This window comes from Delphinus delphis, chromosome 13 (assembly GCF_949987515.2).
Source record: "Delphinus delphis chromosome 13, mDelDel1.2, whole genome shotgun sequence".
NCBI classification, from domain to species: Eukaryota; Metazoa; Chordata; class Mammalia; order Artiodactyla; family Delphinidae; genus Delphinus; species Delphinus delphis.
This window is the reverse complement of record NC_082695.1, coordinates 26470581-26741678: the sequence shown is the minus strand read 5'-3', so window position 1 is coordinate 26741678 and position 271098 is coordinate 26470581. Positions and strand designations below refer to the sequence as shown.

General features: G+C 50.2%; 7 protein-coding genes, 1 long non-coding RNA gene and 2 other non-coding genes across 18 annotated transcripts; 8 read left to right on the top strand and 2 right to left on the bottom strand.

The window, feature by feature from the left end:
* Positions 1 to 70561: 70561 nt before the first annotated feature.
* Positions 70562 to 72865, top strand: LOC132436561 (uncharacterized). Its single transcript, XR_009521810.1, has 2 exons — positions 70562 to 70713; positions 72478 to 72865. It is a non-coding gene; the product is annotated as an uncharacterized lncRNA (long non-coding RNA).
* CLDN5 (claudin 5) lies at positions 71465 to 72865 on the top strand. The gene has a single exon (XM_060029488.1). The coding sequence runs from the start codon at positions 71595 to 71597 to the stop codon at positions 72249 to 72251; it is 657 nt and encodes a 218-aa protein (XP_059885471.1). The 5' UTR covers positions 71465 to 71594; the 3' UTR covers positions 72252 to 72865.
* Positions 72866 to 75373: 2508 nt separating this feature from the next.
* On the bottom strand, positions 75374 to 99265 carry CDC45 (cell division cycle 45). Of its 3 annotated transcripts, none has more exons than XM_060029484.1 (20): positions 99206 to 99265; positions 99033 to 99092; positions 98286 to 98378; positions 97047 to 97184; positions 96093 to 96239; positions 92627 to 92682; positions 91462 to 91510; positions 90365 to 90426; positions 89463 to 89513; positions 88315 to 88434; positions 86943 to 87074; positions 86675 to 86773; positions 85870 to 86031; positions 80551 to 80689; positions 80393 to 80476; positions 79784 to 79902; positions 78392 to 78468; positions 76800 to 76865; positions 75763 to 75817; positions 75374 to 75486 (listed from the first exon to the last, which is right to left on the bottom strand). In XM_060029484.1, the coding sequence occupies exons 1-18, from the start codon at positions 99254 to 99256 to the stop codon at positions 76801 to 76803; spliced, it is 1704 nt and encodes a 567-aa protein (XP_059885467.1). In that variant the 5' UTR covers positions 99257 to 99265; the 3' UTR covers positions 75374 to 75486; positions 75763 to 75817; position 76800. The 3 variants fall into 3 exon arrangements, with proteins under 3 accessions (XP_059885467.1, XP_059885469.1, XP_059885468.1); XM_060029486.1 differs by having other exon boundaries at positions 80393 to 80447; XM_060029485.1 differs by lacking the exon at positions 75763 to 75817.
* Positions 99266 to 99971: 706 nt separating this feature from the next.
* UFD1 (ubiquitin recognition factor in ER associated degradation 1) lies at positions 99972 to 119646 on the top strand. The gene is made up of 12 exons (XM_060028549.1): positions 99972 to 100125; positions 102630 to 102762; positions 103129 to 103161; positions 105806 to 105927; positions 108270 to 108400; positions 110373 to 110445; positions 113713 to 113781; positions 114513 to 114578; positions 114855 to 114902; positions 115512 to 115600; positions 116323 to 116404; positions 118685 to 119646. The coding sequence occupies exons 1-12, from the start codon at positions 100123 to 100125 to the stop codon at positions 118757 to 118759; spliced, it is 924 nt and encodes a 307-aa protein (XP_059884532.1). The 5' UTR covers positions 99972 to 100122; the 3' UTR covers positions 118760 to 119646.
* Positions 119647 to 121013: 1367 nt separating this feature from the next.
* On the top strand, positions 121014 to 125375 carry C13H22orf39 (chromosome 13 C22orf39 homolog). Of its 2 annotated transcripts, none has more exons than XM_060028550.1 (3): positions 121014 to 121274; positions 121394 to 121711; positions 123323 to 123449. In XM_060028550.1, the coding sequence occupies exons 1-2, from the start codon at positions 121014 to 121016 to the stop codon at positions 121706 to 121708; spliced, it is 576 nt and encodes a 191-aa protein (XP_059884533.1). In that variant the 3' UTR covers positions 121709 to 121711; positions 123323 to 123449. The 2 variants fall into 2 exon arrangements, with proteins under 2 accessions (XP_059884533.1, XP_059884535.1); XM_060028552.1 differs by having other exon boundaries at positions 121096 to 121274; positions 121394 to 121561; positions 123323 to 125375.
* Positions 125376 to 126467: 1092 nt separating this feature from the next.
* On the bottom strand, positions 126468 to 129363 carry MRPL40 (mitochondrial ribosomal protein L40). Of its 2 annotated transcripts, XM_060028547.1 has the most exons (4): positions 129174 to 129361; positions 128942 to 129025; positions 127690 to 127848; positions 126468 to 126880 (listed from the first exon to the last, which is right to left on the bottom strand). In XM_060028547.1, the coding sequence occupies exons 1-4, from the start codon at positions 129215 to 129217 to the stop codon at positions 126556 to 126558; spliced, it is 612 nt and encodes a 203-aa protein (XP_059884530.1). In that variant the 5' UTR covers positions 129218 to 129361; the 3' UTR covers positions 126468 to 126555. The 2 variants fall into 2 exon arrangements, with proteins under 2 accessions (XP_059884530.1, XP_059884531.1); XM_060028548.1 differs by lacking the exon at positions 128942 to 129025 and having other exon boundaries at positions 129174 to 129363.
* Positions 129364 to 130074: 711 nt separating this feature from the next.
* Positions 130075 to 204509, top strand: HIRA (histone cell cycle regulator). 5 transcript variants are annotated; one of them, XM_060028543.1, is made up of 25 exons: positions 130075 to 130207; positions 146452 to 146514; positions 147740 to 147850; positions 149011 to 149101; positions 150315 to 150409; positions 155390 to 155485; positions 156500 to 156660; positions 158349 to 158516; positions 159001 to 159114; positions 160845 to 160915; positions 161481 to 161586; positions 163423 to 163638; positions 164503 to 164588; positions 170837 to 171034; positions 172681 to 172842; positions 184662 to 184866; positions 185214 to 185318; positions 186868 to 187016; positions 188728 to 188889; positions 189013 to 189071; positions 189269 to 189374; positions 190599 to 190721; positions 191082 to 191245; positions 192972 to 193060; positions 203664 to 204509. In XM_060028543.1, the coding sequence occupies exons 1-25, from the start codon at positions 130171 to 130173 to the stop codon at positions 203778 to 203780; spliced, it is 3054 nt and encodes a 1017-aa protein (XP_059884526.1). In that variant the 5' UTR covers positions 130075 to 130170; the 3' UTR covers positions 203781 to 204509. The 5 variants fall into 5 exon arrangements, with proteins under 5 accessions (XP_059884526.1, XP_059884525.1, XP_059884527.1 ...); XM_060028542.1 differs by having other exon boundaries at positions 191079 to 191245; XM_060028544.1 differs by lacking the exon at positions 188728 to 188889 and having other exon boundaries at positions 191079 to 191245.
* Positions 204510 to 215485: 10976 nt separating this feature from the next.
* Positions 215486 to 215649, top strand: LOC132436694 (U1 spliceosomal RNA). The gene has a single exon (XR_009521847.1). It is a non-coding gene; the product is annotated as a U1 spliceosomal RNA (small nuclear RNA).
* Positions 215650 to 229938: 14289 nt separating this feature from the next.
* On the top strand, positions 229939 to 236393 carry LOC132436088 (uncharacterized). The gene is made up of 3 exons (XR_011246698.1): positions 229939 to 230075; positions 235383 to 235564; positions 236159 to 236393. It is a non-coding gene; the product is annotated as an uncharacterized protein (transcript).
* A 24786-nt stretch (positions 236394 to 261179) lies between these two features.
* Positions 261180 to 263758, top strand: SLC25A1 (solute carrier family 25 member 1). The gene is made up of 9 exons (XM_060028540.1): positions 261180 to 261373; positions 261635 to 261742; positions 261811 to 261910; positions 261996 to 262134; positions 262505 to 262589; positions 262733 to 262837; positions 262929 to 263044; positions 263121 to 263194; positions 263410 to 263758. The coding sequence occupies exons 1-9, from the start codon at positions 261289 to 261291 to the stop codon at positions 263522 to 263524; spliced, it is 927 nt and encodes a 308-aa protein (XP_059884523.1). The 5' UTR covers positions 261180 to 261288; the 3' UTR covers positions 263525 to 263758.
* Positions 263759 to 271098: the final 7340 nt, after the last annotated feature.

The following is a 271098-nucleotide window of genomic DNA, read 5'->3' as shown; positions in this document are numbered from 1 at the left end:
TCTGAGGTCTGCCTGTAGCATTCGACCTTTTAGGATTGGTGTTTTTCACTCGGCATAATTTTCTGGCGACTCATCCAGGTGGTTGTGTGTATCAATAACTCATTTCTTGTTTCTTCCATCAGTGTTGTACAGTTTTCTGTGTCCAAATTCTGTATCTGTTTTGTTAGACTTGCAACATTTTGTGAAGAATTTTTAAAAATTTATTTATTTATTTATTTATTTATTTTTGGCTGTGTTGGGTCTTTGCTGCTGCACGCAGGCTTTCTCTGGTTGCGGAGAGCGGGGGCTATTCTTTGTTTTGTGGTGTGCGGGCTTCTCATTGTGGTGGCTTCTCTTGTTGCAGAGCACGGGCTCTAGGTTCGTGGGCTTCAGCAGTTGTGGTGCATGGGCTCAGTAGTTGTGACTCGTGGGCTCTAGAGTGCACGCTCAGTAGTTGTGGCACACAGGCTTAGTTGCTCTACGGTATGTGGGATCTTCCCAGACCAGGGCTCAAACCCGTGTCCCCTGCATTGGCAGGTGGATTCTTAACCACTGCACCACCAGGGAAGTCCCTGTGAAGAACTTCAAATGGTATGTATTTATTGTTAATGTACAGAAATACAATTAACTTTTGGAAAGTTTATATTATGTCCTGTGACCTTGCCAAACTCAAGTATTAGTTTTAGGAGGATTTTTATTTGTTTGTTTGTTTGTTTTTATATTCCTTGGTATTTTCTATCCACAGTCAGGTCATCTGCAAGCAGGAGCAGTTTTATATCTTCCTTTCCTATCTGGATGCCTTTTATTTCCTTTTCTTGCCTCATTGCTCTGGCTGTTACTTCCAGCACTGTGTTGAATGAGTGGTGAGAGCAGACCCCCTTGTCTTATTCTTGACCTTGGAGGAAGAGCACTTAGTCTTTCACCATTAAGCATAATGCTAGCTGTAGGTATTGTGTAGATGCTCCTTATCAAGTTGAGGAGGTTTCTCCTTTATTTCTGTTTTTAGAACTTTTATCATTAATGAGTGTGGTATTTTGCTGAATGCTTTCTCTGCATCAATTGCTATGATCATGTGATTCTTATTCTTTAGCCCATCAATAGGGTGGACTACTGTGATTGCTCAGTAAACACTGAACCAGCCTGGCATCCCAGGAATAAATCAGCCTTGCTTATGGTGTTTATAATTATCTTTATGCATCGATGAATTTTATTTGCTAACATTTTGTTAAGGATTAGTGTGCCTATATTTATGAGGGATAGTGTTCTGTGATTTTATTTTTTTTGTATTGTCTTTTTCTGGTTTTGAGAGCCGAGTAATTCAAACAGTATAAAACAAACTGGGCAGTGTTTCCTTCTCTTCTATTTTCTAAAGAGATTGTATAGAAATGGTGTTAATTCTTCTTTAACAATTTTTTAGAATTCCTCATTGAAACTATATGGGCCTAGAGATTTCTTTTGGGGGAGTTTTTAAATTATGAAATAAATTTCCTTAATAGAGTTATTCAAATGATCTGTTTCATATTGGGCAAGTTGTGGTAGTTTGTGGTTTTTTTTTTTTTTAAGTGATTGGTTCATTTTACCTAAGTAGTCAAATTTATGTGCATACAGTTGTTTGTAATATTCCCTTATTATCCTTCTGATGTCTGCAGCATCCTAGAAATGTCCCGTTTCATTCCTGATATTGGCAATTTGTGTTATCCTTGTCAGTGCTGCTAGAGTTTTGTCAATTTTATTGATCTTTTCAAAGGATCAACTCTTTCTTCATTGATTTTCTCTATTATTTTTGTTTTCAATTTCATTGATTTCAGCTCTTGTTTTTATTAGTTTCATCCTTCTGCTTGTGTTGGGTTTACTTTGTTTTTCTTTTCCTAGCATACTGGGGTTTGAGCTTAGATTATGGATTTAAGACCTTCCCTCTTTTCTAACACATATATTTAGTGCTATAAATTTCTTTCAGCACTGTTTTATCTGTTTACAAGTTTTGACCTGCGGTATTTTATTTTGACTCAGTTCAATGTACTTTTTAAAATTTCCCTTGAGATTCTTTTTTTTTCCCCCATAGATTATGTATAAGTGTGTTACTTGGTTTCCAAGTGTTTGGAGGTTTTCCTATTCTCTCTCTTATTGATATCTAGTTTGTATCCACTGTGGTTGGAGAATCTACTCTGCATGACTTCAAACTTTAGGAAATTGTTGAGGTTTGTCTTATGTCCCAGGATGTGGTCTATCTTGGTGTATGTTCCAAGGGCACTTGGAAAGAACGTGTATTCTGCTATTGTTGGGATAAAATGTTCACTAAATGTCAGTCAGCTCCTGTTGGTTGATGGTGTTGCTGTTTCTTTTATTTCCTTGCTGATTTTTGGTCTAGTTCTTCTATCAATTGTTGACAGAAGAGTGTTGAAGTCTCTAATTGCAATTGTAGATTTGTCTATTTTTCCTTTTAGTTGTATCAGTTTTTCTTTTACATATTTGTAGCTTTGTTGTTTGATGCATACACATTTAGGATTGCTATGTATTCTTGGTGGATTGACCCTTTATTATTACATATTGTTAGTCTCTTTTCCTGGTAATTGTCTCTGCCTTGAAGTCTACTTCACCTGATGTAGCCCCGTATGCTTTCCTTTGATTAATATTTGTATAAAATAGATTGACATGAATTTCTTGTAGATAGCATAGAGTTGAGGCATGTTTTTAAATCCATCTGCCAATCTCTGTCTTTTCATTCAGTTTCATTCAACAGTCTCGTTGTACCAAGAACTAACTTTGTGGTTCTTAGTATGATGAATGATATTCTATTGAAGCCTGGGAATTATCATGCTATGAGACTCTGGATCTTAAAAATTTTCTGCTTTAGTTGTTTTATTTTAAAACAGCTTTCCTGAGGTATAACTGATATACAAGAAACTGCACACATTTAAAGTGTACAGTTTGATGAACAATCAAGGTAATAAACATATCCATCCCCTCCAAAAGTGTCCTGCTCTTTGTCCAGTTTTGTCTTCTGACACTGCTCTGGAACCTTGTGATGTCCAGGTTCCTCACTCAGGCTCCACCGACACCCACAGCGGATCCTTTCCTCTACTCTGGGCAGGGCCCTGACTCCCCATGGGGGTGGCCCCTGATTGCTGGGTGGAACAAGTCCTGGCTCCCACCTGGCCTCCTCTGACGCCTCTCCCCACAGGGAGGGGCTGGGTGCCTGTTACAGCTTCTTGGTGGGCTTGGGGGTTGTGCTGTGGCCTGTGCCATTGGCACATGCCTGAGAGGCCTCGGTGTGTTAGACACTGGACAATAGAAAACTACTTCTAGATCTGAGCTGAGTGTCCGCCAGGCCTGGGGCATGGTCCACCCAAGGGGCTCAGACCTGGGCTGGAACCAGAGGTTCCTTCTGGCTGCACTGCCCCCTGCCCTACACCCCCAGGGCCTAAGGGCCGAGTGACCTCTAGAGCAGTTCCTGGGGGTGGAGGTATGTACTTCCCAGAAACCCTCCTCCAGGCTTCATTGACTCACAGGGGACTCCAGCCTGTCTTAGACACAAGCTGTCCAGTTGGCAGGACTCCAGATCACCCAGAACTCTCTCAGAACACCTGAGAGGGAGTTACACCTGAGAGGGTCTTGCTGGACATTCAGTCCAGTTGGGGCCCAGGGAGGGGCCGTCCGACCCTCAGAGGCTGGCTGGGCTCAGGACTCCGACTGGCGCCAGACACCTGGGTGTCCTGTGACACCTTCTGGAGTCGAAGAAGGGCCCCCCTCAGCACCCTGCCTCCAGCCCACGGAGTGTGATGCAGGCTGAGGAAGCCCACCTCCTCCGGGGACTCCTCCCCTTCACCCCCAGCAGCCTCTGGGATGGTGCCGTAGCCAGAAGGCAGCGGGTCCAAGCATGGCCCAAGGTGGCTCAGATGACCGCCCCCCCGCCCCGCTGGTCCAGGTAAGTGCGCCTTTCAGGTTAAGAAAATACTCACATTCCTGTCCAAAGACAGACATAACTATCTACAAAACTATTGTGTCTGGGTTTAAATATGCTGCCAATCGCTGATATTTATAACTCAGTTAAAGGGATAAATCAAAGACCTAGAGATTTTCTTGTTCCCCAAAGAGAGCCTAAGTGAGTAACTAGTTGTGTGATGCTTCAACTGGGTTCTCTGTTCTGATAAAGTGCGTTATTACAATAAACGAATCTGGGCCAGTTGGTCTCGTCGACAGGGCTTCTGCTTGTGACCTACGTTCACCTCAGGGCTCCTGCTCCTCGTGAAGGTCAGGAATTGGACCTTGTGGAAGAGGTGTCAGAAGGACGTTTCTGGGAACCGTGACGGCCGTTCCAGGCGGGGCCGATGGCACCATGACCACGTGTGGGTCCCAGGAGCGGGTGGGCCAGAGCAGGGCACGCGTGAGCCTGCTCCTGCCCACTGCTGTGGGCTCCACCCGTGACTGCTTTTATCTCCTTGGGGGTCCCACAACGGCCCAGGTCCTGCACAGCCAGTGGACACCTGCTGTTTAGCCCAAGACCCTGACCAACAGTCACCAGGTGTAGAGCAAATTCTTCAAAATCCAGCAAAGCTGAGCCAACTGTGTCTGGGTCAAAGGAAAGGAGGCCTGGCCACCTGAGAAAGAGCCACATCAAACGGTCATGATGGTCGTTCATTGTGACGTGCTCCACGTGTGAAGCAATCCCTGGTCTCAGGGTTTACTGTGGAGCCGTCGCTGGGAATGTGAGCTTGGGTTCTAGAAGGAGGTGACACAGCCGCTGTCCCAGCAAATGGCCCAACGTCACAGGCGTCACAATCGTTTTGGAGCCATTTTGACTTGACACATGCATGACCAGTGGTGCAGGTCTGGATAAGCTGTGGTCCCAGAATAGAATGTCCTCCTTCCAGAGGTGACCGGGAGAACGGCCGGGAGAGGAACTGCTGAGGCCCTGCTGCCTACAGGCTGTGGGGAACTGAGAATCGAAACAGAAACATAAGGTCCCCGACTAGCAAACACGAACCTGCCCGACCAAGCACAGTGGGCGCCCTGTGTAACGCCAGATGCTCTAAAATAAGCTGTTGCGATGGTCTCAACGTCCGAGTCCCCCAGATTCATGGGTGGAAATCCTACCCCCAAGGTGATGGTGTTGAGGGGTCTTTGAGGTGACCGGATCATCAGGGTGGGGCCCGCATGCCGGATTAGTGCTCTCATAAAGGGGACCCAAGAGCTCCCTCATCCTGTGTGAGGACACAGCAAGGAGGCACCAGCCATGGACCAGAAGGCGGTCCCCACCAGACACAAATTTCTGTCTGCTGTAGTCTGGGTGGCCTGTGGTATTCCGTTACGGCAGCTGGAATGGACAGATGGCCCTGGACAGACTGCCCGACGGTGGCACCACATGAGCTGTGTGTTCTAGAGATGGTCACTCACTCTTCCAGCAAGCTCTGTACCCCCCGCCACCAAGACGTCCCATAACTAACTCTAGCCCCAAACCCTGGAAGTCCCTCCCCCACCCCCAGAGACGCCCTTCAGACCCCGAGGTGTGCAGGCTCCTCCTGCCTTGCTGACCAGAGATGGCCCCTGGTGATCTCTGTCTGAGGGACATTGACGCTGGTGAGAGGCAGAAGAAAAAACTGAGGAAACAGAGGAAACGTGGAGCAGCATACACAAAATGCAGCTCTGAGGAGCCATAACGAAAATACCAAACAGTTTGACTTCATAAGTACTTAGACTTCTCTAAGACAAAAGACACCAAAATGAAAGTTACGAGAGAACTGGCAGGCCGGGAGAAAATGTTTGGAACACACATAACAGGCGAAGCGTTGGGAGCAGAGTCCATACAGAATCTTTCCTTTTCAGTGCGGCCTTCTGATGAGACCACAGCCCCGACTGACACCTTGATGGCAGCTTTGTGAGAGACGCTGAGCAGAGGCCCCAGTGAAGCTGCACCCAACCTGACCCGCAGACACTGTGCTGTTTAAGCCACTGAGTTTGTAGCACGTTGTTACACAGCAGTAAATAACTAATACAACTTCCTTAGTGGGATCTCAGTTCCCCAACCAGGGGTTGAACCTGGGGCATGGCAGTGAAAGCCCAGAATCCTAACCACTAGGCCACCAGGGAATTCCCCCACCTTCCTAACTTGATGACTCCTGACGTACCTCACTTTTGTTTTGCTTGTTCCCAACTAGAACCTGCAGTTAACTCACAAGGCGCCAGGAGGCCTCTACCTGCCCGCCTGGAACATGCCAGACGGCCTGGCCCCTTCTACTGTCCACTTTACTTTCACAGGTCAGGAGCAGGAGAAAGAAGTGACTATAGGGGGGCCAGTCTCTGTGGTTCTGTCCACGCCTCAGTTTGAAACCTAAACAAACAAGAACAGACATCCACTGAGCGACTTGGAGCTGCAGGGAAGGAGGCAGGGGGCAGGACGGGGCTGACTGTAGACTCCAGACACGCCAGCAACTTCAGGATGTTCCCACGATACTGGCTGCATTTGTTAAAAATACCTTCAATTCCAAAAATTACAAAGAGTGCAACCAATCCTGTTCATTCAAGCCAAGAAAAACACACCGAGTCAAACACACTGCGTGCCTGAGGGGGGTCTACCAAGGGGAGGAGCCTGCAGGTGCCCTGCAGGCCACGCGCCGCCCCTGCACCCACACAGCGAGCCCGGCTCCCCACAACTTGGCTGCCTCCAGGGGCTTCTGGGAGGCCCCACGCCCTCTGCCCCCTCAACTCCAGTCCAAACAGGCTCTTTTATGCCGGCAGAGTCCTCACGGGGCACCAGGAACACCCTGGGCAGGGCCGGGTCCCTTGACCCCATACCCAGGGAAGAAAGCAAATCGCTGGTCTCCCTTGGTGCTCCCCTGGGGTAGGGGGCCCGCTGGCTGCAGAATCCCGGGCAAAGGAAAGGGAGTGTCCCAGGTGAGAAGGACACGGTGGACTGAGTGTGACTGCCACCTACAGCCTCTGGCCTGACCCTACAGACAGGAGATCCCGAGGCTGTCCAGGTGGCTGTGAGGCCCCAGGTGGTGCCTGGACCTGAATCAGGCCGCCATCCTCCGAGCGCCCGTGGTGCCCTCCCTCCACTGCCCACGGCCTCTGCTCCCGACCCGGCCGGTCTGTGTGCTCGGAGCTCCTCATCTCCTGCTCCCCCGCAGCAAGCCCGGGGACAACAGCTCGAAGGAACACGTCCTGCAGGAAAGGGGCAGGGTCTCTGGAAGGAGAAACTTCCTCCTGGGCTGTCCTCGTGCCAGCCCACCCCCACCTTCAGGTCGGATCTCCTGATGGTTTGCAGTGAAGGATGCGCCTGCCAGTGACCGGAGGTGACTGTGCCCGAGAGCCTGGGTGAGGCTGCAGGGCTGCCGGCTGAGCAGGGTCAAGGAGCAGCCTGCCCGCCCGCGCCTGCTCTGTGCCTGGAACCACGGCAGCCAAGCCTGCGCTGTGACCCAGCCTCTCTGGGCTCACATTTATTTTTTAAAATGTTTTAATAGACTTTATTTTTAGAGCAGTTGAGGGTCACAGCACAATGGAGCAGGAAGCACAGAGATTTCCCACGTCCCCGACCCCTCAACACACAGTTTCCCCCACTAGTGACATTTATTGTAGAGCAGGACATTGAGACAATTGACGCACCTACGCTGACATGCCTTCATCACCCAAAGTCCATGTCTGCATCAGGGGTCATGCTAGTACATGCTACAGGTTTGAACAAATGTTTGATGATGTGTATCCACCATCATAGTGTCATACAGAGTAGTTTCCCTGCCCTAAAACCTTCCTGTGCTCTGCTTGTTCATCCCTCCCTCCCCCAGCCCCTGGCAACCACTGATCTTTTTACTGTCTCCATAGTTTTGCCTCTTCCAGAATGTCGTGCACTTGGAATCATACAGTCTGCAGCCTCTTCAGGTTGGCTCCTTTCACTTGGCAATTTGCATTTAAGGTTCTGCTATGTCTCTTTATGGTTTGATAGCTCATTTCTTTTTAGTGCTGAATAATATTCCATTGTCTGAATGTACATGGTTTATTTATCCATTCACCTCCTGAAGGATGTCTTGGGTGCTTCCAAGTTTTGGCAATTATGTATAAAGCTGCTGTACACACCCCTGTGCAGGTGTTTGTGTGGACATAGTTTTCAATTCCTTTGAGTAAATAAATACCAAGAAGCAGGACTGTGGATCGTAGGGTAAGAGTGTGTCCAGTTGTGTCAGGCCCTGCCAGACTGTCCTCCTATGTGGCTGGGATATTGTCCATTCCCACCAGCCACGAATGAGAGTTCCTGTTGCTCCACACACATTTGCTTTTTAAAGCAACACTTATTATTTAAAAAAATATTTTTTAAATTTTATATTGAAGTATAGTTGATTCACAATGTTGTGTTAGTTTCTTCTTAAAAATTTAAAATTTTATATTGGTGTGTAGTTGATTCACAATGTTGTGTTAGTTTCATCACTTATTATTTTTTTAGTATAAAATGTCTTTGTAGAAAATTTGAAAACCTAAAGGAAAACATAAAGAATAAAATGAAAATCCCTAGTGATTCCCTGACCCTTCACCTGTTCATCAGATAAACGAGCATCTCCCTGGAGGGGTGTGTTCCAGGGCCACCCAGCAACCTGCCCGACCTGTCCTCACGTGCGGGAGGCTGCTGACTGACCAAACACCAAGCAGGTCCTCCCTACAAGCCGCTCTGCACGTTTAGGCAATAGGCCGTCCCACTCCTGGCTGGTGCTAACAGATCCCAGCCCCATAGTCACACGCATCCTGCCAACCTGACTATAAATGCTGGCACAGCAATCTCCAGGATTCCGCCAGTCCCCTTCTGAGAGCAGTCTGGTGTTCCCAAGATGTGACCCCGTAGATGATCCAACAGTGAAACCCCGCTTCACAACTGGTCACCAGCTCAGGCTGTCACTCCCGGCCACTGGACGAACAGCTGGGGCATTTGGGGTATGATTTTATGTTTGTATTCATCTTGATAATCTAAAGGGTTTCTAAATCTTATTATTCTATTTCATTTCTAGAAGGACAAGATTGTAATATCTAGCATTTTTGTTCAAAGAGAACAAAATAATTTAGAAGTAAGTGAGTTAAGTGGGAAAACACCTTCGAATGTGCACTTCCACTCAGCCACTTTTTTAATGGAAAGTCTTCATATAAATAGAGATATTTATCTATATGTGAGAAAATATTATCTGCAGATATATGTATCTAACATCATCTATTTATCTATATCTATGAATGAGATAATATTAAATGGAACCCCATATACTCATCAGCTAATTGTTAAATTATTAACATTTTGTCATATCTGCTTCATCTCTTTTTTTCCCTTTGCTAAAGTATTTTCCAGCATGGCCCAGACATATTTTACCCTTAAATATTCTGGGACACATTAAAAGGTGAAAATTTTAAAATATGATCACAATACCCTCCTCATATCTGACAATGTAAAAAACAGTGAAACACAATTCCTTTCAATCTTCCAACATCAGCTCACAGCGGCTTCTCCCCAAGGGTTCCCAGGACGCCCCTCTGCCTTGAGGTGTAAGTATTTTGAAATCTGGACTCCATCTCGCTCTGAGACCAGGCCCCATCTCCTAACCCCTGAGCAGAGTGAGGGCCACAGAGTCAGACACCACCCCCGTGTGGCTCCTTCTGTCCCGGGAGAAGGGAAGGTGTGGGGAGAACTTTGCCCCACCAGGCACAAATACACTCCAGCAAACCTACCCATAACCGAAAAGACATTTATTTTACTTTGGAAGAGGAGTTTAAAAAGAAACACAAATTATTTCAACCAAAGTGGTTTTTTTTTTTTTTTTTTTGCGGTACGTGGGCCTCTCACCGTTGTGGTCTCTCCCATTGCGGAGCACAGGCTCCGGACGTGCAGGCCCAGCGGCCATGGCTCACGGGCCCAGCCCCTCTGCGGCATGTGGGATCCTCCCAGACCGGGGCACGAACCCGTGTCCCCTGCATCGGCAGGCGGACTCTCAACCACTGTGCCACCAGGGAAGCCCCCAAAGTGATTTTTATTTTACCAATATCTTATCTATAAGGAAAATGGTCCATATCTACTCCTTAGAACCCTCACGCTCTGCAAGACACATTTCAAATGGGGCTCCCTGTAGAACAGGGTTCCCTCACGATTCCTCCAGTCAGCCAGATCTCTCTCTCTTTGGTTTGGATTTTCATTTTTTTTAAATGGCATGTAATTCATACATCATAAGATTCAAACATAAGATTCCTAAGTGTACAATTTTTGGTTGTTAGCATATTTTAAAAGTTGTGCCAACACCATGGGACTTCCCTGGTGGCACAGTGGATAAGAATCCGCCTGCCAATGCAGGGGACATGGGTTCGATCCCTGGTCCGGGAAGATCCCACATGCCGTGGAGCAACTAAGCCCATGCGCCACAACTACTGAGCCCGCGCCCTAGAGCCCGTGAGCCACAACTACTGAAGCCTGCGTGTCTAGAGCCCATGCTCCGCAACAAGAGAAGCCACCGCAATAAGAAGCCCGCACACCACAAGGAAAAGTAGCCCCTGCTCGCCGCAACTAGAGAAAGCCCTCATGCAGCAACGAAGACCCAATGCAGCCAAAAGTAAAAAAAAAAAAATAAAGTTATGCAACACCATAAACTATCTAATTCCAGAATTTTTTCATCACCTCTCAAAAAGCTCTGTAACCAGCTGTCACTCCCCATTCTCTCCTCCCCCAGCCCCTGGCAACTGCTAATCCACTTCCTGTCTCTGTAGCTTTGCCTACTCTGGACTTTTTGATGTAAACGGAAACACAATGTGTGGCCTTTTGTGTCTGGCTTCTTCCAGTTCAGCATCATGTTCTCAAGCTTTATCCATGTTGCCACATGAATCAGGACTTCGTTCCTTTTTATGACTGAATAATATTTCATTGTGTGCCTATACAACACTTTGTTTATCCATATTTCTGTTGATGGACGTTTAGGTGGTTTCCATGTTTTTGGCTTTTGGGAATAGTGTTATGAACATTTGCGTACAAGTGTTTGTGTGGACACATGTTTTCAGTTCTCTTGGGTGTATGCCTAAGAGTGGAATGCTGGGTTTTAAGGTAACTCTGCATTTAACTTTTTGAGTAACTGTCAGATTGTTTTCCAGAGCAGCGGTGCTGCTTTACATTCTCACTAGCAATGTGTGAGGGTTCCAATTTCTCAACATTCTTGCCAATTATTGTGTATCTTTTTGATTAAAACCATCCTAGTGGGTGTGAAATATCTCATGGTGGCTTTGATTTGCATTTTCCTGACAGCTAATGACGTTGAGCATCTTTTCATGTGTTTATTGACCATTTTTATATCTTCTTTGGAGAAATGTCTATTCAAGTCCTTTGCCTGTGTTTGAAATGGGTTATTTGTCTTCTTATTGCGGAGCTGTAGAAGTTCTTTATATATCATGAACACAAATCCCTCAGGCCTGCACGATGAGATTTGGTTTCACCCTCTGAGCTGATGATCAGCTTTGCTTGTGGGCCTGTGGGCTCCCCGGCCGCACTCCAGCCTGAGAGCTACACGGGTGGGGAGCGGGCCCTCAGCAGCTGGGGTCTGGCTCCCGGCCGGCCCGGCTGGCAGGGTTGGGCGAGCCTCAGGTGTGTTTGGGGAGGTGGGCCAGGGAATGGGGGAAGGCCCTTCTGAGGTGCCCCCAACCAGCACCCAGAGCGGGGGTGGGGCGGTGTCCTCGGACACACTCAGGGGCACAGAGCAGCACCTGACCTGAGAGGGTCTGACGATCTGCTGCTCCAAAGGCCCAGTGCCAAGTGGGACGTGGAGCAGCCCAGCCCCCCCGAGGACACGGGTCTGAGGTGAGGCACGCTGAAGATCCCAGACCCCTTGTGAGAAGGCGCCTACGCCTTCTCACTGAGCCCTCACGTGGTCGTCCCTGTGTGTGTCTGGGCCCTAATCTCCGCGTCTTATAAAGAACCTGCCATATCGGAACAGGGCCCACCCTGAGGACCTCATTCAACTCCAGTGCAGTCACATGCTGAGGTCCTGGGAGTCAGGACAGATGAATTTTCGGAGGACACAACACAGCCCATAACAACGTGACCTTCATCTCGTCCGCCCACAGCACCCGACACACAACACGCACAAACTCACGCGTGTAACAGAAACGGTGTGCGGTAACGATCACGCTGTGACCCCAGGAATCACCAACTTCCAAGGAGAAACTCCGCGCATCCCGCGCGCATATCACCACTAGAGGGCGGTGTGCGCTCGTGAACGGAGGCCAGGACCCTCCGCGCTCAGTGAAGGGCCCAGGCCACCTTCATTTTTTTTTTTTTTTTTCAATTGAAGTATAGTTGATTTACAATGTGGTGTCAATCTCTGATGTACAGCAAAGTGACTCAGTTATACACATATATACATTATTTTTTTAAAATATTCTTTTCCATTATGCTTTATCACAGGATATTGAACACAGTTCCCTGGGCTATACAGTAGGACCTTGTTGTTTATCCATCCTATATACAGTAGTTTGCATCTGCTAATCCCAAACTCCCAATCCTTCTCTCCCCGCCCCTTGGCAACCACAAGCCTGTTCTCTATGTCTGTGAGTCTGTTTCTGTTCCATAGATAAGTTCATTTGTGTCGTATTTCAGATTCCACATATAGGTGATACCATATGGTATTTGTCTTTTTCTGACTTACTTCACTTAGTATGATCATCTCTAGTTGCATCCATGTTGCTGTGAATGGCATTATTTCATTTTTTTTTTTTTTGCCGTACGCGGGCCTCTCACTGTTGTGGTCCCTCCCGTTGCGGAGCACAGGCTCCGGACGCGCAGGCCCAGCGGCCATGGCCCACGGGCCCAGCCGCTCCGCGGCATGTGGGATCCTCCCGGACCGGGGCACGAACCCATGTCCCCTGCATCGGCAGGCGGACTCTCAACCACTGCGCCACCAGGGAAGCCCTATTTCATTATTTTTTTATGGCTAGCATTCCATTTTATATATGTACCACATCTTTATCCATTCATCTGTCGATGGACATTTAGGTTGTTTCCATGTCCTGGCTATTGTTAATAGTGCCACTATGAACATTGGGGTGCATGTATTTTTTTCAATTCAGAGGCGACCTTCTGAGTGTCCCTGTCCCTCTCCCTCTCCATGCCCTGTGACCTCACTGAAGGCACCTGCTGACCCAGCATCTCTGGAGCGGACCCGGGCACCTCCTGTCCTCAGCAAGGGGAGAGGCTCCTGCCATGCACATGCCCTGTGGGATGGTCCCCCTGTCCTGGAGGTGGATCACAGGTACTGACACAGCACAGATTCCAGAAAGACTCAGGGAAGAGTGATTCCAAGCAGTGGTGTCATCACTAGTAGCCCCGGCAGTCAGTCAGGAAGGGACCTCTGCCCCTTCTCTTGACCCTCCTGCCCCAGCCTGCAGCCACGCCTCCCCCTGACCCAGGACTCCCAGTGCCGCCTCTCGTTCAGTGACCCTTAACTTCGTGCTGTGCAGTGCAATCAAGGTGGCCACTGCGGGTGGTGACCTGGGGGTCTGGGGAAGCTGTATGTAAGCCCAGTTTTCTCCAAGAGGCCGCTGTCTACCTGTGCTCTCAGGGGAGCAGGCTCCCATCACAGCATCTGGCTGGTTTCACAAACTGTTGCAAAGTCTGGGATTCAGGGCCCCCACGCACCCCCATCAGATTGGCCTCCGCCTCGAGAACTGGTGGGTCCACTGGCTGCAGGCGGGGTGCCAGTCCCCGTGAGCACACGGGGCCACCACACGTGCCGGGAGCCTGAGGGAAACTAAAGGGAAACTCTTGGCTATAATGACTCCGGATTTCAGCCAAGCCTACTCCAAGGGTAAAAACATAAATAAATAAAATGCTAACTTTCACAAAGGCAAGAGGCTTTCAGATTTCTAAAACACCCCTCTTTGCACCCATGCTCACGGCAGCATCATTCACACCAGCCAAAATGTGGAGGCAACCCGGGTGTCCACAGACAGAGGAACAGAGAAACACAGTGGGATCCACACAAAGGACTATTATCCAGCCTTGGAAAGGAAGGACATCCTGACACATGCCACTTGGATTGACCCTGAGGACAGTGCGCTAAGTGCCATGAGCACACCACAAGAGGAGGAGCCCTGCGTGATTCCACGTGTGTGAGAGGTCCCTGGAGGAGTCAGGTTCCCAGAGACACAAGTGGGACAGTGGGGGCCGGCGCTGGGGAGGGAGACAGGGAGTCAGTGTTCAATGGGGACAGAGTGTCAGTTCGGGAGAATGAGAAAGTTCTGGAGGTGGATGGTGGGGATGGTCGCACAACGATGTGAATGTACTTAATGCCGCTGAACCGTGCACTTTAAAATGGCTAAAACACTTAATTTTATGTTATGTATATTCTACCATAATAAAAAATGACAATGTCAAAAAGTCCCCCTCTTCAGGAGGTGCTCCATCAGAAAGGACCCTGAGGCCCTCGGCATGCCCCCCACCTGGTCCAGCTCTTCGCCCCTTTTCCTTCCCACCATCTGAACAGCACCCCACCTGCGAGGTGCCCACACGTTTCAGCTCCAAGTGCGATGCTCTTGGACCCTCACCCTGGCTTAGCCTTCAAGGGCAGTGCCCCACCTGCTGTACGGTCATCAGGACCTCGGGCCGCAGGTCCATATGGTAAACGCTGCCCTGTGATCAGACCTGGCACAGCCTGCGCGCCGCAGGCCAGGCCCTCCCAAACCCTCCACCAACCCCACCACTGGCACCGGCACTGGCACCGAGTGCGCGGAGGGGCTTTCACTCGAGGTGGATGCCGGCCTGGCCACTAGGCTGGGGGATGCCTAGGGATCAGTATAGCTGAGCGTCCTGCCGACGCCCCGGGCGGGTTTCGCGGCTTCTCACACGAGAGGGTGGTAACAGGGCTGCACACTGTCACCCACAGAGCCCGGGGAACCGCAGGCAGGCAGCCCAGCACTGGGAACAAGCACAGGAGAGGAGAACAGCATTTAACTTGACAGAGATCTCGGTGATAAAAAGGCAAGTGGAACAATGAGGGGAAAGCCAGGACCAGGGGCGCAAGAATAATCCAACAGGGCTCTCAACCCAGCGCTTTCCTGAAGGGAAAAGAAACGCTAGGAAAACAAACTCTATTTCGTGGCGGCAACAATGAAACAATCTCGATTCTCCTGGGCTCCGTATTATTGGCCTCCAGAGGCTCTGTGTTTCTCAAGATTAGCCTTCCCTTGAGAAATGAGAAGAAAAGAAGAAACAGCAAATATTAGTTCCCCTCTCATGAGGTCACTCCTTGGAGCCGTCTTCTCTGGGGCCAGCTCTGCACAGTCCAGCGTGTGATCCTGGAGGCCAGACCCTCTCAAGTCAAGTGGGGGAAAGGCTGACAAAATACTCTTGAATTCCAGTGAAGCAAAACAGGAACGGTCCCCAGCCGTGCTTCCTCCCCAGCATCATTGCAGGAGCTCCTTGGGCTCAAAGAACGGAACCTGGGCACCCGCCCCCCACGTCGTGGGGCAGCAGGTGGGCCAGCAGGGCCAGCACTGATTTTCAGTCCTGATTAGTCATTGTGTGTGAGAGAGATATTTTCAGCTGAAATAATAGACAAGAGTTTCCCTAGAGAAAATATACACGCTCATTTTTTGGAACCACTTAACACAACCCTGTACCAAGTAAAGGTACATTTGGAACAACATGACACATTTCTCTACTTGGAAGAACGGCTGGTACAAATTGATGTCATCACAATGAAGATGAATGTGCCTGTTTTATGAGGCTCCCAGGCCACAGGTGAACGGCGAGCCATTGTTATCCAACTGGTTAATATTATTTTTACATAAATCAAGGTAACGCCTAACGACTGCCGAGCCTCTAAATCAACCCGCCTTTTCCTATTTGGAACATAAAGTTGGGCTGCAGCCAAGGGCTTCGGGAAACAGAGGGCTGCGAGCGGCATCTCAATGAGGATCATACTGTTCATGGCCGGATGTGGGCTCTCGGCTCTCAGCCACTTGCCCAAGTTACTAGCCAGCCTGGGAGAGCTTCGCGTGGACACTGCCAGTGATGCAGTGCTGCTGGGGTTAATGCCTACTTGGGCAGCGACGCTAGGAGAAAGGGGGTGGGAGGGGGCGGCCGTGTCAAAGTGCCGCAGCCTTGGGCTGAAACAACAGTCATGTCTGAGATCAAGGTGTTGGGGGGAATAGTTCCTCCTGAGGCCTCTCTCCTGGGTGTGTAGATGCTGTCTTCTCGCTGTGTCCTCACGTGGTTGTCCCTCTGTGTGTCTGCGTCCATCATATAAGAACACCAGTCATATTGGATTAGGACCCACCCCAGTGGCCTCGTTTTAACTTTAAAGGCCCATCTCCAAATACAGTCCCATTCTGAGACACTGGCGGTTAGGACTTCAACACATGAATTTGGCAGCAGGGGGTGGGGTAACACAATTCAGCCCATAACCAGGGGGCACAGGAAAACGCTGGCATCTTTTTGCTGTTGTAAAGGAAGATGGAAAGGAATGGACAGTTCCCGACTCCCTGCTGTTCTTTCCACTCTGGCTCAGAAACAGCAGCAGAGCAGGGAAGAGAAAGGAGGGCGACAGCAACAAGAAATTGAGTGAATTTTTTTTTAATTTTTTGCTACTCTATATTATTTTCCCTTATAAAAGAGGAATAGAATAAAATAGATAACTAATAAAGACGTACTGTATAGCACAGGGAACTCTACTCAATACTCTGTAATGACCTATATGGGAAAAGAATCTAAAAAGGAGTGGATAAAAATAAATAAATAAATAAAAAGGAGTGGATATATGTATAACTGATTCACTTTGCTGTACAGCTGAAACTAACACAACATTGTAAATCAACTATACCCCAATAAAAATTAAAAAGGGGGGGAATAGATATGATGAAAATAATTGTAAAAGATACAGAAAAGCAGCAATAACAATTATCCTTATTTCTTTTAGATCGAGGGCTTTTTTGAGGTACAATTGACACACAACATTATATTAGTTTCAGGGGTGCAACATAATGATTGGATGGTTGTAAGTATTGTGGAATGATCACAGCAAGTCTAGTTAACATCTGTCATCATATGCACTTATGGAATTTTTTTCCTTGTAAGGAGACCTTTTTTTTTTTTTTTTTTTTGCGGTACGTGGGCCTCTCACTGTTGTGGCCTCTCCCGTTGCGGAGCACAGGCTCCGGACGCGCAGGCTCAGCGGCCATGGCTCACAGGCCCAGCCGCTCCACGGCATGTGGGATCCTCCCAGACCGGGGCACGAACCCGTGTCCCCTGCATCGGCAGGCGGACTCTCAACCACTGCGCCACCAGGGAAGCCCCAAGGAGACCTTTTAAGATCTACTCTCTTAGCAACTTTCAAATATGCAGCACGGTGTTATTAACTATAGCTGCCATGCAGTACACTCCATCCCCAGGACTTATTTATTTTATAACTAGCAGTTCGTACCTTTTCTCCCTCACCTGTTTCATACACCCGTGAGCAACCACCAATCTGTTCTCTGTACCTATGAGCTTGTTTTGTTTTTTTAGATTCCACGTATAAGTGGAATCATACAGCATTTGTCTTTCTATGTCTGACTTATTTCGCTTTAAATAATGCCATTAAGATCCATCCATATTGTCACAAGCGGCAAGATTTCACTTTTTCTTATGGCTGAATAATATTCATGTATATATATGAATATCATATGTGGGGCTTCCCTGGTGGCGCAGTGGTTAAGAATCTGCCTGCCAATGTAGGGGACATGGGTTTGATCCCTGGTCTGAGAAGATACCACGTGCTGCGGAGCAGCTAAGCCAGTGTGCCACAACTACTGAGCCTGCGCGCTACAGCCCGCTCATCACAACTACTGAAGCCTGCGCACCTACAGCCTGTGCTCCACAACAAGAGAAGCCACTGCAACAAGAAGAGTAGCCCCCGCTCGCCACAACTAGAGGAAGCCTGCGCACAGCAACAAAGACCCAATGCAGCCAAAAATAAAAAACAAACAAATAAATAAATAATATATATATCATATGTATACTTCATCTTCTTTACCCATTTATCCACTGATGGACACTTACATTGTTTTTACACTTTGGCCATTGTAAATAATGCTGCAACGAACATGCGGGTGCATGTATATTTTTGAATTAGTGTTTTTGTTTTCTTTGGATAAATGTCCAGAAGTGGACTTGCTGGACCATATGGTAGTTCTATTTTTAGATTTTTGAGCAACCTCCATACTGTTCTCCATAGTGGCTGCAGCAGTTTACATTCCACCAACAGTGCACAGAGATTCCCTTTTCTCCACATCCTCACCAACACTTGTTATATGTGTTCTTTATAAGGACAGCCATTCTGACAGGTGTGAGGTGATATCTCATTGTGGTTTTGATTTGCATTTCCCTGATGATTAGTGATGTTGAGCAACTTTTCATGGGCATGTTGGCCACCTGTATGTCTTAGAACGAGGTTATGAACATTAATTTTCCTGGGAAATTATCCATTTTAATGAGATGTTCAAATGTATTAGCATATAGTCATGGGTCGCGGGTTTCCCTGGTGATGCAGTGGTTGAGAGTCCGCCTGCCGATGCAGGGGACACGGGTTCGTGCCCCGGTCTGGGAGGATCCCACATGCCGTGGAGCGGCTGGGCCTGTGAGCCATGGCCGCTGAGCCTGCGCGTCCGGAGCCTGTGCTCCGCAACGGGAGAGGCCACAACAGTGAGAGGCCTGCGTACCGCAAAAAAAAAAAAGAAAACTCATGGGTCGCACTCTCTTATTCTTTAAAAATGTCTGCTGTATCACACCTGCCATCACCCCCTACTTTTCAACCTGGCAGTGATGATCCTAGGCCATGTCAAAGGTCCGCTACAGGGTGTGAGATTTAGAAAGGGACAGATAGGGGTAGACTCGTGTGGCAGGTGATGGCTGGTTGATTGTCAAAGGGAGTGAAAAATTTCCCAAGATCAATGTTCAAAATTCAATTGCATTCATACTGACCAGCACAAATTATTAGAAAATGTAGTTTTATAGAATCACAGACATAGAGAACAGACTGAAGGTTGCCAAGGGGGAGGGAGCTGGGGGAGGATGGAGTGGGAGGTTGGGGTTAGCAGATGTGAGCTTTTATAGAGAGAATGGATAAAGAACAAGGTCCTACTGTACAGCACAGGGAACTATATGCAGTATCCTGTGACAAACCATACAGGAAAATAATATTTTAAAAAAGAATGCACATATATATATATATGTATAACAGAATCACTTTGCTGTATAGCAGTAATTAACACAACACTGTAAATCAACTATTCTGCAATTAATTAATTAATTTAAAAAGTAAAACTAACTTGAAAAAAAGAAAATGTAGTTTAAAAAAAAAATCCTTTACCATAGCAACCCATTTTAAAGGTACTTAAGGATAAATCTTAAAAACACTACATAAGGCCTTTACAAATAAAATAATAAAATTTTACTGAAAACATAAACAGCCTAATAACATTAAAAAATAGCAAGGCTCAATATTACAATCATGTTTGTTCTGCACAAATTTCTCTCTAAGTTCAAAACAACTGCCATCAAAACCTCGATAGGATTTTCCGTGGGACTTCATAGGCTGATCCCAAAATGTGCAGTGAGAGAGCAGACTGCCAAGAAGCGCCCAGCCTGTTCTAAAGAGCAAGGTGGGAGGTCCCCACCGGACGTAACGATGGACCCAGAAGCTGAAATCACTGGGAGCCACCCCAGCACAGGATGGACAAGTGGTCCAATGGTGAATGGAGTCTAGGGCCAGTGCCGAGGACGCCTAGAACGTGGCGGAGGGCCACCGGGCACTGCCGTCCGCAGGGGAAGAAGGGACTTTGGTTGACGTCCTGAGACAGTGGGCTACCCACGTGGGGAAAAATAGAACTGAATCTCCACCTCACAACTTACCCCAAAACACCTAATGCAAAACCTGACCCCCTGCAGAAGAAAACCCGGACGGCTATCTTTATAACTTTGGGCAGAAAAAAAATACTTAACTAAAACACTGAAAGCGCAAAGCAAGTTGATAAAGAAGTCTACACTCAACTTTAAAAGGTCTATATATTAAAAGACACTAAAAAGTAGTGAAGAGATGCGCCACAGCCTGAGAAAATATCTGCAGGGGACAGAGCCAGCAAAGCACAGGACCCAGGCCAGCCAAAGAACCCTTGCAGACGAATAAGAAAAAGACCACAATCCAACAGAAAAAAGGGGAAATGTGAACTGGCAATTCACAGGCTGGAAACGGAATGGCCAATAAATACAGGAAAAGGCAGCTCTCACGCCTCCTGGTGGGAGGCGACCTGGAGCAGCCCTGGCTGGGCTGGGCAAGTCGTGTTTTAATGCAGACGTACCCTGTACCCTCGGGAACCTGTTGCCTGCCCCAGAGGACTGAGTTGCTTCCCTAGACAGGCAGACAACTGGAATCTTCTGTCGGCCCGTCCGTAGGGAAAAGAGTGAACAGACGTGGCACCCCAGCCCAGGGCTGGCATTCCTGTTGTCAACAGACAAAATTCAAATGAGTACAATTTAAAGATCTAATTGGTTTTATTCAATGATTCATGAATCATGCAGCATCCCACCTAGCAGACAGGAGCTCTGAGGGGCTGCACACAAGGCAAGACTTTTATAGGCAGAAGGCAGCAAGACAAGGAAGTTATACTCGGTCAGGAGCAGGTTGGCTGTTTCCGGGTCACTTTGCTTTAGGGGAGGGCGGGGGTCTCTCAGCCAGATGACCTCACCAGTGCTCATCAGGGGATCCCTGAGTGGCTGGCTTAAGATCCCATTTCTGGGAAAGCCAAGGGTGTGATGAAGTCAGATCTCAGTCTGGTGGTGTGGGCTGTGTTGTCTTGTTTTCAACCCTGTTGTGCTCTGAGAGGACCAGGCCCCCAGCACGTGCCCCAGGAGCTGAGTGTCCAGCGGCCCCACCCTGAACACGAGGGGCTAACTCACTGTGGGGAAGGGGGTGCTGCAGAGGGAGAAGCAGGTGCAGACGTAGGTGCAGGCGCGGGTAGAGACAGACACATGGTCTACACCCAGGGGTACGTACCACGGAGGGGTGTGAGCCCAGGAACCAGCAGCACAAACACACACAGGACAGTGACACCAAATTCAGGTCACACCTGATCACTCTGGGGGGGCTCTGGGATGCTGCCTATGTTTGTAGTATTTTACTTCTTAAGCTGGATGGGGGACACACTATGTTTCTGAGATAAGCTTTTTGTCTTCTGTTTTTCTTCTTTTTGCTCTGATCTACTTCATATAAATAATGATTAGAAAACCACAGTATGAGTGTGGGTCCCTGGAGACCCAGGCTGACACGCAGCCCCGGGCGGGGCCTGTGAGGGGCAGGAGGTGGCCGGGGAGGGGCAATGGTGGGAGCTCATTTTTGAAGAGAGCATTGCTCTGTTGATTTTATCTTTTAAAAGCTGCCCAAGTTCATGCAGGATGAAGCAGGCTCCGAAGGCTGGCTACACAACCTGCACTCCTGAGCTGGACACTTAGACATGGTTCAGATGACACACTCGCACCATGTACATTTCCCACAATTAAAAGAAAAGAAAAGAGGGGCTTCCCTGGTGGCGCAGTGGTTGAGAGTCCGCCTGCTGATGCAGGGGACACGGGTTCGTGCCCTGGTCCGGGAAGATCCCACGTGCCACGGAGCGCCTGGGCCTGTGAGCCAAGGCCGCTGAGCCTGCGCGTCCGGAGCCTGTTCTCCGCAACGGGAGAGGCCACAACAGTGAGAGGCCCGCGTACCACAAAAAAAAAAAAGAGAAGAAAAAAAGGCAGAGACCCCGAGTTTACAGCCCAGCTGGTTTGTCCTCTGCCTCCTGCCCTGTTTTCGTGTCTTCCCCGAATGTCAATTCACTGACCCGCCGCACACTGAGGTCTCCGAGGAGGTAGCATGGCAGCCAGCCACCACGTGGAGACACGGGGACATGAGACATGGATGCTGTGAGTGCCAGGTGACAGGGGCAGCAGATGGCCAGCGAGAGGGACCTACCACTCAGGACCTGGCACCACACAGACCGTAACCCTGGCCCTCCTGGGGGCTAGACCTGACCCTGACCCAACATCTTCCGAGAAAAGGAGCCAAAACACCAGCAAAATCATCAAAGCCAGTGTTAGAAAAGCTAATTTTAGGGAAGAGAACTGAAGTGGAAACTTTGGTCTCTTCCCGCCCCAGCCACTGAAGGCCCTAGAAGCAGCTGAGTCTTAGAAGGACAGTTCTGGCCCCCAGGAGCTCCCCCTGCACCCTGACCCTGGGAGCAGCCAGCACAGGGCTGACGCACTACCCCATGCTGTCTCCGTGCTGTCCCATGGTGCAGAGTGGCCACCTACCCAGCCCTTGCACACGCATCGCCTTGGATGTGGTGCATCCTGAGCCCCTGAGACTCAGCTGCCATCGGCGTGTGTCACAGATAAATCCTGCCCATCCTTTAGGTGTGACTTCCTCAGAGGGGCCCTCTCCCATCTGGATGTGCCCCCCGCCTTCCGTCAATATTGACATGATGTGTCATCCCCCACCCAACGCGCTCTCGCCACCTGGCCCATTGGGTTCTGTCTCCCAAGTGCCTGGCAGAAATAATTACAGATAAATGAAAAAGCGAGGCTCTGAAAGAGAGACTCGTGCACTGTCGCTCAGTAAATCCTTGGAGAAGGTGAGGAGACCCAGCCACCCGGGCACCGGGCTGGACACAGCTTTTCAGGAACCTACTGCCCATTAAGCCGACTGCACTGTTTTCCATGTTGAGCACATTCAGGGAAAGTGTTTTTGGCTCAAGGCTGCGGCCCTCACTTCGGGAACCTTCCCCCACCCTGCCCCGGAAGCACCTGGGCTGACATCACTCCCCTGTCATCCAGCAAGGACGGGGCATCCTGTACCTTGTCCTCCAAAAGCAAACAGAGAAACTCTGCTGCAAACAGCATCTCTCCACACTCCTGATGACACCTCGTTCCAGGTGGGGAGAGGGCCTGGCCCCGTCGGGCACAAGGAGGCCGACTCGGTCCTGCCAAGTGGGACCAGCCACTTGGAGATCAAGGAGGGGCCTCCTCTCCCCTAGTGACGCCGAAGTGTGGCCGGTGGGAGGGACTGACGGAAAAGGTCACTTTCCGGAAAGCGGAACTTTCCGGAGCTGGAAATGTTCTCTCTGGACAGTGGTTACCTGTCAGAACTCCTCTAGTGATTTCACTGGATGCAAATGATGCCTTATTTAAAAACAAAACTAAAACCACCACAAGCCTATTAAGATGGCTACTATTAAAAAAAACAACAGAAAATAACAAGTGCTGGCTGGGATGTGGAGAAATTGGAACCCTGTGCGCTGCTGGTGGGAATGAAAAATGGTGCAGCTGCTATGGAAAACAGTATGGCAGTTCCTCAAAAATTAAAAATAGAATTATCATATGAGCCAACAGTTCCACTTCTGAGTATAACCCCAAATAACTGAAAGCAGGGTCCTATGAACCCATGTTCATAGCAGCATTATTCACAATAGCTAAGAGGTGGAAGCAACCCAAGGGTCCATCTATGGATGAATAATGAAGCAAAATGTACCAACATAACAAGCAAAATAAACACACAGTGGAATATTACTCAGCCTGAAAGAGGAAGGAGATCCTGGCACCGGCTACAACACAGATGATCCTTGAGGACACAACGCTCAGTGAAATAAACCAGACCCAAAAGACAAATATTGTGTGATTCCACTTATATGAGGTCCCTGGAGTCATCCTATTCATAGAGACAGAAAGTAGATGGTGGGGGCCAGGGGCTGGGGGAGGGGGAGGGGGAGTCAGTGTTTGACGGGGACAGAGTGTCAGTTTGGGAAAATGAAAAAGTTCTGGAGATGATGGTGGTGATGGCCGCACAACAATGTGAATGTACTTGATGCCACTGAGCTGTGCACTTAAAAATAGCTAAAACAGCAACTTTAACGTTATGTGTATTTTACCACAATAAAAAAATTGAAACAAACACATGAACAAAAGCCGAAAACTAAATAACGAAAAGCAGAGTGATGGCAAACAGATGTCTCTGAGCAGTACAGCCAGCTCTGCTGCCAGCAGCGGCCCCTGGGAACCGTGGTGCTCAAATGTGTGGAACATTTTTGAAGAAAGGATATTTTAATGGACTAGTGTCCAGGCAGAGGGCCAGAGGAGCTGCGGCTTTGAATTTCTGGCTGGATCCTGTACAGTTTTGATGCATTAAGCAACCATTGCAACTTCTGATAATAATCTGACTTTCTTGTCTACTGAGGAGATAATTCTACAACTGACCTGGGCTCCCTGTAAATTAATAAATTTGCATCATGATGTTTTATTACATGTAAAATTTCAGACATTCTGAGCTTGAAAAAAATGAGTTTCCCGGTTTTCAAAGTTGTAGACTAGCAGACCCCAGACTTTACCCCTGACTTTAAGAGTAAACATTTAATAATTATTTTATGGTTGACTGTGAAATCTCTATGTCACATGAAAGGCACTCAGTAAACATCTGTCAGAGGGAAAAAACGATTAAGGCGATAAATTTTATGTTGAGTAATGTACCACAATTTTTTAAAGACATACAGTGAGGGGGCAGAGGGTCTGTGCAAACCCACCCCATCCTCATCCTCACTTTTCACCCAAAGGCTGAGGGGGGCAGAAGTCCCCTCTGCTCCGGCCCCTCCCTATGAGTCCACTTTCTGAGGAAGTGTCCTCCATGGCCCAGAGAGCTGACCATGTGAGACGCTACCACTGGCCCGAATCTCTGTCACCGCGGGCAGGAGGCCTCTCTGCCTGGATTGGGAAGGGCCAGACAGGAAGCGTTTCCAGCTCTGCAGACCACAGGTGTGGCGAGAGGACAGCCGTGTGTGACTGTGTCCCAGCATGGCTTTGTTACAGACCCTGATGTCGGAGTTTCATGTAATTTGCAGGGGTCATGAAATCTCCTTTCAGTTTTTTCATGTAATGATGCAGCAGCCACTCTGAGCTCCGGAGCTGGGGGTCAGGTGGTTGGTGTCCGGACTGCGGTGTCCCTCCCCACCCCTCCCCAGGGACCGGCCTGGGCAAAGTATGAAGCCACAGTGACATCAGCTGCAGAGGAAGCAGTGTGGACAAACGAGAGGCTGCAGGGCCAAGGGTCAGCGGCCATGCACGTGCAGCCTGGCCCCGCGCCCAGGCCTGGCGTTGTCACTCGGAGAGCAGCTGCCCCCAAATACACGAGAACTGGTTCATGTCCGTGTAGACCCGCAGTGGACCCTTGCCCTAGAAAATTAACCCAGAAATGGCACAAGCCAGCCGCTGTCCCCAGGAAGGAAAGCCACGCTCGGCACACATGCTGGGCCTCTCGCACGTGCGCACACAGACGCCCCCCCCACCCCCGTCCCGTAATGATGCCGGGTGACAAAGGCTCGGACACTCGGGTACCATCCCAGGCACGGGGCAGCCAGCCCTCCGCCCCTCCTGCCTCTTCCGAGCACACCTGCCGCAGGGACTCTGAACCCCAGACCACACCCATCGCCAAATGCAGCAGCATCTCCACTCCATCTCCTTCTGGTCGGGATTCAGAAACACACCCTTGATTTAGCTTCTCTGTGCCTGTTTTCTCACCTGCCAAATGGGAATGAAATATCTACGCCCCTCATGGGTCCTCATGGGGACTGGGACAAAGCCTGGGAGAGCACCCCCCACCCCTGCCCCAGTCAAGGGTGCAGGTTAATCGGTTCTCCCTGCCTCTCCTGTGAGACAAAGGCCCCGAAGGATGAGAGCTGCGTGCAGCCAGCAGGCTTTAGGCCAGTGCCTGGCACCCAGGCGCTTCACCCATGCCACCCATGACTACTACAAAGAAGACTGGCGTCCGACAGACACCCCTCCTTGGAAGGGGGACAGCTGTCCTTAGAGCTTCACCCAGGGCTGCCCAAGCCTCCTGGTCCTCCCGCAGCAGGAGGAATTCAGCCGGGCCACCAGGGACCCACCCTGCATCTGAACATGTTGCCTGAGATGGCACCTGGGAGGCAGGGCCCCGCTGGAGCCCACTTCCTAGGTAACGGGAGGGAGCATGGGGGCGGGGGTTGGTGGGTAGGGGGCAGCGTTGCTGGGGGGGAAGATGGAAAAGTGTGGGAGATGCAGCTGCACAATGTGTGAATGTGCTCAGTGCTGCTGCGCTGTACGCTTAGAAGTGGTGGGAATTGTCAATTTTATGTTATATAAATTTTACCACAATAAAAAAAAAACAAGAAGAAAAAGCCAACGTGGGGAAAAATATTACAAAAAGAGTGTCCAGGAGCACTTCCAAGGTCATACTTAGATTTTTGCTTCCTCAGCCAGGAAACATGTAACTTTGCATTTGATTTATTCTGTTCCTTTCTTATCAGCAGTTCCCAAGAAGTGAAAACAGGCAACTGGAGCTCTCATAGCCACAGGGAAAGATGTGTAGCTGACTGGAATGCCCAGCACCAGCCGCTCCCTGTAGGCCTGTCCACCACATGACAAGGGCACGGGAGCTGCAGCCTTTGCTCTGGGGCCTCTTGGCCTCTCCCCAGCTCAATCCCGAGTGGCGGGTGCCATGCGCGCCTGCTGATTCTGCACACCGGGGACTGGTGGCGGGAGACCCCCCCAGACCAGGATGCGGGGCTCCTCCCCGTGCCACATCCTGCACCCCAGGCCCTGACTGGCGTCTGGCCTCCTCAAGTGGCCCCCAAGGCTCTCACACGTGCTCTTCCCACGTGTCCAGCAGGAGAGAGGGCTTCTCCCACGGGTCCCACAGGCAGCGCGGTGGTTGTGCGGGTACAAACCTCCCTCTGTCCCTGGCACATCCTACCAACCAGCAGCAGAAAGCACGGATGCTGTCATGGCTAGCGGGGGGTGGGGTGGGGGCACAGGGCAGCAGAGGCTGGACTGGAGGCTGAGCGGCCCCAGCAGAGCCTCAGGGAACTGTTTTTAAAAAAGTGAACTTGCTTCGGGAATCTAGGTGCCATAACATCTTTGTTGTAACAACCTGCGTGCCGGCATCTGCCCTGTGTGGCCCTGGGAACTCTGGATTCTGAAGCCCCCATGCCCGTCGCCCCAGGAACGCAGCTCTGGGGAGAGGCCTGTCCGAAACAAACAGTTAATCTAGGTGGAGTTTCCTAAACCCCATGAACCTGCAAGAAAACCAAGTGATGAATAAGTGTTTACTTTTCTTTCCACTGCCCTTTGCAACAACCTGCCGTTTGCGATAAAGGTCTCAGAGAACGTTGAGCAGTGCTAGAGAAAACAGGAAAAACAAACTCCGAGTCTTTACATAAATATATATTCTAGCAAAATCTAAATTTAATCTATTAAGTAGCACAGGGCCAATCAAAAGATCACGCAGAGCTCTCCGACCCCACTCACCCAGAAAACGGTATCTCGAAGCTGCGGCCCTTGATCCTGTACAATGCAGAGCTTTGAACTGTTTATGATATAACACAACAGACACACAATCACTCAAGAACAGTTATTCTGCCCTTTGAAGCCGCCTGCAGCTCAAGTACTACACAGGCAGGAAGCAGAAATCGGTGCTTTGATTTGTTTAAAATAAATTAAACACAACTGGCAACCATATTTCCTCTTATTCAGAGGAAGTTACAAAAGGTACAGAAGACCAAAAATACCAGGTTGACTTTGAAATGGGGAGCCAGTCTCTTTGTCAGCAAAAAACCCCCAGTGCTGGCCCTTAGCACACATTTGAAGGCCCTGCATGAACAGATTTTAAAGAGGTTACCGCTGTTCAAAATAACTTGGAAATAACTCTGAGTTTCTTTCGGGTCACAGAGTAAGTCATTCAAATAAATATGGCTCAACGTTTTAGAATCAAGCCTTTCTTCCTTTCAAATTCAAACCTAGGCTTTGTCTTGTTCCTCAGTTACCCCGTCAGTGAAATGGGGACCACAGACCCTACTTGAGAGAGTGTGAGGGGAAGAGATGCAACACTTAGGAAGCGTTCAGGGTAGCGCTGGGCACGTAGGAATCACTCCAAACATGGGGTTTTTCAAAAAAGCCACTAGAGGGAAACATCCTGGCTGCTGACGTGATGAAGTCCCTTCCGTGTGGAGAGGAAGGTGACGGCGTTGTCTCCATGGTTTGGCCTGTGCTCCCCTCCCTCCACCTTTTCCCTCTCAGTCACCAGGACCCAAATGGGCTCCGGGGACCCCTTTCCAACCTGGCCCCACTTGAGCGTTTGGGAGGCTACTCCCCATCGAGTAAACATCTGTGTCTGCCTCCGATCCCTCTCAAGACCCAGAACGCCACCCTGGCCTCCTCCACCTGCCCCCCACCCCAGCAGATCACAGCCCCCCATGCCTCCGCTTCCACCTGGAACTCAGTAACGCCAAAAACTGTGTCTTGGGTGCCCAAGCACCCTCCGGAGTTTCCTACCCTCTATCCTCTGACCGGCCCTTAGATATCCTACAAGGGCTTCCAACCCCAAACAATCCCCTAAAGCAGCTTCACAGGGTCACAGTCGATGGCGCACACCGTGTGGGGCTGTTTCTGGCTCTGCTCTGTCCCATCGGGCCACGCGTTCATCCTCCTCCAACACCAGCCTGTCTTGGTGGCTGCAACTTTGCAGTCAGTCTTGGAACTCTGCGGATGGTGTGTGTCCTTAGGCCACATTCTTCTCTGAAGTCTTGTGGATTCCAGCACCTTTGACTTTCTGTGGGAACTTTATTTTATTTTATTTATTTTATTATACAGAAGGTTCTTATTAGTTATCCATTTTATATGTATTAGTGTATATATGTCCATCCCAATCACCCAATTCATCACACACACACCCCACACCCACCGCCGCTTTCCCCCCTTGGTGTCCATACGTTTGTTCTCTACATCTGTGTCTATTTCTGCCCTGCAAACTGGTTCATCTGTACCATTTTTCTAGGTTCCACATATATGCATCAGTATACGATATTTGTTTTTCTCTTTCTGACTTACTCCACTCTGTATGACAGTCTCTAGATCCATCCACATCTCTACAAATGACCCAATTTTGTTCCTTTTTATGGCTGAGTAATATTCCACCATGGGAACTTTAGAATCGGCTTGTTAATTTCTACAAAAAGGCTTGCTGGGATTTTGATTGGGACTGAGTTTAATCTCTACATCAATTTCGGGAGAACTGACATTTCAACAATACAGTAAGTCCCCTACATACGAATGAGTTCTGTTCCGAGAGTGCGTTCGTAAGTTCAAATTGTTCGTAAGTCCCACAGAGTTAGTCTACATACCCCAACTAACACAACTGGCTATATAGTACTGTACTGTAATAGGTTTATAATACTTTTCACACAAATAATACATAAAAACAAACAAAAAATAAATAAAACATTTTTAATCTTATAGTACAGTCCTTTGAAAAGTACAGTAATACAGTACAACAGCTGGTATACAGGGGCTGGCATTGAGTGAACAGGCAAGAAGTGTTACTGATTGGAGGAGGGAGAGGAGGTGGGAGATGGTAGAGCTGCAGGATCCGTCAGCAGGAGACAGAGGGCAAGCCGCAATTTCACTCACGCCTGACGCTGATGGAACGCACGTTTGCGTCTTTGAAAGTTTGCAACTTGAAGGTTCGTATATAGGGGACTTACTGTATTGACTATTTCAATCCACGGACACAATATCTATCTCCGTTTATTTAGGAATACTTTTCTTTCTTTCATTGGTGTTTTGGAGCTTTCAGCAAAAAGTCATTGCATGTATTTTGTAGGAATTATTCCTAGGTATTTCATGGGTTTTTTTGGTTCTATTGTAAATGCAAATGTTTAAAATTTCAATTTCCAACGGTTCTTTGCTAGTATATAGCTCTCTGGATCTATTGAGATGATCATAACATCTCCTTCTTGAGGAAAGCCATTTGATCGACTGTCAGATGTGCAAACACCCTTCTATTCCTGGGATAAACTCTATTGCCCGTGATGTATTATCCTTCTTATCCACGGCTGAATAGACTTGATGCATTTTGTTGAGGATTTTCACATCAGGGCCCACGTGGGATCTTGCTCCATTGTTATCCTTTCCTCTCTTTAGGCAGGCATTTAAGTGACTTGCAGGCTAGCGTGATCCTTTCTACACTTGCTTCTAAGCTTTGCTGGGGGCAGGGGGGTCGAATGTACCCTCACTCTAGTGCTCGTTTTCCCCACTGCGACCTAAGGGGGTCCTTCAGGGGTCTCTCCAGCATGCCTGGGGGTCAGCGAGAGCCACCCACTGCAGCTGAGCTCCTGGGATCTGCCCCCTGGCAGCTCCCTGGCAGCTGTTCTTGGCCCGGCTCTGTGGGGTCTCATACACACACACACACACACACACACACACACACACACCTCAGTAATCCCCAAATGCTCAGGGATCCCTTTTCTCCAGGACCCCAGCTCTGTGCTGCCTGTTGTTCGATGTCTGAAGATAGTTAATTCATATATTTCGTCCAGGTTGCCAGCTGCTTAGGGCGGCAGAGTGCGTGCAACATGGTTACCCCATCCTGCTGCCAATTACTTGACCTTGACACGGTCCATCCCAGGACAGTCCAGCCAAGCACCTACACTCAACCTGCCTCAGGAGGATGCCACCCCAGAGAGCCACGTGTCCAGCCCTGTTCGTGGCCCTCACCTACGGGGCTTGTGGCTCCAAAATGCTGCTGCCAGGGTTCTTGCTGGCAGCCCTCCCCAGAAGCCGGGTATGAGGGACAAAGGAGTGTGGCAACACCTGGTCTAAAACTCTAGGCCTGACCCACCTGGAGAAGCTCAGAGGATAAATTATGAAAGAGGATTTTCGAAAATATTTGCAAATGAAGCAACTGACAAAGGATTAATCTCCAAAATTTATAAGCAGCTCATGCAGCTCAATAACAAAAAAACAAACAACCCAATCCAAAAATGGGCAGAAAACCTAAATAGACATGTCTCCAAAGATATACAGACTGCCAACAAACACATGAAAGAATGCTCAACATCATTAATCATTAGAGAAATACAAATCAAAACTACAATGAGATATCATCTCACACCAGTCAGAATGGCCATCATCAAAATCTAGAAACAATAAATGCTGGAGAGGGTGTGGAGAAAAGGGAACATTCTTGCACTGCTGGTGGGAATGTGAATTGGTACAGCCACTATGGAGAACAGTATGGAGGTTCCTTAAAAAACTACAAATAGAACTACCATATGACCCAGCAATCCCACTACTGGGCATATACCCTGAGAAAACCATAATTCCAAAAGAGTCATGTACCAAAATGTTCATTGCAGCTCTATTTACAATAGCCCAGAGATGGAAACAACCTAAGTGTCCATCATTGGATAAATGGATAAAGAAGAAGTGGCACATATATACAATGGAATATTACTCAGCCATAAAAAGAAACGAAATTGAGCTATTTGTAATGAGGTGGATGGACCTGGAGTCTGTCATACAGAGTGAAGTAAGTCAGAAAGAGAAAGACAAATACCGTATGCTAACACATATATATGGAATTTAAGAAAAAAAGAATGTCATGAAGAACCTAGGGGTAAGACAGGAATAAAGACACAGACCTACTAGAGAATGGACTTGAGGATATGGGGAGGGGGAAGGGTAAGCTGTGACAAAGCGCGAGAGTGGCATGGACATATATACACTACCAAACGTAAAATAGATAGCTAGTAGGAAGCAGCCGCATAGCACAGGGATATCAGCTCGGTGCTGTGTGACCACCTAGAGGGGTGGGATAGGGAGGGTGGGAGGGAGGGAGACGCAAGAGGGAAGAGATATGGGAACATATGTATATGTATAACTGATTCACTTTGTTATAAAGCAGAAACTAACACACCATTGTAAAGCAATTATACTCCAATAAAGATGTTAGAAAAAAGAAAAAAAGAAAGGATTTTCAATATATAAAACAGTAGACTCATTTCAGTGATTTGAATGTGACTGACTTGGGGGTTAATTTTAATTATACATTTAAACCTAAACCTATATTTTTTACAAACTGCACATAACCAAGAATAGCTAAATAAAATAAAATTCACGATGGTGAAAAATTAGGGAAAATTAATTGTTAATTACAGAGGAATGTCTAAATAAATTATATTCACCTAACAGATTATCATATGGCTATTAAAAATAATGTGACATGGAAAAAAATTTATGAGCTGAGCAGAAAGACCCTAAATTGTCCAAATATAATGATTACGACAAGGTAAAATATGCATTAGCATGAGAAAAGACTAGAAGAAAATCTGGGGGAATGAAAGCAACTATTGTGGTAGGCTGGAGGGAATATGAGTGACATGTTCTTCTTCCGTTTTTTTCAAATATTGTTGTAATAAACCTTTAACGATTAAAAAGGAGGTTTTGGAAAAGCTACCTTAATGCCCAGTCATTGGTACCATTCAAACTTAACAAACAATAATAATAGGAAAGAACCAGGAAGTGACCCGCCCGCTCCCACAAGGGCGAGGGCAGAGCCTTTCCTGGCAGACTTCCTGTGTGCCCGGCAGGGTGAAGCCTGCATGGCCCATGGCCTCAGTGGAGCTGGAAAGGACAGCAGACGCATTAGGAATGAAGAGCAGCAAAAGTACGCATCACACCTCCACAACGCAACACACATATTTTCACCTTGTAAATGCCAATTTCGTTTTATGTATATTTCTTCCAGTCTTATTGAGATATAATTGATACACAGCACTATATAAGTTTAAGGTGTACAGCACAGTGATCTGATTTACGTACATCATAAAATGATGACCACAATAGGTTTAGTGAACTGTAAACGTCAATTTATTTTTTAAAAAAATATTTATTCATTTATTTGGCTGTGCCAGGTCTTAGTTGCGGCATGTGGGATCTAGTTTCCTGACCAGGGATTGAACCCGGGCCCCCTGAATTGGGAGCAAGGAGTCTTAGCCACTGGACCACCAGGGAAGTCCCTGTAAGTGTCAGTTTTAAAAAAGCGAAAATCTGTACAGCTATGGACTTGGAAGTATAACATTTGAGGGCTTTCTACATCATAGGAACAGGCCACAAATCTTCACTTTGAACAAGCCTGTAGGGACAGCATTGACGATTGCGCGGTGGCACCTGGCAACGTACAGCATTCACTTTGGGCCAGGCTCTCGCTCAAGGGATCTTTTTTTTTTTAAATTAATTAATTTTTGGCTGCGTTGGGTCTTTTTTGCTGCGCGTGGGCTTTCTCTAGTTGCGGCGAGTGGGGGCTACTCTTCGTTGTGGTGCGCAGGCTTCTCATTGTGGTCGCCTCTCTTATTGTGGAGCACGGGCTCTAGACACACGGGCCTCAGTAGTTGTGGCTCACAGGCTCTAGAGCGCAGGCTCAGTAGTTGTGGAGCACGGGCTCAGCTGCTCCGCGGCATGTGAGATCCTCCTGGACCAGGGCTCGAACCCATGTCCCCTGCATAGGCAGGTGGACTCTTAACCACTGCACCACCAGGGAAGTCTCTCACTCAAGGGATCTTGAGAGAATGTGCACATCCTGTGCCCACGGTCACTGAACTGCTGAAGGCAATCCTGAGGAAATCCAGCTGCGGGACCCCCACGCTCAGGTTGCAGTCAGGGGCCCTGCAGTGTCTTCATGGGCTTGTCTCACCATTAAGGTGACTACAGCAGGCTCTTTGCAAGCACCTGGCACAAAGCCACACACCCCATTGCGCTTCCTAAAGCACGTGTGCCAAGAGAAGGGCGGGAGTGGGGAGACCACTCCCAAGTCCTAGGGGTGCATCACAGGATGTGTGCACTGGAGGCCTCTCCGGCCTCCGTGAGCCTCCCCTTCCTGTTCCATAAGATAAAGCGTTGCTGTGCTGCTCCTCTGTGCTACGTGGCCCCTTCCACGACACCCTCACCTCCCACCTGTGCACTGTGCACATAGGTCCATGCACATCTCAGGGGCCCATCCGACTCTGCGCATGCCTCCAGCCACTGTCCAACTCTGCTGCCCTCCTACTTCAGCCTCTAGGAGCCCACAGAGACCCTGGGGGGAGGGGGTGTACACTGCAAAGTTTATAGATTTTAGACATATTGATCTTCAGTAATGGTGACAATGTAGATACCAAATGGTCCTTATTATTATAACATTCATAGTTGCCAGGCCCTTTCTAAGTCATTTACATATACTTGTTCATTTAAATTACACAACCACCCTAAAAATGATAATACTATCATTACCTACATTTTAGAAATGAGGAAACTGAGGCACAGAGAGCTTAAATTGTCCCAAATTGTTGTCCAATATAGCAGAGGTTTTGGAGGAATCGGAATGCTTGTGCATTGCTGGTCGGAATGTAGGATGGTTCAGCTGCTATGGCAGTTAGGCAGTTCCTCAAAAGGTCAAACTCAAGACTACACATGACCCAGCAATTCTATTCCTAGGTGTATACTCAAAAGAACTGAAAGCAAGAACTCTAATAGATGTTTGTACACTGATGTTCATATCAGTGATATTCACAATAGCCAAAGGGTGGAAACAACCCAAATGCCCTTCAACAGATGAATGGTTAACACAGTGTGGCATGTACATACAATGGAGTATTATTCAGCCATAAAAAGGAATGAAATTCTGACACATGTTATGACATGGATGAACCTTGAAAACATGCTTGAAATATGCCAGACATAATATTGTATGAGTCCACTTATATGAGGTACCTAAAATGGGCAAATTCATAGAGATAGAAAGTAGAACACAGGTTACCAGGGGTTCAGGAGAGGGGGAATGGGGAGTGATTGTTCAAAGGATACGGAGTTTCAGTCTGGGATGATGGAAGAATCCCAGAATGTATGTATCTTCTACTTCAGTTATTCTCCTTTCAGTAAGATCATTGCAGTAAGATCTTTTGAGTAAGATCATTCTGGTTTAAAGATTGGATTGGTGGGGGGAGGGTAGAACTAAAGAAAAATGGGTTTCTGAAGTAATGCAGGTGAGAAATGATAATTTGCTTAAAATGCTGGCTGAAGAGATCTATTCAAGAGATATCAGGGGATTAAAATTGACTGGACTTGGTGGTTATTGGATTTGAAAAAGGTATGGGAAGAGGAACCAAAAGTAATTCCCAGGTCAACCGGGTAGATGACTGTCCTGCTCACTGGTTTTATTACTCAGGAGCTTGGACGCCCTCAGTCATCACTTTTCCAGGAGTTATTAGCAGGTAATGAGGAAACAGGTAATGATTTTAAAATATCACTTGAAGAAAGCTACTCAGTAATCGAATGGCATAACTTTCTGATGATCCAACACCGTGGATAAACCTGCATATTACAGCGCTGAGCAGAAGGTGCCAGACGAGAAATAGTGCACACCGAGCGACTCCACTTATACGAGACTCTAGAAGAGAAATCCGATCCCTAGTGACAGAAACATGGCCAGTGTTTCCTGGATCTGTGAACGAGCAGACTGAGGGAGACGGGGGCACAGGGAGACTTCCCGGATGACGGGAATGTTGTATATGTTGATGGTGGTTACGCTGACCAGTTCACTTAAAAGAAAGTGCATTTTATTGTACGTAAATTGTACTTCAATACATTTTACTTTAAAAATTCATAAAAATCAGACCTTTAGATAAATTCATCCTCTTCCCTTGAAGCAGGGATTATCCTAGAGAAGTTCATGGACTTGAACTAATAACAAATCTTTGCTGTCACATGGATTTCTACTTTATGAACCTATCACTTAAAATGAGTTCAGAATTTTAAAAAAAGGCATGTATGCAGTTCTAAATCGGTGAGCTTTTCCTTACAACCCATTCACTAAAATAAGTACAATTTAATTCTTTGAAGTTATCAGAATTTCATTTCTTGGATAACTGTTATCACACTGGGCGCCAGTATACTAGAATTACTGCATTGCAGCTGACGACGTAAGGGGACAAATGTGACATCTTGCTTTGGAGGCAGGCAGCCTCTGCTTATATGAACATCCTTATGTTTAACCCTCATCTTCAAATGAATGGGACTTCAGCTGTGACTTCAGTGTGTTTAGGAAAGTGGGGGTGGGAGTGATAGAGGCTGGCCAGGGCCGCACAGCCCGTTGGTGGCAGTGCCAGGACAGCCACTGCCCCCAGGGCTGTGCTCGGCGGGTCACCCCAGTGGAGACTCACCATCACTGAGAGCACTGTCTTCAGACTTGACGTCTAGGGCTGCACTACCTGGTGCTTTGGTTTCTGTCCCACTCCGCCCATCTCCCGTCGCCAGGGGTAATTACGGGTCTTTACAGAGATGTTATGTGCATTGAGTGATAGGCATATGTGTAAATAGATCCTTTAAAAATGGTAGCAGCCTGCATGCACCATTCTGCATCTTTAACAGCTCTCCATTCTTTCCACTGATATAAACTGTTATTTTAGAAAATACACAATAAGCACACTGCACATCCATTTTTTACCGCACATAGAGGATTTCTGAAAACCTTTCTATTTAGGTATCAGCTACATACAATAGAATACACTTGTTTGAAGTGAGTTCAATGAGTTTTGACAAATGTGTGTGCCTGTGTAAGTGCCCACTGTCACAATCAAGACAGAACACTCCCATCACAGGAAAAGTTCCCGTGTGATTCCTCCTGGCCAACCCCCTCGCCCCCCACATCAGGCCCCAGTGGACCACTGACCTGTTTTCTGTGACTCTAGATTCGTCCCTTCTAGAGTTTTATAGAAATAAAATCATGCAGTACGTACTCTTTTCCCCCTCGGCCACACGGCATGTGGGATCTTAATTGCCCCACCAGGGATTTAACCCGTGCCCCCTGCAGTGGAAGCATGGAGTCTTAACCACTGGACCACCAGGGAAGTAACAGTGCGTACTTTTTTGATCTGACTTCATTCAGCACAACGTCCGTGAGATCTGTCCATCACCATCAGGGTTTTCCTTTTTATTGCTGATATTGTCCCACTGCATGACTATACCACTTTTGCTTATCACACGTTGATGGACATTTAAGATGCTTTTGGGTTTTGGCTATTATGAAATAAAGCTGTTGTGAACATTGCTACATGAGTCTTAGCACGGATACATGTTTGTTTTTTTTTAACATTTTTTAAAAAAATAATTATTTATTTTTGGCTGCGTTGGGTCTTTGTTGCTGCGCGGGGGCTTTCTCTAGCTGCGGAGAGCAGGGGCAACTCTCTGTTGCGGTGTGCAGGCTTCTCATTGCGGTGGCTTCTCTTGTTGTGGAACACCGGCTCTAGGCACGCGGGCTTCAGTAGTTGTGGCTCGGGGGCTCTACAGCGCAGGCTCGGTAGTTGTGGCGCACGGGCTTAGTTGCTCCGCGGCATGTAGGATCTTCCCAGACCAGGGCTCGAACCCATGTCCCCTGCATTGGCAAGCGGATTCTTAACCACTGTGCCACCAGGGAAGCCCCAGATACACATTTTCTATTGTGTATTATCTAGGAGTGGAATTGCTGTGTTGTAAAATAGTAAATGAATATCTAAGAGTAATAGAAACTGCCCAACTTTTCCAAACTTGTACCATTTTACATCCCCACCAGGAACGTATGAGGGTTCTAGTGCTCCATACCCTTGGCAATACTGGGTATTGTCAGTCTTTTAAATTTTGGTCATTCTGATGGGTGTCCCGTGGTATCTCATTATGACTTGAATTTGCATTACCCTTAAAACTAGAAATAATGAACATCTTTTCATGTACTCATTGGCCCTTTGTATATCTTCTGTGAAATGTCTGTGCAAATCTTTTCCCGGATTCTTTTGTTTTTAAGATTCATTTTTTAATTGAGGTAACATTGTTTTATAACATTATATAAGTTTCATGTATACAACTTTATATTTCTACTTCTGAATATCCTACACTATGCTCATAACCAAAAATTTAGCTTCCATTCATCACCATACAGCTGATCCCCTTTACCCATTTTGCCCGCCCCCTGACCCTACCCCTCTGGTAACCATGACTTTGTTCTTTGGATCTACATGCTTGTTTTTGTTTGGTTTGGTTTGTTCATTTATTTGTTTGTTTTGCTTGTTTTTTATATTCCACATATGAGTGAAGTCATAGGGTATCTGTCTTTCTCCACCTGACTTATTTCACTTAGCATAATACCGTTAATACCAAGATCCATCCATGTTGCTGCAAATGGCAAGATTTCATCTCTTTTAATAGCTGAGTAGTATTTCATTGTGTGTATATATATACATCTTTATCCATTCATCCGTTTATGGGCACTTAGGTTTTTTCCATATTTTTGCTACTGTAAATAATGCCTCTATGAACACAGGGGTGCATATATCTTTTTGAATTAGTGTTTTTGTATTCTTTTTTTGCCCAATTCTTAATGAAGTTCTGTCTTCTGACTTTTATGAGTTCTTTATATATTCTACATAAATGCCCTTTGTCAAATATATAGTTTTTGACTTATACTTTCCTTAAGGATGCTTTTAAAAGAAGTCACATTTTTGAAGTTCAATTAATCAATTCCTTTTCTTTTATGGTTTATGATTTTTTTGTATCCTAAGAAATCTCCCAATGTGGCAAATATTTTCTTCCATGTCTTCTTCAAGTTTTATAGTTTTAGCTTTTATATAGGTTTATGACACACTTTGTTTTCATTTTCAAAATTGTTTTTACTTTTAAGTTATAAATTTCCCTCTAAACACTGCTTTAGCATCATCCCACAAATTTTATTGTTATTTTTTCCATCATCATTCATTCAAATAACTTCTAATTTACTTTGTGACTTCTTTACTTACGGGTTATTTGAAAATGTATAAATTGCCAAATATTTAGGGATTTTTCCAGATGTCTGTTACTGATTTCTAATTTAATTTTTGTTCTGTTCAGAGAATACTCTGTATGTCACTCAAGCTGTTTGATAGCATAGCTCAGGTATTCTGTATCATTAGACTGGTTTTCTACCTCCTGTTCTATCATTTACTGAGAGAGAAATGCTGACGTCTCTAACCACAGTGCGCATTTATCTATTCATTCTTTTAGTTGTTTCAGTTTTTGCTTCATGTATTTTGAAGGTCTATACTAGGTGCATATATATATAGGATAATTATGCCTTTTGATGATTTGACCCCCTTATCAGTAAGAAATATCCCTATCTCCAGTAACAGTCCTTGCTCTGAAATCTACTTTGTCAGATATTGATTTAGCCACTCAAGCATTCTCATAATTCATATTTGCATGGTTTTATTCTATTACTTTACTTTTACCTGTTTTGTTGACTGAGACATGTTTTATTTTGAGCATCAGAAGCTGAAAGAGAAAAATTAATATGTCGTATCCAGAGCCACATTTTGCCATTCAGGACCATAATTTTTAACAAGAACTGACATTCCACTTAAGTTCTTAGATGTAGAGAGATATGAGGTCTACATTTCTCTCCATCACTCATGTAATAATCCACATTTAGTGATGTGGCAGAAAACAACTTGTACATAATGAGCATGTTTCTTCCTATCCCACTAGAATGTTAGCATTTCTCAAGTCACCAATATTCATGACTTTGACTATTACACTTTCTTATAAATATGGGCACCAACTCGGATAGTAAATAAATGGTTATCAGATGGAGGTACCTCTCTTCCTCTCCGTTTCAAAACAGTGACAGGAAATGAAAAAAGGGAAAACACCTCAGAGTTTGCAGGCTACTGACAGTGCTCCTGACCAGCACAGGAAGGAAGTGACAGTGGGGACACCTGTGCAGTTGTTTGGGCCAGGCTCTCCTTCTTCGGATGGCATGCAAATGGCATGCACAGCCACGCGGAGCGGGTGACTGACAGCACGACAGGGATCATTCCGCTCGGGCCAGCAGATCATGGGCTCTAGCTGTTCATCTCTCCCTCCGCCTTTCCTTCTGAAGCCTCATTTTGGATACAAACTAAAATATGTACAGATGGCATGATATGATCTTTGTGGTTTGCTTCTAATTAATCTAGGGGTGGGGGCAAGGTGGGTGGGTGAAACAGGATGGGCGTTAATTGGGACCTGTTGGGGCTGGATCATGGGGGGCGGGTCACCATTCTATTTTTGCATGTATTTGTATTTTTCTATTACAAAGTTTTTTGTTTTTTTTTTAAAGAACCTTCCTCCCTCCATTTTTCTGCCTTGGTATTCTCTAAACAAAAACAAAACAGTGATCATCTCAGCAGAAAGGACTCAACTCTACTCAAGCTGAACTAAGCCAGAAAACGTCTTACAAGTGAACTCTCTATACTAGTTCACTCGATGTGTGTTAATTGGGAAACTACGCTGCACCAAGTCCTCTTCTGTCACCAAGGAGCAGCAGGAGCAGGTATCCTGGGGGGAGGGTTGGGGGCACAGAGTGAGGGTGTGCTGTGGGGTCTGGGGCTCCGTGAGGCCACAGTGTGGCTGGGCTGGGCAACCTGCATCGGGAGACGCGGTCAGCAGCCTTCACACGGGCCTGGCTCACCACCAACCACATCCCAACCACGGTTCACCGTTTCACTGAAGGATGAAGAGGGACCCCACACAATGGGGCCTTGGGGCTCCATCCCAAGGACAGGAATAACCTGGGCCAGGGCCCCTCCACAGCCTGGCAACCGAGAGGTGCCGAGCTACCAGACTGAGGAAGCCAGCTATGCAGGAGGGGGCGGAGGCCAATTCCTGGGGCCCCTCTCCTCCTGAACTCCAGCAGGGTCAGAACTGTCAGCTGCAAAAGGAGCCAGACAGCCCTCTTGGCCACAGGAACCAATGTTCATGCTAGAGGTACTCCCTCCTGATTCTTCCAGCAGGTACTGGGTGCCGCCTCGCCGCCAGGCCCTGAGCTGGGAACCCAGAAAGCAGCATCTGGGCAGACACGGGGGAAGCGGGTGGGGAACAGGGCCCCTTCAGACCACAGGAACAGCCCATGTGAAGGCCTTGGGGCGGGAGCCTGCCTGGTGTGCCGGGCACCAAGGTGGCCAGTGGAACCAGGAGAGCGCAGGTTGCGCGGGGCCACAGCAGGGGTCTGAACAAAGAGCAACATGATCTGCAGACTCATATCTCATCTCAAACACAACGGGAGAGAAAGTCCTCGGATGAAAGACCTGATTTTGCTCGTATTTCCCACAGGCTTCCCTAGCACGGTACCCGATGTGACAACTGCCAGGGAAGCAGGGTTCTCACCACGTTTGGGGGCCAATTACCAAAACTAAGGTGACTGGGGACTTCCAGCTACATTACACAGATTTCTCTGAGGTGTTAGGAAGAAAGTGCCTGAATTAAAATACTGTAATTCACCCTAAGATGTAAATGAATGAAAATGAATGCCAAAGCCCTCCAGAGAAGCCTAAGAAGATGCTTACTCACCAGGCATCTCACTGGTGAAATTTCCGGCAGAATGAATCTCAGGCCATGCTTGGCATCTACGGGGCAGTGTGTCCAGCGTCCAGCACGGACACAGGAAGCAGAGCTCAGGCTCCAGGCCTCTCTAGATCACAGGATCCAGAGGCCCTGAGAAGCTCCCACCCCTGACCTCAGCTGTTCCTGCCCAGGTCCCATCTGACCCAGACCGGAGCTCCTGGGGTAGCTGCGGTCCATCAGGTCTTGTCCCAGATACCCCAGCCCCCCAGGACTCTGCTTACGGGCCCCACCAGGCAGGACAAACTCAGCCGTCACCGAGCTCCCACTTTGGATGTTTAGCAGCCTGGCCTCTGTTCACAACTTTAAAAACATTTAGAAAATTGTTGGATTCCATTGTTATGAAATGTCCAAAAAAGATAAATCAGTAGAGGCAGAAAGTAGACGAGTAGTTCCTGAGGGCTGGGGGAGGGGAGAGAAATGGGAATGACTGCTTAACGGTCCAGGGTTTATTTGGGGGTGATGAACATGTTCTACTTGATCGTGGTGATGGTTGCACAGCTCTGTGAGTATAATAAAAACCTCTGAATTGTAGACTGTAGATGGGAAAAGTGTATGGTATGTGAATTATACCTCAATAGAGCTGCTACCAAACAAAGAAAACAAGAAAGAAGAGATGGGAGAAGCAGACAGCCCCAAGAGCCAGGGCCAGGGAGGTCTGTGAGCCCTGCGAACTAGCTCTGGAGTATGAGGCAGGGGCCAGGGCAGCTGGGCATAGGGCAGGTGGCCTGGACCCCCCCCCGCCCCGGGGACTTCCAGCCTGGACCGTGGGGTGTTGGCAGGATCATGCGGTCAGGAGCCAGCTCTCCAAGATTCCGGTGATGGCCTGGGCCCCAGATCCCCCCCTCCCCTAACAAAACCAGAGAGCAGACACAGTAAGGAAAGTCAGCCCCACTCCTGCTGTGCCACCACCAAGCACAGCACACACACTAAGAACCTTCCAGTAAGGACTCGCACCTTCCTGAAATCAGGTGCCTGCATCTGTCATGAACGAATCACCCAGGGTCCACAGCTCTGAGGACTGGAAGAGCCCACACATTCCCGAAGACTGAGCTCTGCATTTTCCAACTGAACATCTTTGTGGCCTGCTGGCAGCAGCTCTTTCCCCACCGGTCACCTGGGACACTGAACTGACGGTGCAACAGGGGCGAGGGGTCCCGGGATGCTCACTGGGATGGCCAGGGGAAGTGTGACCCAGGCGCGACACCCACCGTGGCATCATCCAAAGCTGCTGCAGAAGCAGAGACCCGGGCTCCATCCTCGGTGTGACCCCCGGGGAAGGTCACCTCACCCTGCAGGAGCACCGCAGGGAATGCTCTGGAGTGTCCCCAATCTGAAGGGGCCAAAAGCAGAGTTGTCAAGAACTTCACAGGAGAATGAGCAGGGCCTGGTGACACCTGACATGGGCACTGGGGTGACACGGACCAAGGGGCATTCTCAGACTGCTGTCTAAAGCTGGGTGCAACCTTGGACTCAAGTGTTAGCAGTTAATATCCACATCATATAAAGAACTGTCACAACTCAAGAAAGAAAAAGGAAAGCAACTCCAAAGAAAAATGGGCAAAAGAGAGTTTTCTGATGAAAACTGACTATAGCTGATAAACATTTAAAAGATGCTTAAATTTCCAAGTAATCAATAGAATCGATAAGACAAGCTTTATTCACCCAACAGATTAAGAAAAAAACTAAGAAAGGTGAAATCTAATGCTGGTGAAAGTGTGTGGGGGAAGCAGGCCCCCCTGGGGCAGCGGGACAGCATGTGTTAAACTCTGCAACATGCATACTCTGACCCATCGATTCCAGCTGGAGGCCTCCAGTCAGCTCCCAAATGCACAGCAATGAACACAGGCACTCAAGGACATTCACTGCAGCAGGAAATCTACGGAAAACCCAAATGTCCTTCAGAAGAGGAACAATTAGATAAATTATTAAGTAAATTAAACAACGCAGCATCCACAGAATGAGATACTACACAGGTAGAAAAGACTAAGTCGAAGGAGTACGTTAACAATGGGCATCCGGAGGATGGGATTTTAGGAGAAGACTTTCAAATAACTTTGTGTTATGTTAAAATACCAAAAAATCAGACAAAAAAAATTCAAAGCAAACAGGTTGCTGAGTTGATGGTATGGACCCTTTTAGGTAAAATATAAAACCACGTCTCTCTGAGACAAACCTTTGTTCCCGCATCAGCCTGTAGCACAGACAGCTGGCCTCAGCTGCAGGTCGACTTCTGCCCCGGCCCCTCCACCCGCCCTCCAAGTGGCAGCCAAAATGGCAGCCTGAGGAGCCCCTCCATCCCAGGACCAAAGGCAATTCCTGAACAAGGCCTGGCAGCACACGCTGGCCTACCTCTCAGGAACCACGCCCCCCCAACCCCCTGGTCTCAGGTCCCTCTCTCCTCCCCCTCCCCACCCCCCAGTGCCCAGTTAACTCCTGGTCACGCATCAGCAATCCATTTGTGAAGCTCTTTCTGGCCCTTCCCTTCCCAGTTTCCATGGCTCAAGGTTTCATAATACCCCGTGCTGTGCTTCAAAGAGCTCCTCTCTGTTTGAAATTCAGTATTTGTGTGACGTTACATTAATGTCTGTCCCCAGTTCTGAGTGCCACGAAAGCACAGAATCGGCGCTGCACCCAAACTCCCCACAGCATCTGCAGCAAAGCTGGGAGCAGTAAGCACTGCGTGGATTAAACACTTAAACACGTGCTTAAATACTATACCAGTTTTTAAACGTTTTTATTTTGGACCTTTCAGATATACACAAAAGCAGAGAGAAGAGTAGACTGTATGCCCACAAAGCGGTCATCCAGCTGCAATAACTCGGCCGCTGACATCTGTCTATCCACCCCCCACACCTTCTTCCTTCTGGTTCTACTCAGGAAAGCTTCAGTACGTGCACGGATGCACTGTCACACACACAAGTGCACGTATAGAGGAGCTCTGTGTAGATACTCAGGGGTCATGGGGTACCCGGAACACACAACGAGCCTTCGTCACAGCCACTGTGAGTGCCACCCAGGCCTGTCTGCTCTGGGTCCTGGAGGCTGAGGCTGGACCCTTGGAAGGGCAGCCCCGCAGCTCAGGTGGTAAAGTTATTTGGCCGCAAGCCGAGTATCTCCGAGCACAGCGCGCTGTCACACCCTTCCCGACCTGAACAAACACAAAGAGACGCACCCCATCGAGTCACCTACTTGGCTGAACTGTGCACCTGGTCACCCTCCGGGAAGCTTCCTTCATGGGTATTTTTCTCCCCTACACAAAGCGCACCCACAGAGTAAACGGAGGCCGACGAAAACAGGAAAGCCCGATCTTGCAGGGACTGAGGAGCCAAGGCCCCCAGAACACAGGGCTCAAACTCGAAACTCAGACCCCAGAGAAGACAAACGAGGCCACAGGCTCCGTGTCCACTTGCAAATTAAGAAATACAGTAGGGAGGGTAAACCACAGCTACCAGTAGGAGCTGCTAGCCCTTACAGGTCATGTAATGAAAAAGGACAAATATGTTTATCCTTAGCAGTCACAAGTCATTTCACAGCTGTGACTTTTGGCAGCCACTGCTGTGGAGGCAGCACGGGCTTATGGAACATCTCCATCACCAACTCAGGCAAAAGTCCCTATTCCCAAGGTGCACTGTCTGAAGGAAAAACAAGTTAAAGTAAAAAGATTTTTTTAATAGTCAATATTTAAAAACACATGAAAGGTGGCTGTTAAAAGCCCAATAATAAATTCAGAGATTTATTTGCGCCAGTGCCTTATCCAGATCACAGGGCTGCTTACACTGGACTCCCTCGGCCAGATACACTGAGCGGGAACGCTGCAGAGAAGCCCAGGTTGACAGGGTCTGTGGCCACACTGAACCAGCTCCCTCCTCCCCCAATTGCCACCAAGCCGCATCTCCACCGCCACCCCCCACCCCTGAGACTGAGAGTGACAGGCACTCGGTACAAGATGGTAATGGGAGGAAGGTGGACCTCAGCCTTCCCGGATTAAGCCAGCATCTGAGAATCTCAGAGGTCTTTGCGTCACTGTGTCTTATATTTCAGGAAAAAAATGAATTTAGAAAAGTCATCTTCTACGCAGATGCCAAATCATTTTCACAAGCGGCGAGTTTTCACTGCAGCACCATCCTCCTGAATCGAGCCACCTTGGGATGCCTCTCAGTTCCCTGGGCGTAGGCACCCCCCAGGCTGCAGAGCCTGCCCTCAACCTCTGGCCAATGCCCATTTCAGTAAACGGAGAAAACCCACCCCTGATTTAGCCTGAACAATAAGGGTAAAAGAAAGCATGCAAAGATGGGGTGTCAATGCTTAAAGATTTTGGCTATTGAGTTACTGCTGTTCCTAGTAAGATCCCAAAGACAAAGCAAATAAGGGACAATGAGGTCAGTGGTCAGGAGTTAAGCTTCTGGGCCCAAGATCTCAAGTCAAAAGCTGGTTCTGTCTCACTGACCAATGACCTTGGAGAGCAGTTACTCCACCTCACTCCAGCCTGTCAGTAAAAATGGTGATGATGATCACACCTAGCTCATGAGGATGTCGTGAAGATTGAGAGAGTACATACGAAGTACTATGCTTGTGAAGCACTTGAGAAATATTAACAACTATTTATATTAGCCTTTGATGATTTTAAATTTGTTTTAAAAATGTGAATGAAAACACCAAGTTTACTTATAAACTAACTTAGGATAATTCATTATTGCTACTTCATTTAAAAAATTAATTTGTTATTTACATTGATCTGACTGGAGCTATGACATCTTTCTGGGACACAGCTCAGATAGTCAATAAAAGAAAAAGTTCCTCAGATAACTGTGCAGCCTCCGGTAAAATACCTACTCTCCTTAATCTTGCCTTAATCTTGTCAACTCTAAAACAGAATTAACAATGAGTCTACTCTGAAGAATGGTGAGGCCTTCCCTGGTAGAGCAGTGGTTAAGAATCCGCCTGCCAATGCAAGGGACACGGGTTCAAGTGTACTGTAGAGCAACTTAGCCCGCAAGCCACAACTACTGAGCCCGCGTGCCATAACTTCTGAAGCCCAAGCACGCAGAGCCCGTGCTCCGCAACAAGAGGAGCCACCGCAATGAGAAGCCCATGCACCGCAACCAAGAGTAGCCCCCGCTCGCCGCAACTAGAGAAAGCCCATGCGCAGCAATGAAGACCCAATGCAGCCCAAAATAAATAAATTAATTTTAATTAAAAAAAAGAATGGTGATGAGAATAAAAGTCCTTTCTCCCTCTCACGCACAGCAAATATATGATTCACTGAAAACATCTGCGGTGTATTGAGAGAAGGCAGGCCCCCTGCAGAGCTCCACAGGCCCAGGACCCTCCCGGGAGACCCCTAGGATCTTGGATCCACACGGCTAAACTCAGAGTCAGCTCCTCCACGCACAGAAATGGAGGCACGCAGGTGATCACCAGGTTATTACACCATGGAAGAGCTTAGTGGCCCAGTCCCAAGCCTGTATTTTAAAGCTGGTCTTGCCAAGGCCATTCAGACACATACCCATGCTCAGTTTCCCTGCCACCAGCACGCTGTCACCAGGCGGCCTCCGTCTTGCCCTGCAACTGGAGAAATCCCACTCCATGCTCATCTGCCTCTTTTCTGGGAGCTTAATGTGGATGACAGCCAAACCTGCACCTCTGCTTGGGTGCTCTATTTTTAGCTTAACCTGTATTTCCTGTGTATTTCACACTGCAGCAGTTCAGCTGGATCCTGAGCATCTAGAACACTGGAAGGTGCTCAGTCTGACATTATAAGGTGGGTACTGCCACACCCATTTGCGTGTGAAGAGGCAAGCTTCCTAAGGTTAAGTGATCTGCCATTCTGCTTGGCTAGTAAACTATTAGGCATTTCCACTGGGATGTCCCCAGGGCCCCATGCACCATTCCCGCCATCCTCCACTTCCCAGCCCACTGCCCCCACGTCAGCTGTTTTCCTGCACTCACCATGCCCACTCTGCTCCCCACCACCACTGCCCAGGTTGTTTCCACTTGTCACCAGCTCTTCCTGCAACAGCCTACAAGCTCCTCTCTTTACAGCTATTCACCAAGATGCACCCAGCACAAGCCGCGCCAAGCCAAATCCAAACAAGCGCTCCTCTGCATAAGGCCCTGCAATGGCTCCCCATCCTCTAGAGACTAAAACTCAAGTTCAACCTCCCATTTCAGACTTCAGCACCTAGTTCTAGTTCATCTAGTTTTACACTCCAGCATCTGCTTCTAGGGCTCTGAGCACATCCCAAATGGCCCGGCCTTCCTGCTGATGTGCCTTCTGTGCCTCAGATACCCACACTGCCTGGGAATTCTGGTTTCCCTGAAGCTCAGGCCTACGTCTTCCAGGAAGCTCTCCTTGCCCCCAGCTCAGGCGCAGGTAGGAACACCTGTAATGCTCCACACTACATGGATAAAGATATAATCATCTCCTCTGTTCAACTACAAACACCTTGGGGGCAGAGAGTAGGTCTTTTCTTATCTTTATTGCTGAGTGCCTGGCACGAGGTCTGCACTCATATACACTCAGATGTCCCAATGACTCAGTCCCCCTGATTTTCCAGACCCAGACGTCATCCTAGGCTCAGCTGTGACGGGGGCCCAGTGAAGCCTGTCTATTATCATCTCCAAAATCTCCCTGAAATTCTGCTTCTATCTGCATCTCCATGGCACTTCCAGGCTCAGGCCTCATCGCTGCCGGGACTATGAGATTGGCTTCCTTCCTCCAACATCCCCTATGTACAATTACACTTCCTATCTGCTTCCTGCCAGAGTTACACTACTGAAACACACATCTGACGTGAGTTCCAGGCCTAAGGACCCTCCGCAGAATTCCCGCCCGAAGGAGCTTTCAAGACCCTGCACATCCTCTCCCCACGTCCCCGTCCAGGCCCAGCTATTGCCTCCCACATGCCCAACGCTGGTCTGGAGGCCACTCCGATGCCCTGATGGGTGCACACCAAGCCCACCCCCAAGGCTCAGTTCGGAGGTCAGCCCCGGGTGAAACCTGCGCTGACACCACCACCTCCTCCACGCAGGACTCACGCCTGCCCCCACCCTGACCTCTACTGCGCCACCAACACCGCTCGCAACACCGCCAGGCCAGGGCCATTCCGGCCCTCGCCAACCCACAGGTGAGCCAGGCTGGGGCCTGGTTCATCGGTTAGACGCTCACTCGCCGACAGTCGGCTGACCTGGCGCTAAGGCCGACGATGGTCAGCCTCAGGATCTCGAGAGCGGCGCTAGCCCCGCGCCGTGCAGGTGTCTCTCCCGCACCAGCCGCCGCAAGACTCACCACAGCCGCCCGCGCCTCTAGCTCCACGGCGCCCCGCGAACATGCGCCGCCCGCTGCCTTGGACGATCCCCACGCACGCCCCACGCACGCCCCACGCACAGGCCGCGCATGTCACGCACGCTGCGCTCATGCGCAGCCCCCTCTCTGGCACATACCCGGGCCCTGCGGCGGTAGCGGCGTCAAGGCCGCTGAGGCGTGTCCCTCAGCCCCGGGCTCGCGGGTCCGGATCTCCTGCACCTCCCCCGCGGAGCGGCGCGGCGCCCCTGGTGGTGTGGACTCGAGCGCACCGTGAATTCTGGCCGCAGCCTCGGCTCCCTGAGGGCCCCGCGCGTGGCCTCCTCTGCGCTGTTTCTCGGCTGAGAAGGGTCTTGGTGGCTCCTCACAGACATGTGGTGAGGTCAGTACGGGGCTGATCAGCTGTGGACGGGCTGGGGTGGGGGAGGGGGCGGCCCTCCGCGAGCATTTTGGTGTCATTATTACTGGTTTTATTACTGTGTGTAGCAGGATGTTCAGTGGGCCTTTTCCTGTTATCCTGCGATTTACGAGCGGGGCACAGAGGCAGCCAGAGGCATTCAGCAGCCCGCCTGGGAAAGGCCCGGAGCCTGTCCCAGGGCTGCCGAGCACACCCTCTCTAAGGGGAGGTGGGAGGTGGGGGATGGCAGGAAGAGTCCATGTCTCACTGTGGTGGTGGAATTCACCAGAGAGGGTGAGTGTTACTTCTGTAAATCATACCTCAGGAAACCTGGAGAAAATTAACTTTGAAAAACCCCATTAAGAAAATGAAGGGGGGGCTTCCCTGGTGGCACAGTGGTTGAGAGTCCGCCTGCCGATGCAGGGGACACGGGTTTGCGCCCCGGTCCGGGAGGATCCCACATGCCGTGGAGCGGCTGGGCCCATGGGCCATGGCCGCTGAGCCTGCGCGTCCAGAGCCTATGCTCCACAACGGGAGAGGCCACAACAGTGAGAGGCTCGCGTACCGCAAAAAAAAAAAAAAAGAAAAGAAAATGAAGCGGGGGCTTCCCTGGTGGCGCAGTGGTTGAGAATCTGCCTTCCAATGCAGAGGACACGGGTTCGAGCTCTGGTCTGGGAAGGTCCCACATGCCGCGGAGCAACTAGGCCCGTGAGCCACACTACTGAGCCTGCGCGGCTGGAGCTTGTGCTCCGCAACAAAAGAGGCCGCGACAGTGAGAGGCCCGCGGACCGCGATGAAGAGTGGCCACCGCTCGCCGCAGCTAGAGAAAGCCCTCGCACAGAAACGAAGACCCAACACAGCCAAAAATAAACAAATTAATAAATAAAATTTTTTTAAAAAATGAAGGGCAGGCCACAGATTGGGAGGAAATCAAAACTCATACCTGATAAAGGTCTTGTATCTAAAATACGTAAAGAACTCCCCCAACCCTGTAATGAATCTACAGAACAGATACTTCACCAGAAAAGGAAGGATGCTCCATCATCATCTGTCATTAGGGAGACACAAAGCCACAGCAAGCCACCACTGGGCCACGCACATCCTCTCATCCTCTCAAATGGCCCAAATTAAGAAGACTGACAACAGTAAGTGTGGACGACGATGCAGAGCAACTGAAATTCTCATGCCTTGCTGGCACTGGACCTCCTCTGGACGTAATGGGTCCGTCCCTTGAGGTGCTTAGCCAATGAACACACCAGGTACTTTCCATTAAAGCAGAAGCATTTCTTACTTGTGATGAGTACCAGACAGGAAGATAGCTCTCCAGGGGAGTTTCAAGCCTGGAGCATGTATATTCAAGAGAGGCTAGGCATGATCATTATAATAAGGCAAAGGTTCCTCTAGGTTGCCAAAAACTGCAAGCAAGTAGGTAGGTGCCTGGTTGGTTGTTCACACTGTGGTATCTTGTTGACTGGAAGGCACTGTAACCTTTTTGGAACATCTGGTGTCTGGAACTTTCTGCAACTTAATCCTTAGTTTTGGCGAAACAAAGCACACTTTGGTTTAACCCCATCCTGTTCCTACAGAGCTATCACTCTGTGCCTGTTCCGTCTGCGTTAATTTTATCACCCACTTTTGCAGTCTTTGGGTTTAATTTCCCAAGGGCCAGCTACGGTAGGCAGAACTTTCATGGTGACCTCCAAAGATTCCTTTCCCCCAGCCATTCAGTCAAATGCTGCTCTTTGCATAGCTGTGAAAGCCTTTGCAGGTGGAATGAGGGTTATAATCATCTGACCGTAAATGAGACAACTCATCATGGATTACCTGGGTCGGCGCAGTAGAATTACATGAGCCCTTAGAAGCACAGCAGAAGTAGCTATCAGAGACCTGGTGGGAGGGACGAGGCAGACAGGGTCAGAGAGCCAAAGTGTGAGAAGTACTTGGCCTGCCATTTCGAGTTTTGAGGGAACAATGAGGCAGGGAATGCAGGCAGCCTCTGGAAACTGAGAATGACCTCTAGTTGACAGCCATCAAGGAAACAGATCCCACTCCTGCACCTATGTTGGGGGAATTCCTTGGCGGTCCGGTCATTAGGACTCCATACTTCCACTGCAGGGGGCATGGGTTCGATCCCTGGTTGGGGAACTAAGATCCTGCAAGCCTCATGGCACGGCCAAAAAAAAACAAAAACAAACTATGTTGGAACTGAATTTTGCCAGCAACTCAAGTGAGTGTGGAAGCTTCCAGAAGAGAATGTTACCCTGCTCACACCTTGACTTTGGCCCTGTGAAACCTGACGTTGAGAACTAGCCACGCCTTTTGAGTGTCCACACTGTTTCCAAATGTCTGATGTCTTCATCTGGACCTCCAATTATTATGATTCGTTTTATTGTGATACTTTTCTATTAATTTCACACATATCCCCTGCAGTTATAATAAGAGTTTATTTTCTATGCTGGAGGTTTGTGCATATTTTCATTCTTTTGTTCAGCAAACATTTATTGGGGTTACCCAGGTGGCTCTTTGCTGGACCCTGATGTTATAAAGGTGAATAGTCATGTTCTTGTGGACTTAAAGGGGGGGCAGAATAGTGTTAAAACAAAAGAAAACATTCAACTGAGTAAATTTTAAAGATCTTATTGGCTTTATTCAATGATTCATGAACTGGGCAGCATCTCATCTAGCAAATAGAAAGGACCTCCAAAGAGCTGTACAAAATGAAAGTTTTATAGACAGAAGGAGGTGGGACAAGGAAGTTACTCTAGCAAAGAGCTGATTGTTTCAGGCAAGGTCACCTTCCTTTAGGGGAGTGTAGGGGCCTGTAGAGTGAATTACTTCACTAGTAATAATCAGTTAATTCCAGATTGATTGGCTTAAGATTCCATTTGTGGGAGAGGTTGACACTGTAATTAAGTTAGTTATTAAGTCTAGGTTTGGTGATGTGGGGCTTAGCACAGGTGACTCCATTTTGGGCCTGTTGTTCATTCTTTCCTTCCTTCCTTCCATCCAATTGGCCAAGGATCCCAACTCAGTCAACCGCCTGGTTAGATCTGACTCTGCTGCTCCATAGCCCTGTGGCATATCACAGTATTCTCTTTTCGTCTGGGTGTGTTTATGGCAAAGCCCAAGGGTTAGAGTCTGTGATATTGTGGTTTATAATAAGCAATAAGTATTTGGTCTTCATCCCTGTTCCTGGCACCTAGCTTCTAAAACCCATGGAATTTCCTAAGTGATGATAGCAGTAAAAAAGTGTCTTTTGTTATGTTAATGAGGTGATTTGGGGGAAGCACACAAGGATGGGGGCTGGTTGCCCGAGAAGCCAACCAGGAGGCTAGAGGGTTGGAACTTTCAGTCCCACCCCCTTGCCTCTAACCTCCGGGGAGGGGAGAGGGGCTGGAGGATGAATGAATCAACCATGGCCAATGACTTAATTCAATCATGCCCCTAATGAAGCTTCCATAAAAATCCCGAAGGACAGGGTTCGGAGAGCTTCCAGGTTGGCGAACACTTGGAGGTTCGGGGAGAGTGGTGTGCCTGGAGAGGACATGCATCCCTTCCCATACCTTGCCCTAACCATCTTTTTTATCTGGCTGTCTCTGATATATATATCCTTTAATAATAAATGGGTAACTAGTAAGTAAAATGTTTCTCTGAGTTCTGTGAGCTGCTCTAGCAAGTTAGTCAAACCCAAAAGGAGAGGTCGTGGGAACCTCTGATTTATAGCCAGTAGGTCAGAGGCACAGGTAACAATCTGGACTTAAAATTGGCATCTGAAGTGGGGACAGTCTTGTGGAATTGAGCCCTCAACCTGTGGAATCTGATGCCATCTCTAGGTAGATAGTGTCAGAATTGAGTTAAATTGTAGGACACCTAGCTGGTGGTGGAGAATCACTTGGTGGTGGGAAAAAACCCACACATCAGAATCGGGAACAAAATTGGAGAGTCATATATGTGTATCACTCTAAACCTCGCCTGGCACGTGGCATTACATCACAGGCTGGTCAATTCAGATGGGTTTTGGCACTGTGCTGATGACACCTGGGACACACCTATCAGCCATTTGACAGGTAAGTAAAGAAGCTGAAGGTGGGAGATACAGACCCACACCTGGCCAAGAACTGTGGTGGAAGAGCCAGAGCTGGTTCTCACCACTCCTGACGCCAGGGGTGAGAGCAGAACTAGTGTTCGCCTTGTGGACTGGGACCTGGTGAGGGCCTCGAGGTGTTGCTGCGGGGTTCCCTGGGCCTCCCAGAGCTCATTTCATGAGGCCGGTAGAGCAAGAGGCAACCTTGGCCTGAGTGGCGATGCCTGTTAGAGGAAAACAGGGGTGCTCCCTGCCTTCCTGCATCCAAAGTTTGCCAGCCACCAGGCCCAGCTCATGTGTGGTTTCTTTTTTTCTTTTTTTTTTTTTTTGCGGTACGCGGGCCTCTCACTGTTGTGGCCTCTCCCGTTGCAGAGCACAGGCTCCGGGCGCGCAGGCTCAGCGGCCATGGCTCATGGGCCCAGCCGCTCCGCGGCATGTGGGATCTTCCCGGACCGGGGCACGAACCCATGTCCCCTGCATCAGCAGGCGGACTCTCAACCACTGTGCCACCAGGGAATCCTGTGTGGTTTCTTTTGAGCAGCCTCTCTGCTGCAGCGGCCCTCCATGATTTCTCACTATATTGTGAGAAACCCTCAAACACTAACTTCCCAGTTGGTCAGCCTGCTCATCAGAGTGCAGTGTCACCCTGGCTGGAGGTGTCAGAGGCTCTGGTCCTAGGCTCCCCCCTACCCCCTACCATTGATCTCTCCCTCCCCACTCCTACTCCACGGAGAGGGGGAGTTATTTTGACTTTTCTGTTTGGAGGCATGTCCCGTGCTGGTATAGGATGTTTGGGGAGGGAGAGACACCTCCCAAACGTCCTTGTGGAAAGGACAGCGAGTCTCTGGCTTTGGACGGGAGGACTTTGGGCTAGATAACCTTCACCTTGAAAACAGCCCTGCAGAGCCAGGGGGACCAGTGAGAGCCACAACCCTCTGCTGTCCAGGGACATGACTATCATCACTCATACCTCTCCCAGAAGCAGCCATCCCCATTTGGCTTCCCAGCACATCCTGTCAGGTGGCCGCCTGCCCAGACCTCTGAAGCAGTTGGCTGGTGAGTCCACAATGTAGGCTGAGCCAACTGCCCACAGCTAGCTTCCAAGCAAAGTTTGTTTTTGATTTTATGCTTATGTTTTTAAGTCCTAAAGACTACTGCTTCTGGGAAGGACTGAGTCACTATGTGACCTTGGGAAGATCCCTTGCAGCCCAGAGTGGCCAGGGCTCTGACTCTAGGTTGCGGTTCCTGACTCCCTCATACTATAGCGTCCTCCTCATCTTGTTGGCACAGGCAACCGGAGAGGTTGCCAGTGCCCACTTCTCTGGAGGGAGGTGGCAAGGGCATGGTCCAAGCTGAAGGAGAGGAGCCCCAGTCTGTAGTGCCCTTCCCAAGGTACCAGGCTGCATGGTGCAGCCACAGCCCTTGGCCAAGGGATGGTAGGCAGGGCTGGGCTGGCCAAGGCCCTGAGGAGACAAGGTGGGGTTGTTGGCCAGTAGCCTCCTCCTACTGACTTCTCTATCGCTTTGCTTTTGTTTGTTTGTTTGTTTTAATATATAAAGATAACATCTGTATTTGAGAAAAGAAAGTTCAAACTGTAAAGAAAAAAGTCAAAGTTGTCGTGTCCCACTCCAGCCCCTCCCTGGAGGTCGCCTCCCTTCACTGTTTGTTTCCAGTTCTTACTCTGGGTACCTCCATAACTCTAAAGCGTGCATCCCATGTCTTTTTTTTTTTTTTTTTGCCACACCTTGTGGCATGCGGGACCTTAGTTCCCTGACCAGGGATCGAGCCCAGGCCCCCTGCAGTGGAAGCGTGGAGTCTTACCCACTGGACCGCCAGGGAAGTCTCTCCCATGTTTTGATTTCTCAACTCTACCTGGTTTCTCTTGGCTCTCTTCTGTGAAAAATGTGAAATGAACACCATCTCTCCTTGCAACCTCCCAACTTGCTTATTACTTTGTTCATTGTTTGAGACTGGTGCTTCCAAAGGGGGGCCTCTAAGCACCTGCCTAAAATGCAGATCCCCAGGCCCCAGACATAAGTGTTGGGATTTGTGGTGGGATCTAGGAATATGCATTTATAATCATCACCTCTAGTTATTTCTTATGCACACTAAAGTTTGAGAATCACCATCCCAAAGCGTACCTTTATAACTAAGTAAATCTCTTGTCAGGATGCTCTTGTCTGCTCTGTCAGAAGCCCAACTAAGGACTGATGTCAGCAAAAATGGAGGAGTAACAGCCATAAAAAGAAACAAAATTGAGTTATTTGTAGTGAGGTGGATGGACCTACAGACTGTCGTACAGAGTTAAGTAAGTCAGACAGAAAGAGAAAAACAGATACCGTATGCTAACACATATATATGGAATCTAAAAAAAAAAAAAACGGTTCTGAAGAACCTAGGGGCAGGACAGGAAGGAATAAAGATGCAGATGTAGAGAATGGACTTGAGGACACTGGGAGGGGGAAGGGTAAGCTGAGACGAAGTGAGAGACTGACATGGACATACATACACTACAAAACATAAAATAGATAGCTAGTGGGAAGCAGCCGCATAGCACAGGGAGATCAGCTTGGTGCTTTGTGACCACCTAGGGTGGGGTAGAGAGGGTGGGAGGGAGACACAAGAGGGAGGAGATATGGGGATATATGTACATATTTGCTGATTCACTTTGTTATACAGCAGAAATTAACACACCATTGTAAAGCAATTATACTCCAATAAAGATGTTAAAAAAAAAAAGTAAGAAAAAAAATGTGGAGTAAGAAACTTCACATTCCACCCTTCATAAAAACAATGAAAACATGGGCAAAAACTGACAGGATCAATGTTTCTGGAACTTTGAAAATTAACCAAAGGCTTGCAGCAACCTGGGGAAAGCTTATTTAGAAAACAAAAACAAAAACGGCTGATTCTCAATAAGAAGTAAAGGCTGAAATTTTCCCAAATTTGATGAATTTTGAGTTAGTAATAAAGAATTCAACAAAGAAAAACCGAGGACCAGATGGTTTCACTGGTGAATTCTATCAAAGATTTAAAGAATAATTAACATCCATCCTTCTCAAGCACTTAAAAAAATAGAAGAGGAGGGAACACTTATTATTTATTTGTTTGTTTGTTTATTTATTTATTGCTGCCCTGGGTCTTTGCTGCTGCACGTGGGCTCTCTCTAGTTGTGGTGAGCAGGGGCTACTCTTTGTTGCAGTGCATGGGCTTTTCATTGCACTGGCTTCTCTTGCTGTGGAGCACGGGCTCTAGGGCGCACGGGCTCAGTAGCTGTGGCTCTCGGGATCTAGAGCGCAGGCTCAGTAGTTGTGGCGTATAGGCTTAGATGCTCCGCAGCATGTGGGATCTTCCCAAACCAGGGCTTGAACCCGTGTCCCCTGCGTTGGCAGGCGGATTCTTAACCACTGCACCCCCGGGGAAGTCGGAGGAGGGAACACTTCTTAACTCATCCTACAAAGCCCGTGTTACCCTGATACCAAAGACAAAGACATCACAAGAAAAATACAGATAAATATCCCTTACGAATGTAGATGCAAAAATCTGCAATGAGATGCTAGTAAACTGAGTCCAGTATGATAAAAAAAATCAACATAATAAGTGTTGGTGAGGATGTGGGGAAATTGAACCCTCATACATTGCTGGTGAGAATATAAAATGATGCAGTTGCTGTGGAAAAGTTTAGCAGTTCCTAAAAAGTTAAACATAGTATTACCATATGACCCAGCAATTCCACATTTAGGTACTCAAGAGAAATGAAACGATATGTCCACACAAAAACTTGTATACAAATGTTCATAGCAGCTTTATTCATAGTAACCAAAAAGTGTAAACAACCCAAATGTTCATCAGGTGATGAATGGATAAACAAAATGTGACCTATCCATACAACAGAATACTATTCAGTCATAAAAAGGAGTGAAGTACTAACAGGCTACAAAATGGATGAACCTAGAAAATGTTATGCAAAGTGGAAGAAGCCAGACGCTAAAGGCCACGTATCGTATGATTCCATTGATGTGAAATGTCCAGAAAGGCACATTCATAGAGACAGAAAATAGGTTTGTTCCCAGGGCTTTGCTATTATTTCACATTGTCAAGGTTTCTAATGCTTGCCTTTGTTCTCTCATTAGCTGGCTTCCATCTGGGGTTTCCTGGCGACTGGCATGCATTTTGGTCTTGGGCACACTGGTCTGCTGCTCCCAGGGGCTTGGCCCTGCGTGGGAGGGTGTGTGGGCAGTGGGGGTCCTGTTGAAGCCAGGCTGTTCTGTAGGATGCACGTGGGAGCTGCTGGCAGATGCTGCACCCACATCATCCAAACCTGAGTACTTTCTTTTAGCCTTTCTTAAAATACACACACGTCTTTTTATTGTGAAAGATATCATTACATACAGCTTCACAAATGATTCTATAGCAAACATTCACATAGTCACCCCTAGATATCGCCTCAGAAGCTCCATATATCCTTTCCACTCACCTCTCTCTAGAGATAAAGGTTATCCTCACTCTCGTGGTAATCATTTCTTTGTTCTTCTTTTTAGTTTTACCACCTGTATATTTACTCCTGAACAATATGGTTTTATTTTGCCTACTTTTAACCATTATAGAAATGAAATCTGGTTTTCTGTCTCTTCATAACAAACACCCCAAACCTCAGTGGGCTGAAACAAGGGCCATTCTATTCTTTCTCAAGTGCTGGGTTGACTGAGCTCAGCAGGGTGGTTCCTGCTCAGGTCCTTGCACGCGGTCATGGGTGCTGGAGTCACATCGGGAGCTCCCTCCCTCCATCTCTGGTAGTTGATGCTGACTATTGGCTGCCACATGTACCCAGTGCATGTGGACACTTTTCCCTCTGGCTCATGGGATGATGCTCATTCAACTTTTTGAGGTAACGGCAAACTATTTCCTGCAGTGGTTGTACCAACGTGTACCCTTGTCAGGTGTGTGAGAGGCCTGTTTCTTTGTCTCTACCCTGACACCCCAGGGGCACCAGGAGGCCTTTAACTGACCCCGCTTGGGTTCTCTCCTGGCAGGACCTGCCTTTCTCCCCCCTCAGCTACTTGGAGGAGGGTTCGTGTTTTCAGAGGTGTCTTGAAGAGAGCTCCTGGGAATGGAACTACCTCCTCATCTACCTCCTCCTGCCCCAGCCCGCCTCAGTGGGCCCTTTGGGGACAAAGTGGCACCCAGGGTGACAGCTGGAGGCTGCAGCCTCCTCCCCCAGCTGAGGCTCCTCGTCTGCACGCAGGGTTGGCTTTTCCCTCAGCCCTGGTTGGTCCCAGTGTCTCACTCTATCTCCTTCTTCTCTTCCACAAACTCCTAAAAGCCTCTCAAAATTCCTGGCCCACTGATGACATTCTTTATTGTTTCTGTATTGCCACGTGTTTATTAGCTCTCAAAGTCTTTACTGGTATGTGCAGTGGGACGCTCTGTAGGGGAGGGCGGGGGGACGGGGATGGGCTCTGTCTGCTCCCTTGAATCCCAACCTCGGCCTAGCATCTCTGACTCAGTTCCACCTTGCAGGCCCTGGCTTGTGGGCCCTCAGAACTCGGCATGTGGCAGGGATGGTCCCTTCCCCTGGGAATAGGAGGCTCTGGGTTCTGCTGAGTCTGTGGCCACCCAGCTGCAGGACCATACTTCACCCATCCTGGCAGCCAGACATGACCATGTGCCTGTTGGAATGGTGGCTTCTCTTACTTCTTAGCTCCATTCCCAGGAGCTCTCTTCAAGACACCAGCCAGCCAGAGCCCAGTTGCATGGGTCCCTCCTTGTCCTACTGTTGTCCTTCCATACCCCATGCCCTGCTGGTGTTTGTTACTGCTCTTGCCCATGGGCGCTTCTTTCCCAGAATGCCTGATCCCACTTTCGCCCTGGTGAACTCCTCTTTCCTCTAGACCTATGTAAGGGGCAGCTCCTCTCCACAGCCTCCAGCCTCCTGGGTAGGTGCTATGTCCCTCTGCTTGGCTCTTCTGCATCCCCATCCCTTGGTCTGTGGGGAATGAGAGCAGGAGGCACTGTCTGAGGCAACATCCTTGTTGTGGACATTTTTTGGGCCACCGTTTGCTGCAGGGAGGCCCAGCTGGGACATTCCCAGCTCATGCGTATTCAGTGAAAGTGTGAAAAGAAGGGGGTGTCTGCAGGGGGCAACCAGGGCAGCTGAGGGGTAAATTCACAGGCTCCAGGCCCTGCCAGCCTCCTGGGAAGGGCTGTGGGCTCTGAGCACCTCCCTGTGTCCTTGGTGCGGTCAGCCTGGGCCTGGATGTTCAGCTCTGACCCACTCCTTGTTTGGACCAGTGCTGGCCTGGATGCCAACTCCTGAGGGCTTGACTAAGCCAGCGTGAGCTTGAGATAGGATCTGAGGACTGGCTCCTGGGAGCAGCAGGGGTGCCGGCCTATGTTCACGGCCGCTTCCTGCCCTTGGCTTTCCACCTAGCAAGCTGGGTGCGGCCACTGCCTGAGGAGGCAAGAGGTGGGGGCATCCTCTGGGGTGGGCCCTGCACACCAGTACTGAGTGTTTGAAATAACCGCAGGGCACCAATAACAATAGCATGGGAGCTGGCAGCAGGTGACAGGTTAAACATTCTAAGGTTTCAGTGTTGTGGGGAGAAGGGCAAAGATATTAACTTTAGAGGTTATTACTTTTAGAAGGTGACTGCCTAAATAGGTCCAGAAGGTATAATTTCTGAAAAGGTAAAAAGGAATTAAGAAAAAGACAAAAGTTAATCCAGGGACTTCCCTGGTGGCACAGTGGTTAAGAATATGCCTGCCAGTGCAGGGAACACGGGTTTGAGCCCTGGTCCAGGAAGATCCCACATACCGCGGAGCAACTAAGCCCATATGCCACAACTACTGAAGCCCGCGCACCTAGAGTCTGTACTCCCGCGACAAGAGAAGCCACCGCAATGAGAAGCCCGCACATTGCAACCAAGAGTAAGTAGCCCTTGCTCGCCGCAACTAGAGAAAGCCCACGCACAGCAGCGAAGACCCAATGCATCCAAAAATAAATAGATAAATAAATTAATTAATTAAAATGTTAATCCAAAAGAAAACGGAAAGGAAGGAGGAGAGTGGGCAGGGGGAGCTGGACATAGGTGTTACAAATAAATACAAGCATACTTGTAATCACAAAAAATGTAAAGGGACCAAACACTCTAGCTAAAAAGATTGTCACATTGTATGAAAAATAACTCACGTTTCTGCAATTACAAGAAACCCTCCTAAAACAAAGAAACACAACATTGAAAGTCAAGGGAGAAAAGACTAACCAAGAGTGAACTTGTGGGTTATGTCAACATCAGGTGCAGTACAGTTTAAGGCAGAAAAGACCAAAGGTGGCTTGTGGGAAATACAAAAACAAAGCCAGGCTCTGGTAATATTCACAAGAAAAAGAGGAGGCACAAACAAAACACTAGGAAGGGAGATCTCACCATAGATGCCCCAGTAAGTGAACAGAAATATAAGAGGCTATTTATCAACCTCATGGCAACAAATTTGAAAACAGATGAAATGAGTCATTTCTTGGGAAAACAGTTTTCCAGAATGGAATCCAAAAGAAATTTTAAAAACCTGGATTGTCTTACAATTAAAGAAATGTAATCAGTGATTAAAAATCTGCCCCTCCCCTCACAAATGTTTTAAAAGCTTTGCAAGCGTTATTTACAGTAGCCAAGACATGGAAGCAGCATAAATGTCAATCAACAGATGAATGGATAAAGAAGATGTGGTACCTAGATACACGATGGAATACTACTCAGCCATAAAAAATAATGAAATAATGGCATTTGCAGAAACATGGATGGATATTATCATACTAAGTGAAGTAAGACAGAGAAAGACAAATACCATATGGTACCACTTATATGTGGTATCTAAAATACGATACAAATGAACTTATTCACAAAACAGAAACAGACTCACAGACATAGAAAACAAATTGATGGTTACCAAAGGGGAAAAGGGGTGGGGGAGGGATAAATTAGGAGTTTGGGATTAGTGGATATAAACTACTATACATAAACTAGATAAACAATGAGGTCCTACTGTATAGCACAGGGAACTATATTGAATATCCTGTAATAAACCATGGTGGAAAAAGAATATGAAAAAGATTATATATGTGTGTGTATCTAAATCACTTTGCTGTACACTAGCATTGTAAATCAACATTGTTAATCAACTATAATTCAATACAACATTGTGAATCAACTATAATTCAATTTTTAAAATGTTTTTAAACATGGAAAAAGAAATAAAAGGCTTTGCAAGCAAATTCTACCTTTCAAGAAACAGATGATTCCAATCTTGTACAAATTATTTTGGAGAATAGAAAAATAGGAAACTCGCACCTCATTTCTACAAGGCTGATATAACCTTGATATGCAAACTGAACAAGAGTAGAACAAGAATAAAATTACCAGTAAATCTCACTCATAAACACTGATGCAAACTGAAGCCAATAATGGATCCAAAAGATAATTTCTCATGGCCAAGTTGGGTTTATCTCAAAAATGCATGATTGGGTTTCCCTGGTGGCGCAGTGGTTAAGAATCCTCCTGCCAATGCAGGGGACATGGGTTCGAGCCCTGGTCCGGGAAGATCCCACATGCCGGGGAGCAGCTAAGCCCGTGCGCCACAACTACTGAGTCTGTGCTCTAGAACCCACGAGCCACAACTACTGAAGCCCGCATGCCTAGAGCCCATGCTCCGCAAAAAGAGAAACCACCGCAATGAGAAGCCTGTGCACCGCAACAAAGAGTAGCTCCTGCTCGCCACAACTAGAGAAAGCCTGCGTGCAGCAAAAAAGACCCAACACAGCCAAAAAAAAAAAGCATGATTGGTGTAACATTATAAAATTACTTGAAGTAAATCACCATATTAACAGATTGAAAGAGAAAAACCACAGAATTATTTCAATAGATGTAGCCAAAAAAAACCTGATGAAATTAAACTTTCGTAATAAAAAACAAAAATAGGAATTGAAGCTAATAAAGTACATCTACTAATATATAGTAGACAACATTAACAATGAAAGCATTCTCTGTGAGATCAGAAACTTTACATGATGCCCATGATGAAGGCTTCTATATGATGTGCTACTGGATATCCTAACCAGTGCAGTGAAATGAGAAAATGAAATAAAAATATGAAGAGTTAGAAAGAAAAACACACACTCATTATTTACACATGATAATGATAATCTCTGTGGAAACCCCAAAGGCATCTACAAATAAACTATTAGAATTAGATAAGGTTGCTGGATTTAAAGCAAAATTCATTTGCATTTCTATACAATAGCAAAAATCAGTTAGAAAATGCAATTTTAAAAAGATTTTAAAATAGCAACAAAAATATAAAGAATCCAGGAATAAATCTAATAAAAGAACTGCAACCTGGTAATATAGTAAAAATAGTATCTGTGGCACTTCTTATGGGCCATTACTACTCTAGGCATTTTAATCCATGAGCAAATATTTTCTCCCAGTGTGTACCTTTTCATCCTTTAAAAAGTGTCTTTTACAAAGCAAAAATTAATTTTGATAAGGTTAAATTGATGATTTTCTCCTTTTATGATCCTGCTTTTGGTGTCATGTCTATGTCCTGAAGACTTTCTTCCAAGTTATCTTCTAAAAGTTCTATAGTTTTACATTTTACATTTAAATCTAGGATTCATTTTGAGATTTTTGTTTAATGATGTGAGGTTTTGGTTGAGGTTGATGTTTTTTTCTATTGATATCTAATTGCTTTAGCGTATTTGTTGAAAAAATTATCTTTCCTCCATTGAGTTGTCTTTTTTGTGGTAAAATGTGCATCCCATAGAATTTAGCATTTCAGCCATTTTTACAATTCGGTGGCATTAAGTGTGTCATATTATTGTGCATCCATCACCACCATCCATCTTCAGAACATTTTCATTATCCCAAACTGAAACTCTGTACCCATTAAACAATAACTCCCCATCCCCTCCTCCTCCAGCCCCCTGGCACCCACTAGTCTACTTTCTGTCTCTATGAATTTGACTACTCTAGGAACTTCATGTTAGTGGAATCATACAGTACTTGTGCTTTTGTGTCTGGCTTATTTCACTTAACATAATGTCTTCAAGGTTGATCCATGTTGTAGCATGTGTTAGAATTTCCTTCCTATTTAAGGCTAATATTCCATTGTATGGATATACAACCTGTTTATCATTCATCCATCAGCGGATATTTGGGTTGTTTCCACCTTTTGGCTGTTGTGAATAATGCTGCTATGAATGTTGGTGTACAAATATCTGTTTCAGTCCCTGCTTTCAATTTTCTTTTGGATCATTGACTTGCTTTTGCATGCTTGTCAAAAATCAGTTGTACTCGTGTGGGGCTGTTTCTGGGTTCTCAGCACCATTGAACAATGTCTCTGTCCCCTGTAAGCAGTATTAATATCTATATAAGTTTTAAAATCAGATAGTGTGATCCTTCCCACTTTATTCTTCTTTTTCAGAATTGTTTTAGCTATTCTAATTCCTTTTCCTCTCCATATACATTTCAGAATAATCTAGTTTATACCTATAAAAAATCTTCCTGGGATTTTGAAGGGAAGTGCATTATTCACTATACATTATTATAATGAATAATGAATAAGTGCATTATTCATTATTCTTTATCACATAACGTCTTCCAATCCATGAATATGGAATGCCTCTCCGTTTATTTAGATGTTTTTTGATTCCTTTCATCAGTGTTTTATAGTTTTCAGCATATAACTCCTGTACATATTTTGTTAGATTTACATCTAAGTATTTTGGTATGCTACTTTGATTGATTTTTGCTTATTAAACTGATTTTGCATTCCTGGAATAAATCCCATTTGGTCATGTATTTTTTATATGTGTTGCTGGATTTGGTTTACTAGTATATTGTTAAGTTTTTTTGCATCTGTATTCACAGGCATTATTGGTTTTAGTTTTCTTGTGAAGTCTTTGTCTGACTTTGGATCAGGGCAGTTCTGGCCTCATAGAGTGAGTTAGGAAGTGTGCCGCCCTCTTCTATTTTTTTGTAAGAGTTTAAGATTGATTGGTATTAGTTTTTCTTTACTTTAAACATTTGGTATAGTTTACCAGTGAGGCCATCTGGTCCTGGACTTTTCTTTGTTGGAAATCTTTAAAATTACTAACTCAATCTCTTTACTTGTTATAGATCTATTCAGATTTATTTCTTCTTAAGTCATGTTTGGTAGTTTTTGTTTGTAGGAATTTGCCCATTTCATCTTGGTTATCTACTTTGTTGGCATACAATTGTTCATTGTATTCCCTTAAAATCACTTTTACTGTTAGTGAGATATTGTTAGCGATACCTCTTCTTTCATTTCTGATTTTAGTAACGTTTTTAAGGTCAGTTTAGGTAAAAGCATGTTAATATTGTTGAGTTTTTAAAGAAGCAACTTTTACTTTCACTGATATTGAGGGTTTTTTGTGGCTCAGGATATGGTCTATCTGGTATAGGTTCTCTGGGCACATGAAAAGAATGTGTATTCTGCTGTTGTTGGGTAGTGTTATATAAATTTTGATTAGATCCTGTTGTTTGATGGTGTTGTTGAGTTATATCTTCTTGGTGATTTTTTGTCTATTTATTCTCTCAGTTGTTGAGAGAAGAGTGTTGAAGCCTCAACTATAATTGTCAATTTGTCTATTTCTGCATTCAATTTTATGAGGTTTTGCTTCCCATATTTTGCAGCTCTGTCCCTTGGTGTGTACACATTTAGGATTGCTATGCCTTCTTGGTGGATTGGCCCTTTTATCATTATGTAGTGTCTCTGTCCCTGGTAATTTTCTTAATGAAGTGTACTTTATCTGATATTAATATAGCCACTGCTCTATTTATTTGATTAGTGTTTGCATAGTATATCTTTTTCTATACTTTTGCTTTCAGCCTACATATGTCATTCAATTTGAACTGAGTTTCTTTTAAATAGCATATATTTGGGTAATTTTTTTGGTGCACTCTACCAACCTTTGTTGTTTAACTGCTGTATTTAGACCACTTACATTTAATGTAATTATTGATATGGTAAGGTTTAAGTCTGCCACTTTGTTTTCTGTGTATTCTCTTTCTCTCTGTTTCTCTGTTTCCCTTTTCCTGCCTTCCTGTGGCTTACTTGAACATCTTTCAGAGTTCTGTTTGAATTATCTATAGTGTTTTTCAGTGTATCTCTTTGTAAAGTTTTTAGTGGTTGCTCTAGGATTACACTTTATACAGATAACTCATCAAAGTCTACTGATGTCAACACTTTACCAGTTGGAATGAAGTATAGAAACCTTACCTCCCTTTATGTCCCATTACCCTTTCCTATTTATAATACAATTATCTTAGATATTTCCTCTACACACCCTGAGAACCACTTTAGGCAGTGTAATCATTTTTGCTCCAACCATCAAACATAAGTTAGAAAACTCAAAAGGAGAAGGAAAGTCTCCTTCTTCTGTATTTACCAACATTTTGCTTGTCATATTCTTTCTTCCTTTTTGATGTCCAAAGATTCCTCCTTTTATCGTTTCCTTTCTGTTTAAATAACATCCTTTAGCCCTTCTTTTAGTGTACATCTGCTGGTGACATTCTCTTAGTTTTCCTTCATCTGAGAATATATTTATTTCCACTTCATCCCTGAAGAATATATTCACTAGATACAGAATTCTGGGTTGACATTTTCTTTTCCTTCTAGTGCTTAAAAAAATGTGCTACGTTCTCTGGTCTCCATGGTTTCTGATGAGAAATTCTGTCATTTGTTTTGTTTTTCCCGTATTGGTGAGATGTCCTTATTTTCTGGCTCCTTTCAGTATTTTTCTTTGTCTTTGGTTTTCAAAAGTTTAATTACAATGTGTCTTGGTGTGGATTTCTTAGGATTTATTCTGTTTGGAGTTCTGGCAACATCTTGAATCTGTATGTTTTTTCTTTTCTTCTTCCTAAACTTAGGAAATTTCCAGTTATTATTTCTTTGGGTACTTTTTTATCCCCAGCCTTTTTCTTCTCTTCTTTTGGTACTCCAATGACATAGATGTCAGACCTTTTGTTATGATCCCACATTTCCTGAAGTTCTGTTCTTTTTTTTTTTTATATCTTGTTCAGATGGAATAATCCTATTGTCCTATCTTTAATTTTTTTTTTTTTTTTTTGCGGTACGCGGGCCTCTCACTGTTGTGGCCTCTCCCATTGCGGAGCACAGGCTCCGGACACGCAGGCTCAGCCGCCATGGCTCACGGGCCCAGCTGCTCCGCGGCATGTGGGATCTTCCCGGACCGGGGCACGAACCCGCGTCCCCTGCATTGGCAGGTGGACTCTCAACCACTGCGCCACCAGGGAAGCCCCCATCTTTAAATTTATTGATTCTTTCCTATGCCCTCCCCCGCTTTTTGCTCTTGAGCAAAACTCTATCTGCAGTTGGTCCTATTCATCTTGGTCAGAATCAGAAACCCTCTTTGACATGAGGAGACAGAGAAGAAAACTATAAGAAATCATAACTTAATTTGTATTTTCTGTATATAGAAAGACTTTTTGATGGCTAAAGATAAAGATTGAAATCTCATAGGGAAAACCTTAATAGATTTGAATACTCAAAAATTCAAACTTCTATAACATTTTGAAAAAAATTGTTAATAGGTTAAGTAGGAAACAGCAAAAAGTATATGCCATATATATGATAGCAAGTAATGTTTCTAACATATAAAGTGAGAAAACACCAAGGCTCTATGTGGATACATAGACAGTTCACCAAAGAGAAAATAAAAATGAGCAGTATTAATTGGAAAAAACTTTAACTTCATTACTTGTGAAGAAATGCCAATTAAAGTAAGGTGCCATCTTCTACCTATCCAATTAGTAAACTTTAAAAACTGTGACTACCTAGAGCTAATGACAGGCAGTGAAAATGCGTACTCAGATAAGGCGTCTAAGGGACACACCCTCTAGGGTGTGAGCCAGAAATGCTACTTTGAGGAGTTTTTCCTGAGGAAATTACCCGAAATACCAAGGCTCATGAATAATGCCATTCATAGCAGCATTATTTATAATAGAAAATTATCACTTATGAAACTATGTCTTGAGGGATGGTTGCATAATTACCAGGATGATCATCCCCGTAAATGTTAATCCAGCATCCACCTTGAGCCAGGAATTGCTGTCCACTAAGCTCCTTGGCAGCCCTTTGATGTTGAGCCCATTACCATCCCCATTTTACGGAACCTTGGAACAGATTGCCTTGGTCACCACCCACTCTCAGGAGTCAGGGAGATAGATGATTCCATCCTGGCTCTCCAGCTCCCAAGGCAGTTAGAAACAATGATAATCATGAGGGTGTTTTTTAACAGAGTAGGGACATGTTTACAATATGATGCTAAATGAAAAAGGAGGATCCAGAATGACTCTACTGATTTTAAGTGGAAGTATAAAATTGTTGCAAAATGCAGCATGCAGAGAAGGACTGAATCTGTGAAGGGACAGGTGGGGGAGAGAAGGTGGACAGAGAGGCCACAGAGGCAGTGCAGATATGAGGGGTGGAGGGTGTGGGGTGAGGGCTGCCTTGGGCTCCTTGGGCCACTATTGCCATTACACAGAGCCTTTGCTGGCCTCCAGGAAATCACACAGAGACCACCATCTGGTGCGATCCATGAGGGCACAGGGGTCTACAAGACCCTGGGTTTCTTGTCAACCAGAGCCCTCTGCCCCCCACACTCCCCTACCACTGGGGAAGGTTAAGCAACAGTGCCCTCCTGTTCTGCCAGCCAGCCAGTGGTGCCCGCTCTGAGGACCAAACTGACATCAGATGAGCTGTGAAGGTCAAGGGAGCCAGGGAGGCTGTCTCAGGAACCTGGAGGGCGCTCAGGAATGGCAGCAGAGGACTCAGGATTGATGACTGCCTCCCCTTCAACCTTGCAGTCTCCACCACGGAGGGCTTTGCATCAATGGTGGGACAAAGGCAAGGAGAGCCCAGTTCCCTCATCTGAACTGTGAACTCACCAGCTCTTTGTCAAAGGGTACTCTGGGCATCGGCACAGGCACCCATGCCCCTCCCACGCAGGGCGCCTTGGGCCCCAGGGCAGGCCTGGCGATGTTGGAGGAGCTGCCTCTGGGGCACCGGTTGCACCAAGAAAGGGCACAGGCAGTGCTCTGTGCTCAGAGGCTCCACAAACAGCTGCTACCCTGAGGAAAACATCCTTAACTATTTCAAAGCCAAAAGACAGAAGGGACATTATTTCTCACTTCCCCCAAAATGAAATCCATTAACTAGGAGCTTCCCAAATCCCAGTCCTCAGAAATCTGGAGCCTAAATTTAGATTGTCCCTGGAAGGTCACCGGATCACCGTGGTGCAGGGTCAGCTGGCAGCTGCTCAAGATAAACTGATTTCTGCCGACTCAGGCCTTTCCCCCACACAATTAATGAGATCCTGCCGCACTTCCCCTGGGAAAGCAGAACAATAGCAGCAGATGAGCAGGTGGCCTTGGCTGGCGTGCTGGCCCAAGAGCCCCTCGCCAGAAATCAGGGATCCACACCCTGCCCAGCCTGGACCCTTGGCCTGCAGGCCTGCGCCCACCACGTCACCCCAGCCCCGCCGGTCTCCTGCCCTTTCCCGCCTCTGGGCTCTTGTGTGGAACTTCTTCCTCGTTTTGGGCTGAACTATCACCGCCTCAGAGAGGCCTTCATCACTTGGTGTCACTCTGCCATCTCTTTCCCTCACAGCCAAGGGCATACCTGAAAGCCCTTCCCAGTCCCTGGTTGAGGGCAGGAGCCCCCTGGGTGTTCTACCCGGACACGATGCTCTGTGTATAGTAGGTGGCCAGGAGATTCTAGAGAGTGGAAGGAAGGGCAGGCAAGTCTTCACGCCCCCGCAGGTCGGGGCTGGGCCTCTCTGTGGCAGCTCTGATTCAACTGCGGCCAGGCCTACAACCAACACAGTGGTGTCGGGGTAGAAATCAGATTGTGAGAGGTGGGGACTGAGGCCCTTCTACCAAGTCCCCAAGATACTGTGAGGCTGTCCCCAAAGAGACATGGACTCACAGGGGCTGCTCCAGGGTGCCAGGCCAGGATGGGCCCAAAGTGGCAGAGAGAGGGAGGCAGGTGGGCAGGCAAATGGGGAGAACCTTGTGCTGGCTGCAGCTCTGAGGTGCTGGAGGAGTGGCAGGTGGCCAGAGGTCAGCATGGGTCACAGGCAGCCCCCTGTCCAGGACAGATGCATGAAGACGGCCACTGTGCTGGGGCTCGTTCCTGGATACTGGTGGGATCAACCAGCGAGCAGACGGGCAGCTCCAGCTTGGGCCTCGAGAGCAAGGCTGAGGGATGGGAGCAGGAAGGCATCCAAGAGGAAGTGACCTTGGTAACACAACCTAGTAGATGCAGGCCCTGCCCAAGGGATACATACTGCAAGCAGAAGAGGCGTGGGTGTAGACAGACCAGTCTGAGGGCCCAGAGGGAGGCAAGTCTGAATGGAACGTGGAGTATGCTGCTGGACTGGCCAGACCCAGTGCAGCTGGCCCATGTCACCTGGGCCGCTCCCAGGAGTCAGTGCTTCGTCCATGGGCAGTGCGGGCCACAGAGGGTTTCAGGCAGAGTGTGACCCAGGAGCAGGGCCTGCTGCGATGCCCAGCTGCCCTGAGGAGAACAGCCCCAGTGGCCAAGGGTGGGGCCTGGACGGCCTGAGGAGGCCACAGCAGTTGACCCGGGAAGACAGCAGCGTGGAGTGTCATGGGGGGACCCTGGGCAAGGTCCTTGGACTTGGGCCACAGGGAAGTGGGATTGAAAGGGTGGGTGGGTGGTAGGGCTGGGCCCCCTGGAGTGGATGGGGGAGGGGACGTCCAGAAAGGTCTGCAACAGGAGGGAAGCAGCGAGTGAGGGGTGTCTGGGAGGAGGCAGTGGTCCTTGGAGCTCCATCTATGCAGGAAGTGAGGGGGCTGGAGTGAAAGAAGGGGTAAAATTGTCCTCCCAATCCCACAGGGCCCAGCAAACTTGCCTTGGGTGCCTCCCGTGCTGGACGACAGGGTATTATCTCAGCCACCTGAGGAGAAGGAACCAGGCCCAGGAAGGACCGATCTGTTGAGGCGCCCAGGCTTTGGCCAGCCTCAAAGGCAGGCCTTCTCTGGGGAGGCCCTGCTAGCAGTCAGGCACCTGGGACCTGAGGAAGGAGTGGGGGTCCTGGTAGCCCCACTCCAGGGCAGAATACAGACTTTGCTTTAGACAGAGGGGCTGACAGGGAGTGGGGAGGGGGCTGCCAGAAAGGGACTAGTGCCCCTACCTGAGCCTCAGGGGGCCCCACTGTCCATCCCAGTGGGCCTTGGAGAAATGGCTGGGCCATTGTGCAGAAGAATGCCCGGAAATCCCTCGCCTCCCGCCTCCAGCGAGGATGGGGGCTCTTCCTCCCAGTCAGGAAACTCCATGTTGGCTTCCGGAGGGTGGCCTGGGGGCTGGGGTGCCAGGGTAGCACTGCAGCTGGTGGGAAGGCAGAGTACAGCCCCTGCGTTTCTCTCTCTGTCTCTTGTCTGAGGCCTGCAGCAGGGAGTAGGTGGCAGAGCCTGGGGCCACGGGCTGCTCCTGGGAGGACTGCCTGTATGCTGGGTCACTGGGGATTTACTGACGCGGTGTCGCCTCAGCTGGGCCTCAAAGGATGGGGGATGGGCAGCATCTCCGGAAGAGGAGCAGTCAGTGCAAAGGTTGGGAAGTATGGGAAGCCCCGGCAGCAGGGGCAGAGTGGGGGTCTCCGGAGGCCACGGGAAGGCCCCGTTCTTTCTGCTTCGTGCTGGAGCCGCAAGCCCCAGGGACGTGGTGGCGCTGGGCAGGGCCTTGGACGAAGCAGGAACCCCGGCCTGACCCGCACAGGCCTTCCTGGCTTCTCGGCCTGTGAGGGAGACAGTGTCAGCACTCGAAGGGCCACAGTGGTCGGGGTGCAGAGAAGGGGGCTGTGTTGGGCTTAGACTCCAGGGAGAGCTTCCTGGAGGAACAGGCCGAGCTGTGTTTGGCTAACCCGGGGGCCCTCGGCGCAGTGGCTCCCGCCGACCGGGGCCAGGGAAGAGTGGAGCTGGCCTGGGAGGTAGGGACCAACTGGCTCGTTCGAGGATGTGTCGGGGAAATCGGTGCAGACCCAGGGTCATGCAACTCCTGAAACGGCGAGGTGGGGGCGCACAGGGAGGTAGTTCGTGGAGCGTGGTCAGCTTGGAACGGGCTCTGCAGCGATTAGGACAACGGCGGATGAGGGTCCGGGGCCGCCACCGGATGCCCCGCGGTTCCCCGCGCCGCCCGCCTCCCGCCGCCCGCCACCCGCTACCCCCACGCGCAGTTGTTTTCCTAACTCCTGCTGCCGGGGGCGCCTGCGATTGGCTGCGGGCGGATGGTCTGGGCGTGGATTGGCTGCTCAGGGTGGGGGGCTGGGCCCGCGGGTCATAGTCCGCCCCCCGAACCTTCAAATGGGAAGCCCCCCTAGAGGCGCCAGCAGACCCGAGGCTGTGCTGTGGTGCCGCTGGGCCCGGGATCGGAGGGAGTAAGCTGTGCGCGCCCGGAGGCCCCGGGCCGTCGGGCGCCCGTCTTGTCTCCAGCCATGGGGTCGGCGGCGCTGGAGATTCTCGGCCTGGTGTTGTGCCTGGTGGGCTGGGTGGGCCTGATCCTGGCGTGCGGGCTGCCCATGTGGCAGGTGACCGCTTTCCTGGACCACAACATCGTGACGGCGCAGACCACCTGGAAGGGGCTGTGGATGTCGTGCGTGGTGCAGAGCACAGGGCACATGCAGTGCAAGGTGTACGACTCGGTGCTGGCGCTGAGCACAGAGGTGCAGGCGGCGCGGGCGCTCACCGTGGGCGCCGTGCTCCTGGCGCTTGTCGCGCTCTTTGTGACCCTGGCGGGCGCGCAGTGCACCACCTGCGTGGCCCCCGGCCCGGGTAAGGCACGCGTGGCCCTCACGGGCGGCGCGCTTTACGCGCTCTGCGGGCTGCTGGCACTCGTGCCGCTCTGCTGGTTCGCCAACATCGTGGTCCGGGAGTTCTACGACCCGACCGTGCCCATGTCGCAGAAGTACGAGCTGGGCGCCGCGCTTTACATCGGCTGGGCCGCCTCGGCGCTGCTCATGTGCGGCGGCGGCCTCGTGTGCTGCGGCGCCTGGGTCTGCGCCGGCCGCCCCGACTTCGGCTTCCCGGTCAAGTACTCGGCGCCGCGGCGGCCTACGGCCAGCGGCGACTACGACAAGAAGAACTATGTTTGAGTGCGCTTGCGCGGCAGGGCCGCGAGCGGGAGGACCGGCCAGGGGAGCCCCGCATGGACGGCGGCCTCCGCGGCGCACAGGCTCTGCGGAACTCTGGGTCCTGCGCACGGACCGGACTCTGTCCGCAGCCCGTCCTCTCCGGCCTCCTAGCCGGCCCCGGGCTGCGCCCTGCCCCGCAAGGCGACGCGCACTTGGGAAGACTCGCTCTGTTTCTTTTTGTGTGCAGTGCTGGCTCCGACGTGGGTAGGGCGCGCGTTCCTTCGGCCGTGTGGGCACTGGACTGGAGATGCCGCTCCCTCTCTGACCGTCAGGGTCTTGGATGCCACCCACTCCCTAGTGGCTCCTGCTGATTCCAGAGGGGCAGACCGAGAGCCCAGGGGCCCCAGCCTCGGCTGCCGGAGGGACGTTTATAACTGGCCTTCACTCCATCAGCAGGCTGGCCTCCGGGTGGGGGCAAGAGACTTAGTCTGGACCTCCCTGTCTCACCCCTGCAGCTCGCCAGGCAAGGCTTACGGGAACCGGATCCTGGGTGTGGGGCTGGGGCCCTGCCCTCCTTCACAGCTTGGGGGGTTGGGGTAAGAGTCCGCTTAGTAAATGGTTTGGATACCCTCCCACCTGTGTCCTGTTCTTTGTCCAGTCACCGCCTGTGCTTTGCAGCCCCCATTCATCCACCTACCCACCAAATTCTCCCCAAAAACCTCCTGGGGGGACCTTCCAGGGCTGGCCTCTGGGATCCCGAAGATCCCATGGCCATTTCTCAGGTCCCTCCTGCCATCTGGTCACCTTCCCGTTGGGTGGGAAACAGCCACAGCTCACTGCAACCCAGGGAGGTGAGATATGTAGTCAGAAGGGCCACTGCTGAGCCATAGAGCCTGGGGGTGGGGGTGGAGAGTAGGGGCTGTGATGCAGACCCCAGCAGAAGATGCAGGTTGACCCTAGCCAGTGTGTGTGGGTCTTGGGATGCAGGTAGGGCTAAGGGTGGGCTGCCAGGCTACTGGCTTTGCCTAGAAGAGGCTGGTCCCCAGGAACCACCGGACGGGCGTTTTCCACCTGCCCTCCCAGGGTTTGGCCATCTCTGGGTCGCCTCACATGGCTAGACATCTATACAACACTGACTCCGTCCTTTCTGCCAATAGTGCAGTGGGAACAGGGGCAAATCCAGGATGTGTGCTGGGCTCCAGCAGAGCTGGCTGCAGGTTGAGAAGTGCGTTGCCATGGGGAGGAGGCACCCGCGGCCGGCTGCCCAGATTCAGCTTCAGCCCCTCCATCCTAGCTCTCTGCACAGGGCCTGTGCCCATCTTGGTGGTCTGGCGGCCAGCCCAGACTTAGGCCAACCATCAGCACCTCTGTGTCAACCCCTGCTGGGAGCACCATGTGACCTTCCTCCTTTGGGTGGGATTCCTGGAGGGCAAAGCAGACTAGAGCTGTCACAGCCACCAAGAACTCATTGCTTCCAGGGCAGAAGAGAACAGTGGACAGGATCAGGGGCTGCTGGGAGGAGTTCCAAGCCCAGCCAGTGCAGAGGGCTTGGCAAATGCCCCCAAACTCCACCCTGAGGGCCATGTCCAGAAATGCCTGGGCCGGGTCCAATGGCAAGGAGTCTCCCAGGCCTGGCCAGGTTCCTCATTGTAGGGAGGGGCAGAACCCAAGGACAGGCTCAGGGCAGCTACTGTGAACATGGCCCTGAATCCCAGAACTTCCAGGGAGGCTGAACTATCTGGGGGCCTTAGCTCCCAACAGTGGGATGACTATAGAGAGATGGGCCCCATGGCACAGAGGTCCTTAGCCTTTATGGCAGCCCTGCCTGAGCCTAACCTAGAACAGCTCCCAAGCGAGCAAGTGTGTGATCATGGAGCCTTGGCTCTTGGTACGGTAGGAACAAGGTCCTTCCACTTCTGCTCTGGCCACAGGGTCCAGGCAGTGTCGGGTACAGGCTGTCTGGCCCAGGTGCAGGCCTAAGGCTGCCTCCTCCACAGCCCAGAGCTCTCTTGACTCCAGGGCCCCAGGCGTCAGCTGGGATTCTGAATGGTAGCTGCCCAGCCCTCAGCTTCTGCAGATGGCCAGGGTGGGCAGCTTGAGGGCCCTGGCGGGGCAGGCTGCTGTCCCCGACCCATGCTGGGAAGGGCAGGGGAAAACTCCACTGCCAGAGGTCAGGTGGGAGGAGCAATGCAGCTCCAGTGCAGCTGACCCCACTGCCCACTACCCCTCCCCAAGGCCCACCCTAAGACCTAGCCCCCCTAACCCGTGTCCTCAGTTCCTGAACACGATTTCTGGGCTTTTCCCACCAACATAAGTGCTGCCCAAACCACTCTGCCACCTCTTGCCCGTGGCCCCAGGTGCCACACCTAGGTGGCCATGGCCCTCCAGCCTGCCTGCTCCCCTGGCACCCGAGCTCTGTGCAGTGGTCACAGATGGCCTCAGCCACTTGCGTGAATGGCTCTCTCCTTGCCAGAGGACAGAAATGGCATCCTCCTTGCCTCCAGATCCCCTCAAGCCTTGCAGGTGTCCTGGGGACAACTGGGAGGGTGGGGCCAGCTGATCCCACGGCTTCCCTGACAGAGAACTCTTGCTGCTCCGAAGACTTTGGAGGTTGCTGAAGCCTGTCCAGCTTGGACCTTCTGCGATAGGACGTGGGCGAAGCTGACCCCAAGGCCCCTCAGCAAGCCCCTCCCTTCCTGAATTGGGGCCCCGCCCTTGCTATCCCTGCCTGACTCGCCTGATGGTGTCTGCCATGTGCCCAGAGGTGGGGGTGCCTGGACAGGCAGGTGCTGGGGGTAAGATGATGGACGTGGAGGGTGGGCCTGGGAGGGGTACATGATCAAGAGGGTGGACTTGAGATGCTGCCAAGGCCAGTGGATAGGAGGAAGTGGTGGGAGGGTGAACCGAGCCAGGTCCTGGCTGGCATCAAAGTGGTCAGTGGAGGTGCTGAGGGGCCTGGCCTCTGCCCACTGCTGTCCAGGGAGCCTGGAAGCTGCCCCCCATGCTGATTTCCTGCTGGGCATCGGGGTGCCCAGGGCACAGGATCAAGGTCCCTGTGGACATACAAGGCTCAGAGAACAACCAAGCCCTGGCCCTGTGACCAGAGCCAAGATTGGGGCACCAAACCTAAAATAATCATTTTATTCCATTAAAAACACTGTCCCTGCATCTAAAACTATGTCCATAACTTACAATCTAAATAAAAGCTAGTTAACATAAATAAGGAGAAGGAGGTCACTTCTGAGGAAATCAAACTCTGGAAAAGAGAAAAGAAAAAATAAATTTCAAACAATTCTGATGGTTCCCCAAGTCAAACAAACTGCCCAGGCCTTCCCACTGCTGTGCTGAGCGGCTGCTTCTGAGCAGCCCCACCACTGACAGGTGGTGGGTAGCACCCGCCGTCCTGTCTGCTTGAGTACCTTAGGCCACACGGCTCCTGGCACCTCCTCCCCTTACAGACCCTGCCTGGCAGATTGTCCAGCCTTGGCACTGCCCCCAGCACGCTGCCCCTCACCCTCCCAGGCTGGCTCACCTGGTGCCGTCTTGGTGGCAGCTCGCACATGGCCCTGGGATCATCACCAAGCAGGCTGCAGGGAGGGGTCTGCCTCAGATGCCAGCCCCACTGCCCGAGACCCCCATTTGTAACCTTTGATTTAACCCCCCCCCCCCCACAAAGGCCCTTGCTGAGGCCCAGCCCTTGAGACTCAAGGGGTGTCAGCCCCAGTTCAGATGAGGACAGGGGGGCAGCCTGGTGAGGCTCCCCACAGACGTCACATAAGACCCAATCTGCCCCCAGAGCCCTGTGCCCCCCGAGAGAGGGGCTGGGGGAGGTCCCTGAGGCTCCTAGGCCATTCTCAGCAGAGCCCACCAGGGCTCTCACACTCCCAGCTCACCAGGGACGGGGGACGGAGGAAGGACCCTGGGCCGGCAGGAGGGACCCCCCACACCAGAGCCTGGACAGGGCCCGTGTGACACAGCCGCGACTCCAGCCGGGGGTCAGGGAGATGCCGGGCAGGGCATCCGCTGTTGGGGGCCTGGGCTGAGAAGGGGTCACTAGACAGAGCAGGTCCCCGGCCCATTTCCCGAGGGCCCTTGAGAAAGAGGTGGTGTGTGAGGCACAGGGGACAGCGCTGGCGGGAGCGTTGCGCTGCACTGTCACAGTGACAGCCGCAGGCGTCCAGGCTCACATAGGGCCCATGGTTTATAATTCCCCACTGAGTGGCTGCTACCAGCTTGGCCTTCTCAGAAGTCCAGCACATGAGAGCCCAGATAGACACCCTGCGGGCTCCAGCCCAGGGCCTGACGCTGGGGCGAGGGCAGCCCCCGTTCCCGGCCACACCTGGCGCCTTGTGATCAGAGGAGGGTAAACGCAGCTCCTTCTGAAGGGATCCCAGGAGCTTAATGAAATTAGATCCCTCAAAGTGGCCCATTGTGGTCCTGCCACCAGCCTGGGGACAGGCGTCCCTGGGAACAGGCGCTGGACCCCATCTCCGGCTTCAAACCCAGGTAGAAGCTGGGCTTTGTGGCAGGGCCATGGGAAGCCACCAGCACCCCTCCCCCATGACTCACCCTAGGACAGGAGGGACACGAGTGCGTCCAGGAACTTGCTGCGGTCCTCGGCTTTCAGCTCAATCACTGAAGTAATGAAAGGAAAACATCACTGGGACGGGAGGAGCAGGGACAGAGCTGGGGGAGGCCACCAAGTACCAAGTTGACTCCCGCTGCCCGGCGCCCCAGTGGCAACAACCCCCTACCACATTCCAAAGGCGCACTTGGCTCCCTGGTGGCCTGGGGTGCTCTGGATCATGAGGCCTATTTAACCGGCCTCCCTGGCTGCCCTGTCGGTGCAGCTGCGACTGTGGTCTGTGGGCAGGACCCTCGGGGCAGCCAGGGGACCAGCGGTGACACTCTGAACACCACAGCCCTGGCAGAGAGGCCTCCCTCCCACCCGAGCGGTCAGGCAGGAGGCGGCCTTCCATCCTGTTCTGGCCAGTCTCTCAGCTTTGGTGTCTCTTCCGTAGAAGGGGACATGGTGCAAATTGACCCATCTCTGGGGGCCATCAGCCTCAGACAAGCACGGGGCCTCATCAGACAGGACAAAACCAGCCAGCCTGGCCCTGCAAGCTGTGGGTACCTCAGGCCTCGACTTCCTCCACACCCCCTGCAAGCCGCCCACCCCTGGGGGAAGCCAGCAGCTCCCGGCCCTCTAGTCTTCCCCATGTGGGAAGCCGGGGCATCCTGCAGGCTGGCCAGCACCGCCTGTCTGCAGTCTCAGGCATGAAACAGGAAGTGGGGGGCTGCTGCTGGAGGGGTCCCCCCACCACGGAGCCACAGCCTGAGTCGGCCCGGCAGGAAGATGCCAGCTCTAGACTCCAGAGGCAATGGGGTGAAGGCGGGTCTTGGCCTCAGAGACTGGTCCTCGTTAAGGCATCAGTGGTGATGTGAGAGGTCCTTTCTGAGAGGTGGGCGCTATGGGCTGAAGGTGCCCACCTTGCTATGGTGACAGCCTAATCCCGGCACCTCAGAACGTGAGTGTACCTGACAGTGGGCTTTTACAGAGGTGATCAGGTCACATGAGGTCACTAGGGTGCGACCTGATTCGGTCTGACTGGTAACCTTATAGGAAGAGATCAGGACACAGACATACAGAAGGACGACCACGTGGAGACACAGGGAGACGACGGCATCTACATGCCTAGGGGAGAGGCCTTGGGAGGAACCAGCCCTGCTGACACTTGACCTTCCAGCCCCCAGAACAGTAAGAAATGCATTTCTGTTATTTCAACCCCCCACTCTGTGGTGCTTTATTACAGCAGCTGGGGCTCACTAACACAGGGGTAAAGTGCCACACATCTGAAGACCAGAAAGTAAATATGGCCAAACATGCCATGTTCCACACTGGCATCCGGTGGCCTACAGGTGTGGCCCCCCCAAAGCCACCATGCAGCAGCGTCAGGGCACAGTGGTGGCCAGACCCCCAAGCTCCTTGGTGAAGTGATCTCAGGGGCTGGATCCTAAGGCCAGAGCCAGGTATGCCTGTCAGGGCCCAGATGGGGTGCAGGGCCTGAGGCCAGAGGACTGCTGGCAGGGCACCCCCGGCACTTCCCTGGTTCCAAGGCCAGCACTGACCTTGAAAGGGCCTCAGTGCAGCGGACTCTTACCTGAGAGATCGAAATGGTTATGCAGTGTCCGGGAGTTGGTGCCCTCCGCCGCCTTCTCAAACGCCCGGCCAAAAAAGCTGGGGACACACAGAGGCACATTGGGGGCTGTGCCTGCAGTGGACCCTCCCCGCCAGGGACACACCAGACTCCTCACTGGCCACAGCCCCGAGGCCTCAGCCCACTCTCTGGAGGGCCACTGCCTCTCACTACTGCTCCCATGTGAGCCCTTCTCAGCCCTCAGGTGGGCGTGTCCCCTGGTGCCCCCCCAGGCACCGTGCTGGCAGCTGGGGCAGGTGAGAGGCAGAGGTTCCGTGGAGCCGTGTGGGGATGGGGTCCTAGACACACACAGCAGGTGGGACCAGGGATGAGGGGCCCACAGGGTGGTGGGGGAACAGGAGCTCCTCGGAGAGCAGCCTGGATGGAGCTGCCTCGAGGGAGGTTTGGTGGGGACAGTGGGAGTGTGGGGAAGGGGCTCCAGTGCCTGTCGTGGAGAGCAGAGGGCAGAAGGCGGGCAGAGGAGGGCAAGTGCTCCCAGCCTCCACGGCCACCCTCACAGGAGACTGTGCGCGGCCACCGAGCTCACCGCCAACTGGCCCAGCCATGCACAGACTGGCAGCCCGAGTGAGGACACAGGCGGCTGCGGTGCTGCCTCGGGAACCCTGGCTGGCTCCCACCCATGTAACTTTGGATCTGAGACCCTCGAGGGAGCTTTGGAAAGCAGCCCGGCAGCAGGGAAGCACTCGTCTCAGAGGCCATTGTCTCCCTACTCACGGCTCAATGGCCTTTGCAGACGCAGAAGGTGGTCAAAGCTCACAGTGGCAGAGCTGGGACCGATCCAGACCCAGGGTAAGACCCAGACCTGATCCAGATTTTCAGTGCAAACTGTTTGCTCCTCAGAGGAGGGTTCAGGCCCAGGGAGGGCTGAGGGTTTTGCCGCGGCCGCAGGGCCACGCACCTCGCCGCCCATCCTGGGTGTGTCTGACCCTGGCCGGCCCTCCTCAGGGAGCTGGATGCCCTTGCCTGGAAGCTGGACGTCCACACCACACCTGCACCCCCCACCCCATGCTGGGGTGGGAGCTCCCAAGAGGCCTCAGGCTACTCACAGGGAGGAACCCAGGTTACCTGGAGCCCAGAGACGTGCCCTCACCGGTGAGCCCTGTGCACTGGTGTCTGTCCTGGGCTTTCAGCATGAGGCCCCAACTGCCCTGCCACCCTCAGGCTTGCCTACCTGCTGCACCTCCCTGCACTCTGACCCTGCTCAGTGCATGCTTGATGCTGTCCCACCCTGCAGCCCACGTGTGTAAGCCCCACCACCCTGCTTCATGGTGGAAAAGGCCATCCCTGGCCTGGCATTGAGGCCGACCCCCCATAGCCCCGGGCCCCAGGACTCACTTCTTTCTGTCGGAGCTGTCGGTCTCTGGGGGGATGCCCACCATGGTTACAGTGCCCTGCTCCGCGCTCAGGGGGGCGGCCATCACCAAGGGCAGTAGCTTGCAGCGCCGGTTCTTCGTCTGCAGAGGGAAGTGCACCTCGGTCACAGTGCCCAGGAGCCCCAGTCCCTCGCTCCCCAAAAGCCTCCAGGGACTCCCTCTTCCCAGAGACACTCAAGTCCCCACGCAGCTTGCCCCCAGCCTCCTGTGCCCCTGGCTGTTCCCTCCCTCACCTCCTTTAGGTCCTAACACAGTTGTCACCCCTCCAGGAGGCCCTCCCCAGCACCCCCCGCCCCGCCCCACCCCGCCTGCACTGAACATGAGCCCCAGCCCTGCGTGCTCTGTGAGGCCCCCCCCCCCCGCCCCGCCACTTGTCCAAGTGACCTGGGTGGTGAGTGATGGCACGAGGGCTGGTGGGAAGTGGAGGGTTCAGGGCTCAGCGGAGGAACACAGCTCAGGAAAAGGGAGGCACCTGCCAGCCCCTGGCAGGTGAGCAGCCCCCGCACCCCAAGGCCAGTGTCTGGCACCAGCCACTGCCCCCCACCCCCGGCTGCCGTGTTCCCACCCTCACCGAGCACACGAAGGACTTCAGCAGGTGCTTGCTGAGCAGGCTCAGGGCAGCTGGCCTGGAGAACAGCATAACGTCTGGCGTGCCCTGCAGGGAGTGGGGGTAGGTGGTCAGGGGGTGGCCAGCAGGCGGGGCTAGGGACGTGTCTGTGGGGAGCTGACCTCCATGAGGGAGCAGTAGAGGAAGGGCCCCTGGGAAATGATGAGGTTGGTGCAGAGGCAGCTGGCGATGGTCTGCTGTGTGGCGCGCAGCTGCTGCTTGGCGAGCTCCAGGCCGCGATACAGCTTGTCCAGGTTCCCCCTGAAACATGGCAGGCGCACGGCTCCATCACTGGCCGCAGACCGGACACCTGGTTTCTGGGTCAGAGGGGCTGTGGAGCCAACAGTTCACTTCCCTCCCTCCCCAGCTCCCTTTCCGGTGAGAGGAAGGAATAAAAAGTGTCTAAGCCCACAGCGATGGACAGGAGAGGTGCGGGGGGGGTGGGTTCCTGCTGGCATCAGAAGACCAGAGACTGGAAGCCAGCAGAGGTGCCTCCTAGAAGGTGCTGCAGGGCTCTGACTGGAGAGGCTTGGGGGGCACTAGGGATCCCGCCACCAGACAGATGGATTTTTACCCTTCCCCCACACAAAGGAGGGTTCCGTTCTGAACACATTAAAATGAGCCCTCTATGGAGAAGTTAGGTCTTCGAGCAAAGCCTCTGCACCCAGGAGGTAAGGGTCCCAAAGTGTCACATGGGCTTCCCACCCACCAAGATGAAGTGATGCCTTCCGGCCAGCAGGCTTGCCAGGCTTCCACAGCCTTCCCCACCCCCCCCAACCCCTTGAATGTGGAGGACCACCAGACATTTGAGAAATGCCTGTGGCCTGAAAAACCAGCCCTAGTGGAAACATAATTTGGAGACCAAAAGAAAGCTTAAAATGAAGTCTAATTAGTATCTTCAGAGAGATTTGGGCAATACATTCGTAAACCAAGAACAGGATGCTATGAAAAATGATCAGAAACCAGGAAGTATTTGTGGAAAGTAAAATGGTTGCAACAAATAAAAAATTCACTCCAAGTCAAGAAAACCTTCCGTACCACAAATAAGACAAACACATGGAAAATATAAGGCAAAAATCAGAAACAGAGAATCATTCCAGGAAGTCTAGAAAGATTAAGAAACAGACATATGTGTGGGGGGAATAGTAAAGGCAGAGTATCAAAGCATTTCCTCAGACTAAAAGGGCTCACCCAAAACCTCAGTCTAATGCATGAAACAAGATCCACCCCACACACAACTAGACATTCTGGAACACTGAGAATCAAAAAAGATTCCGAAAGCTTCTGGTGGGGGTGAGGGTGCATTTACAGAGAAACAAAAACCAAAATGGCTCAGACTTCTCATCAACACCACTGGCTGCTGGGAGACAGGCAACAACCCTGAATTCTGCACGAGCTAAACCAGCAATCAGATGAGGGCAGAAGATACTGTTAGATGTGCAAGAGCTCAGAATGTTTACCTCACATGTGCCCTTTCTTTAAAAGTTGCTTAAGAATTATGTTCTAGCAAAATGGGGGAGTAAAAAAAACAGATGAGGATCCCAAGATGTGCTGGGTCCACCCCAGTGGCACAGTCTGGGCCGCCAGTGGTGGCGGCGGGTGGCAGGACTAGGGAGCTGGAGCTGAGAACAGAGCCCCAGGCTCTCCTGGACAGAAGGGGCTCAGGGAATGAGAGCTGGGAAAACCAGATATGATAAAGGAGGCAATGAAGAGCTCCCAGGAAAACAAAGAGCTGAGCCAGAAAGGAATGGGATCACCGCACATTAGTGACTCTGGAATATTTTATTAGAGCAACCAAGTAACACTATTTATTGATCTTCATCTTTGAGAATCAACCTACAGCCAAAGATCAGATGACTCACATTCTGTCCTCTACCCCACTTTTGTTAACCTTGAACGTGAGAAAGTATTTTCACATCCTGGGAGGTATGGGGGAGGAGAAAACGAAGGATGCCCAAACCCTTTTCTTACCAACTAGGGAGACAAGAGATGCTGGTGAAAGAACAAGACCGAAGTATGTTAAGGTTACAAAGGAGCTAAAAATAGTGGCACAACTGTACCAACAGGAGGGGAAGGCGCACAGAAATGGGATGAATGCTCTTTTGTCACAGCAGGAAGTCAGCAGACAATGGCTAAGACTGGCCCATCAATTCTGAGAGGAGGCGGAAACAGTCGGCAGTATAGTTTTTTGATTTCTCCATATTTCTAGGTAAAAACAGAGCAACTACATTACAAAACCAAAGACCTAGGACCTACATTTACAACACAAAGAATGCGGAACACCACAGACCCCAAACTATAGGCAGGTGGGAAGAGACCCTCAACTGGCCACCAGACGTGTGGGAGGGAGCAGAGAAGCAGAGACCTAAGAAAGGTGAAACTCCAGGCAACTGGGGACAGTGGCCAAAACTTAAGATTTTTGCGCCACGCAAGAGAAGGTGAGTGTGAGGGCCATGGCAAACACCAGGGGGCTGGAGCAGGCTAGCTCCCCGTACCAGCCAGAGCTCCTTTCCACTCTGGGCCCCTTGCTAAGGAGAGATGGCTACAAGTGGAACTGAAACTGGGCAAGAGAAGGACAATTCAGAAAAGGAAGGCAAAGGCACTGATCAAACACACTGGGATTGTCATGGAGGTTCTAGCCAGGCAATTAGTAAGAAAATGAAATAAAAGGCAGTTAGATTGGGAAAGAAGAAGTAAAACCATCTTCATCTGCAGGTGACATGATCCTATATATAGAAAATCCTGAAGAATCCACTAAAAAACTGTCAGAACTAATAAACAAGTTCTGCAAGTTTGCAGGACAAGATCAGTATACAAAAACTGATTGTAGTTCTATGCAGTAGCAATGAGCAAACCAAAAATGAAATTAGCAAGTTGATTTACAATAGCATCAAAAAGAATAAAATATTTAGAAATAAATCTACTAAAAAGTGTACAGTTTATTCTCTGAACTATAAAACACTGTTGAAAGAAATTAAAGAGGATCTAAGTCTATGGAAAAACATTCATGTTCATGGATTAGAAGACTTAATATTGTTAACATGGCAACACTCCCCAAATTGACCTATAGATTCAATGCAATCTGACTTCTTTGCAGATATTAATAAACTAATCCTAAAATCCACGTGAAAATTCAAGGAACACAGCATAGCCGAAACCTGCTACAAAACTACAGTAATCAAAGCAGTGTGGTACTGGCATAAGGTTAGACACATGGATCAGTGGGAGAGAAGTGAGAATCAAGAAATAAATTCCCACATGTATGGTCAACTGATTTTCAACATGGGTGCCAAATTAATTCAATGGTAGAAGAAGTCTTTTCAACAAATGGTGCTAGAACAGTCAGATGCCCATATGCAAAATAATTAAGCTGATCCCTTCCTCACATCAGATACAAAAATTAACCTCAAGTGAATCATACACCTAATATAAAGACTAAAACTATAAAACTCTTACAGAAAACAGAGGTGTAAATCTTTGTGACCTTGGATTAGACAATGGTTTCTTAGCTATGACACCAACAACAAAAGAAACAAAAGAAAAAATAGATAACCCAAACATCATCAAAATTAAAAATGTGCTTCAAAGAACATCAAGAAAGTAAAAAGACAACCCACAGGATGGGAGAAAATACTAGCAAATCATGTATATGTTGAGAGACATATTTAGAATATACAAATCAGTTCCTACAACTCAGTCATTAAAAGACAACCCAATTTGGGCTTCCCAGGTGGCGCAGTGGTTGAGAGTCCGCCTGCTGATGCAGGGGACACGGGTTCATGCCCCGGTCCAGGAAGATCCCGCATGCCGCCGAGCAGCTAGGCCCGTGACCCATGGCCGCTGAGCCTGTGCGTCCAGAGCCTGTGTTCCGCAACGGGAGAGGCCACAACAGTGAGAGGCCTGTGTACCACAAAAAAAAAAAAAAAAAAAGACAACCCAATTTAAAGAGACAAAGGACATACATTTCTCCAAACAGGATATGCAAATGACCAATAAGCACATGAAAAACTGCTCAACATCATTAACCATTAGGGAAATGCAAATCAAGGCCACAGTGAGACCACGTCATACCCCTAGGATGGCTGCGATCAAAAAGTCAGACAGTGACACGTGTTGGTGAGGATATGGAGAAATTCAAAATCTCATACACTGCAGGTGCGGATGTACAATGGTGAAATCACGTTTTGGAAAACAGTCCAGCAGTTATACAAAAGGTGACACACAGAATCACCACATGAGCAGGCAATTCCACTCGCAGGTATATACCAAAGAGAGAGGAAAACATGTCCACACAAAAACTCACACGTGTGTTCACAACATCATTTTTCATCACCGTTAAAAGGTGGAAACTACCCAAATGTCCATCAACTGATGATGGATAAATAAAATGTGGTCTATCCCTATGATAGAATATTATTTGCAATAAAAAGAAAGGAAATTCTGACACATGCTATAACACAGATAAAACTTGAGGACATTATTCTAAGCAGAAGAGGCAAGGCCATAAAGGATCACTTAATGTCTGAGTCCATGGATATGAAATGTCCAGAATAGCAAATCTATGGATACAGAAAGTAGGTTATTGGTTGCCAAGAGCTGGGGGAGATGGGAGATTTAGGAGGCGATGGCTGAGGGGAGCAGGGTTTCTTTTTGGAGCAATAAAAATGTCGTAAAATTAGATAGTGGTGATGTTTGCACAACCTTGTGAATATACTAAAAGCCACTAAATGGTACACTTGCAATGGGTGAGCCACAGAGTATGTGAATAATAGCTTAGCAAATCTGTTTAAAAAAGTGTGCTTGGAAATGGACCAGGAAACCCCAGAAAGCAGGCACCTCCACTTCTAACACTCTGAAGCTGGAAAAGCTGTGTGAACCATACCTCCCCCGAAAAAGTCAGGAAGACTAAACTCACAAAAAAATGAGCAACGATCAAATCCTCTCAGTTATCATCAGGAAAAAGAACAAGGAGGATAGTCTCCCTCTCAACAATGAAGGTTAACTAGAAAGACACGCCCCCAAAAGACCAGCACTGTAATATTCTGTTTCAAAACAAGCTGAAAGACATTAAAAAAAATAGTACATCTCAGGAAGTGAGATAAGAAAAAATTAGAAGTCAAAGAAAAATAATTGAGAAATGAAAACTAAACTAGAAGAAACACAGGAATGAATAAACAATAATGCCTTGAAGGGGTATGGGAGGTGAGAAAGAAGAAAAATTTTTAAATCAAAAAGAAAGAAGAAAAGGATTCCAAAGAACATGACACATACTGAAGACGGGCACGTGTCTCGTGCGCCCCCAGCTCAGGTGGACTGTGATCTGGATTCCTGCAGACACAGTCACCCCCATGCCTGGGGGCCCTGTGACCTGCCTCCCTGGCAGTGTAGGGCTGAGGGCCGAGTGGCCGGTGGGGATGGGGGCCCACGGCCAGGCCCACTACCTGGAGAGACTGTCCAGAGCCTGGATGAAGTTATCCGTCCCAGAGCCGTCTTTCTCGGGGCTCTCCATTAGCGACATGGTGGCAAAGACCACATCACTGGCCAGGAACTTATGCTTGAAGCCAAAATGGATGCTGAAAGTCTGGATGCGCATGTCCTTCATGCTGCAACGGGAGGAAGTGACACGGCTGTCGTTCTGCACGTGGCCGAAGTGTCCTCGAGTTGGGGTGAGCTCTCACACAGGCCAGGCCAGCACTAATGCTCCCTCCCCAGCCCCCATTGATGCTTGCAGCTAGCCATTCCCGTCAGAGAATGGATGGAGTCAGGAGGCCGACACACCAGCCTTCAACCAGGGTGCTGAGCACCCGGTACAAAGCTGTCAGCCCGTCAGGGCAGGGCATGAGCTAGCTGTGTGTGTGTGTGTCAGGGGGTGGGTACGGGGATGTGGGTGTGGTCCTCTCCTGCCTGCGCCCCAGGGCGCCAGGAGCAGCCAGGCCCGTGTCCCTCCAGCAGCGTCAGAAGACCCGGTTGGGCAGAGCTCGCCTGAACCTGGCCCCAGTGGGCCCTTCCAGGGTCCAGTGATGGACAGTCCATGTTGACCTCAAAGGTCTGCACCTCGGCCCCAGGATGTAAGGATTCTACACTTTTCAGGCACCTTAAATCCTAATTTTAACCCAAAGAGAACTAAAAACTTCAGGGAAGGCTAGTCAGGTCACAATCATCTATGCGTTGTTTTCTGCATTATTTTTAGAATGTGATTAAAGCTGAAACCTTGACAAAGCTTAATCCAGAGAAACATGTGTTTACCCAAATTTATTGGCAGACTCTTCAATCATCTCCCGCAAATTCTCCTTCAAGGAGACGTCCATGGACTGAAACTTCTGCTTCACCTGTTTCAGGGGGAGACTGGGAAGGAGGAGCACCAGTCACAGGAGGCGTGATGCCACGGCTGATGTCCCGGCCTGGCCTTCAGACCAGATTCTGGGATCGAGTGAGGAATGTGGGATAGAGCAGGAGTGGGGGCTTTCCCCCAGGGGAGGGGGGCCATGGGGGGCAGGCCTTGGCGCTCACTCACCCCACATCCGCGAGGAACTCCTGCAGCCGCTTCTGCCCGTGAAGAGACCAGAGCTTGAATCTGGCCGCGGTGTAGCACGTGTTACACAGGCTGTCGTGGAGGGACCAGTGCTGATAGAGCGCCAGGCGGAGGCTGGGCCCGCGGTCAAGGAGCTGTGGCTGCATAGTGACCCAGGCCCCCGCCCTGGGACCACCACCTGTATAACCAGTCAGCCCCCCCGGGGACCTGGAGCTCTTCGACCTTAGTTTAACATGACCCAGACAGCTTGGGAGATGTGGACACACAGCCCTATCCGGGGGCCCCTGTGGCCACACAGGACTTGGGAGGCACCACTGGGCGTCGCCAGTTCAGGCTGGCCTCCCACCCGCTCCCCGCGGGCTCCACCTGCCTGGGCCTGTGCTGGGATCCCCTCAACAAAGCCTCATCCTCACTCCACTCCTTGACAGGCTCTTCCTCACTCCTGGGGCCACAAGTGTGGCTAAGAGGATGGTCCTCGCCCACGCCGAGGGTCTCTGGGCACGCGGCGGCCTCTGTCCTCTGTGATGTCCCTCCTGCTGGTTGGGCCCTGGGGCCACTGTCCTCCCTGCCCACACCCCCAGCGCACCCCGGTCCCTGGACGTCACGTGTCAGGACCCAGCTCCTGGTGGTCGCCCCCTCCCGGAGCTTGGCTGCCCCACACCCGGCACCTCTTCCTAGACTTGTCGTGGGCACCCCCACCTGACCCGTCCAAGCCATGTTCACTGGTCCCCAGCTGTTCCAGGGCAGGCACAGGCCGGCCCCACTCCTACCATCGCTCTACCCGCCACCAAAGCAGCGAGACCCCCGTCACAGCTGCCACAGCCTATCCCCCCCATTCGGCAGCCCCGGGACATTCAAGTACCAGGAACCAGCTCCTCCACCTGCACCCGTCCATAGCTCCAACCCCTCCCTGGAGCTCACCTCAGGGCTTTTGCAAGGCCATGGGATTGCCCAGGCAGCCCTCCCTCTCCTGAGGGTAGCTGAGTCTCCCCTCTGACATGGCCTCACCAAGCCTGTCCTGAGCCCTGCAGCCAGCCCGTTGGCCCGGGTCGCCCCCTCGAGGCGCCACATCCTCCTCGTGAAGTGTCACTCTCTAATTGCATCTGCTTGCTGCTTCCCAGCCCGCTCGGCAGGAGTCTGCGAACCCTCTCAACTGCCTGAACCACCGTGGCCCCATGTGCACTTGCCTGTGTTCACCCAGCACCCATGCACCCTGATACACGTGATGCTCCTGAACATGGCAAAGCCATGGACGAGCCAGGCAGGGCCCACGTCCAGGACTCCTGCTGCACCCACTGGGCCCTCTGCCCAGAGCCTCTCGTCCCGGGGATGCAGGGCTGAGCCGTGAGGATACTCGTACTCGAAGGAGATGCGCATGCAGTCGACGGAGAGCGCATGTTCCTCGTCCTCATGCCGGTGGTTGTGCCGGGACACGTGCCGCTGCAGGATGCCCACGTCGGTCACGTACTTCATCCTGGAAGACAGCACGCAGCCTGGGGCCCCCTCCGCCCCTCCTGTCCAGGGCCCAGGACCCCTGCTGCCTCTGCAGGCAATCGAGGGCCAGGCTCTAGCCTCATCTGCCACCCCTGTGCAATCTCTCCTGGGCAGCAGCTGCCCCGCGTCATTTATTTGAGGCCCCCTAGGGTGGGCACAGAGGGTGCCATGGCCCACCTGCCAGCCACGGTCAGTGGACAGACCCCATAGTGACAAGACGCCCAGAACAGGAAGTGTTGGCGAGGAGAGCAGGAGAAGGCAGACCCCGTCCAGGTCCACTTGAGGGGCCACCCAGGCCAGCATGGTGCCCAGCGTTGTGCACCTGACACCATCGGCAACACAGGAGGGGAGCAGGCTAGGCCCAGGCCGTGAGACTCGGGACCCTCCAGTGGGCAGGGTGGGAGGGGCAGCTACCGGGGCACAGGGGCCTCTGCAACCAGTGCAGGCAGGCGGAGGCTGTGCCAGGAGGCAGGCACGGGGCCCTTGGATGGGGTTACAGTTCCCACCAGATGGCACCAGAGCAGCAGGAATGAGAGGGGCACCGGCTCCCCCGCCCCTCCCAGGTGTCTACATCCTGGAGTCAGACAGACAGGAACAGCAAAGCCCACCCACCAAGGGCAAAAAGGGTTCGGGTCCACACCAGCCCTCCTTGCAGGCCTGTCCAGCCTTCCCCCAACCTTTGAGATCACGCCTGCCTGCCCTGGCAGGCCTCGGGGCCCTGGCCCCTCCTCCCAGCCCTGTGTCCACTGGGCACAGGGGTCAACAGACAACATGAGAGCCGGGAGACCGGGCCCCTCCGCTCATCTCAGGCTCCACCTGCTGGGCCCCCGAGGTGGATGAAGCATCCACACAAGGCCACACATGACTGCACTAGAGGTCCAGTCCTGACAAGGACCCAGGCCCAAGGCAGCCCCTCCTCAAAGGGCGCCGCAGGGACGCTGCCCCCAGCCCACCACTGCAAACCCGGCTGCGGTCGACCTCAGACAGCCCGGGGGAGCGCATCCTTACTGGGTGATCTTGTCTTGCACCCACTGGTCTGTTAGTCCAACAATGGCCCACCTGGAAGGAGAGGAATGGAGCCGTGAATGGGTGGGCGGCACTCACAGGCATGTCCTGCCAGCGTGGCCTGACCCAGACACTCCGCTGGACCAGCGGTCCCGCCCTGCGGGTGAAGAGGTTCCAAGGCTCCCATTGCGGTGTCACTGCTGTGGGGCTCTTGGTTCCCAGCAGGGATCCCCTATGACAAGAGCGGCAGGCCCCACATCGCCTGTGTCCCGGCTCGCCTGGCCGCACGCCACCCTTGCCAGCTCAGGGCGACAGGGCACCTCTGGGCCTTGATGTGGCCAGTGCCTGGCCCTGCCCTGGCCGTCCTGAGGCTCTGACTCAGCACAGACCGTCACCTTGCAGAGGAGAAAACCAGGACCTAGAGCAGAATGCTGAGGGTGAAGCAGGCCAGACCCACACACTCCTCGCTAGACTCTGAGCCTTTAGTCCCCAAATCAACCCGCGTTCAGGAGCGCAGTGGGCCATGCACCCCCGCTGGAAGCCCCAGCAGCAGGCTCAGAGGCAGGCCAGCGGCTACTCCTGTCCCAGAACTACCCCCCGCCAGGGTTGCAAAGATGCTTGGCGACAGCAGCCTTGTTCAAACCTCACGCTCAAACTGATTTGGGTAGCAAGGCTGGGCGGGTCAGCTGGGAAGGGTGGAGAGGCCCAGGCCCCTCCCTCAGACCCTCGGCACCCCATGACACTCCCCAGTCCCCCCAGGAGTCTGTGTGCAGCTGGGGGCCCCAGTCAGGAAGACGACCAGGGCCTGCACATGTGCAGAAAGGGGCTGCACCCGGCACTCCCCTGGCAGTGGGGACCCGCCCTGGCTGTGAGGATGCAGCTGCTCATAGGAGGGCCTCACGCACCACAGCATGTCGCTCAGGTCCTTGGACATCATCCACGCCAGGTCAAACATCACCATGGCCGACTGCAAGAGAGACAGGCTTAAGGTCGGGCAGCCATGCTCACGGCAAGGTCAGGATCGTGCTGCCCGGGGCCCTGGGACCATGCGAGCAGGGTCTTTCCCACAGGGCTGTCTGTGGATGAAGTATCCAGCTCCCATGAGCAGACGGGCTGGGTCCTGGCAGGAGATGGGAGGATCAGGGTCTGACCAGAAGACTCTAAATCCCGTTTGCCCTGAGACGTTGGGCTTCCTTCAACAGCGCCAAGGAGACTGGTTTCCGCGGGAATTTCCAGCATCTGAGGAGCCGGGCATCCGTTGCTGCCCACACCACCCACCCCTCCTGCGGCTTAGGATCCTCCACTTGCCAGGGCAGAGAGATGATCCCACAAAGGGCAACGGGGCCTTGACCAGAAAAGGGGCTCTGGAGATCTGTGCTCAGGGTCCAAGGCCCCAGAGCCAAATTCTAATGCTAAACACAGGATGCTTTACTGGAAACTTATTTTCTAGGGGTCCTCAAGGCCCTGAGCTCTGCTCAGTGATGCCAGAGTCGACACACTGGGTTTTCTGTACGAAACTTTTCCTGGAACACATATGCTGGTGGGCCTGTGTAAGTCCAGAGTTCTACCTTCTTGCACAGAGACTAACAGACCTGTTCTGCACTTTTTTTTTTTGGCCACGCAGCATGCAGGATGTTAGTTCAAACCCAGACCCCTGGCAGTAAGAGCGCCAAGTCCTAACCACTGGACCGCCAGGGAACTCCCTTGTTCTGTACTTTTGATCATGAACAGAAATAATAGCTGCTGTTCCTTGAGTACCTCTAGGTAAAAGGAACTGTCCCAACAACTGCCTCTGGAGTGAGGGCTGCTCTCTTCCTTTTACTGAGGAGGAGAGGCTCAGAGAAGCTGCATCCCCTGCCCAAGATCACAAAGAGGAAGCTGTGGGGCTGGAATTCATACCAGGCCTTCGTGGCTCTAAAACCTGTGCTCATTCCTCCTCCTGTTTTAGGACAGTGACCCCTAGAGTCCAAACGTGACCAGGATCCCACCTATCTGTACTTACCGATGTCCCATGATATTCGTACTGCTCGTAGTCAAAGAGTATGTCTCTTCTGTAATGACACAAAACGCGGGTCTTCAACAGGAAGCAGAACAGGAAGACAAATATTGGGAAAAATGCTAAAACTGGACGGTACCCAAGAAACGCAACTGAAATAGTTTGTTTTCACTTATTGACTCTTCAAGGAGTGTAGACGTACAATGGCTGGGAAGGGAGTAAACGGGCTCAAACCTCGTGTGGCTGCAGAATATGTGAAATGGCACAGCCCCAGAATCCCCCCCAAGAAATGATCCCCAGAAGGGAATTCACGGAACAAGCAAGACAAGACGGGCTCTGCGTGCAGCCTATGTGTCACAGGAGGATGCTGGACCCAGCCTCCAGTTCACAAAGAAGGGGAACCGGCCAGTTGAGCACTGGGCAGTTGATAAAGGCTTTTGGAACCATCAGAACTATGATCCTATTAAGAGGAAAAATGCAAAATTAGGTGTGATTATGTAAAATGTGCACAAGTACAGATAACCCAGGAAAATCAACCCAAAGCCAGAATCTCTTCCTATTAGTGAAAGTGGGTTATATTCAGTTTTCTTTCCTTACACTTCCTGAAATGGTTTTACACTGTCCTTCCACGGGGGTTGGCTGGGGGCACAGCAGGACGGGGGCTGGGTACTCAGACCCTGCTAGACCTCCAAGGACTGTGTTTAGCAAGGAATTCCCAGCTCTAGAGCACTGCTCCACGGTTTGCCTCAAGCTAGAATAACCTCTCCAATGTTTTCATTTTAAAGCACTTCTGTTTTTTAATTTGCAACAGGAAGAGAAGGTGTGTGTAACTTAGTTTCCTTTTCATACTTTTTTCCTATGAAAAGTTTTACACAATTGCCATCTCTTGAATTTGTAAATAAAAGTATCTACATTCAGAAAACTATGAAAACAAAGGACCAGGGCCCTCACCCCTAATGGATGGCATGTGCTTGGGAGACCTTCAGGCCAGGCCCGGCCTTCGTGGGACCAGAGGGCGAGACAGAGGGGCCCTGAGCTCCTCCCCAGTGCAGGGCCACCCGCTCAATCCTGCAGACACTGGCGCAGAGGCTCTAAACCGAACATGTGATCCTCAAATAGAAAAGAAAGGGGCATCGCTGACCCGCTATCCCGCTGCTGGACGCAGCCTCACCTCCGAGCCTCCCATTCTCTTCGCTTCCTCCTCTTCAAGGTTTGCTCCGCGATCTCCTGATCCACGACAAAGAGAACAAATGGTTGTGCAAAGGAGCCAGGAACTCACCCCACAGCCAGAGAAGGTTCTGATCTGGCAGAAGGCACAGGGCACGAAGCCTGCTCCTGGGGAGGGAGGCGCTGAGGGGGCAGCTGGGCCCTCTGGCCCATCAGCACTGCGGGTGCGTGGATGTGGTTGGCCGCCGCCCCCCCCCCCCCACCACCACCCTGCCAGAACCTGCTCAGGCCACACCCCGAGTCCTTCATCCCAGCACGGAGCAATCCACCAAGAGCCCGCCACTGCCTCCTGCTGGCTTTCCCACCAGATTAAAAAGAGCTCACACTTCTACATCCAGACCCCACCGTTTCCAGCGACTATTCTGATCTCACAGGCACAACCTCATTCAGTTCCCACAACAAAGGCAAGGGGGTGGGGGGACGGCAGTTTTAAAAACTCGCTTCTGGAAAGATGGTGTACGTGTATTTTTCTCTATACATTCATTAAATATACTTAAAAACACCAACATCACATATTATAAAAAAAAAAAGATTCTGAAAGGTGAAGAGGAAGGCTGACCAGCCAGGGATCCTGGGACCTGAGGGATGTCACAGCATGAGTTCCCTGGATTTTCTTTTTTGTTCATATATCCCAGACTTGGAGCTGAAGAAGCCGGCCACTTGGAAACACCAACAGGTACGAAGAAAAAACTCCCCAACAAAAGCCAAAGAACCATGAAGGAACAGCCTCGGAAGACAGGAAACTTTTAGAGGATAAGTGCTTGACTCCAGGACCACCCCCTCCAGCCCAGCGCAGGCCGCATGGAGCCCAGCCTCCCCCGATGAACACCTCCCATCTGTAACACCTCCTCCTTCTACCTGTGCACTCCCTACACCCTCGCCAGGGTAGAGTCAGAGGCCAGGCAGGGAGCCTGGAGCTTCCTTACCTAGTGGTAACGCGAGAAGCTGGGTCAGTTGTAGATTGTTGGTTGGAATGTAAAATGGTACAGCTGCTCTGGGAAAGGTTGGCAGCTTCTTAAAAAACTGAACACATAACTACCACACAACCCAGCCAATGCACGCTTGGTCATTCATCCCAGGGAAACGAAGACTCGTGTTCATACATACAAATCTGCACACAAATATTTATAGCAGCTCTATTCACAATAGCCAGAAACTGGAGACAGCCCAGATGTCTGTCAGTGAGTAACTGGCTAAACTGAGGCCGGTCCACACCATGGAACATACTCAGTAACTAAAGGGAACCAACCTGATACACCCCAAGGCCTGGCTGAACCTCCAGGGAATTATGCTGAGTGAAAAAGCCAATCCCCAAAGGTTATTTACTATATGATTCCATTTATATAATTCTTGAAAGGACAAAATTATAGAAATGAAGAAGAGTATAGTTGTGGCCAGGAGCTAAGGAGGGGGTGGGGGCAGGAGGGAAGTGGTGTGGCTATAAAAGGGCCACAGGAGGGGTCCTTGTGGTGACGGAAATGTCCTGTGTCTTGACTATTTCAGTGGTTGTGATGTTGTGCCATAGTGTTGCAATATGTCACCACTGGGGGAAACTGGGCAATGTATGTAAGTGATTTCAACTCATTTCTTACATCTGCATGTGAATCTACAATGATCTCAAAGTTCAAAGTTTAATTTAAAAAGGCAAGTCATGGTCCTGATGAGGGAACTTCTGGGGGATGATAGAACTGTTCTCTATTATGATGTGGTGGGGGTCACATGGCTTTATACATTTGTCAAATCTCAGTGAACTGTACACCCGGTGAATTTTATTGAGTAGAAGTTATACCTTAGTAAAGCTGACTAACAAAACCCCCAGGGCCCAAGAATTCTTTGACCCTCCCCACGACGCACAGTGGAGTCCTGTCCCCTCCCCTCGTGGCTGTGGAACTCCAGGGCTGATCAGGAGGGCTCAGACAGCTCAGTATCAAAAAAACCCCAAACAATCCAATCAAAAACTGGGCAGAAGACCTAAATAGACATTTCTCCAAAGAAAACATACAGATGGCCAACAGGCACACGAAAAGATGCTCAACAGCACTAATCATCAGGGAACTGCAATTCAAAACCACAATGATATCACCCCACGGCTGTCAGAATGGTTAGTATCAAAAAGACCACAAATAACACATGTCGTTAGGATGTGGAGAAAAGGTAACCCTCCAACACTGTCGTTGGGAACTAAATTGGTGCAGCCACTATGGAGAACAGTATGGAGGTTCCTCAAAAACTAAAAATAGAGCTACCATATGACCCAGCAACTCCACTCCTGGGCATATATCTGAAAAAAACAAAAACACTAATTCAAAAAGATACATGTACCCCAATGTTCATTGCAGCACTGTTTACAATACCCAAGACATGGAAGCAACTTCAGTGTCTGTCGACAGATGAATGAATAAAGAAGATGTGGTGTGTATATACAATAGAATACCACTCAGCCGTAAAAAAAGAAAAAAAAATGGAATTCTGCCACTGTGACAACATAGATAGACCTTGAAGTATTATGCTAAGTGAACTGAGATGGAGAAAAATAAAAAATAAAATAAAATACCATATTATTTTACTCACACATGGAATCTAACAAAACAAAATAAATGAACAAACAAAAATAAACTCATAGATACAGAGATTTGTTACCAGAGGGGAGGGGGCTTGGTGGGTGGAGGACATGGGTGAAGGGGATCAGGATCCAGCATATGGTGGTAGATGATAACTAGGCTCACGGTGGTGAGCACTTTGCAGTGTACACAGATGTTGGATTATAATGCTGTACACCTGGAACCTATATAATAAAAAGAAAGAGCTCTAAAAAATCAAGGATTAGAAGATAAAGACTAAAAGTTGGCTGGAAAATAGAACAGATAAAGAGCCAGGCAAGAGGAAAGAAATCTCAGAGTGGGTCTGAGAGGTCCCAATCAGACGATCCAAGACTCTAGAAATAGCAGGCAGGTGAGGAAGCAGGACACCCCCCCCAGATGGACAGTGTCCAGAACATCCCAAACATGGCCCTGAAGGGCTCCTCCCAAGGCTCTGGTCAGGCCAAGGATGAAGGGAGGACCCCAAACATTCCAGAGGCAAATCTCAGCCTGCACACCAAGGACCAGGGGCCAGAGGGCATTAGCTTCCTTACAACACCGAGCACTAGAATAATCTCATCCCTTGTGTGGGGGGAGCAGCGCCTCCCACCTGTAATTCCACATCTCGCAGAAGCCACCAGTGCTGGATGCTACAGCTCAGAGAAGTCCAGAAACCTGCCTGAGGCCACACAGCCAGGGGATGGCAGAGCACAGAGTTGGCACCCACACCTGCTGCCTCCCATCTCTGCCTGGGCCCACAGGCTCCGGGCTGACCCCTGACCTCGGGGAGTGGTCATTTCCTCAAGACCGTGTTGAGAGGCCCAAACCCACCTCCTCCACCCGTGCGCGCTTCTCGGAAGGCTCTGACCCCTCGTCACTTTCGTTTCCCGAATGTTCTTTATCCTCCTCTTCATCCCTAAAAATGTCGTCATAGGCGGGAACTTCAAGGTCATCATCTTGTTTAATGAGCAGTTTGATCTAAGATTAAAACAAAGAGCAATCAATCTCCTCTGTCATTCATGGAAAACTATCCATCACGTTTTCTCTCGCAGTCTTATTTCTCGATTGGCCACAGCGAGCCGCTGGAATCTGCATGCTATTCAGTGCACAGAAACTACGGGAATTTGAAAACTACCTACAGTCATTAAGTTTGGAAAAAAACTTCCTCTTAGGCCACATACTCAGCCAACAAAACGAATGCCTTGTACCTCAGCCTTTGACAGAGGACACGGAGATCGGTGACCTTGAAGCGAGCAAAGCTCCTGTCTCTAGAAGAGGCCCTTCACGTGAGAGTTTCAGGGCTGATGCTTTGTTACTGTGGATGCATGCCCACTGCTGACGGGTCAAAGAGCACGTGTGACAGAGCCATGGCAGGCTCACAGCAGCCTCGCACCACTGTCCTGCTGGTCCCCACACCACCCTGGATGGGCAGAGTGCATCCTAGCCCCATTTATAGGGGAGGTACCTCTGAGGTCCCCCAATATTCAATAAGGCTGGGCTGGCCTGAGCTTGGAGTGCAGACTCAGGGCAGGTTCTGGTCCCTACACCTTCCAGGACAAGCGAATTCCATACACACCCTCTGAGCACCTCCAAGGTTAGGTGCCATGTTTCTCATCAAAGATGGACAAGACCAGGTTCTGTCCTCAGGCTGCTCCAGCTCTTATAGGGGAGGTGGACACGGGCCTTGTCAAGAACACCAGGCATCACATTGTCCGCAGCAAAAAAGGGAACAGACAGACGGACAGGAGAACTCAGGGGAGACATGGGCCCCGAAGGCCGGCTTACCTGGGCATCATTGTACACGTTCACGACATTGACTGGCCTGTGAGTGTCACACACGAAAAATACGGTGTCTTCATCGGGTTGAAGGATATCCAACAGGTCCACGTTAGCACCACAGTTTATGAGGATAAAATAGTGGAACTGAGAAAAGGACGGGGACCCTGTGAGTAAGCGCGTGGGGGAGGCCGTTTGTCTTCAGCACTAGGCCCGAGTCCTGCTGAGACACGCAGCCCCTGACGCATGGCGAGGCGCTGACAGTGAGGGGCTCCAAACACGGCCACAGCTGGCCTGTGCAAGTGCTTTAACAACTCCATATACCATTTCATTTCCACCGCGACATTGTGAGGTGGGTTCCATGCCTGTCCTGGCTTCAACGAGGAGCAGGCAGAGGATAAGTGTGCCCGAGTCTCAGGCTTGGGGTCAAGAAGGTGATGTGGATGGACCAAGAGTTCAAATGCATAACCGGGTCTCTTCTGATCTGTCACTCTACTGTGACAAATTGCCTTTCTGTGCTAGTAGCATGGCACAGGATTAAATTTCTATCAAGTCCTAGGTAGGCCACACTTAACAAGCACCTAAATATTAAGTTAACCCTTTAATTACATCCTATCACTATAGAAAACCCTTTCCTTATAAATATTGAACTGGCAGAGGTCCCTCTCATGATGACAGGAGCACCGGGTGAGGACTTATCTCTGCCAGACAGTCCTAGATGTGGCCAGAAACTCTAGGGACCCTCTTCCAGACTCCAGTCTCTCCCTGTGGGGCTGTGGGGTCTCAGATGTCCCATCTCTCATTATAGCTCCATGCAGAGGTGGGAGGAGGCCTGGTCTCTACTGCTTAAATTTCAAAAGGAGACGGTATGTTCCTGAATTTCAAGCTGGAAACCTGGATATGTTTTCTTGGAGAGATAAATATGAAACAGTAGTCTAATCTAAAGTAATTTTTACAAGGCCATATAAAAAACAACCTGCCAAATTCCAAGCACCTTACGATGAAATGTATCTGCAACACAAGTTCAAAGTTAGAGGCTGTCCATATTCACTATCTCTATTTTGTTGTCAATTTTGTCTCCACAATTTGAGGGTAAGTCACCTGGACATATAGCTCACTTTTCTCTTCCGAAGAAAGTCGGTAGTTAGAAATACATGCAAGCTATTGTATACATAGAAAGAATGCTCAGTGTTAAGAAGTTGTAATTGAGTAAAAAAAGCCAAATATTCTCAAATGCATCTCTCATACCTGTTCTTTATGCTCAAGAAATGCAGTTTCAAGTTCTTGCCACCCAGAAACTGGAACCAGCGTATACTGCACGTGGTCACACTGGAACAGGGCCTGGAGAGAGATTTTTTTTCAAAACCTATTGCAGCTAGGATGTCTGCAATCTACCTTGAAATGCACTTAAAAAAAAAAAAAAAAGATGAGAGACAAACAACACGTGATAACCTAAGGTTAGTGAAATATTTATGTCAGCAAGTAGGTGATGGGGACATGAATGTCCACTGAATCATCTGGTCAACTTTGCTGAAAATCACCAAAGGAAAACTGAAAAGCTGATGGTTTTTCTATGTTTTCTGAGAAGTAGTTCCTGACCCAAGGGCCTCTGACCAAAGCTCATGTAAACCTTGCACCATATTCAAAACCGAACCAACGATCTTCCCTAACAGGCTAAAGAATCGAGTATCTCCAGAATCGCTTATGACACCACTGTGCCCTCGGCTGTCAGATTCCTCCGCTTCAAACCCCACACGTGAGAAGCCGCCACAGGTCTACGGATCTCTCGAATGCAACCATTCTGTGTCCAGGTTGCTACAGAGATACTAACTAGTATCCCTGCCTTTTACCTAGTTCCCCTCTAACCTACCCAACGCCGTCCCGCCAGGGAAGCAGCCTTCTGAGTCCCCGCCCCAGGACGAGCTCTCGTCCGGGATGGGGTCCTCGCCCCGCTCCTCCCCCGCGCCCCCCGCCCGCCCAGCCCGCGGGCCTCACCTGAAGGATCTTGCAAGCGCACAGAGCGTCCACGTCCGAGGCCACGAAAAGAAGGACCCTCTGTCGGGGTAGAGAGGGCTGAGCGCGGCGCCCCGAACCCCGGCCTCTCCCTCCCCCACGGCCGCGGGCCCTCGTCCCTTCCCCCAAGCCTCGGGGCCCAAAGAAGGCTTCACCTGGCTCTGGAGCACCTCGTAGAACTCCTTGCGGAAATCTGACACGAACATGGCTACCGCGGCTAGACACCACCCTAGCTCGCGCAGAAACCCCGCGAGCCCGGCGACGGTCAAGACTCCCGCCAAATCAGCGCTCTTCCGATTGGCCCGGGGGCCAACCAACAGGGACTCCGTTCCCAGCCTTTCCTCCTTTCTGATCGGTCCACGCTGGGGGCGGGCACTAGCGCTCCGCCATTTACGGCTGGAATAGTCCAGCCGCCCTCAAAGAAGCGTCATCCACGGGCCGGACGCACTCGCGGTTGCGCAATTCAACTCTGACTCCGTTTACTCAGACAACCTACGCTCGGCGGACATCTTTACTTTGGGAAGAGAAGAATACTCCCCCCAACTGGGACCTGTAGGGAAAAGAAACCTCGCCACAAATTAAATTCATGTATACGTCAGACAAGGGCGTCAGTTTAGGATTTCAATGGGCTCTCGACCTAGTTCGAGAGAGGAAGTGTGGCTTACTTCCGCCCGAGTCCTCGATGGCCGCAGCAGAGGCCGGAAGGTCTGCGTGCCTTCTGGGTAGTGTAGGCAGTAAGGGGAGTGGGCCGCACCAAATTCGTCAGGAGGGGGACACTATCAAACTGTAATTTAAAGTAATCACGTAAGGTGCTCTAGAGTGCACACGTTAGGAAGGGGTATCTGAGCGCTTACTCTCCGGGAATTTTGGACCCTCGCGCCTTTGCCTGGCTTGCTTTCGCAGCGGCCTGCGCTCGCGCTCCTCCCGGAAGTGCAGGACCGGACTTCCGGTGGGCTCCGGGCGTCCGCGCGAGGCGGCGGCGGCGGCGGCGGCGGCTGCTGTGAGGAGGCGGTGGCGGCTCCCACCGTAACGTTCCCTGACGAAGCGCATCTGCGAGGTGGAGGCGTCCACCATGGTGAGCGGCCGGGCGGGCCGGGGCCGGGGTCGGGGCCGGGCAGACGGACGTGGCGGCCGCGGAGGTGCCGAGTCACCGGCCTGAGCCCGCCGCCGCTCGGGACTGAACGCAGTCTTGCTTGTGTAGACCCTAGATGGCTTCCCGCGAACGAGCCCCGGATCGGCTGGGGGGTTGTAGCGGGAAGGGGAGAGCTCATGGGCCAGTCCCGCGAGCTCGGTCCTGCCGGCCTGCGGCCCTGCCCCGCCGCCCTGGGCACCGCGGCCCCGAGACCCCTCATCCTTTGGGCCCCGGCGGCGCCCCCGGAGGGAGGGAGGTGGCCGCCGCGTCGGCGCGAGAACCACGAGGTTTAGGGAGGCGCGTAGTGTAGGCCACGAACGCGGGCAGTGGGGACTTGAAGCCGGGTATGCCTGCAGAGCTGTGTCAGCACCGCGCCGGGCGCTGCCGGTGTCACGGGTTTATCGCATGCGAGTTTATCCTTAGTGTGTCGGTGTCGGGTCCCCTCTCTCTCCTCAGGGTTAGCCACCTAACAGCTGAACACCAGCCGTGTGCCGGGCAGTGTGCTGGCGCCGGGGCTGTAGAGGGAAGTGGGACCGGGGCGGGAGGTTAGGTCCGTGGGTGGATGCGGGGCAGGTTGGCACCCGGTGTTCAGTACTTTGTGTCCATTTCCCTCTTTCGTCTTGCAAAGAGAAGACAGGGCTTAGATGGGGGTGGGGGATGTAGTGAGGAGGCCCCCACTCCTCTCCCTTCTTTTCGTCCAGAACGATGCTTCTGGCCAAGATTTTGTCGAACAGAATTCTGGTTAAAAGGAGAGGCACGGGTGTGAAAACTACTTTGCTGGCGCTCCAGGGAGTGGAGAACCATTGGAGAGTTTAAGCAGGAGCTGCATCTGCATCTGTGGAAGACAGCTGGCTCAGCTTGCTGATTTTGGAATTGCTAGTAAACTGTCTCATCAATACCTGATTTTTCCTCTACTTAGTGTACAGTTAGAATCAAGTCAGGAAATACTCGTCTGTTTAAAAGTTTTTTAGCTTGTAAAAAAACATGTACCATAAATTTACCATTTATAAGTGTACAGTTTAGTGGTGTTAAGTATATTCACGTTGTTGTGTAATGGATGTCCAGAACTTTTTGGTCTTGAAAAACTGAAACTCTCTTCCCATTAAACAATTCCCCCTCCCCCTAGCCCCTGGCAACCACCATACTTTTTGTCTCTGAACTTGACTAGTTACTCTAAGTACCTCATATAAGTGGAATCCTACAGTGTTTGTTCTTCTGTGTCTGTCTTATTTCACTGAGCATTATGTCCTGAGTTATTATTCCACTGAGTTCATCACCATTGTAGCATGTGTTGGAATTTCCTTCCTTTTTAGGGCTGAACAATATTTCATTGTATGGATGGACATTTTCTTTATTCACTCATTTGGTGATGGGCATTTGGGTAGTTTCCAACTCTTGACTATTGTGAAGAGCGCTGCTGTGAACCTGGGTGTACAAATATACCTTCAAGACCCTACTTCCAATTCTTTTGGGTATATATTCTATTGTGCAATTTTATATCCTTTCTTTTTGACACATCACAGTAGTTGCAGTGCTTTGGGAAGACCCTAGATTGTTGGCAGCATGTGTTCTGAGCCTCATCATAACCTACAACGTAAGAGCTGGGATCTTACTTTTGTGATAGCACCATGTCTAGGCTTTACTTATGAAAGGCATGGAGGGAGTGCTGTGGTGTGGCGCCACGTGAGAGCACTTTGGAGGGGTGCTAGCCCTGGCCCTGGGCAGAGCAGGGAAGGTTCCCAGAGCAAGGAAAGGGTGGTCCTGGAAGCCAGGGGGAGGGGGAGGGGTGCAGACCTGTGCACCTGCTCTTATCACTGTTCCCTGTTTTCTGCCTGCTCCCTCTCCTGGCTTCAGGTCTCTGCAGAGAAGTGCTTCCTGACCACCCACTTAAAACAGCGTTCCCAGGAGCTCTCTTGTGCTCAGAATACTGACACACAGATGGTTTTCTGTTCTTGTTTCCCTTGTCTTGAATGTCAGCTCTGCCGGGGGGCAGAGGTTGTAGCTCTTTTGTTGGTGATGTTTACTTGGTGCTTGGAGAACAGAACCTGGCAGATAGTGGCACTCCTAAACGGAGTGAGGAGAGGAAAAGTGGTCCAGGCCAAGGGAGCAGCCCGGCAGGGTCGTGGCCGTCATAGGAGACCTGGGGGACGGGAGACCTGGGGGATGGGGGGCGGGGGGTGAAAGAGGTGAAGGACAGGCTTGCTGGGGGCAGTTTTATACTTTAGTAAGATGCACTGTCTGAATATGGTGGGGAAGAGGTTGCCGGGACAGACTGGACGCGCCAGCTGGCAGAAGCCGCTGTGAGGTGCGTCCTGCTCCCAGGAGGTGCTCACTGGGTGCAGGTTTGTCTTGCTCTTGAGCGTTGACACCCTGACCCACTCTAGCTGTTGACAGAAGAAACGTGCCTTCGTTCTGTGTTAACTGCAGCATCTCTTCCCTCCTTTCAGTTCTCCTTCAACATGTTTGACCACCCGATTCCCCGGGTCTTCCAGAACCGCTTCTCCACGCAGTACCGCTGCTTCTCCGTGTCCATGCTCGCGGGGCCTAATGACAGGTCAGATGTGGAGAAAGGAGGGAAGAGTATGTGCTGTTTTTATTTTGAATCGTAACCTTTCCTGCCCTAGGCCTGCAGTGCTCATAGTCCTTGGCAGCTCTCATTTTGCATGTGTGACGGAGGCTAGTTACCGTCAAGATGTCGTCAAGGTGTCCTGGCTAAGGGGTGCGGGGAGGGGTCCTAATTATGATTAGATTTATGGCTGATAGCCATTTGGTTTCACCAAATAAATTATAGCTAGTAAAACTTGTTGTGAACAATCATGAAATTCCGGCTGCCTCACAGGTATTGTTTAATACTTTCATTAAGCTATAACAGGAAGTGCACTTTGACTTTTGTTCTATTGTTTTAATTTTTCATTTCTTAATATCTCCTAAATGTTCTTTCCACAGTAATTATGCCACCCTCAGCCCTCGACCAACTCAGTAAGTACTTTCTACCTGACTTGAGAACAGAGGTGATGTGAACGTGGGCACTGGGACCAGGCACAGACCCCTCGCCGCCCAGGCAGAGGCATCTTTCGGCGAGGCTGGTTGGGAATTGTCCCTGGAGGGTGCTAGCTGGGCTGGGAGGCCGGGGCCAGTGGGCACTCGGCTCTGGGTCCACTCCTCTGGCACCCCCACCCTACCCCGGGTCCTATTAGGACTAAAGGAAGGTGTGAGCACTGGTGCTCTTCACGCTGATGGGGCAGCCGATGTCCTTGGCTGCACGCACTAAATTTTCCCCTAAAGGATGGTGGCGGCCCCCAAGAGGACGCCGCGTGCAGGTCTTTCATCTCCCCAAGCTTCTTGCCTCAGCTACAGCCGCAGTTCTAACCCCTCTTCCCCAGGAGCTGCTCCCCTTGCCCCGTCCTGCCTCTTACCAGGAGCAAGAAAGGCCCAGGGTTGGGAGATTGGCCATGTTTTTCCCCCTTTCCCCAACTCCCCACTCCCATGGGAGCAGCTCGGAGACCTCACACCCCTGGCCCCACTCCACCCGGACTAGGATGCCCCAACCATGGGCACAGTCATTGCCTTTTGAGACTTGGGGGCCTTTTGGTGTGGGTTCTGAGGCAGGAGATGTGGTGGCTTCTGGGCCGGGAGGGTCCACGCTCTGTGTCGGGTGCACATTGGGCAGCTCGGTAAGGGCCAGATGCCAGCTCTGGTGTGGCTCCAGCTTGGGCTCTGCACCTTGCCCAGCCTGACTCCAGGCTAGTGACTGGGCCTTTCTGGACCTTGGTGTCCTCACCTTTAAATGGGGGCATGACGCCATCTGTGGGGACTGCTCTGCGGCAGGAGTGCCTCCTGGATGGTACCTGTGGTGTGTGTGTAAACAGCCAGGGCCCTGTGGCACCAGGCAGGGGCAGGAGGTGGCCCTTAGCCAGCAGGGCCTAACTGACGGCAGCAGTGGCTGCACCTGCAGAGGGAGGCCTTTAGCTCTGCCAGAGGGTGGGTAGAGCGGGGGGCACAGCCCTCAGGCAGGCCCCTGTCGTCCCCTCTGTCGTCCCAGAGCGGGGAGCAGGGCCCTGAGAGTCTGCCTTATGTGTGGAGCTGACCCAGGACTAAGACCAGGTGTGTTGGCATGTGGGTATGAGAGGAGACTGGGGGATTGGGACAGTGGGGCTTAGTTCAGTGCCGTGCAGACCTCGTAAGTCATGGAAGGAGCTGTCCAGATGAGATCTCACGGGGAGTCCTGGTTTGTAAAAAGGGTCGCTGCTCAGGGCGGAGGAGGTGAGGGTGTGTGGAAGACTCGGACTCCCCAAGGCACTTCTCTAAATCAAAAAAATGCAGTTTGAAAACTACTGGACTGAGGAACATGGGGGTCTCTTCCAATGGCAAGAATCTCGGACCCTTGGTTGGAGCCTGATCAATCCATTCACCCTGACCCACCTCAGTCCACTCCACGGCTCCACAGCCGGGAGGTGCCCTGGTGACGGAGGGCCTGGCGTCCAGGCCCTTGGCCACCACTGCCAGTATTCCAGTCGCCCTTGGTGATGGGGGGACAGCCTCCCACCCAGACTCATTATCCAATTTGCTTCTCCAAATTTTTCGGGAGATCCCAAATGGAGTCTACCGTACCTCCTGCCACTAAGTCAACTTTTGTTGCCACGTTTGCCTAAATCTGCAGGCTAAAGTTGGTCTCAGTGGTCAAGCCCCAGACCTGGGCCAGCGGCCTAGGTTGACCCCCAGCATGGCCATTCCTGGGCTGTGTGACCCTGGGGCACGTTGCCAGACCTGTGTGCCTTAGTCCCCCATAGATAAAGGGGCGAGGACAGTACCCACCTCACTGTCCCGTGAAGGCTGAGCAAGGGCCTGGCACAAGGCAACACGGTCCTGTCGGTCTGTCCCGGACCGCTCCCCCAGGTTACTGACTCTCCTGGGTCCTCCTGCCTTGCAGCGCCAGCCCCTCCTTTCTGCGCCCCCTGCACTCCTGAGTCAGCAGGCCTCCAACCCCACACATGGCCCCCACCTCAGGACCCCTGGTGGGAGGGGACACACTGGGTCCCTGCTGCAAGCCCACACTGCTGACCGGTCCTGCCCTGCCTGCTCCCCCCAGCTGCTCACACACCCGGTCCCTGTGCCCAGTCTCTCCTGGTTGCCAGCAGTTCCTGAACCAGCCTGGCTCCCCTCCCTCTATGCCTTTGCTTGGGCTGCTTTCTCTGCCTGGACTTCCTCCCCTGGAGGACATCCCCCAGCATCTATCCTGGCTGCGCTGCCTCCGGCCCCACCCTTCCCCGGCACGAGCATCTGGGCATGCTCTGGTCTTCTAACTGGAAACCTCTGAAGGAGGGATTTTGCCCAGCACCTGGTTGGCACTTAAACTGTTTGTGAATAAACAAACACGTCACTTTTTAAAAGTGGGATTTCCGACATTCAAAAGTATAAGCTGGTGCTGCGTTCCTGACTCAGCGAACGTTCCTGAGGTCTGGCAGGAGTGCGGGGTCTGCTGGGTGGTTAGACACCCAGGGGCTCAGTACCACGTAGGTCCCAGTGCCTGCTTGGGGAGGGAGGCACTTCCCCGGGGAGGGTCTGGGGACAGGGTTTCTCTCCCTGGAAGAAGCCGAGCCTCATGCCTCGCTCTTCGTTTCAGGCCGACTTAACATCACCTACCCCATGCTGTTCAAACTGACCAACAAGAACTCGGACCGCATGACGCACTGTGGCGTGCTGGAGTTTGTGGCTGACGAGGGCATCTGCTACCTCCCGCACTGGGTGAGTGGCCCCTGGCTGCCACGTGGGGTGGCAGGGACACCCTCCGCCTGTGCACAGTCCTGCCCCCGCAGCAGAGGGACGCGCCTCACCGCAAACATCACATGCGGCTGTGGACACGGTGCGCCCGGAGCTGGGGATGGCTGCTCACCTAGTGGCCTGGAACCCACAGCCGTGCTGTTCTTAACTGCCATTTTCTGTGTCAGGCTTTTTTTAAAACAATGGAGCAGGAGTATTTTTCATGTGGTCTTGAGTACAGAGTTTTAGATTTTTATAAGTTTTCTCATCCCTTTAGTAGTTTGTCTGCCCAGTTCTGTCACTGTGTGTGTGTGTGTATGTGTGTGTGTGCGTGTGTGTGTGTAGACACTTGTCTGTACCTGAGTCTGTCTAAAGCACTCAGCCTCATTGCCATGGGAATGAAGGCTCTCTGCACTTAGGCTGGTCCGATGCCATCCATGTCCAGAGGCAGGCGCACCTGCACTGTAGGGTGGGGCCTGCAGCAGCCGGAAGTCTGCGGGGGCGGGGCTGGGGGGGCCCGGGCCCCACCACCCCCAGTGTGAGGGCCCCACGGCTACCCTGCTCCATCCTGGGCCTGGGCGTGTCCCTTTGACCTTAAGCACTGTCTTCTGTGACAGCTGGCCACAGTCAGTGTTGTAGGTGCTTCGAAGGTGCCTGAGGGCCCTTGTCTTTATAAGGTCTTATGCGGAAACCCAGTGTTCTAGACCGTGTAGGGAGGAGGGTCTCCAGGCAAAGGCTGGCTTGGCTCTTTCCTTCCCTCCCCCCTCAGCCCAGCCCCCACTCTCACAGCTCTGGCACGCTCAGCATTGGGAAACCCACAGAGGGGACTTTGTGTCCTTTTCTTCATACTCATTTATGTCGGGGTGCTCAGAGACCCCTCAGTCTGCGGGCGGAGTTGGGAACGCACCCCAAAGCCTCCCTGCCGCTAGGGAGATGCTCTGAAGAGCATCCCACCTCTCCTGCACAGCCAAGGGTCCCCGCCGCAGCAATGGCTAACCTTCTAAAGGAGTGGCCTTAACTCATATTTTGAGATTATATATGAATAGAAGTTTGAAGGTTCCTCCTCTCCTGCAGTGGTGACCTTGCCCTTGCCCATTTCCCCTGGGCCATTGCCCCTCCTGAGCCTGGGTCCTTCCTGAGTGCTAAGCCCAGCTGATGTCCTGTGCTGCTTCCTTGACCACAGGGGAACTCTTAGTCACTCCTCAAAGCCCAGACCCAACCCGGTTCCCTGCTCACGTGCCCGCACCTCGCGTCACAGGCACCAGGCCTTGTCCCACTATCTGTGGAGCGCTATGGGTGGCTGAAGTGTTGGGCAGTGTAAGCTTCCCCAGGCCCCTCTGTGGCCCGTCCTTAGTGAAAGAGAAGGGGGGACACTGTTCCTGTAAGGCTTTTCCTCCAACCTGCAGATTTGGAGTTTGGCTGGACCCGTGTCCAGGCTCTCAGACCACTTTGGGCCAGAAAGCTAATTGGATCCTTTTGCCTGGAAACATCCCATCCCCGGGGAAGCCTCTGTAGGTAGCATGGAGCTGCCTGCCATCCTCTTCCTGGGCTGGCCTTGCAGCTCTTGCCAGGAGCAGGTGGTGCCTGGGATTTCCCAGCTGCTGCTGCAGAGCCGGCTCGAGGGTCTCCTGACCCCAGTGAGTGTTTGAGCAGGTGCTTTCTTTCTGTCAGCTGAGTGGCAGGCTCCATCCCACCCAGAGCTCCAGGCAGCCCTGGTGGATGGGCAGAGAGCAGAGGGCAGAGCGCTGGTGGACAGACGAGGTCAGCTATGACCTGAAAGCTGTGGAACCTGGGTGGGTGCGTGGAGCTCCCCATGTGGCCCTTGCTAGCTGTGTACGTTTGAAGCTTTTTTTAAGAAGGTTTGAAATAAGAAAAGCAAAAAAACATTCCAGGATGCGCAGGGGTGCTCATTTCTCGGATCCCGAGCTTTAGGTCCTTGCTAGGTCCTGGCTCCCTGTGCCCCAGGACCTTGGGCCCATGTTTGTCTCTCTGTCTCATTTCTCATCTGACCTCTACCTGATAGGGTGGCTCCACAGATGCCCAAGGCCTAGGCTGTGGGCTGTCCCTGGCAAGGCCAGCCTGCCTGGGGCTGTCATCCTCCCGCCTCCAGTGTAGCCCAGCTGGCCCTGGGGCCTTGGGAGTCAGGTGAAGTTGCGGGAGTGGGGGTGGGGGGAGGTGTCCCTGTGGAAATGCTCCAGCCCTGGGAGGCCAAAAGCTGGCGGATGAGCTCGCACCTGGCACCCTTCCAGCGAGTGGTTTCTTCAGGCGTTCCCACTGTGGTGGCCCTGGCCGCACCCCTACTGCCTCCTGTCTTCTTCCCCTTCCAGATGATGCAGAACCTGCTGCTGGAGGAGGGGGGCCTGGTTCAGGTAGAGAGCGTCAACCTGCAGGTAGCCACGTACTCCAAGTTCCAGCCCCAGAGCCCCGACTTCCTGGACATCACCAACCCCAAGGCTGTGTATCCTTCTGAAGTGGAACGTGTTCCTCTGAGCTGGGGAGGGCTGTGCCAGCTGGTGGCGGGCGACAGTGAGCCCTTGGTTGGGTCTGTGCCTGCTTTGGGGACCACACACTTGTCGTGATTGACATTGTGACATGAGAACAATGGCGTGGGGCCAGCCCGTCTGCATGGTTCAGGGGCCTCATGAGCATGCTGAGTGCTCTCTGGACGCTTCCCGGAGGGCAGGTGGAGCCCTTCCTCTGGGTGGCCGATGACGCTGGCAAAAAGCCCAGTGTGTTCTGGTCGGAGGGCAGCTCGTCTGCCTCTCAGCTCCCCTGTGCTCAGGCATGGGGAGCCCTGTCTTAGTACGTTTTCTGTCTGTCAGCAGAGGAAAGCAAAGGCATCAGGTCTTAGTGATTTTTTGTGTGTTCTCTGAACGTAAGCCAGCCGTGTGTGTGGTCACTCCACCTATTTATTGTTAAAAAGGCATGCTTGTAAAAAACTCAGTTGAACAACACAGATTGTTTAAAAAAAAAAAAGCTACTTCCACCCTCCCCACCTGCACCCTGTCCCCAGCCAGAGCCAGGAGCACGCTGCTGCTGCTCGCCATGTCCCAGATGCCACTTGGCTGTGTGGAGGCCTCCGCTGGCCGTGTCTGTGGACGGGCATGTCAAGCCCCCTGTGTTGGGCATACAGGGTACTGGGCGCTCTGCTCACAGCAGGTGTGGACAGTGCCCATGCCCGGGACTGGGGCCTGCCGGCCTCTGCACTGCAGCCCCTTGTATGTTCTCCGGTATGGAGTCCTTTTGCTTGTGCTGGAGCACACACTACCATGTTGCTTTCAGAGACAGTGTCTCTTGGCACAGTTACTCGTGACTGCAGAGAAAGGGTGCCCCTTCCATGGGACGCGGTGTGCCAGGCTCTGCTCAAGGTCTGAGTCCAGGCAGTGCAGAGCTGGCTCCGCCCTCGGGCCCTGGGGGCCACGTCCAGCAGCTCAGCGTCACCAGGAGGAGTCGAGGGAAGGGCACCCCTGCAGCTGGCATTGCACACAGGGGGGCAAAGAGGGCGTGTACCCCAGACTCTTCATGAAGCTGCTAGCAACCAGGGAGGCCGTTTGACAAAGAGAAGTGAACGTAGACACGGGCTCCTCTGCCCTCAGCCTCTCACCCAGGTGTACTGCGTCTCAGTGGCACATCTGGAGCCATGTTTTGTGTTTGACCTTTGTATTTAAAACAATTCTGTAAATTGACGAGGATGACATGATTAAAATATTCCATTTGATTGGGCATTATTCCCTTGCCTGGGCATTTGGGTTACTCAATTTTTAAGAATTTATTATTATTTACTATTATAAAAAGGGCTTACAGGCTACTTTTTCTTTAAAATTTTTATTATTAAATATTTTTATTTGAAACGTATCACTAAATATGGTTATCACCCAAAAGATAGAAACAACAAAAGTGTAAATGAAAACATCTTTGCTTTTGGGGGACTTTTGAGGGGACTTATCTGTTTTTCAATTTTTTTTCCCCCTGTGCTCCCATAGGATTTTTTAAAATCAACTTGTTGAGGTGTAATTTACATGCAGTAAAATGTACACTTGAGCGAGTTTGACAGATGCATCCCCTGTGTATTCAGAGCTTGGCTGTCCTCCCAGAAGGGCCTTTGTGCCCCTTTAGGCCCATCCTCAGCCAACCCTCAGCCCCAACAGCCTCGGCTGCCTCCCACCTCAGAAATCTGCCTTTCTCGGGGTTTGGCGGGGGTCTCACTGCTCTGTGGCTGGTTCTTCCCCAGAGTGAGGTTCACCCCATTACCGTGTGTTAGAGCTGCTTCCTTCTCGTTGCTGAGTAATGGCCACGTGTCTTTGAGCCCCAGCTGGGCACACGTCTGTCCGTTACACAGTGTGACCCAATCCTCTAAATGCCTTGTGGAAACTTGTTTCAGATTTGAGGGCTCCATCTTGCTATGTTGCCTTGACAGTGTGTGTCTGCAGGTTAGAAAACGCATTGAGAAACTTTGCGTGTCTGACCACCGGGGATGTGATTGCCATCAACTACAATGAGAAGGTGAGTGTCTTAGCCTTTCAGATGCCGGGGCCCTCACAGCTGTGAACAGGAGACTATGCGCGCTCTCTCTCACACACAGGATCAGACGCCAGTTACTCCCCGGTGTCATGTAGGGATCCATCGTGTTCTCTGACAGTTTCCTTCTGTTTGAAGCATCCGATACTAAGAATCCTACTGTTCAATTTTGTGGATTTTGAAACACACTTTTATATTTTTTTGTAAACTAATAATCTTGTTCCCTTTACCTTCGTGGGGACGTTTTAGATATTGTCTAACTTAGCTGAATACGTTAAACTTTTCTTTTTTTTTTTTTTTTTTTTTGGCTGCATTGGGTCTTCATTGCTGGGCGCAGGCTTTCTCTAGTTGCGGCGAGCAGGGGCTACTCTTTGTTGCGGTGTGCTTGCTGCTCATTGTGGTGGCTTCTCTTGTTGCAGAGCATGGGCTTAGTTGCTCCGCGGCATGTGGGATCTTCCTGGATCAGGGCTCAAACTCGTATCCCCTGCATTGACAGGCAGATTCTTAACCTCTGTGCCACAGGGAATCCCAAGCTTTCTTGATTAATTACAGGCAGCCTTAATGTCATTGTTCTTAAAATATTAAGGCAGTAAAAAATGCTGAAACAAAAATTGATGATGAAAGATATCGTTGACCTTTTTGCACTGAAAGGGAAGGTGAGTTACTCAGGTATACATAGAATTGAAATGCACGTCTGGGCTTCTGCTTTTGGAAGTACGGAAGACTAGACGCTCTGAAGGGCCCTTCTGAGAAGACTCAGCAGGCGTGTGCAGAGGGCAAATGACCACATCAGTGCATGGTGGAAGGTCTGGATCAAGGCATCCACATGAAACTGGGGCCCTTAAAGGGGCCAAAATAGATGCAGAGGTGGGTGCTGTCCTCATCCCAGGCTTTCTGAAAACAGCACCCCCAGTTTCGTTGAGTCCTCAGGGTTGCTATAGATTGAACCAGCAAACAGGAACTCCTTATAAGACCACCAGACACCCAAAGCAAAGACAGCAAAAGCAGATTTAGGCCTTTAAGAAATCACAATTGGGACCTTCAGGTGCAAAGATAAAATAACTATGTAAAAAATGTTCAAATAAATTTTTTAATGGAATCATAAAATTTAGCAAGCAGCAAAAGTCTATCCAAAATATCAATATCCAAATATCAATTCAAAATATATTATTTCAAATATATTATTTGAAAAGCAGTCAGAGGGTTAAACAACAGCCAACAAAGGATTAGCGAAGGGGAAGTTGAATCTGCAGGAGTGACTTAGGTGTCTGCACAGAGAAGCACGGCAGCAACGTGAGCAGCTGAGGTTTGGGAGATCCTGAGAAAACCAAACGTGACCAGTGAAAACCCCAGTGGGAGAGAACGGAGGGCGGAACTACTGTGAAGAGTTGAGTGGAGTTGTTCCAGAATTGGCCTACAGCTCACGCTTACAGGGAGTTTAGTGTCCACCAGGCCGGGTAGTTACAGGTGCCGAGCACCAGACGTGGAGAGATGAGCAGAGGAGATCCAGCACTTAGAGAAGAACAGCACATGGCAGGCCTGTCAATAGCATACGTTGCCTCCCCACGCGGCAGAGGAGCTCCAGAGGCTGCAAGAAAGTAACTGTCATCAAACCTTCTTTAAAGAATAGGGTAGGGCTTCCCTGGTGGCGCAGTGGTTGAGAGTCCGCCTGCCGATGCAGAGGACGCGGGTTCCTGCCCCGGTCCGGGAAGATCCCACATGCCGCGGAGCGGCTAGGCCCGTGAGCCATAGCCGCTGAGCCTGCGCGTCCGGGGCCTATGCTCCGCAACGGGAGAGGCCACAACAGTGAGAGGCCCGCGTACCGCAAAAAAAAAAAAAAAAAAAAAAAAAAAAAGAATAGGGTAAAATCAAAATGTATTCAGATAAAATCTGAGAGAATTTATTTACCAGTGAAACTTCACAAGCATGTGCTTTAGGAATAAGCATTAGCCTAGAAGGAAAGAGTAAGGTGTGGGAAGAACCAATAAACCAGCAAATGTGAGGTAAATTGTGGTAAACATTGCCATTTAAATCCATAACAGTGTTTAATAAATGCAGTTTAAAAGATGGCACCTGAAACACTGGAAAAGAATAACTCTTGAGGGTTATTTAGAATTCAGGTGTTCTCTACACTTCAATAAAGGTAAATCAGTAAAAATACATGTTGAATGTGTAAAAGTTTAAGATTACTGTTTTAGATACAGAATGACAACACCTAGTATACCATAAATATCACAAAAGTCCTTAGCCTTAACTACGTGCAACATAGCCTAGTATTTCTACTGTACTGTGTTCCAGTATTTTTCTTTACTAGTTCTGGTTGCAGCGTAGTTGGTTTTATGACTCACTAGTTAGCTGCGACCTGCAGTTTGAAAACACGCTGACTGGTAAAGGTGACCACATGCCCAGGAGCCACAGACACGGATGTTCATGCCGCCTTGTCCGTGGCAGCAGAACCACTGGAGGCAGCCTGTGTTGTGTGGAGAGGTGGTGGGGCATCCACACAGCGACAAACATTCATTTCTATTAGTCACTAGTGAGTAAACGTAAAGCCAGACGGGGGACATCAAGCCTTCTCACTGTACTTGGGGGACCATCTCCCTCATATTCAGTTTTTTCAATGGTGGGACTGTCCTGACCATTCATTATAAAAGCAAGACATACTCTAGGTAGAGAGAAAGAACCTAAAACAATGCAGGAAAAAGTCCATTCTGCCACCTTTAGTTCCTATCCTTTTGACTTTGTGTGTGTTTTACATGCATGAGATCATTCTCGACACACAGCAGCATAACTGGTTTTCAGCATCTTTTCCTGAATGCTGGCTGCCTGGGATCCCACGTGAATACACCCCACTCATGTAGCCATTCTAGTGATGGGCGTCTTCGGCCTATGCTGCCATGAGCAGTGCTGGAGCAGGCGTTCTTAGAGCACTTTCTCTTTCAGTATTTAGCTAGTTATTTACTTAGGGTTAATTCTTAGAAGTGAACTTTCCTGGGGTAAACACTGAATCTTTTGCAATTTGCTGCATAACTGCCTTGTCTGATTTGAGTCGCTTATGAGAGGTGGTCAGCTAAGTGACAGGCATCAAGGCAGCCACCCACAGCGGCTTTTCCACAGCAAGAGGTGTGGCTGGGGAGGGTGTCGTGGAGGTGAATGACGTGTGTGTGCAGGAGCTGGGTAGGGGGCTGCAGCGACACATGTGATGGATGGGCCCAGTGCTGCCACAAAACTGACTGATTTCTCTCTCCCCAGATCTATGAGCTGCGGGTGATGGAGACTAAGCCTGACAGGGCTGTGTCCATCATCGAGTGTGACATGAACGTGAGTGGCCGCGGGAGGAAGGGCGGCTGGGGGCCCTGGGCAGGTGTAATGCAACCCCTGGGATTCTTTGGGGGAACGGGGAGGAAGATGGTGCCGGAACATTGTGAGGAGGCCGCTGACCTTGTGATTGGTGTCAGGGTTGCTGCTGGTTCTGAGATGGCTAGATCCATCAGCATCTCAGCCCTGCGAGGGGCTGAGTCTTCTTGGAGGCTGAGGAAGGTTGCTCAGCTCCGAGTAGTGGGCACAACAGCCCAGTGTGCTGGGTCTTCAGGGAAGGATGCCCAGCAGAAGGGTTCCGTTCTGTCTGGGTCTGTTTAGAGGAGTGGTTGCCGGGGTCCAGGGCAGTGAGGTTGCCTGGAGGGAGAGGGTGTGGTTATGAAAGGGCAGCAGGAGGGGTCCCTGTGGTAATTGAAACTGCTCAGGATCTTGACCCGGGGGTTGGGGGGAGGGGTGCACTGACCTGCAGTGATGACAAATTGTGAGAACAAAACACAAACCCGCGTGTGCGTGTAAACTGGGGACGTCTGGACGAGGGCTGGGTTGTCTTTGCCGATGTTCTGCTGTGGTTTTGTAAAACGTGACCATTGGGGAAATGGGCATACTGTACAAGGCCCCTTCTGTATCGGCTCCAACAACTGCACGTGGACCCACAGTTGTCCCAACTTAGAACAGAAAAGCCACGGAGGCTGAGTGTGGCCTTGTCTCATCGTGCTTTCTTCTTGGGGACACAGGTGGACTTCGATGCTCCACTGGGCTACAAGGAGCCGGAGAGACAAGCCCAGCATGAGGAGGCAGCCGTAAGTCGCTCCTCCGCGTCCCTCCCGAGCTCTGCATAGCTCCCCACCGCCGGTATTGGTCTTTGGAGCGCATCCCAGTGTCTTGGCCTCCTGGCGGTGTTTGGCCTCCACTGGTACCGAGGCAGCCACGTTCTGCTTCCCTCCCAGCCCTGCTCCCGGGGCCCAGTGTGTACCAGCTGTGTTGGGGTGCGGGCACAGCAGGAGCAGTGAGGGAGCCCAAGGGAAGAGCTGGGGGCCCCACTGAGAAGCTCATCCCCATTTTTCTGTCCCTTCCAGGAAGGTGAAGCTGACCACAGCAGCTATGCTGGGGAGCTGGGCTTCCGCGTGAGTGCTGCCATGCAACTGTCTGTTCTCCTGCCATGTCTGTGACACCCTGGGAACCTCAGCTGGGAGCAGGCCTGGGGGACCCCGCACGCGTGTACCCGGTGTCTTCTCAGTTTCCAAACCCTTTTCCATCCACTTTCTTCTGGATCCTCCCAACAACTGCCAGGCAGCCCCAACTTCTTTTAAAAATTTATAGCCTACTGGAGAGCTGAACTAGTACAACAGACACGTATACTCTTCACGTAGATTCACCAGATGTGATCACTCTTGTTTTCTCTCTAAGCCGTGTCCTGCACTGTTGGAAAGTCAGTTGCATGTTGACGCTCCGGCACTGCTGTCCTCCCTGGAAATGGAGAGGGGCCGGTGGGCATGGCTCAACCTACTGCCGGGAGGCAGGTCTGCAGAGCTGAGCCGTGGGCCCAGCTGGACCTGTCACCCCTCCTTGGCAGCTGGCGTCTGGGGGTTGAGGCAGGTGGAGGCACCGTCCTTGGGCCAGGAAGCTCCCCTCAGCTCCCAGCAGCCCCCAGAGGGCATGGGTGCTGCAGTCCCGAGGTGGTTCTCTCCTACCCTTGGGGCTTAGCTCATGGCCCCCCCTGCCTGCTTGTCTAGGCCTTCTCCGGCTCCGGGAATAGACTGGATGGGAAGAAGAAGGGTGTAGAGCCCAGCCCCTCCCCAATCAAGCCCGGAGACATCAAGAGGTGGGTCTGCCCTGGCTCTGCTCCACCCGACCCAGGCCCCACAGTGGGGCAGCCTCACTCAGCTCTGTGGGGGTGTGGGTGCCCCGCCGCCCTCCTCGTTGGGCTGGAACACAGCGTGGCAGAAGTGCATCGGTGCCCCCCCGTCATCGCCAGGCTTCTCCCCAAGACCCCCGCAGTCCAGCCCCACCGGCCCCTGATTGGATCTCTCTCCTACTTCTGACCTTTCTGGTTCCGACTTAGTAATATGCCCATTTTCCTCCTTTGTGACTTCAAATAACTGATCCACTTCCCTCAGGAGGCAGGAGCCGCCTCACTTAGTTGTATTTCTATTGTTTGGTCCAGGGACTCTCAGCAGAGTCCCTCCTCTGGTGGCCTGCATGGTTGTGGCAGGGATGAGATCTGTCCCCTGTTGACCATATGAGAGCACACGGAGAATGCCAGAAACGGGTTTGCACGCAGCATCTTAGGGAGTGAAGTGAGTTCAGTGCATGTGTAGCCCTTGCAGGGGGGCATGTGAGGCTGGAGGACACAGATGGTAGACCCTGAGCCTGCAGACCCTGCCCCAGCTGCCTTCCGTTCCCTCCTGGGGGGGTGCTAGGGGGCACCCGTGGGCTGGCCTGAGGCTGGGGGGTGGTGGGTACAGCCACGGACCAGATGGTCACAAATGGATTTTAGTCCCTTCTCCTGACACTAACATTTCTTCTGCTCTGTCTTCTTTATAGAGGAATTCCCAACTATGAATTTAAACTTGGTAAGATCACATTCATCAGAAATTCACGTCCACTGGTCAAAAAGGTTGAAGAGGTGAGTATGTTTCATGGGTCATGACAAGTTTCATTGGCTACTGGTGACTGAGGAGAGTCTTTCCATTCTGAATGAGGGTGTTTCTGTCATATTTTTCTCTGTTCTGGGGCCCCTCCTCTCCCCAGTGGTCCAACTGTCGAGACTGTGAGGGCTCTGATGTCCCCTTGCGGCAGTGACCAGCAAGGTTTCAGCTCCCTGAGCCCTTGCCGGGTGTCAGGCCCCAGGCCACGTGCTCTATACTGAAATATTTAATCCCCAGGACAGTTTCCTGGGACAGCTGCTGTGATTGTTTGCATTTCCCAGGAGTGAGCCTGAGAGTGCATGAAGGTCAGGGGCAGAGCTCCTGACCACTGCACGGCCATCTCAGTGCCTCCGCACTCCAGAAACGGCCTCCTGCGGCCCGGGGGGCAGGGAGGGGAGCTTCCGTCTTGTGGGCACTTCTCCCAGGTGCTGGAAACTTGCTCGAAAGACCCGGCACAGCCTACCATTAGACCGCCCAGTCATGGGAGATCAGAGACACCAGAGGGGCAGAAACCACCAGGGAAATAATTGCTCCAAACGGAGGGGCCCACGCCCCGTTGGCAGGTCAGAAGGGGCCACTGAGCATCCAGCGCAGTGGATGGAAACAACTCCAAATTGGGGCAAAGACGCTAAAGTCTCCAGGAGGTGGAGATTCTACCACGGGTCACGAATGGCACCATCTTAGCCAGACACAAGCCAGGACATAGTGGAGCAGGGTCCTCAGAATTCTTTGCCCAATTATATGAGCTGAATTGTGTCCCCCAAATTCCTGTGTTGAAGCCCTAACCCCAGCACCTCAAAATGTGATTGTATTTGGAGATAAGGCCTTTACAGAAGTGTGTTAAAAGGAGGGCACTAAGATGGGCCACGTTCCCCTCTGAGGAGACGTGGACACAGAGGAAAGGCCTGAGGACACAGCGAGAAGGCAGCCCCTGCAGGCCCCGGAGAGGGGCCTCAGGAGAGACCACACTGCCGGCACCTGGATCTCTGGCTCCGAGCCTCCAGGCTGTGAGGAGGTGAATGTCTCCCCAGGCCCCCAGCTTGTGATTTGTTCTGGTGGTCCCAGCAATCTAACACCAACCACCCTGTCAGTGAGCCGTATTAGAGGAGAGGTAGGTATTCTCAGTCCCTGAAGATCTCTTCATGCACCCTTTCTCAGGAAGCTACTGAAGACATACCCACTGAATTGAAGGAATAAGAAGTAAGAAAATCCAAAAAAAAAAAAAAAAAAAAGTCAGAAAGCCTTAGACCCAGGAAGCAGGGCATCCCCACAGCAATGTGCAGCCCTGGGGCAGCAGCCCATCCAGGTGGGACAGACCGAAGTTCCCAGAAGACGCACCTTCCTCAAGTGGGTGAAGTGTTCACAAGAGAAAAAGCAGGCTCCGGTGTTGACAGCAGGACAGACGGAGGGCCCTGAAGGAAGGGAAGGCTGCCTGGCTCAGCCACAACTCACCTTTGCGTGGTCGCCACCATGTGAACCTTGTATGGGCCCCACTGCAAACACCAGCTGCATTAGGCGGTGGGCCGGGTGTTGGGGGAGGGTGTGCTGGGGAGCTCAGGATCCTCTTCCACAGACAACGCTTCCCCTGACTAGCAGCAAAGCTCGTGGAAAGATGCCTGGTGTTTTCGAGGGTTCAGAAAAAAGAAGCCGTCTTTCTGCTGGTGGGAGGATAGTTTGGTAGAGTGAGAGCTGCTAAGTCACCATTTTAAAAAGCCTCAAAAATAAGAGCAGCCTTCTAACGAGGAGTTCACCCTCTAGGGAAAATCAAAGTTGTGTGTAGAGACATTCAGCTGCCTGCCAGGGCAGCTTGAATACTGCAGACTTGGAAGTAACAGCTGATGGCAGAACTGCCTGTCCACGGAATGGAATTAGAGGGAACGAGAGCAGCGCACTGCCTTGAGATTGGGGAATTAAGTAGGAAAATAGTTTATGTAAGCATATACAGAACAGTGACTGGAAATGTTCTTTGGCGTGGTTTTTCTTTTAGGGGGTGTATTTTTTACATTGAAAATGTAATACCTTTGCAAAAGGGTATATACTCAACCTGAGAAAAAAGGCTATGGTAGACAGAGTTGTGATTCCATGGTTTTGTTTTCAATTCAGTAGATTATAACTTGCATTTCTATTTCAAAGACATTTCTTATTATGAATGTGAGAGTAAGGAAAATGGGCAGATGGTACATCAGTCAACAGAATAAAGCATTTCTTATTAAACTTCCAAGGAGTTTCTGAAAATGGTATTTTCTCTTCACACTCAGGATGATGCTGGAGGCAGATTCGTCGCTTTCTCTGGAGAAGGACAGTCTCTGCGTAAAAAGGGAAGAAAGCCATAGGTTGGGACCATTGGCTGATTGGAAAATAAAATAATTGCAACATGCTGGCTTTTAGTTACTGGCTCTGACAGGGACACTCTGTCACTTTAGGTCTGTTTAGAGTTACCTAAGAATTACCAGGTTTCACCTGCAAGTGGACAGCAGGACAGCAGTTTGTGTGCGTGATTTGGGGAAAGAGGAGGCCGTCTCTGAGATCCCTTACTCACGCTCCTTGCTTTCAGCCCTCGGGGCATGCCCACAGCCTCAGCTGAAGCAGAGTTCCCTGATTCCTGCTAAAAACCAGTGAAGGGATTGAATTGCTCTAAGTTGTGGTGGTCTTTCTCTTTTTTTCATTTATCTTTTCTTTCTCCAGGTCATAGCTTAGCTGTTGCCTTTGACCTGGAAAAAAGTGGTTTAAACAGATAAGTGCTCTATAAATAGTGGTCATCCCATTACTCTGGCTGCAATTTAAGTATTTGAGGAAGGGTGTTTCCATTTTTATTTTACATATTGATTTTTTCCCCCCAAGAAACCATTCCTCAGAAGGAAAACTCGACCTGAAAGCATTTCTAACTTTGATTTCATTTGGAAATAACTGGCTCCTTAATGAATCTGTTCTACTGTAAAACAACTTTGTGGTGAAGCACAAATGTGATTATTAGAATAAATGAAAGCTAAAGATACGTTCTTTCTCCTTTCCTACCCCCCACTCCCAGTTTTAATGTATTAAATTTTCCAAAGTTCTGCTGGCCTGTCTTTATTTTTTTTACTAGTATTAATTTAGTTTCAGGTCTTCAATTTCTATAATATGAGCTCTTTCGACATGTTAATTCAATTATTTTCCTCTCTTTGAAAACAATTCTAAATCAAGAATTTCAAATAAAAACAGGCAGTGACTAAAACCTGAATTGCCTCTAAGTGTTTGATTAGGTTCCAACATGGATTGACAGTTGGGCAGGAGGAAGGCCTGCTGGCAGGGGCCCCTCGTTCCACCCTGCCCTTAGGAAAGCACTCCTCTGGGGGTTTCTGGGGAGCGTAGGGAGAAACGAGGCTCTCTGACCCCTGGGGTGGGGGTGGTCGGGCCCAGCAGGGGCTCCCCTTGTTCCTGTTGTAGGCCAAGGGGTCCATCTCTGGACAGGGCTCCCCTCAACACTCAGGAGATGATCCCCTGCAAGACGCCAGCCCAGGGTTCACCCACATGTCCTCAGAGAATGAGCATCAAAGGTCATCATGATGACCAGGGCTGGGCCCTGTGGCCCAAACCCACACCCATGGCAATGGAAGTGGTTCTGGAAGGCATGGGCACTCTGTAACCTACCTGGCCCTCCACTTCAGGAGTCTTGGTCGCTGACAGAAGTAGAGTAGACACCCTCCTTGGTGGGTGGGCAGCCTTGTTTGCGGATCACATTGGCTACCACATCATTCAATTACATGATGAATGTTATGTAGTGTGCTGGCCCTTGGTTTCTGTCTTCCCTGGGCCACACCCACAGTGTATACAAGGAAAGCACTCCCTGCTTGGGCCAGGGGTGGACCCTGTTGGTGGGTCTTCTGGTGACACGGTAGGGTGCCACTTGTAGGCCTGTACCCTGGCCTGCATCCTTCCTCTCAGGCAGCATTTTCTCCAAGCTTGGTCTGTGACCCAGCGTGGCAGGACTCCTAGTGAAACTGCAGCTGTCTGGCTTGACCCGGACTCACTCCTAGGGGGCCCAGCACCCGCCTTGCAGGGGCCCCAGGGCCAGTGGCTAGGCTGGCGGCAGTTGGAGAACCACTGCAGGGGTGTCGTAGGGCGGTCCTGCGGGCCCACCAGCCTCCTCCCCTTCGCTGTCATTGCCTCGTGCGCATCGCCCCATGGAGAAACGATGTCTCCCTGCCTTAGTACAGCCTCGACCCTAACGCGACCTCCGGACGCCCACCCTTAGGTCCTGCTGTCCCCCGGGCCATACAGCCTCCGCGCCTCTGGCCAGCCTGCGCTGTGCCCGCGCCCGTGGGCCCCCGCTTCCTACCTGGGAGTCACCCCGCCCTCGAGGGGACACAGGCGGGACAAATGCAGCCGTAGGACTGGAGTGGCGACACTGATTCCGGTGCGTGCTGACGAAATGAACCGATCTTTGAGATTATGAAAATAAAGCTGCTGGAACGAACCTGCCCGAGCCGCGTGGTTCCGTCAGAAACGGCCACTGGACGTGAATGTGCAGCCGAGCGACCGCCGGCTCGAGGGGACGCCGAAGTCACCTCCGCCGCGTGGCTAGCCGGGCCTGGTGACCCTGGGGGCATGCCCGGCCCACACCGGCCTCGGCTCCGCCCCAGCCTCCAGGCCCCGCCCACACAGGCCTCCAGGCCCCGCCCTCCCTCGACTGTTATTGGCTGCCAACCCGGACGTCCTGTTCAGTGGCGCGTCTCAAGGAGATGGGCGGAGTTAGTGGTGAGATCTCGGGGCTCATTAGTCCCTCCGCCCATCAGTCACGCGGCGGTCCGCGGGCTCAGGAGGCGGCTTAGGCAGTCCCGGGACATGGCGGAAGGTGGAGGCTGGCAGGTAAGTGCGGTGGGATCAGGGGACCCGCGGGGCCAGGTCGGGAGGACGGAGACCGGGTCCGTCCGTGCGGGACGGGCTGGCGCTCACCGGGTCCCCAGCTCACTCCCCCGTCCCCGCAGCCGCCGCGCCCGTGCGAGGCCTACCGCGCCGAGTGGGAGCTCTGCAGCAGCGCCGGCCACTTCCTCCGCCACTATTACGTCCACGGCGAGCGGCCGGCCTGTGGGCAGTGGCGGCGCGACCTGGACAGCTGCCGCGAGTGGGAGGAGCGCCGCAGCGCCGAGGCCCAGGTGACCCGACCCGGCGTGCCGAGCCCTGGAAGACCAGGAACCAGCCCGGGGGCTCGAGACGCTGGGAGAAGGGGGCGGGCCTTAAAAAAGGGGTTCAGTTCCAGCCTCCACGTGTACTGGGGAGCGTGCTTTGATTTATATCCTTAAAAGGTCAGTCTGGCTGCCACGCTGAGAGAGGATATGGTGGAGGTGCTAGAGACCAGTAAGGAGGGGGTTGTGATCCATACATTCAGCAGACACCACTTGGGACGCTCTTGGGGATCCAGGAGTGATGAGAACACAGCCCCTGTCCTCTCGACTCCTACATCGTAGTCTAGGATACAGCAGTGGCCTGGAGCTGATGGGGGTGTGGGTGTGGGTGGGGGGCATGGAGCGAAGCTGTGAAGGCGCAGTGCTCACGGAGCGTGCGGGGGAGGGAGCCAGCAGGACTGCCAAGTGTAAAAGAAAATGACAAGTCCGAGATCAGTGGAAAACAGGAGAGGTAGTTTGCAGCCTATATGGCAAGAGATTAATAACCTTTGTACATATATATATATATATATCTTTTAAAGATAGCTGTCACATATCTGTAAGAAAAATGGGAATTATTTCAGAGTAGAAAAGTAGGCAAAGGGCACACAGAAGGAAAAGAAAAGAAAACCAAATAGCCTGATATATATTTAAAATGACAGTAACTGGTTACTGCCCAGCGGAATGTCCATAGGGGTTTGGAGAGTCAGGGCACCTGGACAGTGTTTGTGGAACGTCAGGTTTTCTGATTATCTAAATGTCAAATGCATACCTTTTGATCCCACAGTTTTACTCCTGGAAGTTTATCCTAGGGAGGTAATTGGGTAACAACTGAAAATTCAAAATGTCCATTGTGTCACCATTTGTAATAGTGCAAAGACCAAAAGTGACCTAAAGTCCAGTAATAGACATTTGACCAGATAACGTCTTCCCCACCACGGAGAAGTACACAGCCATTAAGAAAAATAGATAGTAACCTATCCCCCTGTGGAAAGGTGCTCGCAGTATGTCACTTAATGAGAAAAGCAGGACGTGCACCAGCAAGGAGAAGATTATTCCTTCTTTAGGGAAATGGGTGATAGCCCTGAAATGCAGGCCTCAGATGGGATTGGGGAAGCTGTGAACTTCACCCTGGGAGGGAGGTCTGCAGGGCTTTCATATTTACTTTGCATTTCTGATCGCTTTTTAACAAGAACAATACATTCCATTTGAGATAATAGAGCTTGAGCGAAAACAGATGGAAGAGGTGAAATTCTAAGTGTAAAGTGGCCAGCATAGCACCTGGCACCCCCTCAGGCCTCGTCATGGTTGTGACCTGCTGCCCTGGGTTTACTGGCTGGGGTGGTGGCACCCACTGTCGTGTGTGTGTGTGTGTGTGTGTGTGTGTGTGTGTCCGTCTGTCCGTGTCTGTCTCTGGCCTCTTCCCTCCTCTGGCCACTCTTACAGGCTCATCTCTCCTCCTGGCTCAGCCCCCAGCCCCTCTTATCTGGTGAATCTGATTAGGTCAACCGAAGGCATCAAGCCCTGGGGCCCAGGAGAATTAAAAATATCCTCAAAATGGTCATCTGCACAGGTTTTTCACAGTAGCTTGGAGAATGATCTAGATGTGTGTGTAGTAACCACCCCCACCCCACCCCACCCTGCACTCACCAGGGCTTGCTGGGCTGCGTTTGTCATGTGTGTGGGTGGGCACCGAGAGGAGGGAGGTACAGGGCACCTGTGAGGCCACAGGTGACCGGGTCTCCTTTGCAGCGGTCCCTACGTGAGAGCGAGCAGGCGAGAGTCCGGGCTGCACGGAAGCACGGCCTGGTGTGGGCCCCCAGGCAGAGCCCCCCTGCAGACTGGCACCTCCCTCTGCCCCAGGACAACGACCGGTGACAGGCCCAAATAGTCCAGAAGGTCCCTGGGAGCTTCCGCCTGGCGTGGGACACAGAGTCCCCATCTCCAGCCTCGCCTGCCCCACCACACTCAGAGCCAGTTCACTCAGCGTGCAGCTCCAGGAAGCCAGGCATCCCTGCGTGTCCCTGTGGGCGGCCAACGGGCAGGCCAAGGGACAGCAGCAAGGAGAGGCCGTCCCAAGGGCTGGGCTCCTCAGCTGAACACTCGAGGGGCAGCCCGGATCCGTGTGGATGCGCAGGTGGCCGTGTATGGCCCTGGTCTGGTGATGGCCACGCAGTACTGGCCGCAGGTGCCCTCCCACCGCGGGCACTTCCTCTGCTCCTCTGTAGGCGCGGGCGGCGTCACCTCCTCGGCCCACGGCTCCAGGACACACAACCTTGTGTAAAGAGGGATCCTAGACTCTTGGCTGAAGACACCCAAGCCCAACACATGGAATTTTGGTCTTCTTCCCTCAGAATTTCCCCTGGTCGTTTTTTGAAAATGTGGAATATATCAAAAGACATTTCACAGGTTTGATTCCAAACAGAAGCTGAAAATTAAATCCACAGTTTAATTTTGAAAGAGTTAGATTTATAACCTGACGTTGTGCTGGCCAGTATTAGAGTTTTGTATGCTTACACTCTTGTAGATGTTTTTAAAATATATGTATTTGAACCAACGGGAACACTAGTTCTTCAGAGGTCTCTTTATTATGGGTGAAACGATTTAGCATCTGTGCTGTGTAACAGGCCCCAGCATGTGGTGCTGAGGGTCAGGCCTGCGGCATCTCAGTGCCTCCCTCACGATCTGGCCAGAGGTGGTGGTTCAACATCATTTTACTTGTTCTTGGGGGCAAAATAATCCATCACTTCAGAAGGGCACACATTAAGAGAGTAAAATCTCCCATCATGTGTGTTTGCTCTTGTGTGCCCCAAGTGTCCTTTGTGACTGTGTACCTGTGAGTTGTGGGGTGCGCACAAAGGACTCCCACAGCAGAGGTGAGTATAAAGAAGACCCAGGGTCCCCCCGTCGCAGCGGGGAGCCCTGGTGTGTCTGAGGCAACCAGCGTCCGTCCACCGTGGCTGCGTTCACGGGCATTTCTGGCCGAGGAGGAGGAGGAGGAGGGAGGCTGCTACAGCTCCACCTGTGTCCTCCTTTCTCTGAAACCTAGGCAGGGAGGCCGTCAGCCACTCCTGGTGGAGCCGCTCTCCTACTGCTGCTGGGTTAGGGCCTTGGGTGCCTGTGGCCAGGTGCTGGCTCCGTCAGGAGTCCCACAACTTCTTGGATGCTGAGCGAGCTCCACCGCAGATGATCGTCACCCTGGAAAATGTTCCTCTGTCCACCCATGTCCACCCCTCATGTCTGCACACCCTGGGACCACAGGCTTGAAACAGACAAGTGGCCTCAGTCCCGTTGAGTTCAGGAGACAGACATGAACATTCAAACATCAGCTGTGAAGAAAATGACAGTGACAAGGCAGAGCATCATCTTTCAAACTTTGGGGATAGAGCCCACAATGATAAGCAGTTTGCATTGTGACCTGGTGCATCCTGTTACATGGTGCGCTGTCACTGAGCTGGGCTTTGCGGAGCAGCACCTGCCCCCACCCTGTGAGATACTGCTGCTGGGCCTGGCTCCATTACATGACGCCGTGAAAGGATGTAATTATAGGGATGCGGACGATTATGGGGCAGCATCCTGTAGTGCAGGACTGCAGGGGTGGCTGTGCTGTGACACGTGGACACACAGATGAGCACAGCCACATCTGGGAGCCTGGACCTACTCTGGCTGCAGTCTATCTCGGTGCTGGCATGACTGGCCCTGTAAGATGTGACACTGAGGGGAGCCGGAGGAACCACACACAGCACCTCCCTGTTGATTTCCAGCCTCTTGTCAATCTATGATTACTTCCAAATAAAAGGTTAAAACAAAACAGCTGCCCATGACCCACTGACTTGATCATACCACCTCGTGGATGAAATCTACAAGTTGGGAGGTGGGGGAGGCCCAGGGTCCGAGGCTAGACCTGGAGGAGGAGGCTGGAGGCTTTAGGCAGAGAAAGGGCAACATGCTGATGAGGTGGGGACGGGGTGTGATTTTCCAGGGTTGGGTAGCCAGGGCCCTCTAGGAAAATGGATAATCTGAATTCTTACTCAGGTGGAGTGTTCCGCTGGTTTGTTTGCACTAAGGTGGTGAAGAACCAAAGCCTTTCTGAGGTGGTGATGCAAGGGGTACCAGTGGACCTCTGCCTACACTGCACCCTGTTAGGCCGCATCATGTACCCCCAGCTCCTCCGGGGAAGGTCTAACCCCCTAGCGCTCTGAGTGAGACTATTTGAAGATGGATCTTTAAAGAGGTGCTTAATGTGAAATGGGGTTGCGTGGGTGGGCCCTAATCCAATGACTAGTGTCCTTATAAGAAATCAGGACACAGACACACAGAGGGATGATCACGTGGGTGCGCGAGATGGCTGTCTACACGCCAAGGAGAGAGGCCTTGGGAGAAACCAGCCCAGCCGACACCTGGATCTTGGACATCCAGCCTCTGGAACTGAGAGAAATAAATGTGAGTCGTTTCAGCTCCTTGGTCTGTGGTGTTTTGTTCTGGTGCCAGAGCTCACTCATATACTCCCTGCTCCAGACTAACAGCAGCCTCTGCCCGGCCAGGCGTCATACCCTCCTGGAGGACACATGGCCTCACGCAGTGGGGTCCCTGCCACTCGACACTCTTCTCAGCCTCCCCCATACCCCCCAGCTTGAAACCCAGAGCCAGCCCTGCCTCTCCTCCAGGTGCAGGCAACACACAGCACAGCTGCATGTCCTTCACCTCCGTTCCTGGGGTCACTTTGTGCCTCTTGCTGGTGGCGTCTGCCCCACACAGTTGGAATCCTCCTTTTCACTGGAGGGCAGTGGTCAATGTTTTGGCCTTCCTCTCCCCAGTACCAGGCCAAGAAGGGCAGCCTCCCCAACCCCCGTGCATGCTCAGGTGAATTAACTGTGACTCTGACCTAAGACAGACACTTGGTTAAATGCATTTATTCACAGCAGGCCTGAGCCTGGGGGTGCAGGCTCCCAACGGCAGCGTCCTGAGGGCAGCTGCCTGCAGCTCTATCTCTTGAACTCCATCTGTGTGTACACCTTGGTGATATCGTGGTACCTGCCTTCCGGGGGTTGGTAGTTGGCGATCGGCGGTGTGTAGTCTGGCCCTTGTCTCTCAAAGGGAAACAGACTGGGGTCCCGCTTGGTGGCCTCGGCATGGAGTTCTGGGGCCGTGAGCTTCAGCTCCTGCAGAGCTTCCCGCTGGGCCTCGAGCAGGGACGCAATGGCGCCCCTCTCCATCTCATGCTCACACTGCTTGTACAGTGCCCATTTCTTCAGAAGCAGGGCTCTCCGCTCGTTCTCTTCAAAGGGGAGTTCCACTGGCGGCCGCTGCCTGGGAACACAGAGCCAAGGGCATGAACCTGGGGGCGCCAACCGACTGCACGGGACCCGAGTGTCCCCACTGCCAGACGCAGATGGAACTTAGGGACAAATTAAGGGACAGAATGTTGGATGTGGCAGCAGCGGCAACTGACACCTGGAACCACTGCCATTTTCTTTATGTGAAGAAAAGAAACAACAGTGCTCTCAGCAGATTGTGGCAGCACGTCCTCTGTGCCAAGCAGAGCCTGCTGGTGGGGAAACGTGGCTTTGGAGAAAAGTCAAATGGTGTTATGAAAACGGACACCAATATCCCAGGGAGTCAAAGCCTGTATCAGCCCTGGAGACCCAAAAAAGCACCTGCCTTGTCCCACTTACATGGTGAGGTACTACTTTATAAATGGTACGCACTTCTGACAAGAAGGCAACAATCCCACCAACCCCACACACGACACATCCCAGCTCTGAGCATTTGCATCCTAGAGCAGGAGGCTAAGGGTTTCCTACCAGCAGGAAGGGGTAAGAGCTGCAGACCCAGGGCCCCAGTTGTCAGTCACAGCTAAACTCCTGCAAGAGCAACACTCCAAACTTGCTCCAGCATCTGCCCTGAGCTTCCTTCCCAGAATCAGCCATTCAGGAGCAGCGCCCAGGAATGCTTTCTCCACCTCCCATGAGACAATCCAGGAGAAGAGGACTCAGAACAGGGCCAAGCCAGCCCAAGCCTATGACCCCTTCCCATTACAGGTGTGAAGTGCAGACAGAACTTCCTGACAGTCACAGAACTCCTTTGCTCTGAAGACCTCAACCCTAGAGGGCCCGTACCTCGCTTTATTCAAGAACTTAACGGGCGTGATAAAATCCTCAATGGGAACGAGCTCCTGGCTCGCCTTTTCCAGTCGTCGGATCCTCTTTTTCAAGCGCTCCTTTGCTGCCTGGTCTTTTTTAGGGTCCACCTTCTTCTTCTTTTGCAGAGGTTCTGCTCTAAAGGATAAAGCAAACACTAAACATTTTCCTCTTTGGCCTCGTGAACGTGTAGAGACATGGCACTAGGGAAAGTGCCTGCAAACTTGTACCGAGCTCTCCCGCAGGAAAGGACTGTGTGGGCCTGGCCTCCCATGCTGAGTGTGGCAGGGAGACGGCCTCCACAGGGGGTCCTTATGAGAACTATGTGGGCACGGTCAACCCAGGAAGGCGTGGAAAACCTCCGTGGGATGTCAGGGTATAAATTAAAGGGAAGTGCTCATCTTTAGTGAGGGGTTTCAGGTGGGCCTTGGGATAGCACTGAAAAGTGAAAATACCAAACTGATGAATTAGAAGCTCGTTACTCACATTATTTATTTATTAATTGAAGTATAGTTGATTTACAATGTGTTAATTTCTGCTGTACAGCATAGTGACTCATTTATACATATATACATTCTTTTTTATATTCTTTTCCATTATGCTTTATCTCAGGATATAGAATATAGTTCCCTGTGCTACACTATAGGACCTTCTTGTTATCCGTTAGAAGCTCGTTACTCACATTTTAAATGGATTTGTGATTTATAAAAATGATTTGACTAAGAGAGTATAATAAAAATAACTGGCAAGTTCCTGTTTATACTTTCTGAGATTTCTTAACAAATTTCCCTATTCTCGAGCACGGACAAAAGTCTGATTTACCCTCAGGAACACATCTCCTATGCTGGTAAGTTACTATTCAGAACAACCGAATCTCGAGCATCAAGACTGAGTTTTATGAGTTAAGTCCCTAGAAAGTATTCAGGGTCCCAGGTGGAAAAAAGAATCCTCTCACCTCCCCCCACCTTTCTGGAGAGTAAGAAACGGAAGAGCTGTCTGTGCTCTTTAAAATTTTACACAAGAATCCCTTGAGAGCTAAATAACTTTTCTTTAAACCACTTTTGCATTTAACTTTTGATCTCTGATTACAGATTTAACAGTATTTCATATGAAAAGACATAAGGGCATCCATCTAAATTTAACTAAGAAACTTCGCAGACTGAACATCGAGCATCCTTGCTCGCTGGGTTCCCGTGCGCGAGCCCCCAGGCCGGGCCCGCGGCCGGGTTACCTCATGGGCACGAGTCCCCAGAACGACAGCAACGAGGCCCGCTGGTGCGCGTCCCTCGTCTGCGTCGGCCGCGCTCCCAGGAGCCTGGAAGAGACCGAGTGTGTATCAACGCCCGCTTCCCCGTTAAGGTCACTCACGAGCCCCGTAACTACGGGGTGAGACCGCCAAGGCCAGCAGGGAAGCTCTCAATCCGCGTCCCCGCGCATCCGCGTCCCGGCCTCTCCGCGCTCACCGGCTCGGCGGGCGCAGAGCCGCCCTCAGCGCCGCGGCCGCCATGCCTCCCGGTCGCCGACGGCCGCTTCCGGGCGCGCGCCCCTAGGCGGTCCGGCCCGCGGTGCACCGCTCTCGGGTCCGACAGCCGCGCAGCCCCGCGCTCCCGCGTTCCGGCCGCCGCTACTAGCCCTGCCTCCAACGTGGCCCCGCCCCGCGCCCGGCGCCTCGCACCTCGCGCCGATCAGGGGCTTCCTTCCCGCGGGCGCCGCTCCCTTGCCTCTCCCTAGCCGCTCGGCCTGCGCCCCGCGAGGGCCGAGACCAGCAGCGGGGCCGAGGGGGCTAAGAGTCCGCGCACGAGAGGCGGCCTGGGCGTCCAGTAAACGCTCCGGCTCGTTCGCCGACGTCGGAGCCGGGCCGCGGTGGCTGCACCGGCGCGGCACGTGGCCTGCGCTCGCGGGCGACAAATGAACACGCGCTGGGGGCGGCGGAAGCCTGTTAATTAGTCGGCTCCGCACCGGCGGGCAGAGCGGCGAGGCCGTCTGCGCCGCCCGGCCCCGCCCGGCCGGGGCGCACCCCAGGTCCCGCTCGCCCGTCCGCGCGCTCCCTGCCGGCCGGCCCCTCGCTCGCGGCCGTGCGGGGAGGACCCGAAGAGGAGCCGCCTTCCCGCCCGGCCGGCTGAGGAGCTGGGCGGCCCGTGAGCGCGGGGAGCGGTTTCCCGCCGGGGCTGTTTGGCAGGTGCGCGCCGTGACTTCCGGCGTTGCCCGGGAGCCGCCGGAGGAGGAGCGGCGCGGGGGATGCGGCTGTGGCGGCGGCGGCGGCGGCCGAGCGCGGGGGTCGGCGGCGGCGGCGGCGGCGGCGGGGGTCGCGGGCCGACGATGGCGCGGCGGCGCTGAGGGCGGGGGGCGGGCGGCGGCTGGAGGGCGGGCGGCGCGGGCGGCGGCGGCTCCATGGCCCGGGCGCGCTGAGGGACGCGGCTCTCGCCTCAGCCCGGCGGCGGCGGCGGCGGCGGCCGAACAATGAAGCTCCTGAAGCCGACCTGGGTCAACCACAATGGTGAGTGCGCGCGGGGGTCGCGGGGGACCGAGCCCGGAGACGGGCCGTGGTGTGGAGCCAGGTGGGAGCCGCGCGCAGGCCTGCCCGCCTCGCTCCGACGCCGAGTGCCCGGTGCCCGCGCCGCGGGGCCGGCGGTCGCGGACTTTGTCCTCGCGCGAGGAGACCGGGAGCCGGGCACGTGCTCGGCCACGTCCGCCCTCGCCCCGGCCCTTGCTCCAAGCCCTCGGCCACCCGCCCGTGGTCCGGGCAGGGTTAGGGGAGCGGCCCTGGGCGCCGGCCGGGATGTGCCAGGACGGTCCAGTGTGTGAAACTGGAGCGGAGTGGCCTTTCAGTAGCGGGGTGTAGACCTGGAATGGGCACGTCTTTCCATGCCAGAGGGGCTGGATCTGGTGACAGTGCTTTAGGTGGGGGACCGTGATTCTGGGCTGAGATCCCCCAGCCCGAGGAATTACGTTCACACTGAGCTGGAGCATGAGGGCGACTCGGATGGGGCCCACGGGGCACAGGTGTGTGCTCGGAGAGGGCCTGCCTTAGCTCTGGGGCAGCGGCCCTAAAGCACACCCAGGGAGCGGACTCATCCAGTCCTCTGGTAGGGAAGAGACTCTGGTACAGAGAAGCGCGGTAACCAGCAGTTTTGCTGTTGTTCTACCTGGCTCGCACACTTGCTGCAGGAGTTGGCCTTCGCCCCCTAGGAAGGTGAGGGGAGCGAGCCCCCATCCCCTGCCGGTAGCAGTGAGCTCAGGGAGCAATACTCCAGCTGAGGGCCCGCAACCTGGATGGCCCGACTGCTGGTAGGCAAAGAGTCATCCTGATTCTGTCTTGTTCCTCATTTCTACTTTGCTGTGCGACTAGAGGGAGCTAGTTTTCTTTTAGAACAAGTTGGGTAGATGCTTTTGCCTTTCTTAAGTGTGTTGCTTTTTAGTTTTGAACTTGATCTCAAGATGCTTGCTTTCTATTGCTGCAGCCTTTCCATTTTCTAGCACGACATCCTTCTCGTTTTTCAGGGCCCAGGTGAGGTCCCCTTTTCCTTTTGTTACCATTCCTCTTGAGTTACTCCACTAGACGCGCTCTGTCCCTGTGGGTGTACATTCCTTGTGCCCCTAGGGTGCAGACTGCCTTGCTCCCCTCTGCATTCCCTGCCACACTCAGCAGTGCCTTTCACATAGAGGGTCTGCGATAAACGTTGGCTGAGCAGGTAAGAGAGCTGAGGTTGCCATAACTTACTAAGACAGCTGGGTTGACAGTATGTGAAAGCAAAAGCAGTGAACTCTGGTTTCATTTCTCCTGTGTTGGTCTCCAAGCGCATTTCCTGACGTGTAGTGTGAGATCTTTTCCTGGAGAACTGGGCAAATGTTCAGTAATTATAAATTATGGTGCTTGTGAATCAGGAAGGGAAAAGTTTTTACGATGAGCTAGTTTGCTGTGCAAGTGAAGTCTGAAGGAATTTTCATTTTGACACTGCCTAGATGAGGTTGTGTGTGTTGTGTACCCTTCTCCAGCCTTCCTTCTACCATGTAATTTATAACTTCGTGATAAGCTCCTTTGTAGAACACAAGTTTTATGTTGTGTAGGCACAAGTAAGTCAGGATGCTTAAGCTATTGTTTAGGCACAAACGAGGGAGAGTCTGCAGCCAGGCCGCAGCCAGTAGTCCCCGCCTGGCAGGGTGGGCTGAGCTGTGGGCCTGGGGCCTCTTGTTGCCGCAGCCTCTCCACTGTCCTCGAGTAGAACCTGATAGTATCTGCCCTGCCTTCTTTGTAGCGTGATTGTGGTATTTGCTTGGGAAGGAAGACAAAGTGCTCCCCGAGATAATAGAAGAAATTGAGACTCTTTTAAACCTGTTCTTTGTCAGGTTTCCTTTCTTTTAAAATCTCCTGGAATCACCCGTCTCATTGAGTGTTCAGGACTGTCGGGTAAATTACTTCTCTCCTGAAGGACATACAGATGGTCTGGATCAGTACTGAGCTGTCCTTTAAAGACTGGTGAATAGGGGGAGCTGCTGGGGGCAAGCGCTGCTTAGCCAGGAGCCCAAGTGGTGGGTGGTGGCCAGTAAAGTCGAACATGCTTTGGATTAAGAGACCCAAAAGACCGTGGTGGTTTGGAGAGAGCATCACTGCACTTTCTGGCTTCCTGACTCTGCATTCAGTCTCCTGACTGATTATGCAGCGCGAACATACTTTTTCTGGGGTCTGAAAGCCTGAAGAAGGAGGGAGCAGAGAGCCCTGCGTTTTCCCTGAGGTGGCAGGATTCATCAAATAGTGTAAGCGGGCAAATTGAAAGCAGAGAGAGAAGTGTTTGTGGGGTGCAGGTGTGTTCTCAGTCTTCGTTTTTCTGGCTGATGATAGTAGTGAGACCTTTCCTCTAAGGGAGGGTTTCTCAGTCTCAGCACTATTGACATTTTGGGCCACATAACTGTTGTGGAGACCAATCTGTGTTGTAGGATGTTAGCAGCATCCCTGGCCTCTGCCCTCCAGATGCCAGTAGCATCTTCACTCTCACACACACACACACACAGAGTTGTGACAACAGAAACTGTCTCCAGACATTGCTAGTGTCCTCTGTTGGCCAGGTCACCCCCAGTTGAGAATCACTGTTCTAAGGTGATGGGTTAAATATTGAAGTCATGTCATGGTAATGAGCTTTGAGCATGGAATCAGACTGGATTCAAGATGTCATCATTTATTAGCTGTAGATTGTTGGGCTTGTGACTCCACTTTCTGGGCCTTGGTAAAGTTGAAGCTATGTGCCAGGCATTGTTCACACACACACATACATACACACACACACACACACACACACACACGTGTTTTACTCTGTGTTCTTGGATATGGCATTCCTTATGTATTTTATTTTAGGCTTGGCCAAAATAAGGTTTATTTCTAAGTTAGGTTATGACCATATATTTGTTAGAAACTGAAAGCAATTGGGTTTTTGGTTGTAGGAAAATGCAGTTTGTATGTTGAGAATCATTGAGATTCATGGTTCTTCCCATCGCAGGGCCTTTGTCCCTGAGAGTTTTTCTGGAATTCTTGTGGTGTTCATGCACAGCTCTTTAGTGAAGCCCATTCTAACCAGAAGGGCCAGGACTGAAAGGACACTCATTCTCCTTTGAGTTCATTCTCCTGGCAGTGTTGTAAAAAGGTGTATGGCAAATTTTCAATAATGGGATAATTTGTCAGTTAACTGCATTGCTTTATGGCATGTGTTTTTTCTCCTGTCCTATAATTGGATTCTTTTCCCTACCTCTTCTCATTCCACAAAGGATTTAAGACATTCTTCTGAGGCATGTCCTGCACCTGAGTGATAATGAATGTCAGTTTGAAGGGGAAACTCGAGGAAGGATGACCCAGTAATGAAGCTGGCCTGGGTGTGGAAAGGCTCTGCACAGCTGCTCTGAGAGCAGGCCAGGAGGGATCCCTGTAGTGACGTTTTGTGACTGCCCTGGTCATTCAGGTAACCTGTGCAGTTGGCCCAGATCAGGGCTTCTCAAACAGGCCAGAGTCTGGAGACATTTTTGGTTTTCGCAGCTGGAGGGGGTGGAGTGTAGGTGGAGGACAGGATGCCGCTGAACTAGAATGCTCTGCAGCCTCATGGATGCTCCTCTGCAACAGTCTCCTGGCCCAACGTCCATAGTGCCGAGGCTGGGAAACTGCTCTAGGTGAGAGTACCTTTGTATCGTTATTTGGCCTTTTCATCCATCCAACTAGATTGTAAGCTTCTTGAGGACAAGGAATTTGCCTATTATTTTGGAGTCAGATAGTCCTGTTCTTGAGTCTCTGTGCTCTGCTGCTCACCAAAGTGTGTTACAGAAGGTTCTTTACGTCTCTTATCCTGGTCTGTTAAGTGAAGCGGGTAACAGCTGCTTTGGCTGCTGCCTGCTCACCTGCGAAGGCTCAGGAAATGCACACTCTCTTCACAGTGTCACACTGACTTAACACCTAAAGACAGTAGAGTGATTTTTAAAAATAACCAGAATATATTTGAAGAGGATTCGGAAGAAAACTGGGTGGGATTTTGCCTTAGATAATACACTTGTAGGATTTACACTGATTTATACACTGAACGTTGAACCCTTCTGGAGAGAAGTTCTGTGGGGATCAGAGGTAAAAAGATGCTCCCTGTGCACGGAAAATTGTGCCAGGTGGGAGAGGGGAACAGACCACATTCTAGAATGCAGGGCAGAGGGTAGCCTGGGGAGGAGGGTGTGGTCTGTGGGTGCCCTTGGGCTGGGTCTGGACCACAGGAGGACTGTGAGGCAGAGGAGGTGCCCCTGCTGTGGGAGCATCAGGAGTGGAGGCCCAGGGAGGGCTGGCGTGTGGAGCATGTTAGCACAGAGACTGCGCGGGTGATGGCAGGTGGGGCTGCAGGGCAGAGCCATGAGCACCTGCCTAGAAGCTTGGACTCCTTCTGGGGGTTGCGATAGGGGAGCATGGGGCGTTTCTGAGGAGGCTGGATGTGGTTGGAAGGCCCCAGAGGAGCTGGTAGACGTTCCCTGGGCCTAGGTGAGAGGCCCTGATGGAGGCAGGGAGGTCAGTGGTAGAGGTGCACACGGGGTAGAGGCAGGTAGCTTTGTAGATTGGAGACGCTCAGAGTTGATTTCTTCAGTATGCTGAGAACAGAGTAGAGTTGAGGGCTAGGAAATGAGGTTTTCTTAAATATTTCTTTTAATTTAAGGAGTGGTTAAAAAGATGTTTTCACCTTATGAGTTGAATTGAAGTTACACAGCTGGGAGGGACCTCTGGGCAGTGCCTGGCCTTGGCCATTGAGGGGACCTGCTGCCTGCCTTGACCCCTCCTTTTCCCCAGAGGTACGAGGCTACCCTGTTCATCCAGGGTGTTTGCCTGTGGACTGCAGAGGTGTCTGGCTCATGAAACATGGGTCTGGAATGAGCCCAGGGGACCATACATTGATGCAAGCACATTTTATCCTGCCGAGACGAGCAGCAACACCTGGAGGCGGGAGCAGGCCATCGGTTCGTCCACGTCATTAAAGAGCAGGGAGGGCATGTCGTGGACACTGGACGCCCACCCACTTCTTCCTTTCCATCAGAACCCCAGGGTTTTCCTCTTGTCTGCCCTCTTCTTCAGGGTCTTGATAGCCCTGAGCTGGAGTGTGGGTGAGTGCCCAGGCCTCGTTGGGGAACAGCCATGTGATGCCATTCTAGGCAGTAGGACCGGGAGGGGATGTCTGCTCGGGGTTTCTGGGGAATAATCAGGTAAGAAGAGATGCTTGAGAGGCCCATCTCTCTTCTCCTGGACTTCACTGCGTCTGTGTGTGGCAGCCAGCCTGTGACCCTGAGGACAGGGCTCGCACCGAGGATGACAGTAGGGGAAGGTGGAAGGAGTGGCTGCTTATGCCGCTATGAATGAACCTTGAAGCCAACCCTTCTCAGGACTTGTCACGTGACTTAGTAGGTTACCCTTGAAATTCTCTCTGACTTGCTGCAGAAAGAAAACATTCCTGACAGTACAGTTGGCAGATGGGAACTGAGACAGTAAGTTTCTGTAAGGAGAAAAGGAGATGCAGGAGGGGAGCTTAGTGAGGTGACAGAGGGCAGGCCTCATAAATGAGAGTGGTAGGTGGGTGAGTGCGGGAGAAAGCCCTGGGGTAGGGGTAGGGTGGGAGGAGTTTAAATAAGGTTCTTTGGGGAAGCCTGAATGAGAAGGTAACATGTGAGCAGAGACCTCGTTGCAGGAGGCAGGCGGTGAGCTGGATGTGTGTGTGCCCAAGACATACCTGGGGTGCTCTTGGACTCCCCACCTGCGGGGCGTGAGGGAAGCAGGGCTGGACAGGTAGGAGCTGGTCAGTAATGCAGGTACCGTAGAAGCTGCAACTGGCCCTGCTGGGGGGCTGGGTGAGCCCTTCAGAGTTGTCCCGAATTGGGATGAGGGGCTCAGGCCTTTATACTCCCACATCCACAGTCATCGGGTGCAGGCTGTCCCTGCCAGGAGACCTGATCTTGGTCAAAGCAATTCTTCCGCTGAGGAGCTGTCACAGGCTGTAAACACTCCCACAGCTGGGGGGGTGGGGGGGCGTGTTTCAGTCCTGGAGGGAGGGCACCTGGACAGGGCATCATGGCAACCTCCTAGGCCTGATGGAGGTGAGGAAGGCGGCCCTCTGTGGGAGGAGCATTTCAGGCAGCGAGAATGGCCAGAGCAAGCTTGCCTGGTGGGTCTGAGGAAGAGCAAGGATGTGGGAGCAACACTGGGAGGCATGAGCAGCAGGAGGTGAGGCCAAGTGAGCAGTGGACTGGCTGGAGGACCCGCACGCACGGGCCCTCCATGCGGCTCGAGTAGAGGAGTCCCACACCTGGCATGCTTTCAGATCTTGCTGGCCACTGCACTGGGACTCGGCTGGGCAGCGGGCATGGGGGCAAGGGCGGGAGCTGGAGGACCTGGGAAGAGGCTGTGGCAGTGATCCAGAGGTGGCCAGGGCAGTGGTGGTGCAGTGAGTGTGTGTGTGGTGGGGGGGTATACATAAACACATACACACATGTTGGTGTTGAAGTGTAATTTACATAGTGAAATGCACAGACATGGTGAGTTTTGACAAACAGGTACACTGTAACCTGTTCCCCACTCAAGATACAGAATGTTTGCACCTCCCCAGAAAATTAGAGTTACAGTAGTGAATGTAGTCATCAGGTCAAATGTGGGGTGTGAGATGGGGGGGAAGGGGAGCCCGTAGGATCAGACTGTGAAGGAGCAGATGGGGAGGAGGAGCCAGGTTCAGTGACGTGGGGTGACCAAGTCCGGCCCCGCAAGAGGCCTTCCCGAAGCGCCTGTATGCTGAGGGACCTCAGCCTCCTCCTCCTGAAGCACCAGGGCTCTGAGCTGGAGCTGCTATTGAGGAACAGGACGGCTGCTTTGTTTTTGGCTGTGTCCATTGCCAATCTGATTGCTCTAGGGTACGTTAATGGTGTGTGAGAATCTGGATAATGGAGCACTTTGTGACTTTATACTTGTAATGTGGAAAATGTAAAGTAATTTTTCTTATAAAAGTAATGCCTGTTCAATTTAGAAAAAGTTAGAAAATACAAAAAGGAGAACACATTGTTAAAACTTTTTAATATGGTCTTTCAGACCATTTGGAAAAAATCACTGGGTAACACATTTTGTTTAGTGTGTATACCACATTATAAAGGTACCTGGGTTGTTCAAGATCTTAGCCAAATGCCCGATATCATAATAAATCCAGTGTTTTTATTGAGTAGCCTCCCTTCAGACAGCTGAAGTGTTACCATGCATTTTCCACTTAAATGATATTGTAGGGTTGTTGTTTTTCTTTTTTCTTTTTTTAATTGACGTACATTAATTAGTTTCAGGTGTACAACATAATGATTCAATATTTGTTCATATTGCAAAATGATCACCGCAATAAGTCAACATCTGTCACCTCACATAAAGAATTATTTTTTCCTGATGAGAACTTTAAAGATTTATTCTCTTAGCAACTTTCAAATATGCAATACAGTATTATTAACTATAGTGTTATTTTCTTAGTTGTGGTTGTTGTTAAACAAACTTTCTCCTCTATGGGAAAGTTCTTTTTTTTTTTTTAATTTATTTTATTTTTGACTGTGTTGGGTCTTCATTGCTGCGCGTGGGCTCTCTCTAGTTGCTGCGAGCAGGGGCTGCTCTTCGTTGTGGTGCGCGAGCTTCTCATTGCGGTGGCTTCTCTTTTTTGCAGAGCACGGGCTCTAGGCGCGCGGGCTTAGTTGCTCCGTGGCATGTGGGATCTTCCTGGACCGGGGCTCGAACCTGTGTCCCCTGCATTGGCAGGCGGATTCTTAACCACTCCACCACCAGGGAAGCCTGGAAAGTTGTTCTTAACTGCTCTTAATTCTCTAGTGGATCTAGATAAGGAGGGATGACTCTATTTATAGAAATTCATCTTGCAGATACCTTTTAAGGAATATCTCTGTTCTGTAAAATTAGAGGAGAAAAGAGTATGAAAAAACACCAAAGCTTTTTTTTTTTTTTTGTGATACGCGGGCCTCTCAGTGTTGTGGCTGCTCCCGTTGCGGAGCACAGGCTCCGGACGTGCAGGCTCAGCGAACGTGGCTCACGGGCCTAGCCGCTCCAGGGCATGTGGGATCTTCCCGGACCGGGGCACGAACCCATGTCCACTGCATCGGCAGGCGGACTCTCAACCACTGCGCCACCAGGGAAGCCCCAAAGCCTTCTTGATTGTGTGTTGGCAAATGCTGCAGGAGATGTGAGGAGGTCTGTAAATGATATACCTGCACTTTCTTCAACTCTAGTTCATGGCCCGCCCTCCCCCCACCCCGCCCCTCGCAAAAAAAAAACCACCCAACCCAACAACGGTTGCTCCAGCTTCCTTCCTGTGCTGTGTTTTGAATGTCTCAGGCACCTGACACCTGAGGTGTCCCTGCAGTGGTGCTGACTTAGGGAGACCAAGAAGTTGTGGTTGAAGTGGTGGAGGTCCCAGCTGCAGACGGCTCTGTGCAGCCAGGGCTCTGCTTCCCCTGCAGGGGTTCGCCAACATGAGTCCTCCCTCAGTCAGGAGGAGCCCACCTTCCCAGGATTGGGATGCTAGTGACATGGAATGTGTGTTAGAACTGGGGGCCTCTGCCCAGCCTTTCACAACATCAAGTGTTTATGGAGTGCCTACTGTGTGTCGCTGCCCTGGGGAGACCCCGTGACTAAGCAGACAAAAGTGACTCAGCTCTCGGGCTTTACATTCCGGTGGGCAGAGTAGACAGACGTGCAATAAAGGAAGCGACACCTACAGTACGTGGGAAAGTAGATCAGTGTTAGGGGGGTTGTTGTGCCAAGCTGGGTGGTCAGGGGAGGCCTCAGTGCAGGGAACGGAGGCAGGAGGGAAAGAGCCAGGGTGGGCGCTGGGTGGGAGTGGAGAGGAAGCGGGCGCTGGACTACCAGTGGGGGCAGGGGCTGGTCTGGAGTTGAGGCCGGAGAAGTCGCGAGTCGTGTGGCTGTTGTGAGGCCTTGACTGAGATGGCAGGTTTGGGCGGGAAGACCAGGAGCTGCTTGTGGCGATGTGAGGGCTAGAGGCCTGGCAGGCGGGCAGCTGGACAGAGGGGTTTCCTGCCCCGCAGAGAGCAGAGAGCTCAGGTGCAGGGTTCCCTCCAGAGAGATTGCTGGTTGTGGGACGTGCGCACTGTCACCGGCACGAGAAAAGCATCTGCTTCATGATGACAGCCACTGGTGTTTTGATGTTTACCTTTATCAGACACAGACATATATACAGTTTTTAGAAAACAGGCTTCATGTGTACATATGCACATTTATTCCTTATTGGGGTGGTTGTAGATTCCCACGCAGCTGAGATCCTCTGTACACTTTGCCCAGTTTCTCCCAGGGGTGACGTTTTGCAAAGCTGCAGTCTGATGTCACAATGATGTTGACAGACCCCACCTGCCTCACTCAGAGCCCACTCTTACTTGTAGCGTTCATCTGTGTGGGGTGGCTGCTGAGTCCCACACAGCTTTGCACCTGTGAGGGTTCATGTATCCACAGCAGTCAAGACCAAATGGTTCGAACACCTTTACAACCATACCCACCTCCCTCCCACGCCCCTCCAGCTTGTATACATATTTATGTGGTTTGCTTTGGTTTTGGTTAGCATTTTTTTAAGTTGTGACAAAGTAAACCATAACATAAAATTTACCATCTTAACCATCTTTTAAGTGTACAATTCAGTAGTGTTCTGTATGTTCACATTGTTGTGCAGCCAATCTCCACACCTGTTCATCATGCAAAACTGAAACTCTGTCCCCATTAAGCAGTAACTCCCCAGTTCCCCCTCCCCCAGCCCCTGGCACCACCATCTACTTCCTGTCTCTATGAATTTGACTCCTCTAGGGACTTCATATAAGTGGAATCATACAGTATTTGTGCTTCTGTGACTGGCTTATGCAAATTAACATAATGTCTTCACGGTTCATCCATGTTGTAGCTTGTGTCAGAATTTTTCCTTTTTATTGCTGAATAATATTCCATTGTGTGGACGTACCACATTTTATTTATCCATCATCCATCGATGGACATGAGGTTACTTCCACCTCTTAGCTGTTGTGAATAAAGCTGCTATGAATGTGGGTGTACAAATATCTCTTCAAGACCCTGCTTTCAATTCCTTTGGGTGTAAACCCAGAAGTGGAATTGCTGGATCACAGGTAATTCTATTTTTAATTTTTTGAGGAACTGCCATACTGGTTTCCACAGCAGCTGCACCATTTTTCATTCCCACCAGCAGAGTACAGAGTTCCAATTTCTCCACATCCCCACCAGCACTTGTTATGTTTACTTTACTTTTCTTTTTTTGTTTTTTTTGTATTGAGTTTTAGGAGTTCTTTATATATTCTGGACAGTAATTCCTTATCTGATATGTAATTTGCCAGTATTTTCTGTGGGTTGCCTTTTTATCCTGTTGATAGTATCCTTTGATGGGCAAAAGTTTTCAAGAAATCCAGTTTGTCTATTTTTTCTCTTAATGCCTGTGCCTTTGCTATCATATCTAAAAAAATCATTGCCAAATCCAATGTTATGAAGCTTTTTCCCTGTTTTGTTCTAAGAATTTTTATAGTGTTAGGTTCAACCTTTGGGTCTTTGATCCATTTTGAGTTAATTTTTGTAGATGGTGTTAGGTAAGGGTCCAGGCTCATTCTTCTGCATGTGGATATTCAGTTTTCCTTGAACCACTTGTTGAAGAGACTGTCCTTTGCTGTATTGAATGGCCTTGGCAGCCTTTTTGAAAATCTGTATTCTATTTCATTGGTCTGTGTGTCTTCATGCCAGTAACACACTCTTTTGATTACTATAACTTCGTAGTAAATTTTTTTTTTTTTTTTTTTTGCGGTACACAGGCCTCTCACTGTTGTGGCCTCTCCCGTTGGCGGAGCACAGGCTCCGGACGCGCAGGCTCAGCGGCCATGGCTCACGGGCCCAGCCGCTCCGCAGCATGTGGGATCTTCCTGGACCTGGGCACGAACCCGTGTCCCCTGCATCGGCAGGCGGACGCTCAACCACTGCACCATCAGGGAAGCCCCGTAGTAAATTTTGAAATCAGCCAAGTGTAAGACCTCCCACTTTGTTCTTTTTCAGAATTTGTTTGGCTATTTGGAGTCCCTTGAGATTCTATATGAATTTTAGGATGGGTTTTTCTGTTTTTGCCCCCCCCCCCAAAAAAAAGTCATTGCAGTTCTGACAGGGATTGCATTAAATCCGTACAGCTTTGGATGTTACTGACATCTTAACAATATTAAGTCTTCGATTCATGAAGATGGGCTGTTTTTCCATTTATTTGTGTTTCTGTTGGTTGTCTCGGCACTGTTTTCTAGTTTTCACGTACAAGTCTTTGACCTTTGTTAAGTTTACTTCTAAGTATTTTTTTCTTTTCGATTCTATTTTAAATAGAATTGTTTTGTTTCTTTTGGATTTTCACTGTTAATGTGTAGAAATGCAGCTGATGTTTGTTGATTTTGTATCCTTCAGCTCTACTAAATTTGTTTATTTTGTGGAATCTTTAGGGTTTTTTACACATAAGATCATGTCTTTTGCACCCACCTTATATTTTAATATTGTTTTGTAACTTCTTTTTCACTTAATAAATGTTTCAAACATTTTCCCATGTTTCACGTCTAATTACAAATTTACCAAAATTTGTTAGAACCAAGTATTATTGGGCCATATGGGCACAGCACACAGTGAATGGAGGCCTCGCCCTCCCCAAACTCCTCGCGAGCACGATGCACTAAGGGACTTCCAGTCGGTTCTGCCCCGTGAGCCGTCAGAGTGTAAAGGCCAGAGGCCCTCTGGCTGCATAGCAGGCAGCTGGCCTGTCTGCCCTCCGTGCTTCCTCCCACTTCTCCCCGCCAGCACTCCGCTCCTCTGGGAAGCTCCCTGAAGCCAGGAAGGAGGATTCTATCTGAGCGCCCTGGCTAAAACCCAGCTTCTGTAACTCACTCTTTTCTGCCCGATGACGAGCATCTGTACTGCAGTCCTCAGATCAGCACACACAGACAGGAGAGTGTGGAAGCGGGGTGCTCTGTGTGCGCTGAGGAGGGGTCCCCAAAGGTGTCAAGGAGGGGCGACCTGGAAGCAGAGCTGAGGAGAATGGGTTGGTGGGTGTCGGGGGAGAGAGTGCTGGGTGCTGACAGCTCTAAGGGTCCAGGGAGTGTGTTAATTTAACTTTTGTCTCTGTCTCTGTACAAAGAGGAGCTGAACACTGGAGGGGGTTGGGAGCTCATCTTTGTCCTTGTGCTGGGCCACATGGAAAGTTCTCGAACTAGTCCAGCCACAGCATCCCTTCCCTCAGCTCCACCGCCAAGAGCCCTTTAGAAAAAGGAGGACATGTGAGCCACTGCTCTCCTTGGGGCTGGAAGGTCCACTGCCTTAGCGGGTGGACAGCCAGCACCATGCCAGTGGCCTCCTCTAGGTCCACTTTTGTGTGTCCCCGGGGCGCATCACTGCAAGAGGAGACAGTTATGCCAGCCACGCCCCTCACTGGGGTGCACCCTGATCTCAGAAACAGACGTGAGACTTAGGCCTCAGAAGCATGTGACTCGGCATCTTAATCCGTCTTGCAAGGTGCTGGTCAGGGTGACTGTGGCCTCCCCATTTTGTAGATTAGGAAACTGCAGAGGAAGATTAAGTAACTTACTCGAGGCTGTGGAGCTGGTGAGCAGCAGGACTGAGGATCCAACCCATGGGCGCTTACTGCCCAAGCCCAGGCCTGTTCCCAACCCCCATTTCTGGCATCCCACTGCCCTCCAGCTTAGCGATTCCCTCTCCGTCTGAACAGCTAATGCCCTTGCCCCAGAGTGGCAGTTGGGAAGGTCTGCACTCCTTGGTGGCACCCTGCCTGTCTGTCTGGCTCCCTCCCCACTCTGCCCATGCTGCACTGCACAGTGGCAGGTCGGACCCATTCTTGATTCCATGCCACATCCCCTCGTCTTGGGGGTCCCCTCACCCATTCTTTCACTGACTTCTCAACCTTGGGGACTTGGGGCAGTTGTGATTTCTGCAGGAAGACCCCAGGATGAGTTAGGTGGCTCCCCACCCGTGCAGACCTCTGTCACTGGACTTAGCTGTGAGGTTCATGTTGTCTACGTTTTGGCGCTCCCTGGGCAGGGCCAGGCTTCTGTATCTTTACTTTCTGTCTGCTTAGCCCAGTGTCAGCTCCTAGGATGGGCTGTGATTGGTACCTGTGCAGTGGAGCCCTTGGGCTCTGTATGTTCTTGGGGGGTCAGGCTGGCCCGTGACTTGTAGGCAAGTGACTTTGATGCGCTCCAGGAGAGAATACAGACTTCAGGAGCTAACCAGCACCCCGGGGGCTGGTAGATGCTCCTCACTGGTGGCCACTTAAGACTGATGCTGGCTGAGCTGGAACTTTCTTGGTTAAGATGATAAATGGTCAGCTTGGGTTGGCTTAAGCAGAACAGTGAATGAACTGGCATCTTGGGTTATCTCGTGTATAACAAACCACCCCCAAACTTGCTGGCTTAAAACAACGGCTTTATTATCGTTTGTGATGCTGCTCTTGGCAGGGCTCGGTGGGGCCAGCTCATCCCAGCTCCTCACGGGCTCTACTGGGGCAGCTTGAGCAGCCCGGGGCTGGAACAGCTCACCAGGGGCCCCGGGGCCTGGCCTTGAGGCCCACTTCTCACTCCGTGTGGCCAGCTGGGGCCTCGTCTCAGCAGGATGGTCTCAACGGAGTTGGACTTCTTACATGGCAGCAGGCTCTCTCCAGAGGGCAGATGTTGAATGAAGCTTCCTTGCAAGCCCGCCACACATTCTGTTAGTTAAAGGCGTCCAGGGCCAGCCCAAATTCAGGGGGCGGGGTGCACACAGGCTCAAAGAGCCGAGGAGTCCAGGGCGATGCTCGGAGCAGCAGGCCCGGTCCTGCACGCTCACGCTTACACTCTCGCCCGCCTTCCCTCTGGCTCACTAGCCCTCATTTCTCCCCTCTGGGCTTTGCGGGGATGGGTGTCCCCCAGGCGGGTAGTTTACTCCTTGGGCTTTGGGGCCAGATACCTGGCCTCTACCAGGCAGCTGTGTGGCCTTGGGCAACTTTCCAGACCTCTCTGCATGCCTCCGTTTCCCCCTTGTGGTGAAATGAGTGAGGGAAGGCCCCGGGCCATGCTGCCTGCTGGTTTGAGAAAAGCCCGGGAGCAGTGGGGGGCCGGGGAGCAGTGGGGCTGGCCCTGGAAAGGCAGCGCCCCTCGGACGGACCCCCGCGTGGCCCTGGCCCTGGAGGAAGGCACGGCCGGGTCGCAGCCCCTGCCCCTGGAGACACCTGCTTTTCTGAGTTTCACGAGGCCTTAGCGGTGTCAGCTGCTCCCTGTCCCCTGGCGTCCAGCAGGGCCCCACCAGGTCTCGGCGCTGGGTGGCTGGGCCCATGGCCCCACTCGTCCTTTCTCTTTCTCACAGCGCAGGTGGCAGGAAACCACCTTCACAACGGCTTCCCTCCAGCCACTCAGCCTGTGGGGAAAGGGTGGCACGTTCCCAGCAGCGCATGTGGGACTCTGGTGTCATTGGTGGCAGCCACTTGGCCTAGGAGGGCGCAGGTGTCCCCGCCTGCCTGAGTGTGCGCCCTTCAGGTCCTCTCCGCCGTGCTCTCTGCACCTGCCTTCCTGGGCCCCCCAGGGGATGGTTTCTGGGCTCTTTTCTTGAAGGTTAAGGGGGAACTGTTAGGGTCTGGCCTGCAGAGGAAGAGCTCTGGCGGGTCGGCTGCTCTGCGCTGGAGAGAGTGCGGCTGTGTCGGGGCTCGTCCCACGTACCCCGGGAACAAGTGCTCACAGTGGCCTGGGACTGAGTTTCCTGTGTGCGGGGGATGGCTTTGAACACACTGCGTGTGCTCAAGACTGGTCGGCAGCTGCTGGGCTGAACTTGACCTGTCACTGTAGAGCTCTGGCTCAGGGACCGGGGCCTGTTGTAGAGGCTTTGCTGTTGAAGTGACTGCCCTGCTACTGGAGACGCAGTAGGGCGTTTGCATTTCGCGCCTCTGCTTGCTGATAGCCCTGCACCGCTGCTTCCCCCAGGACCGCATAATGACCAATAGAGGGAGGAGGCACTTCCCTGGTCTTGTGGAAGCTCACTCTCAGCTTGACAGTGGGGGTGGGCCCTCCAGAAGAAGGTGGGGTGAGCGGGGTGCCGCCTGGGGCCACGCTGGCCTTTTGGTGCCAGCACTTGATCTTCCGTGCTCTCATGGGAGCCCTGGCAGGACTTTCAGCTCTCAAGCAGCCACCGCTGGCCCTGCCCAACCCGCATTTGCTGCCACATGATTCCAGAGCTCGTGACCCTCATGCTAGTGTCCATGCCACCACCTCTTGGGTGACAGAGAAAGCATCCTCAACTAAGAGACCCCTTGGCAACAGCCCTTTGTATCAACGACCACTGATGTCCAGTTCGTTGTCAAGTGTCTCATTTGTCCCTGAGCAAATATTTCTGAGCCACCTTCCCAAGGCCCAGGCCAGAAGCTGAAGGAGGCCAGGGAGCTGGACAAACACCCACTGGGCACAGGCATAGTCTGCTGTGGCGCCTTTGCCAGCCAGGTCTGCCCAGCTGGCTATCCAGCTTCATGGGCCCCTGGTGGGGGACTGGGCCCGTGTTGTACCACAGTCCTTCCCCCGCAGGGACTGACTGTCTGATTGACCACACCATGGGGCCATCCCTGGAGGCTCAGCTGGAGGAGACATTGAGAAGGCGACTCTCCATGGACGTCAATGCAGCAAGAACACACGGGGTGGGGGGGCTTTTGGGAGCAGGGTCACGACAAGGGAGGCGGTGCCTATGCATTGCAGCCACTGGTCCTGCGCAGCTGTCAGATGGCCAGGCAGAAGAGCCAGGCTACCTGTGTCCCAGCTGCAGCCAAGTACAAATCCCTGGGTGGGGAGATGGCTGAGGTGCAGCCCCTGTGACTCAGGGCTCTTGTCCCCAGTAGCTCGTGGTCTTTCCAAACATGCACACCTGGCAGGTGGTGGGCTTTCGTCCGGTGGACCTCAGTGTAAGTGCCGGGGTCTGCGGGCTCAGTCCCGCAGTGACAGGATGCTTTGTCCCACTTTCAGACTTTAAGCTATTCGATGTCCCTTGGAAAGTCTTTTAACTCACAGGTGATTTATTGGTAGCCTGTTTTTTCCCCTAGGAGCAGTGATTAGGGGCGTTACATGAATAACCAATATTTTAAATGTTTGAGCTTGCTGCTATTTTCCAATGAATAAAAGCCAAGAGAGATGTTGTGTGTTTTTTTTCTTTGTTTCCAGGCAAGCCAATTTTTTCAGTTGATATTCACCCTGACGGGACCAAGTTCGCAACTGGAGGACAAGGTATGTTCACAGGTAGTGGAGGGAGCGCTCACAGCCCTGCGCCTCACCCCATGTCTCCTGATGCCCAGGAGCTGGGAGGAGGGAGAGGGCCTGCTGCTCATCAGCATGGATGTGCTAGGTCACATCTAAGCCCTTTGTGGCTCTGGCATACTCTCTGTAACTACTTTGGCAGCAGATTCCTGCTGACTAGGTTCATATTACAATCAGTCTGCATCCCCACCTTACTGAGCATGGGGAGTGGCCGGTGGTCCTGTGGACAAAGCCCCAGCCCCAGAGGCAAGGTCTCTGGTAGCATTTGCTCACCTTGAAAAAGGGAGGAGGTGGCTAAATTATGAAGTTAGTCATGTAGTCATGAAGCTTATTTTTCTGGGCTCAAAAGAATTCAACTGTGTCACTCAGGAGCTCTGGACTTAGCTGGGGGGCCGGAGTTTTGTCCTTGTCCACGAGAGGGGGCGCACCTTCCCGCCCGACTTGGCACAGTGAGGTCTTGGGAGCTGTTGAGGAAATATTTTTACCTACTGGCCAAGAGGCCATTTCAAGTGTGCTTTATGGTAATTCTGACATGTCCATTTCTAGGCACTTACTAGTTTTTGCCTTCTGTAACAGAAAGTTAGTGAGAGGTTGCCCTTTTTTAGTTATCAGTAATGGAAAACATTACTAAAATGCATAGATGTATATTTTTAGCAGAGTACTACTTCTGCTTATGACCACAGGAACCTCAAATGCCCTCTTTTAGTTGACCTCCCATCTGTAGGTGATGGCAAAGGGCAGGTAAGGTGGTAACGATCCTTTCCCTGTGTTGAGGGCACATTTCAGGCTTGGTTCTCAAAAGTGTCCAGTCAGCTGTGGGAACAGCAGTGGACCCCAAGCAGCACCTAGAGGGGAGGGGAGGTTGCGGGGGTGCCTGTGCACAGCTTCTTTGGGTTCCATATGAGGGGTCTGGGTTTTGGGTGGGCATGAGGACCTCCTAGGGGCCCCTGGTTGACCTGTGTTAGAGACCAGGCCAGAGTTCAGTGCAGACCCAGGCTGGCCTCAGCCTCCTACTGAGCCCACTGCCTCCAGTCCCCAGCGGCACTTGTTTTTGTTCACCTTCCCTGTGACACATAATAGTAACTCAGATCCTGCTGATCTATCAGCCCTGACTTCTGACAGCTAGGTGAGGGCGGGTCACAGGCTCCTATTGCCACTCCTGACACATTGAGTTGTTTCTGCTCCTTCGTTCCAGGACAGGATTCTGGGAAGGTTGTAATCTGGAATATGTCTCCAGTCCTCCAGGAGGATGACGAGAAGGATGAAAATGTCCCCAAGATGCTTTGCCAGATGGACAATCACTTAGGTATTACAGGGTGGCCCTTTGCAGGCTTTGCGTGTTGGCACAGTGCCCAAGGTTAGCACGTGTGTTTGTAATTAGAGAGATAAGGCCCGTGCGGCGGTAGCTCCCCTCGGCCTGCTGTCTGAAGGCACAGATGTTGGCTGCACACCTGGGTGAGTTATTCAGCAGAAGACTCGGCCTGCCCACAGAACCATCTTTGGACAGTCTGCAGGTACCTCTGGTGATTTCCTGCTCATGAGTCGTTACTGCCTGATTCCATGGGGCTTTGGGGCCAGCGACCTGGAAGCAGTAGGGTTCCGGGGAAGGGTGCACAAAAGACAGCTCACCAAATGTCTCAGATGGCCGCCGTGTCACTTGGGGCCCTTTGCCAGGCCCTTGTGGCCACTGGACAGTGTTGTAGTTTCCTTTCCTGCTGTAGTGCCTTAGTTTCCTGCCCTTGAGCATCAGGCTCTGGTTTCCAACCTAGCTGCCCACTGAGATGCTCCACTATCAGTTATGCCCCCTCCCTGTGTGCTATGTGTTCCTGCTCTCCCGACACACCCCAGAACACAAGGTGCCCGCAGGCCACGTGTGGACCACATCTTGGATAATGTCCCTTCTGCTGTGGGGCTCCAGAGGCTCTTGACCCATCAGGGCCAACAGGGATTTCTCCTGGCCTTAGTTTATAAGTGCAGGACCAGTCTACCTGCAGTGTTGACAAGTTTGGAAAAAGAGCTGGTAGGTGGCTTGAAGTCAAAGTTTTATGCTCTACCAAGCTGCTCCCCTGAAAGTTCTGGGAAAGGCATCTTGGCCTTTTTAGTACATGCCCTCATTTTGAGAATTATCCCTACTCAGAAATACATCTCATCATTCGACAGCCCTGAGATTTAGTTACTTACCAGTTTTCATGGAAAGAAGCCTTCTCCTATTGACTGTTTGATTAAGCACTAATGCTTCTCAGATGACGTAGCGTTTCCCCTCCAGACTTTGCTCTGGTATTTGTTCTTACAGCACAAGTAGGTTGGTGCGTGAACTGAATTTTTCTTCTGGGGCTCTCACACAGTAGGTACCTTGAGTAGATCAGATAGATTAGATTTTGTAAACCCTCTGCATCTTGCCAAACTGCACAAAGCAAATGAGCGTGGCGACTGGATTTTCATCACCCTATTTTTTTTTCTTCCCAGCATGTGTGAACTGTGTGCGGTGGTCAAACAGTGGGATGTATTTAGCTTCTGGGGGAGATGACAAACTGATTATGGTGTGGAAGCGGGCTACGTAAGCATCATTTTCTTTACTTCACATTTTATTTTTAGAAGCTTCTTTGCTGGTCTTTATCACAGTCACTTTCCCCACCCTGGCCCTGAGGTCTCCAGAGCTCTGACTCGATGAGTACCAGGAAGCACATGTAGGCGGGGGCAGCCGGGGCCTGACCAGGGCGGTGGGTGGCCACCTACCTGCCTGTGGACCTGCTCAGCACTCCTCACAGGGCTGCAGGGTTTCACCTGAAAAAGAAGGGCTCGTCCCTTCGAGGGCTGACATTGATGGCTTCATTTGTTTTGTCCTTCAAGTGAAATTTCCTAACACACAAGGTGCTCTGATGGGATCTGGGGTGGGGGATCTAGAGCGTGCCCTCTTGCCATTCACCTCGTTCTCTGTCAGCTTTACCTGGGGCTCCCAGGAGCCCCACCTTCCCCGAAAGCCCCTGCTCTGCACCCACAATGAACTGACCATCTCCTGGAGTCTCCTAGGGTGGGTCCTGGGCCTTTGGGGCCAGCCAGGCTGGGGACCAGACCCCACCCTCCTGCTCAGCCAGAGTGTCCCCAAGGCTGTGGCTTGGCGAGCAGAGGCGCACTGTCTCCTTCAGCCCAGCCAGCTGCCTCCGCGAGCCCTTCCTGTAGGTTTGAAAGAATTCTACAGGAGCTAAGGGTGTTAACAGAGCCTCTGGGGGTCCGAGGTGTTGGTGCCATGTCTGCAGGGCTCCATGACTGCTCAAGGCCCAGGAGCGAGCACCCCAGTTCCAATGCTTTCCCTGCCCCAGTATTCAGGCAGAGGCGTTCAAGTCCTTACAGGAGGGCTTGAAAAATAGTGTTGCTTCTGCTGCTTTAGCCAACATAAATAACGTATTTAGTATACAGTTTGGAAAATTGAAGAGAAAAAAATCATAATCCCACCATCTAAAGGAAGCCACAGTTAATATTTTTGTATTTTTCACGTGTGTCTTTCTGGTCCATTTTCCAGCATAGGTGATGTATGGTATCGTGTTGTATATGACATTCTGGGACCTGTTGCCTTCACTTAATTCTATCCCATGGACGTTTTCCCAAGATTGGTGTAGGCCGTGTAGCGTTCCATCCAGTGAACAGATCATAATTTGCCCAGTCAGCCCCCATTGTTCACCCGTTTGGCACTCGCCAGCCGCTGTCTGTCTGCTTTGTCTCTGCGTTGCCCGGAAGTCCCCGGGTGCCCTTCTGACTCCTCTCTCACACAGGTACATCGGCCCCAGCACCGTGTTCGGCTCCAGTGGCAAGCTTGCCAACGTGGAGCAGTGGCGATGTGTCTCCATCCTGCGGAGTCACTCAGGCGGTGAGTGGGCTGCCCATGGGGTGGGCGCCCCGGCGGTGGCCGAGAGCAGCAGCGGCACCTCCACGGCCCCTGTGGACTGTGGGTCCTTAGAGCAGCCCTGTGTCTGGGCCACCCCTCCCCTCCCCGCTGCCTGCCTCCAGCTGCGTCAGTGTCCCCACTCCTGCCCTCATGGGCTGTATGTTTATATCTTTAATGTAGAACTCCCCACGTTCCGCTGTTTATCCTGGGAACTGAGTCACTACCTCCATCAGTGGATCGCTAAGTCCGTAAGCGCACTTTCTTTATTCCACAGAAACCCGCACACGGGGGCCCACTGGAAAGCTTTTTACTTGACTTTGAGAGTGTTTGCAAAGTGTTTTAAATAGGCTTGGTATGGAAAGAAACTCATTTTTCAGACTTGGACTGAAGTTGACAGCACTTGGTCAGATGCCAGGGATACCAGAGTCAGTGCAATTCAGTCTTCCTCAGAGAACCTGCGGTCTAGCCGGGAATAGCTGGGAGGGTGTGCCAGGCAGGGGCCAGCAGAAGCCAGAAAGGCTTGGTGCCAGTGGTGAGCTGGCAGCATGTAACCCCGCTGGACGTGTACTGCACGGCAGCAAGCGGCGCGGGGTGGGGCTGGCTAAGTGTGTGAGGGCAGGACATGGAAGGCTTGTGCTCCTGCTAATGAGGGTGCCCTTTGTCGTGGAGGCCTGAGAGGGGGATCATCTGACAGCCCTACGGAAAACAAGGCAGTTTCAGGGGTTCAGATGAAAACTGCAAGGGCCCAAACTAGGCCTATGATCATTGAGAGAGAGGAAGAGATTGACCTGGGGACTTTGAAGGGCTGAGCAAAGGGAGGCATGAGGGAGACCCCTAGCTGGGTGCCTGGGGAGCCAGCGGTATCCTCTGCTGAGACCATACGACCATGGGTTTATGGGGCTGGATGCCAGTTCAGTGCAGGATGTGCTGGGTTTGGGGGGTGTCCCGAGCTGGTTGGAATTGAGCCTGCCACTCGGGGGCTGGGGGGGCGGAGATGGGGCAGGAGAGAATCAGCTATGGTCCAGTCTGTGCTCAACACCCACTCTGCAGATGACACTTTAAAGGTGAACAGACCCACCTCTTAGAGACCACAAATTGAGTCCACATCTTTGAAAGCTGATAGTGTAACATTGTGTTATCTTTGATAACAGTAAAAATTTGTAACTTACCCTAACTTGCTGGCAGGTGCTCACAGTGGAGTCTAGTTGGGCTTCTCTGGAACTTGGACAAGGTATCCATGAGGTTATCCAAGTGGGGTGGGGCCTGAGTGACGACTTTCATGGGGCCCCTAACCTGAGACTTGGACTGAGCCATAACCTCGCCCTCCCTCCTGGCCCACCACCCCAGGGCTCTCCTCGACCAGGCAGGTAGGGATGCCCACCTTCAGTGGGGATACCTGCCACTCCTTTTGCAGTGGTCCTGGTAGCACCATCAGTTGCTAATAAAAATAGTTTTCTTTAATGGCCATAGAAAGCTGTTTCCCTACCATGATAGAGCCCTGTGTCTTTTAAACCATGCGCACATATTATAGTTCACAGTTGAGCCTTGTTCCCATTGATACTGAGAAAAGACAAACATGGGTGCTATCACCGCATTTGTTATTTTGGAATTTCTGCAGTACAGTTAAGCAGAATCTGAAGAAGGTAGACAGGGAATTCCCTGGCGGTCCAGTGGTTAGGACTCGGCACTCTCACTGCCGGGGCCCAGGTTGAATCCCTGGTCAGAGAACAAGGATCCCACAAGCCATGTGGCGCGGGCAAAAAAAGAGAGAAAAGAAAAAAAGTAGGTTGACAAACTGGAAAACAATAGTAAAATGAGATGATATGAGGAATAAAGCTTTTAGGACTTATAAAGCATTGAAAAGCACTTCAGACTAATAAAAATAAGTCATTGAATTGGCTTCATATAAGAAGATGTTTAATTATCTGTCTTTCACTAGTCATAGCCAATTGGAATATCTAATGATAGAAAGAGATAAGTGCAGTTTTACTCAGATTCCCAAGGAGGGTCTTACTGAGAAGGTGGCGTCCAGGGGTTGAGCAGATGGCGATGAGGGGACAACCGTGTGGACCTGCAGAGAGCTATCCAGGTGGAGGGAGCAACTGGGGCAGCAGATGGAGTGTAGACGTGGGCTTGGGACCAGGGCGGGGGGGGAATGCAGAGTGGAGGGGGCCGGGAGGGGCTCTCGTCTGAGTGAGGCAGAGCAGTGTGGAGGCCTGGGCAGCAGTATGGAGCCCATATGGTGGGGGGCCGAGGCCGCACTGGGGAGACCAGTGATGTGATCTAGGTGAGAGCCTGTCGGGGGCCGTGGGTCGTCATGGTGGAAGTCAGGGCAGGTGGTCACACAGACTCCCTAGGGTGGGAAGTGAGGTGAGGCCCCAGAGGAGGTGGGACGGCTTCCCAGACCGTGGCCTGAGCAGCGGGAGGGATGCAGGTTCCTCACTTGAGGTGGGAGGGGGTGTGGGGGTGAGTGGACATTGTTGGGTCCGCAGTGCCTGGCAGCAGGGTGAGTGGACCTGCGGGCTGGCTGTTGGGGGGTGAGCCTGGAGCACAGGGGAGGAGCCTGGGGTGCGGCTGAGCCGGGGAGCCAGTGAAGGTGGTGGAGAGAACGTTTGAAGGAGGCAAGAGCAAGCAGCGTGCCCCACGTTGCCTCACGGTCGAGTGAGCATCGAGGATCGGCCGCTGGACTGGATGGCATGGAAGCCGCCGGTGGCCTTGGCAAGCGTGGTTCCTGTTGGTGAAGCCGGGTAAAGGCCTAATTGGCGGGCGCTCAGGAAAGACCGGGGGAGAGAGCTGGACGGAACCCAGCTGGTCTTGTCAGGCGCCTGCAAAGAAAGACAGCAGAAGAGCTGAGGGGAGGATGGACTCCAGGCCCGCTGAGGAGACGGAAGGGCTATAGCGGCTGGAAGACCCATCGGAGAGTGAGCGGGGGACGTGGCGGCGGGGAGGGGGGCAGTAAGACCAGGGAGGGGTCGCAGTGCTCTGTCAGGGAGGGTCTCTGGGCATGACTGTGGGAACTATGGCTGAGGCCAGAAGCCAAGGTCATTGGAGTAGGTGGAGGACTTTAAGGGTGTTAGAAAAATCATCCTCTTGGAATCACCAAGAATGATGTTGGAGAGATGACGGGAATGACAGTGACCAGAAACTTACATCTTCAAGGACAGGGAGGGTCTCAGGTGTGTGTAGAGCTCTGGCAAGAAGGAAAGGGCGTTGTATGGTCTGAAGACAGAAGCTCCAAAACTGGGGTTTGGGGAGGAAGTCATGTCACATGTGTGGATTTACTGCAGAACTCAGCAGTGACTCCAAAGGGTGTCTGGAAGGATGACTCAGGACGTGGGAGAACTCATTCAAACAAAGTTAACAACGTTGAAGGAGGCTACAGTGCTCCTGACAGCTTGGTGTGTTGTGAAGGCGGCACCTATGACCGATAACAGAAGGCAAGATTCATTCCCCACACATGGCGGGGTAACCAGCCATTCAGCAGTTCGTGGGTGAAAGGAAGGTAATGTAGAGCCTTAGCTAAAGACAGCATGATAAATTCCAGGTATTAAAGAAACGTTCTAAATAAAGCAAGAGAAAACGGAATTGAATATTTATTAGACCTCCAGCAGAGGGAATATTTTTTCAAAGTTACCAAGCAATAAGAGAAATCATTTTTAAAAATACAACAAAGGAGAAAAACTGACTTTACTACATAAACCTTCTACAGCATAGGAAGGTAAACTGATGGAATTTGCAGCTAAGGTCTGTATTGTCCATAGTCCATGGAAATTGCTAAGAAAACCGGTCTCCTTTCTGGAGTCTCAGGTGAGCATGTCTCTGCTCTAGGACTCAGGAAGTACAGGGGGGTCTGTGGTTTGCACGGCTGCCCCCCAATCCCACCCACGCTCTGAGCCCCAGAAGAGGTTCCTGTGCCTCCTTTAGCAGACACTGCATTCTCGTTAGACCCGCCAGCACAAATCACCTCCCAACAGACGGGGTAGGAACAGAGGAGTCCCTGAAGACAGCTTCAGACACACCAATGTGCACAGTCTTCATTTTGCGAATTAAAGTGGAACTTCAAACATAAAAATGTACTCAATAAGTTAGAAGGGAAAAAAATCATAATCCTCAAGCTAAAAAGGGACTTTTGAAAAGGACATTCTGCTAGTAGAAATGTGAAGAATCCAGACTCATGAAAATGCCCAGGTGCTCCGCCCAGGTTCCCACGGTGCGGCATCCATCTCAAACAAACGCCCCGGGGTGTGCAGAATGACGTGGGCACGTGTGCTTATGGGCATGAGGAACTGGAACCTGGTCCAAGTCCACTGCTGAGTTAGGTCTGTTCCGGGTCTCGAGTGCCCTCAGCCACGCAACGCGGAGCAGGACAGCGGGGCCCGGGCTCGTGCTCAGCACTGGCGCACACACGGGAGATCACGGTGCTGCCCGCGTGGGCCGTCTTGTCGAGCTGACTCTGAAGATTTAAATCATCCTGTGAGCAAAGGACTAGATGGCTCCTGACTGGCTGCTCTCTCTGTTTGTTCACCTCACCAGCCATCCCTCCGCACTCCCGGTGCCGCATCAGGCACTGAGGTTGGAGAAACCAGGGAGACCTTGGCTGTCACGCCGCGCTCTGATGAGGCCGGGTTAGGGTTGGAGAAGGTGGCTCAGCCGGCCCAAGGGCTGCAGACCCAGCCATGCAGTGGCACGAGTGCCACACTCTTGGCCAGGCCCTCAGTGCTTTGTCAGAAGGGAGTCGGGTGGGGCCGTTAGATGCTTCAGATCTTAGGACTGATTGCAGAACCTTAGTGGGGAAGTTCTTCAGGTTGGTTTGGAAAAGTCTAGTTATGATGGTCTCAGGTCAAGTCTCCTCAGGTGTGAGAATGCCAGGGGGCTGCTGACTGGCCAGCTGGCAGGGTGGAGCTGCGCCGTGTCCATATCCACCACCAGGAAAGAGACTCACCATTGGCCATTGTCTTCCAGATGTGATGGACGTAGCGTGGTCCCCCCATGACGCCTGGCTGGCCTCGTGCAGTGTGGACAACACCGTGGTCATCTGGAACGCAGTGAAGTTCCCAGGTCCGCACCTGTGCCCGGGCGGCCTTTCCGTGGGGCTGCCCGGCGGTGTCTGGAACGGGTGGGCTGGGTCTCCTCGGCTGGTGGCAGCCAGCCTGTCTTGTCAGTAACTCAGGTCTTCTTTATCAATCACATTTAAGGTTTAAAGAGAAGTTTACATTAAAGAAAAATAATAGTAACCAAGTGCCGGCATGGGTGTCCCTGCTGCAGGCTGTGCGGATGGACCCCTGGCACTGGGAGCCCAGCCAGCTGCCCTTGAGGGTGCGCCCTCCCACTCCGGGCTCTGGCCTCAGCCCAGTAGCCGTCTCCTCTGTGATGCCCTCGAGCATGAGCAGGCTAATAGATCCAGTTTTGCAGATCAGTTTTTCTGTTAACGTGTTTGAAGTCCCTACCGATGGCAGAGCCTGGGATGGCACTGCGGTTTGCAGCCAGTGAGATGCTTCTAGTCCCTGCCTGGTGACAGGAGCATGTTCTTCCCATAGGCTCGGGTCCCGGTCACTTGCTCTCTTCATCAGCTTCCACCGTGTTTGGGGACTCGGCCCAGCCACCGTGGCTGGGGTGTTATTCAGCTTACAGCTCTCTGGGGTCCAAGCTCCCTCCCCTTTGTCCTCAGTGATGACGAGCAGAGGACTCACTCAGCGCAGGCCCGGTCCCCCAGGGAGGGTCACATCGGGAGGGCTCGGATGGGCACGGGCTCCTGTCTGGAAAAGAAATCATGGGCAGGGCTGCGGCTGCCGGCAAGGTGACGCGGCGCCTTTCAGCTCTGGCCCTGGCTGCCTGCCCCTCTGAGGGCATGTGCAGCCTCAACCCATACGTGTCAGCTTGGCTGGAGGGAAATGGGTGGTGCCCACCTCTTGGGTGAGAACAGACTCTTCTGCTTGTGCCCAGGGGTGGGGCTGGCCAGGGCAACTCCTGAAGCCCCTTCTGTTGGCCGGCCGACCCGTGGCCCGTTTCTAGACAGAGTCACTGTTTTCCCCTTGGTAATGCCTTTCCAACCTCACTTATTTGTCCTCACAGAAATCCTAGCTACTCTGAGAGGCCATTCTGGCCTGGTGAAGGGCCTGACTTGGGACCCTGTTGGTAAATACATTGCCTCTCAAGCCGACGACCGCAGCCTGAAGGTGTGGAGGACGCTGGACTGGCAGTTAGAGACCAGCATCACCAAGCCTTTCGATGAGGTAAGAGGCCCGGCAGGTCCCCCACCCCCGCCCCCTGCCTCCCACACGGAGCAGGGGCTGCCTGGGGTCCAGACGTGGTCGGGGAGCCCAGAGTCAGGTGATGAAAATCATTCACTTCTCAGAAGCTATTAAACATCCACCTTTGTAGTGAAAAGGCTTGTAGGTGTTAAAGCTGAAGAGTTTACAGCACACTGCCCCTTGGGGTGTGGGGGACGTAGAGGGTGGAGGAGGCTCTTATGTCTTCCTGAGGGCGCTGGGCCGTGATTGCTGACCTTCGCTCTGCAGGCCAGCCGGCTCCTGTGGAAGGCGTTAACAGTCCAGTTTGCAAAACATCTGGAGCTTGGACTGCACTGGCTTGTGTAGTATTTTACCATCTCTTCCCTCATTTGAGTTCTGATTTCACGTGGGACCAGAGCTCAAGGTCGCCACTATTCAGTGGACATTTCTTGAGTGCCTCCTGTGTGTACGGCTGTCCTGAGTACAGGAAATGAACGTGGATTGAGATGGAGTTATCCAGAGTGGGCAGAAATGGCTGGGGGTAGGTGGTGGTCACGTCAGAGAGGGCTTCTTGGAGGAAGGGACCTGAGTACGAAGTTTTGCAGGAAGAATAGACACCTGCCCACTGGTCAGGGCTGGCTGTGGAGAAAAGTGGGTATCACATGTTCAGCTGTCCCCCAACGCACAGAAGTTCCTGAACTGGATCCATGAGCCTGGTCCTTACCTCACTTAGTTCTGCCCTCCTTGGCAGCCACCTAGTGTGAGAGGACATGGGCTGCAGGCTTTGTGGAGAGCCACTGGGCTCCTGGGGCGGCTGCGGGGCGGGGGGAAGGGCAGGACAGGAATGTTTGGAATCCTGCAGGAGCTGGCAGCACTCTTCAGCCTCTGGGGGGGCTGTCCTGCCTTGGCTTGGACCTGGCTGGCAGTGGAGGCAGGTGTGTCCCCATGCTGCGCTCGGGCCCTGCCCTGTCCTGCCTTCCCCAAGGCCTGCGCAGCCTGGATCTTAACCCCTAAGCCTTTCGGACTGCCCTGGACTGACCTTGACCTTCAGGGGCTGGCTTTTAGCCAATGTCATCTCACTTTGCAGGAGGCATGGTGTGAAGAGGTGCCCTGCCTCTGCCTGGGTCAGGGGAACAGTGCCTTTCTCTTGTGCCATTTATGGTTTCTATGGACTTTACAAACCTCTTCTTCTTGGCTGGTGGCGTCACCAGGCTTTGGGCGAGGAGACAGGATTCAGAGAGCAGGTGGGGCCTGGTGGTCACTGTCTGCAGTGTAGAGAGAGGCTTGTGACCAGGCTTCCGAGGGTCAGCAGTGCTCTTTCTCCGCAGCAACACGTGGTCTGCAAACCTCCTGTGGGGTTCCCCAGTGCTGGGTAGGAAGGAGAAGGGGTCTGTGGTCAGATAGATTTGGCCCAGATAGGGTTGACAGTGGAAAGAGGTGGCCGTCCAGCCATCCCCTCAGCCTGTGCCGCCGTGCAGTGGGGGAGGGTAGAATGGCGCCCCTACCGGTCTCCTGATGGCCCCGCTGTCAGCTCACCCAGAGAGACTGGAGTCTAGCTGGCCCTGTAGCCAGCAGCTTGGGCGTGCTCCACCATCGTGAATTTGTACATCAGAGCTCAGTTTGATTTCTGGGGCCAATTTTGGTCACAGAGTTGGCCTTGGGCTCCTTTCGAGCACAGACGTTTCTTGCAGTGTGGAGGGACGACCCACGTGTTGCGGCTCAGCTGGTCCCCTGACGGGCACTACCTGGTGTCTGCCCATGCCATGAACAATTCCGGCCCCACCGCCCAGATCATCGAACGGGAGGGCTGGAAGACCAACATGGATTTTGTCGGGCACCGGAAAGCTGTGACTGTCGTGGTGAGTCCACTTGGCCTCAGGTTGGCCGGCCATCAGCGCCGCCCTAAGTGGGACCCTCAGAACCTGGGCAGTGCCGTGCTCCCCCGTCCTGGGTCATGTGTTGGACTGAGATGGTGGCCTCTGAGATTCAGCACACGTTGTTAGGTTCTTGTTTCATTTTAAATACTTAATGTTTCAATATTTTAAACTGGTTATACAAAATAGAATACATACCCATGTGCTTTATTGGCAAGTGGACGTGATGAATATGAAGTTAATATTTTATTTAATGTGATGAATGTCACCAGAACCAGACTTTGATTAGGACACGTGTCATCCTCAGCACAAGGCCTGCTGGGTAGCTGTGAAAGCGCAATGACGCGTGCCGGTGCCCGGGGCTGGGGGACACCTGCTAGGCTGGGATCCTGGTATGTCTCATATTTGGCGTAGGGTGCGTGCTTGATGCTTGATTAATTACTAATTAACCCTTGTTACTTGGTTTTAGAAATTCAACCCAAAAATCTTCAAGAAGAAGCAGAAGAACGGGAGCTCTGCGAAGCCCAGTTGCCCGTACTGCTGCTGTGCTGTCGGCAGCAAGGACCGCTCGCTCTCTGTCTGGGTGAGCCCTACTGTGAGCTCGCTGCTCTGCGGGGAGGGGGTGCCTGAAAGAGGAGAGACCCCCCACTTCTGGTGGTGCTCAGTGAGTGTTTCTGCCCTGAACCTGGGCCTGGCCAGGAGAGGCCACCCTGCCACCCAGCCAGAGCAGCTCTTGTGTCCAGACCCAGATCATACCTTCAGTAGTCAGGGCCACGGTTGGCATATTGTGTTGGCTTTCCTTTGAAAGAACTTGGTGTAGATATAGAATCTCCATAGTGGATCTACCTGAAGTACACAGCTCAGTACATCTGTCGTCAGACGTGTTTACTTCCGTGTAACTATTGCCCTGGAACGCTCCCTGCCCCTTCCCTGTCAGGACCCTGCCCCCAGCGCCCCCTCAGCCAGGGCAGCAGCACTAAGGATGTCTGTCACATGGATGAGCTTTGCCTGTTTCTGGACTTTATATGAATGGAGTCGTGCAGTGTTTACTTTTTTGCATCTTGTGTTCTTTTCACTTGGCGTAAAGTGGTTGAGCTTTGTGTGTGTTGCGTTAACAACAGTTTATTCCTTATCATTGATTTCCCCATAAGCAGAGTGGATTTGAAGTTTTAGATTTGGAGGTTATCCTTTGGCTGCATTTAGGACAGTTGCTTCTCACAGAGCAATCCTGTGACCCCATTTCAGACCCTGGACCTCGTGCGTCCTAGGCGGTTCAGGCGCATTCTTCCTGGGCTCCCCTGGGCCTGGGCTCCATCCCTGGTACTTTGACCAAAACATCACTGACGGGTCAGGTGTTGACAGAGGTCCCAGGTTTCTGGGGGGTCTGTAGGCATGTCTGTGGAAGGAAGGCCAGGCTGGTTCTCTTTGGGGAGTGGAACTAGGATGGGGCAAGGTTCTCATGGGTTCCAGGTGCTCAGATTCCAGTCCCATCCTCAGGACTAGGGCTGTCTTAGCGCCTCCTGCCCTCAAGGCGTGTTCCCACCCCAGCCCGCCACCCAGGGGCCCAGGACCAGTGGGCAGGACAGGCAGGGCCTGTGTGTGAGAGCTATGCCTGCTGCTGCTGTGGGAGTGTGGACATGTGCTCGGCCACGTGAGGGGACCAGATGACCCACATGCACGTGGGGAAGGTGGCGGGTACGGTCCCCAGACACAGGTTTTCACAGGATGTTGATGACACACTCATTCTGCATTAAATGAAAAAGCAGGCAACCATGTGCCTTACTTTAAAGAATAAAATATTTGTCCAAGACGGAAGAGAGGAAGAGTGTTAATAGTGGCTACCCTGGGGCCTGGGTCAGGGCAGCATGAACCTGTGTGGTGTGTGGCACTAGTCACATGGAGCCTTGGGTATGTGTATGCACCTGAACGTGAGCCTTGAGAAGGGGTGCTAGGTTCTATCTGAGGCTGTTTTCCTGTCCTGGGACCTGCCTTTGCTGCTGCATTCCCTGCCCAGGCCTTGGCATCGCATCCCTGTTCAGTAGGCCTTCTAGAACCCCCTCCTCCATTGCTGGTCTTGTGTGTATACAGCTGTCTGCCCTGCCAGGCCCGAAGGGGCAGACCCCATGCTGGCACACGTGTCTTTGGCGGGCGTGGGTTCCAGAGTCTCGGTGGTGGCCGTCTGAGTAGAGCTGAAGACACCCTACGTGTCAGCACAGCTCAGACCAAGCCTTCTGGATCTGGTGGCGGCAGCTGAGCAGAGTGGACACAGAGGGCCTCATTCATTCATTAACCTTTGCCGCCCTTTCCTTTCAGCTCACATGTCTAAAACGGCCTTTGGTTGTCATCCATGAGCTGTTTGACAAATCCATCATGGACATTTCCTGGTAAGATGGATTCTCGATTCGAGGCATGGTCTAGGAAAGGAGGAGCCACATGTTGGAGGTCAAGGCCTCCTGGGTGTGATTAGGGTTGGGCAGCCAGGATCCCAGGTGTCGCAGCCAGGACAGACCCCAGGGTGCTGTGCTCCTGGCCCTACTGGAAACCCCTGCTGAGACAGACTGGTGTTCGTCTGGGAAGGAGAGTGCATGATCCTGGTTGCACTTGGCTCTGTCGCTGCGTGAATCAGAGTAGTGTGGCTGTGGAAGCCGCTTGTTTCATGCTTCTCAGCGACCTCATTTAAATGTGCACTCCCTCGCAGTTGTTTTTTAATGCTTTCAAAAATGAGATAAATGAACATGAAACTCTTACAAAGCACAGGGTGAGAGATACTCTGTACATGTGCTGAGAACTAAAGGGCCCAGAGCTCTGTAGAATGGGACTGTCGCCCCAACCTCCGCCTCCCCATGAGCGCGTGGGGGCCTCTCCCCAGACTCTGCCTCCCCTGGGCCACTCCGTGGCGGGCGAGCACCGCAGGGCTTGCGCCTGGCTGCTGATGGCCATCTTTTCCAGGACTCTGAACGGGCTGGGCATCCTGGTGTGCTCCATGGACGGCTCTGTGGCGTTCCTGGATTTCTCCCAGGACGAGCTCGGAGACCCCCTGAGCGAGGAAGAGAAGGTAGGAGCACGGCCACGGTGGCTCTGAGGGACCTCCTCCTGTGACCTACACAGACACATTGTTTCCTGAAGCATTCCTAGTCCTTTGCCTCTTGTATATTATAATCCTTGTCTTCTCTACAAGAGAGATTTAATTTAAAATGAACCTCTATTCATGTCAGAAATCCATTCTATTGGGTTGGCCAAAAAATTCCTTTGGGTTTTTCCGTAACATCTTGCGGAAAATAGAATTGAGTAAACCCGGGCATCTCCTCTTGAGCTGATAGCCACCCTGGGAGGTGTTCACGCTGGGAGAGTGGGAGTGGCTGCCAGGGCTGCTCACGTCCCTTCTCCATTGTCCTTTGCTGACGTACTGGCCTCGGGTCAGCAGTTACAACAATGTTAGCAGTCCTTTCCTAGCACTTACTGTGTGCCAGAACCAGGGCCACGTTTCTTCACTTAAATTACACAAAACCCCTCCAGGCAGGACTGGTCCTGTTTCACTGAGGAGAATAGCATGTGACCCTGAGGTCTGAGAGTGGAAGCATGAGCCCATCCGCAGCTTTGGGGCCAGGCCTCCTCTCTGCCATGCTCTGCCCAGGACAGGGTGGCCAGTGCTCATCCTCGGGGACTTGGTGACAGGCACTACTTTTCCTGCCTCAGACTAGGAGCCTGCCTTCCTGCAAGTGGGCCCACACCAGTATGTGGGGGCAAGAGGCTCCGAGAGCCCAGGGCAGGCGGCAGCTCTCCCCTCAGGGTGCATTGCTGCTGGGAGACCCCTCTTAGGCTTCTGTGGGGACCCCCACTACGATGTTACCCCTTGGGCTTCAGAGTCGGCCTTGCTCACCACAGTGGACTGGCCTGGCACCCACGGTCACTTGTCAGTGGGGGGACAAGTGTGTCCGCAGCCCCAGCTCTTCCCTCCACCGGTCACTGTCGTCAGGTGACCTCCCCTCTCCTTAGAGAGTCGTAACCCATCTTGGATGCAGGCAGGGCCCCTGCATTTGAGGAACAGTAGGGCCGAACTCCGAATCCTGCCTTGAGATTCCAGGGGTGCCGGGGAGGGAGTTTTGGCCACAGGCAGGCACTCCAGGTCCTACGGAGTGGGCCCCAAAGCTGCCCGCCCAGCATCCTTCCTGTGAGGCAGGTGTCCTACTGACCTCTGCTTTGGTCATTAGCACACCATGTGAAAGTCTGCTCCTTGTCACACTGGCCACTCCAGTGTGCTGGGGCCACCGTCCCTGCCCTCACACAGCCTGGCTTGTGGCACAGGGCTGCCGAGACCAGGGAAGGTGGGACTGGCCCTGCTCGGAAGGGTCAGGACGTGTTGGGGGCAATGCGGGCAGAGAAGGGTTCCCCTAGGCCTGCGTGCCAGGCCTTTCCTTGCTCTCAGGGGCTCTGTTAGCGGCCCCCATGGCGACCTCCAGCCACGTGGGGCTGATGGCTGCAGCTGGAGCAGTGAAAGCAGCTCTGGGTTTCAGTGTCTGATTCCCAAGAAGCGTTTGGGGTCCTTGGAGTGATTTAATAGCCTTACATTAGCAATTTGAATGCGTAATTTCAGTTCAGTAAATGTTTGTTGCTGTTTGTTCTGCACCAGACCTGCTGTAGGTGTTTTCCTGAGGGTTACGCATCTACTTTCATCCCTGAAGGCTGTAAACATCAAGGGAGGGTACAAGGGCTCTCCTGAGTCATCTAAACAGGCAAACAGGGTGGGAGGTTTCAAGAGAGCCAGCGTCCAGGGCTCCGGGACCCTGCCCAGGGGTCTCTCGCTCTGAGCCGGGGGCCAGCACGCAGCTTGCCCACTGGTGGGCAGTGTCCTGGCCAGTTTGTTGCACTTCCCTCTCTCTGCCTTCTCTAGAGCCGCATCCATCAGTCCACCTACGGCAAGAGTTTGGCCATCATGACCGAGACCCAGCTCTCCACCGCCGTCATCGAGAACCCCGAGATGCTCAAGTACCAGCGGAGGCAGCAGCAGCAGCAGCTGGACCAGAAGGGCTCTGCGGCCAGAGAGACAGGCTCCGCTACCTCGGTTGCTGGTGTCGTCAATGGGGAGAGTCTGGAGGACATCAGGAAGGTGAGGGCTGGGCCCAGCGACACTGAGGACACAGGCATGTGCCCAGGGGCGGCACAAGGCCAGGAGGGCAAGAGGCCGTCTAGACAGTGCACAGACATGGGCAGGGAGCTGGGAGCCAGCAGGGGGCCACTCGGCCTTATTGCCTTTGTCTGCGTGTGGCAGCAGCGGGGCCCAGGGCACCTTATCAAAGGCCCCGCCCCAAGGAGATCCAGAGGAGAGCATCCTTTGGGGGAACTTCAAACCTCACCCCTAGCCTTTCTAGGAGATTCTAGATACTGAGAACAGTGGGTTTCAGGCTCTGCCCTCAAGAGACGTCTGTTGACTCCCCCTTCTTCCTCTGGAAGCCCATGTTTCCCTGGGGGGTCAGGGTGGAGATGGGAAGGGAACAGGACAGATGTTGGGAGCTAAAACCCTCTCCGGGAGCTTGTGCAGGGTGTCACACTCCCCAGGTGGTTCAGACACAGTGTGTGACAAACCCTGGGTTGTGAGCCTTCATTGAAAGAAAGTTTGAAATTGTGGCATAGAGACAGGGGTCTCATCTGTTAGCTCCCTTGTTTAGCCCCATGGCTGCTGGGTGCGTGTGGCTGGCCGGGCATGTGCTCACGGCTCCGGGAACCTGGCCAGGTGGGAATTGGAGATAGAAAGGAAGATGTTGGAGCTGGTTCACCTGGGAGCGTCTGTCCTTGATGCCTTACTGTCGAGCACACACCCTGATAAAAACGCTTATTCTTTGATGAGTGGCTTAGTTTAGTTGTATCTGAAAGGCCACAGAGGAGTTAGAATACATTTCATTAGGAGTCTTATTTGTTGGTATTTGGAGATTCAGAAATGTTTCCATTCCTTTATGTCTCTCTACTTTGCCAGAATCTTTTAAAGAAACAAGTTGAGACTCGGACGGCAGATGGTCGGAGGAGAATCACGCCTCTCTGCATAGCACAGCTGGACACCGGGTACTCGTTCACTCACCAAGCTTTCTGTGGCCTTCTCTGGGAGGTCTTCCTCTCTCCTTTTGCCAGGTAGCACTATCATAACCAGGACTTCACAGGCTCTTGGGCCAGCCTCACCCACAGAGTCTGGAAGTGAGTTGATTCCAGCTTCCCAGCATCCTCAAAGCCTTGCGCTACTGCAGAGCCCTGTGCACACCTGATGGTGGTGCAGGCAGGTGGGGAGGCTGGCCCTGCTTTGTTGAAGATACCAGGCAGAGAAAAGTCAGACTGATTTTTTTTTTTTCTGTTTCTCTTTCCACTTTTATAGCCTTCTCTTTCTGATTAAGAAAGGAATATGTACACATTGTGGAAAACAGTAAAAGCACAAAGATACGATCACTGTTAACGTTTTGGTGTCCGTATCTCCTGTTTGTTCCTGTATCTTGACCTTGCATCCATTTTAATAACTCCTCTGAAGCATTGGTTTGCTGACGGTCCAGGTGCCCCACCTGTGAACGCACCATGATTTACTTAACCAGCCCCTTAACTGTGGACGTGTAGTTTGTACAGTGTTTTGTGACTGTAAATGAATCTCTGAGCACACCTGTGACTGTTCCCTCAGGACACTTCCCAGAAGTGGACTTGCTGGGTGGGGGGTATATTTCCCTGATGGAACAGAGAGGGCCAGTGGATTCAGCTGGATTTGTCCTTGTCTTGGCATCTGTCATCAGGCTTGCTTTTGTATTGGTCATTCTCTCCAAAGTGAGGTATGTTGATTCAAAGGGTGATAAGGCCCCATGTGAGAGGAATAGGCCAAACATCAAGATGACTCACTCTTTTCAGCCTGTCTACTCAGGGCACCACACACAGTAGTCCTCTGCATTTCCCACTAGTTCCTCCATGAGCTGTTCCAAATCTTCCCTGAAGTCTGCAGAGACCTTCAGTCACGTGATGTGCTGATGGCCTCCTCATGTCAGGTGTGCAAGTGCCGAGGACCTGGAGGGAAGTGACCTGACCAGGTAGAGCCAAAATCAACTTCCAGACTCCTCCCATAGAGTGGTTTTCCCTTGATCAAACCTTTTTCCCATTATGAACCTATGCAGAGAATGCCACCTGCCCACCTTTATCAGGCCCAAGTGAAACCAAGTATGTGACAGTGCTTGAACATTTCAGAGCTTATGAGAATGAGGCTTGTAGAGGTGGTAGAAGTGGTGGTGGCACTTTTGTTCTGTGGATCCTTCCAGGCCTCACCTGGTGAGGAGGCAGAGGTGGTAGATGACTTCCTGCCTGGCCTTGAGCCAGCTTTCTGCCATGGGGCACATATTTCTGGCACTAGAACTTGATTCTTTTTTTCCTCTTGATTCCCATGTCAAAACAAGTAGCAATGGAAGAGGTAATTATTAGCTTATCTAATCAAGAAAGAAAAGAGAAGTTGCACATATTTAAAATAGACATAAATGGGAAATAATCAAAGATGAAGAATAAATCAAAAGGGTGAAAGACATCTTTGCTGAACTCTGCAAATAAATTTGAAAGTAAATTATTTGGGGGAAAAAATAACGAAAATTGAAGAAAATCTGTACAGATGAATTATTATAGAAGAAATAGAGGACACTCTCAAACAGTTAACCTATCAAAGGCCACCAGAGTAAGACGGCTTGACAGGAAAATTCTAACAAACTTAAAGAACAGCTCATTCTAATACTATTGAAAATATTCTAGTGCTTTGAAAAAGAAGGAAAGCTTGCAAAATCTTTTTTTTTAATGAACACAATATTGAAATTTCATAATCAAAATGTGACAAAGATATAGTAAATTTCTGATCAATCTTATATCCAAATGTCAATGCAAAATCCTAAATAAAATCATCACAAACAGAATGTTACAATGTGTTAAAATGCTAATACACTATAAACAAGTAAAATTTATTTCAGGAAAGCGAGATGCTTCAAATGATTTGGGGAAACTTGATTTACTCCTACATGTCAGTAGATCAAAATAAATAAATTATATGATCATCTCTGTAGGTGCTTAAGAGGCATTTTTATTAAACCCAACATCATTGTTATTTAAAACTCAGTTAAATGGGAACAGATAGATGTTTGTTAAACTTGTTAAACTATCTTACTTCAAATTAAATTTAAGAATTGAACACATGTCTACACCTGTGACTGTAATTTAACATTGTTCTAGAGATCCCAGCTCCTATGGTTAGTTAAGAGAAAGAAGAAATTAGAAAGGAGGTGGTAAATGTGTCATTAGTCAAAGATGGTATAATCTGAAAGAGAATCAACTGGAAAAACCACCATAGACAGTAAAAGAAGACAGTGAGATGACTGGGTGCAACATAGCAAGATCAATTAGCACCAATTACCTTTAGAAGATGCAAAGGAAGAAATCACTTTCACAAATGTAGTACCTAGAATGTAACAAGAAATGGAGATCTTTATGAAGAAAAAATTTTAAAGTCTACTGAGATACCTAAAAGAAAATTCACAGAAATGCATACCATTTATTAGATAGGATGTCTCGGTATCATAAAGATGACAAATCTCCCTCAGCCTATAAATGTAACATGAGCCAATACAAATAACCATATGAGTTTTCAGCATCAGACAAACTGATTCTGAAGTTCTGTGAAAAAGTACATAGGAGTAGCTAAAATATTTCTGGAAAAGATTAATCAGGAAAGACTAGCCCCACTAGAAATTAAATCTTACAAGCTATAATAATTAAAATAGTGAGGTACTGACACATGAATAGAACAGTGGAATACAATAGAAAACTCAGAAATAGACTCAAATATTTATGAGAACTTTAAAGGTAATATTTTGCATCTGTGATGAATCATTACCTAATTCAATAAATGAAGTGAGGAAGTGATATTCTCTAGAAACAAAATTGAAGCCCTACAAGTATATGCAATGGAGAAAAGACAGTTTCTTCAGCAAGTGGTGTTGAGAAAGCTACACAGCCGCATGTAAATCAATGAAATTAGAACACTGCCTCACACCATATACAAAAATAACTCAAAATGGCTTAAAGACTTAAATATAAAACATGACACCATAAACTCCTAGAAGAGAACATAGGCAAAAATTCTCTGAGATAAATCGTACCAATGTTTTCTTCAGTCAGTCTCTCAAGGCAATAGAAATAAAAACAAGGGCTTCCCTGGTGGTGCAGTGGTTAAGAATCTGCCTGCCAATGCAAGGGACACGGGTTTGAGCCCTGGCCCGGGAAGATCCCACATGCCGCAGAGCAACTAAACCCATGTGCCACAACTCCTGGGCCTGAGCTCTAGAGCCTGCAAGCGACAACTACTGAGCCCATGTGCCACAACTACTGAAGCCTGCGCACGTAGAACCCGTGCTCCGCAACAAGAGAAGCCCACGCACCACAACGAAGAGCAACCCCCACTCACTGCAACTAGAGAAAGCCCGCACACAGCAACGAAGACCCAACACAGCCAAAAAAAATAATAAATTTATTTTTAAAAAGAAATAAAAACAAAAATAGATAAATGGAACCTAATCAAACTTACAAGCTTTTGTACAGCAAAGGAAATCAGGAACAAAATGAAAAGACAGCCTACAAACTGGGAGAAAATATTTGCAAATGATGCGACCGACAAGGGCTTAATTTCAAAAATACAGAAACAGCTTATGCAACTCAATAATAAAAAAAAAACCCAATCGTGGGCTTCCCTGGTGGCACAGTGGTTGAGAGTCCACCTGCCAGTGCAGGGGACATGGGTTCATACCCCGGTCCGGGCAGATCCCACATGCCGCAGGGCGGCTGGGCCCGTAAGCCATGGCCGCTGAGCCTGTGCGTCCGGAGCCTGTGCTCCGCAACGGGAGAGGCCACAACAACAACAACAACAAAAAAACCCAATCAAAAAATGGGCAGAAGACCTAAACAGACATTTCTCCAAGGAAAACATACAGATGGCCAACAGAGACATGAAAGGATGCTCAACACCAATTATTAGAGAAATGCAAATCAAAACTACAGTGAAGAACCACCTCGCACTGGTCAGGATGGCCATGATTAAAAAGTCTACAAGTAACAAATGCTGGAAAGGGAGAAAAGTGAACCCTCCTACACTGCTAATGGGAATGTAAATTGGTGCAGCCACTATGGAGAATAGTATGGAGGTTCTTCAAAAAACTAAAGTAGAGTTGCCATGTGATCCACCAATCCCACTCCTGGGTATATATTTGGAGAAAGCAATAATTCAAAAAGATATATGCACCCCAATGTTCATAGCACACTATTCACAGTAGCTGAGACATGGAAACAACCTAAATGTCCATCAACAGATGAATGGATAATGAGGATGTGGTTTATATACAATGGAATATTACTCAGCCATAAAAAAGAATGAAATAATGTCATTTGCAGGTACACGGATGAACCTAGCGATGGTCGTACTAAGTAAAGTAAGTCAGAAAGAAAGGCAAATACCATATGATATCACTTATATGTGGAATCTAAAATATGACACAAATGAGCCTATCTACAAAACAGAAATAGATGCACAGAAATAGAGAGCGGACTTGTGGTTGCCAGCGGGTAGGTGGTGGGGGAGGGATGGATTGGGAGTTTGGGATTAGCAGATGCAAACTATTATATATAGGATGGATAAACAACAAGGTCCTACTGTGTAGCACAGGGAACTGTATTCAGAATCCTATGATAAACCGTAATGGAAGAGAATTGTGTGTGTGTGTGTGTGTAACTGAATCACCTTGCTGTACAGCAGAAATTAACACAACATTGTAAATCAACTATACTTCAATAAAATAAATTTAAAAAAACATTTGGAGCCCTATCTCACGCATTAAAATTTTGCACAGCTCAGAAATTTTTCAGAGAACATTCTGAACATCTCAGAGATTTTTTTAATGTTTAACTTTTTTATTATTTAAAATTTTAGAATATTCCATAGAAGAATACTTTCATAATCTCAGAGGTAAAAAAAGTCTTCAAAACACAACATCCTGGGGAAAATATTTCCTGTCCATATAGGAATTTTTGAATATGTAAATAGGTCTTACAATCAATAATAAAGACCAATAACCAAATAGAACCATGGATGACAGATATGAACAAACAGCTCCCAAAAAAGGGAAATCAGATGTTTCTAGATGAAAAAATTTCAACCTTGCATCAAAATAATGGCAAATTAAAATTGTAGTAAGATACTATTTTTCATCTCTCAGATTATCAGGTATCAAGAAGTTGGTAAAGGGCTTCCCTGGTGGCGCAGTGGTTGAGAGTCCTCCTGCTGATGCAGGGGACACAGGTTCGTGCCCCGGTCCGGGAAGATCCCACATGCCACGGAACAGCTAGGCCCGTGAGCCATGGCTGCTGAGCCTGCGCATCTGGAGCCTGTGCTCCGCAACAGGAGAGGCCACAACAGTGAGAGGCCCACGTACCGCAAAAAAAAAAAAAAAAAAAAGTTGATAAAACCGTTGATGAGGGTTTGGGGAAATAGGTACCCATGCACGGCTTGTGAGGTGAACCTCAAAGCAGGGCCCTTGAGAACTATTTATCCAAAATCATCGATGAACATTCCATTTGCTGCTGCAGTTCCTTCTAGGAATTTATCCCACGTAACGTATGAAACAAGTGGGATGACAGTTACAACAGCAGGCGTCTCTGTGTGTGCCCCGTGTCATGCGCTACAGGAAGTACGTTAGTCCAGACAGCGGCCTCGTGGGGAGGGTCCTGTCATCTCTTTTGCAGACATGGTGGCTGAGGTGCCCAAGGCCTCAGAGCCTGTGCATGGCTGAGCCATGATACCCAGGGCCCTCAGCCGGCACACTGCAGTGTTTGTTACAGAAACACCGGGAAACCGTCCAGCTGTTCCTCACGAGAGGCTGGTTGGGTAAACCATGGCACGTCCACGCTGCCCATAATGAAAGGGAGGCCCACTCTGTGCACTGTGTTTCCCCAGCCCCAAGACACATTTGCACATGGTAACACCTCTTGAGATCAGAGTGCATCTTATCAGTGACACCTGACAGTTATAATCAGTCAGTTTTTTTCTTTCTTAGTGGTATATAAAGTACCAGTTCATCTTAGATCTAATTAAATGTCGTGTATGGAGTGATTTTAATTTCCTTTTTACTTTTCTGTAACTTACATAGAAATTCTGCCATGAAAATACATCGCCATTGGACCCAGAAAAAAATTTGCTTAGGATGTGTAAGTACTCAATGTGGTGCTTGACGTCCAAGGCTGACTTTTCTCCTTCTCGACAACAGGGACTTCTCCACGGCCTTCTTCAACAGCATCCCGCTCTCGGGTTCCCTGGCAGGCACCATGCTCACCTCTCACAGCAGCCCGCAGCTGCTGCCGCTGGACTCCAGCACCCCCGTCCCCTTCGGCACCTCGAAGCCTTCCACAGAGCCTGTGGCGGCGACCGGCACCAGGCCTGCGGGTGATTCTGTCAGTAAGGACAGGTGAGTAGGTGCCAAGCTTGGTCCTGTACCTGGGCAAGTGCGGTTTGGACAGTTCCAGGGACACTTCGCGGCCTCTTCAGTAAAGAAAAGAGGCAGGTGCTTGGTTTCAGGTGAGGGCCTGCTCAGAAGGGAGCCTTGATCAGGAGAGTCTGATGATTAGGGCCCTGAGGACTTCATGTCCTGCGGGAAGATGCAGTCCCAGAATGGGAATACTAAGGATGGCAACTGGCCCGTGACACGTCACCTGTCACGGGGCCAGCCCACCTTCGGCCGGCCTGCTCATGTGCCACGGCACAGACTCCCCTTACACTCAGAATACATTTGCTCGGGGAGCCCATTGTCTTCACTGGCCATCACGTGGAAACCAAACTAGAAGTCTGAAAGGACCAGAGGAGCGTGACTAAGAGCCAAGAGCCATTTGCCCAGCGCCTGCTCTGAGTGACAAGCTGTGCCAGGCCCGACGTCTGCAGGGGTTGATTGGTGGGTCCTCGTCTCCGGGGAGGATCTAGGCTGGTAGGGGAAGAGGTAGCCACAGGGGTGCAGGGCTGATCCTCTGAGGGCCTTGGCAGGCAGGTCTCAGGAAGGCTTCTCAATTAGGCTGAGCCAGGGGACGGGGCTGGGGAGTAGGGGCAACAGCGAGAGCAGAGGCCTGGAGCCTGAAGAGTGGTGGGCGACAGGAGGAAGGCTGGCTTCTCCCTGGAGTGGACACACAGGCGCTGGGACTTGCACCTTAGGAAACGACCAGCAGTGGGGCCCAAATTTAGCTGCTGCACTGGCACACAACTGACACTGTCAACGTGACCCTCCATCACCAGGGACAGAGCCGTGCATTATCACAGCTCCTGCCTCTGGTGTCATGGCTGTGGAGGCATGCACCAGGCTTCGAGTATCCCCTCTCCCTTGAGGGAAGAGAAGGATATGGAGCAGCAAGACCAGTCAGGAAGCAGAGCATTGGGAGGAAGGGTGTCTGGGGAAGGACAGAACGCCAGGTTTGCAAAATGTTCAACAGTTGGCCGTGCAGGTCCCAGGAGAGGAGGGGAGGGTCATATAGGTACCTGCGGGCATCTGGCCTGGGGTCCAGCGGCGGGGAGGGCAGTTAGCCCGGATGTGGGCAGAGGAGGCCCCATGGCTTTGACCCAGCGTGTGGGATGTGCTGGGACAACGGAGCTGGCAAGCTCCAGCCTGAGCTCCCTTTCCTCTGTGGAGTCAGAGACACAGGGAGCACTTGGAGGAGAGCATAAAGGGTGTGTGATTGTCCCTGTGAGACCGTGGTCAGAGCTGGTGGTCAGAGCGGTTTGGGTGGAGCTGCTGTATTCAGGTTGTGGAGACAGAGCTCTATGGTGAGGAAAAGGGGGTTGTAGGAACCACTGTTGAGGCCTCGTGCTACCCCCAGAAGCTCTGAGAACACTAAAGTGGTACGGGTGTGAGTGCATTTGCTCACAGTCTTCTCAGAAAGCCAAACTCCCAGAACTTTAATATGTGAAGGTATTAAAGAAAGTTGGCAATAGTCGATTACGTCTTGAAATTATTTATGGAAGTTTGATATTTGTGCCCCATTCACTTGGCTCCAAGCCCCACAAATCCCGGACTCCCGGATCCTCAGTGGGTTGTGCTGATGTGGCCTTCCGTCTCCACCCCACCCCCAGCGTGAATGCGGCCTCTGCTCCTGCTGCACCGTCCCCCTCCATCCTCACAACCCCGTCCAAGATCGAACCTATGAAAGCGTTCGACTCCCGATTCACGGAGCGCTCCAAAGCCACGCCGGGGGCTCCTGCCTTGGCCGGTTTGACCCCGACAGCTATGGAAAGGTAGGTGGTGGCTGTGTGGGGCCCCAGAGATGGGGAGGGTACAGACTTGGGCCAGCCGTGCCATGTCCGCCTTCCTATGAGGGTGCAGACTCCTGTCCCTCTGTATTCAGGAGCCACCACTCTGAGGAGAAAGGTGTGGCTGCCTCACGGAGCCATGGGGTGGGGGTGGGGGACCAAAGGGCAGAGGCACGAGGGCTGGTGGGTGCAGAGGCTGTGCTGAGATGGTCAGAGGGTGGGAGGCTCTGGTCCTGGCCTTCTGCTCAGACACTGACCAGGAGGTCGGGAGCTGAAATTAAAGTGATGGAGGGGAGGCCTCTGTGAGGTCCAACGGGCTTCTGAGCCCCTGCAGCATGTCCTCTGCACCTTCCTGAGTACAGGCAGCAGTCATGGGAGGGGCAGGAGTTCTCCTGAGGAGCCACACTGAGTGTTTCAGCCTCTGCTATTGACACAGAGCTTCTCTGCCTCCTGGGAGGGCCTCCTGCCGAGCCTGCTGTGGCACGGAGCTCACTGCCTGGTCCAGCAAGTCGAAGGCTGGGAGAGTCTGAGGGGGGGCCGGGCCACCTTCCTCCACACGGGCCAGGGCCTTGAGTGCCAACCTGGAGCTGTGACCCACTGCAAGGTGATTGGGCTCAGCGTTACCATTAGCCACATCAGGGACGTGGGCCAGAGCCTCTTGCAGGAACCACATGGCCAGAAGGTGCCCAGTGGAGGGAGCATCTGGGATGAGACCTGTCCTTGCCATGGACGGTGTCTTCGAGCTAAAGCCACACTGTACTGTCCCCGGGGCTTCACCCATGTTCTCGAAACTGCTTGTCTGAGTGGGATTCATCCTTGGAGAATAGGCCCCAGAAGCCAGCATGGGACAGCTGTCCCTTCAGGTCAGCGGTGACTTTGGCGTGGGGTCTGCAGTGTGGTCACGTCTGTTTTATACAGGTGTTTCATGTGATCTTTTTACCCAGCAATTTTTCTGCCCATCAGTATAGAGGATCTGAAACCTCCTTGCTGCTAAACATTCTGAAATGCTGGATGAAACGTAACATGTCCCTAAAGTTGTGACTAGTTCACAAGAAAGTAAGTGAAGTCCCTAGGAGCCAAAATCTAAGAGTGAACAAAACAACCAGAGCAGTGGGTGTTAGGAGGTTACTGGCCTGGTGAACAAGGACCTTGAGTTTTAATGGCCACACAGATTTGAGACAGGGCCTTAGGCCTGAGCCACGTAGGGATTGGAACCTAAGACACTAGCATGAAGTCAAGCTGCTTAAAAAAGTGTACCTCCAGTGAGAGGGGGACTAGAAGAAACCTGACTGACAGCATAGGAACATGGCCAGAGCCTGGAATGTCTCAGCCTGCCCTCTGAGTTAGGAAAACAGTCTTTCCCTGAGGCTGTGTCACCACAGGCCTGCCCTCAAGTGGATTGGAGGTCACTTTAACACTACCTCTGTCATCTGGAAATCACCAACCCAAGAACTGGACACAAAAGAAGATTCTAGTCTAATTAACACCCCAGAGGCACTTGGCAAAGCAAATATAAATCCATCCTGACCCCAGGGGGTACTGTGTTCCCATTAAAGAAACACTGCCTGAGATGACTCAGAATCCAAAGGAACAAAGCCCGTGAAGAAACCCTGATCATCCACGCGTGCCGGGAGCAGAAGGTGTAGACCTCTGTACCTCTGATGGTAGATTGTCAGATGGTGGCTGTAAAATAAACACGCGTAAGATGGTCAAAGACAAGAAAGATAAAGAAAACGTGAGGAAAGATTCGTAATCTATCCCATGTATAAAAATTAACTCAAAATGGATTGAAGAACTAAATGTAAGAGTTAAACTGTAAAACTCTTAGAAGAAAACATAGATGTGACCTTGGATTAGAAAACTGTTTCTTAGATGTGACACCTAAAACACAAGCAACTAAAGAACAAATAGAAAAATTGGGCATCATCAAAACTTAAAACTTTTGTGCTTCAAAGAGCACTGTCAGCAGAATGAAAGGACAACCTACTAAATGGGAGAAAATATTTGCAAATCACATCTGAGTGAAGAGCTCTTATAGCTCAACAGTAAAAAGAGTAATAACCCAGTTTTTAAATGGACAAAGGATTTAAATAGACATTTCTCCAAAGAAGATAAACAACCATAAGCACATAAAAAAACATTCAACATCATTAGTCGTCAGAGAAATGCAAACCAAAACTACAGTGAACTACCACTTCGCACCCACTAGGATCCGTGATCAGAAAGTCAGATAATAAGAAGTGTTAGTGAGGATGGGGAGAAATCAGGACCCTTGTAGATTCTGGTGGGATTGTAAAATGGTTCAGCTGATTTAGAGGACAATCTGGCGTTTCCATAAATGGTTAAAATAGAGTTACTGTCTGAGCCAGCAATCCCACACCTAGGTAGATACCCAAGAGAATTGAAAACGTATTCATGTAAAAACTTGTACACAAAAGTTCATATCAGGGGACTTCCCTGGTGGTCCAGTGGTTAAGAATCCACCTTCCAATGCAGGGGACATGGGTTTGATCCCTTTGATCCCTTGTCGGGCAACTAAGATCCCACATGCTGCAGGGCAACTAAGCCTGAGTGCCGCAACTAGAGAGCCCATTTGCCGCAAATACTGAGCCTGCACACCACAACTAGAGAGAAGCCTGCATGCTGCAATGAAAGATCCACATGCCACAATGAAGACCCAATACAGCCAAAAAAAAAAGTTCATATCCGTATTATTCATAATAGCAAAAAAGTGGAAATATCCCAAATGTCCGTCAATTGATGAATGGATTTTTAAAATGTGGTACATCCATACAGTATATCAATAATATTATTTGGCAATAAAAAGGAATGGAATGCTTATACATGCCACAACAGGGAAAAACCTTGACAACGTTATGCTAAGTGAAAGAAGCCAGTCACAAAGGACCACATGTTCTATGATTCCATTTATATTTAATTCCGGAATAGGCAAATCCATGGAGACAGAAAGTAGATTAGTGGCTGCCAGGGCAGGATGGGGTGAGTGCTGATGGATACAAAGTTTCTTTTGGGGATTATGAAAGTGCTCAAGGCTTAGCGGTGATGATTGATGGCCTTATGAATATACTAAAAACTACTGAATTCTATACTTTAAAATGGTGACTTTTATAGTATGTGAATTATAGCTCAGTTAGAAATAATACACCATCAAAAAGACCAGATAGATTTGGAAATGAACCCGAAAATACTTTTGGAAAAGAAAAATAATAATCATTGCAATTGAAGAGTCAGCGGAGGGAATTCCCTGGCGGTCCAGTGGTTAGGACTCAGTACTTTCACTGCCAGGGGCCCAGGTTTCAATACCTGGTCGGGGAACTAAGATCCTGCAAGCCACGCGTCCAAAAAAAAAAACCTCAGTGGGCATATTTGACAGCAGAGGAGGCCCAGCTGAGGAGTGCATTTGATCTGAGGAAATGGCCTGGGTGCTGCAGAGGTGAAGAGGTGGAGCCCAAGGAGGAGTGTCTGGAGGGCAGAGGGTAGGGTCTGCGTGCACCTAACAGGAGTTCCCCAAAGAGGGCGGGCTGTGGGGCATTGGTCAAGAGGGAGTGGCCGATGTTTCATAGGCTTAAGCAAGTATTGAAATCTCAGTTTTGGAAATGGAGTGAGCTCTGAATAGCCAGAATAAAACACAATTTCCACCTTAGTGAAACCACAGGGCACCATAGCTAGGAATTCCTTCTGTTCACTGAGGGAAGATGTTCACCTTGTAGGTCTCCATGGCCCTTATCGTTGTCAGTTCCTAGCTCTCAGGGAGTGCAGACCCTGCTTTGAGAAGTGCAGAGGCTACCCCTTGAATCAGGCTGCTAGAGGGCAAAGTCTTGATGCATGACCTGGGCCCGATGCCACCAGGGATTGTCCCTCAGTAGCTGTGTTACCCACATCTCATAAGGCCTTTCAGCCACACATACAGCTCCAGCAGGAACTATAGAATAAGGGCTCATCAAGTTTGCCATTCTCAGCTTCTCCCTTGAAAAGGCAGTGAATAAATAAAAGAATCAAAAACCCAAAAAAATAAGAAAGTGGCAGTGAGTGAGTATTCACTTAGGGCCAAGCTTCCTGCTTCTGAGGCAGCAGGAGGGTCTGGTATCAGGCACAGTAAGTTCACCTCCTGAACATCCCTCTTGCTTCAGCTGTTTATCCCTCCCTCTGTCCTTCCTGAATACCTGAAAACCACTGATCTTTTTACTGTCTCTACAGTTTTGCCTTTCCTAGAGTGTCATATAATTGGAAACATACTGTACCTAGCCTTTTCAAACGGGTGTCTTTTACTTAGTAATATCCATTTAAGGTTCTTCCATGCATTTTCATGGTTTGATAGCTTATTTCTTATTATTAACAGATCTTGTCCCATTTTATGGATGCACATAGTTTGTATGTACCACAGTTTAAGCATTCCCCCATTGAAGGACATCATGGTTTCTTCCATTTTTTGGCAATTATATATAGATGATGTATAAAAACTGCTGTCAGTACTCACATATAGGTTTTTGTGTGAATATATGTTTTCATCTCCACTGGGCAGATACCTAGGAGTGCAACTGCTGGTTGGTATGGTAAGACTAGGTTTAGCTTTGTAAGAAACTGCCAGACTGTCTTCCAAAATGACTGCAGTCCCACCAACAGTGAATGTGTTCATTTGATCCACATCCTTGTTGGCGTTTGGTATCATCAATTTTCTGGGTTTTAGCCGTTCTAATAAGTGTTTAGTGGTATCTTGTTTTAATTTTCAATTGCTGAATGACATATGATGCTGAACATCTTTTCATACACTTATCAGCCATCTCATCTTTGGTGAGTGCCTGTTCAGATCTTTGTTCATTTTTTTAAATTGGTTATTTCTTTTTATTTATTTATTTGTTTTATTTATTTATTTTGGCTGTGTTGGGTCTTCGTTGCTGCGCGTGGGCTTTCTCTAATTGCGGCAAGCGGGGGCCACTCTTCATTGCAGTGCGCGGGCTTCTCACTGCGGTGGCCTCTCTTAGCTGCAGAGCACGGGCTCCAGGCGCGTGGGCTTCAGCAGTTGCAGCACGTGGGCTCAGTAGTTGTGGCTCACGGGCTCCAGAGCACAGGCTCAGTAGTTGTGGCGCACGGGCCTAGCTGCTCCACAGCATGTGGCATCCTCCCGGACCAGGGATCGAACCCGTGTTCCCTGAACTGGCAGGTGGATTCTCAACCACTGTGCCACCAGGGAAGCCCTAATTGGTTATTTCTTACTGCTGAATTTTAAGAATTCTTTGTATATTTTAGATACAAGTCTTTTTTCAGGTAATGTGATTCACAGATATTTTCTCCCAGTCTTTGATTTGGCTTTCCATTCTCTTGACAGTGTCTTTCTCAGAGCAGAAATTTTTAATGTTAATGAAGTCCAACACATTAGATTTTTTTTTTTTCTATCATGGATCATGCTTTTGGTGTTGTAACAAAAACTCATTGCCAGGGCTTCCCTGGTGGCGCAGTGGTTGAGAGTCCGCCTGCCGATGCAGGGGACACGGGTTCGTGCCCTGGTCCGGGAAGATCCCACATGCCGCGGGGTGGCTGGGCCCGTGAGCCATGGCTGCTGAGCCTGCGCGTCTGGAGCCTGTGCTCCACAACGGGGGAGGCCACAACAGTAAGAGACCCGCGTGCTGCAAAAAAAAAAAAAAAAAAAAAAAAAACTCATTGCCAAACCCAAGTTCACCTAGACTTCCTACTATGTTTTCTTCTGAGTTCTCATTTTATAGTTTTGCATTTTACACTTAGATCTATGATCCGTTTTGAGTTAATGTTTGTGAAAGATATACGGTCTGTGTCTAGATTTAGTATTTGCATGTGGACGTCCATTTGTGCCAGCACCATTTGTTGAAAGATTATTCTATGTCTTTGCCTTTATCAAAGATCAATTGACTACATTTGTTTAGATCTATTTTAGGGTCTTTTCCTTTTCATATAAACTTTAGAATAAGTTTGTTGATACTATAGTATAAGTTTCTGGGATTTTTGTTGGGATTCCATTGACTCTCTAGATCAAGTTAGGAAAAGTTGACATCTTAACAATATTGAGTCTTCCTATTCATGAACATAAAATATCTCAGTTTATTTTGATCTTTGATTTCTTTCATCAGAGTATTGTTTCCCTCATAGAATTTATACATATTTTGTTATATTTCTATCAAATTATTGCTCTTTTGGCACCAGTATAAGTGGTATTGTGTTTAGAATTTCAAATACCGCTTGTTCATTGCTGGTATATAGAAAAGCAGTCGACTTTTGTATGTTAACCTTGTATCTTGCAACCTTGGTATAATTGCTTATTAGTTACAGATTTTGTTGTTGTTGATTCTTTGGAATTTTCTACAATGACACAGTGTCATCACTGATGTTTTTATTCACTGAACACAGTTTTATTTTTCCTTCCCAATCTTTATACCTTTTATTTCCGTCTCTTGTCATACTGTATTAGCTAAGACTTCCAGTAAAATGTTAACAGTAAGGTTTTTTTGTGGTTATTCTTTATCAAGTTAAGTTCTCTATTTCTAGTTTGCTAAGTTTTTATCATTAATAGGTGTTTGGTTTTGTCATATGCTTTTTCTGCATCAGTTGATATGGTCATAATGCTCTTCTTTAGTGTTGTTGGATGTGGTGGGTTACGTTAATTGATTTTTGAATGTTAAATCAGTATGCCTACCTGGAATAAATCCCATTTGGTCATGGTGTATAATTCATTTTATACATTGTTGGATTCAATTTGCTAATATTTTGTTGAGGATTTTTGAATCTTTGTTCATGAGAGATATTGGTCTGTAGTTCTTCTTTCTTGTAATCTGGTTTGGATATTAGTTAGGGTAATGCTGGCCTCATAGGAGTTAGGATTTATTTCCTGTACTTCTGTTTTCTGGAACAGATTGTGGAGAATTGGTATAATTTCTTTCTTAAATGTTTGATAGAATTCACCAGTAAAACTGTCTGGGTCTGGTGCTTTCTTTCTTGGAAGATTATTAATTGTTGGTTAATTTCTTTAATAGATACAGGTCTATTCAGATTTATTTTTCCTTGTGTGAGTTTTGTGGATTTTTTTTTTCAAAGAACTGGTCCATTTTAACTAACTTATCAAATATATGGGTATAAAGTTGTTCATAATATTCCTTTATGATCCTTTTAATGTCCATGGATGGGATCAGTAGTGAGGGCCCCCTTTCATTTCTTTCTTTTTTTATTGATGTGTAGTTGATTTACAATATTGTGTTAGTCTCACACAATATATTTTGTGTAGCAAAATCACTCAGTTATATATTTTTCAGATTATTTTCCATTATAGGTTATTACAAGATATTGAATATGGATCCTTGTGCTATACAGTAAATCCTTGTTGCTTACCTCCCCTTTCATTTCTTTATTTTTATATAAATTATTTTATTTTTTTTTTGGCTGCATTGGGTCTTTGTTGCTGCACGCGGGCTTTCTCTAGTTGCAGTGAGCAGGGGCTACTCTTTGTTGAGGTGCGCAGGCTTCTCATTGCAGTGGCTTCTCATTGTGGAGCACGGGCTCTAGAGCACAGGCTCAGTAGTTGTGGTGCGCAGGCTTAGTTGCTCGGCAGCATGTGGAATCTTCCTGGACCAGGGCTTGAACCTGTGTCCCGGCATTGGCAGGCGGATTCTTAACCACTGCACCACGAGGGAAGTCCCTCCCCTTTCATTTCTGATATTAGTAATTTGTGTCTTCTCTCTCCTTTTCTGATTAGCCTCACTATAAGTTTATCAATTTTATTGATCTTTTCAAAGAACTGGCTTTTTATTTCATTGATTTTTCTCTATTTTCCCTTTTCAATTTCATTGATTTATGCTCTAATTTTTACTATTTACTTTATTCTGCTTGCTTTAGATTATTTTGCTTATTATTGCATTAATGTTACTGCATTATTATTTTTATTTAATATTATTTTATTTTTTATTATTAATTTTCTACTGCTTGCTCATCTTTTTCTAGTTCCTAAAGGTGAAGTTATTTCAGGTCTTTCTTTTTTTCTAATTTATGCATTCTCTGCAATAAGCTTCCCTCTAAGCACTGCTTTCACTGTATCCCATAAAGTTTGACATTGTGTTTTCATTTTAATTTAATTCAATATTTTAAAATTTCTTTTGAGACTTTTTCTCTGATCCATGTGTTATTTAGAAATGTTGTTTAATCATGAAAGATGTGTGTTTTCTGACTTTCTGTTATTGATGTCTACTTTAATTCTGTTGTGGTCTTGAAGCATACTTTGTATGATTTCTGTTCTTTTATATATGTTAGAGTATATTTTATGACCCAGAATATGGTCTATACTAGTGAATATTCCATGTGATCTTGAGAATAGTGTATATTCTGCTATTGATAAATGAAGTATTTTTTAAATGTCAATTAAATACAATGAATGATGGTACTGTTCAATTAATTATGTCCTCATTGATTTTCTGTCTGTTGGATCTGTTGATTACTGATAGAGGTATATGGAAATCTCCAGCTATAATAGTGGACTTGTGTAGTTCTTCTTCCAGTTCTATCAGTTTTTCCACATGTATTTTGACACACTCTGTTGTTAGATGTATGCATATTAAGGATTGCTATGTCTTCTTGGAAAATCGACCCTCTTATCATCATATAATGCCTGTCTTTATTCTTGATAATTTTCCTTACTCTGATGACTGCTTTGTCTGAGATTAATACAGCTACTCCAGCTTTCTTTTAATTAGTGTTAGTGTGGCATGTCCTTCTCCATCCCTTTTTTTAAAGAGTAGACTTATTTTTTTTGAACAGTTTAAGGTTCACAGCAAAATCGTACAGAAAGTACAGAGAGTTCTCATATACCCCTCTGCCTTAACTATTGACATCCCACATCTGAGTGATACATTGGTTACAACCAATAAAACTACACAGACACATCATTATCACCCAAAGTCTATAGTTTACATTAAGTGTTCACCTTTGGTGTTGTGCATTCTGTGGGTTTGGACAGTGTATAAGGACATGCATCTACCACCATAATGGTATCATACAAAATAGTTTCACTGACCTAACAATCCTCTGCACTCTGCCTGTTCATCCCTCTCTCCTCCCAACCGCTGGCAATAACTGATATTTTTTTTACTATTTCCATAGTTTTTTGTTTTCCAGAATGTCATATAGTTGGAACCAGCCTTTACTTTTAATTTATGTGTCTTTATATTTAAGCTGAGTTTCTTGTAGACAACATATATGTGGGTTTTCTTTTTCATTCTTTTTGTCAGTTTCTTTTAATTGGTATATTTGGAATATTTGTATTTAAAGTGATTATTGATATAGTGAATTAATATCTACCATATTCTTAACGATTTTGGTCTCCCCCTTTTTCTTCTGCCTTCTCTGGTTTTAATTGAGCATGTTTTTGGTATGATTCCATTTTCTCTCTCTTATATTATCTCTTAGCATTATCTAAGAATATCTTAGATAGTAAGATAATGTGTCTCTTCCATTGTCTCTCTTAGCATGTCAACTGTACTGCTTTTTAAATTTTTTTTAGTGGTTGCCCTACAGTTTGAAATAAGCATTTATAACTAAATACACTTTCAAATAATGTTATAATGCTGAAGAGTAGTGCAGGTGCCTGTTAACAAAGTATTCCCAATTCTTTCTTTCCAAGACATATAACATTGCTACTGTTTATTTATTTCACTTATCATCCAATACATTGTTGCTGTTACTAGTTTGAACAAAAAGTTATCTTTTACTTGTGTGTGTGTGTGTGTGTGTGTGTGCGTGTGTGTGGCCTGTGGATTTTAGTTCCCCGACCAGGGATTTTTTTTATAATATGATTATGTTCTATTTTTTATTTCTTATTTAGAGAATGTGATTTGTTCTTTTTTTAAATTAATTAATTAATTAATTAATTTTGGCTGCACTGGGTCTTTGTTACAGTACTCGGGCTTCTCTAGTTGCAGTGCTTGAGCTCTAGAGCTCACGGGCTCAGTAGTTGTGGCACATGTGCTTATTGTGGTATGTGGGATCTTAGTTCCCCAACCAGGGATCAAACCCAGACCCCCTGCATTGGGAGCAAAGAGTCCTAACCACTGGACTGCCAGAGAATTCCCAAAAAGTTATCTTTTAATTAAGAATAAGACAAATAAAATTCTTACAGTACTTATTCTTTCTCTAGCACTTTCTTCATGCAGATCTGAGTTTTTGACCTGTATCATTTTCCTTCTCTCTGAAGAACTTCTTTTAACATTTCTTGCAAGGCAGTTCTGCTGCAACACATTTCCTCTAGTGTCTTTTTGTTGTTTTTGTCTGAGAAAACCTTTATTTCTCTTTCATTTTTTGAGATATAATTTCAGTGGGTACAGAATTCTAGGTTGCTGGGTTTGTTTTTAACACCTTATATGTTTCACTTAAGTCAGTTTTTGCTTGAACGGTTTCTGAAGAGAGGTCTGTTGTAACCTTTATTCTGTCCCTTATTAGCTGAAGTGTATTTTTCCCTCTGCTTCTCTCAAGAGTTTCTGTTTGTCTTTGGTTTGCTGCAGTTTATGTTATGTGTAGGTAGGTGTGGATTTTTTGATATTTATTCTACTTAGTGTTCTCTGAGCAGCTGAGATCTGTGGTTTGTTATCTTTCATTAATTTTGAAAAAGTCTTAGCTATTATTATTATTAAATTCTCTCTGCTTATATGATCCATCTGTTCTTGTGTGTAGTCCTGATTTTTCCATTAGAGCCTTTAACATATTAATAAGTTATTTAAAAATCCTGGCCTCATAATTCCAAAATTGCTGCCATGTCTGACTCTGGTTCTGATCCTGCTTCATCTCGAGACTGTTTCATTTTGGGTTTTTGTTTGATTTTGTTTTGTTTTGCCTTTTATCATGTCTTGTAATTTTTGTTGAAACCTGGACATAATGTACTAAGTAATAGGAACTGGGGGTAAAAGGTCTTTAATGTGAGGTTTTGTTTACCTGGTAAGAATTAGGTCTTATTTACTGTCTCCTGAAGCTGCAGGTGTTAGAGGCTTCCATTTCTTCTGGTGTCTTTGCTTTTCTCTCCCTGTTTTCCTTGAGTTTCCCTAGAAACTCCTTGTTAAATGGAGTCTGTGTCTTGCAGTTCTCTTAGTTGTGATCTAGTGTTCTTATTACACAGGGGCCCTGTTGATTTTGTGGGGTATTGGGGAGGAGAAGCACTCTCTAGTCTCATGATTGTCTCCTGTGTTGTTGTTGGGCCAGAGTCCCTGGCCTATGACCTTCAAGAGAGTTTCTTAGTGCGTGTGGAGGGGGACTAGGCTGGAGTTGGTTGATTGCCCTGCCCCCAGGTCACATCATACTCAGTAAAGTAGTTTTCCTTGGGGGAAGGCTTTTGTTAAGGAGAACAGGACTCTGGGTATGTTTCAGAGTGGTTGCTTTCCCCTTCCTCAGCCCAAAGCATATGGGAGGAGCCCTCCATTCCTGATCTCCACCCATGACAACTGGTGGAGCTCCTGGAGATAAAACTAACGCAAGTGTGGGTGCCCTCCTCCCTCCCTGGTGGGGGCTCCAGTCGGTTTTATGTCTTCGCCTTGTCTCCAGTTGTCAGGGCAGCTGTTTCTCTGGTGGGTCTAAGAAGAGTTGTTGGTGTACAGGTTTTCAGTTTTCCTCTTATTTTAAGAGTGAGAATGACGACTCCCAAGCAGTTTGCATCTTAGAGCAGAAACCAGAAGTCCTCTCCTACTTTTTTAATTTATTAACTTTTGGGGATGAGTATGGATTTTATTGATTATCATGAAACTAGTAGTCCTGTGGAAAAGCCACGGGTGTCTGTGTTTGTGCAGGTTGAAAGAGCAGAGCCTTGTGAAGGAGCTGCGGCCCCGGGATGTCCTGGAGAGCAGCAGTGACAGCGACGAGAAGGTCCCTGTGGCCAAGCCCTCCTCACTCTCCAAGCGGAAGCTGGAGCTCGAGGTGGAAACGGTGGAGAAGAAGAAGAAAGGGCGGCCTCGGAAGGACTCGCGGCTCATGCCCATGTCCCTGTCTGTGCAGGTGAGGCTGGCGGGCCGGTGCTGCCCCCGGCCCACCTCCTGAGCTCGGTGTGGGAGCCTGCATATGCCCTGGGGAAGAAGGGGGGCCCCGCGTGCCTCATCGGTGTGGGGAGAGCTGGCGTGGACACGTATACCTCCAGAACTGCCCCGACCCACCCAGAGTCCTTGAGCCCCTCCCTGGGGTCAGCTGCCTCGTCTCTGCAGTAGGGGTCTCTGTAGCGTTCATCTGCCCTCACAGAGGGTGGAAACACCCAGGTAGTAGGCCCAGCCTCACCTCTGGTGACTCACCTTTACCTGGCACTGCCCTCCAGTGCAGGGCAGGGCTCAGGGACATCTCTGCTCTTGCAGTCCCCAGCTGCCCTGACCGCAGAGAAGGACGCCGTGTGTTTGTCTGTCCCAGCAGCTGCGCTGAAGCTGCCCATGCCGGGCCCCCAGAGAGCCTTCACCCTGCAGGTGAGCAGACCTCCGCCTCCCTCCCTCCCAAGCCTGCACATTCTTTTTGTCCGCCTGCCCACCCCCACCCCCTGGGGGCTGTAAACCCTGAATTGTCACAGACTTGGGGCTGCTTTCAAGTGGCTCTCTATCACCTTCTGGGGGAAGTTGTGGCTGAGCAGAGCAGCCACCCAATCTTAACAAGAAGGCTGGCCTCTTCTCTGGGACCCCTCACTTCCCCAGCCCCCACGCCTCTCCTCCATGGCTTTACCCTCCATCTTCTGGGTGCCCAGCTCCTTCAAGACCTGTCCCAGGTGTTCCTTCTCCTGGAAGCCTCCTCGATCTCCACTCTTGGCCGTGGGCTCAGCCCATGGGACCGTGTGGCACTGGTCTGTCTCTTGACCAGCCTGCTGGCCTGTCCACTTCCCAGTGCCCAGCGTGGGGTCATCATCAGGGCCTTTCAAGGTCTCGAGTGGAATCTTCTAACTACGGGCTTGTTCAAAACACAGATCTACAGCAAGTAGTCCTTTATCCCCAGAGGCCCTCTGGCCGCTCAGCCCAGCACCCGTACCAGGCCTTGCACACACCGTCATCTCCCACCCTCTATACCTCAGCTCAGGTTCATGTCCTCGGGAAACCCTTTAGAACCCCACATGCAGGTGGGCTGCACGCTGCCCCAGCCCAGGCTGCCCCTCAGGGCTGCCAGGGGGCAGGTGGACAGGTCCTTCTGGATCTAAGGGTGGGGTCCCCTGGTTCTTCTTGCACAAATCCCCCTCCCAAACTCAGCCGGCCCCCATCACCCCAGGGCCTTCCTTGCAGAGTGCTGTGTGGGGCTGTTCTTGGTTTCTGGGGGCCCAGCCCCCAGCCACAGCCGACCCTCCACCCCAGCTCACACACTGCGTGGCCACACAAGTACGAACCGCTCACCTAGGTCCCACGTTGGGTATCTGCCTGTCTGCTCCCCAGACACAAAACACGAGGCTGAGCCCGTGTGGAGCTGGTGCTGAACTGCACACGTCTCCCCACGCTTTTCTGGGGACACTCCTATCAGTGACACTGGGCTCCAGTGTGCATGCCAAGGTGCACTGCCAAGGAGCTGGAGGGCCTAAGGGCTTTCCAGACCTTTCCTCCAAGTGCCGACACAGCCTCTGTTCTGGCCAAACCTGACAGTCTTTGAAGATCCTTCAGTTAGGAGTCAGGAGACCCATGTCCCCCCGAGCGGACTGGGGTCCTTCTGTGCCGTGTTCTCTTGGCCGGTTGCTTGCCTTCTCTGCATCCTCCCTTGTGAGAGGAGGTGGTGGGATCCGGAGGCTTCGAGGTCTTTAGCTGTGACACCAATTCTCTGCTCCACTGCACAGAGGACAAGGTGGACACCAGCTCCTGGGACTTGCCCTGCCCTGGGGGCTGCACGTTGGGACCTCTGGCCCCCTGTCCTGCCCTGTGACCACCCCACCCCCAGCCTGCTGTTGGCCGGCAGCTCTGTTCCACCCTTGCGTGTCCTTCCCTCTGTCCGTGGCCCACGTCTGAGGCCACTGCTGCTGAAAACGTTCTGTTTGCTTCTCTCCCCCAGGTGAGCTCCGACCCCTCCATGTACATCGAGGTGGAGAACGAGGTGACGGCCGTGGGGGGCATAAAGCTGAGCCGCCTGAAGTGCAGCCGGGAAGGGAAGGAGTGGGAGACGGTGCTCACCAGCCGGATCCTCACCGCTGCCGGCAGCTGGTAAGAGCAGGGGTCTCCACCCCACTGGCATTTAACGTAAAGCAAGACCCCGCACTGCGCTGTGGGGTACTGGGCTGTCCTGGGAGGTGGCCTGTCTGAGGGAGGCCTACGCCTAGCCTCGCTCGGGACTGAGCTGGTGCCTGAGTCATCCGAGTCCCTGGGGCACCCCATGAAGGTGGCACCATCACCCCCGTGTTACAGGAGAGGAAACTGAGTACTGGAGGGTCACCTAAGCCCCCTGGGCATTTTAGTCAGATTCCTGAAGTCTCCATTTCCAGGCCGAGCTCTGCCTGCCTCTCTCTGACCTTGACTGGCCTTTTCTCTGGACCCCAGGTTTTCATCCAAGGAAGTCAGCATGGACTTCTGACTGTCCTCAGAGTCCCAAGGCCAGCCCTTTCCAGATCTGCCCTTTTGAGGGAGACCTGAATTCGGTGGTCAGTCACCCAGTGTCTTTCCACCACCCCTGGAGGTGGCCCCGCACATGCTCCATCTGGAAAGAGGACCCGGGGACGTATGGCCCCAGTCGGGATTGTGTGCTCAGTACCCCTACGAGGGTCTTACAAAGCTTTCAGCTTAGATTTGGTCGTTTTCATTAGGCCCGGAATCCTTTATCATGAGGCTGCATGTGAAACACTCTCACCAATGTCTGTGACCCTGGCCCTGAGCGAGCCAGGTGCTGGGCCTGGACGGAACCACCGTTTTGTTCCTCCCTCCATCCCCTGGGGCTCCCCCTTCGTCCCTGGTCCCAAGGCAGTTGGCACGCCCCAGCTGGGGGCCAGGTGTGTCAGCACAGCCTCCCCATGTGACCTAGAGGCTGCTGGAGAGTCCGGCCAAGCGGCCAGCCAGGCCCCAGCCCAGCGTGCAGACTTGCCCCCGGCACCGCAGCTCCAGAGGTTCGGCATCCCTGGCAGCGGGCTTGCTGCAGGTGCGCCCTGACCACAGGGACGAGCAGACAGAACACAGGGACTCTTCCTTGGCTGACCTCGCTGTGAGCTGGCTGCCCGTGCAGACCATAGGCGCCGGCTGGCGGCCCAGAAGTGATTTGGAGCAGGGTTCCAGTGGGCTGCTGGGCCGGACCTTGCTGTGCTGGCTGCACGCCTACTCCCACTGCCTGGGGTCTGAGGCTCTGGCCTCACTCTAGGCTTGCTCTCACCCCAGGAGACCCCACTAGGAAGGCAGAGCCTGCTTGTGCCGGGCAGAGCCAAGGGGCCTAGTGGGTGCTCAGAGGAGAGACACGAGACTGCGCCGATACACTCGTGGTGAAGCCTTCCTCGCTCAGGGAGCGACATGTCTCTCCCATCCCGGTCTCGAAGGCCTTCTGAGCACAGCTGGGCGCCCCCTGTGGGAGATGCGCCCTGTTGTCCCCACACTCCCCCCGGCCTGTCTGGGCAGAGGCCTCCCAGGGCCCCTCTGGCTGGTCTCAGCTACGAGTCTGTCGGGGGGGGGGGGGGTGCTCTGCAGCTGCTCCCGAGCAGTGAGGTCTGCTTCCTGGCTCACTGTCAGGGCCGCTGGTCCTCGGGCATGTGCTCCCTGGGGGCAGTTCCGTGTGAGTCCAGAAAAGCCTGAGCCACCACATGGGGGAGAGGACTCCATCTCCAGGCAGAGGTCTCCAGTAGGCACCATCAGCTCTGCCGCCCACCTGGCTCTGTCCCTGCATCTCGGGGCCACCAGAGCTCCCAGCCCCCCTGATGCCAGCCCCCTGCTCCCCCAGTGACGTGGTGTGTGTCGCCTGTGAAAAGCGGATGCTGTCCGTGTTCTCCACCTGTGGTCGACGCCTCCTCCCTCCCATCCTGCTGCCATCCCCGATCTCCACCCTGCACTGCACTGGCTCCTACGTCATGGCCCTCACCGCCACAGCCACGCTGTCCGTCTGGTGAGAGGCAGGGCGGGAGCGGCTGTGCGGGTGCCCCTTGCTTCAGGGAGGGTCGCCCCCCCCCCCACCGGCACACAGGCCCTCGGGCCCGGCTGGAGGGTGAGCTGCTCCTCTCTCCCCCAGGGATGTGCACAGGCAGATAGTGGTGGTGAAGGAAGAGTCCCTACACTCCATCTTGGCAGGTGAGCTTGGCCGGGGGCCGCCCCATCCCTGGGGTGGGATTGGGGGCGGGCAGCTCAAGTCCAGGTCTGGCACAAAGGGCTCTGCTCAACTGAGATGGAGAGCAGACTCTGGGGTCCCTTCTGCATGGCTAGAGCTGCGGGAGCCATGGCGCCCGCTGACGGGAATACGCTGGAACCCCTTCTTGGTGTCTCCCTAGGAAGTGACATGACGGTGTCACAGATCTTGCTGACGCAGCATGGAATCCCCGTGATGAACCTGTCGGACGGGAAGGCCTACTGCTTCAACCCATCACTGTCTGCGTGGTAAGCACGCCGCCCTGAGCCCTGCCCCATGGAGGGTCCATCTGAGCCAGAACCCAGCACAGCCAGCAAGGGCCCTGCCTGGCCCGCTTCTCCTGGGAGTCTGGCCAGAGTGGAGGCCACAGTGCAGCCCCCATCCCTGCCGGCCCCCTGCCTCTCTGCCCTCAGACCCGTGCACAGGGACGCTGTCCTTCCCCTCCACTGTTCCCCGGGGGTCACTTTGTCTGGAGCAGACATTTGAACTTTTATGGTTGTCGATGAGTAGTTCCAGCCTGGCCTCCGTAGGTGCCGTCAGCTTCACGGCAGCCTCATCCAACCCTGCTGTTTTTGTAACTTAGTCGGAGCCAAGGGACACTTCCGACTGCCTTGGTGCATTAGTGGGGCTGCACTGTCACTCACCACGTGTGAGGTCTGTACCTTTGCTCTGTCCATTTTGGAGTCCTTTTCTATATTTGTAAAACCTCTTTTTTTTTTTTTCTGCCGCACTGCATGTCTCACGGATCTTAGCTCCCCAACTAGGGATCGAACCTGGGCCCCCTGCATAGGAAACATGGAGTCCTAAGCAGGGAAGTACCTGTAGAACTTCTTTGTACATCAGAGATCTTAACCCAGAGTTAGGAATGGTGTACCTCGTGTACCAGCCAATCAGAAGGTTTCTCTTGCCTGCACCTTGCTCCTTCAGGCCCAAGTGTGCCACCATCCAGCCTGTCTCTGTTAAGGGTTGCCGGACACAAGTTTATCCTCAGACTGAGATCTCTTTCTTGAGTTAAAAAAAAAAAAAGCAGCAACCCTCAAAATCCCCACTCCCTTCTCCTCCAAATTGCAAAATATCGTGTATTGTATGTGATTGGTATAATAATGGAAACAAGCTGGTTATTTGAGAAGGGAAATGTGGACTCTGTAGGCACCAGGCTGTTTTTAAATTGTGTGAAGGGTCCAGAGAATGTGAAGCGCTGATGCCTGGGGTGCTGTGTGAGCTCTGGGAGGCTGGACGCCGGGACTCCTCAGCTGCTTCCGAGGGCCGCAGCACATGGGCTCCCAGACAGACTAGCATCCCAGGCATACTCGCCCCCTGCCCCCAGGACCTAAGACCCAGGGCCAGAGTGTCCGAGTAAGGAGGCCCCACATGGGCATACAGGGACCTCGGCTCCCTCAGTGCCCCTCGCCGCCTGCCTCTGCTGGGCCTCCTGGTTTCCCTGAGTTCTGCTCCTGCCTTTGCCTCCCCAGGAACCTGGTTTCTGACAAGCAGGACTCCCTGGCCCAGTGTGCAGACTTCAGGAGCAGCCTGCCACCCCAGGACGCCATGCTGTGCTCGGGACCCTTAGCCATAGTCCAGGGCCGCGCCTCCACGTAGGTGACCCGGGTGCAGGGGAGGCATCCGGCTGGCTGTGTGGACGTGGTCCCTCCGAGGCCTGCCTTCTGACTGCCTGAGCCCAGCGGCACTCACAGGGCTGGGCTGGGGCTGCCGAGGGCTGGGAGCCACAGTGAGCACTGTCTCAGGGTGCAGGGTCACAGCTCTGTCACTTCAAGACCTGGGCGGCAGTCTGAGGGGCTGCGGGTCATGGATCCCCATGTTGGGCTGCACTTTGGGTGGGGGCCTGGGCTGCTGGCCTGTCCCCTCGGGGGCTAGATGGGAGGTGCAGAACAGCAGGACCTGGGGGCGGTTGGGCTGCCGTGGAGTCTGATATCTGCCCCTCCCCACCCCAGCAGCTCAGGGAGACAGGCAGCCCGGCTCTTCTCCGTGCCTCACATGGTGCAGCAGGAGACCACCCTGGCCTACCTGGAGAGCCAGGTCGCTGCAGCGCTCACCCTGCGCTCCAGCCACGAGTACCGCCACTGGCTTCTCCTCTACGTGCGATACCTCGTGAACGAAGGTGAGCTTCCCGGTGGTCCTTCTGTCCTCCCGGGCCCCACTCAGTCCCCGTCCCAACGGGACCCTCCCGAGGGCCCGAGTGTCAGGGCCCAGGTGCAGCAGCCTGGGCTCTGTCCTCCCTCCCGGCTTCCCGTGGTTGCCCCCTGGGGCCCTGCCCTCCCGCTCCCAAGTCAGTGAGGTGGGCAGCTCAGCAGGTGTCCCGCCCCACCACGGGCTGAACCGAGCAGCCCCTGAGGCCACAAGGATTGGCGGCAGGAGGGTGTGGGGGCAGAGGACTCACAGACACAGGCTCAGCTCCCCCTGACCTCGTTGCCCCCTCAGAGCATCAGTGGGCTTGTACCTCTCTTTCTCCTGCCTGGAAGGGCCAGCTTGCTTTCCAGCACCTCCCCTCGGCCCTCCAGCCCAGCTTTCCCCACCAGGGCTCTTACACCCATGTCCCCGTCCCAGGATCCCCCTCCTTGCCCCGCCCCACTCCTCCTGTGGGTCAGCAGACAGCAGGGTGTTGGAAGACGTGACCTCCCACAGCCTCTTGACTCCCTGTGAGGCAGGCGTGGGCTCCGGCCTTGCCAGCTTCCCTCCGCTTGAGCTTGGCCTCCAGGGCCGTGGCCTGGGGATGGCCCTCCCCAGTTCTCCCTGTGTCACCACACAGCCTGGGCCTGGTCACGGAGCCGGCACCCCCACACCCTCTCCTGCCTTTCTTGCTTTGCTTTCAACTCCTCCCCTGTTTTGTTCATGATTTAGAGAAAACAAATTAAGTACGGAAAAGACAGAAAAACTTGCCCGACCTCTATGGGTATAACTCGCAGAATTCGCTCGTCATGTTGCCAGACCCCTCCCCCACAGACCCCAGGGATGAGTTCAGTATGGACTCATCCCACCCAGACTTAATAAACACTCGGTGTTCCTGCAACCTTGTGCCTCTGCCGGGCACTCAGGTCACGTGTGGCCTCACCCCCGTACCCCCGGAAAGCCTGCCTCCGGCTCCTCTCTGGTTTCCTCCATCCTGGGTTTCAATTCACTGGGGCTGCCCCTGTAGGGGACACCTCACCTCCACCGCTTGCTTCTCTTTCTCCATCTTCACGCGCCTATGGCCCAGGGCCCGCACAACTCCCCTACCCTCTCTGTCCCTCCTTCCTCCCCGCGGGGAGGAGGACTCGAGCTTCACAGGGACACCAGCTCTCCTCTAAGCATCCTCAGGTTCCACCCTCATCACTGGCTGATTTCCTCCATTCCCTGTGGCCTCGGCTGCCCCCGATTCTGCCTCCAGTGTGGCTGGCGCTCCCCCCCCCCGGCTGTGCCATAGCCCCAACTCCTCCTCCGTCTCCTCCGCCCAAATTCATTCCCACGCCCATCTTCTCCCGAAGGACACCACCTGACCCTGCGCATCTGCCCCCACCTCCTCTCCAGTAGGCCCCCTCAGCCCACTCCCCTCCTCCCACAGCCCCCACATTCTCCACCCCCTTGGGGGGTCTGTCCCAGAGCTTCCACGTCTCGTTTTCCCTGGCCCAGCACACAGCAGCCACTGCGTGTGTTTCCCGGGATTGGGGGGGTGAGTCAGAGCCTCTGCTATGGCCTCTGAGCGCTGAACTGAGACAAGGAGGCAACAAAGTGAGTGTTTGTTCTTTCTGCTTTGATGTACACAACAACTTAGCCTGTTCTTGACTTTATTTCTTTTTTTAATGTGTTCCTATTTCTGTTTTGTTTTGTTTTTTGTTTTCTGTAATTAGGGTTTGAATACCGACTCCGAGAAATATGCAAGGACTTACTGGGGCCTGTTCACTCCTCCACTGGAAGCCAATGGGAGTCAACAGTAGTGGTAAGTGCCACTTTCCTTTTTGCCACAAGAAATCTCTCCTGAAAAGTAAAGGTGGAAATTGAAAAGTAAGCCAAAGTGCTTTGAAATTCTTCCCTGTTACACTCTTCCAGCGCACTGCCGGCATCAGAGAGAGGGCGAGTTGCCAGCCCACCCACCCTGGCAGGAGCCCTTGGCATCAGGGGCTGAGGGAGCGTCCACTCAGCCACATGCCTGTGCTGGGAAAGCTGCCTGCCGGGGGCTGTGGATTTGTTAGTAGTGAGGCTCATAGTCCGGTCAGGAGGCAGACGTGAGCGAGTAAGCAGTTCAGTCAACAGAGCGATGACGGGTGTGCCTGGGAGAATGCGGCGGGGAGACCTCGGAAGAGGACTTTCAGGATGAAACCCCAGGACAGGAATGAGCCTGCTCCATGGAGACCGGGGAATGTGCTGGTAGAGGTGACAGAAGTGCAGAGGGCTTGGCCCATGGAGGCCGCTGTGGTTGGAACATCGTTGGCAGAGGAGAGGGTGTGACGTGAGTCCAGAGAGGGCAGGAGGTGGATCCCTGGGACCTTGTGAGGAGCTGGGGTTTAGTCTGGGGCAGCGGGAGCCGGCAGAGGAGTTGACGCTGATGTAGCAGAGCAATCAGGACAAGGCAGACCTGGCAGTAGCTGAAGACAACTTGGATCCATGTGGCAGCCACAGAGAAGGGAGAGGAAGCAGATTCAAGATGTATTTTGGAGGCAAAACCTACAAGACTGGGCGGGTGGGTGGTTGGATGTGGAGCAGGTGAGGGAAAGAGAATAATGAACATAATGAAATTGCACAGGTGAGACTGTGGCTCACACAAGTGGGTAGAGTGCATTGATCGACTTGGGCAAGGAACAGGTTGACAGGGAACTGGGGGCACGGTTCACTCCACTGCTTCACTCAACCGTTGGGCAGCTGCCGGTGGAGCCCCACTCTGGCCAGGTGTAGCTCGGCAGCCGGCTGCAGCGAGCAAGGCTCAGGGGCCCCGCCTTCATGGGGACAGAGGCAGATTGGAGACAAATGAGCAAGTACATGTAATGTGTTGATGGGGATGGGTCCTGTGAACACCAATGAAGAGGGCAGGGGTGCGGAGTGCTGATGGGGTGCTGTTTTACATCCAGTGATCGAGGAAGCACTGACTGATTGATAGAGATCAGAGGAGGTAAGGGAGGAAGCCCCGCAGATATCTGGGGGAAGAACATCCAGGCAGAGGGAAGAGTGAGGACAAAGGCCGTGAGGTATGAGGGCTCGAGTGTAAAAGGAGCAGCTGAGCAGAGGTGATGGGAGGGTAAAAGAGGTGAAAGATTGGAGGGTTAGTCCTGGGAGGACTCTGGAGGTCTTGGTGTGTACTTGGCCTCCATTTTTTATTTTGTTGCTGTAGATGTTAATTTAGTTGGTTACTAGAATCCTAAATTCAAAATCAATTCTCTTTAGAGTTTTGAAGGTATTGTGCCACAGACTTTTAGCATTTGCTGCTGTTGCTAAAACTGCCGCCAGTCCGATTTCCATTGCTTTGTAAGTTCTTTCGGGATCCTGCCTTGGTGCTTTCAAGTCTCACAAAGCTCTCGGTCTATGTCTTTCATTCATTCTGTGGACTTTACTTAGAGGCTGTCTTTGGTTATAGCTTCCCTTTCATTTCCCTCATCATCAGAGAGATAGCATGTCCTCCCTTCTGCTCCATCATTTTTTATAGTTCTAATTCTCCTTGAAATTTTCATTTTAGTCTTTTGAGCACAGTAAGCTTAGTTATTTTATTTTAAAATTGCATGTCTGATAGTCCTAGTATCAGGAGCCCTTGTGGGTCTGTCTCTATTGCCTATAAATGTTTCTACTGGTTCTCGTTCACATTATCTTATCTCCTCAAGTGCCTGGTTATTTTCAGCTGTCTGCTGGACATGGTATTTGAAAAATTGCTTGTAGAAATGGCTTGAACCTCAGGTGATGTGGCTTTTGCACAGGGCATTTTATTTGCTTTGGTGCCAGCTCTTAAGGCACCCGCTCTGCAGGGTCTCAACCCGGTCGGGATGGAGGTTTTCCAGGCTGCCTGGGGACTTCTCAGAGCTGGGCACTGGCTGGTGCAGGGGCTGGTTTCCTTCCAGTTTACCCTTATTCTAGGGTCGGGTCATCCCTTGGGGATACCAGCACAAAGAAGAGGTGGTTTACCAGGGACCCCCACCTTTCATGGGCCTTAGGCCCCTGCTTTGGTCCCCTGGGCTCTCAACTCTGACAGAAGCCCACTCAGCCTCTTCCTGATCAGTACATGTTCCCAAGGCCAAGGTGTCCCTCTGAATTCCTGCCTTCCCCCACCCCGGCTCAGTCCTTCACCCCAGCACATTAGCTCCTGGAGTTCTGCTTCTGCTTAACCAGCTTTGTCCCCTGTCCTCAACAGGAAGGGTGTTCGGAATTACCTGCAGTAGTCGAGCTGTTTCCCAGCACACCTCACCTCTGGGGAAGCCTGACAGGCCATCTGCTTACGGGGTGGGGGAGCACGTGTCTGACAAAGCCCTACCCTTGGCCGGGTTGTGGGGCCTCACTCTGTGCCCAACTGCCACTCTGGGGGCCTGATCCCAAGACGTTAGCCCGAGCTCTACATAGAGGTTCTCTGTCTCAGCCTGAAGGTGGGCACTCTAGGCCAAGGTGGGGCAGGGAGGACAGGCAGGCCACCGGTTACCAGCCATGCACCCTCCTCTCCCCCTCCTTCCTGCTGTTCTTGCTGACCCCAAGCTTTGTCCAGGAGAGCCTGTGGCTCCCTTCCCAGGAGCACCATCAGTGCAATGCTACCTGCTTTTTACCTCTGCCAACTGCCTAAAACCACTGGTCTGCTCGGGGTCCCAGTATCCATGACAAATGCTTTCAACTGCAGGTAAATGACACCCTGTCTAGTGGTGGCTGAAGTAGTTTTATTCTATCCTCCAAAACAAGTCCTTTGGAGTTAAGTGGAGGTCTGTATCTCTGTGATTCTGTTGGCCTCTCCCTCATGTCATAAGATGGCTTTCATGTCCAGTTGAAGGAAGGAAGCCAGTACCAGTAGCATCCACCCTCTTAAAAGGAAAGCCAGCCTATGCCTCACAGCAGCCAGTAGACCACTTGGACACCCCCACTGGGAGGGAGGTCAGGAAGGCAAGCTGTGAAGACTATGGCGGGGAAGTCTTGGAGCAGGTCTGGACAGAGCCAATTCCTGCTGTCTGCCACATCCCCTTCTGGCCTCAGCGCTCTTCTGAATTTATGCTTTTTTTTTTTAATACGTCTTTATTGGAGTATAATTGCTTCACAATACTGTGTTAGTTTGTGTTGTACAACAAAGTGAATCAGCTATATGTATACATATATCCCCATATCCCCTCCCTCTTGAGCCTCCCTCCCACCCTCCCGATCCCATCCCTCTAGGTGGTCACAAAGCACCAAACTGATCTCCCTGTGCTATGCCGCTGCTTCCCACTAGCTATCTGTTTTACATTTGGTAGTGTGTATATGTCGATGCTAGTCTCACTTCCCCTCCCCGCCCTGTGTCCTCAAGTCCATTCTCTATGTCTGCATCTTTATTCCTGCCCTGTCACTACGTTCATCAGTACCATTTTTTTTTTTTTTTTTAGATTCCATATATATGTGTTAGCGTACGGTATTTGTTTTTCTCTTTCTGACTTACTTCACTCTGTAGGACAGACTCTAGGTCCATCCACCTCACTACAAATAACTCAATTTCATTTCTTTTTATGGCTGAGTAATATTCCATTGTATATATGTGCCACATCTTCTTTATCCATTCATCTGTCAGTGGGCATTTAGGTTGCTTCCATGTCCTGGCTATTGTAAATAGTGCTGAAATGAACATTGTGGTACATGTCTCTTTTTGAATTATGGTTTTCTCAGGGTATATGCCCAGTAGTGGGATTGCTGGGTCATATGGAAGTTCTATGTTTAGTTTTTTAAGGAACCTCCGTACTGTTCTCCATAGTAGCTGTATCAATTTACATTCCCACCAATGGTGCAGGAGGGTTTCCTTTTCACCATACCCTTTCCAGCATTTATTGTTTCTAGATTTTTTGATAATGGCCATTCTGACTGGCATTGAGGTGATACCTCATTGTAGTTTTGATTTGTATTTCACTAATAATTAAGTGATGTTGAGCATCTTTTCATGTGCCTCTTGGCCATCTGTATGTCTTCTTTGGTGAAATGTCTATTTAGGTCTTCCGTCCATTTTTTTTTTTTTAATTTATTTTATTTTTGGCTGCATTGGGTCTTCATTGCTGCGCACGGGCTTTCTGTAGTTGCGGTCATCGGGGGCTACTCTTTGTTGCAGTGTGCAGGCTTCTCAGTGTAGTGACTTCTCTCATTGCAGAGCACAGGCTGTAGGCACGCGGGCTTCAGTAATTGTAGCACATAGGCTCAGTAGTTGTGGCACACGGGCTTAGTTGCTCCGCAGCATGTAGGATCTTCCCGGACCAGGGCTCGAACCCGTGTCCCCTGCATTGGCAGGCGGATTCTTAACCACTGTGCCACCAGGGAAGCCCTTCTGCCCATTTTTTAATTGGGTTGTTCGTTTTTTTGATACTGAGCTCCTTACTGTCTCTTCATCTTGATATGGGGAGCAGAGGGGGTGAATTGAGTATGAGCCCTCTGCCTTCTTGTTGAGTTTCTTTGTGAACACTCTCATGGTGAGAATTGGCCATTCAAGTGAAACTGGTCCTCAGGATGGCTGGGAAATGGAGCTGGGGATGGAGCGTGCTGCCAACGAGCAATGCTGACTCTAGATTTAAGAGCCACTTGTATTTCCTGTTGAAATATGTTGGTGTCATTTGTTTTTCTTTTTGGTTTGTAGGAATTCTTTATATTTTGGGAAACTTGTGATATGAGCTGCCAGTGCATCTCAGGGGACCCCCAAAATCCAGGTCTCTTTCCCTCAAAGATCACGGCTCAGTGTGTACAGGAGGGAGACAGTAAGCAGAGGGTTGGGCACTAAGCAGCCGTCCTTCAGGTGCGTGCGTGGCTGCCGGCCTCTGAATCCCCAGCCGGACCCTGCTCTTGGGAAGCCTCCGTCTGCCAGGGTCTTCAGTGTAGGACCTGTGACACTGACCTGAGAAGTGGTGATGAGCTGTGTCCAGGCTGGTGCCTGAAACACAGCACCATCCATTTCTGAGAGCCCAGGCTGGGAGGTGGTACTGGTGGCTATTGGTATTGATACCAGCCACACCAGCCTTCCAGCCAGAGGGCACATCCTCTGTCTGGTAGTTTGCCCCTGGTGCCACAGGCAGACAGAATGTTTTGCTTTGCTTATAGCAGTTTATTTCATTCCCTTTCATTTTTTTAAATAGCGCTTTTCAGGTTTTTTTATTTTAAATTCATTTTGAATGATAATGTAGCCACATACTTCAAAAATTAAAAGGTACAGTAGTTTTGAAATAAGTTTTGAAATCAGGAAGTACGAGACTGCACATCATCTTTTCCAAGATTCATATGGCTATTTGGGGTCCCTTGGGATTCCATAAGAATTGTAGGATGGATTTTTCTATTTCTGTGAAAAATGCCGGTAGGATATTGATAGGGAGTGCATTAAATCTATAGATTGCTTTTGGTATTATTGACATCTTAACCATATTAATAAGTCTCCCAGTCCATGAACAAGGGATGTCTTTCCATTTATTTGTATCTTCTTTAATTTCTTTCAGCAACATTTTGTAGTTTTCAGTATACTAGTCTTTCGCCTCCTTGGTTAAGTTTATTCCTAAGTATTTTGTTCTTTTGGAGCTTACTGCAAATGGAATTGTTTTCTTAATTTCTTTTCCAGATTGTTGGTTGTCAGTATATAAAAACGCAGCTGATTTTTGTGTGTTGATTTCATATTCTGCACACTTGCTGTATCCATTTATTAGTTCTAACGGGTTTTTTTGCGGAATCTTTAGGGTTTTCTACATATAAGATTATGTTGTCTGCAAACAAATAAGTTTACTTCTTCCTTTCAAATTTGGGTGTCTTTTATTTCGTTTTCTTGCCTCATTGTTCTGACTAGGACTTTTTAGTATTATGTTGAATAGAAGTGAAAATGGGGCATCCTTGCCTTGTTCCTGACCTTAGAGCAAAAGCTTTAAGTCTTTTAACACTGAGTATGATACTAGCTGTGGGCTTTTCATATGTGACCTTAATTTTACTGAGATAGTTTCCTTCTATTACCAGTTTTTAGTAGTGAAGGAGTGTTGAATTTTGTCAAATGCTTTTTCTGCATCAATTGAGATGATCTTCTGGGATTTTTTTTTCTTCATTTTATTAATGTGGTGTATTACATTGATTGATTTTAGTTTCTTAAACCACCCTTGCATTCCAGGAGTAAATCACACTTAGTCATAGTATATAATCCTTTCCATTTGCTGTTAAATTCTGTTCGCTAGTACCAGTACTGGTACCAGTCTGCAGCCTGTTAAAAACCAGGTCGCACAGCAGGAGATGAGTGGCGGGCAAGCGAGTGAAGCTTCATCTGCTGCTCCCCATCACTCCCCATCGCTCACATTACTTCCTGAATCATCGCTCGCATTACTGCCTGAACCATCCCCCGCATTACTGCCTGAACCATCCCCCCATCACTCCCATTACCACCTGAACCGTTGCTTGCATTACCACCTGAACCATCCCCCCCATCATTTGCATTACCGCCTGAACCATCTCCCCCATCACTTGCATTACTGCCTGAACAATCCCCCCCATCATTCGCATTACCTCCTGAACCATCGCTCACACTACCGCCTGAACCATCCTCCCCATCACTCCCATTACCTTCCTGAACCATTGCTTGCATTGCCTCCTGAACCGTCACTCCCATCACTCCCATTACCACCTGAACCATCCCCCCATCACTTGCATTACCACCTGAACCATCTCCTGCATCACTTGCATTACCGCCTGAACCATGCCCCCCACCACCACTCGCATTACTTCCTGAACCATTGCTTGCATTACCACCTTGAACCATCCCCCCCATCACCCACATTACTTCCTGAACCATCTTCCCCCATCACTTGCATTACCACCTGAACCATCCCCCCATCACTCGGATTACTTCCTGAACCACTGCTCGCACTACCGCCTGAACCATCTCCCACCTCCAACCCCCAGCCCATGGAAAAATTGTCTTCCACGAAACCGGTCCCTGGTGCCAAAAAGGTTGGGGACCACTGCACTAGTATTTTGTTCAGGACTCATCAGTGTTCACAAGGGACATTGGACTATTTGCTTTCCTTGTAGTGTCTTTGTCTGGCTTTCATGTCAGGATAATGCTGGTCTCATACAATGAATCTAAACATGTTCTCTTCTCTTCAGTTTTTTGAAAGAGTATGTGGAGGATTGTTCTTCATTCTTCTTTAAATTTTTGGTAAAATTCACCAGTGAAGCCATCTGGTCAGTCCTGGGCTTTTCTTTGTTGGGAGGTTTTTGATTACTGATTCAGTCTCCTTGTTACTTATAGGTCTGTTCACATTTGCTATTTCTTCATGATTCAGTCTTGGTAAGCTGTGTATTTCTAGGAAGTTGTCCATTTTATCTAGGTCATCCGATTTGTTGGTGTACAGTTGTTCATAGTATTCTCTTATTTATACTCCTTTTATTTTTGTGGCATCAGTTGCAATGTCCCTATTTCACTTCTGATTTTCATTATTTGAGTCTTCTGTTTTTCTTAGTCCATGTAGCTAAATGCTTGTCAATTTTGATGATCTTTTCAAGGAATTCATTTTTGGTTTTATTATTTTCTCTATAGTTTTTCTGTTCTCCATTTTACTTATTTTCTGATATGTATGATTTTCTTCTGCTTGTTGGGTTTAGTTTCCTTTTATTTTTCTAGTTTTGTTAAATGCAATGTTCTGTTATTGATTTGATTTGTGAATCTTTCTTTGTAGATTTTTATAGCTATAAATTTCTCTTTAGCCAGTGCTTTTGCTGCATTCCAGTATGTTGTGTTTTCATTTTCATTTGTCCCTAGATATTTTTAAATTTCCCTTGTAATTTCTTCTTTGAATCATTGATTGTTTAACAGTGTGTTAATTTCCACATATTTGTGTGTGTTCCAGTTTTTCTTCTGCTGTTGATTTCTAGTTTCATTCCATTGTGATTGGAAAAGACACTTTTATGATTCAGTCTTTTTAAGCTTATTGAGACTTGTTTTGGTCTGTCCTGGTGAGTGTTACACACGCACTTGAGAAAAATGTATATTCTGCTCTTGTTGTGTGGAGTGTTCTGCATATGTGTGCTTTAGGTCCAGTTGGTCTATACTGCTTTTCAGGTCCTCTATTTCTTATTGATCTTCTGTCTGGTTGTTCTATCCATTATTGAAAATAGGATATCGAAGTCTTCTGCAAATTGTAGGACTGTCTTATTTCTCCTTTCAGTTCAGATAATGTTTGCACCATGTGTTTAGGAACTCTGATGTTTGGTGGGTATATGTTTATAACTGTTACATCTTCTTGGTCAATTGACCCTTTTATCATTATACAGTGTCCTGTGTCTTATAACAATTTTTGACATAAAGTCTATTTTGTCTGTTATTAGTATAGCCATCTCTTTTCTATTTTGCTTATTATTTACATGGGATATCTTTTTGATTCTTTCACTTTCAACCTGTGTATATCCTCCTTTAGATCTAAGTGAGTTCCTTGTAAGCAGCATATAGTTGGATCCTGTTCTTTTATCCATTTTTTGATTAAGGAGTTTAATCCATTTTCAACATGTGCTGTATTTCTACTTATGCTATACAAGACTGCTTTTAAATTTTTTAATTTCCCTAGAAGTTTCACTCCTGCTTCTTTCCACAACCTTAGACATTCTGTTGTATTCTACCTGTATCTCTTGACCCCAGGTTCCCAGGGGTTGCAGTTCCCCTGCTGCTTTCACACGCCACAGTGCTCACCACTGCCTTTTGCAGCCTCCATCCTGATATCTATACTATGCTACTGTTCCCATCAGTACTCTCCATTCATTTAGGTTTTCTTTAATGCCTTCCAGTAAGCTTTTTTAATTTTCAGCACATAGGCCATACACATCATTTTTAGAATTATTCTTAGATATTTTATAATTGTGAGTATTCTAAGTGATAAGTTGTTTTATGTTTTCTGATTATTCATTGCTGCTGTACATATGCATTTGACTTTGGTATATTAATCACCAGCCATCTTTCTACACATTTCTATTATTTTTATTAATTTGTCCATTAATTGTTTTGCATTTTCTATGTGGTTTAAACAATGAAGTCATCTCAAATAATCTTTTTATTTCCTATTTTCCAGTTCTAAGTTTTCTAATATTAAATTCTCCTTGATTTCCAGGATAAACCCTACTTGGTCATGAGTTGCCATCTTTTTTTTTTTTTGGCCACGCAGCACAGCCAAAAAAAAAACACTTTATTGTGAATCTTGGTATGTCTTCCTTTGTAGGTAATATGTTCTTGTACTTTCGAAATTTTCAGAAATTTTCTGTCTTTTATATCTGAAAATTCTGTATATTTCATTCTAATGTGTCTGGTTATCAGTTTTCCCATATATTACTTGATCAGCACTCAGTGGAGCCTTTCAACCTAAGGCCATTCGTTGTTTAATTATGTGAAATATACCCATATTACTTCTTTAAATATTTCCTTCTCTCTTCTTTCTCTGTCTCCTGTGGGATCCATTATGTGGATATTGGGCCTACCTGCTGCGCTCACCTGCCTTTGTAGGCAATGGTACAGTTTCTCCTCTTACAGTTTCCCCTCTGCCTGCCTCCCTTATGAGTGTGGGCTGCTCCTCTATCTGATCTCACTCTGACTTGGTCTTCAGCAGTGTCCAGTCTCCTGCTAATCCCATCTCCTTCAACCACTGTGTTGCTCAAACTTGGTATCTACGCTTGGTTCTTTTCTATAATTCATCATCTTGTTACCACACTTGTTTTAACATATTGGCCCTTCTCTTCCAGTGGTCAGTGCTGTCAGTTGATGGTTTTCCCTTTGCAGCAGCCGTGCTCCTCAAGGGTCTGTGCGGTGGAGACCCTGCATGGCAGTGCATGTTGCAGGAGGGCCCAGGCAGACATGGTGCCACCCAGGGTGGAGGAGGCATAGGCAAGAGCTGAGGACAGAGACTCCAGGACTGTAAAACCAAGGCCAGTCACTGTCACCCAGGCACCTCCTCGCCCCTGGCCTTGACCTCACGTCCCTGGAACACATCCACATAAGGGAGTGGTCCCTCCAGGATAGCCGTCTGCCTGGCCCTCTGCCCTGGTAGCCTTACTTGCATTCTGCTCTGGAAGGTCAGGCTACTCTGGCCACTAACCAGTGCAATCAGAGGCCAGCGGTGACTGTGCCAGCAGACTTAGGGGACACGGAAGAGCAGAACCTACCTGGTACCCACCCTTGAACTATGTCCCTCCCTGGGCCCTGCCACTCCACCCCATGTGCCCAAGCTCAGCTTTTTTAGCTGTCCCAGGCCTCCCAGCATACAGAGAAATTGTTCTCATCCATCTATGGTTTCTCCAGGGGGTGCCCATGGGGCAGATGGGCACAAGGGTCTTTGTTGGGTCAGGGAAACCCCCACAGTCTAGCTCTCCTCACTGTCAGTTGCACTCAGCTGTCACTCCTGTATCCGCAGGGTCTGCGGAAGAGGGACCTGCTGAAGGAGCTGCTGCCAGTCATCGGGCAGAACCTCCGCTTCCAGCGCCTCTTCACCGAGTGTCAGGAACAGCTCGACATCTTGAGGGACAAGTAGCCTGCCCAGCCGCAGCAAGGGCAGGGCCACACTCTCGCCACTGAGGACACACAGGTCGGCCTCTTATCTCGCTGGGCTACAGGATGAGGAGACACTGGCAGGAGGTGGGCTGTCCTACACCAGTACCGGCTCAGCCCCTGGGCACACTTCCCCTGTGTCCTGGGCCTGTTTCTCCCTCAGGGGGAGAAGCTCTGCCCGCAACTCGTTCCTCCCTCCAGGACCCCGGTGCAGAGCTGGAGCTCTGCCCAACTGCCCTGGGGCCAGTGAGGCAGCCCAGGCCTGCCGTCTCCAGCACGGTCCCCAGATGGACACTGGCCCTGCTACTGTAGGTGCCGTGCTGCTCCAGCTATGACGAATGAGCCATTTGTGAAAGAGAGAACCCTGAGACGTTAGCGTATTATGCAGTCAGTAGACTGACCTGAGACCTATGTAAAAAGAAAGCCTATTCCAACACATGGACTATTTTTGTACTAGAATTTGCTAACTTGTAATATGGAATTTTCCTTTTGGCCAATAATCAGGATTTCCCTATAAGTCACTTGGACATTGGTCACTTGTAGGAAATTTAAACTCTAATTATGACAGTTACATTGAAAAATAATTGTACTGAAATTAACTTGTCTATCTTCATTTAGTTTTAATTTTTAAATGTTTGTAAAAAGAGACTTTTGGGGGGAATGGGGCAGAGGGTGGGCGATTTCTTTTGTAAGTGTAAAATAAATGAACACGCATTGGATACCAAATGGTCCTGACTTCCCCTGCCTTTTCCTTCTAACTTCCACCTCTCTCCCCTGCACTGTGAATCCCTCGCCTTTGATGTCATCTGCTCCCCCTGCCCCTTCATGCAAAAAGTCATTTCACAGCATGGAGTCACTTTCCTGGTCGTGCAGCATCTCAGGCTGAGCTGGGCGAGCGGGCTGGCCACCGTGCACCTGTCTTCTCCCAAGCCAGGTGGAGAGGTCCTTGGTTCTGTCTGTGCTGTGCTCTGGGTCTCTGATTGTGCTGGGCACCAAGGAAATCATGTAAGGAAGTCCATAAATACAGACTTGAGTTTTCTGAAGAATTATCTGGAAGCTGGGATTTTCTTAGAAAGTGGTCCTGATGCTGACCCACAGGAGAAGAGACAGCCAGAATCAGAATCCTCAAGCCTGGTGAAGGCCAAGCACCTTCTCCCCAGGGTCCTGGACCTCCTCGGCACCTCCCTGCCAGGTGGCCATCCCATTGCCTGTCTCACTCAGAAGTCACGTGGCTGCATGAGAACCAGGCACACCTGCATGCCCGACAGAGCCAGCACACACACTGCGTCTGGGCATGGACACCCAGAAGCCAGGCTACAAGTGTGAGCTTTTCGCTGAGGAATGAGCCAGAGATGCTGCACAGGCATTGAGAACTCTGGAGCCCCAGGATGCACGCAGCCTCGGGACTGACAGGCCTGCCTGGGATCCAAACCAGGAAAAACGTGGGCCTCACTTTTCAGCTGTCAAAGGGAGGTGAGGTTAAGAAAACGTGCATGATTGTGAGGACCAACTGGGATCACAGAGGCAAAGTCATGGCACTGAGCACATGTTCCCGTGAATAAAACTTTGACAATCAAGTGTTTTTATACACTACTATTTGGACAGGAGAGGAGACAAACAGCAGAAAGACTGGTTGGAAACTTCTGGTTCCAGCCAAGATGGATTGACAGGGACCAAATTGACCCTTCTGCCTGAAACAACCAAAGGAACCAGTCAAAATACATGAAACAATGGTCTCAAGGCACTGGATATCAGAAAACAAAGGACAGTGATCCCTGGGAGATGGAAAGCAAAGAAGATGAGCCTTGTGACTGCCCCAGCTTCCTACCTGGAGAGAGAGTTTCCAGGCTGCAGCAAAGGGAGGGGAAGCTGAGGTAGAGCCCAGCAGGATACTTGAGTTGAAGACATGAAGCTGAGAGCCCAGGAAGACCAAGGCAGCTAGAGTTTTCAGGACAGAATCCCAGAGAGGAGAGAGCTCCATGGAGAGAGAACCCTGGAGCTCAACAGAGGGAGTGCCTTTGCATATTCAGCTGCATACTGATCAGTGCTTGTGTGATGAGGAAGTGACTGAGGCCAGGCAAAGAACCATCTGAAAGGATTAGGGTGACAATTGTCTAGTTGTCACCCAGGGCTGGGAATAGTGCCTCTTCCTACCAACAGGACTAGAAAAACTCATAACTCACAGGCTTGGGATAGAAGAGTTACCCAGGAAGTCTTGCCTCAGTTTTGGAGAATAATTAGAGCACTGCTCCAGATCCATCTAACAGAAAATAAAGCAAGACCCAAAAGGATCAAATTGTTTCCAAGTAATTAATTACATTGCAAACCAAAGTTCCAGAGAATTTATAAGAATACAGAGGTACCCAGCATCCAACAAGGTAAAGTTTACAGTGTCTGGCATCCACACCAGGCATACAAAGAAGCAGGAACACAATGCAAAATGAGAATAAGCAATCTTACTGATCAGTCAAAACTGGCCCAGAAGTTATACAGATATTAGAATTAGCAGAGAAGGACATTAAAACGGTCATTATAACACTACTCCTTATGTTCAGAAAAGTTAAGTGGAGACATAGAAGACCGTAACAAGGAAGTTGCAATCAAACTTCCTAGAGATGAAAACGTGTAACATGGAGATGAAAAATGTGTGGAATAGGATTAATGACAGATTAGACATTGCAGAAAAGATAAGTGAACTTGAAGGCAGAGCAATAAAAATGCTCCAAAACAGACAATCCAAAGGAGGAAAGAACAGAAAAGAGCATCAGTAAGTCATGGGACAACGTCAGATAGCCTAATACACAGGTAACTGAAGTCCTCAAAGGAAAGGAGAGAGAAGGTGGTGATAAGAAAAAATATTTGAATAAATAACGGCCAAAAATTTGCCCCACCCTTCCTGCTGTCCCTTGTGTCCCTACAGGCAACCTCTGTGCCACTGTGCCCTCATCCCTACCATAATGCCATGCCTGCTGACCTCCCTACGCCTGTCCACTGATGCTCCACACCTTCCCACTACCTCTGCCTGCTGAACTTGTTTGCACGCAGAGCACTGGGTGTATTTTCCTGGGCTGTATCTCCCTGCCTCTCTCCAAGTTCTGACCTGATCCCCTTAGGCCCCTCCCAGCTTCAGCCTCCAGATCACCTGTGAGAGGAGTCAGAGCCCTTTACACATTAGGCTGATGCTGTGGGAGGTTGTATATACCTGCAGCAGGTACACTGAGGAGATAAGGCAAAACCCATCATCTCTTTCCATGTTAAATCTATTATTCCTGTTCTCTCACATATATGGCAAATATTTTCTCAGTTCATCTTTAAATTTTATTTGTGTGTTAATTTAAGCTTTTAATTTTTGTGAAATTTAATTTTTGTTCTTTTTTTAATATAATTTTTTTTTAATATTTATTTATTTGGCTGCTCCGGATCTTAGTTGCAGCTCATGGGATCTTCGTTGCCATGTGCAGGATCTTTGTTGTGGCATGTGGGATCTTTTAGTTGTGGCATGCAGGATCTAGTTCCCTGACCAGGAATCAAACCCTGGCCCCCTGCATTGGGAACACGGAGTCTTAATTGCTGGACCACCAGGGAAGTCCCTAATTTTTGTTCTTTTGTAACTTATTTTTTTAACCTTAGGACACTTCACCAGATACATGGATGGCAATTAAAATAAGCACAAAAAAAGATGTTCAATGTCACCAGTCATTTAGAAAATGCAAATTAAAACCACAGTGATATAACAGCACATACCTATTAGAATGTCATAAAGTTAAGAATATATATAAAATACTGAGTATTGAGGATGTGGAGCAACTGGAGCTCTCATGTATTGCCAACAGGAAGGCACAATAGTATAGTCACCTTAAATAGTTTGACAGTTCCTTGCAAAGTTAAACATACGGTCATCAGAGGACCCAGGTATTCCACTCTTAGGTTTTTGTTTTTGTTTTGTTTTTAAAGATACATAACATTTTTCATCACAAGGATATCTCATGTTTCCCTTTAAAAAAAAAAAAACAGCTTTACTGAGATAAAATTCTCATAACATGTAACTCACCTATTTAAAATGTACAATTCAGTGGTTTTTAGGATAGTCACACATATGTGCAACCATCACCAGTTACTATTAGAATATTTTCATCACCTCAAAAAGAAACCTCATGCCCTTTATCATGCTCCATACCCCCATCCCTACCATCCCTAAGCAACCACCAGTCTACTTTCTGTCTCTATAGGCTTGCCTATTCCAGTATTTCATACAAATGGAATTATAGACTGTGATATTTTGTGACTGGCTTCTTCTATAGCGTAATGTTTACAAGATTCAATCATATGTCAGTACTTCACTCCTTTTTATGGTCAAATAATATTTAATTGTATGGGTATACCTCATTTTGCTTCTCCAGTCATCCACTGATAGACGTGTGGGTTGTTTCCAGTTTTGGTGATTATGCATAATGCTGCTCTAAACATCTGTGAACAAGTTGTTGTGTGGACATGTTTTCATTTCTCATGGTTATATATATGTAGAAGTAGAATTAGTAGGTAATAATGTGACTATAATTGTTTGAGGAATTGCTGTACTGCCTTCCAAGTGACTGCACCATTTTACATTCATACCAGCAGTGTATGAGGATTCTGATTTCTCCACATTCTCACCAACAATTCTTTTTTTTTTTTTTTTTTTGGCCACGCCGCACGGCTTGTGGGATCTTAGCTCCCCAGCCAGGGATCAAAGCCAGGTGCCCAGCAGTGGAAATGTAGAGTCCTAATCACTGGACTGCCAGGGAATTCCTTCACCAACAATTCTTATTGCCTGATTTTTTTCATTATAGTCATCTGAATGGGTGGGGTTTTTTTTTTCTTCTTTTTTTTTTTAACATCTTTATTGGAGTATAATTGCTTTACAATGTTGTGTTACTTTCTGCTGTATAACAAGGTGAATCAGCTGTACGTATACATATATCCCCATATCCCCTCCCTCTTGCGTCTCCCTCCCCCCCCTCCCTATCCCACCCTTCTAGGTGGTCACAAAGCACCCAGCTGATCTCCCTGTTCTATGCGGCTGCTTCCCACTAGCTAACTATTTTACATTTGGTAGTGTATATATGTCAGTGCCACTCTCTCACTTAGTCCCAGCTTACCCTTCCCCCTGAGTGGGTGGTTTTGATTTGCATTTCTCTAGTGACAAAACATGTTGAGCATTTTTTAATGTGTTTATTGGCCATTTGAATATCTTATTTGGAGAAATGTCTATTCCAATCCTTTGCTAACTTTTAAATTGGGTTATTTGTCTTTATTATTGAGTTGTGGGAGTTTTTTATACATTCTACATGCAAATTCCTTATCAGATATATGGTTTACAAATATTTCCTCCCATTCTGTATATTTACTTTTTTGATAGTGTCTTTGAAGCATAGAAGTTTTCAGTTTTGATGAAGTCCATCCAATTTTCTTTTGTTGCTTGCGCTTCTCTGGTCTCATCTAAGAAACCATCGCCAAATCCAAGACCATGCAAATTTACTCCTATGTTTTCTACTAAGAGGTTTTTTTTTTTTAATGCATATGTTGAAGTCCTAACTCTTAATTAATTTATTTATTTTTGCTGTGTTGCGTCTTCGTTTCTGTGCAAGGGCTTTCTCTAGTTGTGGCAAGCGGGGGCCACTCTTCATCGCGGTGCGCGGGCCTCTCACTATCACGGCCTCCTTTGTTGCGGAGCACAGGCTCCAGACGCGCAGGCTCAGTAGTTGTGGCTCACGGGCTAGTTGCTCTGTGGCATGTGGGATCCTCCCAGACCAGGGCTCGAACCTGTGTCCCCTGCATTAGCAGGCAGATTCTCAACCATTGTGCCACCAGGGAAGCCCTCTACTAAGAGTTTTATAGTTTAAACTCTTATATTCAGAACTTTGATCCATTTTGAGTAAATACTTGTATGTGGCGTGAGGTAAGAATCCAACTTCACTATTCTGTTTGAGGCTATCCAATGTCCCATCATTTATGAAAAGTTTGTTCTTTCCCCCATTGAATGGTCTTGCCACCCATGTTGAGAATCAGTTGATCATAGACACACGGGGTGTTTCTGGACTCAGTTCTAGTCCATTGATCTATATGTCTTTTCTTATGCCAATATCACACTGTCTTGATTAATGTTGTTTTACAGTAAGTTTTGAGATCAGGAAGTGTAACTCCTCCAACTTAATTGTTCTATTTCAAGATATTTTTTTGCTATTCTGGAGCCTTTTGAGTTTCCATGTTAATTTTAGAATCAGCTTGTCAATTTCTGCAAAGAAGAAAGCTGCAATTCTGATAGGGATTACAATGAATCTGTAGATCAGTTTGGGGAAGGCCATCTTAAAATATCTTCCAGTTGATGAATACAAACAGATTACCACTTATTTAGGTCTTTAATTTCTTTCAGTAATGTTTTATAGTTTCTGGTATATAAATTTTACGGTTCTTTTATAAAAATTTTCTATGTAATTCTTTTTTTTTTTTTCTTCTTTTTTTTTGCGGTACGCGGGCCTCTCACTGTTGTGGCCTCTCCCGTTGCGGAGCACAGGCTCCAGACGCGCAGGCTCAGTGGCCATGGCTCACGGGCCCAGCCGCTCCGCGGCATGTGGGATCTTCCCAGACCGGGGCACGAACCCGTGTCCCCTGCATCGGCAGGCGGACTCTCAACCACTGCGCCACCAGGGAAGCCCTATGTAATTCTTTTTAATGCCATTATAAATGGAAGTGTTTTTAAAATTTCACTTTCAGATTGTTCACTACAAGTGTATAGAAATACAATTGATTTCTGTATATTACTCTTGTATTCTGCAACCTTGCTAAATTCATTCATTAGTGTTAATAACTTTTACTGGGATCCTTAGGATTTTCTATATATAAGGTCATGACATCTGTGAATATAGTTTTACTTCTTTTCCTACCTAGATGCCTTTTATTTCTTTTTCTTGCCTAATTGCTCTGGCCAGACCCTCCACTTAGTACAACATTGAATAGAAGTGGCAAGAGTGGACATCCTTGTTTTGTCACTGATCTTAGGGGGGAAGCATCCAGTCTCTCATCATTAAGTATTATACTAATTCTGTTTTTTTTATAGATGCCCTTCATCAGATTGAAGAAGTTCCCTTCTAATGCTAATTAATTTATTTTGTATATTGAACCATCCTTGGTTCAAGATAAATCCCACCTGGTAATGGTATAAAATTTGTTTATGTGTCACTGTATTTTTGAGGATTTTTGTGTCCATAGTCATAAGATAGTTTCGCAGTTTATTTGTGAGGTCTTTTCTGGTTTTGGTGTCAGGGTGTTGCAAAATGAATGAGTAAGTTGGGAAGTATCCCCTCCTCTTCTGTTTCTTTGAAGAATTTGTAAAGAATTAGTAATGATTTTTTTAACGTTTGGTAGAATTCAGCAGTAAAGCCCTATGGGCTAGTGCTGTTTTTGTAGGTGGTTGTTTTATTACTAATTCTATCTTTCTGTTTCTTATAGGTCTATTTGTACTGTCTATTTCTACTTCAATCAGTTAGAATAGTTCATCTTTCTAGAAGTTTGTTCATCTAAGTTATCCAATTAATTGGCATATAATTGTTCATAATATTCCTTTATAATGCTTTTTATTTCTGTAAAGTTAGTAGTGTCCCCTCTTTCATTTCTGATTCTTACAATCTGAGTTTTCTCTCTTGTGTTCTTGGTCAATATAGCTAAATGTTCAACGATTTCGTTGATCTTTACAGAAAACCAGCTTTTGGTTTCCTTTATTTTCTCTATTGTTTCCCTATTCCTTATTTCATAAATTTATGCTCTAATCTTTATTACTTTCTTTCTTCTGCTTGCTTTAGGTTTAGTTTACTCCTCTTTTTCCAGTGTCTTAAGATGGAACGTTATGTGATTAAAGCTATAAAATTTCCCTCTAAGCACTGCCTTAGGAGGATCCTACGAGTTTTGGTATGTCGTGTTCTGGTTTTAATTCATCTCAAATTATTTTCTAATTTCTCTTTTGATTTCTTCTTTGACTCATTGGTCTTTTAGAGTGTGCTGTTTAATTTCCACATACCTGTGAATTTCCCAATTTTATTTTGTTATGGATGTAACTTTATTCCATTGTAGTCAAAACACACTTTGTATTGTTTCTATCCTTTAGATTTACTGAGGTTTGTTTTATGGCTTATGCCAGAAGTGTTCCATATACACTTGAGAAGAACATATAGTCTATTGTTAAGTGCAGACATGTTGCTCTTTTACAGCCACACCACTTCCCTTTCACTCCATGATCTCCTTAACTCATAGCAACCACTAATCTGTTCTCTACATCTGCAATTTTTCATTTCAGGAATGTAAAATAAAAGGAATCATTCTGTATGTAATCTATTGGTATTGGCCTTTTTCACTCAGGATTATTGAAGATGAATTCAAATTGTTTTATGTATCAGTACTTCGTTCCTTTCTATTACTGAATACTATTTCATGGTTTTGCTACATAGTTTATTTAACCATTCACCTGTTGAAGGACATCAATCAGGCTGATTCCAGTTTTTGGCTATTACAATTAAAGCTGCTATTAAAGTTTTTATATAAATATAAATCTTTGTTTTACTGAGATAAATGCCCAAGAGGACAATTGCATGATACAGTAGATGCAGGTGTAATTTTTTCCTTTCTTTTTTTTTGGCCATGCTCTGCTGCACGGTTTGCAGGATTGAACCCAGGCCACGGCAGTGAAAGTGCTGAGTCCTAACCACTAGACCACCAGGGAACTCCCTGTAATTTTTCAGTAATCTGACAAAGGCAATTCAGTGAAGAAAGAATAGTCTTTTCAGCAAATGCTGCTGGAAGCACTGGACATCCACATGCAAAAAAAGAAAAAAGGATCTAGACTTTTTTAATGCTGCTCTAAGAGAGCTTTAAGAGAATGAAAAGACAAGACTCAGTCTCAGAGAAAATATCTGCAAATTATTTATCTGATAAAGGACTTCAATGCAATATATACAAACTCTTTAAAGATCTCTAAAATTTCAGCAATAGGAAGACAAGCAACACAATTAAAAAATGGACAAAGATCTGTACAGATACCTCACCAAAGAAGATATACAGATGGCTATAAGTATGTAAAAAGATGCTCAACATCATATTTCAATAGGGAATCTAAAATTCAAAAAACAATGAAATACTACTATATACCTATTAAATTGGCTAAAATCCAAAAATCTGACACCACCAAATGCTCGTGAGGATGTGGAACAATAGGAACTCTCATTCAGTTGCTGGTGGGAATGCAAAATGGTACAGCCATTTTGGAAGATAGTTCTGGTAGTTTCTAACAAAATTAAACATAACCTTACATATGATTGAACAATTGCACTCCTAGGTATTTACCCAAATGAGTTTAAAACTTATATTCATTCAAAAACCTACACATGAATGTTTTAGTAGCTTTATTTATAGTTGCCAAAGACTGAAACAACCAAGATGTCCTTCAGTAGATGAATGAGCAAACTGTTGTACATCTGTGTGTTGGAATATTGTTCATCAAGAAAAATAAATGAGGGCTTCCCTGGTGGCGCAGTGGTTGAGAGTCTGCCTGCCGATGAAGGGGACACGGGTTCGTGTCCCAGTCCGGGAGGATCCCACATGCTGCGGAGCGGCTAGGCCCGTGAGCCATGGCCGCTGAGCCTGCGCGTCCGGAGCCTGTGCTCCGTAATGGGAGAGGCCACAGCAGTGAGAGGCACGCGTACCGCAAAAAAAAAAAAAAGAAAAATGAGAATGAGCTACACAGCCATGAAAAGATGTGGAGATCTTAAATGGATATTGCTGAGCCAATTTGAAAAGGCTACATACTGTATGATTCCAATTAAATGACATTCCGTAAAAGGCAAAACTATAAAGAGTAAAAATGTCACTGGTTGCCAGAGATTCTGTGTCTGGGGGAGGGGTTTGGACAGAGGGGAATGGATGAATAAGTGAAGCACAGGGGATTTTTACAGTGGTGAAACTGTTCTGTACAACTATAGTGGTGGGTACATGACATTATGCATTTGTCAAAATTCACTGAATGTACAACACGAAGAGTGAACCCTAATGTAAACTATAGACTTTAGCCTTTAATGATGATGTATTAATATTGGTTCATAAATTGTAACAAAAGTACCATACTAAGGCAAGATGTTAAAAAACAAGGGCGGGCTTCCCTGGTGGCGCAGTGGTTGAGAGTCTGCCTGCCAGTGCAGGGGACGTGGGTTCGTGCCCTGGTCCACGAAGATCCCACATTCTGCGGAGTGGCTGGGCCCGTGAGCCATGGCCGCTGAGCCTGCACGTCCGGAGCCTGTGCTCCACAGTGAGAGAGGCCACAGCAGTGAGAGAGGCCCGTGTACCACAAAAAAATTTAAAAAAAAAACAAGGGCATTGGGATACATGGGAACTCTCTGTAGAGGGAGAGTTCTAAAGGTTCTGAGGTAACTACTCAATTTTTTTTTTGTAAACCTAAAACTGCTATACAATAATTGTCTATTAATATTTGAAAACCTATTGGACATATTTGTGTGGGTCTTTTTCTGGGTTCTGTACTCTGTTACTTTGATCTATGTGTCCGTCTCTTTGTCAATATCACATTGTCTTAATTACTATAGCTACATGGAAAGGCTTAACATTGGGTAATTTTCCAAATTTGTTTTTCCTTTTCAAAACTATTTTAGCTATTCTAGGGCCTGTGCTTTCCATGTAAATTGTAGTATAAGCTTGTGTGCATCTTTTATTTATTTATTTATTTTTTTGCTGTACGCGGGCCTCTCACTGTTGTGGCCTCTCCCGTTGCGGAGCACGGGCTCCGGACGCACAGGCTCAGCGGCCATGGCTCACGGGCCTAGCCGCTCCACGGCATGTGGGATCTTCCTGGACCGGGGCACGAACCTGTGTCCCCTGCATCAGCAGGCGGACTCTCAACCACTGCGCCACCAGGGAAGCCCCTGTGTGCATCTTTTTAAAAGTACCTGGATTTTCATAGTAATTGTGTTAAAACTGTATGCCATTTTGGGGGAAATTGATATCCTTACTATGTTTAGTCTTCCAACCTATGAACATGATATGTTTCTCCATATATTTAGACCTTTGATTTCTTTCATCAGCACTGTGTAGTTTTCATCATACAAGTCCTGTACCTGTATTGTCAGATTTACACCAAAGAATTTTTTTGGAGCAATTACAAATATGTTGTATTTTAATTTCAGTGTCCACATGTTCATTGCTGGTATATAGAAATATAATTGATTTTTATATATTGATCTTATATCCTGCAACCTTACTAAATTCACTATCAGTTCCAGGATTTTTCTGTAGATTCCTTGGGATTATCCACACAGACAATCATGTCATCTGAAAATAGGGACAATTTTATTTCTTCCTTTCTGATTGGTATTCCTTTTATTTCCTCTACATTATTACACTGGCTGGAATTTCCAGTATTTTGTTGAGTGTTTTGTATTTTGTTTTTTGTTTTTTTTTACTTCAGTCACTTTATTCGAAAATCCAGTTAGTGATTTAATATCATGGTTCTTTTCATGCACAGGTTACTGAGGCCTAGAATTCACACGAGGCCTGCTAGGCAATCATAGCAGCCATTGTTTTGAAAGCAGCATATCTGACGGTCCTGGGCCCTTTAGAGTCTCTACAATGTCTCTGAATAAAAAGCCATCTGACATACTTACCTGGCAGAGGAGATACCATGATCACGAAGGTGGTTTTCCCAGGGCAAGGCTTATCCATTGCACTTCGGATTTGCTGACCCCTGCGATTTCCCCAAATGTGGGAAACTCGACTGCAAAATTTGTGATAGTGGGGGACTGCGTTCGCGCTTTCCCCTGATATAAAAAAAAAAAAAAAAAGCCATCTGACAACAGGAGGATAGATTTCTTGTTCCTCATTTTAGGGGCAAAGCATTCAGTCTTTCACCGTTAAGTACAATGTTAGCTGTAGGTTTCTGGAGATGTTCTTTATCGAATTGCAGAAATTGCCCTCTGTTCCTAGCTTTGTGAGACTTTTTATCATGAATAGGTGTTGGACTTTGTCGTATGTTTTTCTGCATAAATTCAACTGATAAGATGATGTGATTTTTCTTACTTAGCCAGTTAGTATGGTGGCTTACATTGGTGGTTAATATTTGAACACTGAACCAGCCTTACATGCCTGGAATAAACCCCACTTGGTCATGGTATATAGTTCTTTTCATGTATTACTTAATTCCATTTGATAATACCTTGTTAAGAATTTTTACATGTATATTCATGCCTGTAGTATCCTGTTTCGTAGTACTTGTCTAGTTTTCATAACAGGGTAATACTAACTTCATAAAATAAATTTGGAAGTGTTCCCTCCTCTTCTGTTTTCTGGAAGAGATTGTATAGAATTGGTGTTGATTCTTTAAAAAAATTAGTAAACTTCTTCATGAAAGCATCTGGCAATAGATATCTCTTTTTCAAGAATTCTTTAACTACAAGTCCAACATCTTTAATCATTTTATGACTACTCAGATTATTTCATATTAGTTTGGTGTTACAGTTTGTATTTTTTTGAGGAATTGGCCCGTTTCATCTAAGTTGTCAAATTTACTTTTGTGGAGTTGTACCTACTATTCTCTTATTCTTTTCAGGTCTACAGGGTTTGTCATGATAACTCGTATTTTATCCCCTATTTTGTTTCTAATATTGGTACTTTGTGGCTTGCCTCTTTTTTTCTTTGTGCATCTTGCAAGAGGTTTGCCAATTTTATTGATCTTTCAGAACTTTTGTTTAATTGGTTTTCTCTATTTTCCACTTTCCATTTCATTGATCTATGCCCTTGTTTCCTTACTTCTGCTTTTTTAGTGTTACTTTGCTTTCCCTGAGATGGGAGCTTAGATTATTGACCTAAGAATTTCTTCTTTTTTTCCAGCTTTATTGAGATATAATTGACATAGAACACAGTGTAAGTTTAAGTTATATAGTGTGATGATTTGATACATGTATATATTGTAAAATGATTACCACAGCAGGGTTAGTTAACACCTCTATCACCTTACATAATTACCATTTCTTTTTTGTGGTAAGAACATTTATGATCTACTCTCTTAGTAACTTTCAAGTATATAGCTGGCTTTAGGTAGTATGGACATTTTAACAATATCTATATTCCGATTAATAAACACAAATACCTTTCGATTTATTTGTGCCCTCAGTTTCTTTAATCGAAGCCTTATAGTTTTCAATGTACAGATCCTTCACCACCTTGACTAGATTTATTCCTAAGTACTTTATTGTTTTTGATGCTATTATGAATGGGATGGTTTTATTTTGTTTTTCAGATATTTCATTGTTAGTGTATAGAAAGGCAACTGATTTCTGTATGTTGATTTTGTATCCTGCAACTTTACTAAATTTGTTGATTAGTTCTAACAGTTTTTGGTGGAGTCTTTAGGACTCTATACATAAGATCATATCATCTGCAAACAAAGACAATTTTACTTATTCCTTTCCAATTTGGAGGCCTTTTCTTTCTTTTTCTTGCCCGATTACTCTGGCTAGGACTTCCAGTACTATGTTGAATAGGAGTGGTGAAAGTAGGCACCCTTGTCTTGTTTCTGATCTTAGAGAAAAAGCTTTCAACCTTTTACCATTGAATTTGATGTTGACTATGGGCTTATCATTTGTGGCCTTTATTATGTTTAGGTATAATCCTTCTGAAAGATCAACGAAATTGGCAACCCTCTTGACCCACTGGTTGTTCAGGAGTGTGTTGTTTAATTTCCACATATTTGTAAATTTTCTAACTTTCCTCCTACTACTGACTTCTAGTTTTATGCCATTGTGATCAGAAAAGATACTTGGTATGATTTCAATCTTCTTAAATGTGCTGAGACTTGTTTTTTGACTTGTCGTATGATCTATCTTGGCGAACATTCTGTGTGCACTTAAGAATGTGTATACTGCTCCTATTTGATGGAATGTTCTGTATATGTCTGCTAAGTCCATTTAAAACTATATTTCAGGTCTAACATTTCCTTATTGCTTTTCTATCTGAATGCTCTAGCCATTGTTGAAAGTAGGGTATTTAAATCCCCTACTATTATTTTATTGTCTATTTCTCTCTGCAGATCTGTTAGTATTTGCTTAATCCTTCTAGCCACTCTATGCCTTTTGATTGGAGAATCTAATCCATTTGCATTTAGAGTAGTTATTGATATGTAAGGACTTACTAGGTAATAGGAATTTTTAGGTAATTATAGGTAATGCTATCTTATTCATTGCTTTCTGCCTTTTTTGTAGTTCCCTTGTTCCTTTCTCTCTCTCTTGCCTTTCTTTGTAAATTGATAATTTTCCTTAGTGATATGCATTGATTCTCCTCTCTTTATCTTGTGTGAATCTACAATAGGTTTTTCTGTTGTGGTTACCATGAGGCTTACATAAAACATTTAACAGATATAACAGTCTATTTTGATGCTGATAACAACTGAACTTTGATCACATCCAAAAACTCTACCCTTTTACTGCCCTCCTTTAATATTTTTGATGTCACAATTTACTTCTTTTTAGACAGTGTACTCATTAACTAATTATTTTAACTATAGTAATTTTAATACTCTTGTCCTTTAACCTTTATACTAGAGTTAACTGGTTAACACACAAGTTATTCCGAATTTGACTGTATTACAGTATTAGAGTATTACAGTATTAGAGTATTCCGAATTTGTATTACAGTATTAGAGTATTCCGAATTTGACTGTATACTTTACCAGTGTGCTGTACAGTTTCAAATGTTTTCATGTTGCTAATCAGTATCCTTTAATTTCAGCTTGAAGAACTCCTTTCATCATTTCTTGTAAGGCAGGTCTAGTGGTGATGAACTCCCTCAGCTTTTGTTTGTCTAGGAACATCTTTATCTTTCTTTTTTTTTTAATTTATTTATTTTATTTATTTATTTTTGGCTGCGTTGGGTCTTCATCGCTGCGCGTGGGCTTTCTCTAGTTGCGGTGAACAGGGGCTACTCTTCGTTGTGGCAGGCAGGCTTCTCATTGTGGTGGCTTCTCTTGTTGCAGAGCATAGGCTCTAGGCATGCGGGCTTCAGTAGTTGTGGCATGTGGGCTCAGTAGTTGTGGCTCGTGGGCTCTAGAGCACAGGCTCAGTAGTTGTGGCACACGGGCTTAGTTGCTCCGTGGCATGTGGGATCTTCCCAGACCAGGGCTTGAACCTGTGTCCCCTCCGTTGGCAGGTGGATCCTTAGCCACTGCACCACCAGGGAAGTCCCAACATCTTCATCTTTCCATCATATCTAAAGGACAACTTTGCCAGATATAGAATTCTTGGTTGGCCTTTTTTTCCCCTTTCAGCACTTGAATATATCAGGGAATATATTATCCCACTTTCTTTTGGCCTGTTAGGTTTCTGCTGAGAAATCCACTGATAGCCTTATGGGGGTTCCCTTGTAAGTTACAAGCTTCTTTTTGCTTGCTGCTTTTAAGATTCTCTTTATCTTTGATTTTTGATAGTTTAATTATAATGTGTTTTGGAGAATATATCACTGAATTTGTTTGGTGACCTATGACCTTCATTAACTAGCATATCTAAATCTCTCCCCAGATTTGGGTCAGTCTCAGCCATTATTTCTTTAAGTAAACTTTCTACCCCCTTATGCTTTTCTTCTCCTTCTGGGACTCCAATAATTCACATATTGTTGCTCTTGATGCTATCCCATATATCAGGTAGGCTTCCTTCACTCTTTTCATTCTTTTTTCTTTGTTCTCCTCTGACTGGATACTTTCAAAGTTCCTGTCTTCTAATCCACAGATTGTTTCTTCTGCTTGATCCATGCTGCTGTTGGTGCTCTCTGTTTCATTTTTCATTTCAATAACTGAATTCTTCAGCTCCAGAGTTTCTGTTTGGTCACTTTTATGACTTCTTTCTCTTTGCTACCTTGTCATTTTGTTTGTGTATTGTTTTCCTGGTTTCATTGAATTGTCTTTGTGTTTTCTCATAGCTCACTGAACTTCCTTAAAACAGCTATTTTGAATTCTTTATTGGGTAAACCTCAGATCTCCATATTTTGGGATTGGTTACTGGTAGATTATTATGATCCATTGGGGTGTCATGTTTCCTTGATTCTTCATGTTTCTTGAAGTTTTTGCACTGATGTCTTTGCATTTGAAGTAGCAGTCACCTCTTCCAATCTTTACTAGCTCCCTTCAGGAGAAAAATACCTTTTATCAGCCCTGCTAGTGATTCTGAGGCTTTCTCAGACCTTCTATGGATACATCTGCTCCACACTCTTTGCTCCCTCTTGTGGCAGAATTCTTAAGCTTGTACACCTTCTCTCAATCCAGCGACACACCAGGCTGGGTGCTGATAGCCTCCCTTTTTCTTTCCCAAGTGTGGCAGTAAAACTCACGTTTATGTCTCTCTCTGGCCTGCAGATTTGGGCTGGCTTTCTGTGCATGCCCAGTAGTTGTCTGCCAAAGCTCTCTCTTGCCATTGTCATTGGGAGCACACACAGGGAGCCAGCCACAGGATGGGGGTGTAGATGAGGCATGCAGAGTGCTGGGGGTGCCATGAACCAGTTGGGAGAATTTGTGGGTGAGGCATACCTAGCAGCTCATAGGCAGCTTCTTGATGGAGTCTGTGATATGGTTAATAAAGTTCACATACTTTCAGTGCCCTCAAAGAGTCCTATCTGCTGCTCCCCCAGCCTCTTCCCAGCTCCCCAGTCACACAGGCCATGATTCAGTACTCTGGAGGCGGTGGGGGAGAAACAGGCCTCTTTGGCAGCATCTGCACAGTTGGGGAAGCCAGGCAGTCCCTCTACACTCTCACTTTTCCCTGCAGGAGAAATCATGGGCAGGGAAGATCTCTCTTGGCCCTAAGCTGTGCCACCTTGGGGAAGCAGTGATGTGGGTAAGTTGAGCTGTCCTCTTACCCTCTCCAATGCATCCAAACTCTTTTTTTTTTTTCTCCAGTGCTGTGCTAGAGCTACTCTGCTGGAAATCCAGACTTCCACGAAGACTCTCTCATCTGTGAGTGATTGTGTAAGACAGTGTTCTCCAGGGGCTCCTGGATGAGAGGGGCTAGAGCCAGTTCTCAGGCCACTGAAGGGTCCACAGCCAGAACCAAGGTCTTTTGCCTATTACCTGGTGCACTGCTGTGCAAGACTCCTCCTGCGTCCATTGGTATATGATGCAGGGTTCTACAGTTCCCACAAAGTATCATTTGGGCATGGATGGATGGGTGCCAAATTGTTATTGTTGGGGGGGCACACAAATGAGTGTTGTCATATTTAGCCATGTTGCTGACATCACTCCCTCTTTTCTAATGTAAGTATTTACTGCTATAAGTTTTCCTCTCAACACTGCTTTGGCTGCAAACCACAAATTTTTTTAATGTTTTCATTTTTGTTCAGTTCAATATATTTTTTAAATTTCCCTTGAGCCTTTGTCTTTCCCCCATTGATTATTTAGAAATATGTTATTTCCCAAGTGTTTGGCGATGTCCGTTATCTTTCCATTATTGATTTCTAGTTTGCTCAACAAATTTTAAATTTATATATATAAAGGTACATATGAACATGTTATAGTGGTTTTTAAAATATGTCCACAAATTCCTTTTTACTTGTGATGGTTAATTTTATGCATCAGTTTGACTGGGTCACAAGGCACCCAGGTATCTGATTAAACATTATTTTGGGTGTGTCTGCAGGGTGTTTCTAAATGGGGTTACCATTTGAATTGGTGGGCCAAAGCAAATTGCCCTCCACAGTGTGGGAGGGCCTCATCCTATCAACTAAAAGCCTGAATAAAACAAAAAACTGAACAAGAAAGAATTTACTCTCTCTGCCTGACAGTCTTAAGCTGGGACATCAGTCTCCTCGTGCCTTAGGGCCCAACTGGAACTTACCCCATCAGATCTTCAGACTAAAGCTCTTGGGACTTCCCAGACTCCATGACCACGTGAAACAATTCCATATTGGGCCATGGGAACCCTTGGAAGGTGATTAGATTTAGATGAGGTCATGAGGGTGAGGTCCTCATGATGAGCTTGGTGCCCTTGTAAGCAGAGACCAGACAGCACTCCCTCTCTCGCTCTGTCTGCCATGTGAAGACATAGCAGGACAGCCATCTGTGAGCAGTAGAAGAGGGTTTTCACCAAGAACCCAGTCAGCTGGAACCTTGATCCTGGACTTCCAGCCTCCAGAACTGTAAGAAATAAATATCTGTTGTTTCAGCCACCCACCCAGTCTGTGGTATTTTGCTATGGCAGCCCGAGCTGACTGATATAGCTCCTCCTTTCAAGAACTGGACCTCAACTTCCCAGCCCTTCTTTTTCTTTCCTTTTTTTTTTTTAATGTATATATTTTTTAAATATTTATTTATTTTATTTTTTTGGCTGCGTCAGGTCTTCGTTGCGGCACACAGGCTTCTCTCTAGTTGTGGCAAGTGGGTTTTCTCTCTGTAGTTGTGGTGCTCCAGGGCATGTGGGCTCTGTAGTTTGTGGCACAAGGGCACTCTCATTGAGGCACGTGGGCTCAGTAGTTGTGGCACGCAGGCTTAGATGCCCCGCAGTATGTGGGATCTTAGTTCCCTGACCATGGATTGAACCCACGTCCCCTGCATTGGAAGGCAGATTCTTTACCACTGGACCACCAGGGAAGTCCCTCCCAGCCCTTCTTAGTAACTCACTTTCTGTGAATATAATAAGGCAGAAGTAACCCGTCCCTCTGACACCCGGTTATGAAAGACACTGGGCCTTTCTCCTTCCTCTTCATCTCCATCTCCTTTCATCACTCGCTCTGGGGAAAGATGGCTGCCATGTGGCAGGGACACTGGGCACTACATGGAGGGGCCCATGCAGAGAAGCAGGCTTTCAGCCAACAGCCATGGAGGAACAGGCTGCAGACCCCACACAAGTGAACCTGGAAGCGAATTCGAGGGTCCTGTTGAGCCTCCAGATGACTCAGGCCCTGCTGGCAGTTTAACTGCAACCTCATGACAGATCCCAGGCTCCTGACTCTCAGAACTGTCCGTTAATCCATACTTGTTATTTTCAGGTGCTTAGTTTTGGGGAAATCTGTTACAAAACCACAAATAATACAACTGAATAACTCAGTGACAATTCACGAACCAAACTTACTAATATAATCAACACTCAGATCAAGAAACAGAACAGTAGGGCTTTTCTGGTGGCGCAGTGGTTGGGAGTCTGCCTGCCGATGCAGGGGACATGAGTTCGTCCCCCGGTCCGGGAGGATCCCACGTGCCGCGGAGCGGCTGGGCCCATGAGCCATGGCCGCTGAGCCTGCGCGTCCGGAGCCTGTGCTCCACAACGGGAGAGGCCACGGCAGTGAGAGACCCTCGTACCGCAGAAAAAAAAAAAAGAAACAGAACAGTAACAACATCCCTAAAGCCCCCTCTTCTCATTCCCAGTCACAAAACCCACTAAGCACATGTGCCACCCTATCCTTTTACACATAAATTAGTTTTGCCTATTTTGTGTGGCGTCCTACAATATGTACTCTTTTAGGTCTGATTTCTTTTATTCAACATTCCTCCATAATATGGTGTAGAGTTTTAGATCATTTACTTGCATTGTTTACAGCATTCTGTTGTGTGATCAAACTACAATTTATTCATCTGCTCCAGGAGGACATTCCCTTCCATCATTCTCCTTTGCCGCTTCTGAAGACACATGAAGGAACATGCCCTTGCAGTGTTTGGTCAGCTCTCTCTGTACCCTCAGCCAGCAGAGAGCTCAGGGCCCAGTCATCTGTTTCATCTCAAACAGAATCATTGCCTTTTAGTCTAGTCTGGGTGATGCTTTTGCCAACACCACTCTCTCAAAAACTTTCTGGGTGTCTTAGACTGTTTGGGAGGCTATAACAAAATGCCCACAGACTGGGTGGCTTATAAACCACAGAGATTTATTTCTCACGTTTCTGGAGGCTGGAAGCCAGGGTGCCAGCATTGTTGGGTTCTGGTGAAGGCTCTCTCTCGGGCTGTAGACTGCCAAACTCTGGCTGTGTCCTCACAGGGTAGAAGGGATAAGGGAGCCTTCTGAGGCCTCTTTTATTAGGGCACTAACACCTTTCACCCAGGCTCCACCCTTATGACCTCATGACCTCCCAAAAGCCCCACCTCCCACACCATCGTGTTGATGAACTTTGGGGGGACACAGGCATTCAGACCACAGCGGTGGGTTTCCCTTCTGGATTCCTGTGCCACAGACATGAATCAGCTTCACGTGCCGAAAACCACAACCCAAATTCTTTTCACAACATGCCTCTGAGTTTACTTTGAGCAGGGCAGGCTTCTACAGAACAACACTGAGGTACGGCAGTGCTCTTATCCCACCGAAAGGCTCTACCAGAGGCCACCCCAACAAAGTGTGTACAGCTATGCCTTGAGTCGCCGTTTACCCTGATCCTTGTCCTGCTGGCTGAGTTTTGGATATGGATATCTTCCCGAGAGGCTCACATTTGATTGATTTGGAAATAGTTTCATTTTCCAATGCTGCAACTTTTGCACTCTCTCCAGGGCTTCTAAATTCAGCTTGCAGATGGATCTGTTCCTTTCTAAGGGCATGCCTTACAGGGTGAAGCTAGAGGCAAGAGTTCATGGTTTCAGTACTTGCCTCATTCTCCTCACCCAGTGATGCCTTATGTTCATTAGATATATTTTCTTTCTTACAAGTTACTGTAGGTTTACTGTAGTTTACTAGGGCTGCCACTAGGGATACCACAGACTGGGTGGTTTAAGAATGAGTTTATTTTCTCACAGCTCTGGAGGCTAGAACTCCAAGATCAAAGTCTCAGCAGGGTTCTCTCTCCTGAGGCCTCTCTCCTTGGCTTGGAGATGACCATCTCCCCGCTGTGTCCTCACATGGTGCTTCCTCTGTGTCTGTGTCCTAATCTCCTCCTCTTATATGGAGCAGGACCCCACCCTAATGACCTAATTTAACTTAATCACCTCTTTAAAGACCCTGTCTTCATATACAGTCACATTCTGAGATACTAGAAGTTAGGACTTCAACACATGAAATTGGGGTGGACACAATTCAACCCATAACATTTACCACAGGTAATTTTGTCAATCATACATTTTCTCAGGGTTGTATAACAGTTTTTCTTTCTTTCTTTCTTTTCCTTCCTTCCTTCCTTTTCTTTTCTTTCTCTCTCTCTCTCTCTCTCTTTCTCTCTTTCTCTCTTTCTCTCTTTCTCTCTTTCTTTCATATAACAGTTTCTTACTACCCACCACCCGGTCCCAAAGCAATGCCCCATATTTGTTTTTTGTTATGGAAGTACATTGTTTCTGGGTACTAACTTCCTTACCACAATAATGCTACGTATAAAACAGCCTCAACATCTGTGGCTTATAACCACATTTACTTTTTTTCCCTCACTCACTTGTGGGTTGGTTGGGGTTTGGATGAACTTGGCTAATATTGTGCCAAGGCTTCAGATTGGGCCCAGGTCTTCTCCACGTGCTCCAATCTGAACTTCAGGCTGGAAATGCAGTGGGTACTGGGGACTTGTACTCACGGACACAGCGCAAGTGCTGAAGTGCAAGCCAGACAGCGCAGGGCATTTGAAACCTTTGCTGGTATCATGATGCTAACACTCAGTCCACCAAAGCGAGTCCCAGGGCCATGCTGGGACCCAAGGGGTGAAGGGGTCCCCTTAGCTCATCACAAAGCCACAGCAAGAGGGTGGATGAACAAACCGCTGCAGGGGATTAAGACGTAGGATCGATAATTCAATGTACTACAAATCTAGCCTTTGTGCACCCTTTTCTCAGACGATGCTTGGGTTGTGATATTAGAATACCTTAAATCAATTTATTCCACCCCGACTTACACACTATAGTTTTCATATATTTTAATTCTGATTTTTTTTTTTTTTTTTTTTTTTTTTGCGGTACGCAGGCCTCTCACTGTCGTGGCCTCTCCCATTGCGGAGCAGAGGCTCCGGACGCGCAGGCTCAGCAGCCATGGCTCACGGGCCCAGCCACTCCGCAGCATGTGGGATCTTCCCGGACCGGGGCATGAACCCATGTCCCCTGCATCAGCAGGCGGACTCTTAACCACTGCACCACCAGGGAAGCCCTGATATGTTTTTAATCCTTGAAGGCATTGTTATTTTTGTGTTACACAGTCAACTTTCATTTAGATTTACCAACACACTCTTCTTGTTGAATTTTATTCTTCCTACATCTCTGATCTTCCAATTAGAAATCATTTTATTTTTGTCTAAAGAAAATCCATTAGTATTTCCTTTGGTTAAAGTCTACCAGTAATGGATTTTCTCAGATCTCATTTGTCTGCAAATGTCATAATTTCCCTTTCATTCCTAAAGGAATTTTTTGCTGGATATAAAATCTAGGTTAGCAGTTATTTTACTTTCCCACTTTGAAGATATGATTCTTCTGTGTTCTGGCTTCTATAGTTTGAGAAGTCAGTTCTCAGTTTAATTATTGCTTCTTAGAAAGTGATTTTTTTTTTCAGTATGGCTGCTTTTAAGATTTTTTTTTTTAAGTTTTCAGCAGTTTTACTATGATATGCCTAAGTGTGGTTTGTTTTTTATGAATTATGAATGAAATCTGTAAGGCTTCTGGAACCTGAAGCTTGACGTATTCCATCAATTTTAAGAAGACTTCAAGCCTTTATCTCTTCAGACACTGCTTCTGCCTATTCTCTCCACTTCTAGGACCCCAATTCCATGAAGGTCAGGCTGTCTTACTGTATTATGTATCTTCTACCCTCTTCTCTCTGTGCTTCAGTTTGGGTATATTCTTCTGACCTAACTCCACCTTCATTACTTTTCTCTTTTCAGCTGTGTGTAACCTACCAACAACACTATCCATTGAATTTTCAGTTTCAGTTACATTTTTCAGTTCTAGAACGTCCAGTTGGTTCTTCTTTCATAGTTTGCAGGTCAGTGATAAGGTTCTCAATCCTGTCTTTCATCCTCTTACCATATAAAGCATAGCCCTTTAAGTCTTTGTAACAAGTCTGTTATCTGGACCCGCTGCAGGTCTGTTTGTTACTCTTCGTTTACAGTCATTTATCTTCTCTCCTTGGACATCTGCTTATTCCTGACTGAATGCTGATCACTGCACATGAACAACTGTAGAAATAATTTGAACTCTATCATGAGGTACTCTCTCTCCCGAGAGAACCTATATTTGCCGCTGGCAAGGACTGACATTATTTGAACGGAGTCCCAAACAACCTGGGGTCCAAAATACCACATGAGGGTACCTCCGTGGTGGTTCCCAGACTCCAAACCTTGTCCTCCCAGGGCTGCGAGGGTGTTAAAGGTGCTGCTTCCCTCTTGGCCCTGCTCTGGAACTGGCTAACGCCCCTCAGGAGAAGCATCCCTGATACCCGGATAACCTTGCTCACTTCCTCTGTTTCCTGGATGTTGGCCCAGTTGTCAGTCACCGCCTTGTTGGTTCTCTGCTGCTTTCCGGAAACGGAAGTTCTCCAGGGACGGTTTAATTTCACGTATTGGAAAGCCCGCGAGAACTTGGATTTGGATATGACACGTTTTCTGTGCCCGTTATCGTCTTCTGTTTTTCAGCTCTCCCTTCCTTCCCCCTTCCATAAACGGCCATGTGGTGCTGGGGCTGAGGCTCTGAAACCCGCTGGCAGATGTACAGTCGGCCTCCGCCTAGGGGCGCTGGAAGGCGCCTGCGGGCTCTGATCCCAGAGGCATCGCCCCAGCCCCACCTCTTCACCAGGCAGAGCAGTCTTCCCGCCCAAGAGGCTGAAGCCAGGCTGCAGTTTCTCCAAGACTTGCAGAACCAGCCTCAACGCACCTCCTCCTCCGAGGTCTGTATCCCAGCCTCTGGGGACCCCTCCTCTAGGATTGGAAACTCTGGCCCCAGCCGTCCACCTCCTCCCCCCAGGGGCTGAGTTCCAGCTCTGCAGACCCTTCTTCAAAGATGCAATGTTTCCAGGTTCTTCCCATTCACCCCGAGCTCTGGAGGCATGGCCCTTCCTACACCTGCCCCTCCACCACCACCTGGGTTCTGGTCCTACCCTTCCAGCTCTCCCTTACCTCTTGTTTACATTCTGTTCCCTCTGTTCAAGCAGCTGGTGTGGTTTCTGTCACCGGGCTGGATTCTGACGGACAGAATTCCCAACCTTCCCTCCTCTAGTCTCATTTTATTCACTGACAACAACATGATTAGATATTTTGGACCCACTTAGAATGTTACGCCAAGGCTTTACTATACTGTTACATTTTGCATTTCTAGAATGTCTATTTGGTTCTTTTTCAAATCTGCTTGGTCATTCTTTACAGTTTTTTTCCCACGTGTATTTTTAAGTTTGCCATTTAGCTCTTTAAATACATTAAATATAGTAATTTAAAGTCTGTGATGAGTTCATTTTCTCACCCTCTGTGACAGTATCTGTCTCTTGGTTTTCCTTGTTCTTTCTTGTGGTGACTTGTTTCCTTGAGTGTTTTTTTTAAATTTTATTATTATTTTTTAACACGAGCTTATTTTCCTTAGAGTTTTATTTGTAGGATGGAGGTCTGCAAGAATAACTGTAGGATAGCTACAATTTGCCTTTTGCTTATGAGTGAAGTTAGGTTCTTATTTTTCATGTTTAAGAATCAGTCGTATTTCTTTTCTATGCATTATTTTTTCATGTTTTTGCCCATTTTTCTATTTGGTTGTTGATCTTATTGAGTTGTGGGAGCTCATCATTTCTATTGGGAAGATGGGAAATCATCACAAAGGATTTAAAGATTTTTTTCAGGATTACTTGGCAAGTTACCAGCAGTGAGGTTATTAGAATCCTTTTCAAATCAGACGTTTAGTTCCTTTACACGGAAAGACACTGGGCGAGGTCCTGACTTATTAACAATCCTGTCATTTTGCTTAACTACAATTTTCCTAAAATTCCTTTCTTCTAGGTTGTACATTTTTAGTTTTGATCTCCAAAAGCCCTGGGGGTGGGAGGAGGGGTGGGGTGGGGGGAAGGGTGGGGATTTAGGGAATGAAATACTACAAATACTAAAGACTTTATATAGTGTTCGGGGTGAAGGGTGCTTGGGATCATAGGCATTACTGCCAAAATAGAGAGATTTGGGAAATGTAGTACTTCCCACAGTCAGAGTCCATATTGTTAGCTGATGAGGCTGCAGACGTGGAACCTGCAGTCTGCAGAGGTCTCGGCTAACACTGGAAAGAGATTTAATTTGAAAGTGAATAGTCTGTTTTCTTCTTTAACATATTTTTGGCTGCTAGATTGTGAAGCTGTTGTGCAAATAATTGCACCATCACTGTGTTATTCACGGTGTCCTATTCATTTCTTAAAATTACCGGGGAGCAAGGCGGAGCGCAGAGGAGATCGGTTACCCCGAGCGTGGGAACGCAGACAGCTCAGGCCTCCCCTTCCCTGACGAACATCTTGTATGCAGCCGAGCCACCTGTGTGCAAAACACCTTCAAAAGGTGCCTCGGGAAACAATGACCGCTGGGCGAACCAGGTGTGCTTTCCGTGCCGGACCTGCCACTACAGATGTGCAGCCACCGGCCACCCAGGTGACCGTCGCGCCTTCGGTGGCCCACCTGCTGCTTTGCGACCTCTCAGCTCTCCGCACCGATGTTCTGACCCAACAGTGTCCAGAAATGTTTACATGCAAAGCCAGGAAAGATGTTTAGGAGCGCCTTGCATGTAAACACATCACACGTAATTCCGAGACTCCTTTCTTGGTGTTTTTGGCCCATCTGTGCTTGAATTTTAAAAATGCCCCTGAACTCAACTGTCCAGACCTTCCCCCTCTGCCCTTTCTCTGCACATGGAGGGCTCAAGGGAAGGGCGCCGGAACTGGGCTTCTCCCGCATGGAACCCCGTCACTCGTGGAACTTGCTGAGTGCAGCCCGTGCCTAGTCTGTCCGCGCGCACCTGACCTGGGCACGGCCAGGAGTCGGCCCGAGACCCCTTCACCTTCCCGCGCACACCTGCCGGGGGTCAACCCGGGACCCCTTCACCTTCCCTGGGCACCGGCGGGGCAGCGCAGACTCGTTCCTGCTCGGGGGACTGAGAGGACCGGCAGCCACACCCGGGATTATTTTTCGCAGACCCCCCGCCCCCACCCCGGGCGGCCGGCGGAGGGAGCGCGGGCGGAGGGAGCGCGGGAAGAGTCGTCGCGGCGAGCTCCAATCAGTGCGCATGCGCGCCCCAATTAGTACGCATGCGCGTCTCCGGTGGGGGCTCCGCCCCTCCCTGTCCGCCGGCTTGTACGCTTCTCTCAGGACCTTCCAGGTGAGATCCGGGAGCTGCGCGGGGATGGGTCGCGCTCGGTCCTTCGGCCGCGTCCCAGCCGCCTGAGGGTCCCAGAGAGCACCGCCGACCCCAGACCCCAGCCCGGTGCGGTGGGGGCGCGGGTGCCGCGCGTGCCGCGCGTGCGGGCCGCCCGGCGTTCGCGGGCTAGAAAACCCCCGGGACTCAGACTTGGACGCGGGCGGAGGACGAAGGTCCGACCACATGTCGCCTCCCGGTGCGCGGACAGCGGGGGCTGCTCGGCCCTCGGGCCCGAGTGTCCTTCCCGGGCTTCGCGCTCCTCCCTGGGTGGGGGCGGCGCCGACTCTGTCCCTGGGTTTCGTTCTCCGGCCTTGCCCCGGGTCCCTGCCCAGCACCCGGGCAGAGGCGTTTTCCCAGAGGACAGCCGTCCGCTTCAAGTCCCTTGGTGAGCGGCCCCGTCGCCCCGGGGTGAGGATGCGGGGCCCCGGGAAGACCCTCTCGCCGCCCCCCCACATGTCCTCCAGCACCTTCTCTGCAGCCCCCACGCTGGCCCGTGAGCCTCGGCACGTGCTGCTGCCTCTTTGCAAAACACGCTCGCCCCTCGCCCCCTCTTTCCCAGCCACCAGCTGCTTAGCCTCTGGTTTCTGCTCAGACGACGCCCCCGCCCCAGGCCAGCCCTGACCTTCAGGATGAGGGGCCCCCTCTCCGCGCCCGTGCTCTGGGGGCTTCCCTGAGGACGCCCCATCCCGTAGTGTGGTCGCTGCTCTCCCTCGGGCCTGCGAGCATAGGAACCCACTGCCCGGGGCCAAGCAGGCCCTCAGATCCGTGAAGGAGTGAAAGCGATTTCCTAATAAGATGTTTGGATAGTCGGTGACCGATCAGGTATCACGAGGACTGTCTGGTGACGCGGTTCGTGGGCTTTTCCGGGCCCCCAGCTTGCTCCCCCGGGCCCACCTGATCGTTCCCCAGACCAAAAATCCTTTAAGAGAGTGGACATTGGTTCTCCAGTTGTACAATATTAGGAAGTGGAGGATGTAGACTTGTGACTATAAAATATCAGTTCTATTCGTTTAAACTGTGTTTCCTCTAGATCTTGGTTTCTGTGTCACCTATAGAAAAATAATTCTAGATACTTTACAGGTGATAAAATTGTAACAATATTTTTTTTCTGTTTTTAAATTTAGTTTGTTCCACATGATTTTCCCCAGAGGAAAAACAATACTTTTATAACGGTCGGTGGGGAAACAAATACATGTGCAGGAACCGTTACTCTATGGTCAGCTTCTCCAGAGCGCAGTGGGCAGAGGCCACACGTGTTACGTCTCTTGCATCCTAATAAGGTGTTCCCTCCACTTGGGTTTCAGACAGTGGCGAGTTATTTTGCTTTATTTATCCTGTCACCCTAGTTTGGAGGGGCGGACTGGTGCTGCAGAAACATTTCTCGTAAGTACTATCTGAACTTAAAACAAAATCAGATACCTGAGTTTGAAGGCGGTTGCTGTTTGTGATATCCGAGAACGGCAAAAAAACTGAAGGGCTAAGAACTGGGTATGCCTTGATTCACAAGAAGACTGGCTGGACCGTTCAGTGGCAGAAAATTTCTGTTCAGAGCTCCAAGAATTCTCTCCCGGCTGAGTCAGGAAGCAGCTGCTGGTGTGTGAGTTTTGAAACGTGGCACAGATCCCCCACAGAGGCATACAGACTGGTCCCTCAGGGTCTGATATTGGAGCTCAGAGGTGATGCTCTTAACAGACGCGGACTTGACCAAGGGAACCCGTGTAAGTTTCAGGAGCCCGACAGTCTCTGGTCTTGATTAGCGCCTCTGGGCGCGGCTGGGACTTCACAGCACCCGGCGGGGCCACCTCGGGTGGAAATCCGAGTCTCTGCGCTGTGGCGTTGCCTCCAGAGGAAGCTGAGAACCAGTCTTCTAGAGGTTAGTCATTATTCATAGTTAGAGAGGTTGATGTTCGAAGCCTTTTTCACATGGGGTCTGAGCTTGAACTGAAGACGTTGAGCATCCAAGTGTGCTGGCAGGGCTCTGGGGAGGACATGTCTGCCCAGAACACGCTTGGTTTATGTTGCTGCCTCGCTTTTCAGATTCTTTTTCTTTTTCTTTTATTTATTTATTTATTATACAGCAGGTTCTTATTAGTTATTTTATACATACCAGTGTATATATGTCAATCCCAGTCTCCCAATTCATCCCACCACCCCACCCCACCCCGCACTTTCCCCCCTTGGTGTCCATACGTTTGTTCTCTCCATCTGTGTCTCTATTTCTGCCACTTTTCAGATTCTAAGACGCACAACAGTGGGCTTACTGTGTCCTAGAATTGTTGTTCTACGTTTATATGAAGCTTTTTGTAAGGTCTTGTGTAAGCTGTTAAATTTTACCTGTTGGCGGACTGATTGTCCTTATACTGGAGGTAGACGCTGGGCTGATCATTTGCGTCTGACTTTCTTGTTTACAAAGTGAGTGTGTGGCAGGTGAGTGACCAAGTATCAGATGGATTAGAGTCGGGCATCTTTGGAAAAACAATTTTAAATGTTCAAGATCCCCAAACCGCACATGCTTCCCAGTGCTCTTTGAGTTTTGTTGGGTCGGTGGAGGTGTCATGTCCCACGTGATCTTAGCCAAGCTTCCCCAGGCTCCTCAGCGTCCTGTAGCTGGGGCAGAAGTATTTGGAACAGACTTTAAAGTAATATGTGTGCATGGAAGAATTGTCCCAAATAAAAAGTATGAATGGAAACTGTGCAACCAGGGGGGTCTCTCTCCCCATCAGAAACGGTTAAGGAAAGCATTATATTTTCAAAAAAATGATTAAAAGAATTACAGTAAAAATATTCTCCTGGCCTTTGCTTTTGTAACTTAACACGGTTTGAAGATTTCTTTTGAAATCACATATTGTACTGGGACTTCCCTGGCGGTCCAGTGGTCAAGACTCTGCACTTCCAATTCCAGGAGCGTGGATTCGATCCCTGGTTGGGGAACTAAGATCCCACATGCCGCACGGTGTGGCCAAGGGGGGGAAAAATCACATACAGATCCCAGCATGTATTTGACAGAATTGCTTACTAACATCCCCTGGGATGGTAGTTGTTGGCTCCCTGTCACCCCGTCCTGGAAATGTGTCCTCGCCTCCCTGCTCGTCCTGATATTTCTTTCCCTTGCTGCTTCACCTCCTTCTCTGCTTTTAGCCTGTTCATTTTCTTCTGCCACCTCTCTTGCTGGAGGCCCGCTGCACCCTCTGTGCAGGGGAGGTGACCATCCCCCTGGGCTGGCTGAGGAATGGCGCCACGGAGCTGGGATGGCGAAGTTCAGGGGCAAAATTAGAATCCAAGCAGATCTTGACAGCCTGGGATCCAAGTAGATGACATTTAACAGGGATAAATATAGGGTCTTATGCATTGGTGTTAAAATAGAGAAAACTTACTGTGGTGTAATTTGAGAGAAGTCTGTAATGCACTAAAAATGTAACTTTTAAACTATCCTGAACTAACCTAGTCCTAAAATTTAGGTAAGTTCCAGAAAAGACCTTAGTATCACCATTTTTTCATAGGCCCTCATTTACAGAGCTTCCTCTAACATAGGAAAAGGCTTGCTAATAAGTTTGAAATATATTTTCTTAAACTGCATATTTTCTTGACTGCCTAGAACAAGTAACCTCTCTACCAATTAATTATATAACATCCGTGTTCTGGGCCCTGGGATCGGCAGTGAGTGAGCCTGGGGAGGAGACAGACGCAGAAGGAACAGGCCCAGAGGTGACAGCCCAGGTGTTGACCCTGTGGGGCGTCTGGCTCTTTGACACGAGAAGCTAGTGTTGTCACCAGCGACTTGTGTGAGCACAGCTGCGGCCCTGCCGGCCAGACTGCGGTCCCTTCAGTAGAGCAGCCACAGGACATTCAGATGCGCAGTTGCTTTTATGTTTTCCTCAGCGTCAGATTCGAATTTGGGTTCGTTTCATCGCAGGTCTAGAGAACCGAAAGGATTGTGAGAGTGCCTTTTTTTTTTTTTTTTTTTTTTAATTTTTGGCTGCACCACACAGCATGTGGGATTTAAGTTCCCCGACCAGAGATCGAACCTGTGCCCCCTGCATTGGAAGGCAGAGTCCCAACCACTGGACTGCTGGGGAGGTCCCTTGTCTACTTTTATTAACTCTGATACGGGCTGTTTAAATGTGTAGCTTGGTTACCTACCAGACTGATTATTCTGGGAATCAGAGTCCTTGGTTATTTCTACTGACTAATGGAAAACCGCATCTCGGGACTCTTTTTGCACGTGGAGTAAAACTCAGGGGTATCTGGTACTCTGTGTGGGGTTGTGCTGTGTTTAGCATCCCGGGCCCCAGCCCTCAGGGTTCTCGAGTCGTTGGAGTTAAAGTTGTCCCTGCCTGTCTCCAGAGACTGCAGGATCCCACCCGGCTAGAACCACCGTCTTCATTTGTTCTGGTTCTAATGGTCTCTGGCTAATTTTTGCGTCCATGGTTCCCAGATGTTAAGACACCATCTTATGTTTGTGAGGTACTGGACTTTTCCCACTGCCACGAATGTGTGTATAAGCTCTTACGTGAGGAACTGGACTCAAATCACTAATTTTTTTAATATATGTATTTTTTAATTTATTTATTTTATTATTTTTGGCTGCGTTGGGTCTTTGTTGCTGCGTGCGGGCTTTCTCTAGTTGCGTTGAGCGGGGGATACTCTTCCTTGCGGTGCACGGGCTTCTCATTGTGGTGGCTTCTCTTGTTGCAGAACACAGGCTCTAGGCGCCTGGGCTTCAGTAGTTGTGGCTCGCAGGCTCTAGAGCGCAGGCTCAGTAGTTGTGGCGCACAGGCTTAGTTGCTCTGACGCATGTGGGATCATCCCAGACCTGGACTTGAACCATGTCACCTGCATTGGCAGGCGGATTCTTAACCACTGCACCACCAGGGAAGCCCCAAGGAAGTAGATTTAGACATTGTGACATGCAGGGGAATGCTTTAAGCAAAAGCTCTTGGGAGGGTCTTTGTTATTGCTTCCTTTGGGGAAGCCAGTTTCTGGGCCCGTCCCCAAGGCCTCCTTCCCTCCGGCTCGCCATGGTCATGACCGGGCTCCTCCCTACTGCTGTCATCCTTACTCCTGTGGGTTCCCGTGTGTTCAGCCCCTCAGGGTTGCGGGCTCCTGGAAGCCTGTTGCTGCTGTGCTGGCTGTACCTGTTAAAGGCATAGAGACGCATGTTCGCATTGGCCTCCAGTAGTCACTTGCTGTGATCCCTTATCTGGTCTAGATCTGATCTGTTTCAGAGAGGAAAAACTTACTTTAATCAAATGCTTCTTTTCTGTTTAGCTCCAAAACCTGGGACTTAATCCAGCTGACGCTGGCTTCAGCATACTGACCATGGGACCTGGCAGGATTCCATGTGCCCAGGACGAGCCGGCACAGGTGGTGAACGCTGGCATGAGTGACCCACGGCACCTGCTGCACGGCCAGTCTGCAGACAGAGCCACCGTGCATCCAGCCTCTGGAAGGTACTCCTGACAGATGTTCAGAAAGTCATTTACCTCACTGCTTTGTTACCTTTTATATTGAACAAGCGTCACACACTCACAGCAAAGTGTCATCAATAGCATTAAACTCAAGAAGTTTTAGCAGAAGCTGTGTCTTGCGCGTCCTGTTCAGTAAGAGGCCCTGAGCTTGGGTGCCCTCACCCCTACGTCCAGATGCATGCGAGGGAGGGAGCGCCATGCCTCGCCCTGCAGGCACTCTTGACCTCAGAGGGGAAGGTTGGGTGATGGGGGGGAGGGAGGTTGTCCAGGCAGCTTGGAGTGTGCATCCAGATCCTGCTTCACTTGGGAAATGTGCCAATGACGGGGCCGTCAGGCATTAGTAGAATTTCACTTCCCTGGACTTGGGGTCTCAGGTGCTTGAAATCTAGTTACTCTGAGGACATAGAATCTTTCCCTACTGCCAGGATTCAGGAACTGAAAGGATTATGTATATACTGGGCTTGCTAGTGTTTTACGTGAAACCTTTATCCTTACTTTGAAAAGTGAAAGCACTTTCTGGACCTAAAATTTGTGAAGGCCAAATATTAGCTTTGCGTTGCTTCTATTTTTTTACAGGAAGAGGGTCTACTTGGTCATTTCAGTAGGTAGAGGGACATCTGGAAGTGAAGACATTTCTGTTCAAAAAGAAATAGCTGAATAACTTTTATTAGAAATGATCTTTTGTCTGTTATCAGCTCTATTTCTTGTCACTATTTTTTTGAACATGTAGTGTAAGCATTGTAAACTGTTTTAAGTTTAATTGAAGTTATTAAACTTCCTGAACTCTTAATGATACTTTTGGCTCCTCTGCGTTTTCTGTTTTTACAGTATTGTCGAGAGACCCTGTCTAGTGTGCTGTTTGCTGCTTGGTGTGCTCCACGGGTCTCGCGATGCCCAGCCTGTTGGTCTCCTGGGCCCTTTAACATGTGGCTCTCCTGGGGTGTGGGCATGGGGGCAGAGAGAACACGGCATCTGCATGTTGTCCGTCCCTCCAGCCAGAGACCACCAGGAGCACCATGGAGGGTGGGCCTGGGTAGGAGGGTGTTAAGAAGAAGCTTTGATGGGATCTGGCCTTCCGTTGGGTAGTCTGGGGGACAGTCTAAGGAAGCCAGAGTTTGCTGTAGCTTGGACGCTGTCAGAGAGGGGAGTGATTCTCTGATTGGGCATCTCAGGAACCCTCCCTATGGCGGTGGTGGGGTGCGGTGGGGGCAGACTGGAGAGTGTGAAGCTGGGATGGGTGAAGAGACAGCAGCCACTCATTTTAGCCAAGCGGGGGCTCTTTGTGTTTCAGGGGAGGCACAGTGACTTGGTTGTCATCTGTGCTTGGATCACGCCCTGAAGTGGGCTTCCCATCTCACTGCATCTCGGTCCCCAGGGGCTCTGTGAGTAGCTCCCATTCTGGGAGGGCAGCGTAGCCCGCCTCCAGCTGCCCGGCTGCTCCTCTTCTCTCCGTGTTCACATGAGCTGCTGCAGCTGGAACCACGTGCGGCGCTGTTTTCTTTTTCTTTTTTTTTTTTTTTTTTTTTTGCTGTTTTCTTTTGCACAAGGAAGCGTGAGGCGGTAGGACCAATATGATGTCATTTTAAGGCTTTTCTCCTGTTCTTACTGCAACCCTGTGGCCACAGGAGGATCCTGGACCCTGTAGTACATGTTGCTGGCAAATGGAGGCCACACCAAAGTGAGCAAAGTTGTCTTTAAAAAAGTATTTTTTTAAATACAAGGTAGCATTACACAGGTAACTGAATTACACTGTTACTGTTTCACAAGCCCGGGCTGTTCCATGGGGGCTGGTGTGAACTTGTGGGGGTGGGGGTCTGAGCCTGGACGATCACGGGTGCCCATGTTGGCTGAGGGCTCGTGGGGGAACAGGGTTCTTTCTTGTTTTCGGCAACGCCACGCTGCATGCAGGATCTTAGTTCCCTGACTAGGGATCAAACCCACGTCCCCTGCTGTGGAAGCACGGAGCCCTAACCACTAGACGGCCGGGGAAGTCCATCGGGCTCTTGTTTAAAAAGCTCTGCTTTGCAGCCCGCTCCCACCTGGTTGAGAGTTCCTTCTGGAGCCGTCCGAGCAGACTCACTCACCCTGGGCCCTTCAGACCGTCCACTGATGGATTCTTGGTGGATATTTTCAGAGATGCATTTTCACCCTTGACCCAAAGAGCCTGAAGTCGGGTAGAATCCCTCACTGCTGCTGTTTTCATGGAATATTAATACTCTGCCTGCGGGATCAGCAGACTTAGACCCCAAGCTAAGGGTGGTTTTTATATTTTTAAAGAGTTGTAAACACAAAACATGAATGTGTGACTGGGGTCTTCGTGCCCCTAGTTTGTGACTTTGTATCACGGCCCAAGTGTGATATTCCTGCTGTTACTAGGAAACACTGTCCTCTGAGCATTCGCGTGTGCTTCTCTTCACAAATGTTACCTCTTTCCCTTCATTTTTAGAGGCACGTGGGGTGCAGGCTGCTGCCAGCCAAGCAGGTGGCCGGGCTCAGGTGGGCGCGCAGGGCAGTGGATGGCGCCCCCTTGTGGCGGGACCCCTTCACCGCCAGGACCTCAGTCCTGAGGTTGATTCCCAAAGGGGTTTGGTCCTTGTTTTGTTTTTTGTTGTGATGCTAGATGGTTTGTACTGCATGTAAAACAAGTTATTTTTAGCCAGTCTGAGGACAGCTTGACCAGGTTTCCAGCTGGAGGATGTTTCCCCTGAGCCTGGGCTGTTTGACCCCAGAAGGCAGCCCTATCCTGGAGTTGCACTTGCAGCCCAGCCTTTGTTTCTGTGTCTGACTACTTTATGCAGGTGGAATTTAAAGGCCATAAAATTCCTTTATTCTTTTTTTCTTTTTTTAAATGACTGCCACACCCTGGGCATCACACCACAGAAGTGATTTTTTTAAATTAATTTATTTATTTATTTATGTTAGTCTGTGTTGCATCTTCGTTGCTGTGCGCAGGCTTTCTCTAGTTGCAGTGCGCAGGCTTCTCATTGCAGTGGCTTCTCTCATTGTGGAGCATAGGTTCTAGGTGCACGGGCTTCAGTAGTTGTGGCACATGGGCTCAATAGTTGTGGCTCGCAGGCTCTAGAGCACAGGCTCAGTAGTTGTGGTGCACCGGCTTAGTTGCACCGTGGCATGTGGGATCTTCCTGGACCAGGGATCGAACCTGTGTCCCCTGGATTGGCAGGCGGATTCTTAACCACTGCGCCACCAGGGAAGTCCTTCAACATATTTTCTAACGTGAGTATAAATACTGACACACTTTTACACTCTTCTGAGAAGGAGGTAATGCCTAGGAGGCTCTTGTCAATATTTAGAAGTTAACGTGGTTAATTACTACTCGAGACATTTTCTTTTTCCTCTTAATCAGATTCGCTGTAAGTAGTACATCTTAAAGTAATAGAAAGATACAGAATTAAGAGTGTAGAACCTGTCTTTCTAATTTTTAATTTATCTTTCTCTAATCTCCCTCACATTAAATACTAGCTGGGAAGACGCTTCAGATCCTTAATATTGAGACAAAGAGTAAAGCGAAGTCTCAGACAATGGTGGAAAGGGGGATTTATGGAAATGGGTCTTTGCGAGCACCATTGCCCTGGTGACAGAGACCACAGTCTACCCCGGAGCATGAGGTGACTCCGAGCCCACCAAGATGTTGGATGGACACGCTGGTCTCATGGGGCACTGGGCCATCCACTGCCGTACGGGTGAATACCCAGAGGGACTGCTCCTCTTGGCATCTCGGCCCGGGTGAGCTTTGGCTGCCTTCAGGGCCTGGCCTAACAGACCATCAAGGCCTAATATTTAAGTTGGTGTAGGTGTAAGGCAGGAGAAGTAGGTCCCAGACTGAAAGAAGTAGAGGTTACAAAGAAATCCAAACTTTGGATCATATAGGTATTTATTTATTTATTTAATATTTATTTATTTGGTTACACTGGGTCTTAGTTGTAGCAGGAGGGCTCCTTAGTTATGGCTCCAGGGCTCCTTAGTTGCAGCTCATGGACTCCTTAGTTGTGGAATGCAAACTCTTAGTTGCGGCATGCACATGGGATCTAGTTCTCTGACCGGGGATGGAACCCGGGCCCCCTGCATTGGGAGCATGGAGTCTTATCCACTGCGCCACCAGGGAAGTCCCGGATCATATAAGTATTTAAATGCAACTTTGCCTCATCAGCTATTGTATCCCATCAGATTACTAATATTAAATCTATAAATTATTTCTGGCACAGTTTTAAGAAGTGAATTGTTGAGGATTTTTAGTAGAACTACTTAGAACCTATAAGTTTATAGGATGAAGTTTGGGGGTCTCTATTTTAAGAGTTTTAGTGGAATGTTGCTAACCCATGTCCTTTTATAATGAAAACAGCAACTGTCTGCCACGGTTTCTTTTTTCATTCCTAATCCAGTCCTCAGATATTAGACAACCGTAGGGTGTTTGGTCTTAGATTGTTATTAGCCAATCTGGGCCATTGATCGGTCTTCCATAGCCCAGTAGAGAAGGTGGGGCTGCAGGATTTTAGTACTTAGCCAACTGTCAGACATTTGAAGAGAGTGCTGCGGGGGTGTCAGATGATACCCTAAGTCAGGGAGGGCCCACAGTAGAGGGGGCCTTAAAGCTGCATTTGGCCAGCTGTAAAAGTTCACTTTGAGAGGAAAATGTGTGAAAAGGCATGGAACTGGAAGAGTGTTGCTCCTTCTGGGAGGTTGTGGTCCTCCACTATGACTGTACCTGTAGGGAGTATAAGAAGCAGCTAGCGGGCAAAGCAGGAGAGATGGGGGTGCTCTGTCCTGCAGGCAGTGGGGATTCTGCTGCAGTTTCTAAAGTGAGAGTCCCGTGATTCATCCTCCCTCTTGGAGTGGGTGATGTTGAGATGGGCCACTGTGAGACTGGAGGCCGAGAGGCTAGTTGACGGGCAGATATCAGAATAAAGCCACGCAGCATGATGTGGGGCAGAGACTGAAGGAGAGAGGTGAGGAGTGAACAGAGATGGAAGGAATACTTCTCTCTACCTTGGGAGTCTCTGTGTGCTTTAGCTGAAGGTGGTGGTGTTGCAGATGAACAGGAGAGGCGAGACTTCAGATTTTAGAGGTGAAGTGGCTAGGACTTGGTGCTGGGCTGGGCGTCTGCTGTCGGGGAGAGGAGAGTGAGATGGTGGCCTGGCGTTTGCCTCAGAAGAGTTGGGGTACCTGGGGTCTAACCCTTCATCTGTGATGTACGGACAAGTTTTTCTTCCTGGGTGACCTAGGGGTTCTTTGATGTAATTTAAGGGATTTACTTAGAGTCACAGAACCTTCCAGTGAGAGGTCCTATAGCCTCAGTTATTTCTGGTTGTCGGGGCTGAGGGTGAAGCTGGAGTGGCAGCGTATTTGTGGGAAACCTCACATCATATCTGGGATAATGGACATTCCCATTGCTCCTACCCATGAAATGACATGATGCTGTCACCCATGTCAGGGATTGTTTGGGTCTGATTGCCAAGGCTTACGTGAAAGGAATAATTTTATACCAGGACATTTTCTATGGTGCATCATCTATTACCTTGAATTACTATCTACCCTTGGCTTCCCTCTGAAAGGATTTGGATGTTGCTGGCCCTTATGATGGGCAGAGGGTGCAAAAAAATTAAAAAGCGGTTGTGGAATGAGATGTTCATAGGGGGGCTTTCAAAAGCTTCAGCATATTTTGGGGAATGTAGAAGGCCTTGTGCATGCACAGGGCTGTGCACATGTCCAAGATAGAACTGACAAGGCCCTGAGCTCTCACCTCTGGCTGACCTCGAGGCTATGCACAAGGAAGAAGTGTAGGCTGGAGGCCAAGGCAAAATTGGAAACTGCCTTCCAGGGCACTGAAGACATGTTTCAGCACACGCAGAGCCTCTCAGTAAAGGTTGAGATTCAAGGCATTTAAGTAATCTCTTTCAGCTCATTAACTGGCCACTAAGCTAATTGAGTAGAGACTTAACTGACCACATATGACAAATAACACAAACTTTACAAAATTAGTTCAAGAAATTTGCTAAACCAGCAAACAGCAGCAATAAGCTCAGGTAAGGCAGGGAGTGTCTGATTTCCAGAGTTGTCACATCATAGCATTTAAAATGTCTAGTTTTTCAGGAAAAAAAATTACAAAATATGCAAAGAAGCAAAGCATATTCAGGGGAAAAAAAGCAGTCAGTAGAAACTGTTCTGAGGAAGCCCAGACATTAGAGTTACTTTTTAAAAGACTTTAAATCAGGGGACTTCCCTGACGGTCCAGTGGTTAAGACTCCACGCTCCCAATGCAGGGGGCATGGATTCAATCCCTGGTTGGGGAACTAAGATCCCGCATGCCACATGGCGTGGCCAAACAAACAAACAAAAAAAGACTAAATCAGCTATTTTAAATATGTTTAAATAACTAATGGAAACCATATCTAAAAAACTAAAGTATGAGACCAACGTCTCACCACATAGATCATTAGCAATAAAGAACTAGGAAGTATTAAAAAAAAAAAAAAGAAAACGCCAAAGCCTCATAGATCTGTGGACCATCAAGTGGGCCAACAGACGTAATGGGAGTCCCAGACGGAAGAAAGAATATTTAAAGAAATAATGGCCAAAACGTGCCAAATTTGATTTTTAAAAAACCCACTCATGTACATAACCAGGAGGCTCAAAGAAATCCACACCTAGACATATCACAGTTAAACCATCAAAAGGCAGAGAATCATGAAAGCAGCAAAGAGAAGCAAACCAGTCTTGTACAATGGTCTCAATAAGATGAACAACTGATTTCTCATCAGAAGGCATGGTGGGATGAGATATTCAGAGTGCTTTGAAAAAAAGACTGCCTAGTGGGAAGCAGCTGCATAGCACAGGGAGATCAGCTCGGTGCTTTGTGACCACCAAGAAGGGTGGGAGGGAGACATGAGGCAGGAGATATGGGGATATATGTATACGTATAGCTGATTCACTTTGTTTTACAGCAGAAACTAACATAACATTGTAAAGCAATTATACGCCAATAAAGATGTTAAAAAAAAAAAAAGACTGTCAAGCAGAAATTCTATATCCAGCAAATCTATCCTTCAAATATTGAAGGGGAAATTAAGGCATTCCCAGGTAAACAAAAACTGAGAGAATTTGTCTCTAACAGATCTGCTTTGTAGGAAATACTAAAGAGAATCCTTCAGGTGGAAATGAAAAGACACAAGTAAGAGCTTGACCCACATGAAGAAATAAAGAGTCCTGATATATAAGTATCTAGATAGGTAAATGTACAAGACCATAAATGTAATTTTTGTTTATAACTCTTTTTCCTCCTGTCTGTGTTAAAAGACAACTACATTGAACAATAATTATAAATCTGTGTTGATACGTATATAAAGTACATAAAGATGTAATTTGTATGACAGTACTAGTACAAAGGAGGGAGGAGGCACAGAGCTATACAGGAGCAAAGGTTTTGTGTGCTGTTGAAATGATATTGGTATGAATCCAAATCAAATTATGAGGTTAATTGTAATACTAAGGCAACCACTAAGGAGATAACTAAAAATAGTAGAAGAAATAACAAGGTAATTGAAATGACACATTGGAAAATGCCTATTTAACACAAAAGAAGGCAGTAATGAAAGAATAAAGAAACAAAAAAGATGTAAGACATGAAGAAAACAAATAACAAAATGGCAGAAGTAAATCTTACCTTATTGATAGTTGTATTAAATGGATCAAACACTCTGATAAAAAGGCAGAAATTGGCAAGTATTTTTTAAAACAACATGATCCAACTGTATGCTGTCTACAGGAGACAAACTTTAAATTCAAAGACACAATAGGGAGTTCCCTGGTGGCCTAGTGGTTAGGATTCCAGGCTTTCACTGCTGTGGCCCAGGTTCAATCCCAGGTTGAAGGAGTTCCCGAAAGCCCCACGGTGCGGCCAAAAAACAGAAACAAACAAACGAGCAATAAATAAATAAATAAATTCAAGGACACAATATATTGAAAGTAAAAGGATGGGAAAGATATACCATGCAAACTGTACTCCGAAGAGAGCTGGATTGGCCATATTAATATCAGATAAAATAGACATTAAAATAAAAATTACTACTAAAAACTTATACATGAATGTTCATAGCTGCACTGTTCATTCTAGCCAAAAAGTGGAAACAGTACAAATGTCCATCAGCTGCTAAATACATAAATAAAATGTATGTCCATACAATGGAATATTAATTTGATGGTAAAAGGAAATGAAGTACTGATGTATGCTATACCATGATTAACCTTGGACATATTAAGCTAAGGGAAAGATGTACGATTCCACTTAGATGAGATGTTCAGAATAGTTATCTATAGAGACAGAAAATAGGTGAGTAGTTGCTTAGACTTGGGGTGGAGTGTGAAGGTCGGTTGGAGATTGACAGCCAATGAGGTTCCTCTTAAGTGATGAAAGTGTTGAAAATTATATTATAACCATGGCTGCACAATCCTGTGAAAAACTAAAAACTTGAATGGCGTGCTTTAAACAAATGAGTTCCATGGTGTGTGAGTTATATCTCAATAAAGTTGTTAATACCTTTGGGAATTATGCCTATTTACAGGGATATCATCATGTTTGATAAAATGTTTTAAAGTAAAAGACTATAAATCACAGTGTCACTTGTTTATGCTTTGCTGACAGAATTAAAACCAACGATTAAAAAAATCCAAGCTAAACCTCTTTTATCCTCACGCCACTTCTGACACCAAAGGTGTTGGTTTTTCTACATCAGACAATTCTCCAGTTCTTTGTGGACAGCAACTGGGTGTCCAAGAATCCAACTGTGTTCTGACGCTAACACCCAGGGTTGGTGCATACTCCTGCCAGACTCCCCACCCTTCAGACCCCAGTCTCAAGCTCCAGGCCACCTGTACCGACAGGCTGTCAATCAGGGGCTCCCACAGTCCCTCTTCAGGGTCAGTAATTTGCTACAATGGTTCATAGAACTCAGGAAGGCACTTTACTTATTATGAATGGTTTATTATGAGGGGTAAACTTCAGACCATCCATTTGTTCTCTGTAACAAATGGACATCCACGTGCAAAATAATGGAGTGGAGCCCCTACCTCACACCATATACAAAATTAACTCAAAGGATCAAAGACCTAAATTTAAGAGCTAAAACTATAAAAATCTTCAGAAGAAAATGGGAAATATGCATGACTTTGTGTTTGCCCATGGATTCTTAGGTGCAACACCAAAGGCATGATCAACAAGAGAAAAAATAGATAAATTGGACTTTATCAGAACTAAACTTTTGTGCATCAAAGGATATTGCCCTTTGTACAATGGTCTCAATTGTACATGGTCTCAATAAGATGAACAACTGATTTCTCATCAGAAGGCATGGTGGGATGAAATATTCAGAGTGCTTTGAAAAAAAGACTGCCTAGTGGGAAGCAGCTGCATAGCACAGGGAGATCAGCTCGGTGCTTTGTGACCACCAAGAAGGGTGGGAGGGAGACATGAGGCAGGAGATATGGGGATATATGTATATGTTGAAAAGGCAACCTACAGAATGGGAGAAAGTATTTGCAAATCATGCATCTGATAAGAGTCTAGTATCCAGAATAAACAGAGAGAGCTTACAACCCAGCCACAAAAAGATGTCCCAATTAAAAAATGGGCAAATGTCCCAATTAAAAAATGGGCAAAAGATGCAAAAATCCTCAATAAAATACTAGCAAACAGAATCCAACAGCACAGGGACTTCCCTGGTGGCACAGTGGTTAAGAATCTGCCTGCCAATGCAGGGGACACAGGTTCGAGCCCTGGTCCAGGAAGATCCCACATGCTGTGGAGCAACTAAGCCCGTGCACCACAACTACTGAGCCTGCGCTCTAGAGCCCGTGAGCCACAACTACTCAGCCCATGTGCCACAACTACTGAAGCCTGTGTGCCTAGAGCCCATGCTCCGCAACAAGAGAAGCCACCGCAATGAGAAGCCCGCGCACTGCAACAAAGTAGCCCCTGCTCGCCACAACTAGAGAAAGCCTGCGCACAGCAACAAAGACCCAATGCAGCAAAAAATAGATAAATAGATTTATTTATATTTAAGAGTAAATATATTTACTCTTATCAGATAAATAAATAAAATTTTTTTAAAAAAGAATCCAGCAGGGCTTCCCTGGTGGCGCAGTGGTTGAGAGTCCTCCTGCCGATGCAGGGGACACGGGTTCGTGCCCCGGTCCGGGAAGATCCCACATGCCGTGGAGCGACTGGGCCCGTGAGCCATGGCCGCTGAGCCTGCACGTCCAGAGCCTGTGTTCCACAACGGGAGAGGCCACAACAGTGAGAGGCCCGTGGACCGCAAAAATAAAAAATAAAAAAAACTACAATGAGGTATCACATCACATCGGTCAGAATGGTCATCATCAAAAAATCTACAGACAATAAATGCTGGAGAGGGTGTGGAGAAAGGGAACCCTCTTGCACTGTTGGTGGGAACGTAAATTGATACAGCCACTATGGAGAACAGTATGGAGGTTCCTTAAAAAACTAAAAATAGAACTACCATATGACCCAGCAATCCCACTACGGGGCATATACCCTGAGAAAATCATAATTCAAAAAGAGTCATGCACCACAGTGTTCATTGCAGCTGTATTTACAATAGCCAGGACATGGAAGCAACCTAAGTGTCCATCGACGGATTGATAAAGAAGATGCGGCATATATATATATACAATGGAATATTACTCAGCCGTAAAAAGGAAAGAAATTGAGTTATTTGGAGGTGGATGGACCTAGAGACTAAGTCAGAAAGAGAAAAACAAATACCATATGCTAACACATATATGGAATCTAAAGAAAAAAAATGGTTCTGATGAACCTAGGGACAGGACAGGAATAAAGACACAGATATAGAGTATGGACTTGAGGACATGGGGAGGGGGAAAGGTAAGCTGGGATGAAGTAAGAGAGTAGCACTGACATATATACACTACCAAATGTAAAATAGATAGCTAGTGGGAAACAGCCTCATAGCACAGGGAGATCAGCTCGGCGCTTTGTGTCCACCTAGAGGGTTGGGATAGGGAGTGTGGGAGGGAGACGCAAGAGGGAGGAGATAAGGGGATATATGTATATGTATAGCTGATTCACTTTGTTATACAGAAGAAACTAACACACCATTGTAAAGCAATTATACTCCGATAAAGATGTAAAAAAATAGAATAAAATTTTAAAATAAAAATAAAAAATGAGCGAAAAGACTTGAATCGACATTTATCTAAAGAAGATATACAAATAGCCAATAAGCACATGAAAAGATGGTCAACATCACTAGTCACTAGCAAATTGCAAATCAAAGTCACAATGAACTACTTCTTAGGATTGTGGTAATTTTTTAAAAATGGAAAATAAGTATTTGTGGGGATATGGAATGATTGGAACTGTTGTTAAAAAAAATCAATAGTCAATCTAAGATAGAAATGGAAACTTTTAGTCAAGCCAACCTGAGGATTATAATCCAGAGACAGTCTTTCAGAAAGGTCTGAGGACTGTTCCAAAGAGGAAAGGGAGGATGTGGAAGGACAAAACAGAAACAGACTCACAGACTTAGAAAACAAATTTATGGTTACCAAAGGGGAAAGGGGGGAGGGATAATTTAGGAGTTTGGGATTAACATATACACGCTACTATACGTAAAATGGATAACCAACAAGGACCTACTATATAGCACAGGGAACTCAATATTCTGTAATAACCTAAATGGGAAAAGAATCTGACAAAAAATATATATACATATATATGTATAGCCGAATCACTTTGCTGTACACCTGAAACTAACACAACATTGTAAATCAACTATACTCCAATATAAAAAAATTTTTAATTTTTTAATAAAAATAAATAAATAAAATAAAAATTTAAAAAGAGGAAAGAGGGGAGGCCAGTATATATGTGATTTTGGTGAAGGGATATGTGCAACCAAGCACCCAGCTTGGTAGAAGGTTATTGCTATTCTTGAGGAACACATTACCTTAGTTAGTAGTTTTAGTGCTTTTCTAAGTATGGGAAGAGGCAATAAAAATTCATAAAAAATTTTCTCCTGAAAATATCTAAGTCTCTGAGGGCCAGTTCTGCCATTTTTCCCAGAGCACAAAGTGCCTCATCCCGATCTTCACCCTGAATTCCTTTCAGGTAGGTCAGCGACTGCACTGGTTAATGACTTGATTCTTGTAGAACTGGGTGGTGGGCAACATTCTCTCTGTTACAGTCCCTTTCCTTTCAGCCTTAATTTCAACCAAGGTTTGGGAGGCATTTCATGACGGATTTGTCCCATGGTGTTAGGAATGCTCATTCCCAGGTCAGGTGAGGATATCCTTGATAGGCCCTTCAATGTGCTGTTACCAGACTAGACCCTGTTAACTAACAGTAGCCCAAGGCCTTTGGGCCGCCTGTCCCACTAGTCCGTTATTGCCCTGTTGTTGCTTCTTCCCACATCTAGAGCTACACTATTAAAATTCCTGATCTTACAGAACTATATAATAGGTCAGTTGTTTCAGGTCTTCTAGTCATCATTATTTTTATCAGAGGCTCAGTCACACATTTGGTCATGAAAGAAACAATAATCTTGGGCTTCCCTGGTGGCGCAGTGGTTAAGAATCCGCCTGACAGAAAAAAACGCATTATATTAACGCATATATATTAACGTTATATATATAACGTTATATATATATGCGTTAATATATATTAACGCATATATGTGGATCTAGAAAAATGGTACAGATGAACCGGTTTGCAGGGCAGAAATAGAGACACAGATGTAGAGAACAAACGTATGGATACCAAGGGGGGAAGTGGCAGGGTGGGTGGTGATGGTGTGATGAATTGGGAGATTGGGATGGACATATATACACTAATATGTATAAAATAGATAACTAATAAGAACCTGCTGTATAAAAAAATAAAATAAAATTCAAATATTAAAGAAAAAAAAAAGAATCCGCCTGACAATGCAAGGGACACAGGTTCGAGCCCTGGTCCGGGAAGATCCCGCATGCCGCAGAGCAGCTAAGCCCGTGTGCCACAACTACTGAGCCTGCGCTCTAGAGCCCATGAGCCACAACTACTGAGCCCACGTGCCACAACTACTGAAGCCCGCATGCCTAGAGCCCGTGCTCTGCAGCAAGAGAAGCCACTGCAGTGAGAAATCCACGCACCGCAACGAAGAGTAGCCCCCGCTTGCCACAACTGGAGAAAGCCCGTGTGCAGCAACGAAGAGCCAACGCAGCCAAAAATAAATAAATAAAATAAATTTATTTAAAAAAAGAAACAATAATCTTGTAAAATAGGCAGAAATATAGCTAGTGACATTAATAAGGTCATCAGTAAGTATTTAAGCTGAGAACTCCAGCCCAGTATCTCCCCAGGTCGTCTGACCAGTCTATTCTGTACCAATCGCTGTCTTCAAGGGAAATGATATAGTGGCCTTGTACATAAAGTCCACCAAAGACGTCTGCACCTACAAGGCCAGGGTTGGATCATCATGACCCCTTACAGAACTGAGAAAGGAATGTTACCTCCTAAGGAGTTACATGGCTGGCACCAGAAGGAGAAAAATTGATCTTTGTGGTTGAGCAGGTATTTCTGCCACTGGGGAGTCTGGTTCATGCTTAATGCAGATGCACAATGTTCAGTGGAGGGAAAGGAGGCGGCTCAAATGAGCAGAGAAAAAATTTTATTTAAATGTTGCGTGTCTTGCCTTAAAATATGAATTTTATTTCATCAGAAGCCTCGTACATTAATAGGCCTCCGTCCACGCCCCCATTCTGTTCTTGTTGCCACCGCCCAGCTATAGCAAAGCTCACGCCAGCGGTGCACTAGGCCCTCGTCACCTGGGCAGGAACAGCCCTTTGTTAGGTCCTCAGCCCCACCCACCCATCGAGGAGAACTTTCCTAAGCTCCCATTTACCTAAGGTGCCCGTAGGCTGGGATTCCAGGCCCCCCATGTTGACCAGCAGGAGCCCCTGCTCTCGCTGCGTCAGCCCCACTTCCTGCCTGGTCTCCCTCTGTTTGCCTGAATCTCTGGGGTTCCCCCTTCTCTCTGCCCAGCCGGACCCACTGTCCCCCAAGTTCACACCCGTTACCTCCGCTTGGCCTCCCTGACCCTTGTTTTGTGTCTCCGATCCACCTCTGCTTGTGAGTTTCCGAGACTTTTTTAGTTCCGAGACTTTTTTAGCTGCGGCACCTCTCCACTCAATGAAAAGAACTTGAAGCTTTTCTGATGAGAGCAGGGGTGGCCTCTCGTCACTGTCCTTTCTCCGATTCTTGAAGAGTCTCACGTCCCCAGCACAGCCTTGAACAACTCAGGCCTTTGCCATGATAAACTGTCTTGTGGTTATGAGATCCTGTCTGCTGCCGGCCCTGGCAGCGTTTCCAGGAGAGCAGGGCGGTGGGGCTGGAAGAGTCTCCAAGATCCCAGTGGAGCCCAGAGACGGGGAGGGACCCAGCCAACGTGCTGGAACTGGCCGTCCCCAGGGGTACTGGCGCTGGGTCTTGCTGTTCTCTTGCTGTTCAGTGGGTCGGTGAGTGACGCGAGCCTCTGACAGAGACTGTCTTGTTCTATCAGACGCGGTGTTAACTTCAGCCTTTCAGAGCGTGGACCTCAGGCGTGTAGTTTGAGGGCTCACCTCCCTTTCCGCCCACCTGCAGGCCCCCTGCAGCTGAAACGAACTCTTCCCCCACCTCCTCCGAGTCCCCCCTGGCCTCTCCGCACTGTCCCCACCACGGCCATGAGCACACACAGCTTCCCTCCAGCGTGGAGCCCCTGCGATGGGGGCTGGAGAAGCAGGTGCTGTGCTCCCCAAGTCACCTCTCCCAACCGAGGTCTAAAGACATGGGGACTTCCCTGGTGGCGCAGTGGTTAAGAATCCGCCTGCCAATGCAGGGGACACAAGTTTAAGCCCTGGTCCGGGAAGATCCCACATGCTGCCGAGCAACTAAGCCCATGCGCCACAACTACTGAGCCTGTGTGCCACAGCTACTGAAGCCCGCACGTCTACAGCCCGTGCTCCACAACAAGGAAGCCACCGCAGTGAGAAGCCCATGCACTGCAATGAAGACTAGCCTCCGCTCGCCACAACTAGAGAAAGCTAGCCCTCGTGTTGTCACCGAGACTGGTACTCACAGCCATGCCCCACCCCCCACCCCCACCCCATCCTGGGACTGTCCTCTGAGCAGTGCTTTGGGGGCGGCCGATGCTTCAGGTCTGCAGTGGAAGCTCACTACGGAAGGTCCCCTTAAGGGAAGCAGTTTCCTGAGCTGACCTTGGGTTGGGCACCCAGTGTCCACTCAGACGGTAGAAATTCATTTTTGCCCTCAAAACAGCCAGTGTGTATTTCAAATGCTGTGAGCGTTCAGGAAGTGACAGATGGCAGGATGGCAAGAAGGAATCTACCCCGGTGGGCACCCTCTGTGCCACCGTCCCCCTCCCAGTCTGGTGCCCCCTGTGCTTACCTCCGTGCTGCCCCCTCCATCCCCCAGCGGTCCTATCGGATCATTAGAGACGCCTTGGGGAGGCCCCGTGTCTCAGGGCTGAACCGCTCACGGCTGAAGCCACTCACGTCCACAGCCGGGGCTGAAGGTCAGCGGTCAGACCTCCTCAGAGCCGGCTGCTCTTTCTCGCCTACCTCCGACAAGCCCCAGAAACTTGGCCACGACAGCAGATTCCAAACTCACCAGACCTTCCCTTACAACCTGTCTTGCCCCCACCAGCCTCTACAGGCGGGGCCAGTCTTCCCATGCCCTCCTGAGCCTTCAGTCCAACCCCTCCCACTGCCGCCGCCCCTCACTTGAACATGCCTGTGTCCTGCAGCCTGAGTCCTGCTCCTCCTGGGAAACCGCCCTCCCGACTTCTCTTTGCCCACGAGTCCCCAACAGGGAGCGAGCACATGTCAGGGCTGGTATGTCCCACGCGTGTTAGATTCTGGAAATCACGGTGAACAAACATTGGACCCTGTGGCAGGAAGGACCCCTTGGAGACATAGTGGGGAGTGGCGGGCAGGGCAGAAGCAGCCACATGGCAACCCGGGGCGGGGGGTGGGTTGGCAGCGTGCTTCCGCACCGCCTCACCAGTATTTGTCTTCACTTTAAAGTCTTGATTAAACAGATTATGGTGCGTTCAAAATCCTGCTGTCAAGATTTAACTGAAAGGTGTATTTTGTAGTCCAGAAAGGCTTCCAAGGCCTGTGGTATTGTGTTAGGGCTGTGTGTGTGTTTAAACTTGGAGATGCTGTTCAGTAAATTACAGAATGTGAAATTATATTTTAATGGAATCGTAAACCCTGATTGATTACAGGATGCCGGCATTAAGGGGCCTGAGGCGACCAGGATATTCTGTCCTGCTGTTGGCCAACCTACTTTATAAATATTAGCACAAAAAGCACTGAAAGGTGGTCCTGACTCTGTGTCACCTCCCTGGGCATGGTACTTCCTGGACACGCAGGGACCTTTGTATTCTTGTGGTCCTTCCTGTGACTGACAGCCTCATACAGGCGTGGTTTTCTGTGCAGGCGAAAATAGCCTAGGTTTGTCCATGCAGCCGACTGAGGCATCCACAAACCTGTCACCAGAAAAACATAAAATGTAGGGTGAAACATACAAAGTGAATCAGTGCGCTGGCAAGTAAGCAAAGAAGCCTGGGGTAAAAAACTCCCGGAAGGAAGAGGGACATGATTGACTTTTGCCCAACTCTGTTGAACTGAGCTGTGGCGCTCACTCGCTACAGGACGTAGAGGCCGACAAAAGTGTCCTCGGTCAGTGCAAGGATGAGTAAGGCTGTTCCAGCCTTGCCTAGCCCTCTGTTGAGAGACTGGGCGAAAAGGAACAGAAAGAGCTCTTTGCAACCACGGTGCTAGATTAAGAGGACAAAACTGGGCCTGGCAAGCCGGCCCTCAGATGGTTGTAGCACAAATTCATGTATTAAAAAAACCTCAAGTAAGGAATTTAATTTTAAAACAATTTCCAATCTCTGCCAGAGACAAACACAAGTCTTTTTTAAAAATAAATTTATTTATACATTTATTTATTTTTGGCTGCGTTGTGTCTTCGTTGCTGTGTGTGGGCTTTCTCTCGTTGTGATGAGCGGGAGATACTCTTCGTTGCGGTGCGCGGGCTTCTCGTTATGGTGGCTTCTCGTTGCGGAGCACGGGCTCTAGGCATGCGGGCTTCAGTAGTTGTGGCACATGGGCTCAGTAGTTGTGGCTCACGGGCTCTAGAGCGCAGGCTCAGTAGTTGTGGCGCATGGGTTTAGTTGCTCTGAGGCATGTGGGATCTTCCTGGACCAGGGCTCAAACCCGTGTCCCCTCCATTGGCAGGTGGATTCTTAACCACTGTGCCACCAGGGAAGCCCCACAAGTCCTCTTAAGGAGAACCTACCTTCAATCAAGGCTTCAAAGAATTCTGACAGATACCATTCCAAGAAAAACTGAGCTCGTCGTAAAAACACTGACAAAATGTGTAAGGAAATGAGGCCCCGTTAGTAAGAGCTAGACCTGCCCAGACAGACTGTGGGTACTGGGATTATCTGGCACAGAACAGAAAATTACAAAAAAGATCAAGTAGACCTATATGGGAAAAGAATCTAAAAAAGATTGGATACATGTATGTGTATAACTGAATCACTTTGCTGTATAGCAGAAACTAACACAACATTGTAAATCAACTATACTCCAATAAAAATTTTTAAAAAAAGATCAAGTAAGCTTTTAAAATTACTGAGTAACTTCTTGGTTTTTCTTTATAAACCACTTAACATATATTTACTTTAGTGTATAAACTATTATGCAAGAAAAACAAAGTGGTTCATTAAGAGTTCAGACTTCTTCAGGACTTCCCTGGAGGTCCAGTGCTTAAGGCTCTGCACTTCCATTGCAGGGGGCACAGGTTCTATCCCTGGTTGGGGAACTTAGGTCCCACAAGCGTCATGGTGCAGCCTTAAAAAAAAAAGAGTTCAGATTTCTTAGACTACACTTGACTCTGGACCTCCAGCACATGCGGCCCCTCTGGCTGAATCTGTTTCCTCGGGGAGTGGGAGGCCAGGTTCTCAGCTGGGTCTGAGGAGCAGACAAGACCAGACATGGCTGCTGGTGGGGGAGCCCCAGGGCTGGCGTCGGAGCTCAAGGCAGACGGTAGGCATCAGGATTCACCCCACGCCCCTGGTGTGAACTCGGCAGAGAATGGCTCTCCGCAAGGCCAGAGAGCCAGCACCACCGAGGGAGCGAGGGCGGTGGGGCAGGAGCTGGGGTCTGCTGAGGCCATTCCCCAGGCGCAGCTCTGATGTGGCTGCTGAGGTGGGGGACACCAGGGCCTCGGAGCAGAGGACGTAGAAGCTGAAGCCACCAGGGAAGAAAGCTGGTGGGGAATCACAGCACAAGATCCCCGGTTGGCGGTTGCTAGTGGGAAGAAGGCTGGTCTGGTTGCAGCACAGAGCACACCTGCACCTCCCATGGGAGCAGGTGGGCCATGAGGGTCACACACCAGGAGTGGGGCCAGGCTGGAGCCGCTCCTTCCTCCAGGGCTCTGCAGGCCCAGGCTGCTGTGTGATCAGCGAGATACTCACCTGCTTTGAAACAGAAAACACTGCTTCCACCTGGGAACTTCAGACCAACTCTGGGGGGCGTCCCATTTAAGAAGATCTCAGTAGACCTGATTGTCTATAAGCTGGAGACCCCTGTTAGGAGGAGGGGTTGTTTGAGGCCACTGAGTGCTGTACAACAATGTCCCCAACCACACCTGTTGTCAAACACAAGTTCATGTGCCTGACACACAGTGAGGCCAAACAAACTGAAACATGGGAGTTTAGATCAGAGAACTGATCACAGTTTATCACAGGATATTGAATATAGTTCCCTGTGCTATACAGTAGGACCTTGTTTTTTATGTATTTTATATATAGTAGTTTGTATCTGCTAATCCCAAGCTCCCAATCCATCCCTCCCCCAGGTAAGAGTTGTTTTGTTTGTTTGTTTTTGTTTTTTTTATTTATTTTTGGCTGCGTTGGGTCTTTGTTGCTGCACGCGGGCTTTCTCTAGTTGTGGCAAGTGGGGGCTACTCTTTGTTGTGGTGCGCAGGCTTCTCATTGCGGTGGCTTCTCTTGTGTGGAGCACAGGCTCTAGGCACATGGGCTCAGTAGCTGTGGCTCGCAGGCTCAGCAGTTGTGGCACATGGGCTTAGTTGCTCCACGGCACGTGGGATCTTCCCGGACCAGAGCTCAAACCTGTGTCCCCTGTATTGGCAGGCGGATTCTTAACCACTGCGCCACCAGGGAAGTCCTGGGTAAGAGTTTTTATAGGTAAAATTTGGGGGGAAGTCTGCAGGGTGTGTGACCTTCCTCTGATTGGTTGGTGGGGAGGTAACAGGGTGGCGTTCCCAGAATCTCAGTCATCAGTCTTATGGCTGTAACCCGTCTGGGGTCCACTGCTTGTGCTCAGCCTGAAGTCACCATCCTCCACCTGGGTGGGGGCTTTAGTCCTTCCTTGCAGAAGCACTCAGAGGTATATGTCAGACTGTTATGTGCCTCCCATGAGGAGGAGCTGGGCCCCTGCCCCATGCTGCACTGTTGCTGCTTTCTGCATTCCCTCACTCCCTAACTAGTATCAATAATTGAATCTGCCCTTTGGAACTCAGGGAAGGTCTAGGAGGCTGAAGTCATTTTCCTACAAACAAGAAGCAGGGACACGGAAAGGCTTTTGTGCCTGGGAGGGCCCCACAGGGTCGCGCTCGGTTTCAGTTCCCCCTTTTCTTTGATACGTGTCAATCTTGAGGGAACAGGTGTTGGACAAGAAAAGGGAATAACATTTTGGACAGAGAGGTTCATCATAAACTCGGCAGAGGGGACTTCCCTGGTGGTGCAGTAGTTAAGAATCCGCCTGCCAATGCAGGGGACATGGGTTCAATCCCTGGTCTGGGAAGATCCCACATACCGTGGAGCAACTAAGCCTGTGCACCACAACTACTGAGGCTGTGCTCTAGAGCCCATGAGCCACGACTACTGAAGCCTGCACGCCTAGAGCCTGTGCCCCACAGCAAGAGAAGCCACCGCAATGAGAAGCCCACACAACGCAACAAAGAGTAGCCCCTGCTCACCGCAACTAGAGAAAGCCTGCACGTGGCAACGAAGACCCAACGCAGCCCTAATAAATAAATAAATAAATAAACACTCCTTAAAAATAAATAAATAAAATAAACTTGGCAGAGGAGCTGGGTTGTGGGGGAACTTGGTTTCATGCCCACCTGGCTTCCACCCTGGTCACCTCCACACCCTCAGCCTGCCTTGTCCTCTGGGATGACTAGGAGAACCCTGTAAGCAAAGGCCCAGGGGAACTCCATGTTGGTTAATCAGCTCCGGAAATTGTCCTAATAGCATGGAATTATCAGTGTTATAACTAGCATCCCAACTTAAAGTATTTTCTAAAATCGTATCACCTTATTGGCATAATCAGTGTCAGTTGGCGTTGTTGGTTTTCTGTGGTCGGTTGGCAGGAAGATTCTCGAAACTCTCTGACAATATCAGAATCATCTGTGAGTGGGAAAAAGTTTGTAAAGATGTGCACATGGTTTAGCTTCAATGAATGTGTGAAGCATTGTTTAATAAAAGAGTAAAATGTCCAATCAGTAGCAAGGCGTTAATTAAACAGTATATATGTCATGACTCTACCTACCCTGCTGTCCAGAATGAACAGACAGAGCTACGGGAGAGGGTGTTTCCAGTTTCAGTGGGAAACAGTACAACCCCATCTGTATGTGTGAGTGTGCGGGTCCAGGGTTTGCTGGTGACACATCACACAGAAAACACGGGCCAAGATCATGCCCCAGGGTAGCGACCAGTCATCTCTGGGTGCTGATTACTTTTATCTGCGTTTTCTGCCTCTTGCTCCAAGAAAACTTGTACCGCATGCCACAGGCGGGAAGGTGGGAAAGCTCCAAGAAGCTGGCTCTGCTGGCGGTGGTCCTCCCGGTCAGCCCTGGAGAGGCCTGCAGCCCGATGGCCTCGCCAGAGCCCTTTGGAGCAGAAGCCTCTTCTGCTCAAGAACAAGGGGCTCCAGACTCTTGCATCTTCCCATACATGGAAAAGCACTAAATTCCTTAACTTGAGATATCTGGTTTCCTTTAATTAACAGTAATCTTTTGATGTGCAGACTACCTGCCCTTTGTTGCAAAACTCCTATATATCCTGACTCCCCCATCTCCTCAGAGCAGTTCGCTCAGGGTTACTTGAGATGCTGCCTCCTGGGCTTGAAGTCCTAAAAATTTCCACTGAATAAAACAGAACTGTCAAAAAAAAAAACAAATAAAGAACAAGGGGCTCTTTCTTCACTTCCTGACATCAGCATCATGGGTGCACACAGTACGTGCCGGGAGCACAAGTACAGTGAAGATAATCAGCGCCACCCGCATGGACAGCCCTGGGGACCCCATCAAACCCTCTGTGCACCCCAAACCCACCCCCGTCCCCTGGGCAGGCCTGGCAGGATCAGGGAGTCCTCCTCACCCCACTTCTCCAACACCCGCCTGGCCTGTGGGTCAGATGCGCCCCCACGTCCCCCCACCCCCAGCTTCGTGAAGCCCACCAGGTCTCCGCTTGTTCAGAATCCACCTGCGAAAGCCCCAGTGCTGGTGTTCTGGCGTTGGCGCTTAAGCACTGCAGACAAAGGGGCGGTTGTCACCCAGAGGGTAGGCAGATGACCCCTCTGTAAATGAACCCCAACTGGCATATGAGACATCCTGGGCCCCATTGCCAGCTGGTATTTGGGGTTTTCCAAGTGCCCTCCCCTCTCTTGTGTCCTGGGACCTTCAAAAGCCCTATCAGTCCCCATGGGACCACCCTTGGGTGACTTGCTGAGACCACTGGGCTGGTGGTGACAGAGCCATAGCCACACCCACGAGGCCTTAGGGACAGAGGCTGTGCAACAGCCCAGGAGGGGGACCCCGGGAGACCTTTGGAACGGTGGGGCCTTCGTGCTGGTGCTGTACTTACACTTTGCTGCTGGGTGGTTCACAGGCGGATGCCGTGGTGTGCAGTGCCTGGGCCTCCCTTGGGCTGTGGTCATGGGGGTGGGATCGGTCAGGGCAGCCTGGAGATGTGACCCTGCTCAGCAGTGTTTCCCATGGAGCTCGAGCCCCAGCCCCGCCCCCCACAACTGAGGGGCAGGAGCCTGGGGGGGCTTAATGAGTCCCAGGACTCGGGGACCTGTGAGCCTGTGAAGCTGCGTGCCACCAAGGTCCGGTGACACGAGATTTCCTATTGCGTAGAAGTTCTCCAAAGGAATTGTAAAGCAAACAGTGGAGGGTATTGAAGCAGCCCGGAGGCTGGCAAATAGAACACTCACCCTTCAGCAAATGTTTGAGCACCTACTGTGTGCTGGGCATTATTCCAGGTAATGGTTATCAGTGGGCAAAACAGAAAAACCCTATTCGGTTGAATTCACATTCAGTGAGGTTGACAGGCGACAGACACAGTGTTTGAAGGGGATGAGTTTTGGGGGTGGGGCAGGTGCGGGGGCCACGGTGCCAATGGAGCTTCACAGCAGGGCCATCAAGGCAGCTCAGTGAGAAGGCGGCCCTGAGCAGAGCCCAGAGGAATCCAGGGGCCTGGTCTTGGGGACATTTGAAGGGAGTGTCAGCAGCCAGGGCAGGTAAAGGCAGAAACGTGCCAGGTGTTCAAAGAAGGGCCTTGGGGGTAGGGGCGGGGGGCACGGGCTGTCGTCAGGCCTCAGGTCATACTCGCAGTGGGACCTGGGACCTGAGGTGAGGGGCTTGCTGCTGAGAACAGGCTTCAGGGGTGGGAGCCGGGAGCCCTCGGGTGGTGCTGACTCGAGTGAGAGGCCATCAGTGATCCTTCGGGGTGAGAGGGCGGCCATCGCCACGTGCACATGGATTGGGTGTGGAGTGACAGAAGCCAAGGATGACTGCTTTGGCACTTGAACATCAGAAACAGAGGGTTATCATCACTGATGGGGAAGACTAAAGCAGAGACGGCTGGAGGGCAGGACAGGAGCTTGTCTGGGACAAGCTGAGGGGGTTCGAGGGGGGCTGCTCAGGCGGTGGGGGGCCTGGCCGACTGGACAGTGCTGTGAGGCCGAGGGCCCGGACAAGAAGGCCAGGGCCCCTTCCCAAGTGGAAAATCGGGCCCTGGGCCTCTCGACTCATCCGGGAAGCTTGAGGGCCAACCCTCCTGGAACAACCCCCTGGGCTCTCCCAGGGGAGTCCATGGGCCCAGCTCAGACTGTCCGGCTCCTCTCCTCAGCCCTGGTCTCATGGAGGGAGGGGAGGGCTGTCTCTGCTTGGTCCCGGCTGGTCTGGTCTCTCCCAGATCTGAGTATGTGCCGGACACGTGACTTTCTTCTCACCCAGGTGCTTGTTTGGAGTCCCAGTCACACAGTTGCTCTTGTCTGGAGAACACAGTGTGACCACCCCGCAGCCCCATGGCTACGCCTCACCCTCTTCCCTCCCTGTCCATGTGTCTGCACAGGCCTGTGAGCACTGCACGGGCAGCATCTGGGAATTCCGGGAGGAAGGGCGGGGGGCAGCTTGTCCTCAGATGGCTGTTGCGGGGGGTGAGTCCCAGGTGTCAGTTGACTGGTCTCCTTAAGAGGGATGGGCAGCCTGGACTAGCTGAAAGCAGGAAGCACTGCCTTGTCTTAGCAGTGTCCCCATGTCCAGAGGAGGACTCAGCTGCACCCATGGACTGCTGTCACTGTCTACCACTCTGGTGCCTTGGCGGCCAAGTGCCCACTTGAAGGCACAGGGCTGCAGCGGAGGCTGGGGTTCACCAGGGTCCCCCGCCCCACCTCTGCCTGGTTACAGAGGTCATGGTGGGTGCCCCGTGTGCCCGGCCTCAGCTCTAACTCTCCTGGAGGCTGTGTGCTTGCTGCCCAGCCCCCCACCAACCCCAGGCCCAGCCCGCACGCAGCCTGTCAGGCAGGCACTCGGCACTCCCTCCTCTTTGCAGGTGGACAGACTGGACGCCCCAGACAGACTGTGGCAGTGAGAGGAGCACATGGTGGCACCTGCCCCTCTCCTGTTTGGTGGGGGCAGCCCGTAACCCCTAGTCCCCTGGGGAGGGGAGGAGAGTGGGGCAGTGATTGACACTGCCTGCCCTTCCCTGGCTGGGTTTCGGGCAGGGTGGGATGGACGGGGAGGACAAAGGTCAGTGCTCCAGGACTGCTGGACTGGCATGGCCTCATCTTCCCAGATCTGCATGCCTGGCGGCTGCCCAGCTACAAATACTGCTGTGTGTCCCCCCCCCCCGCCCCCAACTGCCTGGCCGCAGGCAACAAGCCTGCTCTTGCTCTGCACTGGAAAGCTGCCTGGATGGCCTGGCCGTGAGCAGTCAGAGCGGTTGGTGTCCTCTACACAGAGGCTGCAGGAGGGACACAGGCCTGAAGTTTGTGGGCAGGCAGCACAGAGCCTCAGGCCTCCCACACCTGTGTCCTCCATACTCAGGCCCACCCAGCATTAATGTCAGTCTGTTTCTTAATATTTTTTTGTTGTTGTTGTTGTTTTTTTTTTTGTTTCTTAATATTTTGATGGGCATGCATGGACGCAGCCCACTGAGCTAAGTAGGTGTCTGTGTGGGGACGAGGTTACAGCCTGGCCAGCCCTCCAGGGGCCCCACAACAGCAACTCCCACCATCCCTGCAGCCTCTGTGTGGTCTGGGCTGGCCTGAACCCTGCTCCTTGGACCCCTGGCCACTCGGGGGCAGCAGGAGTCCTCACCCTGGGCCTCTTCTTCTGCAGGCCGCCGCTACGCAGACAACAGGCCCACTGCAGGCCCGGCCTGCCGAATCCCCCGCCGGCTCCATTGTGCAGCTTCCGCGGGGAGGGCGCCGGGTGCAGCACCCTCTACGGGTCACTAACCTCCCCAAGGAGCGCGTCACCCCAGAAGCGCAGAGAACCCACGGGAGACGGGACGCCTGGACGTCATTTATTTTGCTGGAGCCCAGTGATGGCAGCCTCTGAGCCGCCCGGGGCCTGGGGCGGCCACTGACTGCCCGAGGCAACCGCTGCGGCCGCCGCGCAGGAGGTGGACTCCGACCACTGGGCCCTCTGGCTGGAGCCTGCACTCTTGGGGAGTCGAGCGCAAGTACTCCCAGGCGCAGGGGAACGGCGCCCTGTCCACTCCGCGCTGGCAGAGCTGCCCCCACCCAACGGGTCACTTTGCGGACCCGCTGGACAGAACGTGTAACTCGCACATTAAATGAAAGTCTGTTTATCCGGGCCGAGCTTCCCCGCCGGTGCTGGCGTGGGCGGGAGGGGCCAGAAGAGCTGCGGAGCCTCTTGTGGGGGGAGGGCGGTGAGCAGGGCTTGTCAGGGGTCCTCTCCCCACCGTGTGCGCCGCCCGGAGCCTGGAATCCCGCGGCTGCCTCGCGGCGCGTTGGGTGCGGGGCGGCCCCGCCCTCCCGGTAGGGAGGGGGCGGCCCCACGCGCCCCGGGGGCGGGGCTCCGGGGGCGGTGCCCAGTCGGGCCCGCGCGGCCATTGGCTGGGCCGCCGGCCCACCCGGCCTTAGTTTCCCGCGGGCTCCGGGCGGCCCGGGGGCAGGGCCGGGCTCGGACTATGCAGGGCGGAGCCCCGGAGTGACGCGGCCGACCCGCCCCGGCCCATAATCGGCGCCGCCGCCGCCGCCAAGACCGAGCGCAGGAGCTCGGACCCGAGGCCGCCGCCGGGCCCCGAACCCCGCCCGCCATGCCCGCGCCCCGCGCTCTGGCGGCCGGCGCGCCAGCGCCTGGGAAGGCCGCGCTCACGCACCCGGGGAAGGCGATCCTGGCAGGTGGGGCACGCGCACGCGGACCCCGACCCCCACCCGACCCCGCCGCGTTTCCGGGTGGGTCCGGGACACCGGCTTTGCCGCGCTTCCGGGCGGGCCCGGGCACCTCCGCGTGTCCCCCCGGGCCCCCCGCTAGGACCGCAGGAGGGGCGTGGGCCCGGCTCCCGGGCGGCGGGCAAAGTCCGGGCGGGGGCAGGGGAGGGGCACGCCGGGAGGGAGGGGGAGGGGTCTCAGCGCGGTCCGGGTCTCGGTCCTTCCCCGCAGGCGGCCTGGCGGGTGGCATCGAAATCTGCATCACCTTTCCCACCGAGTATGTGAAAACGCAGCTACAGCTGGACGAGCGCTCGCACCCACCGCGCTACCGGGGCATCGGTGAGTGGGGGCGGCCGGCGGGGGCGGGCAGGCCGGCGGGTGGGGTCGCTGACCGCCCCCTCCCCCAGGGGACTGCGTGCGGCAGACGGTCCGCAACCATGGCGTCCTGGGCCTGTACCGCGGCCTCAGCTCCCTGCTCTACGGCTCCATTCCGAAGGCGGCCGTCAGGTGAGGCGGGCTCGGGGCCCCGGGGCCGCGGGAGGGAGTCCCGGCCCCGCGGCGGCCCCTCTCATGCTTCTGCCTCCCACCCCAGGTTCGGGATGTTCGAGTTTCTCAGCAACCACATGCGGGACGCCCAGGGACGGCTGGACAGCACGCGCGGGCTGCTGTGCGGCCTGGGCGCTGGTGTGGCCGAGGCCGTGGTGGTCGTGTGCCCCATGGAGACCATCAAGGTGGGCAGGTCTCGGTAGGAGACAGGCGTGAGAGAGGGCCGGGGTGGTGGTCTTGTGCCCGGTGGAGACCATCAAGGTGGGCAGGGGTCTGCCTGGGGAGCCTGGAGCAGGAGGCCCACTGGAAGAGCCTTCTGTGGACTGGATTCTATTCTGGAGGCAGTGGGAAGACAAGGTCTTAAAAAACTTACGAGCACAAACCATAAGGTAACACGTATTTGCTGCCTAAGTTGTGGGGAAAAACCAGCAGACATGACGGCAGAGGCTCCTCGGTAAGGTGGCCCTCTTGCTCCTGGGGCCACGTGTCTCAGAGGCCAGGTGTGCCCTTGCCCTGACCCTTGGGAGCCAGCGCCTTTGCTTCCCTCTTTCTCAGGTGAAGTTCATCCATGACCAGACCTCCCCCAGCCCCAAATACAGAGGATTCTTCCACGGGGTCAGGGAGATCGTGCGGGAACAAGGTGAGCCACTCAGCCTTACCCTCAGGTGGGGTTAGGGACCTGGGTCCGGCTGGAAACAGCTGGCACCTCCCCTTCCTGCCTTGGCGCTCCTGCGGGCTGGGGCCTGGAGGCGTCAGTGTGACCGCAGTGCCTGCCTGCCCCAGGGCTGAAGGGGACGTACCAGGGCCTCACGGCCACCGTGCTGAAGCAGGGATCCAACCAGGCCATTCGATTCTTCGTCATGACCTCCTTGCGCAACTGGTACCGAGGTGCGTCTGTTCCCCAAGACCCTACCTCCAGGCCTGGAACCCAGCCCTTGTCCTCCGTCCCCTTCTGATCGCAGCCCTCACGCCCATCCAGGGGACAACCCCAACAAGCCCATGAACCCGCTCATCACTGGCGTGTTTGGAGCCATCGCGGGCGCAGCCAGTGTCTTCGGGAACACTCCTCTGGACGTGATCAAGACCCGGATGCAGGTGGGGGCGGGGCCTGGGCGGGACCGGGAAGGGGTGGGACTGGCTGCTGAATCCCGCAGCTGCTGGTGTTCTGCAGGGCCTGGAGGCGCACAAGTACCGCAACACGTGGGACTGCGGCCTGCAGATCCTGAGGAACGAGGGGCCCAAGGCGTGAGTGGGGGAGGGGCAGGGCTGCCGTCCCCACCCCAGGCCCCCGCCTTCCACCTGGGTCACACCTCACCTCCTGTCCACCCATCCCAGGCCCTCCCTTTGTCCTGTCCCCAGGGAGTCTGCTCTTTCTGCTCTTGCTCCTCCCTCGGATCTCTGGACCCACCCACACTTTCCAGACACGCTAGCTTCATCTTCTCTTCACCCTCCCCCCTCAGGTTCTACAAGGGCACCATCCCCCGCCTGGGCCGGGTGTGCCTGGACGTGGCCATCGTGTTCGTCATCTATGACGAGGTGGTGAAGCTGCTCAACAAAGTGTGGAAGACAGACTGAGCCCCGGGGTCTGCGCATGGGCTGCTCCCAGCGCCCCCTTCTCACAATTGCAGTGCAGTCGTGCCAAAAGGCCCCCTTCTCCTGTCCCTTACAGTCCATGGCCCAGGGCTGTCCCCTGTGGCCATCGGGTCCATGTGTCCCCTGTGGTCTGTATGACACCACTGTGGTGTCCATGTGTCCAGCTGAGACCGGGTGTTCCTCTGGCCTGTGAATCTGTGCCCACTTGTCCACGTGCTTACTCGTATGCCTGTGTTTCATGTTTCGTGTTCTGTGACCCTATGCCCCACTTCCCGGGGTGCCTGTGTGGCCTTGGGTCACGGCCCTGTAGCCATGGCCTGGTCCCAGCCCGGTGCCTTCCACCCTGGGCAGCAGGGGCATCACCCTGGCCTACCACAGCTGCCTCTGGGCCTCAGCCTGGCCTCACTGCATTCCAGGGGCTGCGTACCCCCCGCTTCTCCCGCCACTGGCCTTAACCAGCCCTTGGGCCCTCCCTCCGCCCAGGACAGGGTGGCACCTGCCACTCTCAGGACCACCCTTCCAAGGCAGAATAAACTGGATCCTGTTGCAGCCTCTTGTCCCTGTGTCAGCCCATCTGTGGGTGGGCAGTGGTGGCCACACCTCTGCCAAGGGCAGGCCCACTCCTCATCCGAGGACACTGTTGGGGCCAGGCAGGCTGGTGGGCAAGCGAGCTGTGGCCACAGTGTTAGCCCCTTGGGAGGCCTGACACCAGGCCAAGGAACATCTGGCCTCCATCCAGGCCTTGCCTGTGGCCTTGGGGCAAGATCCTGCAGGGTCACCTGGCAGGCAACATTGAGTGGGCAGAGCAGAGCTGCCCCACGCTGGTGGCTGCACCTGGAGACAGTGCTCTCGGGCTCTTGTTTGTCCTGCAGCCTGTGGCCCAGCCCAGCTTACCCCCTCATGGTTTCCCTGTGATGGTCTGCTCAAGGGGCACTGCTTTGGGGTGACCAATTTTTGGTCCCCTGAGACTCTGAGCACGAGGTCCTTTGGTTTTTTTTTTTGTCTGCGTTGGGTCTTCTTTGCTGCGTGTGGGCTTCCTCCAGTTGCAGGGAGCAGGGAGCAGGGCTACTCTTCGTTGCAGTGCACGGGCTTCTCATTGCGGTGGCTTCTCCTGTTGTGGAGCACGGGCTCTAGGCGCACAGGCTTCAGTAGTTGCGGCACGCAGGCTCAGTACTTGTGGGTCGTGGGCTCTAGAGCGCAGGCTCAGTAGTTGTGGCGCACGGACTTAGTTGCTCCGCGGCATGTGGGATCTTCCCGGACCAGGGCTCAAACCCGTGTCTCCTGTATTGGCAGGCAGATTCTTAACCACAGCGCCACCAGGGAAGTCCAGGAGGTCCTTTCTTAATCCTTCACTTAGGCTGGGAGGTAGCAGCCCTGGGGCAGGAAGGGGTGGGCACTTAGAGCCCTCACCCCACAGCTCAACCTCAGGAAGGTGTCCCTCTTGCTGAAGACTCCCTATCCCGGGACCCAGGCACAGCTGGGAGCCCAGCCCAGCATGGGGGCCAAAGAACCCTGAACTGGAGGGCCCCTGTGGCCCAGATCTGGCTGGGAACCACCACCCACAAGCCAGGTGGAGGAGGTGTGAACAGGATGGGATAAGCCAGTGCCCCAGGCTGTGAGGGGGCAAAGGACCTTCCTGTCCAAGGGACTACACGGCAAAAGCCACACAAAGGGCTTAGCTCAGACTGGGAAATAACCTGCCCGCAGGAGACTCCCAGCAAGCAGGTCCCATTCCTGGAGCTGCTCCTTCTGGGAGAGAGTTCCTCACCCCAGCAACCTCACACAGCACCTGGTGTCTGGGGCAGATCTGGGGGCTGAGGGTGGGCTTGAGGGTGCAAGGAATGTGGTTTTGAAGGACCAGGCTGTGTGTGTGCCCTCAGTGCTCACAGGAGATGCAGGAGAAAGGGCCCAGCAGCAAAGCTTCCCTGTTCACAGGCTGAGGCAAGCCACCTAATCTTCATTTCCCAACCTGTGAAATGAGGTGACACAAGAACCCACTCCAGTGGGCTATGAGGCTGGAATGATGTAATGTCTGTAAGGCACTTAGAACAATGCTTTGCACAGAGTGAACCCTCACAGGAGGCTGCTGGCAGTGCCCCAGGGTCCCAGGTAGTTCCTAGAGCGGGCAGAGCCCAGGAGCTGGGCCCTGAGGGGACTCAGTGTCCTGGAAATCTGACCTCTAGGAATGGCGTCTGCTCATTGACTGCACCCCAAGTCTTGTCCCCATCCCCTTTCACGAGGAGGAAGGGGACAGGCTACTCTGAACTGAAAGAAGGGCATGGAGACCTGTACCCAGGAGGGGCAGGGACCCCTCTCTTGTGCCACACAGCACAAGGTGGACAGCAGGTAGCCCAGCCAGAAAAGTTGGTTGAGCTGGGCCTGTGTCCCCTGGGGCTGTGAGCCTGGAGAATCCACCAGCCCCAGTGGACCACTGGTCCCCCACCCTGGCCCCGCCTGTTCACAGGTAGATGGAATAAGTCGGCAGCCTCAGTTCCTGGAACTGAGACCTGAGGGGGGGGCGGGGTCTCTGAGCTGAGAGAAGACCAGCAAGGCTGGAGGGAAGTGAGCAGGTGGAGAGTGGCTAGAGAGGCAGGCAGATGCCTGGAGGGAGCTCAGCTGCATTTAACCAAGATCTTGAAGGCTGCAGGGAGGAGGCCGATGGCAGGGGACCTTGCCTTTGCAGCACTGGGGCAAAGGGGCAGAATGATGTGGGCAGATCTTTGAGCAGTCGGGAGACAAAAGAATCAACTTCCAGGGTGATCCCCCACCAACCTGGACACACAGGCCAGGGCCAGGGAGAGCCCCAGGAGGTGACTGGGTCTGCATATCAGAGGAGAGATGTGAGCTGAGTGTGGAGACTCCAGGTCACCATATGCTGCGCACAGCCAGAGCCTCTGTGCCCAGCTGGAAGCCACTCAGCCTCAGGCAGCCTTCACCATCTGGCATCGTCCGGAGCCTGGGATCATCACAAAATGTGCCCTGGACAATGGCCTCAGACACAGGCCAAGGGAGCAAAGGGTGAGGTGGTGGCCACTCCTGGGACAGGGCTTGGCCAACCTCCAGCCCCATCACAGAGGCCCTCAGGCAGCTGCCCTCCAGGGCCCCCCCGCCCCCACTTCCTTGAGGCCTCTCCTCACCCACTATTGCACAAGCGTCCTCTGGTTTTTCCATGTCCTTGTGTAGGTGATGAATGGCAATCAGAGCTTAGTACACACACACAAAGAGTCACTCCTGACAAATGGGTCTCTCTCCTTTTAGCCAACAAAGAGAAATCTGTTTTTCGGGTTGTGCCCTCAGCCTTCACAGCAAACACAATCTGAGCTGAGGATGCCAGAGTATTTTTCTCACTGACATTCTACTTCCTACGTGTTCTCAGATTCCCTGGACCAGGATCCTTTGTATAAGTCACAGAATCGGGGGGGTCTGAGGATCTCCTGCCTCCTTAAGATCTGGCAACAGAGCCAAGGAGAGAGATGCAGGCACAGCGGAGAACTAGCTGAAAAGGACAATGGGAGGGCCACAGAGAACACCTAGGATCGTGGACAAACGTAGCCTAGGCCAACAGAGTGGGTGAACCATGGACAACATGGTGGCCCCTGGTGTGGCCTTGTAGCTCTTCTCTTCCCACGCCCATCTGGCGAATATCCCTAAGAGTAACCTCCCCTCTGCTCAGATTGGTCTAGGCCCTGACGCCTGACACTCCCCAACTGTTGTCACTTTTGTTTCCTCGGCCTGGCCAGCCACTCCCACTTATTCCTCCATTGGCTGGGCCTGGCCCGGTGGCCCCACTTGGCCACAGGACTGTCATCTCCCGAGTGACCTCCAGAGATGGGCCATCCCAGCGCCCCTGCTCAGCAGCCGGCAGTAGCTTGCCGCCCAACCCCCCGCTGAAAAGCGATCTAGGGCTCAAGCTCTCGGGCCAACAGGCCTGTCTGTCCCTGGCGGCCCTCCAGGCTGACCGCACCCTGGAGCCCCGCCTCCAGCCCACTATCCTCGCGGCCCGAGGGAACACCCCCTGACCCAGGGCTGTGATCGGGGAGGTAAAGAAACATCCGCGACCGGGGCCGGGGCGCGGGGCGAAGCTGTGCCCGCGTGCCGTCAGCTAAAGGCCGCAGACCTTCAGGGCGACTCAGCTCCCAGCCTCGGAGATCCGGAGACACTCAGGAAGTTTTCCGGACCCGCTCGTGAGGGAGGAACCCAACTCGCCGGGGCGGGAACCCGCGACGCCGGCAGGGAGCTCGGGGCCTGACCTCACAGAGAGAGAACCGAGGAGGCTGAGGGGAGCAGCGCCGCTTACGCCCGGAATTCGTGCGGCGCGCGCTGATGGCGTCACTGCGCGCCCGGCCGGCGCAGGCCCGCGCATGCGCTCGGCCGGCAATCTGAAGGCCCCTCCTGCTCACTGCCGTCAGACCCAGGTCCTCGGAGCGGATCGCCTGTGCCCCGACCTCGTCTGCAGCCTCCAACAGTCAGCGCTCGGCCGGCGCAGCCACCATCGCCCACCCTCCCCAACGTCCAACGCCCACGCTGGACGCTGCCACGGGCGCTCCTGACGCGCCTGCCTGAGGCTCACCCCTGTATCTTCCTCCCCGTGCAGCTTTTTGCTCTAAAGTCCCCAGTCTCAGCCACGGGAAAGGACATAGGGTCGCGGGATGGGACCAGGAGGTCCACCAGCCTCTCCACTGATGGCGCCGCCCAGTCCTCCACTAATGGCCTGCCTGGCCATCTCCAGCCCAGCCACCTGTTTCCAATCGTGGACTCAAGTAAGGCACGGTGACCATGGCACATCCACATGGAAGAGGCGCCCAGGGCAACCATATGGTGCATGCACACCCCTCTAAGTCCCCCACTCCCAGAGCCTGTCATTACCAACGCAGGAGAAGGAGTGGGGCCTGGGGCATGTCCCTCCAGAAGGCAGCAGTAAACACAGGTGGCACCCCTGGTCAGTGGGCCTCCTGCCAGGACCTTTCCTCCTCTCAGTCAGCCCCACTTCCCGGATGGGAAAACCCAGGCAGAGACAGAGGACCTCTCTGGGATCTATGGAGGCCCAGGTCTGCACAGTCCTCACCCTGCCCCACCTAATGAGGGAGCTGAAGATAAGCGGTTGGGGAGGCCGCAGGTGGCATCACATCAGCCGGCTCAGGGGTCCACACCCTGGGATGGGATTCCAAGGGAGAGATGGAGGGTCTGCAAGCAGTGGCTCTTCCCTGGCCTCGGACAGCATCCTCTTGGTCTGCGACCTGCTTCCTGGCCTTGTGGGATGGGGACGGGTGTGTGCCTTGCTCAGTGGGTAGGCCGGCACCAAGTCCACAATGGGTGAACAGAGCCAGACGTGGAGTGCAGAGGGGAACAGGATGGGGAGGAGCCGGCCAGGAGAAGGGAAGGGGTCCCTGAGGACAGGCAGGGGCTGTGCCCTGACCTCCCGCAGAGGCTGGCAGAGGTGGAGGCTACAGCCAAGACCCAGGCTCCACTCACACCTGCTGGGCCAGGTGCACGCATAACTCGTTGGCCTGAGGGACCGAAGGGTTCATCCCTTCCTCTGGTTCTCGGGACCGGGCTTGGCCCAGTCACCGCTGGGAAAACCGAGACCAGTCCGGGGCCTGGACTGCAGAGGTCCAGCGGCCGCTCCACCGAGGGGTCCCCCGCGTGCGCGTCCCGCTGACAATTGAGCGGCCAAAGCAGATTAACCCTCGTGCTAATCCCCGCTAATGGTTTCAGAATCCCCGGCGCCGAGCGGCTAAGCCGGCCTTTCTCCGCGGCGCGGCCGGCCCTCCCCGGCGGCCTCAGCCCGCGGCCGCGCGATGCTATCTCGGCCCCGCCGCGCCTAATCCCCGCGCTCGCTTTCTTCCCGGGCCCGCTCGAGATCGGCCGATTGGCCCTTGATTACGGCTGCTATCGAGGGCCTCTTTGTGCTGTGGGCCCTAAATCCCCTAATTCCGTGATAAAGGAGGCATTAGCGGGCGTTTGCTGCTGAGAAAGGCACCGGCATGAAAGAAAGCAATCAGGGGAATCCTGATGGCCTCGCCTGTCCCGCCGAGGAGGGGGCAGGAAAGGGGGCCCGGGTGGGCGCTGCGGGGAGAGGGAGGGTGGGGGCCACTTCCCACCTTCATCCCGAGTCCGCCTTCCCCAGCCCCGAGCTGCGCCCAGGACCCCTCCCCGCCCCCACCCTGGCTGCCGAGGGACCCCGCCTCCCCTCTGGCCTCACCTCCGCACTTGATGGGACCTAACCCCCAAACCGGCCTTGGACCCTTGCTGGACCTACCTTGTGCTCCGGCCTCTGACTGTCCAAAACCCGTGGTTCCTCAGGACTTACCTGCAGATCCATTCCCTTGGCCCCTGATGCTCCTCTGCCCCCTCCTCACCCCCCGGAGTTCCTGCCCCCCATCTGCCCCTGTCTCTTGGCGCTGACCAGCTTTGACCAGTCCTGGAAGCATCTGGGTCCGCTCTTTAGTCGGGGAAACAGAAGGGAGGGCAGCCGGGAGTGACTGGGATTGTGGAGGGAGCGTGTGCGGGGGGAGGGGGCCTGAGACCCCTGGCGGCGGGCAGGTGGGGTGCGCAGGGAAGGCCCCTCTGCAGAAGCCACGCTGAACCCCAGGATGGGGCTGAGAGCACCGGGCTGGCTGCGAGCTGGGCGCAGTGGTGGAGCTGACCCAGAGTCTGGGCAGCTGGAGGAAGGAGGCAGAGGCCAGCTGGGGCAGGTGGACAGAGGTGTCAGAGTCCAGGGGCTGGGGGAGCACGGAGATAAGGCAGCTGATCCTCTTATCCTGAGCGTTTGGAGCAGGGGAGTGCCATGATTGGATCTGTATGCAGAGCGCACCTGAGCCACGACAGCAGGCTCATTTTGGGGAGGTTCTCAGGCCAGGAGAGTAGCCGGGAGTATGTAGAAAGGCCATTGTGGGGGCCCAGGTGGCTGGCATCTGCATTGGCACTGAGGGGGTGGCAGAACTGGTGAGATTTGGGGGTGGCAGTAGGGGAGTGTCCAGCACTGCATGCAGTTTGAGGCTGGGGCAGCTCTGAGGGCAGGTGGGTGTCATGGAGGCACATGGGTGGGTGGGCCACTTACCTGGGTGGACAGGTGTGCATTTACCAAGGTGAACGGAATTCTAGGTGTTGTTTACCTAGGTAGCGAGGTGGAAAGGCAGGCCGTTCACCAAGGAGGACCAGTGGGTGGGTGTGGACCAGCGGATGGTGTCGTGGACCCCTTCGGTGGTCAGCTCACCCATCCTGCGCCTCTGAGTGTTGGCGACCAATGGTGCACAGCTGCCTCCACCTTGGAATGTTGCCCTGGGTGGTGGAGCCACCTACACAGCAGACAAGGACTAACCGGCATAGGGACTAAAAGGCTGGTCCCTGCTTCCTCGAGACAGTTGAAAACTGAAGCAGCCTGTGTCTGCCCCAGTGCTTCCGTGGGGGTTTCCAAGGACCCAAATGCCTTGTCGCTTAACACTCCACCCCTCACCCGTGTCACCCTGTTCATCAGTTTCCCAGGAAGCAGGGCTCTCAGTGTGCAACTGGGATGGTTAGTCCCCCTATGCTTCTGTTGTGTGCCCCCAAAAAGA

What these genes read in the sequence shown, in the direction of transcription:
- HIRA (XM_060028542.1), top strand. Translation starts at nt 130,171, where the DNA reads ATGAAGCTCCTGAAGCCGACCTGGGTCAACCACAATG. An exon ending in ACCCCGACAGCTATGGAAAG is followed by an intron (nt 172,843 to 184,661) that starts GTAGGTGGTGGC and finishes GTGTTTGTGCAG; the next exon opens with GTTGAAAGAGCAGAGCCTTG. An exon ending in AGAGAGCCTTCACCCTGCAG is followed by an intron (nt 185,319 to 186,867) that starts GTGAGCAGACCT and finishes TCTCTCCCCCAG; the next exon opens with GTGAGCTCCGACCCCTCCAT.
- MRPL40 (XM_060028547.1), bottom strand. Translation starts at nt 129,217, where the DNA reads ATGGCGGCCGCGGCGCTGAGGGCGGCTCTGCGCCCGCCGAGCCG. An exon ending in GCTCTGCGCCCGCCGAGCCG is followed by an intron (nt 129,026 to 129,173) that starts GTGAGCGCGGAG and finishes GGTCTCTTCCAG; the next exon opens with GCTCCTGGGAGCGCGGCCGA. An exon ending in TGGGGACTCGTGCCCATGAG is followed by an intron (nt 127,849 to 128,941) that starts GTAACCCGGCCG and finishes TTTATCCTTTAG; the next exon opens with AGCAGAACCTCTGCAAAAGA.
- SLC25A1 (XM_060028540.1), top strand. Translation starts at nt 261,289, where the DNA reads ATGCCCGCGCCCCGCGCTCTGGCGGCCGGCGCGCCAGCGCCTGGGAAG. An exon ending in ACCGCGCTACCGGGGCATCG is followed by an intron (nt 261,743 to 261,810) that starts GTGAGTGGGGGC and finishes CCCCTCCCCCAG; the next exon opens with GGGACTGCGTGCGGCAGACG. An exon ending in GGAGATCGTGCGGGAACAAG is followed by an intron (nt 262,590 to 262,732) that starts GTGAGCCACTCA and finishes TGCCTGCCCCAG; the next exon opens with GGCTGAAGGGGACGTACCAG.
- CDC45 (XM_060029484.1), bottom strand. Translation starts at nt 99,256, where the DNA reads ATGTTCGTGTCAGATTTCCGCAAGGAGTTCTACGAGGTGCTCCAGAGC. An exon ending in ACGAATATCATGGGACATCG is followed by an intron (nt 90,427 to 91,461) that starts GTAAGTACAGAT and finishes TCTCTCTTGCAG; the next exon opens with TCGGCCATGGTGATGTTTGA. An exon ending in TCTACTGCTCCCTCATGGAG is followed by an intron (nt 80,477 to 80,550) that starts GTCAGCTCCCCA and finishes CACTCCCTGCAG; the next exon opens with GGCACGCCAGACGTTATGCT.
- UFD1 (XM_060028549.1), top strand. An exon ending in CTCAGCCCTCGACCAACTCA is followed by an intron (nt 103,162 to 105,805) that starts GTAAGTACTTTC and finishes TCTTCGTTTCAG; the next exon opens with GCCGACTTAACATCACCTAC. An exon ending in TGGTCAAAAAGGTTGAAGAG is followed by an intron (nt 116,405 to 118,684) that starts GTGAGTATGTTT and finishes CTTCACACTCAG; the next exon opens with GATGATGCTGGAGGCAGATT.
- C13H22orf39 (XM_060028550.1), top strand. Translation starts at nt 121,014, where the DNA reads ATGCCCGGCCCACACCGGCCTCGGCTCCGCCCCAGCCTCCAGGCCCCG. An exon ending in CGGAAGGTGGAGGCTGGCAG is followed by an intron (nt 121,275 to 121,393) that starts GTAAGTGCGGTG and finishes CCGTCCCCGCAG; the next exon opens with CCGCCGCGCCCGTGCGAGGC.
- CLDN5 (XM_060029488.1), top strand. Translation starts at nt 71,595, where the DNA reads ATGGGGTCGGCGGCGCTGGAGATTCTCGGCCTGGTGTTGTGCCTGGTG.